A 282664-nucleotide genomic window follows, 5' to 3' on the forward strand; every position below is an offset into this window, starting at 1 on the left:
AGAAGTTACCTCCTGCCTCTGCTGGGCCCCTCACTTTGCCCAGCATGGGTATTGCCACCCTTGGTGCAGGGCAGAGGCATGTGTGTCATGGGGCACCCTGCCAGGCACAGGTCCCCTTGAGATCTCAGTGTAACTACAGAGGTGCTACAAGGCATCACCACCACAGCTGCAAGCTGCCCACAGTCATGGGCACCACCTCCAATGTGGTTTGCTTGAAAAGAAATAATGCTAATAACATCAAAGCACCACCTGAGGAACATGAACCCCCAGCACATTTTCTGGAGGAGCAGCCAGATGCAGCTACCAGCTGCAGGATGAGGCTGGTACAAACACTGGAAAGAGGGTGCAGGGAGCTTCACAATCCCATCCCTCAGTAGCAAGAACAGACAGGGAGATCCCCAGCTCCAGGCTGGGAACACAGGTCTCGGGGGGGGGGGGGGAAGGGAAAGGGCATGGGAACGTGACCTACAAGAGAGGCCCACTCTGCTACTCGTGCTCAGGCTGAGATTGATCAGTTCTCTTCCCTCCATCCCTCAGGACACGACTGTCAGGAACTTCAAGCTCACAGCAGAGTCGAAAATAGGCTGAGTTAGGCAGAGACAGACAGATAAATTAAATAGTTCATCCCACTTTATTACCCTGAAAGAAATGTAGGAGGAGGGTCACTTTTATTAAGCCTCAGACAAAACAGGCACTGGCCTCCCATCATGAAAGAGATGGGAGGAACTGATGCCCAGGGGATAAATATCATCCTATTCCTGCAACAGAGACACAACCTACCCTGGCCTGGCTCTTCCTCCCCCTCCCTGGCACTTTGCTGATGCCCATTCTGGCAGAGGCAGCAGATACCAGGGAAGAGCAGGGACAGCATCTGTTGCAGTCAGCTGCAGGTCAAGAAATAATTTTCTTTTTCAAGATCAACTCTGGGAGAGGAGCTGGATTGGACAGACAGTGCTCTACAGCTAACAGCATCTTCCCAGGAGTGGGAAAGCCTGCCAGAGTTGAATCTGTTGGAGCAGAGCAGGCCCTGTACCCTCTGCCCAGCTCAGTGCTTTGTGCCACGGCATTGGGCTAGGAGAGTCAGGGCATGAAACAACCCTGGAGAGAAATATTCTGTGCCAGGCCAGGATACAAAGGGCCAGGCCAGTGCTACATGGGGATTCACAAGGACTTCCTATGCAAGTACCATAAATACAAACTACCAAGACACAGTGGAAGACACCATTCAGCCCCAGCATCACCATTGCGCTGGGGGGGAAGGAAAAAATATCGAGATGCACCAGTCCAATAGCAACACATGTTTAGACTACCGCCTACAGACTACCACCACCACACCAAGAGAGTGGAGAGGGGTGCAGCTCACACCCAGGATGTCACCCAGGGGAGCCTAGGTACAACACCAGGACAGGCAAAGCTGCCATTTCTCTACATAGAGATGTGCAAAGAAAAGACCCCATCAGCCTCCTCTCCATCACCCATGTGCAGCTAGATGAGTACCCTACTTCTAAAGCCCCTCTGAAATCAGGTTTCTGTCAGCAGTCCTCATGCTGTAGGACATGACCTCTCATTTTAAAGTAATTACAAAAAAATATAATCCTAGCAGCCATAAGGAAACATGCGCCATGTCAAACAAAGTTGATGCAGAAGTGCCTGCCCGAATCTGCAAACAGCCTGAAACAGCAGCTCAGAGGTACATGTGATCTCATTTGGGTCTATGGCTCATTAACTACAGAAGACTGCAGATGTGTAAACAGCAACTATGTCAACACTACTCCAAAACGGAGAGCAAGATTAGCCTAGGAGGAGCACCAGCTCAGGTATTGCTCTAGTCCAGTTTGGTTGCAGTGGCACGCAGAACTCGGGCAGCAGGGAGGGGCCACACTTGCCCCATTACCATTTTCAATCTAGTCCTCTGACACAGCCATAAGCAAGGGACAGGCTGTTCCTTCGGTGGCCAGGCTTGCTTGGAGATGCCAACTGGAGTGTTCAAGATACATCTTTTTCAGAGAGCAGCCAGAATTTAGCCTAAATCAGCCCAAAGGTATAGCAGCCCCCCACCCCAATGCCACATAGTGCAGGTAGCACCTAGCACAATGGGGGACACAGGATAGGGGGTACAGTCACTGCAGTCAGTTTTAGAGGCAGAAAAGGAGCAGCTTGCAAGTAGTGCAGCTGACCAAGCCCAGCAGCATAGCAAAGAGGGGAGACATCCCAGGCTGGCCCAAGCGGGATCAGGGAAGCGCTTTCCTCCGGCTTCCTCGTGCAGACATACAATGGTCAGTTCTGGACCTCCACAGGCCTTGAGACACAACACCAGGAGTAATGGATGCAATGGGATTTGGGCAAGAGTCCCAGCTCCATGAAACGCCATGGGAGAGCTCAAGTGTGGGGCCAGTGGCAGCTCTGGGAGCTAGAGGCTAGATGAAGGTGGAGTCCAGCTGGCTTGTTTCGTGGTTATTGAGGGCCCGAGCCTCAAAGAGCTGCTTGATCAGGGCAGATTTCTCCTGCTCCAGCTGGGTGATGCGCTCGCTCTTGTCAGTCACTTCCTGCACAGGACAGAGAAGGAAAACACCTGCTCAGAGCTCTCCTCCTCCTGGGGCATCCAGTGAACCGGTGCAAGTTTTGGCTGCCAGGCCCAGCTGCTGTTCCCCTTGCCACGCCCTCCCGCCCCCGCCCCCAAACACATATACACTGAAAGTACTGTTTACAAATCAGTTAGTGCACGGTTTTGCTGAAGGTGCTGCGATGTAAACCCCTGCCTAGTCAGCCTGGCCCTGGCAGAGCTGTCAGAGGGCATTTGCAATCATTCCCCACCAGCCACGCTGAACAGACCTGGCAGCCCAGGCTGCGCATCCCAAGCTGCAGCATCTGCACCCTCTTGTGGCCTGAATTTGTCACAAAGTCCTTTTCCTAAGGCAGAGATGTGCCATTCATGTCTATAGCGTCCTTACCCAGCACCCGACTGGGCACAGTATAGCCTCTTCTCTGAGCCCCGCTCACCTTGGTGAGAAGCCGGTTTTGCTCCTTCAGCATACTGATGGCTTGCTGGGATCCTGCTGAGGCTGGGGACACCACAGGGGCTGCAGGGCCCAGCCTGTTCAGAGCTGAGGAAGGGTTCATTGGCTGAAGAGAGGATGAAGGGAGAAGATGAGAGATTAAGTCTTCTTCCTGGTGGCGCTCCCCAGCCTGTCTCCAAAGCCAGAAGGGGTGAATTACAGCTGTTTCTACAGCAGACTGGGAACTGATGGGTTGGGGACTGAGAGAAGTCCTGCCCAGCATTAAGATCCTGCCAGTGCAATTAGCACGGGTCACTGCAGGAGGTCTCCAGGAAGGCTTTTCTGGACAAGGACAGGAAGCATTCCTGCCAGCACGCCCTACTCCTGCCAGAAGCCCTTGTGGCCTGGCATCCAAGATGTCCAGCTCCAAGAGGACAGACTCAGGACCTTGGCGGGATGTTTTCCTTATTCACACAACAAAGTCTACACCTTTTAGGGACCTGCTTTAGCTCCCCAAATGTCTTGAGCATCCTCTAGTCCAGCCTGGGACCATTGTGCTATCCTCTTGGCTGTCTGCCATCCTTCGTCATGCTGACAGAGCCAAGCCCCCTCCCCAGAGCCAGGGGAAGCTCTGGCAGCTCCAACATGAGCCCTCCATCAGTGTAAGAGGGGACAGGAAGGGACCCTGAGCTCACACAGACAACAGCAAGCTGCCAATCCAGCACTCTCACCTTGCCCACAGCAGAAAGGAGGTCACTCAGGCAGCAGTTCACATCCTGCAGCTTAGGGAGCAGGCACCCCAGGTGGCTCTGGCTGCCATCAGGGAGGAAGTCCTGGAGGATGTGGAAGAAGAGGCTGGGAGGTGTTATGGGGCCAGCTCTCAGGGAATTAGGCTGCCCTGCAGAGAGGGCTCAATGGCTCACTGGCCTCCAGACCCCTCTGCACACACCCCTCGGAGCTTGGGCACCAATCTGCCACTGGCATCCCAGCTAACCCAGTATACTCAGCAGTACCAAGCTCAGGCAGACAATGGGATATGCCCTTCATTCAGAGAGTCAGACGGGGACAGGGGAAATCTCTGGATCAGATCTGGAGTTATCACAAAAAAAAAAAAAAAATCAACGTGAAGGCCAAGACTGTGGCTGTCCTGTTCAGACTGGGATTCTGACCCCGTCTATGGCCTGATGGGAGGTGAATAGGGAACAGCAGAGCCCAGCCAGACAAGGGTACATACGTATCCAAACATTTGTGGGAACTGGCAGACTCGTCCTACGCCTTCCTTGGGAAGCCTGCAAGTGAGATCACAGGGAAAGTCCCATGGCTGGCGAGTGAGCAGTAAGAACATGCCATCCTGTGGGGAAGGGTCACCCACCCTCCATATTGGGCAATTTTGTCTGGGCAATCTGCCGTAGTGGGGCCCCACTAAGGCCTCTTATAGGAGAGGAAGACTAACGTGCTGTGTCCCTCCCTCTCCTGCCACGGGATGGCTAGTCCCAGCCTCCCAGCAAATCTCACCTGTGTGCATATCCCTGGCTTCTTCACTGCCCCTTCACTGGGATTCCTGGGCGAGGGATTTGCACACACTTGGTCCTGGATGGACTCTATCCCCAGGAGCCAGAGTGGGCAGAGTCAGACCAACACTGCGCACACTAAGAAGTCCCAGCTGAAGGCAGCCCAGACCCTCCCAAGACGACTGGCACCCACAAAACAAGCTCCAGACTCACAGTGCTGGTTTTGTCTTTCCCCAGGAGTCTCTGACGCTCCTGCATAAACTGGATGCGCTGGTGATACCACTCCCGGGCACGCTCTAACATCTCCACACCCTGGAGCAGGAAATCCTTCTCCTGTTCCAGCTCCTTCATATGCTTCAGCTGCAAGACGGAGTACAAAGACACATCATGCCCCCTCCTTATCTATGCCCAAGGCATGCAGACTGGCCTCCCATCCTGGAACTAATGGGCCCTGGAGTGGGCTGAAGCCAAGCCTTGAGAAACACTGTCCTGCCATCCTCAGTCTAAAGGCCTCTAGGAGTGATCTAACTCATAGCACAGGCAATTCTCTCCAATCCTGCTGAAGAGCTTGCCAAGCCCAAGCCCAAGGAGCTGCTTTCAAGAGGCACAGAGGAAACTGGTTACCAGAAGCTGTCTCAGCTCCTCTCCTCATGAAGGGCTAAGGAAGAGTGCGATGATGCCACTGATGAATGCCTGATCTTGGTTTGGGGGAGAGTTCTCAAGTTTGGGAAAATAACTGGAGCAGCTGAAGGACAGTGAGGTCATCTTCATCCTCCTGTCCAGAGAGCAAGGTCTGCTCCCCATCAGCTCTCACTACAAGAGAAGTGGTACATCGTTGGATAAATGACAAAGAGAGAAACCTAAGACCATGGCCTGCAGCCCCCCTCTAAATGCTCTTGAGGATGTAAGCTTCAATCAGCAGCTTGAATAGAAATGGCTTTTAGAAAGCAGCCAAGTTAAGCACCAGAGTAATCTGGAGGGGAACACGGGTGTGTATCTTTGGTATGTATGGAGGGCTGCTGTAAGAACTAGAGCTCTCACCCCTAAACCAACTCTCTGGGATAAGCACAGCATAACCCTGCATCTTGAGTCAGGTTGTGGCACAGCCAGCAAGACTGCTGCAGCATGGTCTGCTCAGTCCCTTCATCAATGAAGGGGCACCAGCAGCAGGACTGCAGCAGCTTCTTGCTGTCTGTACCCCAGCTGACAAGGGTTCTCCCTGCTCTGTTGTCACTCCCTTCTCTTGAGGCTCCTCAACAGGAAATCATAGAGATGGCTGGAGAGAAGAAGAAAACATCCCTGGGGAACAAAGAGTAACCACAGTACAGCAGAACAAAGAGTGACCACAGTACAGTGACTTTTTGATCAACCCCTTCCCCTGGCTTATGCCTTTCCTGGGCCACCCCTGCAGCTGTTCCACAAGGGAGAGAGGACAGACCACTGCGGTGACAGCAGCAAGCTGTGCGCCCAGCACCCCCTGAAGCAAAGGGCTGTCTGCCTTGCTTCTCTGCCTGATAGAGATGCTGGACTACTAGGCCACAATGTGGCCTTACCTCCACAGCCTATGGCACAGTCTGAGCACCAGGAGAGCCAGAGTCTCCACCAGGGAGAGAAGACAGCTCTCTAGACACCATCAGCATTTTGATCATACAAGCAGGCAAGTTCAGAAGCTGCTGGACATTGAGCAAACTCTTCTGCTGGTTTGGAGAAGGCCTGGAGGGGAAGGATTCAGCTCAGAAGTGACCTGCACAGATCTTCCCCCACCTCCCTGGAGGAGGAGAAGCAGGGCTGTTCCACCACCTTCTCCAGGCTGCCAGCACTTCCCTGCCCCTATTTCCACCCCAAAGTCTCCCAACCGTCACACGTCAGCCACCCCTTACCCCAAAGCTGCTCTTGCCCCCCACTGCTTCTGGAAATGCTGTTTTTAATATAACAGCCACCCACATGCATGCTCAGATGGACAGGCGGACAAAAGGGGACATACCCACAGGAAGAACTGCAGAGCCTTGGTGCTACGCAGGCTGTTGTTGAGGGGCATGAAGAAGGTGCTGTATGTGGCAAGGACCCCAGTCCAGCTCCGGCTGCAGCCCGTGACTGCCTGTCCTGCCTCGGTCCCTCCAGGCTTGCCACTAAGCATTGTGACCGGAGGAAGAGGAACTATCGCACAGAGCAGTGGGACATCACCAGCTCTGCTGGGTGAAGGGACAGATGGCATCTTGCTAAGGGCCGAGAAGTGGATACAGCCGGTGGCAAAGGCAGTTTCTGAGATAGGAGGAAGATAAAAGAGGTGGAACGGGCACAACAAGTGTTGGTTGGGGCTGTCTGGGATGGAAGGGGAGGGGACAGTGTCATATCCCGGGCTGCCTACAAATGAAAGAGCTCAGCCTCTCATAGAAGTTCTCATCCCAGCTGCCCTGAGGCCATGTGGAAATTGGGCCGATCGAAGGCCTCAGTGGAAAAAAATGAGCCAGGCAGACACCAGCTGTCATGGTGCAAAGGGTCCGGGGGCCACAGCATTGCCTCCATACCTAAGCTCGGCTAATCAGGGGATGAACAGGTCCTAGTGTACCCGCATGGGATGCGGGACGGACCTCAGTGCCTGCCGTCTCCCCTTGGGTTTTAGGCAAATTACCCAATGACATCTGTGCGGGGCCTATCATCCTCCCAGCATCATGGGAACGGGAGAGTAAGAAATTACAGCACTACCCTGCACGTGAGTTCAGCCCTTGCTGGATTCAAACCTCTTCCAACTGTCTCTGGGTGCTCAGAAGTGGAATTAATACCAAAATGCTTCTTTAGAGCTGCCTTGGAGCTGGGAAAGGCTTCCTACCTGCAGGACAGGGACAGACACCCCTTCTCAGGGAGGAGAAACACATTAAAGACAGTGAGGCACTTGGATATAATGGGAAGGAGGGGGCAGACAGCCAGAACTCCTGCCTTCCAACTCTTCCACTACAGCTACACAACTTACGGAAACTGAGGCAAAGGCAATGGTTGCCCAAAGCTACAACACTTGTTGCAGTGCTAGGAAGAGAACTCAGATCTCTTTGAGGCAGACCCTGGCCACCAGGCTTTCCTCAGCAGTACCAGCTAGGACTTTGAACTCACGACAGTGATGCCACCTGTGCTGGGCTTCAGGTTGGAGTTGCATGCATGCACAAGAGGCCTGCCAAGAAAAGATGGAACCTTCCTCTGTCCAAAGCAGTGACACCCAGCCACCAAAGCTTTGAGGACCAGAGGGATCTCGTTTCTCCTCCCCAGACACACACCACCACCTCTCTGCAGAGACCCCCTGAGCCTGAGGGAGGGTCCCAGCATCTTGGAGTGCTACAAGCCCAGCAAACCTGTTCCCATATATGCATAAACCACCTCCTTCCCAGGCCAGGGAGGCCAGGTCGGGAATGAGAGCATGTTATGTCACTCAAGGCCAACACAAAGTTGTAACCAATGCTGTACAGAGACCGCCCATGTGGCCTGTCAGCTCCACTCAGACCAGGAATTGGGGTGACACCAGGGTGTGAGAAGTGGAAGTGCTGATGTGAGAGTCACAGCCTCTCAAATAACTCAAGAGACCACAAGACAAAGCAAGGAAGGCCAGAGCTTGCCTGGACTCAGCAATCACCCAGCCTGCAGGCAGGATCCTGGCTCACTTCCCAGGAAAACTCAGCTTGAGTCTGTGGGCAATGTACCCAGGCAACCTCTCCATCCCACTTGGGAGCGGTGCAGAGCCCTCGTTCATCATCCAAGCCTCTCCATTCAGGGAATGTGAGAAGGAAGTAGATCTCCCAGGCCTCCCCAGCCAAATGAAATTCAGAAAAATCAGCATTACTGGAAAAAAAATCTCTCAGGAGCCATGAAGATCAGCATCCTGAAGCCCTGACCAGCTAAGGACGACTGGCAGGGGACATGGCACAGAGGCCCCATCCAAGAGCCGTTCTCCATGTGTTACGGTCCGTGCTTTGGTGGAAGTAACAGATTTTAGGGTTATCCCTGACTGTTCAGAACACTCATACCGCTGTGCCACTTGCCTTGGCACCAGCAGCCAGGCTGCATCAAGCTGAACCAGTGCTGGTTCAGTGTTCACCAGCACTGAACACATGACTTCTGTTGAAGTGCTTGAAAGGCCCAGAGATCCATCGTAGAGATCACTGCAGGACTGAGGTTGCCTTCTACACAGTGAGGGTAAATGTTTGCCGTTCCCTGACCCAGTTCGTTTGCCCATGGAGAAGGCACCTGTGCAGTGAAACATCAACTTTCCATGGCTGACCTCACTCTCCAGCAGAGGGAGCACATAACTCCTCCCAATCCTGCACATTTCAGCACAGGAGGCACTTTGGAAATAACTGCAGGACTCGAAAATAAATACCAGGATCTCCCCAACACCCAAATACCCTAGCACTCACACTGCTAGGGTGGGCAGGATGGAGCCATGGCCCAAATAGAGCTAGTATCAGTAAAGAGGGACCTCTGCAATCCACCTTCCCTCAGTGCCCCTCTACAAGGCAGGCCCGTCACTGGCCACCCATGACAGAGCTGTCCTCTTACCACGCTGAAGTCCACACCATTGGTGATGGTGTGTCGCCGATGTTCTGCACGTCCTCTCTGATGCCTCCGAGCATCCCCAGCCCCTGCATGGCCGCCATCTTCCTGGGACTGCCCAGCAGGCTTAGCATCAGCACCTGTAACAGATGAAAGCATGAGGGCACCAGTCACTCGCAATGAAAGCCACCACGGTGGGGCTTCAGTTAGCCACTCTGCATATCCAAAGAAAGGAGGCTTCAGCTCCTCTGCAGCTGACAGCTGTGCCTGGCAAATTCAGAAAGAAACCCCAAGACTCACTCTCAGCTTGGCAACCCTTCTCCAGTCCAAAGGCAGCACCATCCAGAGATCATGGTGACCTTTCTGGAATTAATTTACTGGCACACTCAGGTGGTGGGATGTGAGAGGTAAGATCACAGGAAAGGATTTGCAGGGTCGATCATAGAGTAAATTTGGCAGGGAGCGGCTGAACAAAGCACCAGGTCCTTCCAGGAGCACCTGCTCAGATCCCTGTACGGGCAGGACGGACTTTAGCAACAACTTACGTGGTTTTGCCAGGCTGGCAACAGATCTTGGTCATCATCATCTGTAAAGAGCGAGCAGCTTCCGGCAATGCTGTTTCAGTCCCAGCACGGACAACTAAACTATTAATGATACTGCCTACCCTTTTCCTGTCCTCGTGGGATCCCTGGTTCCTGCGCAAGCAGCACACGCTCTGCCAGGCATTCATCTCCTCTTGAGCGCAGCTCTAGTTCTGTGACGCGCTTAGCCATGCAGATGCCCACTCAGCCCATTTCTACAAGTAGCAGCAGCCTGTTAGCATTTGAGAAAGTCGAGGACCTGCTTCTTCTCCAAACACGTGGTGAGGGTCTGACAAGGAGTTTCCTCTGGAGGGGAAACCACTTCGCGTATCTCTGAAGATGGCCATGGAGATCAATCCAATTCATTTTGGAGCAGATATACCTTCCTTCCCCATCCGGATGCATGCTTGGTGCCGAAGGGGGTGACCATCTCCGAGAGCCCTGTACCTGCAGTCTAAGTCATACAGCAAATCTGGCTGTAAGGTTTCCAAAAATTTATTCAAATCCCCACATCCTATTCTGCAGTAGGCTGATTCACTAAAACATGTGGTGCTGGTCCAAATCCATCTATAAACTTTTTTTTTTTTTCTGGTGAGTTTTAGGCTGAATTAGACACCTCTTGTCCATGCTGTCCGCCAGCACACCAAAGCAGGTATTGCCTGAGCACCTACAGCTGCCAAAAAGTCAGAATAGACCCGCTGCTGCACGCCCTGGTTAATTCACCAGAAACACAGCCCTGCAGCCACATCCAAGCCAGATCCTATCTGTTCTTCTGGATGATCTGGCAGAGCAACCGTCCTGCTGCCAAGAAGCACGGCGCCACAGCACCTGAAAGTGTAGCCAGCACTTTCTTCAGACATGCCCAGGCAGTAAGTATGCCGCACTTCTCTTGCTCCAGTCCCCTGCTGAGTCACCAGCAGACTCCGCCTTGTCTTTGCCCCGTCTTGCTTAGGCTGCTCACTCTGGTCTTTGCACACAGCTTTCCTTGAGAGTTTCTTTCCTGGCCTGACTTTCCAACAAGAGCCACAAGATAACAGCAAGGGAGGTAGGCAAGCAAAGGCAGGCAGTGAGAAGAAAAAAAAAAAAAGTTCCTCCTAGGAACAGCTCCTTGCTTATCTCCCAGGCACCCTCACCCATCACCATATCCTTCTCCCACATGCTGAGCACTAGCCATCAGGCGGCCAGAGGAGCGTCCCACAAGTTTAACGTGTTCTCTGGTGCAGACGGACTCAAAGGACTGGTAGTGCCATTGCAGGATGTGAAGAGCTGGCAGTGCAATTCTGCCCAGCCTGGAATACCACCTCCCACTGCTGTGCAAGTCTCCTGAGCAGAACACACCAAACATGAAGGAAGAGGGATATGGGGCAGGTAGGAAACGAGCTGAGGCTGCAAGTATCACCCATGATGTTGGGGATGAGCCTAGCTCACAGGAGCAAGCTGAAAGGCCACAAGGTCAAGGAGGATTGCACTACACAGACTATCTGTGCTGCCAAGATTTGTACCAGTCCTGTAATGGGAACTGGAATAAGGGTCACTGGGAGCAGCAGGCAGTGTCCCAGCACTGGTGCAGCTACACAACAAGCACCTTGCTCAGCTTGTCCTTTTTCTCAGTGACACAAAGGGACAATTGCAGCACGGGAAAAGTCCTCCTGCCAGTTCATCAGGGCATCCCATTTCTCTTGCCAGCAAGGGCTTGAGCGTACACAGGTCCCTGGCACCTCAGTTGACAAGAGGTCTTTGATGTCGTTCATTTGTCTGTTTTACTCACTGTCTTTGCTTTCATACACCTGTATCTGCCTGGGAAAGCCTTACTGTCGTTCTGGCAGAAAGATGTTTGTGTGAACAGAGCCAGAGTGATGCTCTGCCGTCAGTGGAACACCTAACCCAGCAAGACCAGTGCCACTGCACACGTTCTCTTAGCAGACCTGTAGCACGTCCTGCTTGGGAAGCAGAAGAACAGTCCCAAAACTGGAGGTAGCTGTGATAAGCAGGATCCCAAAGCAAAGCCAGGAGCACCTCTAAGAAGAGCTGCACCGTGGAAATAACATGTTAAAAAGGCTTACACTGCTCTTACCTGGAAGTGCCAGCATTAAGGTGGCACAGCAAGAGCACAGACCTCAGATGTTGATCTGACCCGAGCCTCTGATTAGAGGGTGTCCCCTGGTCAAATAACTGAGCTCTGTGCACTTGAGCTAAAAATGTAGAGGCTAAGGGATCAGCTCTTCCTAGCAAAAGAACAGAACCAGCTCACTGGAGATAGAAGAGCTTCTGCCATGAAACACAGGCCTCTTCCTTCCCAGAGCCCCTCTGCTCCCCACAGGGCATAAGCCCAGCCTTACCGAGCAGAGCAAGTGCTTAGAACTTCTGAGCCAAGGACCAGACACCTGACAATTGTTTTATACAGCTACCTGTCCTTGGCAGAGGCTTAGGTAATGAAGGCTACCGACAAAATCATTCCCTTTCTTTTTGCCAGTGCCATCAGCTTGGTAGCTGCTAAAGCCAGGCCATCCCAGGAGTGAAAGCAAGTGCTGCATTGTGGAGGAAGCAGTGCCCGGGGTACTAGCCTGTCCCCACTGTACCATGGGCCCCCTGGGCCTCAGTTTCCCCACCTCTTTCATTCCTACTGCCCTACTTTGGGCAGTAGGAATGAAAGTGCTGTCACAGGGGAACACAAGGGTAAAGACACCTAACATGGAGGCACTTGGACACCACGGTGACAGGCCCTGTAAATACCAGCAGTAGGGAGCTGCCCCAGTGACTTCCGTAAAGGCTGCAATGTCAGACTCACCATCTAGTGTGTAGCAGACACTTAGCTCCCCAGACACTGTTGCTGACACATAAAGAAGGACTCATGGCCTACAGGTTGCTCTAACACTGCCTTTGTGACAATAACCTCTGAAAAGCTTGAAGCTGTCTCTAAGAAGGATCTCTTTCAGAAGCACTTCTGTCCTGTAAAGTCATTATTTTAATGGAGGTGAGTGGGAAAGCGGAGAATGTGCTTTGTTGCTGTGCTCCTGGGTCACTGCACTACCTGGGAGTGCCAAGAAGATCACCCAGCCTCAACTTCTGTCATCTTGCCATAATTCTCATCCAAAGCACCTCTGACACAAGCAAATCCACACTGGGCCAGAAAGCACAGCTAGGCCAGCATCCCATGAGCACCTCCTTCCCCCAAAAAACAGACAGGGAGAGTTTCCTCAAATTCTTAAAAGTTTACAGGCACCAATTAAACATCTCTCTGCTCTTGGTTAGAGTTCTTACAGAGGCTACATCATGCAACTGGAGGCTCAGAATAGCCTTGAGCCCAAATGTTATAATCTAATTGAGAGTAGACTTACTGGATTCAGTCAACTCCCATAGCCAGTTTTCATCACATAGCATGAGCTACAATTCTGCCCCGTGTAAAAATTGAGTCAAGTCTTGCCCGGTTAACGCCTGACTCCAGTTGGAGTGAACATCCACCAGTTGGATTATAAACCAGGAAAGCACTCTGTGGTGGAAGATATCACTGGACAGTTGTGCAGAAACTAGGACTAACAGAGATAAGATAACTCTGACTTATAGCTTTCACTAGGCAGCTGAAGTCCATTGGAAATTCAGGCCTGTTGCTAGAATACAGCCCTGATTTCTAGAAAGCTGGCAGCTTAGGCACTAAATTTGCCTGCAGACTCAGGTGATCATTATAATCTTGGACTGTAACAATCCTCCGCAATCAGCAAGTTATACTCTGTAGCAGTTGTCTATTTGGCCCTTTCTGGTGGAAAACTTTCAATTTAATGACGATTTATCAAGCAAAATTTTTTTCAGGTTTTTCAGGGTTTACATCCTCAACAATGGAACAAGCAGCCTGCATAATAATATTCCCCTAAATGAAGTTCCAGTTATTCGTCTGGAGGCAAAATGAAAAGCAGAGAATATTAATGATGCTTAAAATTTCTTCTCCACCCTACAGTAGCAGACACACAGTAGGAAAGGAAGGCAAATCGGGTCAGACAACAATATTTTACCAAGGCAAAGGAAGTCATCATGCTCAGAAGCGTTGCAATAACATACATCAAGATCTCACGTAGAGCTTTGGGTCACTAAACCTCAAAGCATTTCACAAAAAGTAGATAAAGAAAATGTTACCTGCCTCCAACAGGTAATATGGAAGTTCTGTGTTTCTTGTAACTTCTGCTTACCAGCAACACATCAAGACGTCAGTGAATGAGCCTTCCCCTTTTGCGAAATTTAGCTTGCACAATACACAAAGGCTGGTATATGTGCAGGTGGGTACTGAAAGGGGTGCTCTCTCTCTTCTGCCTTTGTCAGCCCCACGCTCTCACCAGTTCTGTCAAATTGAATGATCATGTGGCTACCAAGAAATACATGTATATACTTAGATATGTATATATAAATATATTTTCCATTCATTCAGCTCGTGGAATCAAGTCGCTCCGCGAATTCTCAGTCATTTAATCTAATACAAAGGAAGGAGAGGGAACTGCTGGGTCGGGGGGGTTAAGAACTGTACTTTCCGTATCAGTATGCGGATGCACCAGATGAGATGTAACACCAGACTGCAGCCACAGGACAAAGTTACACAGGACAGCATGAGCTGGTCTAGCAGCTCACAGCTACAGGAGCGGCAGAGGACATTAGCAGATCCAGTACAGGTGGATGCCCTAGGTCCTGAGGAAGGGACGTAGTTAGAAGCTGGAAAACTCTGTAGACAAAGCTATGTCAGAGACCTGTGGGGCACTCACTGGCCCAGCTGCCTGGACGGCATTTGGAGACAGTGAAATACACCTCCCTGATGTTGCTTTCCCATTTAAGCACTTGTAATAGCGTCAGTTACTCAAAACACAAAAGTTTGGGCAGATTTCCCTACTTTTTGTCAGAAATGTGCATGAAACCACTAAACAAACCTTTCTGACAAAGTATATCCACAGCACAGCACCTACACGAATGGTTCATGCCTGCAACTAACAAAAAAATAAAGCTGCTCAATTCTCAGGAGATCATTTCCCCATTCCCAAGACCCAGTGACCCTCAGAGATGATCAGCTCCATTATCCATTCCAGGAAGAAGGTCACCTACAGACTCTACGCCAGAGGACAACTACAGACATGTTAGTGTAAAGCCCTTAATTCTTCTTGTCACCACTATAAAAAGACAAGCACCCACATGAGGAGAAATGTAAAGGGAAGAGGAACCTGAGACAGACCAGGATTTGCAAACAACACACTCTCTGTTCTGGTTTATCTAGGGCTTCAGTCAAAGCCCACAGAAGCTAAAAATAATAAATAATAATAAAAACAAAAACAAAAAAAATCACTGACTTCCAGAGTTTTGCATCAGGCCTGTGGGAGCAATTTACAGTTGTTTTAAATCCAAAAGAAGGAACAGGTCTGTGCTGCCTGATAACCAGACCAAGCTATGGGTGTGGATCCTAACCTGCCCTGCCTGCTCCACTCTCTAGCAATGGCGCTGCTGATAATTTGCAACTCTAAAATCCCCAGTGAGAGACCTGTCCAAAGCCAGCCAGGTTCTCCTCTCAAAAGGGTATATTCTCATGGTCTGATATAGCCCAAACCCAAATGCTTCTAGTTTAGTAGGTGGAAAAAACTGACTCAGTCTTCAGGAAAGTCACTTCCTCAAGCAGTACAGCAAGCTGCCCAAAGAGCTTGTGTAGCATCCTTACTTGGAAGTTTGCAAGACACTAGTGGATAAGCAAACGCTGCTGTGAGCAGGAGGTTGGGCCACAGACCTCTGGTGGTCCCTTCCAGCCAGAAAGCTGCGACTCCACAAAAACAGGCAGCACTATGGGATGGGAAGGATCCCACAGGGACCAAGGGCCCGTTTCCCCCCAGCGTGGCCCACGGGGGATTGGGGGGGGGGGGGGTCGGTCACACCTTGAAGATCATTGTGAATCTAAAACCTTCGGCGGCAGCAGCCGCGTTACGGCCGGTGGGGCACGTCGGGATTTGCCGGTGCTGGCGGGAGGCGGAGATGGGAAGGAGCGAAGTTTGGGCAAACAGCGGCAGGGCAGGGCGGCGGCCGCGGCTGGGCGCAGGGCCCCTCCGCGGCTGGCCCGGCCCCCCTGGGCGGGCTCCCCCGACCCCCGCTCACCTCGGCAGCGGGGCTGGCCCGGCTCCGGCTCCCGGTGTCCGGCGCTCTGCCCCCGCCGCTCCTCGGTGCCGTGCGGGCTCGGCAGCTTCTCCAGGCTCCGCGAGGCGCTCACGGCGGCGCCGCGGCCCTTCTCCGCCGGGGCCCGCGGCTGGCCGCGGCCGCGCCCCGGGGGCCGCCCCTTGGCCGGGAGGCCGCCGTCGGCGCTCAGCAGCGCGGCGCGCAGCCCCAGCACGAAGCGCTCGAAGGTGAGGTAGCCGCTGGCCGGCGCCGCCTGCCGCAGCCCGTCCAGCACCCCGGCCGGCAGCTCCCGGGCCTCCGCCCCCTGCCAGCGGGACTCGATCTCCCGGAGGTGCACGTACCCCCGCCGCCGGTCGTCGAGGATGTCGAAGAGGGTCCGCAGGCTCTGCAGGAAGGCCTTGGGCAGCCCCTCAGTGCCGGCGGGCGGCTCGGCGGGGGGCGGCCGGGCGCCGCGCTCCGGGGCCATCGCCGCCGCCGCCCGCCGCGGCTCCGAATGTTACTCGCCGCTCCTCCGCGGGAGGCGGGCGGCAGCTCCTCGGCGTCCAGCCACCCCATTGGCTGGCGGCCGCCCGCCCCGCCGGCCGATTGGCTGCGGGGGCGGCCCTCCGGTTTGATTTTCCGCGCGGCACGCGGCGGCCCCCGGCGGCCCGCGGAGTCGCGCGCGGGCGGCCGCGGGCGCTAGCTTCTGTCGTTGCCGCGAGCCGTTGCCGCGAGCCCGGGACCTCCCGCCGCCCCGCACAAGAGGATGCGCTGAAATCCGCCTAAATGAGAGCGAGGAGGCGCCCTTGCCGCCCCGCCGGCATCCCGGGCCCTCTCCCTGCCCCTCACAACAGCGGGAACCGCCATCGGCCTCGCCGTTCCCTCAGGAGAAGCGTCGCCGCCCTGCCCCGCCCGCGCCCCTCCGCGCCCTCCCTGAGGGGAAGCCGCCGCCAGCCTCTTTCCTCGACACTGAGGGGGTCGGCGCAGCACGGCCCCGGCTCTGCCCTGGGACGCTGCCCCTTCATCAGTCGCTGCCACCAAGCAGGAGGAAGGTGCCAGGGTCTGCAGGGCCAACAGGTTCATGGCTCTGCTCCTCTGTCTTGCCTGGGGGACATCTTTTGGGGATACCTTTGGAAACCCCCTGTCTCTGGTTAGAGAGATCAGCCAGCCTGGAGGAAGCCTGACAAGATTTCTTCAGTCACCTCCTGTCACCTCCCATCTTCAGCCCGCATGTGATTTACTGTCCTTTAGCTGTCAGTAATTGTTTGGTGACCTTTGTTCGCAGGCTGTTTCCCAGCAGGCACGAGTCCCATAAAAAGCAGCACTGGCTTGAGCTGTAGTATTATTTTAATAGGCAAAAATCCTCTTTTCTCACAGCACAGGCCTTCACCTTCTGTTTCCGCAGCTGTAAATCCGCTTATTTGCCAGCAGAACTAGGACTCTGTTACCTGTGTCCAAACTCAAGTGTTATTTTGGCTCCCTACAGGGACAAATAGTTTTGGACAGGATGGTGGAATTGGTCTGAGTTGGACTTTGTACCTTTCCAAAATTGTGCCACCCACCTGTTTGAAGAGGTACAGAGCCTGGGATGTGCAGCCTTATTAAGTTTTTTTTTTTTTTTTTTCCGGGAGGCTTCTTCACTTTAAGCCCAGCCTCTTTCACCTTAAGACATCGTAACTTTGTGGGAGTAAAGTGCCTTCTCCTTTCAAGCAGAAATACTTGAAGACCTTACGTTTCGTAGTGACTCCAGAGCAAATCTGGCTAGTGAGTAGGAACAAAAAGCACAAAATGTGGTGTTCACTCTCACTGTCAGCTTTGCAAATTACAGCTGAAAAGTCACAGAGTTTCACTCTAGCTTCTTCACCCTGGCCACATCCTCGTGAGAGAAGGAGGTACAGCTCTTTTGCAAAGGGTATACAGAGACACAGAGGTTACAGTGTGACTGACTTACATGGGGAGTCATAGGGGAGCTGGTGTTCACAGCAGGAACTGATGGCAGGCATCCCAGGTGCTGCAACTGGTGCAGCAACACTAGCCACGGGAGCCACTGGTTTAGGGGCTGACAGCCCAAAGATATCAAGGATCTTGAGAAAGGAGAAAGCAAAATATCACAGTCATGAATGTGAGAACAGGGTTTGGATCCTATTTCTTCCTATAAGCTTTAATATTAACTGGTATCATTGAGAGAAAAGGTTTCTCTAACTTAGCCTGAAGTTTACTGTACCTGTCCAATCTAAGAGTGTGTTAGTATAGTGAAAGATACTGCCCTTCTCTGCAAACTCTCAGATGGTGCTTTACACTGAAGGAGATCGCAAAGCACTGGCATCATCATTTCCCTGTCACAGGCACAGCGACTGGCCCGGGTGGCCCTGGGTAGCGATATGGAGGCACCTGCAGAGGCCCTATCCTGATTGGATGCTGCTGCCACCAGGACAAGAAGATTCAAGGATTGAGTCTGCTGGAGAAGGCTGATGGCAGGGCTAGTGCAGGGACTAGTGTGTGTGGGCACTCAAGTAAGCTGCTGCTCCCTTTTGTTGACAGCACAGACAGCAACAGCACTGCCGGGAGCCAGTGGGACCCCACTACCAAGGAGAACATAGGTAGCACTTAGTCACCCTTGCCAAGTCCCTGGGGCCAGAAGTGACCCAGAGAGAAGGATGACCCACTGTCCTGGTCCTTGGGTTTTAGGCTGCCTGTGCCATAGACAGCTTCGTGTGCCATCTGCTCTGTGGATAATTTTCCTTTACACAGTGTTAGCTCTAAGCTGGCTTGAAAGGGGCAGGCGAGGCGGCTGATATTTGACCCTCGTGCCTTTCTACCCACATGGTCCTTGCTGCCAGTTTCCCTGTCAAGATCAGGCACCTCTGACGCCTTCCCCTGGTGTCTTCAAAGTTTTGCCCTATTCCTGGCTTCTCATTTTTCCTTGCCACTCCTCTTCTGAATGGAGTTTCTCAGCCATCAGATGCAGACTGCTAGGTACACATCATACCAACATCCTGCAGATCATCACTTTCATTATCAAGTGCCTGCTGTGGCTGTCCTACCTATTTTGAGATCACTGCCTGGCCTGGCCCTGTTTGACTGAATGCATTCACATCTACTTAGGATATAGGGAGAATTAACTGCTGCATGATTTCTCCCCTTGCTGCTTCAGAAGCAAAGCAGTGAATTTTATCTTTCTCAGCTTTGGTATCAGCAGGGGATGAGGAGGCTGCGTGCCTCTATAGGGCTCTAAGTCTCAAACCTTGCAGCAAAGACAGTATGTTTCAGCATGATCCAAATGATGGCATGAGCATGTGGGCAAAGCTCATCAAAGGCTAAGCAAAAGCTAAATCTGTAGGAAGATGATCTTTCCCTAGACTCCTCTCACATCTCTGGGCTTGCTGGAACAGCCAGGAATAACGGGGAATTTAGGATGGCCTCAATGCCTCTTGTCCACTTTCCCCACCTGTAAGGCCAATCTCACCAGGAGAGCAATCTGGAGATACAAAAACCAGTTATTGGGATTGACTGTGTAAAGTGATTTGGTGGAAATACTCTCATTCTTCCATGTGAAAGTTTCTGCTCTGGTCACAGGAAACTGGGACATAACTGTCCAATGCAGTTCTGGTCTTATTACATTTTCTATATCAAAGTGCCCTCAGGAGACGGTCACAAAACAGCCATATGTGGAGTTCTATTCCCTCAGGGAGAGACAGAGTGAATGAGGTGTTACCGTGAATTTTAGATTAAATTTGATGTAGGGAGTTTTTGAAAATTCTTGGAAAAGGCTTTTTTTATTTGTTTGTTGGTTTTTCTCACCAGTGTGTATTAGGTCAGCCAAGGTTCTTCTGATGGACAGAGCCATCTTTTTTTCTTTAATATAAACAGCTTGTTCAGTTCTCCTTCCCACAAGCTACTGGAAAGCACCAGCTGCCAATCAAACCAACCCCAGCACTTCCTCTCCACTGGCTCTCGGGCACAGCAGAGGAGGCAAGGAGAATTATGTATCACTCCGATGTGGTGGTACCCAAATGCACTACTGCCCTTCTCATTGAAGAGGGCACAAGGCATCTGATGCATCAAGGCATCTGGGAGGCCAGTGATAGAGACCAGCATGACCCACTAACCTGCCTCCCTTGGGAGAAGAGGTCACACAAGACTCACCAAACCCCAGCAGTGCAGTGGGTTAACAAGATGCTCTTCGATGGAGACTGAGACATATTCTTATTTGACCTTCACCATGAGAGGATGATGCTGCGTGTCTTTGGCAGTAAATTAAGAACAATGCTGATTTCAGTGGCGTGTAAGTACTCACATAAGTGTGTGAATCTGGATCCTGCAGAGGACACATGGCAATTACTGTCATGAGATTGTCCCCTGATGAGCATGTTCAGGTGCATACCATGAGCCCCCTCTGCAGCGCTCTCACTGGGGAGAACAAGGTTTGGTGAGGAATCAGTAGCATATTTGTGGGCTCTGTGATTGTGTGCTGCTGTCTGGAACAGAGGCCAACTGGCATGGGACAGCCTGCCCCCACATACTGCATTCCCTTACCTGCTGAAACAGTGCTGCATCCAAACTGGGTTGGTCCCTAGCCAGTGTTGATTTCCAAATGATAGCCAGGAATTGTTCGTTGGCCTTGGTTAAAACCAAACCAGGAGCTGTGCTGGCAACAGCCTAGATGTCAAGTTTTAGCGTTCCCTGTCACTGTCTAATTTAAGCAACCCCAAAGATGCAGGGTAGGAGGGAACCACTTCCAAACGGGTACCGAAGTTTCCACCTAGAATCTTGTCCGTCCCTAGGAAACTTCTGGGCAGGAGCTGAAAATGGGAAGAGGTGTATGATCTGGGGGGAAGCAGCAGACTTTTTTGTGGGGGGAGGGCTGTTTCATTTGCTCTTCCCAGCTCTGAGATGCCCCAATGTTTTCCATCTTGCTGCTTACTGAACCTCTCAAGCTGAGACATGCTCTGTTTGCTTTGGAGGGGGCCAAGCACTTCCCACAAAGTTGCTTTTCTTTGACGTTTTTTTTTTCCCTCAGACGCCCTGTGAGCAGGAAGTCTGGTGGCTGGCTGGCAGCTCTCAGGCTGTCACGAGGGCTGAGAGAAGGGCAGTGCTAAAAGGGAAGCTAAAATAAGCTGTCGGGGTGAGGGGAGGTAGGGGGAGTTTTGGAAAATCAGGATCTGAGCCTGCAGCTGAAACATCCTTGTGTGTCATGTTTGAGTTTGGGCATATGCACATCTTCCTAGTTCTAGCCTGCCAAAATCCTATGAAGCTGCTCTCCTCTTGCAGAAGAAAAGGATGCTGCCTGTGGCCAAAAAAGGTACTAGGATCTCTTCTATTTCATTGTTTTGCTTTGTCCCTTAGTGGGAAATGGCAGTCATTTGTGCCCAGTCTCACTCTCCTTGCCCCCCATCCAGCTGACAGGGTCCCAGCAGAACAAATTTGAATTAGGAGATCATCCGGGACTTAAATTATGACAGAAGCCTCAAGGTCTCAGTTTAGAACCCAGTTAGTAACTGCTCTGCCCTATTATAACTTCTGCCCTCTGCTGACAATAAAGACAGGTAACACAGAGGCAACTAAGGGCATCATGCAGTAACATCACACCAAAGCCAGAAAATACCCCTCAGTTCATGTTATTCAGGGGACAACTGTAAAATCACATTTCTTTGAGGAAGGTACTGGTGATTATTTACCTATGCAAGCTTGAAACAGGGTCCTAAAAATAAGCAGCCCTGTCACTTTTCTGATAGGATATCACATCCCTGACGACTCTGCTGGTATCATATGAAACAGTGTTTGCCCGCCATCTTCTTTAGGGGTACTGGAGCTTTTTTGATGATGAAATTCCTGTCCCATGTACATGTTTTGCATTTTGCTTGGCACATAATTATCTACTTCCTGCTTTCTCAGGTTGTCCTGTCTGATATATCTGATCCAACTTGTGATTCTCCCTTTTTATTACTGCTTGTGATTCTCCCTTTTTATTACTGCTTTACGGAGGAAAATTTCAACCTGGGGAACTCTCAGCAGCAGGAGAAATCTGTGCTATGTTTGCAGACAGTCCAGGCGCGTGGAAGGACCTACACACTACGCAGGCTGGCAGTGAATGCAACCACAGTGGAAAGAGACTTTATATAAATGGGAGCACCAGAGAGCAGAGCTAAGAGTTTTTAAAACCCGAAGCCTCTGTCCAAACAGCAGTTCTGTTGAATGCTTTACTGAAGCAGTGAAAAAAGACTGTGGAATAGCAGCTATGCAAATTAACAGGACTTCTTCCTAAATTTATCATCTCAGCCAGTTGGGATCCAGCTCCCCTGACACTACTCATATGCAGGGATGTGGCTGTGCCTGAGCATTTATGCCTTTCTTCTAGTCTCATTCTGCCCAGCCTGGCTCTGACTGCAAGCAAGATGCCACAGAGATGGGCTGATGACTGGAACAGGGAGTTAGTGGCTGGACTGTCTCAGTAACAGGACTGGAAGGGATTTCAGGTAGCCATCCTTTCCTGACTGGAGTGGATTTACCAGGGGCTTGGGGGCAGGGGTTTAGGGTATTGCACTACTTCATTCTTGACAGCCTGTGAGCCCAGCATGGGCTGCAGAAGAGGCTGCCTTGCTGTGTGCCTTCTGACACCCGACTGGCCTAGCCTTGGTCTTTGGGTAGTGTCCACTTTATTGCCGCTCATGAGGAGTCTCTGATGGGGAACCAGCCAGGGGAGCCAGGGGCTCTGATTCCACAGCAGGCACCACAGTTGGGATGGGGCTGGACCTATTTAGGTACATGTTGTGCTGAAATAATCCTCAGAGCTTTTTGATATGTTTTCAAGTGCGGGTACAAGAAGTGGTGAAATCCTTGTGAGAATTTTCTAAGTTACACAGCACAAACACCCCTGGTGTCCCTTTCAGGTACGTCTGAGCAGCGAAATACATTTCATTTCAGTACATATAAGCCACTGCAGAAATTTATCCTTGCCAGATGAGAGCCTGATGCGCAGCAACACCACTAGGGGAGAGGCAGGGCCGTGAATTTGGCCATGGCAGAAACATTAAGGCTGGCCAGGGGCAGCCTTTCTGGGGTAGGTAAAAGGAAATGGGAAAAGACCTGGCAGAAATCGCATTGTGGCAGAGAAGGAAGGTGCCCTGCGAGCAAGAGCAAAAGAACATAAATTCAGAAATATTAATTTCCCGTGGCAAATCCGCTCAGTGCCTGGGTGGCTAACAGCTCCCAGGGACCCGGCGAGAGCGTGACACCGAGCACGGAGCAAGCTGCAGCCCGAGTCCACGCCGGCTTCGGGCCTGATTTTCTGAGGCCGTCGGTGGGCTCCGAACAAGCACGGAGCCCCCGAGGGCGGGAGCAGGCCCTCGGCGGGGGCGGCTGCTCCGCAGGGGGCAGGCGCAGCCCGGCCGCCCGCCCGGCCGCCGGCCCCGCCCCGCTCGCAGCCCCGTCGCTCTCCGGAGCCTGCTCGGGCCGGCGGCGGCATGGGGCCGCCGGAGGAGGTGCGGGCGCGGCTGGAGCGGGCCGGCCAGGCTCACCTGCTGCGCTTCTGGGCCGAGCTGGGCCCGGCGCAGCGCGGCTCGCTGCTGGCGGCGCTGGAGCCCGGCCTGGGCGAGCACTGCCGGCTGGCGGCGGCGGCGGCCTGCAGCCGGGAGCGGGGGCCGCTGGAGCGCCTGGACGGCCGGATGGAGCCGCTCCCCGCCGAGCTGCTGGGCAGCGCCCGCCGAAGCGGCCCCGCCGCGCTGGAGCGCTGGGAGGCGGAAGGTGAGGGCGGGCGGAGGGGGCTGCGGGGCCCGCCGGCCCTTGGCCTCCCCCCGCGGGAGGGGGCTGGGCCCTCGGCCCCGGGGCCCCCCGTCCCTGTCCTTGCTTCCGCGGCCCTCGGCTCTGGGGCCCCCCATCCGTGTTCCCGGCTCTGACGCCCTCCCCTCCTGGGTGCACGGGTCTGTGCCCCGGGCTCCCCGGCTCCCTGCTCTCCGTGCCCTTGCCCCCGGGGCCCTTGCCGTGGCCCTTCTCCCCCAGCACCGTGCTGTTTGTAGGTGAGAGATAGTGATTTAGGACAATTTAGCCGGTTCTGGTTACGGCTGTGTTTGTCTGGTAGTCTCCTCTGTGAGGATGAGCTGAGAACGGAGGTGGTCCAAACTTAGGTGGTCTTCGCCGGAGAGGACTGAACATGCTTCTACCTTGTGGTCGATAGCATCTGAGCTCAAGGCAAAGTGTTATATTTCATGGAACAGCAGAGCTGCCCTGGTGTTAGCAGGAGGCTTGAGCAAATCACAGGGGTATACAATCGTGCTTTTATGCAGTCAGTGAGCCCAGAGTGACCGCAGTTAGTCATCTGTTCAGTTGTTGTTGCTGGGCTCTGTGGAAAAATGTTCTCTTTAAAACCTCTGTTCTTTCATCAGGCCTTCGAGTCCACAGACGTTGTTGCAGCTGTCAGGAAGCAAAGGTGTTTATATTCCTGAGAGAAGCTGTTCGGGACTGTCCGCAGATTCATAATTCAACACCAAAAATAGTGAGGGTTGTCTTAAAAATAGAATGTGGTGTGGCACCTGTGAAAATCTGCCAGGTCACCTGGATCTGCCCTGGGCTGTCACACCCCTGGTGTGAGTCTCGTTTGCATCCCGAGTGTGCTAAGTCTTCCCTGTACCAGTGGGAAGGGGTGTGAAGCATCGTGTGTTTGGGAAGATGCCCTCCTAGGTCACCCTGCAAAGACTTCGTTGATGTAGAGACCAGGACTATTCCCAGTGGGATCCCCAATGTCTTCTGGTAGTGCACTTGTGGTGACGTGCAGCAGCCTTTGTGGTAGCACCATGCTTCCTCCCTGTGTGTGTTTTTTTTCAATGTCAGGCAGCAGCAAGGGCAGCTGCTCTGCAAAGAAAGACAAGCGGGAGCTGAGGGTGACCGCAAAGCAGGCAGGGCAGTGAACTCTCTGACAAGGTGGCTCTGAACAGGGTCAGCCAGCAGTCTAGTGATTGCTCAGGCAAGGACTTGAGGCCTGAGCTTGAATACTTCCTCTCAGCAAGAGAGGGAGGCCCACAAGCAACCTTCTCGCAGCTCTGTCTCACACCTTAGCTATCTTCCCAGCAGTCTGATCCCAGGTTACAACAGTACCATGTTACAGCTGGCCTTGAACAGGGCAGACAAATCCCCAGGGTGCAAGGATGGGCTGCAGAGGCTGTTGGGGCACATTTAATTTTCATTTTCAACTATCAAGTGTAGTAGCTGAGGCTGGAGAGCCATGTGGTTGATGAGCCGTGGAATAAGGCTGTGTCTTGTAGGAAGAGGTAAAGCCTGCAGAGATAGGTGGGAGTTGAGAGGTTTGCATTGCTGCTCAAATAAGGAGTTGCATCAAAGCATACTGGTGGTCTCCCAGACAGCGTAGTGGCAGGAAGGCAGTTCTCATGTTAGGACAGGGTTCTTTCCAGGCTGTGCCAGGTGAGGCATAGGAAGAAGCTGAGTTTTGGCAGCAGAGCAAAGCAAAGTGCCTGTTTGGCTGGTCACATGGAAGAAACAAGGGAAAGGAGAGGGAAAGGTAAGTGTCCGATAAGCCAGGCTTGCCAAGTAAGATGAATGGGACACTGGTTAAAAGAATGCTCTCTGGAGGACTGTTCTGTTCTAGGAGTGGTCCCAGGACTTCAAATGCGTGGTGATCCTTCCCATCTCCTTCCCTGTGTAGATGCTGAGCCTGGGGTAGGACCTGGTAGCTTGCAGGAGCTACTGTGGCAAGTGAACTGGAGGTCTTGACCTACATTGCAGGGACTGCATGTGGCCAGCTAGGCTGATTAATTCAGCCTGCTTATGACCCACGTTCCCATGAGCTGTTTGGGACCCCATGAGATGCCAGATCATCCTCCATCATGTTTCATGGAGCCTGGTAGATGCCGGCAGCCTTCTCTGTCACCTTGTAGATGTGTTAGGTGTGTAAAACGGGGGGGTGATGGAAGAAGTAGTCGTTGGACCTGGCCTGTGTGGGGTGGAGTGCCAGCATGCTCCCTGCCACTGTCATTTCTGTGTGACTTGCTGCTTTTTTTTTTTTTTTAAAGTGCAAACTTTATTTTGTTTGCATACAAAGATTTAGACATCTTTCCACACTCCAGCATTCCTTATAAGGTATGACAGTTTTTGATCAACAAAGGCCTTTTTTTTTTTTTTAAAGAAATAAATATTAAAAAAAAAAGAGAGAGAGAGAAACAGCTGTGGCCCTAGAGGTATCTTCCAAATTGCAGCAAGTGTCTGCACAGCCTTGGCCTAAGCCTATGAGCAAGGATGAGGGGAGGGGTGGTCAGAGAAGTACAAATTTCCAAACAAAAGCAAAAATAGAAGTGACACAGTCACAGGGCAGAAGAGCTTTTCTGCCATGTCAGACCCCACAGATGGGGCTGAGTGGTTAAGGAGGGAAGAGGAGGAGGAGGAAATGATGTTGACTGGCTGGGAGACTCCATCGAGGCAGGATGCAGTGTGAGATAGATTTTGATTGCCTGGAGGTAAAGGAACGCAGCCCCTGGCTCTGCTCCAGGATTGCATTAATGCTGGTGACCCAGGGACCATGTGTTTGATCCTGTCACGCAGTGGGGAGGCTGTGGTGGCCCTGTTGACCCCATCAGTTGGGTGACTCTGGTTTAATACGGTATGTGGTATCATCCCTGTATTGCTGAAGTCACGGCTGATCTCACCAGCTTCAACAATGGCTTCCTTTTTCTGTTCAGCAAAATTGGGATCAGGCCTGAACACAACTCAGTGTATGGGGCTCTGGCTTGGTGGAGACAGTGTTGATTGGAGTTTGCAGGCAGCCTGGGATGTCTTGTTCCAAAGAGAGTGAACTAGTAGGTTCTTGTGACAGTGGGGGCGTGGATTTGTGTCCAACCAAGTCTTTCACTAGCAGTGCTCGCCCCCCCTACTGAGCTTTCTGGCGTGCTGGATTGTGACAAGCTGAGCAGGTAGTGAGGCAGCAGCAGGGGTGTTGCAGTCAGGCTGTCTGTGCCTGTAGCAGCAGCCTAGAAGTGACTGTTACCATCTGGTAGTGGACCTATTAGGACAGTACTCACTACCTCTTGCTTGAGGACGCCAAAGGAAGAGGAACAAAATGCCTGAATTTTACGGGGTGGTTTGATCTAGACTGCTGCACATCTAATGTTACAATTTTACCAAACTGGGAAGCTGGAAGTCCTCTTCAGCTCTATCAGGACAGTGAAGAGCTGATGCCTTGTCCACAGCAAGCAAGGCAAACTATATGAGGTCTCCAGCAAGAATGCAGAAGGTCTCATATGGTTGGGACTGTTAGCCCCACAGAAAGGTCACTTGACACTTAAATCCAATTTGTTCTGATCCAGATCTGACCTGGAGGCAGCATTTCTGATTTCCACCAGGAGAGGGGGATGCGATTCTTCTGCTTTGCTTCGTTTTGTTTTTATGATGCAATTTAATGCTGGAAATGAGAATCTACCCTCGGTTTTATTTCCTGGAGCAGGGCAATTGGGATTGAGACTTTGTGCTGCTGAACCAGGCTGGTGTCAGCATGGAAGCTGGCATGCAAGGCGTCCCTGTGCAAATTGCCTTGCCCCTGTGCAGTGCTTCCAGCTGAAGTAGGAGCATCGGCACAGAATTCCTGGGATTTATGTATCCTCTCAGGGATGCATGCTCCAAAAAGCTTTCTTTCAAGGGAACTGCTGTGATGCTGAGCTGGCCCTTATGCTGGGAACTGCGCTGCTCTTTAGCCAACTCCACTTGGCTGCTTGGTCTTCATGACAGAGTGCTCTGATACTGCTGTTCGCCCCAGGGGATTGGTATCATCCCTGAGCTGAGCTTGTGCGTGCTTTGCGAATGGGCATCTGAATTCCCAGAAGTTTGCACTAGCAATGTGTATGTCATCTTCAAAGGGAGTAAAGACTGAATAGATGAAACTGAATTTCTTCTTCTTTCAGCTTTCCCCTTTTGTGTTTAAAAAATGATTAACAGTGTCAAACAATCCAAAACTTATTCTTAGGAACACTCAAGATATTTTTAAATGGTTAAAAACAAAACAAAACTTTCCATCTGTTACTCTCTCTGAGATGACAGAACTTAGCCTGGACAGATTTGCTTTCTTGTTCTTAAGCAAAATATTAAGAGATCACACTTTCTAGGCAGCCTTATGGAGGATTGTGTAAATCAAGCATTCTGCAAACATTTTTATTTTTGAAAACTAAATCTTGGGCATGGGCCTCAGTACAGCTCCCATTTCATCAGAAAGACTGATTGATCTGTTCTTGGAGCTTTATGTGGCTGTTCTGCAGAATTAAGGATTTTGTTTATTTTTTTGCTTTATTCTTCTCTTGTTGATGCTGTTGTAATCAGGCTGGGGTGAAGCCTGTTCAGCAGGAGAATTCAATCTGTTCTTGCAAGATCAATCTGTTCTTCCTGCAAAATCTATTTTTTTTTCACTTTGTATGCAAAATAAGGCTTACTGCAGTATTTGTGTATAACTACCAGCCAACACGTCTTCCCTTTTTCCTTTAGTTGAGCTTTTTTTTTTTTTTTTTTTTTTCGGAGAGAGAGTGATAAATATTTCCATTTCCTGCAGGAATGCACAGCAAAGTGAGGCAGTTGTTATGAACTTTAGTCATGAATGTTAATATTTTTACAGCTGGGAAGTCAGAGCAGACCTACCTATTAAAATTTTTGGGGTATTCATGGTAACCTAAAACCGGAAACCTGACATACTCTCCTGTAGTTGTAGGGTTTCCCATCAATAGATCATGGGAAAGACAGTCCCCCTCCTTATGTACTTGCAGTCAGAGCAGATTGTTCATATAGCCCAAGAAATGCACCGTGGTCAAATCTCCTAGGAAGAAGTTGACTGCTGCAAATGAGGGCCAAACTTCTCATGTTGTCAGTAGGAGCACTGAGTGCTTCAGCAAGCCCTGCAGTGTAGCCATCTGCTAGGGGTCCTAGGTTCTCTGCCTGATCAGCCTACTAGATTTTGGGAACAGGGAGGAAAAAAAACATTGACACCACTGAGTTTATCAGTGGTACAACTACTTTGTACTCAGATGCATCCCTCTTACGTCTTGGTTCCTGAGCTCCATCTGTAGTCAGTGCAGGAAGAGGCAGATCTAGAGAGGTAGTTGCTAGAAGCTGAATTGTCATTTGGCAGTGTCCAGTTTTCTCCATTCACTACGTGTAAAGCTTATGTGAACTACTATCTTGAATCAGGATGTCTAAGATAAGTGAGATGACTCCAGCCCTGGTACCGTTGAGTCCTGGCCAGGGATCACAGCAGCTTGTGCTGGATGTTGCCTGGCAAGGTTAGATACGCTTTTCTTGATACAGTGTTAAATCAAGATTTCACATGAGTGATTCCTGTTTGTCATAGTCCATTGCCGTGCACAAACCTATTATTTGAGATAAGTGGCACTTGAAAGCTGAGCAGTGTGGCCTTTCATGTCAGGACCAGAATGTGTGCACATATGCTTGAGTTCAAGAGATGCCAATACCGGAGCAAATAATACAGCAGGGGTAGAGTTGGGCAAGTGACTGACTTGGTCCTTGGTTGGTGGCTGAATCAGTGTATTGGGGGAGATGCTGCTTTGGGGCTGAAATGAAAATAGCAAATGCTCAGTTAAGCCTACAGGAAGTTTTGTTTTAAATCAATGTGAAATCCTTCAGCTTAACTTTTTTTTTGTTTTGTTTTTTTTGGAAACAGTTCGAACAGTTTGGAAGTGTCTCATGGGGGAACTTTTTTATTACCTTTTTTTCCTGTAAATTTTTCCCTCCTGTAGTTTTTCTCCTGGAAACTCTTGTGTCAACTTCAGCTTGAAGGAGCCTGCCAGTCAGGCATTGCATTGCTTCAGTGCTGTCCTGTTCACATAAGTTAGGCCAAATCGAGAGGTGTTAGCCATGCTACCCCTGCAATAATACAAGGCTGAGATAAGGAATAACGGATACTATGGTTTGGAGCCCAAGGAAGCAATGAGTCAAGATAGGACTGGGATGGAAGCAGTTTATGGCGCAGGCTATAAACATGTGCACTACAGTTGCACCGTGACTCAGTGCTTTGCTCTGTCTGGTGAGGATTATGTGAAGAACACCTTTATCTAGTTCTAGCTCTATGTGGGATGTGGCTGGGTAGACTGATTTTACTAACTCGACAAATTAGTCTTGAATTTCAGTCCAAAGTTATTCAGACTTTTGGAAAGCTCCAGGTTTGCTTACTTGGGTGACTGCAGATGTCCTTGATGCAGAGAGGAAGGGTGTGTGCTTCCTTGAACACTGCTGCCCCTGAAGCTGCCTGTTTCTTAGCTGGTACCATGGGGCAGTGGTGTGGCACAAGCAGTGCAGCTGTAAATGAGCTAGGCACTCATTTGCATCCAAAGTAGCAAGTAGCTGGAGCTAACTGGATGGTGATGCATATATTTCACCTCTTGGCTCCTCTCTGCTTGGTAGGATGCACCCATTAGGCTTGCTTGGTCTGAAAAGCTGGAATGGACAGTCTCATGGTCTTGTTCTGGGGCGTTTGTTCAGTCATGGAGCAAATGTGGCATGGTGACATTCAGAGCCCTTCTTGCCGTGCTAGGTCTCTGGGCTGACATCCCTCTACTATGGGTTTTTAATGTGGTTGGGCATAATTGAGAGTGACTCATCCAGCCTAGTCCTTAATCGTTGAAGTGACAGCAAATATGTTCTCGCCAGTGTTAATGGTCAAGGGCTTTTCTTCACTTGGACGCTGCTGTTTATCTTGCTGTATGAGAGGCTTATCGTTACTGTGGAGAGGCCAAGATTAAATCCATTCAGGGATGGACTGGCAAAGCAAGAGGCTTTCCCTTGCAGCCCAGTGAACCAGCTCTGCGTTCTGGTTGAGCTCAGCAGGGCTGTAGCACTTGCCACCCCTTTTCCTAGGATAAAAATAGGGGAAAAGCAAATAGGCAGGAGCTGTGTAACTGCATCCCTACTCATGGTTGCGCTCACTATTTTACTTATAGCTGTGACTTTCTCCCCCTTTCCCTGCCCCAGGACAGTGGAGTGGCTGCTAAAACAGAATGTAACCCAAACTGAAGAGTTTAACTTTGATTTCTTACAGCAAAGTAATGACAGTGTTGTGTAACTGGCTTTTAGTGTGCCTGAGCAGGCATTGCTAGCCTTTTTGGAAACAGTATATTTAGACAGAAAGATGATGTTACTGCTGTGGTGGGTCTGAAACCTGTCAGCATGGGGGATGTCAGTATTACCACAATGTCATGGATAACTTGCCCCCCCCCCCCTTTTTTTTCCTTAATCACTGAAAGCTAGACTTTTGAACAGAATTAAAACCAAGTCAGGTTGTCATAACAGCAATTAGTATTTTCCTTGTTACTGCTCATTCAAACAGCCATATAGCCAACAGCATAAAAACAACCCATCGCTTCTTCTAATTCAGTGTCTTTGGTTCTGTTATCTTCCAGTCCAAATTAAGATTTTTTTTAGTCCCTGGCAGAGTTAAAATGATGCAGATTTAGATGTTTGCCTTCTCCTTGGAAGCTGGGTGGGTGGAGCATGGGCTACCCTGGACCACAGGGAGCAGGGGCAGGCATAACTATGTGCTGTAGACGTCTTGTGTTAGGTTGCAGGAGGCTCTAATTGCTACTGTACAACATTAAAGCTGTAGTTTATTCCCTGGGTAGCCCCAAAGCTCATTGCACCTGGGAGGAATGCAGTGTCACCTAAGGAAAAAATCTTTGTCCGAGTTGAACATGGTGGTTACTGTGGTTCTGGTGGGAGAGAAGGCAGGGAATGGTCAAAGAGAGAGTGAACTGGATGTTTATAATGTGGTCTGGGTGTTCCCGAAGCTTTGGACTTTTCTGGTTTGTTGGGAGAAATGATATTGTCTTCAATTGGACTCTGGGAGGTGCAGCTTCTGCAAGCTTTGCTGTCGTTTTTAGTCCTGACTGTGTCCTAATAGAAATGGGAACAGTATAGACAGTTGAGTAAGACAGATTCCAAGAAATCCCCATGCTTCCCTGAAGGTGATGAGACTTTTTTGGGATGTAGAAATGTTAGTGGTAAGGAACCTCTAGTCCAGCCTCCTGTTTGGAGCAGGACTGTACTCCACACTGGATCAGGTCAGCTATAGCTTTGTCTAGCCGAGTGTTGAAAACCTCAAAGGATGGAGGTCCCCCACGTCTCTGGGATCCTATTCCAGAGGTGCACCACCCTCCTGGTAAAGAATTTTTACTTTAATGTGCAATTTGAACCTCCAAAGCTGCAACTCGTGGCCATTTCCCGTTAATATACCATCTGTCACTTTAAATGGGGAAACTGATGCATCAAAGAGAAGAAATTCTTTAATATTGCATGCAACATCGCATTTCTTTCTGGACTTCCAACAACAACCTTGAACTGGCAACCTCTGGGTGTTGCCTGAGCTCTGTAGAAAGCCTCAAGAGCACAGGGTGGTGTTTGCCCTTTTTCTTGTGACTCTTATGTTCCTGTTGGCTTCTTTCTCACGTTCAGGTTTCCATCAGATCTCACAGAACAAAGTGGCAGTGCTGCTCCTGGCTGGCGGGCAAGGAACTCGCCTGGGAGTGAGCTACCCAAAGGGCATGTACGATGTGGGGTTGCCCAGTGGCAAGACCTTGTATCAGATCCAGGCAGAAAGAATCCAGAAAGTGGAGCAGCTCGCTGGCCAGAGATACCACCACAAGTGTACCATACCCTGGTGAGTGACCTGGAGCCACCGACGTACCATACAGGGATCTTTGCATTGCAGCCCTGCCTATGTTGTCTTTTAGAAGTGCTTTGCTAGGTGCCATATAGAAGCATACTAGGGGAGATCCTTTGTTCTGCAGGGTTTGTGATCCCAGCAGCTGGAAGGCGGTACAAAGGAACAGGAAGTGTGACAGGCTTATGTCTGCACACCTGAGGAAACAAGCCCAAACCACTGTGCCATGCTATCTTTTCAAGCATGGACCCTGAGGACACTACAAACACCTTTCCGTGCCTATTTTCAGATCCTTTGCAAGAGGCTTATTTGTATCGTACTTTCTCAGAGTTCTGCATGGAGGGAGAGATCACTGAATGCTCACCTTCCAAGACCCTCCCCCTGCCCTTATGTCCTATTTCTGCCACAATGAAGAACTTTTCACCTCACAATGGTAAATGCCTGTCATGCTCCAGTTTTAGGCCACCTCCTGCTGCTATTGCAAAAGGAAAATGCCATAAAATGACACCTAATTCTAAAGTGTTCTATTTAGAGCTGCCTGCTTGCTCTCCTGGCTGCTCATAGCTTTCAAAAGCCTCCGGGCTTCAGGAGAGACTAACTGTGCAAGATGCAAAATGTGAGTGCCTTAAGGGATGTGTTTAGTGAGAGAGAGGAAGGCACTGCAGCATAGGTCTGGGAATATCTTGCTGCTAGCTGTTCATCCTTAAAATATAAAGATTTCTCTATAAAGTCACTACCCTGTCTGTCTGAACTAGGGTTTGGGCAGAACAAAAGAGCATATATGCCTGGGGTCTTCAGGGTAGCCCATCGTGTTTTACAAATTGGTGATTGAAGGTGATTCGGCTCCAGGTTGAATGTCTCTTAAGCCATGTATATGTGACCTGAATTGCAAATGCTCCCATCTCTGGTGCTGCTGGAAGCTAGGATGGATTATTTGCAGAATGCAAACTCTGTTGATACCCTTTAGAGCTTGTCTCCCGTGGACTGAGGAGATAATTGGCTGCTACAGTATGCCGGAGGCTACTTCTTGCTGTGCTGCAAAGATATAAATCGGTGTGTTCATGAGGTCTAGGTTCTCCTGTTCAGGGCATAGATACCCTAGTGTGCTGGCAGAAGACCCTATAAACCTATAGCAATAGTAGTTGGAGAAGTGCTTGATGGGGAACTGGTGAATATGGCTCTTAGCCATTGCTGAGGAAGGAAAATAGCAGAGACAGAGAGAGGCAGAAGGAGTGTGGAAATGGAAGGAGAGGGGAAAATGGAGAAGTTTAGGAGAAAAGCAAATCATGGAGCCAACATTTGAAAATGCTGCTCTTCACCTTGACACAGAAGAGGCACTGGCCGACTGAGTTCCTGGAGATTCACAGCTAGTTCTCAGCACCTAGTGCTGATCAGTGCTTCTTTAAACTCTTAATATCAGTTTGCATCTAGGGTGGATGAGGCTGTTGTACTGTCCGTTGCCTCATTGTCCAGCTGACCTGGATGTCTATATGTCCTTTGTGTTAGGGAAGGGCTCTTGCACAAGACCCTATACAGCCTTGTGCCAGGGTGAGTTCTGGAGGAGAGCTCTTCTGCTCAGTTACCTACCATAGAATACTGAAGTGTCTCTCGTTGAAGACTTATAGGTTTTTCCCCCCTTTTATATTCCATCTGTAGTTTTGCCTTTTGCTTGTGTTTTCCTGGTGACTTGTTCATTGCTCAGCATCTGTTCTCGCCCAGGTACATTATGACAAGTGAGTTCACCTTGGGGCCGACAGAAGAGTTCTTTGCAGAACACAACTACTTTAACCTGGATAAGTCCAACGTGATCATGTTTGAACAGAGGATGCTGCCAGCTGTCACCTTTGATGGGAAGGCCATCTTGGAGGAGAAGGGGAAAATTGCGATGGCTCCAGGTACCCTGCTGTCTACCTTTGATTGGCACAGTAATGTAAAATATTTTGGTAATTACTGCCAGCTATCAGCAGCCTTGGCATACAGGAACATTGTTTTGGAGGTCAACGTTAAAGCTTCTGATTAGCGTGGGAGGGTTCAGTTAAACGTTTTCAGGCTGGTAATCAAGAGTATAGCAATTTCTGTTTAGTTCTTGCTGGAGATTTGTCCACATCACACATTTTTTATCAAGGCCTGGGAATACGAGCAGGATTAGAAGGGCTGGAGCAGCTGCTGGTTAGGAATGACATGCATTGGCAGGTCTGTGTATACATAAGAGATGAGGTCCCCAGGTGACAGTCCCTGGGGCACTGCCTGCCAGGGTGAAGCTGTCAGGGGAGCAGTATGCGCTCCTCACTGCATGCTCTGGCTCCGGGCTAATGGTCCCCTCTGACAGCAGAGCAATGCTGTCAGGCTGGGGAGATAGTTCACCTGTTTGAAGGCTCCCTTTCAAGGCTGACAGCTGGAAATGGGAGAAGTTGAGCAAGAAGGCAAACTCTTTCCAAAACGATTGAAACATCTCACGTTGAAAAGGAGTTCTCCCCTTTTCTCAACGTGGACATGGTAACAGAAGCAGTGAAGGCAGCCCCATTGAGGCTGTCTTGCAGTAATGTGGTTTTGTGGCTGCATGATAGTTTTCCTGACCTAACAGGAGTGTCAAAGAGGGAACCATGAAAGGGTGATCTGTGTTTGCTGAACAGATGTGCAGCTGTCTCTTCTGCAGCTGAAGTTCAAGCCTTTAAAAAAGCTAGTAGGTTGTGATGAGGGGGAATCTACAGATAATAAGACATATTTTAGTCTCCCCCCCTCCCCCCCCCCAGCTGAATTTTAAACGTGCTTTTGCTATGCACTGGATGACAATAAACGTAATAATCTTCTGCCACCCTCTGTATAATGCTTTACTCTTCAGCATTTTTCCCTCTAAGGATCTTACAACATTATTATTAATAAAATCTCATAATATTTCTCTGAGGTTGGTATACACGGTCCCACTTTACAGATGAGGAAACTGCGGTGTGGAGGGGAACTGGGTGGTGTGAACTGAGTCTGTGGCAACACTGAGAATAAAATTCAGTAGCATTGACTCTTATCCTGAGCATTTACTGCTAGAAAACATTCCCTGCTCTGTAGCTTTTGCTCTGCTGATGTTAGTCACAAAAACCACACTGTCCCTAATGAAACAGGGCCTCCTCTTTTCTCTTGCATTATAGATGGCAACGGTGGCTTATATCGTGCTTTGGTGGATAATAAGATCTTGGATGACATGAAACAGCGTGGTATCCAGTATGTCCATGTATACTGTGTGGACAATATCCTCGTCAAAATGGCAGATCCAGTCTTCATAGGCTTCTGTGTTTCCAAAGGGGCGGATTGCGGTGCTAAGGTGAGGTAGTGCTAAAGGGCCGTTTCCCCGCTGGGAGTTAAGGTTCAGTTGTGCTTGGAAGCTATTGGGTAGGGTGAGCTTGGATGTACTGGAATATTAAACCTCTGACAAAGATGGCAAAGAGCAAATTTCGACATGACAGCCTGAACTGCAAGTAGTAACTGCTTGCTGCCAATGCTGTACGCAGAGTACGTCCCTGTAGGCTAGAAGCTTTACTGGATTGAGGCATTTTTTTATAGATACATGTTTTAGTTTAATCCAAGCACTCTTTATGTCCCACTGTGGAAGATGAGGAAAACCAAACCAATCTGATTTGAGGCTCTGAAGTGGCAGGCTCTTGGTGTTTGTAAGGAGAGATTTTTGTTGCATTAATCATTAACACTGTTCATGCAGACAGGGAGCTGAAGGCTAAGAGCTGTAAATATTTTTCGTTTAATGCTGGGTCCCAGTTAAAAGTCCTTGACAGTAAAACTGCCCTGAAGTATGCTGATTGCTTGTAACTGTGGTCTGCCTTCTGAGCAGCTGTTTAATTAAGTGGTTGAATACTGGTTCTTATGCCAGGCTGTGGGGGCAAAACATGCTTCCAGGCTACTCTGTATATTCAGCACTGTTCTATTTGTGCTTTTGAGGCACTGGAGAATCAGCATGCAGCAGAGCCTTGTGGGGTAGTTTGTCTGTGGGAGTTGGCATAGTGCTGGGTTTTTCTTCCTCTTTGTCATAGCTTTTTGCCCTGTGGCTGCAGGTGGTGGAGAAGGCCTATCCCACAGAGCCCGTCGGGGTAGTGTGCCGTGTGGATGGGGTCTATCAGGTGGTGGAGTACAGTGAGATCAGCCTGGAGACGGTGCAGCAGCAAAGCCCTGATGGGAGGCTGATGTACAGCACTGGCAATATCTGCAACCATTTCTTCACGGTTGATTTTCTGCAGACGGTGGCCCAGTAAGTTCCAGCAGACCTACCAGGCAGCTGTGCAGCCTAAAAATACCTTCAAGAATGGGTATCTCAGTTTCCCACTTGGTAGTTTCAGTTGTGGGTACATCCTGCTCTGCTCTTCATCTCCTCTCTCCTCCAAATTGTTCAACAACAGCTGTGTCCACTTTCCGACAGCTCCAGCGTGCTCTTTAGGCTTTACCTGACAGACGGGTTGCATGCTCTGTAGCTAAATCGACTGGGATATACCATTGTGTAGCCTTCCTGGGCCTACAGGGACAGGGAGCCATGTGGGTTGCAGTGTCGTCAGTGATGCAGCCCCACATCCAGGGCTTTCAATGGGAATTTCATCCACGCCATCCCTTGGGACAACAGAGGTTGGGGGAATGGGTGAAACTGGAGATCCTGCACCCTAGAGTTGGGGATATGATAGTAGGCATTCAATAAGCAGCTCCCTCGCTTTAGATCTCGTGCTGATCCCGGGCATGTTGGAAACACTGGTCTGTTGAGTGGGTTGCCTCTGTGGGAGGATATGAAAGTGATGTAGTTTAAAAATGTGGGGATAGTTATGGGGGGACTTTACTTAATTTCTGTCTAGTCTGGAGCCAGACAACCTTCTTGAAGAGCCTGATCCATCTTTGTGTGAGGGTCTGCTCTGGTACATTGTCATCCTGATCGGATAACACCTTTTCTCCTCTGCCTGTGATTTCAGCTGGACACAAGGTCCTTCTTCACCTCCTGCTTTACCCAATTATGTCACACAGGTGCAGGTGTGAAGTGGCCACTGCTTCCCACCACACATGTGGCTGGACTGCTCTGGTCAGAGAAATGTTTTCTGAGCGTGTTTTATATGCATTTGGAAAGAGTAATTTCCACAACAGTCAAGATACTACCAATAGCAGTAATAAGCCAAATATTTCCCAGAAATATCGTTATTTTCTCAAAGTGGGCATGAAGTAAATGAACTTGTTTCTCCTCCTTTTGCTCTGGCAGGAAATTTGAGCCCCAACTGAAGCATCATGTAGCCATAAAGAAGGTGCCCTACATTGACGAGGAGGGAAATCTGGTAAAGCCGCTAAAACCGAACGGGATAAAGCTGGAGAAGTTTGTATTTGATGTGTTCCAGTTCTCTAAGTTAGTGGTAGACATAAATCTTTTTCTTTTTTTTTTTCTTCCTCCTTCTTGATGTTTGTTTGAATGACTGTAGGTTGTAACAGGCCTTGACAGGGAGCACATGGATTGTAGGTGGCTTGTTAAAAGACTGTTGTATCTATCAGCCTTCTCCAACATGACAGTAACTCCACAGGCTCTGAAAGGTGCATTCACAGAGCCCTTGGCATCAGCCAGGCATGCTCTGACTGTGCTCCAAGAACCATTTGTTCCATGGAGGATGGCTTGCCTGGCTGAGCCTCTGCTAGCTGTAGGAAAGGAGAAGAGGGAAAAAAAAAAAAACCCAAAACCCAGGAATTTAGTGCAAAGCAATACAGTGTGATTTAATACAAGCCCATGTTTGAGTATTTAGACCCGCAGAAACCAGGTCTTTCAGGATTGTACCTTCCATGGCAACTGCAGCTCTTGTTACATTTTGAGTGCATATTAAGCCAAGGCTCAGTTCACACCCTTTTGTGCTCAGAAAACAGGTTGCTTAAGCACCATGGGGCCAAGTTCCTCTTGCTGTGGGAACTCTTAAGGATTGACTCCTAGACTCTCTAAAACAGAAGAGATCAGTTGTCCGGTAGTGGTAACACAGTTTGAGATGCTTTGTTTTTAGAGGATGTAGGATTTTAAATAGTTTAGGAATCTTGCATATAGTATTGGGTATAATACTCTGGTTTTAGAGGGATTTATTTAGAATCAGGCAGCTCAAGACTTAAACCCCAGTTTCAGTTTCCTGACATGCGTTCACTAATGAAATAGCATAACAAAGGCTGGTAAAAGTGTGATGAAAACAGCTGAGTTCAGAGTTTTAAAGGGGCTCATTTGCAAGCAGTGATTTGTGTGTGTGTGTGTGCTTTGTTAATAATAATGCAAAAACAACTTGGCAGATGCTCTTCATGCTTGAAATGCAGAAACATGCAGATGTTGTTGTGGGATTTTAATTTGCATTCCCATTTCTGGTGAACAGCTGTACTTAATATTTGACTGTGACTTCTTCAAAGCTGCTAATTTATGCCTGGGAACTGGTGTCCTTGGTTCGTCCTTGCCCACAAACACCTATGTGGAGTGACCAGTTCTTGTAGCAGGGAGGCAGTGCTCTGAAGTAAGCTGCGTATCTTGTTTCAGAGCAAAACTGTCCTAAAGACTAACTACCTGCAGTGCGGCCTGCATCCTAGCTTCAGACATCACTATTGTCTCCATCCTTTCTTGCTTATTATCTTCTTAGCTGAGGCTTTTTGTCCAAAAAGTGTCCTAGTCTCTGGAAAGGTTTTTTTTTGGGAGTTCTGGAGAATTGTTGCTTCTCATCTGTGCGCAGTGTTTGAGAGTCAGGAGGCTTCTGTTGCGTTCCCCAGGAGGCTGGGCTTCTAGTTACGTGCTTCTGTCGTGAAGCCCTGGTACTCCTTTGCTCTCTAGGTGGGAGGTGGGCTTTCCCTAGCTTAACTCTGCCGACACTGCATACATCACTGCTCTCTACAATATGTATGAGCCTTTCCCCATGGAAGTTGTTGTTGCCGGTTTTCGGAGAACAGGACTGATGGCTAGCTTTGTTTTTCATTATTATTGTTTTCTCCCCTTTGCTGGTAGGAATTTCGTGGCATTTGAAGTTTTGAGAGAAGAGGAGTTCTCGCCACTAAAAAATGCAGACACAGCTGACAAAGACACTCCTACCACTGTTCGGCAATCCCTCCTGGCCCAGCATTACCGCTGGGCTCTCAAGGCTGGGGCGAAATTTGTGGATGAAAATGGTTGCAGGATACCAGAGAAACTCAGGTGTGAACCTCCGTGACCTGCTCTGTAGCTTTCCTCTTTGGGGCTGCCTGTCCTCTGCAGCTGTGTACACTGTGCTCCAAAAATGCTCTGATCACGCGGTGACATGGCGAAACTTCTGTTCAGCTGGCCTTTTCTGAAGAGTTGGAGATCAATGTCTATTACTGCTCCTGCTCCATTACTGATTACAAATACTGTAGACAATAATATGCAAGTAACGCAGTGCTTTAACACCAACAGATTCCTGCCTTTGGAGTAGTGAGCTGACTATTGCAACTCTGACACAATGAGACCACTGCCTTAGGTAGAAGCAAACGCTTTTAACATTCAGGATTTAGGCAGCCCAAAGAATTGTAATTTGTAGCCATCACCAGCTTTTCTGAATATGATCCCAGTACTTAAAGCCAAGCAGCAATCTCAGATGGGCATAAATACCAGCTATTATACAGCAATTACCACTTCAGATACTTTCTATGTCACACTGGATGAAAAGCTGTGTTTACTCCATGGGTTATTAGTTCATCAGCTCATAGCTTAATAAACCTAGAAGTTGTTTGTGTTATTTGAAAAGCACCTCTTTAAAAATCACTTACTTGTTTTGATGAGTGATAGTTGGTACCTGCTAGTTCCCTTTTATTTCCACAGTTCTTGTTCAAATAATATCTGATGCTTGTGAATTTAACCTCTCTTATCTTTCTGGATGTCCTGTTCTTGCTGAACTTTCAAAGGAAAAAATGCCATTTTATAAGGGTAGCAAAAAGTGAAAATTCTGTTTTCTCCTCTTTAGCGTCTCAGGAACTGAAGATCATCCTCCAGCTGTGTGTGAGATTTCTCCATTAGTGTCTTACTTTGGAGAGGTGAGGATAATTATCTACGAAGGTATTTTTAAGAGAGAGGAGAGAGCATGTATGTATCTGATTTCCTGCCAGACGGAGGGGATTTCTTTAGCCTGCGCTTGCCAAGAAATAGTAAGATCAAGGGAGCCAGGACGTGAGCTCTGTGTTACGTTCTTAGTTCCACTATGGTTTACTCTTCAGCAGTTTGCTCACTCTGTGCATCTCAGTTTTAACCATCTGTAAAATGAAATTTGTAATGAAGCTGCACAGTTTCATTAAGACTCACAAGTACTTTGAGATGCTCTGAATGAAAAGGATTACAGAAGTGCAAAATATTCAAATTACAAAATCCATGGGGCTACTGGATAAGGCTGCATACTAATTTGTGCTAGTGATCTCTCCCACAGTGAGTGAATGCTGAACAAAGTGTGATATGTGCATTGTCTTTGGAGAAAGCACATTTCAGAGCAGATTTCTGAAATGTATCCCTCTAAAATTAATTGGTCCTGAGAAAGCTACCTCCATTTAACAATGTGAAGAGAAGCCTTCTGATGTTGGACAGAGAGGATGAGAAACAGTGGATTACAGAAGGATAGGTGGAGGACGGTGGGGAAGGGCTTTTATAAAGCTTTGCATCTTATCTTCGCTGGGTTTTTTCCCTGCAGCTAGCTAACTCATCACAATCAATGCATTATAAGAACAAAATGAAGGCAAGGCAACTTAAATTGACTCTTTAGGACTGCTAGGAGGGTTCTGGTTCTTAGCTTGACTTAAAAAGAGCAATTACAACATGAGTTAAGAACATGCCTTCCTCTCTTCCACCCCCTCACCCCCCTCCAGCCCCACCTTGGCAAGATTTGTTTCGGAGGTCCCTTATTTTATGGTTCATCTATATCTCTTCTTCATGAACTCCAGTTATGTGGATAAAACCCTTTCCATCCCCGTCATGCTGTAACATGTCACTGGGGAAACTGTTGCTGTTGTCTGTCCTTTTCATGACCTTTTAACTTTAGGTAGTCGGTCATTCTTTGAGACCATTATGTAGACTTAAAAATAACACAGGTAACCAGTCTGAGGTGTTTATAACCTAACTATTGTTTTTACATGTCCTCAGGGTCTGGAGGTGTATATGAAGAACAAAGACTTCTGTTCTCCCTTTATACTCGATGAAAACAAAGCGGAAATGCTAAGAAATTCTTGAAGAGGAGGGAGGACTTCTCCCCCTCAAATCTGATGTATATCCATTACGAGAACTGACATTACTAAAATGTCAGCTATTAAGTGTGCTATGAGAAATGGCTTTGCATTATTGGATGGATGTCAAATCCTTGTAGCAGTTGTGTTTACACATACCTGTATCCATTCCGGTTCTGTTTGGTAACTTTGAAAGCTGTGCCTTTTACCTAGGTCTGTTTTGTACCCTTAGATATGAATGAAGGTTAAAACCTTCCAGATACCAAACAGATTTTATATTTCTTTTTTGTTGCGCATACAAATATGTAAATCAGCCAATCAGGACCTAATTAATCTGCTTTGCATTCAAGAAGATTAAATCTCTGCAGTGCCTTGCTAGGTATCTTCTTTGTGCTGTTTTTTTTTCTTCTTTTGAAGTTGTGAGCACAGATGAAGCAGGATCAGTGTGAGGCCCCACCCTGAAGAGGTTTGAATGACTTGATGCATAGGGAAATTTCTGCCCACAGATCTGTCTCTTCCCTAGTCCTGTGCAGGTTAGAAGATCCAATTCAGCAGTTACGTTCTCTAACCCAAGTGTACAGAGTTTGATGTAGCTAGGGATGCTGCTATACACAGTGTTGCTTGAGGTATGGACTCTAAAGCAGGCTATCCCTGCTAAGCTTGGAGGTAGCATTCCAAAAAAAAAAAAAAAAACCAAAAAAACCCAAAGTAAATATGCAGCTTGGAGTGACTGCTCTTTACAGCTGTACTGAACTGTTTATTTTAAAATAGAATGATAAGAAATATTTTCATAGCAACCCTCTGCTCTTCCAGTCTTATGCCAAAAATTGATTTTGCTTTTCATTTTTTTCATTACTATATATTGCATCCCTAACAGGGGGACTATTAATAAGTGCCTGAAAGTGGTAAGAGGAAAAAATCTTGATGGTAAAATTTAATGCTTAACCAGAAGCAAGAAAAAGACTTAATCCCAACATAAGTAGTGTAAATGGTAAAACACCAGCCCCTGCCTTTATAGTTTTTGAGCAGGTAGTTTTCCAGCACTCTTTCACCTATGGAAATAGTTCTTTAGATGCCTTCCTTTTTAAAGGTTTTAACTAACCCTAATGTAAGGATAAGTATCAGATAACTGAGGATGTTAGTTGTCAGAACATATGCAGCAAATGAACTCTACCCTGGCTGAGGAATCCCGGGATAGCCATGATATACAAATGGATTCTTCATGTATCTTAGTGTCTTAGGACACTGCCTCAATAGACTTATCATGTGGATCTGTATCTGCCTGCTACAGAACCTGTGCTGAACACACCAAAGTCATTTCATGGGCTTACACAAACAAAAGCTGATCTGATCTGTGTCCTTTAGTGAAGACTCTTCAGGTGCATTGCTGGATGGAATTTGATTGATCAGCATTCTGTACTCCTTCCCTAAAATCAGGCATTAAGGAAGGTGATGAGGAAGATGCCTCATCTGGATAGTGGTATTCCATGCATCTGCTTCTGCTAAGAAATTGTTTTTGCTATCATGGAGCATAAATATTTTAAATAACTTGTGATTTTCTGAAGTTCTTGATATGAAGCCATATTCAGAGTGTTGGTGAAGTATAAAAATAGCATTGAGAGTAAATATAACTTGTAAGTAGGCTCAAGTTTTCTAAAGAAAGCATCTAAATGTCAATGGCAGAATTTTCAAGTATAAAGTATATTTGCATATATACAAGTAAATAGCCTTTTGTACATGCAGATCAGCTAATTACAGTTCTGATTACCTCATTTTGCATGTGCAAGCAGTAAGTCTAATTTTTAGTATCAATTAAGTATTTGCCTTTGACACTCAATTCTGTAATTTCTGTTACACAATTTTACTATGGTCATTACATTCCTGTCGGTCAAGTTTTACATCTTAGAACAAATTGCATTGTATCTTTGTTACTATTGCTTGTCAGTTCAGGCACAGGACTGTTTTAAATTACACTGTGCTATATCCTTCTGCTCTTTCTAAAATGCTTTCTCTTTTCTCTTCTCTCTTTTCTCTTTTACAATTCAGCCCTGTGTGCTTTAATCATATGAACACTGAGCTGCTGGCGTGATTTTTTGGAGGTTGTTTTCAAGGAGGAGCTGAATTAGAACGCTGAATGTCCTTTGTGTTGAATTTTTTTTTTCCTATGACTCCTCACATTTTAAACTGGAACATTAAAAAAATTTTGAGGGAACTTAAGAAATAAGTCATGAATGTAATAAAATAATTCTAGTGTGCCTTGTGAAAAGGAGAAAAGGTATCTGAAACAAAGGGAGGTCCCATACTATTCCAGAAACTTTTGGAGACTTAAGCATTTTTATAATAAAGATATTACTGTGATTTCTATAGTGTCTGTTTGTTTCTTGTTTGTAAAGAAAATATCCTTGTTGTGTTTGTCCCTATACATCATGGATGTTGTCACCACAGCTGTAGAACACTGTCATTGATGGCATGGCTGGATGGTTTAATGCTCATCTATCAAAATTACAGGGTGATGTAGAATTCAGCAGAATGTAATACCAGAAGAAGTTTGACTTTGTAGGATGTATTTTTTTAATGAGAACACTGTGTTTTCTCCCCTTGCAGTCTTGTTTTTTCAAGCTTATCAACTCAGTTTGTGGTGGGATAACACTTCTATGCGGGAGGGAGTTTAGCTGTGGGTAGTGTGCCTATTTCTTTTATTTAAGGTAGACTTGAGTGGTATGGTTCTGAGTCAGGCTTTCACAGCTGTTGCTCAGGTAATGAGATTTGCTGAGCATAAAGTGTAATAATCTGCTCTGTTTTCCATTGATAGGCCTTTTTTAAAAGGGGCTCTATTTATAGAACAAGCCATAGGGGAGGTTTTGTAATTTTTCACAATTGACAGATGGTCCACTGCCTTGTTGAAGTTCAGTGCTGTAAGGACCCAACAAAGTTTGAAAGTGCGTCTTCCTCCTCCCTTATCTATTTCACTCCATGTTTCTCTCTTGGTGCTCATATGAAGGTTGCTGGAGGTGTGTGGGGTGGGTTTTTGTTTGTCTTAAGCAGGTTAAGCTAACTGAATGGGTAGTTTCCTATGATAGGAAAATAAATACTAAAAAATAACAATGAATGTTTCAGTATTCTGTTAAATTGCTCCTCTGCTTGTTTATGTTTTCATACCTACCAGAATTTTTTGTTTGCCTGTTTAGTTTTTTTAATCATGAAATACTCAACCCTCCTAGTTTTTGGTTTTACCTGGAAATCTAGTGCAAGGTGGATTCTCAATTTATATGCTCAGATGATGTATATTAAACATTGTTATGTACAGCTGAAGGTGAATTTAGTGCCAGTATGAGCATAATGCTCTACTGTAGAGCAGTAGTCCATGGCTGCACCAATATTTTCTGTTTCTTACTGGACTGTGAACTTGATATAGAAGGAACCTGAGATAGCAATGGATATTCCAAAATGACAATCATATTGTGATTGTAAATGCATACAATACCAAATAGTGCTGTTCCCTGCTCCTCCACACCCACTGATAATGTTCCTCCTCCTCCGTAGTAAAGATGCAGAGCAGAGCTATTTGCACATGGGGTTCATGAAGGCCTGTAGGTCTGTAGAGAGAAGGAAGTGAGGGGAAGCAATTGTGTGGGATAAGTGGATCCTGTGGTAGGAAATTCGTGTAACAAAACTCAGTAGGGTAGAAGGGTAAGGGTTTTTTTTTTTGTTCGTTTGTTTTTTACCAAACTGCTTAAGTTGACTTTTACCCACTCACGCTCATTTTCTCACAGATGCTATTCCCGCACTCTCACACCCACATGCTCACAAACATGAGGCCAGCTTGCTCAAGTTGTCTGACCAGGACAATTTATGTATGGTACAGAGGACAAGGGATACTGGCTGCCAAATCCACATCGTGTCTCTGGGGTTCTTCTTGATTGGTGATAACAATATAGTCTTTAGACAGGGCTTTTATATCATTTAAGAGTCAACAGTTGTTACTGGGTGTTCCTTTGTGGTAGTCACCTTCCTGCTGGGCTAGCAAGAGAAAGCTTGGCGTATGTGACGTGCTGCAGTCTTGTTGGTGTCTTCCTGTTGTCAGAGCGCAGGGTCTTCTGCTGGGTGGTTTGTGCTGTGGCCTCACCAGAGTGTAGGCTCTCTGGGCTGGATGGAAGCAACATGTTCCTGAACTTGATTAATGGGAACAATGATCTTTATTATCAGCACAGGCACTGCTTTTAATCCTTGTCCTGCTTTTTCTTCTGATGACCTCACAGGTACACATTTCCATTTATGTTTCGTTCATGCTAATCTTAATATTTCTGGGACTGATGGCCACATTGTAATCTGACAATATGGAGGAAAAGAGAGAGCCCAACATCACTTCTCATTTTCTACCAAGATGGCCAAAGTTGTTATTGGACAGGATCTAGCTACATGGGGAGACCACCTAGAAAGCTGGGGCTAGTAAAGGGGGAGTGAAAGAAATTCTCACAGCCCTGAAGCTCTGCTGACGCTGTCCAAAATGTGCTTGTGCCAGGATGACTGGCAGTGTTGTATAAAATGAAAGATGAAAGCTATGATGCTAATGCATGCAGCAGAAAATAACCTGCTTGCCTAGATGTACTCATTGGCTTCTTGGCTTTTCTTCAGAGGCAAGTGGCGAGGAGTGGTTGGCTATTGCTAGCGCTGGCAGTAGTTTTCCTAACAAATCTCAGCCACTCAGGACAACCCACTGCTGAAAATGCCACCTCTCCCTTGCATCATCTGCTGGGTTGCAGCAAGATGGGTATTTCATGGCTTTTGGCCACTGGCAATGTTGTGAGTTATGAGCTGGCCCTGAGGGTCTCCATGGTACCAGTGCATGTGTGAGATGAGAAGTTGCAGGGGGTGCTTCCTTGCCTGTAAAGGGGGAGAACAATGCACTATAGGCAAGCTAGGCCCGCAGTGAAGATTGCAAACTTGTGGTAGCTAAGGGCAGCCGTTTCTCCCCCTGCCCAACTGTTTTTAAGCAGACTCTCCATACAAACAAAGTTGAGTTTAGGGAAGAGACATTGCTTTATTCTGCGCAGGGTGCTCAGTGGACAATTCCACAAATCAAGCACACCTCATTACTACAGCAGCCAACGCTTTATACAGTTTGAGCTACAGTTATCAGTACAATTTACAGCTACATTAAGTCATCCTCATTCCCATTGGTTCCTGTTAGGTCTCATCTTCGTTTAAAGTTACAGTATCCTTCTTTTCCACTACCCATGCTCTATGGGGAAGGGGCTTTGGTTGTGGGGGGGGGGGGGGGGGGGGAGGCTTCCCTGCCTGTAGGTGGGCTCTTTACTATGCTAATGAGGATAGCTCACCCATAGTCCAGGCAGTTCTCTTCGGTTTATCACCTGTCCTTGTTCTCTTCAAGCTCATTTGGATACTCCCTTATCTGGCTGACTTATGGTGTCATCTTGCTCCTTTCTCTAAGGCCTGGTTTTGTTAACTATCTGTGAAAGACTGAGCAATGAGCTTCTTCCTGGAACTCTGGGTGCTTAGCCAAGCGTTATATACAATAATTACACACAGTTACATTCTCAGGTCTTTCAAATAGAATTTATCACACGGATACATCACCATCTGTCTGTGCTGTGAGCCACGGAAGGGTGTTTAGGCCTGTCACGGGGGCTTGTGCCACCATTCCCCATCTTGAGCAGGGGAGGCCAGAGCCCTGGCCCGGAGGCAATGCAGGTAAAGGCTGTTGGGACGTTTTATGCTGGTGCTTGCTCCACTTTCTGGCTTTGAGTCCTGGGGAGAGAGGATGGGATGCGAGGCCATAGCGGCCCAAACTGCGGCCTAGGCCCGGCGTTGCTAGGGCACGGCAGCAGCAGGCCGTTGCTAAGGGCGCCATAGAGCCGAGGCCCTTTTTTTTTTTTCCGAGGCTAGAGCGGCACCCGGAAGCGGCTGCTCTGCCCCCGCTCTGTAGCCAGGAGGCTGCAGGATAATGGCGGCGGGCGCGCGGGGCGGCAGGCGGCTGGGAGCGGAGTGCGGGGCGGGCTGGGGCCCCTGAGGCCGCCGCCATGTACTCGGCCGCCGCCGCCTCGCCGCCGAGACGGGACTTCATCTCGGTGACCCTCAGCCCTGAGGAGGCGGTGGGGGCCGGTGGCTACAACAACAGCAAGGCCTGGAGGCGGCGCTCCTGCTGGCGGGTGAGGGCGGCCGGGCTGGAGGGCTGCGGGGTCCCGGGCCGTGGGGTGCTGCGGACTGTGAGGGGGACTCCCCTGGGCTGTGGGGTGCTGCGGACTGTGAGGGGAGGTCCTGGGCCGCGGGCTGCGGGGGGAGGGCTCCCCGGGGCCATGGAGTGTCGCGGGCTGTGGTGGGGGGGGCTGCCCGGGGCCGTGGGGGTGCCGCTGGGGGGGGCTCCCCGGGGCCGTGGGGTGCCGCGGGCTATGAGGGGGACTCGCCGGGGCCGCGGGCTGTGGGGGAGCCTGGCCTATAGGGAGCCAGCGACAGGGGGTGCCGCGGGCTGGGTGAGGAGAGCACCAAGCAAAGGGGGGAGGGTGCCCCTGGGCCACTGTGGGCTGGGGGCCTGGGCTTTGGGAACTGGCAATGGATTCTCCTTTTGAGGCGGGGGGGGGGGTTTCTCTGGGCCATTAGGAGGTTGCAGCTGCAGATGGGGTTACCCCTGGGCTGTGTGGGGGATGCGCACCTGGCTGTGGGTATGTGGCTGTTTGACTGTCCCCAAGCTGTGGGGTGGGGATGCTGCCGGGCTGTGGACACCTGGCAATGGGGGTGCCCCCAGACTGTGGGGCATGCCCCAGGCTGGGGGCTCTGAGAAGAACACTGTTGCGGTGGCAGGCATGGGATGATGTTCCCCTTGGTCCCCACCTAGTGGGGATTGGTGGGGTGCAGGCTGGCTGGGGGGTGCTGTAGCTTATGTCCTCATCCATTTTTGTGAGCAAAGTGGGGGAGAATAGGATGTGTGTTTGGGGGAGGAATCCAGCGCTCTACAGGTGAGGTGAGGAGGGGATTTGTAGGGGGGGATTGTGCTCTCTGAACAGGAGTAGAGGGGAGACAGATTTGGACATTGTGTCTTTGCTCCTTATTTTGGGGCTTGAAGGGGGAGACCTGCCCTCTCCCCTGGCAGAGTAAAGGGCATGGTTCAACTTTCTGTGAGAAGGTTGAGTGTTAGATGGGGGTTGGTGGCAGGGCTATGTGGAAGTGATCTTATTTTCTGCTTGGGGGTAGGGAGTGGTCAGGAAGCTCGAATGCGGATGATTGTCTTGGGCTACAGAGGTAGGGTGGAAAAGTCTGACTCCAGAGGAGGAGGTGACCCTGCACCCTGTTGCAAAAAGGGGGAGAGGAACGGCCATCTAGTAGAGACTTGCAGTCAGATTAAGAATCTCTTTAGGGTCATGGGGCTGCAACTCCGCTCCTATCTACAGTTTTTCAGAAATGTGGTTGCAGGGTACGAGACATTTCACCCTTCCTTTTGTCTTTATTTTTTTATCAGCCAAAAAGTAAGGTGCTAGTGAATGCACTCCTGGGGATGTATTCTTGTGTTCTAAGGATGGATGAATAGGAATGAAGCACAGAGTTAATAACTCTTTTCCCATTCTGCCCTGAGGGAACAGAGAGCTGCTGGCTTTGCAAGCATCCTTCTGAAATTGGGAGGCCGTGATACAGTTGGCAGTGCAGATAGAGTTGAAAGTGAATGAGCAGGATCAGCATCTTGCTGTGTGCGTAAGGAAGAGTGCACAGGATCACTGTGCCATCAGTGGTAATAACAGGAAATGTACGTTGTGGGGCTTTGCAAAGTGAATGCACTGACGTTTCTTCATTGAAACAGTTGCAATCTCTGGTTCTTACTAACAAGATGAGAACTATAGGTAGTACTATGGGGCAGGATGTAGGAAACTGCAGAATGTTCCCGGGCGTAGCTTTGCCCGGAAGCCTTCCCTGCCATATGCTAAAGCAAGGCATTAGAAGCAAACTGCTACTCCAGTTCACCTGGTTAGCACTGTTAGAAAAACTAACAAAATGGTAATTTAGCAGTTAAGATCAAAGTGTTAAAGACTCCAGCTGTTCCCCCTGTAAGTGGGGAAAGCTCCTCTGTTAGGCTAAATATAGCATTTGACGTCTGACTCGTAGTGGTTTTGTTGTAAACACTTGCTTCAATTTGAAAAACACGTTTTTGCCCAATGATAATCTTGTGAATGTTGTGTTCTTGTCTCGTTTGTTATGCCTTTGGTTTACTTCCTTTTCACGTTGTTGCAGGTTGGTGACTATATGTGGGGTGGCAGGCCCTAATTTCAATGATATTTTCACAAAGGTTATTTGTCAGAAGCAGAACGCCTAGATTTTGCTGTCTAATTATCAGTGCTTAGCTTATTTTGAGCCTTTATTTGCTGCAATGTCATTTTTATTTTTCCCACCACTTTCTTTAGTTTCTTATTTTGCATATCTTTCATAATACTTTACTAACTAGAGCGGAAGAGTCTCTTGGCTCACTTCAGGATTTACATCTGGGCAGATGCACAGGTCAGCCAACAAAAGGTTGTGATGAAAATCAGTGTGCTCTAGATGATGCTCTCTCTGGGAGTCTCAGCACTTAGCAGTCTCTAAGGTTCTTGCAGCAAGCGGCTCTGGTGTTTCTCTGAGCCTACTGTGCCATATGCTGGCATGTTGTATTTCTGTTCTATCATCAAAGAAAATAAGCAATGGACTTCTGCAGTTGGAAACAGAGGGTAAAATTAACTCGGTTTTGTACGTCTTACTCTGAATGAACTGATAGAAGTTTATTTTTGACTGAGTGGGCTCTCTAATGTCGTGCTAAATATTCTTCTTGATATTTATTTTCTTTCTCAAAGAAATGGAAGCAGCTGTCTCGACTACAGCGGAGTGTAATTCTCTTCCTGTTTGCGTTCTTGGCAGTCTGTGGAGTCATTTCATATACAAACATGGGAGAGCCGTGGAAAAGTATGTGTTCTGCATGGCTCAGAACTACCTGAATGTGTTCTTATATTTAAGAGATTGTTTCAGTTTTCTTAACTGATTTTAGTTTGTATGACAATGACTGGGTGCATTCATTAAAGCATTAAAGTGCAGTTGTTAGATAATTTTATGTGATGTGTTTCAATGGATATGCTTACTCAGAAGTGTTTTTAATATGCCTTTTAGTTCTTTGTGTTGACTAGCAGCAACATTTTTTTGATTTGAGGTTTGGAGACCGTGAGTGTTTTTTGATTATGTTTGTATGTAGGTATTGGTAACCCAATTGTAAACACTGAAGATAATCCTGTCTTGGGATTTGAAATTCCAAGCTTTTCTAAAATATAAAGGCACATTTACCTTCAGTATTATCTTGCTGCCTGATTTGAAAAGCTAAAATAAAAAAGAAAAACATGATCCTTTTGGCATCCTCCTTGTATATTATGGAAATTGTTAATACCAAAAGACACTTTGTATCTACAAGCAGTGTTTATTTACCACTGTTTCTTGAGTGGAAACACTTTTTGGAGGTGCAACTAGTATGTGAATGTGGTTGACTATCATAAATTTCTAGCTGGAGTCTAAGATGTTAATTCCCTGTGCTAAGCGCTTTTGTGTGCCTAGGTCTAACAAACAAATCATTGGACGATCAGAGAATAGAACCAGAAGTTCCTGGACTAAAGTTGGCGAATCCAGCTGTTTTACCAGCACCTCAGAAAGCAGATGCCAACCTTGGAGACTACCCAGAGCTTTCACCTCAGGTACCATAAGATAAAAAAATGAGTTTTATAAAGCTGCCAAAGATTTTATGAAACCTGCAAACAGTGCTTGGTTCCAACAGTTGTCGTGGAAAAAGAAATTATAGCCTGCAATAAAAATTTTATCTGGACGGAATTATATCCTCCTGGGAAGAGTTTTGTTTATAGTATAATATTTCTTGGCTTTAACTTGTATGCAGACTGAATCTAAAGAAGAGGGACTATGTGTGGTTCCTGGGAATTCTCTTATTCCGTCTGAAGGCGTTAGCGTTCCTATTAAAGAAATGGCTGCTGGGTAGTGTAAGCGTTTAGGAGGAGCTGAGTGGAAGCACGTATAGCAGGAATCCTTCTTATATGTAATATATGCTCTTGTTTTGTTAGTAGTCTTAAGTGTTCAGTATGCTTTTTCTTAATTACTGATACGCCTAGTGAGTGAAGTACTTTGACCTGAGTGAGATACATGTTGACCTGTTACTTGAGCCTTCGCTTTTCTGCTGTAATTTATTTGGAGTTTTAGTGCTGTAGAGTGCTGCGGGTATCAGTATGGCAGTTGCAAAGAGCCTAAATAGCATGCATGGTGGAATATGAGACATAGGATACAATCAATGTCACACTGATTTGTTGCTAATTCTAATAAAAATTTACTGTACCTTTGCACTCCTTTGACAGTGCTTTATGGTAACTTCATATCTGCTAGCAGTAGAAGTAGTTTGAATTAAAGGTAATTTATCAGTGTAGATTTAACAACTGGGTAGTTTTTACCAAAAGTTAAAAAAAAAAAAAAATCAGGCAAGGTCTTCAGCATACCTTCCATTCAGGGCAGAACTTGTGTGCTAGGATTTTTGAGGTTGTGTATAACACTGGGATGTTTTGAATTATGAATTGGGATATATGAACTCTGCAAATATCAAGCACATCTTGATTTGGTTTTTCTCTTTTATTTTCTCAGAAGCAGCCAAAGCTGCCTCATGTCCGACGTGGCCCTCCTAATCTTCAGATCAAGCCACCACGGAGGGGCATGAGGCTAAAGACCCAACGTGATAGCAGCGAGGTTGTAGAAGAACCAGCCCAGGCTGATAAAGAAGAGAAAACAGAGAAATCGATTATCAGGTAGAAATATTTCCAGCAAGTTACAGCTTTTGTCATTTTGTTTTCATCTTCTCAGGATCCACTGGATGTTGCAGCAGAAATTGTAAGGGCTTTTTATTGTCTGTGTCTGAGGCTGCTTTTTTTGTTTTATTTTGTTTTTTTCCTTTATGTATGTTTTTCTTCCCTCTTACCTGAGCGCTCTTGACGCTGCTAGGTTGATTTATTTAATTTGAGTGAACGTGCAGCTCTTCTGTTTGTATTCTATTTTATTCTATTTTTTTCTGTTTTTATTATTTGTATTTGTTGTATTGTATTTTTATTATTTGTAGAACTCAAGAGAGGATTTGGAGCCCTGCTAGACTGTGTTTCTAATGCATTTTCAGTGTTTGTGGATTTCTTTCATTTGTTTTGTGGAGAATGTGAACATAGCAGTATCAGTATGATAACGCTGTCACAGGTGGCTTTGGCCTGGCCCAGACTTGAAAAATAAGCCAGTATCACAATGTTGGTTAGGACGGTGATGCCAGTAGTCCAGTGAGTAGAATCACAGAATCACAGAATCGTTTAGGTTGGAAGGGACCTCTGGAGATCATCTAGTCCAACCTCCCTGTTCAAGCAGGGTCACCTAGAGCATATTGCCCAGGATCACATCCAGACGGCTTTTGAATATCTCCAGCGAAGGAGACTCCACCACCTCTCTGGGCAACCTGTTCTAGCGCTCTGTCACCCTCACAGTGAAGAAGTTTTTTCTCAGGTTCAGATGGAACTTCCTGTGGTTCAGTTTCTGCCCATTGCCTCTTGTCCTGTTGCTGGGCACCACGGAGAAGAGGCTGGCCTCATCCTCTTGACACTCCCCCTTCAGATACTTGCAGACATTGATGAGATCCCCTCTCAATCTTCTCTTCTCCAGGCTGAACAGGCCCAGCTCTTGCAATCTTTCTTCATAGGAGAGATGCTCCAGCCCTCTAATCATCTTGGTAGCCCTCCGCTGGACTCTCTCCAGGAGTGCCATGTCTCTCTTGTACTGGGGAGCCCAGAACTGGACACAGTACTCCAGGTGAGGCCTCCCCAGGGCTGAGGAGAGGGGCAGGATCACCTCCCTCGTCCTGCTGGCAACACTCTGCCTAATGCATCCCAGGAGACCATTGGCCTTCTTGGCCACAAGGGCACACTGCTGCCTCATGGTTAACTTGTTGTCCACCAGCACTCCCAGGTCCTTCTCGGCAGAGCTACTTTCCAACAGGTCAGTCCCCAGCCTGTCCTGGTGTATGGGATTATTCCTGCCTAGGTGCAGGACCTTGCACTTGCCTTTGTTGAACTTCATGAGGTTCCTCTCCGCCCACCTCTCCAGCCTGTCCAGGTCCCTCTGAATGGCAGCACAGTCTTCTGGTGTGTTAGCCTCTCCCCCCAGTTTAGTATCATCAGCAAACTTGCTGAGGGTGCACTCTGTCCCTTCCTCCAGGTCATTGATGAATATATTGAACAAGACTGGGCCCAGGACTGACCCCTGGGGGACACCACTAGCCACAGGCCTCCAACTTGACTCTGCGCCATTCACCACAACCCTCTGAGCTCGGCCATCCAGCCAGTTCTCAATCCACCTCACTGTCCACTCGTCTAGCCCACACTTCCTGAGCTTACCTAGGAGGATGTGATGGGAGGCAGTGTCAAAAGCCTTGCTGAAGTCCAGGTAGACAACATCCACTGCTCTTCCCTCATCTACCCAGCCAGTCATTCCGTCATAGAAGGCTATCAGATTGGTCAAGCATGATTTCCCTTTGGTGAATCCATGCCGACTACTCCTGATCACCTTCTTGTCCTCCAGATGCTTAGTGATGACCTTCAGGAGGAGCTGTTCCATCACCTTTCCCGGGATGGAGATGAGGCTGACAGGCCTGTAGTTTCCTGGCTCCTCCTTCTTGCCCTTTTTGAAGACTGGCGTGACATTGGCTTTCTTCCAGTCCTCAGGCACCTCTCCTGATTGCCATGACCTTTCAAAGATGATGGAGAGTGGCCTAGCGATAACATCCGCCAGCTCCCTCAGCACTCGTGGGTGCATCCCATCGGGGCCCATGGATTTATGGATGTCAAGTTTAGACAAAAGATCTCTAACCTGATCCTCCTCCACCAAGGGAGAGTCTTCCTTTCTCCAGCCTTCCTCTCTTGTCTCCAAGGTCTGGAATTCCTCAGGACTGGCCTTAGCAGTGAAGACTGAAACAAAGGCAGCATTCAATAACTCTGCCTTCTCTGTATCTTTTGTCACCAGGGCACCTGCCCCATTCAGCAGCGGGCCCACATTTTCCCTAGTCTTCCTTTTGCTATTGATGTATTTGAAGAAGGCCTTCTTGTTGTCCTTGACATCCCTTGCCAGATTTAATTCCAGCTGGGCCTTAGCCTTCCTTGTCGCATCCCTGCACGCTCTGACAATGTCCCTGTATTCCTCCCAAGTGGCCTGTCCCCTTTTCCACATTCTGTACACTTCCTTCTTCTGTTGGAGTTTGGCCAGGAGTTCCTTGCTCATCCATGCAGGTCTCCTGCCCGCTTTGCTGGACTGAGGAAGCCCAAGTGGAACTGGCAGAAGCTGTAGATGTGTAGACATAACCGTATAAGATATGCTTACTCCTTTCTTGCAAGGGGATTAGTCATACCAGTTCAAAGCACCTTTATACAGAAAAAAATAATTTGTTTACCAAGGGATCTATGCTGCTTTGATTATATTGATACAAAGATATAATTCTTTAAGATATTATTGGGGGAGGTCTTTTGATCTGGGAATAACTGAAGAGATGTAACTTTGATATAGAAAGGACTAGAAGTTCAGCAGAGATACTTAAGATGTGAGAGTGCTAGACTTCATGTTCTGAATAAGTTTATCCTTTTCAGCACTGACACAGCTCAACTGATCATAGCATCAGAATTGTGCCTGCAGAAGCGTTTTGGCTGTTAGGATTGTCTGGATGCTCTCAGAATGACTTGAAGAATATTGTTCCTGTGCCTCCACTGATGCTATTGCTGGCAGACTTAAACCAGTAGTAACAATTAGGAGAACTTAGGAAAGCAGTTATAGTGTACCAAAGACTCATTACAAATTTTAAGAGTGAAAGCAAGAAAAAGAAATGATTGGATTTATGCAAGTCATAAGGAATGCTAACTGTAAACAATATGAACTCTAAAGGTTCTGTAAGCTAAGTTCCATTAGCATCCGTTATCATGAACTCAAAGTTAACATATTTATATATAAAGCATGGTCAAGATTCTTTGATCTTTACATGACCCTGGCTGGACCTAAGGGCCATTTGGGAAGACTTTTCCTTCAAAAGAGTATTAATAAACTTTTTAATTGTTTTATGTTTCTGTGTTGGTGGGAAAGGCTTGTGAACCTCTTGATAGTAAAGCAAATTTCTTAAATGGCCACTCCTTTGGGCTTATTCATGAGTTCTCAATAACATTCATTTGTATGGTACTAATTCTGTATTAGTGGCTCTTCTGAGCATTACAGTTCTGAAATGAAACAAAATACTTCAAATGCAGCAATCTTAGATGTTTCCATATATATTAAAATTTCTTTGTTAAATTCCATTGCCAAGTTATTTAATAAAGTCCCAAGAACTTATAAGACACATTTCTTAATTCAGTAAAATTTCTCTGGTGCAAATGACTTTTTCTTTGAACTAAACAATTAGCGAGTGGGTAACACAGTTATTTTGATCCTTGATGCAAAATCCAACTCCTGCTTTATCAAATCTAGTGAAAAATAGGAAATACGTGCATAAATCTCCTTCATTTGCACAGTTTTCTGTAATCAAATTGAGTATTAATTTCAGTTCCTTGTATCTTGCAGCTGGAGAGGAGCAGTGATAGAACCTGACCAAAGCACTGAACCTCCTTCTAGTAAAATAAAGGAACCAGAAAAACCTTCATCTATGGAAGCTGAAGGCCAGAAAGAACCAGGTAAGCAGACTAGTTAGATACCTTTATCTCTGTCGACTTTCATGGTCGAAGTTGTGCAATTCCTCCCGCCCCCCAATTTTTCCATCAATTGAAAAAAATTTCTGATGGAGAAGAGGATAGGAAGGAAAAATTGTATGGGAAGAGATTATTTACCTAGAACATCCAGGCCTTTCAGTGACCTTATTCTGCCATGGCAACTTACACTCTTGTTAAATCTTCTTCATAGCTTTGGTTGAATTGCAGTCTCAGTTCTCAGTATTGAATAAGGAATATTCTGATGCCTAAGTTTAATTTATCTGATCTGTCTAGTGTCATGGCAGGAAGGAGTTTGCTGTGGCTATAGTGGCCAGACTCTGTGTTTGAAGATTACAGAGTGTGTGCTTTACTTCCTGTTCCATGCAGCTAACTGCTACCTCTCTCCTCTCCTAGAGTGTATGTGTCTGCTTCGGAAAAGTGTTGGATGTCCTCTCTTGAGTGTTGCCTAAAACGTGTCCTTTTTCATTTTATCATCAGGACCATAACTACCAAGAGGTTTACTTACTTATATGAAAATTTATGTGCATATTACCTCAGGCTATGTATTTCTGCAGCAACATTTTTTCCTCTGAGATTTTGAAGCACGGTGATCCCAAGCTAGAGAGCCTTTTGATCTGGGGCTTCTCTGTTGCTTTTCCAGAAGATAACCTCTTCATGTTGAGGGGACTGTAAATCTGCCCTCAGCTTCATCTCTTGTTTAGTGAATTTTGTATGCTTTCCTCCATTGGCATCTTTTCAACTCATAGAAGAGAAGCCAGAAGAGCGGGCACTAAATATGTACACTATGTGGGTTTTTTTTTTTTTTTTCTTTCTTTCTCTGTTTATGGAGGGCATACACTCCATTTGGGTCTTCTTGCCGAGGTTTTTGCTTTCCTTAAACAATTAGAGTGGCATTGAAAATAAGTTTTATTACCAAATCTTTGAAAAACGTCCTCTGGGAAGAGGCAGACGTACCTAACTCTTCTCCAGGAAAGAACAGTTTAAAGAGAGAGGGCTTGAAAGAGACAGTTTTCTTTTCCAGCAGTGGTTTTACTTTCCCTGGGTTGTGGAACAAAAGGAACTCTCTCCTTGAATTAAGTTGAACAACTTTTAAGGCTCACCAGGAAGCTGCAGAAGTTGTTTTTGCAGTTGCTGTCCTTGTGGAACCTGCTGTTCTACTTTCCAGGTTCATGTGAGGAAGTTCTGGTACGATAAACCCAGACACTGGAATAGTACAACGTGATGTATTTGGCTTGTGTTAGCTAAGTATAAATGGAATTAGTTATACTGCTCAATGTTTTCCACTCTAAAATTGTTTCTTCATTAGCTTGTGATTTTGCTAAACATCAGCTATTGGGATTGACGATTTTCATGGTGGATATGTAACACAGGCTCAGTTTTTATAGTAAATCACAAACATAAATTTCAACCATTTTGGGTAGTAGAACAATGGAAAAAGACATGGCTTTACCCAAGACAGAAAATACCATTTTTTTTCCCTTTCTTTTTAAATGAAAAGTTCAAGAGACATCATTTTGTGGAGTTGACTAAATTTAGCAGAAAGAAATGAATAAGGAATGGAAGATGAAGAAAAAATGATATGTAGTAAACTAGCTGAGGACTATACTCTTAAGCATATGTATACAACAGCTGAATTACAGTTAATTAGGTAATCTTAATTCTGGTATTTCCAGACTTTCAGGTGTTTGAGCTTTAATGATCTTATCTAGCAATTATGCATATGAGCATTTTAATGTTGTATTTGGAGAAGTTATTTTTTGTCAGGGAGAGATCTCTGTTTCCCCTTGGCTGAACTGCTGACTAGAAATACTGGCCGTTTATTCCATGGAAAAACGGCTGTACTTGGAAAAGAATAACCTTATGATGTTTTTTTCCTTTACGCTGATCGCTTAGTTTTAGAGGAGAAAAACAAACTTGATTTCAGGTAGAATTTAGCAAAATGATGTTTGGTATGGCTGTGTAACTCCACTGCAGAAGTCTTGAGCAAGGTGCTGTTTTTTTCCTTTTGTAGTGCCCATAAATGAACGTCAGATGGCTGTGATAGAAGCATTCCGCCATGCCTGGAAAGGATATAAGGATTTTGCCTGGGGACATGATGAACTGAAGCCTTTGTCCAAATCTTACAGTGAGTGGTTTGGACTTGGGCTTACTTTAATCGATGCTTTGGATACCATGTGGATTTTAGGCTTAAAAGAAGGTAATCTTTTTTTTCTCCTCTATTTTTTTTTCTTTTCTCTCTCCCAAATAATTCCATTCAGGAAGTATGTCCAGACTTCTTTGAAGAGAACACTGATTACATGTTGGTGATGAATTTAATTTTCCTATGAGGGTAAATATATATATATATATATTTATTTATTTATTTATTTATATATATATATATTTATAAAAGAACTCAAACATATTCAAGGATACTTTTGCCCTTGAATAAGAATTTGAGCCCAAAACAAATTACATATAATTGTGGATGTTTCTGCTAGAAATTGAGGAATGGATTAGTAGGCCACCTGAGTGAGTTTCTGTACTAAACCCCTAGTGTTATCTTTGCGGCATTATGCAGCCGCTATAGGCTTTCTACCCATCAGCCTTATGTCATTAGCCTGGGTTCTCCTACTTTGTGTTTTATGGCACTATCTAGATTTAAGAGGTTAGTTTCTCTAAGGTGTCAGTGAAGGGAGAAGGAGAGTGTTCAGTACTTCCTTCCTGAACTACTGTACCATGAGTATGTTTTCATAGTTCATTCTGGAAGTGACTCTGTTTTTAAGAAGACTTTAAAGCCGATTTTAAAAACTTAAGCTGAAAATCCTGCAATTCCATTGCAGGAAACTTGCTTAATTAGTCTTCACAAGTGTGTTTTTGTTTTTTAAAGCAGTGTTTAAAAATTTCTGGAACTGGGTCTGGTTAACCTTGGTAGACGGCTCACTTTGCAAACTTTTAGAAAGGACGTGTTTTTTTTTTTGTGTCACGAGAGGAAGATCAGAGCTGCAAGAAAGGACACAATGAACAGTGGAAGTTTTTCCTGGCTGTTTCTTTTCTATCTCTGAAGTTTGTGTTCATGTAAAATATTAAATCAAAGAAATTCCATCACATGATTACCAGCTCTAGGCTTGAGCAGGCAGGCTGTCTTGAAGTTTCATCAAGTTGACAATGTGCTGCTTTTTTTAATAAAAAATTAATTTTGGACTGCATAGAGCTTTTAAAATAAATTATTAGTGATCCAGATGTGTTGAAAATGGGTTCTGCTTTTTCATATTTTATAGCAGTTCTCCTTTTACTGATTGCTTTAGAAAGCTCTTGGGGTTTCTTCTGAGTAACAGATGCTATACAAATGAAAGTTCTATTTGAGGCTGCCGATCTTTCTACAAGCTGATGAATGCTAAAGCTCTTGTGAAAGAGGACCTTAAATTTTCCTATCGTATCACATTGCTAGATAGTGGTAATGTCTAACACAGGTTTTCTTCCATGGTTCATCCCAGTAGACTTATATTTACCCAGCATCCAAGAAAACCCTGAATTTACAAAGCTGCATAAATTTTCCTGGCTAGTGTAGTTAAAAGAATTTCTTCAGTTCAGGATAAGCTACCTCAGATTTTATTCTTAAAACAGAATACAGGGGAGTTGCAGTTTTTTACTTTTGAGGATGAAGTATGAAATGGCTTAAGGTAGCTTAGCCCTCAGTGGTAGAGGCATCTGCTAACTCACTAGAGCCTGTGAAAAACCAGTCATTGAGAGATGCTGCTGAATAGCTTGCTATCAAATCTGAAGTGTCTCTTTTTCCATTCCTTTTTGAATTAGTTGCATGTTAAAGAACCATTTTTGTATCTGGGGGGAAAAATTGCAGACTGTCTTAGACACTGTGCGTCTTCGATGCCTGTGGAATTTATGGGTTAAGTGCTGAAGTAGGAGGAGGGCTCCCCACGACACTGCTAGACTGGAGGCATTAATGACTCTTAGTTGAAAATGTTATCTATTAGATTAAATCAAAGCTGTTATTATCTGTCAAAGAGACTTAATTTTAAAGATCAAAAGGCTTTTGTGGAAGTGTAACTGATTGTCTGTCCAATCAAATGGATGGACAGGCAAGATTTCTATGTCTGAACGATTTTAATAGAGAATTCTTTATTTAGAACTATTAGAAGCTTGTCATTTTGCTGGGTATTTTTCTCTGTACAGGTCTGTGTTGCACACAGAATTTTCCCCGCATGTGCCCTTCGTTTATTTTTCTACTTAAAATTATAATCTCTTACAGAGATATGAGTTAACTATATTGAGTATACGGAGTAGGAATGTCTCTAATCTGGTGGTTGGAACATGCTGGAAGTTCATCACAGATCTTCCTTTTATGTCTTGCAGAGTTTGAAGAAGCAAGAAAATGGGTAGCAAACGATTTAGTGTTTGATAAAAACGTGGATGTGAACCTCTTTGAGAGCACTATTCGTATCCTGGGGGGCTTGCTGAGCACCTACCATCTCTCTGGAGATAGCCTCTTCCTGGAAAAAGCAGTGAGTGATTTGAGTCTTACAACTGAAAGTGAAATATATATCTTACATTGGGCAAAGATGAGGGAAGATTCATCAGAAAGTTAAACATGAGCCCCCCCCAAAATCTGTTTCATCTTTAAAACAGTGGGAGAGGATTTCTTGTTAATCCTCTTAGCCTCTTAGCCTGTGCTTTTATTTGATGCCTGGGTAATGTCGGAGCCCTGCTATGTTTTATTAGGCATACATATAGCTGTTTTTTGCTAACAAAGAGCTGACCGTAATGAGAAAGTTATGAAGGAAAAGAGAAAATGAACAGATGGAAAAGAGTAATAGTTGTCTTTTTCACCTTTTCCGTGCCTCTTAACAGCTATCAGCCACCTCCTTAAATTAGTGCTCATCTAGGTACAGATCTGGTATAGGGCTTGCAGGTATGTGGTATAGGGCTTGCAGAATCAACTAAAGCATACGATACTGGGAACAAGGTAGAAACTATGTACTCCTTACTGTGAATGTGTCCATGATCCTTTTTAATTTTTGACTTCCTTGCACAGTCTACAACTAAGCTGCTCTTCTCTTTTTCTGCCTGCTTGCTGAAGAAACATAAAGATCTTTTTCTGTCCTGTGCTTTTGGGTTTTCTTTAGAAAGATATCGGGAGCAGGCTTATGCCAGCATTCAACACGCCTTCCAAGGTACCTTACTCCGACGTCAACATTGGCCGAGGCACTGCACATCCACCTCGGTGGACATCTGACAGCACTGTGGCAGAGGTGACCAGCATTCAGCTGGAGTTTAGGGAGCTCTCTCGTCTCACTGGAGATGAGAAATTCCAGGTATGGGAGAATCAGTCAAGACTTTTTTTTTTTTTTTTCCTCCCTCCTGTCTACAGTACAACTGTTAATGCACATGGTCTCTGTGATCTCTCAGTGATGTTAAATGAGTTGTGAAGCTCTGGATAAAGAAAGGAATAGAAAAAAAATCATTCAAATTCTTTTCTTAAATAACAAAAGGTAATAGTGGAGGTGAAAACCTAGTATCAAAACTACTAAAAATTTATCAGGTTTATCAAACGTAATATGTTTGATACTAGGTTATCAGGTTTTGAAAAATACTAAGCTAAACAAGGGCTATTAAACTGTGCCTTGTTTAATGTTGTTAGAATTTTGTGTGAGGCTTCTGGATGCCCTTTTGTAAATGCTAAGAAGAAAACCATGGTGGTGCCCTCCCACAGCCCTCCAAGTAACTTAACTAAAACGTGAATCACTAGATCTGAGCCTTTATAGAAGGTTACGTTATAAGGAAAAATTAGTTGAAACGAGTAATTCCAGAGAACAAGAATAATTTCCACCGCTTTTTAATTTGGCAATTTTTTGGGGGGAGGATGGGAGCATGGTTTTTGTTTTAAAATGTATCTGTGGCTCATGTTTAAAAGAGGTGTAGTTATTTAAGGAAACTGTAACTACAGCATGGTTCATGGAGTTGTTTTTAGCTGTATTCCTAGTTTGCAAATATCTGTAAATAAAGATGAATGTCCCATGGCATAGTATTGGCTTTAGAGCAGAGTTACAGCACCTCTGAAGAATATAGGTGAGCTTTGTATTAGGGGAGGAAATGGTTACATATATCTCTGAGCACTTAAATGTACCCAGAACATGGTATTTTATGAGTCAGAAAGTTTGAAATGCTGTATTCAATATATGGTATGAGCTGAACTTGATATCCCTGATGCTAATTTAATGAAGAATAGTTAAAGACTTGTTATTGGCCGGAAGTTATTAGTCAGTTTTGTGTATCATTTGTGTATGTGATTTACATTCACTTTTTGGTTTTTTTTCCCTCGTAGAAAGCTGTAGATGAGGTGATGAAGCATGTTCACACCCTCTCAGGGAAAAATGATGGACTAGTGCCTATGTTCATAAACACCAATAGCGGGCAGTTCACTCATTTGGGTGTCTATACTCTGGGAGCCAGAGCTGACAGCTACTATGAATATTTGCTCAAGCAGTGGATTCAGGGTGGGAAAAAAGAAAATGAGTAAGTTCTTTGCACTTTTCATATTAATATGAGAATGATGCAAGCTAGAAAACTTTCCATTGTAGTTTGCTGCTTAACTAATAGTGAGCTATGTACCCAACAGTCCTCTAAAGATATCACTGAGCTTTTACGGCAAGCTAGGTGAAAAAGAGAATCTGTGGTAATTTGATATAAGAGCACAGAATTAGGCTTAGTCTCAAAACTTCTCAGAAAATATTTCTTCAGTGCATCAGGTGTGAGGAGGGTTACAGACAGGAGAAGAGAATGAAGTCCTTGCAGTACACGTGGAACATACATGCACTGGCTTGGGAAATACCAGTGATACTTTATTTCACCAGTGGTGTCTGATTCCACCCTTCCTCACCCTCCAAGGGGTGGTTGGGGAAAGGTGACTCCTGCTAGATGGTTGAGGTAGGAGAGTGGTCCTTTCACTTCTTTTAGAAGAAAGAAAAGTCATAAGTTTGTCCATGCAAACTTTGTGTTAGATCTGTTATGTTTCTCTTACTTGTGCTGGATAAGTAGAGGGGAGTGTTTGGAAGGATCAGAGGAATTGGAGATGCTTTATAGTGGGAAAGGAAGGTTTCCTTCAAAATAAGACAGAAACCCAACCAGTTTTCATCTTTATACACTAATTCTGTTGGACTTTTTTCTGCTGAGGGGTTTAATGCACGTGGAGAGTCAATATGCCTCGGTGAGGCTTTTCTTTATATTGGCGGATGCATCTCTACAAAGCAAGTTTGCATCACTGCTTTTTCCACGCTATACTTTCACTGCAAACTGAGAACCATTGTCTCTGGGACCATGAATCGTGCCTTTTATCAACATAAAATGGACTTACTCAACAGGGTTTTCTTACACCACAGTACTTGCATGGTAGCTATAATTAATTCTGAATTGATGGTGACTTTGAGTTGTTGTCAATTTTTGTATTTAATTGATATAATTCTTTAGACTGAAAGAATGCTAACTGGAAATGATTTTAATTCATAGACTTTTGGAAGACTATGTGAGAGCCATAGAAGGAGTGAAAAAGCATCTTCTTCAGAGGTCACAACCCAAGCAGCTTACCTTTGTAGGAGAGCTTGCTCATGGCCATTTCAGTGCCAAAATGGTAAGAAGTACACCTGCGTTATTTTAAAAACAAAAATAAAAAGGTACTCCCCACACACCCCCCAAATACAACTATTGACAGCTGTTGGGCTGTCACTCACTGAGCAAAGACATGTTCTCTGGGCATGTGAATCAAGGGCTTTGACATGCTGCTGGAATATGAGTAGGAAGAGCTTTTGAGATTGCACATACATCTGGTGCGCCTAAGAAACTGAAGCGTATGTGTATGTGGGGGGGGAGGATTACTGCAGGTCTGTGGGCTGGTATAGTCCTGTTTTAAAAGAAAGCGAGGACTATAACCAGTATAATGGCAGTACTGAGTAACCAGTTTGCAGATAGTGGTCATTTGTGCAGACCAGAGGTCATCTCTTTGGCTTCTGTTTGGTTCTCTGAGTCACTGTAGAAATTACATTTATTTTCCTGCAGTAGTGAACTTTTTTTTCCAGGCATTGGTGTTTGGGGTTTTTTTGGTTTTGTTTTTTTTCCCCTGTTTGTTCATGGAGTTGCCATATCTGAAACTGTTAAGACAGTGCCTATTTTTTTTTATTATTATTTGTGTTTTCCATAAATCAAAAATATGTGGTTGCTTGCATACCTGGCTTTTCAGACTTACCTTCAAAAGAGCAGGTGGTCTGATATTGTGTATTGCGTGTAAAAAAATCTGAGAACTTTGGAAGGTTGTCTCCATTCAGGACACCTGTGGTCAGTGGCGCAGAGTCTAGTTGGAGGCCTGTAGCTAGTGGTGTCCCCCAGGGGTCAGTCCTGGGTCCAGTATTGTTTAACTTTTTCATCAGTGACCTGGATGAAGGTACAGAGTGCACCTTCAGCAAGTTTGCTGATGATACAAAAGTGGGGGGAGTGGCTGACACACCAGAAGGCCATGCCGCCATTCAGAGGACCTGGGAGTGCTGGTGGACAACAAGTTGAGCGTGAGCCAGCAGTGTGCCCTTGTGGCCAAGAAGGCCAATGGTCTCCTGGGGTGCATTAGGCGGAGTGTGGCCAGCAGGTCGAGGGAGGTGATCCTCCCCCTCCGCTCAGCCCTAGTGAGGCCTCACCTGGAGTGCTGTGTCCAGTTGTGGGCTCCCCGGTACAAGAGAGACATGGTGCTACTGGAGAGAGTGCAGCGGAGGGCTACAGAGATGACTAGGGGACTGGAGCATCTCTGCTATGAAGAAAGGCTGAGAGAGCAGGGCCTGTTGAGCCTGGAGAAGAGAAGACTGAGAGGGATCTTGTCAGTATGCATAAGTATCTGAAGGGGGGGGTGTCAAGAGGATGGAGCCAGCCTCTTCTCCGTGGTGCCCAGCGACAGGACAAGAGGCAACGGGCAGAAACTGAACCACAGGAAGTTCCATCTGAACCTGAGGAAGAACTTCTTTCCTGAGAGGGTGACAGAGCACTGGGACAGGTTGCCCAGAGAGGTTGTGAAGTCTCCTTCGCTGGAGATATCCAAAACCCGCCTGGACGTGATCCTGGGCAATGTGCTCTAGAGGACCCTGCTTGAGCAGGGAAGTTGGAGTAGGTGATCTCCAAAGGTCCCTTCCGACCTCAACCATTCTGTGATTCTTTTCCTGCATTTAGGGTTAGTGAATGAACTTAGTATGCTGTTTGTTGTAGGGAAGACTTCTGAACTGAACTCTCTGGTCTTAATCTTTGTATTCACTCTCTTTAGAATGCACTTTTATATTTTTCAGTTAAAGATCTTATGCAAGTGATAGTACTATATGTGTGTGGATATTTTTTTTTTTGGAAGTGATGTATTATTAATGCATGTGTACACTTGCACATACTTTTTTCAGATCCTGCGCTGAACTTCAGTGATTTCTTTGACTTGTTTGGTTTCTGGACTTATTGTTTCAGATGTTGAGTTCTGTTCTTCTGCCTGTGCTTCTAGCATCTGAATTTCCCAAAGCCTCTCCCAGAGTGCTGTTAGTGAGGCCAGAGTCTGGGTTTTGCTTAGAGGGGGCTCCCCCACCTCAAAATCTGACAAGATTCAATTCATTTAGAATTCATTGACTTGGCTGTAGGTTTCTGCATGAGTGAATATACTTGCTTTTGTCCCAGGGAGTCAGGAATTCGATGTTTCATCAATTATCTGTCTAAAAGGCTTGACAGGTATCTTATCCTTCACTTTTCCAGTCAGCCAGCATGTTAGTCTAGTATGTTATGTTGACCCTCACCACCCTCAGCCATTTCCGGTAGGTTGGACAGGGCATTAAGAGGTTAATACAGGTGCTGTTTGTGCACCACGGCTTTTTCACTATATTTTTTTGAGTGATGAGAGCTGAGCTTTTAATTTTGAATGATAAGAATCATTTGAAATTCTCTATGTGACACTAATGCGTAATTCTTACATTCATAACACCAGTGGTGGGTTAGCCGCTGAAAGAGGCCAGTCAATCTTGTATTGCAACTGGAGCTGAATTTTGGGCATTTTATATAATGCTGTTCTCAGATGTGTTTATGAACCGACTTTGACAGTTGAGTTCTTCTTGGAAATGTGACTGAATTCATTTTGGTTGTTTACAAATACTGCACAGTTGTTGTGATAATGCTGTTCCCCTTGTCCTTTGAACATATTGTTTACTTCAGCATGTAAAAGCTGAGAAAGGAGTGTCCCTGCAGTCCTTTCATTGCTGCTGCTTTGTGTTGGGCTACCAAGCACGAACGGTGCACCGTATCATCCTCAGATACCTCTTTTCTGTGATACCTCTTTTCTGTGAAGATGTTTTGGTCAAGGTGTCTGGTGGTTTTGGCACCCAGCTAGAAGAGAATAATTCTCGGAGAGCTGGTGGTAAGAATGGGAGACAGCTGTATCGCAGACCCTATGCAAGAGCAGCGCTCTTGTAGAGTTGATGCCCTATAGATGAAGGGGTAATAGCTTTTTGTTATTGCGAGCAAGTTGCAAGAAGGGGGCAAACTTTCAGGCAGAAATCTGCTTGCAAGCTTGTCACTGTTTTCCAATTGTATCAGTGGATGAAATAAAAGCCATTTTCTCTCTTCAAGTACTGTCTTGTCTTTCATTACTCTCTGCAACAGTCATCTTAGCATTACTGTAAATCTCCTTCAGTGGACCTCTCCCCTTTCCCCTTTGTTTTCTGTGGCTAGCTCTGATCTCCCTCTGGTCTTACCTCAGTTTTTATTTTAACATATTGACATTTGAGAAATAGATTTCTTATGCCACAGGGTTATTTTAACTTGCTCTGTTATTTTGCTTTCTGTTTTGATGGGTGTCATGGCTGAAATATTCTGAATCAGTAAACACTTTACTATCATCATGGGTATTTTTCTGAGAACACTCAACCTTTGAAATCTGCTAGGATCTGTTTTACGTGCTGTCTCAAATTATTTTCTTTCACAAACTAATTTTAACAGTGGTATTCATATTCCCTTTTTAAGTTTAATTGTTAAGTTCAGATGATGATCAGTTTGTCCCTTACTTAATTGCCTTTATTGAGAAAGCTTGAGATGATTTTTTTTCATGAAATGGCATAAAATGGACACTTTTGGTAAACCAAAAGACTCTCTTCCCCCCAACCTCAAAGCTTTCTTGGTTTCAGTAATTTATCATAATTATAAAAAAAAAAAAAAACAAGCAGTCTTGCACCTTTTCCACATTTATGAAATCCTTGTAATAATGCTTCTTGCATTATGAAATCCTTGTAATAATGCTTCTTGCATTACATCAGCTTGTTAAAAATTTGCCCTTGAGATGTTAGTATCTGAAATGTAAAGAGACATGATCTGTGCTGTAATATTATAACATTCATTTTTCTTCAGTTGATTTGTTTATTTTTTCCAGTAAGAGTTGTTTTATTTTTCAGGATCATTTGGTTTGCTTTTTGCCTGGTACTTTGGCGTTGGGAGCTCACAATGGATTGACTGCTGATCATATGAAATTGGCTGAAGCCTTGATGGAAACCTGCTACCAGATGTATGTGCAAGTAGAGACAGGCCTGAGTCCAGAGATTGTACACTTCAATCTTCATGCACAAAAAGGCCACAAAGATGTGGAAATCAAGGTGAACAGCTAGCTAACCTGAACTATAATTTGATGTCTGTTTGAGTTGGTTCTGTGTCTTTGTTCAGCTGTTGAAACACGCAGCAGGACATCAGTGATGTGCTCTATTCTTACTGAGCAGCTTTGCAGGTGTACCCTAGCCCTTTTTTTTTTTTTTTTTTTTAAATGACCACTGTAATGTATTTAGAAGCTGAATTTGCCTAATAAATCATATGGGGTAGATAGAGATGGGAAGTAGTCTGTCTGCACTATCTTTCTCCCTGCATGTGTGTTGGAGGAAACTCCCTATCTGAATTATTCTTTTATTTTTTTTTCCCCCTCCCTCTCTTGCAGCCTGCAGACAGGCATAACTTGCTGCGACCAGAAACTGTGGAAAGCCTTTTTTATATGTACAGATTCACCGGAGATAAGAAATACCAAGACTGGGGCTGGGAAATCTTACAAAACTTCAATAAGTATACACGGGTAAGGTCAGCCTATAATGACCTAATTGTTTCAGGACTGTATCTTCTCTGTCTCACTCTCACTGTCTCACCCAAGAACTTCTGAAACTTACTGTCTGTCAAGAGTCATCAAATATTCTGTGAGGAGATTCTTAAGAACCAAAAAAAAAAACCAAAAAAAACAGTTCATGCAGTGCATTAACATTTATGCTACACTAAATACTTAGTACATTAAGGGAAAGAACTTGTATTATGTGGATAAAAAGTAAAGTGAAGAAGCTCTTCACAGACTATCAAAGTGTCTCTATGTCTTCTAGGTAGCTATTAAAATCTCTGCTGTCATCTTTTTAGGATTCAAATGTTGAGAGGGATCTGGCTGGACTGATAACAACACTTTGAAGTTGCCAACAATGCTTCAGTAGGCCTAGAGGGTTTTTTGTATTCATTCTGAAGACAGTGATCATGGAGAGATCCCTTTGTGCTGTGGGGTCCAGATGCTAGTGGTCATTAAATATCCATCATCCGTTCTTAAAAGAATAGGTGTGCTACTCTGACCCACTCTAATGTAGAAATTATGGTATTTGCTTCCTATACATTTCTCCAGAAATTTCTGTGGGGTGTTCTTTGTGATAGTTCTTTTACATTAAGCATAAATGGACATTTTGCTTCATTTTCTTTCTAGTTGTCTGGTAATGTGTTTTAAACTGTACTATTTATTTTTCCTGTAACTGAAGTTTTATACAGAAATGAAAAATAAGTACTTGGCGCTTTCTTGTTCTTTTTTACACAGGTTCCTACAGGTGGTTATACTTCCATTAACAACGTCCAGAATCCCAGTAATCCAGAGCCACGAGATAAGATGGAGAGCTTCTTTCTTGGGGAAACACTCAAATACATGTTTTTGCTGTTTTCAGATGACATAGACTTAATCAACCTTGACAAATATGTATTTAACACAGAAGCTCATCCACTCCCAATTTGGATGCCAGCATAGACTTGGTGTCAGTAGACCTTCCAATGGTGGCATTTTTATCTTCAAGTCACTTTACTTTTCAGGGTTTGAAGAGAGATGCTGTATTTGCCCCTTTCTTGGTTTAAAAAGAATGAGCAAAGCCTTTGGGAAAGCATCTCTGGTTTAGAGAAGTCTCATCAGTCTTAAATCTAACCCTTGTGCTTTAGTTCTGGGATGGACAAACTGTGCCATATTAAGCTGCTTTGCCTGGTATTGATGATTAGGTTGAATAATTGTAATGTGGACCATGACATTCACTGGGCTCTGGTGGACCAGAACTCACTTGTCAGTCTTACTAAATGATAATTAAATATCAGGAATTCAGCAAGCTGTCTTACAGCACAGGATTGCCCCTGGAGAGAAGGAATAAACCTAAAGATTTCTGGTTTATTCTGGATGTACTGAAACACTTGGTTTATGGCGCCATTCCTTTTAAGAACCTGTAGTGTTTCAGATGGTAAGTGGAATAAACAATGAACTGTGCGGCTGTCCCAGGTAAAAGTGAAGGTACCAGTGTTGTTACTGATACTCTGATCTCATTCCAGACTGTTGAGCTATGCTGCATTATGCTAGCTGAAGAAAGTTGCAGCAAAGCACCTCTCATACAGTATCTTAATTTTCTAGAGCACTTTGAACAATCTGTTCAAGCTGTGGCTGAAATGAATGATTGAAAAGAAGTAGAGAATTTGCTGCTGGTTTGGCTCAAAATGGTATATAATTTTGTAGAGGTATTGCAGTTTTTTAACTTATCTGCAGGAATGCAGGAGACAATGTGAAACAAGTGAAACTACACGTTTTATATATTATTTGCATCAGTTAGACTCAGGTATTCTGACTGAAAGCTGCTTTGTGAGGTTGGGCACTCGGAAAGCTTGTGAGCACATTAGGTATAATTCCAGCTCAACCTCTTCCATCCCTTCCTGTCCAGATCTTGCATATTAAGGTGTTTGCTGGCTCAAAACAGGCTTATAATTGTACAGCAAAATTCATGCTTTTTTTTTTTTTTTTTTTTGACTGAGGGGAAATTTGCATTTCTTCTTAGTTTTTCTTAGCACTACCTTGGGTGGAAGTATTTTCATCAGTAGTATTAAAGGCAGGCAGTCTAAATATATTATGGCAGTTTCTAGTCCCAGTAGATTTAATGAAGTGTGTTTAGTTACTCGAAGGGAAAGCAGACAACAGGTTTGTTCATAAAAGAATCTTACTGAAGCTCTGGGGTCTTTCATTTTTACATGTGCAAACAGGTTTTAAATCATCAAAGTTTGAAATGAGCTTTCTAAAGTGCTTTACCTTTTGGTTTTGTAGCTACTTGAACAGTTCTGTATTCAGAAATAAGTTCTCAAAAATGTGCTTTTTCATATTTTTAAAGAGGTTGTTCTCACCAAAATGTCCTTTCCCTTCATATTAATGGGAGCAGTGGGAAGCTGTATGCAGGTGCATGGCAGTGAGAAGGAGGTTCAGTCCCGTCTAAATCTGGGGCTATGAAACAGAAATAACATAAATTGGACTATAACAGTTAATTTTCCAGTAGATATGGGGATTATGTGTATTTTACAGTATCTATAACCTTTGTTCTATTAAGTAAGCTGCATCTTTATTTGTTTTATGCTGATCAATTCTGTTTGCTGGCGTCAGAAGTTACCCTTTGGACCACTATTCAAGTCTTGTAAAGAATGTTTGTCATTCCATTTACTAATGATGGCTTACGGAAATTGAGAATTTTTACACGTTATTTACATTTACCTTTTCTGTCAGCAAAGGGACCCTGGGTTTAGCCAGAAATGACAAGTTTGTGCAGAGTGTTAATGTTCCTGCAGTCCGAACACCACAAGTAACCCTGGTTTAACAAGTTTCTCACTTCAGTGTGCAGTGGGCTCTAGTAGTCATAGCCTGAATAACTGATTTGTTACTAAGGCTTTTGTTTTCTTTGACGTAACAGTAAAGAAGAAAAATGCCATTGAAATGTAGGAGGAAACACCTTCAATGTTTTCTTAACTCTGTTTGTGGAACAGGTACGGGTTGCTGTGGAGTTGAGCTTTGGCTAAAAACTGAAGGGGTTTATGTGGGGAAAACATGAAACAAAAAAACCCAACTCAGTGGGACTGCCTACTCCCTTTTGCTGCTTTGGCTTTGTGTCTTCGATTGAAACTAGTATTAAACCCCTAATTGCTGATTTTGCCATGGGCTATAAGAATTCCAGAGTGTGGTGGTGTTTCACCTATAGGACAGCTCTACTAAATAGGAATAAAGAGTTAATTCTTAGAACGTGAGCACTTTTAAATGTATTCCACCAAAAATCTTCTATTCTTGAAGTCCTATGTTAGTCTTAAAAATTAGTCAACTCCACAAACGGCACTATGGAGTCTGTGTTATAATTGCCTTTTGTCTCGTACTTTGCTTGAGAGTTATAAGACTTGGAATTAATCCATCTCAGAATGAGTAAAAGGGAGCAGGGAAGAATTAAATCCTCACTTTCCAAATGATTTTTGTCTTTTAGTTGAGCCTGCTGGTCTGACTGATTTCTTCTCTACCTAATTCATCCTAGGAAACTTGAATTCTCTTTGCAAAATACAGCTTTACTGTCCTAATCTTTTAAATTTGAAATGATTATTCTTCAACTCTCTGCTTAGTGTTGAAAACAAATGATCGAATGATTATTTCAGACTCCTGCATCACACGTGAAATGCCAAGAACCTAAATAATCTGGTAGAAGCTCACTGCGTCTTCCTGTTCTTCTGCAAAGTCACTTTAATGTATTTTTACTTCCTTAACATGGTACGTTGTGTCAGATAGGCCATGAATTTCACAGGCTCATCTCAATAGCACTGTGCATCTCCCTCCCCAGCCTAAGAGAACCTTTGTACATCTCTGAAAAGTTTTCCTTCAGGTACTCTGTGGTTCTGCCTTAACTGCAGGGTGTAGAATCCAGCTCGGTATTTCAACATATTGACACACTTCCGATGCTTAGATAATTGAATGTTGTGAAAAAAACATGTCTTCAGCCCTTGGTCCTGTCGTTTTGCTCGGAGAGCTGCCTTGGTTTCTCTCCAAGAGCTTGAGTGCCTTGCCTAAACCAAACCAAAACCCCACCCAGCTACACCATTGATTTATGCTTTCATCGAGAAATGGAAACAGGTATGGTCACAGCCGTACAGTACCACACAGCTGTAGAGCTTGGAAACCGCACACTCTGGAGTTTATGCCAGAGCTCAGAAAGAAAAAATAAATACTTTTTTGCTCAGAGTTAATTAGGGTGATGGATGGAAGCATATCCAAGCATCTATTCTAACCATTTGAGAACTGCAGCTTCGCTACCAGTCTTGGAAACTGGGAGTTTTTCAAGGTGCTTATGAGGGCCCCTCCATGTTTCACATGAGTCTCTGTTACCATGTAATGCTGAAAATCTTGCTAAGCTCAAATACAGCTGTATTCACTTCTTCAAATACTAGGTAGCAAACCAGCTTTGCTTCCCATTCGATATTTCAATATGATACTGCAGTGATGAGGGACTGCAGACAGGACAGGTTTTTGCAACTAAAACATGAAACAGTTCTGTGCATTTCTCCTGCCCTTTAAAACTAGTTACTTGCTTCAGCTGTGCTCTCCCAGAAATAATCCTGCAGGCAAAACAGCTCCTTATTTCCAATGCTACACTCAAAATTTTCAGCCTGACATGACAGGTTAGCTCTGTGCTGCTATCTGGCAAGCTTGTTGCTGCAATGGAAGAGTTGAGAGTTTCCTGGGTTTTTTGCATTCAGGAAGAATGGTTTGTTTTTGTTTGTGTGTGGTTTTTTTTCTTTTTGGTCTCTCTGAGGTATTATTAGAGGTTATGGGCAAACTGGCAAAATCAAAGTCCGAAGGCCTCAGCTTTCAGTGAAAAAACAAATGTGTTCTATTGAAATTAATGCCTTGAGCCTGCCTGCTTGCCAGGGAAACGTGCTGATTTTCCCGTTCCGTTTTAAGCTCTTGATTGAAAGGCTTATGACCAGAGAGACAGTTTTTATTATTTGCTGGTACATGATGAATAGTATAAGCCTCTTCTCATCAAAGCCACTGCTATGGATCTGAAATCCTTGTGGGGCTTCATCCGTGGATGGTGCTCTCTATCACTTACTGCCTGCTTACGTTCCACTCTCTTCTTGTGTTCAGTCATCAGCACTGTTTCCAAGATGTGCAAGAACTGTGTGACTGTTGGTTGGGTTCTTCCCTCCAGCTCACAGAGCAACCCACAACCAGCATTTTCCACTTAAATCCTTCTTCCTTGTCCAAGGTTTCAAAGTTGCTTATGGAAGCCTGCTGCAGTGGCTTCAAACATCTCCCAACAGTTTCTGAAGCATCTATTTTTAATTATTTTCAGCATTGCTCATCTTTCATCTGCATGTAAGTCTGTTAATGTGTCAAAGGCCACATATATCTTTGCTTATCCCTTTGCCATAGCATCTGAAAGCCTTCAGTAGTCATCTTTCTGTACAACAACTCAAACACTTGATCTGTGTTTTTTAGACTACACTGATTCCTTTGGGGCAAGTAGTATCTGCAAGAAGAGAATAACAGCTCTGTAGAATCACTTAACTGCATAGTTAGAAGAGTATTAAAGAACTTGTATCAAAAGGCACCTAGGCATCTTTGCTCAAAGGCACAAAACAAGCCACTGTCCAAAGGTACTAACTTACTTGGAGGATACTTTCCAAGAGACTCATGCTGAATGTGGCTGCTTTAATGCACTGTAAATCTCAGGCAGATTCTCACTGGGTTGGTTTAATTAGGGAGCCTGCTTGCTAGGAGCTAAGGCTGTTAGAAAGGCAATATAAGCAAGAAGTAATTCTCCTTGTCTACAGAGACATCCACCATCATTATCTTTTTCTCCTGGGGTCCTGAATAATTGCTATGGGATCGCAGATCTCAGTTCAGAAAAGTCTTGGTTTTAGCACCTCAGTCAGGTTAGACGTGGGAAGAGTGTGTAAGCCATAGCGGCAACAAACCTGAAGCCTGACTTTTTAGGATGGCTTTTAGGTCATCAGCTCTTAGCAAAAGTGTCCAAGGTTTTCCTACAGCATGAATGCAGAAGATTCAAGTCTTACTGAGGATTGTAGTTCCATTAACAAACAGTCTTAAAAGATTTCTGCTTTCTGGGGGTGCAATTTGACTAATTGTCTTTTGCTCTTTGTTTGTAAATAGCTGAAAGATCTGAATAATGGACCTTATCTGTTCCTACTCAGTGGGGGAGAGGCTTTGCTATTCTGTGCTTAAGAGCAGGGAAGAGGTAGGTGGGTTTTATGCAAAAACCTTTTGTCAGCACCTGAATATTGTGAAATAACATTAGTGACTGACGAGGTAGTAGCGCTGGGAACCAACTGTACTGTGATAGCAGAAGGACATAGCAGTGCAAATACTTAACACAAAGCCTTGTTTTTGAGCAAGGTAATAGAAGTTGAAGCAATGTTGTGACTTGGCCTGTATAAGTACTGTTAGCATTTGATTTGAACTGTGAGGCTCTCCCCAACCCATATAAATCATTGTAAATTGATCAACTGAGACATTCAATCAATTACTGTGTTGTAGTATTTTTGCTGTTATGCTACTATTTATTGGTACACAGTAATTCCAGTAGGTAAGGATCAGCCTGTTAATGTGCAGAGATGAATTTATTACACCTTGAAAGGGAAGAACTATCCTTTTTTTAATCTTCTTTGGTTGTACTACCAAGCCATGGAATTATATCACTTTAATAAACTTGTAATTTATTTTAAAAAGATGTGAAAAATGTCTCAATTGGAAATGCACCTTACTGGTCACTAACATTCAGCTCCTGAGTGACAGCAGTACATGCTGGCATTATTTTTTATGAATTGCTTATCCATATGACATCTCTTGCGTGACTGATCAGTACTGAGAATGTGATTAAAAACACTGAGTGAGAGGCTGATGGAGTCTTCTTGTGTATAACTGGTCACTGGTGGAATCCCCTGTGAAGTGTTGTAAGTGATGACTAGTGGAAAAGTATAAATATGAGCATCTGATGTTTTATTTGTCTAAAACCACTTTAACTTCAACCTGCAAACATATTATTAGGGACAGTGATGGTACCTGTGTTCAGAGGAACAATACCTCATGTATTAACAGAAACATTATATCTGTCCTGATGCATTCTGGGAAGCACATTTTAAGCATCACTGTTCTTGAGGCGCAGGAGAGGCTTTCGAGCAGGCTTTTATTCTTTCCTGTACAAGGAAAGAATACAATGACTTCTCATTCTATACAAGTAGGCATGAAACCCATATAAAGTGGTTTTGGCTTCAGTCAGTGATTTGGCCTTTCGCTTTTCTTGTGGCGCTTGATTAGGGGCAGTATGGACACTTCAGGTAGATGACTTCTCATCGTCTTGGCAGAGGAGATAACACTTTCTCAAACAGGACAAATACAGCTCAGCAGGCTGTGCTCTTTGTGCCTCCTGTCACAAATGGTGGCAGCCTAGCACACCAGATGGATATGTTCATGGTGATCCACCTGCAGAATAACCAGATGACTTCTCCCGTGCTTTTTCCATCCTTGCAGATTTCACCCAGTCGTTAATGACGCTTGCTTCTAGCTTGCGTGCCTCAATGACAGACGGGGGGTCAGCTGGGTTACGTCCTCTACAGAAAGCAAAGCAATATGAGCAAGTTAGTGGAGAGCCTCAAAACATTTCATGAGGTCTGAGCCTTTGGGTTAAGTTTTTTTTTTTTTTTTTTTTCCCCTCTTGCACTGAGAAAGCCAAGCCAGAAAACCAGAGGACAGAAATTGCCTGCTTAATCTTCTGTTTTGTACTTCCCTGGGAAAACAAATTGCAACATAATACCTAACTGGAGAGGCAGCCAGGTTGCCAGGAAGAGAGTACTGAGCTCCCACGGAGCTTCAGTAGTTACAGCTAATGCCAAAGAGAAACTGGACTACTTTACATGGTTGATTGACACAGGCTATCAAACACTTGTGCTAATTCCAGTACAAGCAGCACATGTTCTAAACAAGTGTATGAAGACAATAGTTTAGTGCTGAGCCTTGGACAAAGAGCTCTTCCTTAACAGTGTGGCTTCCATGAGGTCCATACAAACCCTGTACTAGGGAAGAAGATTGCTCTTCCACAGTTACGCCCTAACACTGCTATCTAGTTCTGTTACATAAAGTATCTCCTGTTTCTCTGGACTGTTGCCAGCTGAAGATACAGCACCCAGAGCAAAAGGATATTTTTATTCAAAGGAGAGTTTACTACCTTGAAGCTCTCAGGTACCACATACTTACCGGAGATCCAGATGATGAGCACCTCCCTTAATGGTTATTGCAATTAGTGATGGACTTAGGCTGCTATTTATCTGGAATGAGAAGCGTCAGTGACAAACTCCAACCAGTTTACCAGGTAGAACTAAATACCAGTTCTGAAAACTGGAAGAACAGCTGGGCAGGACCGAGGAAGAGCAAGGGAAAATAGCTTTGGTATGGTTGATGCTGTGTGCATGGCTACAGTCATAATGAGTCAAGTGGTCTGTCTCAAACAAACTGAAGCCTTTTACTGTGAAAGATGAAAAGTATCAACTTGCTCCAGTACAGGCAGTCTGAAAAAAAACAGGCTCATATGGGCCCATCCACCCACCCCAGATTGTGAAATATCTCTGAACAGGCTCTTCCTCTTACATTGGGGATGGCCAAACCAAGTTAAAATGAGGACTGCATGAAAGCTGTATTGTAATTGGGGGGGGGGTCTCTACTAACTCAAAATCCTGTTTGGGGTCTTTTTTTATTTTTTAATTTTGAACTAGGACTAAGCCTCAACTGCCACTCTGAAGTTTTGTAGAACTTCAGCTGCAACGTGCCCCGAGTTGCTGGTTTTCATTACTACCCCAGCCTAATAAACTGTACTGAGGCAGGAGAAAGCAAGAAGCGCTTAGTTCTCAGCACTTAGACCAAGTCTCAGCACGGTAACACTGCAGGTTCGGACTCAAAGGGTGCTCCCCTGTTTTGGGGGAGATCAGTGTTGGGGAAGGAGACTCCTGCTGTTTCTGCTACTGAAGTCACCTTTGCTGGGGCACTATTCCATGCTGTTACAACTTGCTGTTCAAGCATGTCTGTCATGAAAGTCCAGGGGCTCCTGACTGGTTCAGCCTAACAGAAGAGCCACTTGCAGAAACTCAAAAGGGCGAAAGATGAATTGCCAATGTTGGTTTGAAAGGGAGAGGCAGGTGGGTGTATCACCTGGAAGGGCTACTGCTTGTGCTGTGTGTCTGGGAGTACACATACTTACCCCACCTCCAGCCCAGGGGTCCAGGTCTCCGTTTGAAAAAATGATGTTGCTTGTACTTTTCAGATCTGAAATGCACAGAGATGACATTTGAGAGGCCTCTTTCCTACCCATTTGCCCAAACTTCTTTGGCTACTACCACAAACACAGCAGCAGAAAACACGGGAGACTAAAACAAGTTCTTGGCAGTTTATGCATTTCCCACTTCCTTCTAAAGGAAAGACAGAAATGTCTGTGTGGCTGAAGCCAGCCTTTATGATCCTCTGCCAGCTGCTTCTGCTCCTCCAACCTCCAGGTGGGAAGGCAAGAGAAAGCTGTGCTACAAAATGACTCCTGCGCTGTTTTCCAGAAAGAAATGGTCCTGTTCAATTCCTTGCTGCATACTGGAAGTGTTAGAGGCTGTGTTAGTGCAGGGATGGAGGCAGGAAGAAGAAGGAGGCAGGAGAAACCAAATGCATATCAGCACTAAAAGAAGGAGTCACTGACATAAGAGGAAGGCAAAGCGAGGCTGAGTGAAAGGAGAGGACCGAGAAGGGAGCTGTACTGAAAAACTGGGGACTAGAAACCAGCCTGTTAGGCTCAAGTTGTTATGCAGGAGCAAAGCAGCTGCTGGTTGCCTGTGAGTTTCTGCCTGTATTTGTTAGTGAGATGCCCTTCCATACAGAGCTCATCAGGCCAGAGGGAGCATGCAGAGAGAAATCACAGGTGACTCACACACTAGTTGAGGTTGGAAGGGACCTTTGGAGATCATCTGGTGCAACCCCTCCCTTCTCAAGCAGGGTCACCTCCAGCAGATTGCCCAGGACTCTCCAAGGATGGAGACTCCACAACCTCTCTGAGCAACCCGTTCTGGTGCTCTATCGCCCTGTAAAGGGCCTAGCAGCCAACCTAACTCACCTCCTCCCCAGAAGTTTGTCCGCAGCCAGCGCGCTCGTGGCCTCACGTGCCATTTGCTCTGGCAGTATTGCTCTCTCATGCCCTCTGTGAATGGCATCTCAGGGAACATATCAGTCACATTGTTGCTGTTGAAAGTTAAGTTGATCTCAGTACAAACCTGTAATAGGTACAAGAAGAGACATGGGTGTTTTTTTTTTTTTTTTGGGGGGGGGGCAGGATAACCAAGGCAGCTGGTAAAGTCTGTTGAGGGCTCTGAACACAGTACCTGGTAGTCCCATGCCTCGGCGTCTGAGCCCATGCCGCAGCCTGTTGGGTCGGCGCAGGGCTGGTACAGGCGGTAGATGTTGTAACACAGCACTGAACCAGAGGAGTTGTAGAACACTCCTGCCAAGTGGAAACACAGCACAAAGCCCAACCTGTCACTATGTCACTGCCATATAACCCACCTAACCTCACGGCCAAGACCAAAGAAAGAACATGACAGCTAGCTAGGTATGTAGGGCTGGGACAGACCTAGCAGGCTCTATGCCGTTTTTAAGTTATGATCCTAACTTTATGCCAGAGTTGTTAGTGCAGCAAAGCTTTCAGATGGTCTCGCTACTGTTTGTGTAATATCTTTTCCTTTTACGGTATCCATGGAGACAAAGAGGCTCCCTTCTTGCTCGCGAGCTCTCTTCTTGCTCAAGCAAAATACTCAGCATCTCTCTAGCCCTTGGGAGAGCACCAGCCTCCAACTCCATAATGCATTCAGGAACTGTCTGTATAGAAGAAATTAGCCACCAGCAAGATTTTCTTAAATTCTTCAAACTGAATAGGCTTCTCCTAGCCTCCCCCCCCCCCCCCCGCTCCCCTGCCAAAAGTAGCTGTAGTTTGAATGTATCAAATTAAGCAAAAAGGCCAAGAGCAGCCAGTCACAGAGAACATTTTGTTTGACTGTTGTTTGAAAAGGGAACCACAGCATGTACGGGCTTGCCTGGAGGAAGGAGCACCTGACCACCGTGCCCCAGCGAAGCATAGCCAGGGAGCTGCAGAAGAAAGGGCTGCTTTTGTGCAGCACTGTTCAGTTCCCAGATAGTGAGAAAGAACAATGCAGTTATGCAAGGGGCTGTCAGCTAGCACCAGTGTCACAGCCCACAGGCATGACGCGCAAACCCTGTTTGTTGCGATAACCAGCACCAACGGTGCCACTCGCAAACGACCTTGGCTCAGCCCTGCAAGGCACGCGGCACTCTGCTCCTTTGAAAGCTCCAAGGACAGTCCCGGCAAGGATAGAGGCTACCGCAACTGCTGCATTTCGAACCGGACTCTGTGAGTTGGCAAGACGGCCTCCTCCCCCCGCTTAAAGCATGGAATGGCAGTTTCTATCACAAAAGACTGCCCAAGAGATGGCCTGACTGCACACGCTGCCTGGTCGCTCCCAGGGCTGAGTGCCTTTTGCAAAGATGTTGCTCAGCTCACAGAGCAACACGGAGAGGCTCGTGTCAGACACGTACCTGGTTAAACTCCTGGAAGGGATCAGCAGCCTTCGCTCGCAGAGCGCGCTGTGCGATGTAACACTGGAGGCAGAAGGGGTTTGCTTTCCAGCGCACAAGATCATTTTAGCATCAGCAAGTAATTACTGTAAAATCCTGTTTGTTGGAAACTTGACAAGAGCTGGAAGCCCTGATGGTAACATCCATCTGAAAGCTGTCAGTGCTGCAGGGCTGAGGAACGTTCTCAACTTCATTTATTCCAACAAACTAGAGCTCTCATTACAAAATATTGAAGAGACATTAAAAGCAGCGGAAACCCTGTTCGTTCGGGAAGCGATCAAGCTGTGCTTTCGATTTCTGGAAGGCTGCTTGAACTGTGAGAACTGCATGGACGTTCTCAGCATTGCTAAACGGCTCGGACCAGAAGAGTTGAGACAGAAGGCCATGTGCTACGTAGGGCAGCATTACAAACAGATCCTGTCTGATCCTCAGTGCTTGAGAGACCTGGACAGAGGGACCCTTTGTGAAATCTTAGACAGGACTGACACTGAGGGATGCAGTGAGCTGGAGCTGTTCAAAGCTGCTGTAAGCTGGCTGCAGCATGACCACACGAGGCTGAAAAGCGCAGCAGATATTTTAAGGCGTATACGATTCCCTCTCATTCCTTTGCAAGATCTGCAGAAATACATCCGCGACATGCCTCTTATGAGGCTGGATTCAAGCTGCCACAGGTACCTTCAGGAGGCCCTAAATTACCACTCCCAGCTCTATGCTCAGCCAGTCCTGCAGACTCAGCACACAAGCCCCCGTTCCAGCTCCACCACGCTGCTTGTTGCCGGTGGCAGAACCACCGGCAACCAGGTGTGCAGAGATATGTGGGCAGCAGATCAGAGGTGCAGTTCCTGGCGCAAGGTTGGGGACCTCTGCGTGCCAGTGTACAACCACTGTGTAGCTGTCATCAATAACTTCCTCTTCGTCATTGGGGGCCAGCATCAATTTGGCCCCACAGGAAAGCAGCCATCAAATGAGGTAAGACATGAGAAACCTTTAGGCTAGAAAAACGTATGGTAGAGGAAGGAAGAGAAATGACCTGTGAGTTCCCAGCTCCCACTGGGACTTGCAGCTGGTTAGTGCTTCTGGAAAAAGCAAACTACTCATTTAAGGAACTCATTTTTAAACACTGCAAGTTGGAAATTTCTCCCCTAGGAGACATAGTTGGCTGCTTTGATGGCAGCCTGGAGGTGGTTTGAGTTAAAAGGTCCCGAGCGCCCCACTAGCAGTGAGTGCTGGGCAAAGCTACACAGGAACATGTGCCAAGGCTGTCACTGTCTGGGAAAGGCAATGGGATGAAAAGTCACATTAGAGATGGGAAGGAGCCGTTTCGCTTGCTTACTGTAGACTTCCTGCCTCTGCACAGTTCTTTCAGCTCTGTTCAATATAGAAAGCTCTTGGGAATACAGCTCCCATGCCCTCTAGGAAGCAGCCAACTCCTGGCCAGGTCTCATCCTGCTCCTATCGCAGTGTCATGTGTATCTCTAATCTGTACAAACCCTATGCGGTACAGGTTCAGCCATATTCCACATCGCTCACTCGAGCAACCCCATGACTATTCACCCCTACCCCCTGCTGCTGCCCCAAGCTGCCTCAAATTCCTATCTGATATCCCCTACCATGAGAATCACATTAGGGAGGCATCAATTAAAGCGTACCGCTTCACTTCAGAACTGCTCCTTCCGTCTTTTTGCACTTGAAAGTTCAGTCTCCTCTCATGCCAAGGACCTTCCCCTTCTGCCTGGAGAGCAAGACTTGCACATGATTTTATGTTTTCCTGACTTGCTAGAAAAAATAGAACACACCTTTTCCATGATCCTAGGGGGTTATTGCAGTGTTAGACTTAGTTCAGTAGTGCCACTGCAAACAGCACCTCTCTTCTACTGCCTTGAAGGTAGGAGGCAGCTTAGCAACAACTCAGCAAAAGACACTGAAGCAGCAGGGCGGTGGCTATGGCTGCTGGGCTCCAGGATACAGCTCAAGCCCAGGTCTCAGAGTGTGGTTCTGTGGATATTTCTATTGCTCAGCAACTAGATCTTTCTAATCAGCACTGACCAAACAAGGTTGGGAAGCTCTTTGCTGCTGAAAAAAATGCGAGTGGAGCCCCTCTCGCAGCAAAGGTGCTGTGCCTGCACAACAGTGCCAGTGGGCAGGAAGGGATGGGGAACTCCTCCTGCCTTCACTCATATGAGAGCAGCAGGGAGCACTGATGCTGTTTGATAAAAGCTCAGCTGCCCTCTCTGCTACATACTCAAACACAAGCAGAGATATACTGTGTACTTGTGTAGACCTCGCTGGAACAGCTTCCAGGTGACACATACTAGTTCATGTTGGAAACTCAAAGGTATTTCATTAAGCCAACCCGTTTTCTTCCTGCTTGCCGCAAGCTGAGCGCGTAACCTGTGACCAGACCCCAGCAAATCCAGCAGTAGCACACTATCTGAGCTAACTTGGAGAACATGCATGGCACTTGCAGGGGTGCCAACTATGTCAGGGAGGTACTGGAAGGATTCTGCTGTGTGGTTTGGCTGGCAGCAGATGCTGAGCCTAAATATACACAGGCCTGTTCAGGTCTGAATGTAACCGCTTCTTCAGCTCAGAGAAAACATTTAAACAGTTCTTGGCCCCAGACATGAGATGCAAAGCCAGTTGCCTGCCTTATACCAACCACCACCCTTCTGTTGCAATTCTAGGTTTTCCGATTTGATCCCCGCAACGCTTCCTGGCTTCAGGTCGCCAGCATGCTGGAAAGGCGAACGCGCTTCCACGCAGACGTGTTGTCTGACTGCATCCTTGCTGTGGGCGGTGGGACACTGCTGGGGAACCTCACTCGCACCATGGAGTCATACCAGCCGGCTGACAACAAGTGGGAATTTGCAGCTCCTTTCCCTGTACCTATTGCTGATCACGCAGGCACAGTCCACAAGGGAATCCTCTATGTTTCAGGTGGTAAAGCTAGTAGAAATTAGCATACTGCCATGTAGCTTCACTGGGTTTTGTTGGCATCCTAACGTCACAGGCCAAGCCTGAACCCCAGCCAATAATCCCCACAGCCCCATCATCTTTCTCCTGCTCAGTTAGCACAGCTTTCACTGCAGTCCTGAATGGCAGGAGCTATTTTCTCTCCACGATGCAAGAAGTGAGATCATCTGCTTGCAATCCACACTCCTGCTCTGCTCTCAATGGTGGCTTTGCTCTTGCAGTCCTGGCTAAAATCCAAAATCTTTACCAGCTGAAATGGCAAACCAGGGGGAGACTGCCAGAGTGCTCGGGATAGGATTAAACTCTGGTATTAACCTGAATAAAAGATGTGGGACTAAATCCACTGGATTGCCTCATTAGTCAGTACAAAAATAAGTATAATGCAGGCTCTTACCCACTGGGCCTGTACATCTCCCAGCCTATTAGAGATCCTCAATCTTTACAGGGATCTTTGGTAGATGGTGCAGTATATTTAACAATAAAACAGCATGAATACAGGGGTTTACACACTTCAGACCAACTGCTGTATCATCTTTAGCTTTTGTAAGCACCAGTTTGGATTGGAAGCATAATATTCAGTTTGTCCTAGGAAAAGCACTGCACTGTGTGAGGGAATGTTTGCATTACTGCTTCTGCACTTAAAAGAGCTGAGCCAGTCTGCCATTGCCAGAGGACCCTTGCTTCTTAAACACATTAAGGCCATCTAGGACCACCATACTGATCCAGTCTATGTTCCTGGTTTTAATTTAACTGAGCAATTGCAATGAAGGGCGCTTCTCAAAAATGGACTGTATGTCCAAGGCCCCAAAAGCAGGAAAGGCAGTACTTGGGCTGATTAATCATTTCAGGCTATCTTAATAGACACATATTCCACCGATACCAGTGCTCTGGCACTGGCAATGCAGACAACCAGAAAAAAAGGATAATAGCTCAGAGAAATGGCCGACAAGCTACAAAGGCTCAGGTTCAAGTCTCTGCTTTGACAAAGCTATGTCCATGCTGCCACAGACATCTCATTTAACCTCAGTAAACCGTAATTACTATCAGGGAACAAGGACAAAACTGCTGCCTTGCCACACAGAACTTCAAACACACTAAGTGAGCTAGGCTGGATAACACTATCCCAGAGATATCTGTTACATATAGGACCTTTCCTGAATTCATTCATTTCTTTTTAAACCAGTGGGTTAACCACAAATGAGATTTGGCCAGCCTACAGCTCTGCCTGAACAAACTGAAAAAATAAAAATACGAATTTAGTACAAGATTAAAAAGCAAGGTCCATGCAGACAAAATTTTCATGCACAGAAAGAGTATTAAAGCCCCAAAGTGAGTTGCAGCGTATATCCAAACCTCAAATATCGTTTTCCTTGTTTGCAAAGACTCCTTGTGTGTTGGAATTCAACAGGCAATTAAAGATATTTATCCTTCAAACAGCAGCACCTTCTGCAATAAAGTTGTGTGTGGTTTTTTTTTTTTTTTTTTTTTTTTTTAAATAATACAGCCATGAAACACTCAATGACAAATGTCTACCGACTAGGAAAAGTTGACAATAGCAATGGCAGATTGGATCTGACTTTCTGAAAAGATGAAGAAGTTCAAAGCACTTTGAATATTTTTCTTTTAAACAATCATTTTGGTGACTGCATAAGCTGGAAGCATATTCCCTAACCACAGCTGTTACTGCTGCCTGGTTACACCTGAAATATCCCAGAAGCCGATACAAAAATCTTCTGTAGAAAACTATCTGCAGAAAGAGCTGGGACTGTTTTTTTGTTTGCAATATCTAAGAAGCACAGGTTTTAAAGCCACCAAACTTCACTAACATCCAGCAAAAACTGTTAGCAACTGTCTTTCTGTGTCAAGAAAGCCTTCTCATTTCCAAATCTGAGCATGTCAAGGTAAGAGAGAAATCTAGGTCTTTGGGGTAGTAACTTTCAAAAGCTGCTAAGAGCAGAAATCCTTTTGTTTCACAGCTGTATGTTGTGAGAAACAGCTTCTGAAAGCTCTGCTCCTGTTTGCAGAGGGTTTGCTGGATGCCTGAGAGAACGGCAAATGGATTTTCAAGACTTCTGCTTTTCTCCTAGGGGGCTTCTCTGGTGGTAAAACCTTACGAGAAACTTACAGCTACCTCCCTCGCCTCCGACGCTGGATTGGTAACTGCACCATGACTTTTACTCGCTGTGATCATGGGATGGCTACAGTCAGAGACAGGATCTTCTGCATCGGAGGAAGGACATTAAATGGAGTAAGGTCATTTATTCCTATCATATCAAATCCAGTCTGAAATGGAGTCTCTGAACTGCTAGGTTCCGGCTGTATTATTGCAGCAGGATGACCAATAACTTCATTATTTTCGGTCTCTTAGTGGACTGATACAGTTGCGAGTCAGGGAAATATGCTTGTGAAAATGCACCTGCCATTACAATTCCGCGCAGTGAAAGCTGCCCTGTTATGCCATCCTATTTGCTACCACTATAAAGGTGGTTTGAAGCATCAGCTTCTTTTTAAATAGGAAAAACATGCAGCCCTCTGCAGCCACAGTCTGCTAATGCAAAAAAAACTTAAATATAAAACTGATCATTTACCAGCTCAAAACACATTGACTACTTGATTTTCCTTGTTTGAGCTGAGATGGGCTAACTGTTGGCAGACTGGGAGATGGATGGACTGTCTGTGGTGAGAACACTAGCCTTGACTTTAGGAGGGATGAGTTCAACTCCTGGAATGCAACTGAAGTCTCTTCAAACCTTAATTTCGTCTCTCTGAAATAGGACTGAAAGCACTGGCCAGCTTCCTGGGAAGTGGGACTTGTAAGGAGACAGCCAGCAGGGCCTGCAGTGCTCAGTCAAGCAGACTTCTCTTGTTCCCCGAAGTCACAGCAATTGAGCTTTTGAAGATCATTCCACGATTCTCATTTGAAAGTACAAAGACTCTCTTTGCTCAATTTTAACATGACTAGCAGTGCTCCTTTCAAAGGGAGGACAGTATCGTAAGATATTTATTTGCTGTAGTTAAACTCACTGAGGAAGGGGTAGAACTCCATTTACAATGAGAAACCTCACATTGAGTCTAACATCAAATCATTTCAGGTGACACAAACTCACTTATTGTCTGCAGTTCAAAGCAAAGTACAACTCTTTAGATTAGTTCCTCCATAATGCCTTAAATCTATGGAGAGCAAGCAGGACTTGGGCTATACCAGCTCTGGCTTTTCTCAGTTCATTTATCTTCATTTTTCCAAGAATAAAACTCTTTCAGAGCAGTTCTTCAGCGCTGTTCTGGTGTTTTATTCAGTCTGAGGCTCTGATCGCTAAATCTGTATTGCAAATGCGGCACCTTGCGGTCTGTGGCATTCGCACAGATGCTGTGAGATACTGCCTTTCTTCATCGTGAGCCAAATGAGCCTGACATGACAGTAATACCTGCTTGTGGCATGACATAATGGGTTAGTGTTGATCTGGTTATTTGCAGGTAGAGGAATGGATTCACGTCAATGAGACAGAATATTATTGTCCGGTAAGCGATCAGTGGACAACGCTAATGACATCCCCGTTCAGCTGCTGCCAGTTCAGCATCACAGCCCACGAGTCTACCCTCTACCTTGCTGGAGGTGGGTCACTGCAGCACATGCAGAAGGAAGACAATGTTTTCCTGTATGACACTGTTGGGCAGGTATGGAAGAAAGCCAGCTCCCTGCCTAAAGCTCTGGTTGATCATGCCTCTTGCATGATTAAGCTCCCCAAGTGAATGAAGCTGATGAGGAGGGGAGAGGCAACAAGCACTTACCCACCACCAGGAGGAAGAAATCTACTCTCAGCTTGTTCATCACAAACAAACAAGAGTCCCACTCTGCTTCTGAGAAGTGGAATGTGAATATGTGAAGTGGCCCTGACAGTGTTTGCCAAGCCCTCTTAAGTATTTTAAGAGCTCCTAAGTTTTTTAATGACTCTACTAGTTCCCAGCCAAAACCTTAACCTGCGATTGGGAATTGATACATGCCTTAGTGTTATCATGGCGATACGTGCAATTTGCAAGAAAGAATTAGTTCCCAACCTTACCAAGCTGAGCCTAAACCCTTTTGTTATTTTAGAAATAAAAAAATACTGATTCCTTAAATCCATTTTTTGTCATCATAACCTGTTTTTCTAAACAATGATATGCAGAATTTATTTTTAATATGCAACTCAAGAGATTTTAATCAATAACATCTTTTAAAAAAGGTTTGAATTCAATCTGCAGTAATTTCCCTACAAACATTGCTGGCTGATAAATTAAGTATTTACATGGATAAATATATACAATGCATTTAAAACTGTCTTGCTGCTGGCTTGAGACTGTGGGGCATTAGGATGACAATCTTGTCTGCAACATGCAGGCCAGAGAACTTGCTTCAGTGAACGTGTGGCTGCTTGAGCTAGAGTATGGGTAAACTTTAAAAGAACCAAGTAACTTAGGAGTCCACATCTTACGGACAGTCAACAAGCTAAGGGGCTGCAATGGCTGAAAAATCTGATGAGAGTAAGTTTGGAGAGCTGAGAGAATGAATTCACTGCCCATGAAACGATAAGTATGCAATAAACTAATACAGGGCAAAATATCCCAGTGCGAAATTGAATTCTTATCAGCTCACACAATTCAGAACCTGTGCAATAATGGAATAGCTCTATTTACAGATGCTTCTAGGAAATAGGATTTTAAATAAAAGACGAATCTGATAAGATTAACTCACCAACAAGAGCTGCCAGGCCTTGAATTGGGTCTGCGTGGGCAAGGATTTGCTCACAACCAACCTGGATGAAACATATGACAAGGTGAATTGCACATAGGCAGTTTAAAAGATACACATTGGAGTTAGTTAATAGGCCTCTATTGCACAGCAGGGCTAAGCTGGAAAATTTGACAAAAGTGTGACTGAGGGGTGGAAAAAGTATCACACATTTCATGGTTCAGCTGCTTTGCAAGGGCCTAATGGAACAGGGTTTTTTTTTTTTGCTCCCCCTGTCCCAACAACAAAATATACAAAAACAGGGAGAAAGTACTAGGACAAACAGTTGTAGCTGTTCTGATGCCACAGGGATTCACAATAGTTCCCAGATCTCTCAATTAGAATATTTTAATGCCCTTCCGAAGGGAGATTAGAATAATTATTTCCATTTTACAGATTGTTAAACAGACACTTGGAGGGGAACTGGATGCCCAGCTGAGCCAGGAACAGCATTTCCTAGGTCCCTGTACAGTGTAGCCTCCACTAACTCTTGTATGGTACACATTTTGCTCCAGGCAGGACTCAAAGCATAAATGCTGGCTGCTGTCTTCACCATGAGGCCAAAGGCAAATAAAGCCCCATTGGTGTGGTGTGCTGGGTAAGAACAGCACGAGGCTGACAGGTTAGCTGAAGAAAGAGTTGCAATAGCTACTGGTGATTCAGGATTTGAGCTGGGACCTTTCAAAAGAAAGCTAACTACAAGCACCAAAAGAACTCATGTCTATGAAAGTGTGTTGAGGTAGGCTACAACAAACCTGTACTTCTTGAAAAGTTACAGAAGGTTTTTAGTTTTTAAAAGCTGAAATCAGCAAGCTTGCACAGGCCTTCATATCTTAAGTGAAAGCAGAGTATGGTAGGAGTGGCTCCAGCCTTCCCTCCCAGATGAGCCCAATGGCAGTGAATTTCAAACACAGCAGTTTAAAACAGGTGCAGATTTACTGTCAGAGTGGAAGGGCTGTAACAGCCACAGCTTCCTCCTCCTTCCACCATCATCTGATAGCGTGTGCTTCTCATCTCGGGCTGTGCAGTCCCTCCCCTGCATTCAGGTCATGGAGATGCATGTCCATGCCTTCCAAAATTGTGATTCTCACTGCTGTCTGGTACTCACCTTCACTGGATTAGCAGGGAGGTGACCCATGAAGTCAGTTTTGTAAGGGTAATCCATCATAGCCATCATGGTGAAGGCATTTCTAGCAAACCCAAAAAGTTGGTAAACATCTTCCTTGCTGGAAATCTTACTGCATGTGGCCATTTTGCTGCTGATTTTATCATAAGCTGCAGAGGGAAGGAAAACAAAACACAGACTTCAGAGTAAAATGATACCAGGCTTCAGGATCTGGTTTCAATTAGAAGCAATGAGCTGCTATAAAACAAAGATGAGGTTTCTAAAGGGAAGGATATGTTACCTCTTCATTTACACAAACACAGATGTTAAGCCACACAGGAAGGCTGTGCCTGAACGCTTGTTGAACGCAGCGCTGGCCCACATCCAGCCTTTTCCTTCCTTGCTGAGTCAGAAAAACCTCTCTGGAAACTCCAGATTGAAGAAGCATAGTCCGAGACAAATGCAGTCCAGATGGATGCAGTGAGAAGAATACTTAAGTATGAACCTGTCATCCCTGGTGTCCTGTTTGTCAACCTTTTCCTCTGCCCTTCAAGCACTACTGGCTCCCACGGGGGGCCTGCTGTGCTCTGCACTGCAAGGCTTGAATCCCTCAGCACAACCAGGCGAGAGAGTCTCATCAGCTAAGTTGTTAACGCAGAAGGACAGGTTACAGCTGCAAAGATTCCCAGTGGGATTCACAACTTAGAAGAACCAATGAGGGGGAAAAAAAATCTCCTCAGGAGCTAGGTATGTGTGCAATAAGAATTGTCAAGTTGGGATAATCCTGCAGCTCACAAGTTCACTAAGAACCTTCCTGTCACTTTTCTATCCTGAGATGCACCTCTAAACTTTAATATTTTGCAGAAACGTCAGCTGGACTCTAGAGATCTATCTTGGAAAAACATGCCTTCAAGAGGTACTCCACCTACCTTTGCATTTCTGTTGGAGAAAGCTGCTCCCTTCCTTTTCTAATCTTCCATGCTCCTGTGTCAAAGCTCCTGTCTGTGCCAAACTCTAGAAGCTGACTGTCTTCATTTGAACACCCAAGGCCTAGGACCTGTCTCTGGATGTTCACTTGAGAGGATAAGCCTTAAATTTGACCTTACCATACCTACTCTGCTACAGAAAGCGTGGTCCCAGGCAGAACTTGGGTACCTTAGATACTTAAAGGGAACATGCCTTCTGCTGTGACCCAAAGCTGTCTCATTTTGGACCCTCTCCTCCTCTGAGCAATTCCTAGACCAATCACTGCAATGAGTCAGTGACAGACAGCAGCTCACAGAGATTGTGGCTGCGTGCCTCCTCTGATGTGCGCTAGCACAAGACCAAGCCAAGCCTTGAGGCTGCCCTCCAAAAAGACCAAGGACCCACCACAGCTGCTCCAAGACCATGCTAGGTTCCCAGGAAGAGCTACATTGAGCCACAATGTCTGGTCTGACCTAATTGGGACACATTACAGAGATCTGCATCTATCTCTGCCCTTGGCTTAGCCTAACTGTCCAAGGTTTGGGAACAAAGACAGCCGTGATGACTGCTACAAGGCCCAGATTGCCTTGCAGATATCAGTCAGATATGTGCAGTAAGCTGGGCCGTACCGTCACCATACCTACCCATCACAGCAGTTTTGAGCCCTGTGGGGGTGGACGACAAGTATGTAGTCACAGGCTTTATCAGCATCAAAATGCAGGTGTGTTTGCCCTTTAAGCTGGTTTCATTAACACAGTCTCAGCACCCTCACAAATACTTTTGTTTTGATGGTAGTCACTAATTTTAATGCGACTGAAACTGTTCATTAAATCAAAAATAAACTATGCAAGCAGAAATAAGAGGTCAAGTGAGCATTTGCATTGATTTAGCTGAACCATTTTAAGACCTAACTAGAGTAAAACTGACTGAACGTTTTTCCACATCTCCAGGACTGCCTCCTGCCCAGCTGCACTTGTGAAGGTATCTGTCCTTACCTCCACTCAAGTACAGATCCTTAATTTGCTGGAAGGCTTTGCGGACAGCTGTGACACAATCTGGGCTGGACTTCTGAAAATCCTGAAGCAACAGGAAGAAGACATGAGATTATGGCTGTGCAGAGGAGATAATACCTGTGAATGCTGCACCAAGAAGCTGCAAGAAGTAGCAGGAGGTCACAGGAGTCACTGCAAGCGCTAACTGGCCCACTGTGACCAGAATAACATGTCTCTCCAGGATCGGTGACACTAGTCCTTCTGCCTTGTCCTCTAGACAATCAGCATGTTCCAGCTGTTCCAAGCAACAACTGTTTCATCACGACTCTGCTAGGATAAGCTATTAGACAAAACACTTTCCAGGGCTAGGCAATGAGAGTGGACACATTCCTTGGCCAAGACAGAGGTACAGGATGCAAGGTTGCTAGGCACCAAGGCTTTTTTTTTTTTTTTTTGTTAAAAACAATAATGTCCTCTTACTGCACTTTGTCTATGAGGATTCTTGAGGAGGTCATTTACATGTGAGGGGCAAAGCACTGGACTGGGAAACAAGACCTGCTTTTCTTCTTAGCCCTACCAGATGACCAAGAAGGTGATGTCCTTTTTTCTTGGGAAAAACATTACCAATCTTGAAAAAGACTTTAAGATATGTTTGAAAGAGTTAAGGATGGTTATGCCATGACAACAAGTTGTTTCTGCTGCCACTGGAGGTAGCAACCCAAACTGCTTCTCTTCTGTCAGCTTGTAAGGCAGTTGGAGATTTGCTAGTAACCACTGCTCTGAAATAATAGGACTTATTAGGACTCTTTTAAAGTCTCTTTACCCATTCTAGAGTCATGGTAAGTAACCACTAATCATTAGTTAAGCATTTTTCTTACAGGGATCCAGCCTTAACTAAAGTTAGATTTGGGACCTTTCTTTTACTCATATCTCTTCCTTTGTTTAACAGTTAGGCCTTAGAGAAATCATTTTTGGGTTATGCGCAAAGTTTACTTGGGCATCCATTTTAAGAGCTCCAAATCCCTTTCTGGATAGCCTCACAGATCTTCACTGACTCATGGCTCTAATTTGAGCATGAGGACAGACCAGCTTGGGACAGAGGAGCAGTTCTTGCTCTGGCCACAGTGACTGCTTAGCTCCCTGCCTGATACATTAAGGAACACCTTATTGAATTGAAAACCAATTTCAGTTTTCCTCAGTAGACCATGGTAAACCTGGCAACAGTTAGGCTGAGCCATCGCAGGAGCAGAAGCAGGAAGCACTACAGCTGTTCCAAGGAAAGCTGTCCCTGTTTGATGATCAGAGCCCTTAGGCTAACAGCTTTAGTCTTTTGAATCAAACCTAATTCAGATGTCTAAACTCATCTAAAGCTGCTGGCATGAACAGTCCCTGCAGTAGTAAGCTCGCTGAAAACACGCATGTGGCTGTGCAAGTATCGTTTACACAGGTTTTCTGCCTAGCTGCAAGGAGGGCAGCTGGCACTTATAATCTAGTCTTAAGCAAACTATATGCAAAATAAACTTTCTGCCCTTTGCTCACCTCTCCCATGCGCTGAAAGTTTAGGAAGTGTGCTGGAAATCCTCAGTAAAAGTTGCAGAGAAAGTTACTTTGAGACAATGCGCCCCAACTGGTGGAAACAGAGAGGAAGAGAGAGCTCTGGCAATGACTCATGAAAGGTTTGTGCCTTGATTGGTACTAATAGCTCTCAGGAGCATTCTCTCAGCAAGGGAAGCAATTGAATTCAGACTTGTCTTCTCTTCAAATGCACAAATTGCTGTTAGGCAAACACTCTGAAGGTGAAAGGAATTATTTTAAAAACAACACAAACTGCTTGCTTAGCATCACAGCACAGATGTCTGTTTACTGCTGTGGAGAGAACAAATTTAAAGATTAATTGGAATTTTTCATAGAAGTCAAAGCCCTAATTTGAAGGGTGTGTAACAACTCACAGCACATGACTGAAGCAAAACAGCTATCAGCTGAACAGGGCTTTTGATATGGAATTAGCTTCATCCATGGAAGAATTCTCACTGCTGGGCCTGTTAGGTGATTAAGTGGTTTTACATTTTTAATTTAAAAAAATGAATAATTTTAAATGTGAGTTATCTTTTATTCTCTTATATGCTCTAAGTTTTAAATGCTACTGAGTTTGTTCATTTTCACATGATACTTAAGTATTCCGGTAATGCTGTCTGCAATTTAAGTCCCTGCATTGAAATAAGGCTTTCATATACTGAACAAGAGCAAAAAGACCACTTTCATAAACAGATAGCTCATGCAAGCCATTAATGTCACCCACATCTAGAAATTCACATTGCAAGAGATCTAAAACAGACACTAGATTTCAGTACTACCAGGTAGTCTATTTCTGGCTTTGTACACCAAGCTCTCAGCAATATTGCCTTCCCAAGGGTTCTGACGCGCTCAGAAAGCGAAAGCCACATTTAAATTTGGGTATTAAAAGTACACAAAGCGTCCTGAGATCACTTAATTTGTGAAATGGAGACCTCCAAACTTGTCAGTGAAATGCAGCCATTTTAGGACTAAGGAGCTGCTGTGAAATATTGGTGTTGATGTGAAATACAGCACTTTGGATAAGTTATTCTTCAAGTCCTCCCCCAAAGGGGTTCAGCCAGGCACAATGGAAAACTTTCAGGCTGGAATTTGGCCAAGTCACTAGTCATGAGAAAGTGAATCTTTAATGGTTCTAAAGGTGCTGGAATTCAGTTCTGCTACTCAGCAGAGCAGCACCCTTGGGCCCTGTGCTGCCTACAGCTAAGGCAGTGCTTAATCATCACATTTGCAGCTGCTGCTGCTTTTCCTTGCAGATCCCCATTTGACTGCACCCTCCACTCAGCACCGATGAGGTGAAAACTGACATCAGCTTAAAGATGTGGAAAAGGAGAAAAAAAAATGCTACCTTCTTCACGGAATAAGAGTTATGTTGCTAAAAATAACTGATACTTACTGCAGTTACATCTCTAAAGAACTGAGCGAGGTCTCCAAGCCCAGCCACAGACAACAGAGGAGCACTGGCAGCTAACGCTCCAGCCACAATGTTTGGGTATTTCATCCTCATGTAAGCGCTCAACATTCCTCCGTAGCTGGCACAGAAAGGAGAGAGAGTTACTGCCTTTAACACATAGCTTATAACACATTAATTCAGACCAGCTGTCACAGCTCACCTAACCAAGGCAAAAAGAAGTTTATGGAAGTTTAAATGCCATGGGAATGTAAAAAAAATCCCACTATGGTGGATATGTAGGACACAGTATCTTCCAACCGGCCTTTCCCCCCAAACCCTCAAGTCAGCTCTGGTGAAAATACAGCAGACTGATTTGCTTCTGCAGCCAAATGAAAATCCTGCCTCAATATTTAATGCTGCAGCATCTTAAGAATTTCCTGATAGTTTCAGGAAAGAACAGTGCAGAACCCAAGCCAGTACTAAGTAAAGCACCCCTGTTTAAAGGGGGATGGAGACACATTTTGTGTAAAGGATATTTAAAAATGGATTATAAAGATGAAATTCTCAGCAGAGAGTGTCCCTGAACACTACAAAACATGCAGCCCTCTCTAGTGCTGGGAAGTGAGAGGTATTCCCCCATAGGCATCCCAAGTAAAAACTGTAGAAGTGATTAGTGCAGCCACAGGGAAGTGAAGACATCATCAAATATCCTAACAACTCTTAAAACCACCTTGACAGCTTGAGTGTCAGAGCCACAGTTCTACAGATATATTAAGAATTGCTAGATAAACCCAAGGCCACAAACATTATTCCGCTGCAAATTTTTGTGAAGATATTCTCAGGCCACTCCTGAGGATGGCAAATGACATCCCCAACATATGGGTAACATCCTGCCCGACTCTGAAGTCTTCATTCACAGCTTAGAGGCATTCAAGTCTCCCTCCCGACCACGTTAAATGGTTGGAAGAAATACCATTCCCCTATCACGCACAATAAAACAATATACTTCTCTCTAACCCTGGTTTTGGAGAAATGCTTTAGCTGAGACCACCCACAAGAAGTTTCAGTTCAAATGATTAAACTTTGGCAAAGTTATAAGCAACTGAAGAGATTTTTTCATGGGAAACGTGCTGTTCCTACACTGCCTTATTTCAGTAATCTTCACATGAGTCCAGCACTATTCAGACCTGTTGCAGATTGAACTCTGCTCCAGCACAAAGAGCAGCCTCTAACATGCAGCCCAGCTAGCAGGTCTCACCGAATCCCTCTCCCATTTCCCTGCCCCAGGACATGCTCAGCTCCCAGCCCTTTTTGCACTGGTTACTGTCACGATATTCACAGTACAAACACAACCGAGACCAATGGTCCCTCCACATTCAGGGACCAACAGTGCTATGTCACGTTCAAGCACCAGGACAGCAAGCTGGATGTGTGCTGATAAGTTACTGGACAAATTCTTTGTAGCTCACTGCAACTGAGTTAGAAGCCTTGCACTTGGTAGTAACCTTTTAAGTGCTGCTTTTAGGTGCATGGAGGAGCCATTCAAAAGACAGGGATATCTGATCAACAAGGCTCTGAACCGCAACTGCTGTGGGGAAGGACTTCTTCTAGGAAGCCAAGAGTAAGTAAGCAGCAGGTCACAGGGCAGAATTATGAAGGAACCTACAATGAGAACAGCTGGGGGTTGTTAAAGAGGCTGTGTTTAATAGAAAGCTGGTGGCCCTAGAGAAAACATTTGACACCTTATTAGTTAGTTTTCTGCATTTCCAAAGTAAAATGTTCCGATCCTTCAGGAGAAATTCCCCATCTTCTGCAGTTCTGGCTGACTCAAACTGAAGATGTCTAGAAACGTCCAGTCAGTGGTGCTTCTCCAAAGCAAGCATGAGCCAAGACTGATTTGAATGATCTAGAGACAGGAATTGTAGACTCACACAGCTGAGATATATTCCTTTCAATTGCCTCGTTTAACCACTGACTTAGCAAACAAGGAAACCTCTGATATTCTTCAGTAAAACAACCTTGAGAGGGAAGAGCCCTGCAGCTTACTGCTCACTATAGTTCACGGTGTGTTGTCCTAAATTACACTGATTATGTGGGTGCAAAGGCCACCTTGTTAAGCCTTTATAGTGCTTGGGCAAACAACAAATTGATTTAACAGGGTGACTCTTGGGATCTGTTGATGGACAAAGAAATGGTAGAGATCAACACTGAAGTAGTCTAGTGTTTACTATATTTCAGTAAAGGTGAAGAGTGAACCCTAGAACTTCTGGGTACAGTGGGCTTGGCCTATCTGGTCCTCTCCAACACCATAAAAGTCATCATAGCTTGGCTTCTCCTCCATGACTACTGCATACACCCAGCTGATGGTGGCACAGTTAAGTCCAAATGACACAACCTTTTCTAATGCAAGGCAATGGCTTGCATGTCCTGCATCTGCTTTGCGATGTACTTGGTTGGGAAAGGTGGCGTGCAAGATTTAGGAGGGAAAGATAGGAGGGCTAACCAGACCTTGGAGATAAGATTTCAGGAACAGGCAAATCTGCTCCATTTAGAATTGCTTAAAGCTCTGCCTTTAAAGCATACCTGAGGGCCAAAGGGATCTATGACATTGTAGCTAGAAAAGGATGCAGAGAAGGGGATGAGCACACAAAAACCTTACCTGCCACCAAAGGCAATAACAGGACAGTCTGTGGCACCGTACTGCTGTTTGAGCTCAGTAATTAGCACCGCATAGTCAGCTAGGGCTTGTTCCACAGTGAGCAGACCGATCTTCTTCTGCTGTGTTGATTCAAGTCCAAATGGAAGAGACTTCCCATAGTACCTCTGAAAGCAAAGAGATATGACGCAGAAATGCTGGCGCTGAGGTGTGGGTCTTCCCTCTCCTCATTCTCTGTAGTCAAGCCTCTCCAAGTCCTGTCCAAGACTGTCCAAGTCCAGGACAGTCATAGCTATCCCCTCTGAGAAGCAAGTGATCATGAATAACATCACATGCACCATAAATAAGCATGCACAAATGGGTAATAACAGAACACATGGCATCCTCTAAATTGTTCTTAATTGAGGAAGCGCCTTCTTTCCCCTGCGTCTGCATCTGATAAAACAGAGATCTTCATTCTTCCTGTAGAGGGTGAACAGCCTGTGATAAGTGGGTGCCAAGTGGGCGCTCAGCATGTGTGTCTCTCTTGAAATCCCCAACTAGAAAAAGGGAGGGAACAGCATAATCTCTTCATCCATAGGTTGGGGGATGACAGACTTGGTGATGTACCTGGACAAAGGTTGGCTTGGGACTTTGCAGGGTAGAGACAATAAATACAATCCAAACAAAATACTCTCCAGGCAAGTGTGGAGTTTACAAAAACACTGTTCTAAAGCAAAAAACCTGGCACAGGCTTTATTGAAAGAATAGTCTGCTTTCTGGATTGCTGGTAGACATATTAAAAGAAAATAAGAATTCAGTGGCCATGGTTGATCCAGAGGCATAGCACAAGAATCCATAGCATGAAAAAAGACTGAAATACTCACATGCTCAGCAAAAATCACTAGTGCTTGCTGTTCTTCGGCTAATTCAAATATGAAGTCAGAGTTCTGAGCGAAAGTCCAGATGTCACCTTCATTGCCAGTATAAAAAAAAATTGGTCCAAATCCCTTGTTCCAGAACTTTGCTGCACGAGACAATTGGCAGAAACAAGTGAAAGAAATCATGAAAAAACTGCTGGAGAATGAAACCACTCTACTTCTGGTGAGTCTGGACAGGAGCTTAATGAGTTAAAACCTGACGAACAGAATCACAGAATGGTTTAGGTTGGAAGGGACCTCTGGAGATCATCTAGCCCAACCTCCCTGCTCAAGCAGGGTCCTCTAGAGCATATTGCCCAGGATCACATCCAGGCGGGTTTTGAATATCTCCAGCGAAGGAGACTCCACTACCTCTCTGGGCAACCTGTCCCAGTGCTCTGTCACCCTCACAGTCAAGAAGGTTTTTCTCAGGTTCAGACGGAACTTCGTGTGGTTCAGTTTCTGCCCGTTGCCTCTTGTCCTGTTGCTGGGCACCACGGAGAAGAGGCTGGCCTCATCCTCTTGACACCCCCCCTTCAGATACTTCTACACGTTGATGAGATCAACAGGCTGAACAATTCACCGAGAACAATGCTGGGGAATAGAGATGTTAGAAAGGCAAGGCTACAGAACATCTCTGACTTAAGCAGGGGTAAATAAGAGCCTCACTCAGATCAGTATATTGTCTGAAACTACCACTTCTGCCTGAAAATCCTTACAATCTCAATTCTGAAAGGCATTTGGAACATCTGCCACCATAAAAGTAACTTTCCATTTATAAAGCTTGTTTCAGTCCAAATCACCCCAAAATACTTGCACAGTTCAATTTTTCCACAAAATAAATGTTAAGGAATTGCCTGCCCATTTCTGCTGCTCTTACTGTGATGTATAATATACAGAGAATCACAGAATGGTTTAGGTTGGAAGGGACCTCTGGAGATCATCTAGTCCAACCTCCCTGCTCAAGCAGGGACCTCTAGAGCATATTGCCCAGGATCACGTCCAGGCGGGTTTTGGATATCTCCAGCGAAGGAGACTCCACTACCTCTCTGGGCAACCTGTCCCAGTGCTCTGTCACCCTCACAGTCAAGAAGGTTTTTCTCAGGTTCAGACGGAACTTCCTGTGGTTCAGTTTCTGCCCGTTGCCTCTTGTCCTGTTGCTGGGCACCACGGAGAAGGGTCTGGCTCCATCCTCTTGACACTCCACCCCCTTTAGATACTTGCAGACATTGATGAGATCGCCTCTCAGTCTTCTCTTCTCCAGGCTCAACAGGCCCTGCTCTCTCAGCCTTTCTTCATAGCAGAGATGCTCCAGTCCCCCTAGTCATCTTTGTAGCCCTCCGCTGCACTCTCTCCAGTAGTGCCATGTGCTCCCCAGTGCTTGTACCGGGCAGGCCAGAATTGGACACAGCACTCCAGATGTGGTCTCACCAGGGCTGAGCGGAGGGGGAGGATCACCTCCCTCGACCTGCTGGCCACACTCCGCCTAATGCACCCCAGGAGACCATTGGCCTTCTTGGCCACAAGGGCACACTGCTGGCTCACGCTCAACTTGTTGTCCACCAGCACTCCCAGGTCCTTCTCTGCAGAGCTGCTCTCCAGCAGGTCAGCCCCCCAACCTGCACTGCTGCATGGCGTTATTCCTCCCCAGGGGCAGGACCCTGCCCTTCCCTTTGTTGACCTTCATGAGGTTCCTCTCCGCCCAGCTCTCCAGCCTCTCCAGGTCCCTCTGAATGGCGGCACGGCCTTCTGGTGTGTCAGCCACTCCCCCCACTTTTGTATCATCAGCAAACTTGCTGAGGGTGCGCTCTGTGCCTTCCTCCAGGTCATTGATGAATACACTGAACGAGACTGGACCCCGGACTGACCCCTGCGGAACACTGCTAGCTACAGGCCTCCAACTAGACGCTGCACCATTCACCACAACCCTCTGAGCTCGGCCATCCAGCCAGTTCTCAATCCACCTTGCCGTCCACTGATTCAGCCCGCACTTCCTGAGCTTACCTAGGAGGATGTGATGGGAGGCAGTGTCCAAAGCCTTGCTGACGTCCAGGGAGACAACATCCACTGCTCTGCCCTCATCTCCCTAGCCAGTCATTCCATCAGGGAAGGCTATCAGATTGGTCAAGCATGATTTCCCTTTGGTGAATCCATGCCGACTACTCCTGATCACCTTCTTGTCCTCCAGACACTTAGTCAGTGATGACCTCCAGGAGGAGCTGTTGCATCACCTTTCCCGGGATGGAGGTGAGGCTCACAGGCCTGGAGTTTCCTGGCTCCTCCTTCTTGCCCTTTTGGAAGACGGGGGTGACACTGGCTTTCTTCCAGTCCTCAGGCACCTCTCCTGATCTCCAGGACCTTTCCAAGATGATGGAGAGTGGCCTAGCAATACCATCCGCCAGCTCCCTCAGCTCTCGTGGGTGCATCCCATCGGGGCCCATGGATTTATGGATGTCAGGTTTGGACAAATGATCTCAAACCTGATCCTCCTCCACCAAGGGAGAGTCTTCCTTTCCCCAGACTTTCTGTCTTGTCTCCAGGGTCTGGAATTCCTGAGGACTCGCCTTAGCAGTGAAGACTGAAGCAAAGGCGGCATTCAGCAACTCTGCCTTCTCTATATCCTTCGTTACCAGGGCACCCGCCCCATTCAGCAGCGGGCCCACGTTTTCCCTCGTCTTCCTTTTGCTATTGATGCATTTGAAGAAGGCCTTCTTGTTGTCCTTGACATCCCTTGCCAGATTTAATTCCAGCTGGGCCTTAGCCTTCCTTGTCGCATCCCTGCACACTCTGACAACGTCCCTGTATTCCTCCCAAGTGGCCTGTCCCCTTTTCCACATTCTGTGTACTTCCTCCTTCTGTTGGAGTTTGGCCAGGAGTTCCTTGCTCATCCAGGCAGGTCTCCTGCCCGCTTTGCTCGACTTCTTCCTCAGAGGGATGCACCGATCTTGAGCCTGGAGGAGGTGATGCTTGAAGATTAACCAGCTTTCTTGGACCCTTCTTCCTTCTAGGGCCCTACCCCAGGAGATTCCCCTAAGTAGGTCCCTCAAGAGGCCAAAGTTAGCTCTCCTCAAGTCCAGCGTTGCAATCCTACTCATTGCCCTGCTCCCTCCTCGTAGGATCCTCAACTCCACCATCTCATGGCCACTGCAGCCAAGGCTGCCCCCAACCTTCACCTCTCCAACTAGACCTTCTTTGTTTGTTAGGACAAGGTCTAGCATTGCACCTCTCCTCGTTGGCGTCTCCACCACCCGAGTCAAGAAATTATCATCAGTCCTCTGCAGGAACCTGCTCGACTGTTTGTGCCTAGCTGTGCTGTCTTGCCAACAGATGTCAGGGTGGTTGAAGTCTCCCATGAGAACCAGGGCCTGTGATCGTGAGGCTACTTCCAGCTGTCGGTAGAAGGCCTCATTGATGACTTCCTCCTGGTCAGGTGGCCTGTAGTAAACCCCCACAACAGTGTCACCCACGTTAGCCTGCCCATAGGCTCTCAACTTGCTCTTCATCCACCCCGAGGCAGAGCTCCACACATTCTAGTTGCTCCCTCACATAAAGAGCAACTCCACCACCTTGCCTTCCTGGCCTGTCTTTCCTAAAAAGCACATAGCCATCCATGACAGCATCCCAGTCACGTGAACTATCCCACCATGTCTCTGCAACCGCAATGAGATCATGGCCCTGCGACCGCACACAGATCTCTAACTCTTCCTCTTTATTAACCATGCTGCGTGCATTGCTATACAGGCATTTCAGAGAGCCAGTCAAGCATGCAAGCTTCCCAGGAGAGGTGCAAGACGATCCTCCATAGCCATGTTGCATGCTGTCTCCCCTGGCTGTATGCACCCGCTGGAGGCATCCTGACTTGAGCGGTGTTTTACTGACTCTCCGGCCACTATACCACTCCCCTTCCCCCATCTTGCCTAGTTTAAAGCCCTCCTTACCAGGCTGGCCAATCTGTTGGCAAAGACGTGCGTGCCCCGCTTGGTAAGGTGGATCGCATCGCTCCCCATCAGCTGTTGATCTTCAAACAGGGTCCCATGGTCATAGAAAACAAAGCCCTGTTGCCAACACCAGCGGCGCAGCCAGTTGTTAACTTGGAAAACTCGTCTACTCCTCCTCCCATCCTTTCCCCTCACAGGCAAGATTGAGGAGAAAACGACCTGGGCTCCCAGACCCTTGACCACCATTCCCAGAGCTCTGAAGTCCCGTTTGATGGTTTCCAGTTTGCCTTTTGTGTCGTTAGCACCCACATGGAAGATCAGCAGAGGGTAGTAGTCCAATGCATGGACAAGCCTTGGCAGTCTTTCCACGACATCTCTTATTCGAGCCCCTGGCAGGCAGCAAACCTCTCTGGAGAAGAGGTCAGGTTGGCAGAGGGGTGCCTCTGTCCCCTGCAGCAGGGAGTCACCCACAACAATCACTTGCCGCTTCTTCCGGGGCTTCCTGCACGGCACAGGGTCTGCCAGGCAGGCCCGTTGCCTCCCTTGGAGCCATGCCCAGCTCCTCCTCAGCTTGGAGGGCGCTAAACTTGTTCTTCACAGGCAACTCTTGAGGAGGCGCAAGAGCCTTTCTCCTTCTACGAGAGGTCACCAGCTTCCAGCCCTCTTCAACAGTGTTATGATGCACCTTTACACACAGTGCTGAGCCCTCTGACAACTCCGCTGCAGTGGGGGCTGGGGACTCCTGGAGCTGAGCAGTCTCCGAGAACGCCCTGTCAATCTCCCGCTCATCCTCTCGGATGCTACGCAGCCTACTAACCTCCTCCTGTAACTCCTTTATCTGGTGACGCAACTGGTCAACCACAGCACACCTCACACAGGAGAGCTGACTGTCAGCCCAGGCCCCACGGAGAGGCCCCAGGCACTCCCTGCAGCCTGACCCCTGCAGAGCTGCATCTGCTGTCTGAGGGTCTGTCTGGGTTGAAGCCTCAGACACAGCCGATGCAGCACCTCCAGCAGCCACTGGGGAACGTGCTCTGTGGCGTGTCATCACCATGCCCCGGCACAGTGCAAAATGGAGAGGTGCCTTCTTTGCCTTCTGGCGCCCTTCTGCGCAAACTGCTGCATCTGTTCGCTGCCTCTGTTGGCTGCGCTCTGGGAGCTGCGCTCTAGGCCTGACTCTTATATAGGCCTCTGCCTAGCAGTAACTCACAAGGGTGCTTGACCCACCCAATCAGGAGCCACCTGATACAACCAAGCTTTAAGTCACATATGCTTAATCCACTAAGTCTGTCTATAACTGAAGGCAAATTGAGACTAGTGGGACAACCTGACAGCTGATGTCAAGACTTACTTGTGTAACAAGCAGTAACTTTAATGCGTGCTGATTTTAACAATTGATTTTAGTTTAGTCTTAAGTTGTACAGGAACCACGAGGGATAATAAATAGTTTTTTTTTTTTCCCCAACAACGTACCTCAAACTTTCTGCTGAGTGTTGGTTTCAACATACTGCTGTATCACTCCTGTTCTAACAGGGGCTGTCCTCGAGGATGCCACCGAAGTGTCTCATGTGAGGCTGTTAGCATTAACAGAAGTGCCAAAATTTACTTCTTGGCATACTCAGTGAAGACTTGCCAAACAGGAGTCGACTTTGAAACGTCTCATTAGTGAAACTGCTGATGTCTTAGGTAGGTCTGTTAAAAAAAGAGGCTGATTCTGGATTGCATTTGCCTTGGGGATCAGGCAGGAAATTGAAACGCTATCTTTACTCTGGCATTTCTTCTGATATGCTTCATGGCTCATAGAGTAAACAATCATTCACATGATCCAAATACATAAATCTAAGAGGTTGCTTTAAAATGTATCTAAGTTTAGATTGAAATCTTGGACAACTCCCAGCTAATCTCAAGCTAGCCAGATGCCTTGTTGTGAAATAACAGCCTCCTTCAAATTCGCTCAGATAATCTGAATTGCATAAGAAGCAGTAAAGGAACTACTGACAGGAATTTTGATTAAGAAACTATTTGTAAGCCACCAGAACTGCAATGTTAATGCTTTGTTTCTCCCCAGTATTATTCAGCTCTAATTTATAGAGCCTTCCCAGGCAGGACACACAAATAAACCATAACACTTAAAAATATATTAGCCAATTATTTAAACTAGGCAATCCCAAAGTTCTTTTCAAAAAGGGCCACTTAATTAGTGAAACTTCTGCCTTGGATGTGCTGTCAAGTCATCTGTGTTATGGCATCTTTGTGGTATGAACGGATCCATGATTTCACCCTCGGTGAAACACGCACAGCTTCCTGGTCTGTGCTCTGAGTACATGCTGAAAAGTGGCTGAGGAAGGGGCTACATGGACAAGGTGGGATGCTGCATGCCAAGCCCCTGCAGCAGGCGGTTTGCAAAGCAGCACGTGAGGACTCGGCAGCACTCGGGGCTGCTATTCCCAGCTCAACCTCTGCTGCCTCACCACAACGCTCTCCCCGCTTCCTTCAAACTTCTAACGCACGGAATTGGAAAGTGTCTGACACTGGCTATTTAAACCTCTGTCTTTTCAGTTATGCAGTGTTTTGAAAAGCCTCCTCTCTCTTATTGTTGTAGAGAAAATAACTCATTATTTAGCCAGAAATGAAGACACCGCTGGCTCCTCACTGGAACCTCTTTCAGCGCCCAACATAGTTTAACCTATTTAAAGTTTTAGAGTTACAAATAATGCAGAACAACAATCCCATGCCTTGGGGATATCTTCACTTGTAAGAGTCACTATTTGCTTTTTCTGCAGCACTCACTGAACTGAGAAATTGAAGGGAAAAAGAGGGGAGGATAAGAAAAATGAAGAGGGGAAGGACAAGTTCTTGAAGAGCCTATCTATACAGGCTAAACCGGCTGTTCAGCATAGCTCTTCGAGCACCATACGCAGAGGCTCTCTACCACAGCACAAGGGCAATTAAAGCTTAACACAGAGAGAGACTCAGCCACAGCGCCTGCCGCGGCCGTACCTGGGCTGGGAGCAGCCCGGTGGCAGGGCACAGCCCCGGGACCCACCTGAGACTAGATACCGCTGCTGGAAGGTCTCGTTGCCACAGGTCTGGAAGCTGAAGTGGTCCCGCACCTGTGGGAAGAGCCGCTCCTCCAGGCCGGGCCGCGCCGCCCGGGCAGCTGGAGCGCGGCAGGACCGTCAGAGCGCGGGTCGCCCAGCCCGGCCGGGCCCGGCCGTGCTGGCTCGGGACCCCCGCTCAGAGCCCGGCGCGGTTCGGGGCACCGCCCCCTCCCCTCGGGCGCCCCCCAGGACCCACCGGGCGCGCCACGGCCCGGCAGCAGCGGCAGCAGGAGGAGGAGCAGCAGGGATGGCGGCCGCGTCCCCATGGCAACGGACCAGCTCACGTCTCCGCTCCACGCGGACGAGATGGCTGCTCCCGCGGAGGGGGGGGAGGGGGGAGCCCCGGGAAGCTGGTCACGTGAGGAGAAGGCTTGCAGTATCACATGACGATCATACCATCTCTCTTCACGTGACCGAGGCGGGCGCCACTTCTACCGGGGCGCCGCCATGTTGTCTAGTGGGGCATTCCTTCGGGCGTGTCTTCAAAGAGGCGCAATAAGGGGGCCCGCCCAGCCTGGCGTGCTGCGACCCGATGCGGGCAGTGCTGGGGAGAAGGGGATGAGCTCCCTGGTGCAGGGGGAATCTGTACGGGGGGATGGGGCTGGAGCCTGGGCCTCCATGTGGCCTGGAGATGGTGTGCTAGGGACCTGCAGCAAATCAATGTGGCAAGATGAGGCTGGCAGGGCCCCAGTACCATCCTGGTGGGCCTGGTGCCCTGCTGTTGTGGGCAGCCCCCATGTGTCCCATGGCAGACAGGCACGTGGTGGCTCTGCAGGCAGCTCGGTCCTGCATCAGCTGCAGGTGAAGAGGAAGTGGGTGCTCAGTGCGTGAGGAGACTAGGGGGAGGGTGGTGAATATTGGCAGTGTTTGCTGGCTTGCATTAACCTTCCTGATAAAGAGCAGTAGCTGAGAGAGTAGCAGGGGAGAGGAAGCTAGTAGGACGCCCCTCACCCTGGACAGAAGGATGTAAGTACGTGACTGGAGTGTATCGTGCCCCAGTAGTGGTGTTTATCCAGTGGTGGCTCTGTGAGTGGGTGTACTGGGGAGAGAGAGCTTGCAGTGGTCTGAAAGCAAGTCAGGAGCAGGGTTTAGTGGGTGTTTCCTCTAGTGTTTTGGTTGCGCAGAGAGGCCTTGGCAGATAGCCCAAGGGGCTGCTGCGCTGAAAGGAAAGCAGAATGGGAAAAAACGTATAGGGAGCTAAGCAGGGATAGATCTGTTAGTGTACTCGGCAGTCCCTGTGATCTGGCTAGATCATGTTATGCTAAATGCTGTATGAACGCGCGTGTGCAAAAAAAAGCCTGGTCTTACCCCAAAGGAAAGTGGGAAGGCTATATGAAGATAGCAAGGGGACATCTAGTGATGGATGTTACTGGATTTTGTCAGCTTTTTAAAAAACGTCTTGGATATTTTACAAGACATCTATGGATGTCTTGTAAGTTTATGTTTTATAAAGGAAGAGCTGTAGCTTACTGAAGACCAGAAGTGCTGTTATGGGAAGATGATTTAAAGATAGGTGGGGAGCTGCAGAGCCCACAAAATTTTCATCTCTACTGTTGCCCTCTGCAACCACATAGTGGCAACCACGGTATGTAAGATCAGTCTGATTCAGGTAGTCACAAGGGAACAAAACAAGCCTGAAGGTGGATCTAGCCTGTCTTAACATAATGAAAGGACAGCACATGGTCGGATGACGAGTGAGTAGGTGAGGAAAGAAAGTGTCCAGCCAGTGCTCCTCTGAGCCTGATTCATGCTCAGATTCCTTCCTGAGCAGTTGCAAAGAGATCCTGGCAACTTATCCTCTGAAACTTGAATAAGATTCATCCCTGAAAGGTTGGTCACCTAACTGGAAAAAGTGTTTCTTAATGTGTTAGAATTTAAACAATATGATGTTTTCTTTATAAACTTAATACAAAGAAAATATTATACTGAGATTTCTTCTGGGCAATGTTTTGGTTACTGTATTCTTTAATTTATTTCCTGTATTCTAGGGTTTGTGCTTTTGGCAAAGTTTCATTTTAGTTAAGACTTTGAAATCCCGTATTTCTTTGGGCTGATGTCTTTAAAACTGTTTGATATCAACACTCCTACGCATGTTGATGTCTAGAAAGGACGAGGCTTAAACAACTTTCTGCCCACCTCCCCAAAGAAGAGGAAGCTGTCACGTGGGAGGTGCTTCTGTTTCATAAGGCCCTGGATTTTCTTCAGAGTCATTTAAAATGTGAACTTACATATAAAAAAACCTAAACACATTAGCTGGAAGTTGTTCCCTTTCACAGTGGACAGAAAGGGCTGGCCCTTGCAGAGCATTCTGTGTGGGCTCAGGGTGAAGGCTGTGTTGCACGCAGCAGGTTTGTGATCTTATTTTTAGACTGCTGCTTATCTAAATTTTGTTCCAAAGAGCTTTGCAGAGTTACACTACAAGTATTGGCTGGGGAAACGTGTAAGCCAGGGCTTTAAAGGAAGAAGAAAGGAATCATATTCTAGGCTAAGTTTTATGAAGAGTCTGGGGAATCCATGAAGTGATGAGAAGCAAAGATGTTCGTTCTGGGGTGAAGAAAAGGTTTTTGCTAAGGCCTTTTGTGTAAACCAATCCTAATAAAATAATGTCTGTACTCTTAATGTCTTCAGAAATAAAGATACTTGCTTATGGATGGAGCAAAGAGACAACAGCTTTCCAAAATCTGAAAAGAGAAAGACATAATCTGTTTCTGTCCCCACACAATCAATAATATTGAACCTCTCCACAGATACCAAACTGAATAGACCAGTCCTTTTCTAGCGGTGCTTTCAGACTATCAGTCCTTGGTCAGATCCATGAACTTGGGAGAAAAGATGGGATAAAAGAGCAGGGGGAGGGTGGAGCAACCTCTTGACCCAAACAGTGCTGTCCTGTATTTTTAGAGGCCTACCTTTATATTCCTTCTATTCATTTTATATTATGTAAATCCTTCCCCTGTCTGCCCCTTGTTACCTATTTCTGAGTTCATGGTCTTTGAGGCTGGAAAGAGTAGACACTTGTCTTGCCTGAACTGAGCAGCTTGTCTTAACACTAATAAAGGAACTCTCTGTGATAGTGGGTTGCCTTTTCGTGGATTGATTTTTGTCATCTCTGTCTGCTATGAAAATGGGGTATTGAAACCTACTGAAAATAAGAAGAGGGATTGAGCATATAGTCAGTTATGAGCAGCCTTGCTTATAATTGTATTATAATTTCCCCCTTGGAGGAAGTAGGAGCTATATATCGTCATCTCCAAAAGTTCCTGAGTGCCTTTAAGATCAAGCAATACCTCTTAAATGCTCCAAGATGTCCTTAGCAGGCCTGCATCTTTGCTTTGCTCAGGGGCTCTATGGAAAAGAAACAGAGGTGTTCAGTCGACTGTAAGGTTTGGCACCATGGGTGGGAGCTCTGCTTCCTGGCCCTCATGGTGTCCACTTAATGTCTTTTGACGCTAAAGGTTGATAATGTTTCACCTATGTAACTCCTGAGTGATTGCGAAATGACACTGCAGCCTCCTTGAAGGGTTAATCATCAGCCTGCCAGCTTTTAGTGGTTCGTGTTAGCTCTGCTGGGGTTCCTTTCCATGTATTCCTCTAACTGCTCATTGGTGACAGTGGGGAACAGCATCACTGCTGACTTGAAGAAGTCTTGCTAAGAGTAGGTTTGTGGTACTGCTTCCCCCTCCCTTGCTTTCAGTTTACAGCTGGATTTCTTTTGGATTAAAGAAACGGTATAGGCGCAGAAAATGCTGTGAGGCAGATCTCTCAGCTCAAAGTGTGTGAGATCCCATATGCTGCTCCTTGGGGGTGCTAAGGGTGAGTGATGGGGCTAGTAGTGCAGTGGACAATGCGATGCAGAGGGCTGCGGTGTCTGGCTGGGGGAACGCCTCCTAACAGAGATTTGCTGCACTGACAGCTCCCAGTTGTCCCCAGCTGAGGGCTGGGGCTCTACATGCAGGCAGCAGATGGTAACACACTGGAGGAGAGCAAGCTGTTTGCTAACATGCCTTGCCTGATCCTGCAGGCTCTTTTATTTTTATGATTTCTTGCAGCTGACCTAACCTGACTTTGGCCTGGTGGTCAGCAGACGAGAGGTATGATCTTGTCTTTTGCTGCTCCTGTGTCTCTGTAAAGCACTGGGCGGGGAGGACTGCTCCTGGGGCTGCTGCTTTGAGTCAGAGTTCAGCAACATGGTAACAGAAATAGAGACTAGGCCTCTAAGAAGTGCAGCAAGCTGGGAGCTCTGTAGCACGGTGTACCAGTTAGCCTTGGATGCAGAAGACTGTGTATAGTTTGTGGTAGCTGGGTAATACAGCGCTAACGTCAATTAATGTACTAGTTTGTCAGAGCAGAACGTGCATGAACTAGGCAAAGTGATGTTATGGCACTGGCCTCCTGATAAGATGCTTTGGGAGGTCGAGTTTAGTAGCACTGTGACATTTGCAAGGCTGTTAGCTGAGAAACGATGTGACTCAATGGGCTTTCAACCAGGGGAGCAAGCTGAGCTGAGCAAGAGAACTGAGGGACTGGATCACACAGAGCTTTACCTGGGTATGGAAATTGGAAGAATTAATGATGAAGGGGCTGTTGAAGGAGTGGTTCCTTGTGATCTTTCCAGGGTGGCGTTTTCACTGCTGCAGCCAGTTCTGCATCTTTACTGCCCTCTTCTGTCGGGCCAAAGGCGAATCAGGCAACGGGTTGAGGGAGAGCTGCTTTGTTTTCTAGTTGCGAGATGTCTGCTCTGTCCTCTGAATCCCACTGCAGCTTGGCACGGTTTTAGTGTGCCCTGGCAGGAATGAACCCCAGCACAACACCCTGACTTTGCCTGGCCTGGTCTAACTCTTCTTTCGCCAGTGCAGGGCTTCTGTAGTTTGAGCCATGACATGACTGTGCCATGGGTGGTTTCCTGCCTTTGCCACCTTGCTAACAGTAGCCCTGCTGACCAGATGCTGAGCTGAGACTTCTTTTATTTCTAGTAGTTCAGTTGTTGGACGTTTTTGTTTTGTTGTCCGCAGTGCCCTATGGGAGGGAGGCTGAGTTCTGCTCCCCCTGCTTCTCTTCGTTACTGCTGGTGAACACATATTGCCCAACCAGGTATGACATCGGCTTTGCAGTGAGGAGATGATTTGACCTTTTCCATACTGTTCCAAGTACCCTGTCATGCTTTGGCCAGGTGATACAGCTGTGGTAACATCCCTGTAATAGTTTGCAGTGTTCAGACCTCATGCAGGTTGTCTACAGGTTTGTCTTGTATGTGGAGCTGCTGCTGCACAGGTATGATTGCAGCAGCAAGTGCTACTGGAGCACCCAGCAAATTTTGCTAGCAATGACCTTGGGTCCTGAAAAGACATAGGGTTTCTGGTTCAGATGCTTATGCAGTTAAACTGGAAATGGAGTCTTGCTGGAGTAGTACGATTAATGACTCCCAACTTGAAATGCAGAGCTCAGAGTAGTACCTTTCAAATCTGCCCCTTTGAAAGCATGGCTTTACTCTGAACCTTTTTGGCAAGCAATGCCTCTAAATTCAGTCAGAAGTAGGGGCCCACTTAGGCTGCGTATGACAGATTCAGTACTACTTAGTTATCGTGTTTTGCCAGAGGGTACTGACTGTCCCTGCATAAGAGCTTGGGGGCTGTATGACTGCTGGCTGGTTTGGAAATAGCCAGAACCAATAGACAACCATCCGCTTAAAGGACCAGCCTGGACTTCAGATGAGAGCCTTAACTTGCTGTTCAGCTCCTCCAGCGATACCCTATGACCTTCATTGTTTAATTACTTCCATGACAGCAAGCACACAGAAAATAGCATCCTTGACAGTCTCGCAGTATCCTTGATAATCCCAAAGTGACTGAAAGCAGGAGTGGAGGAGGCATGCTTGAAACCTCCCTGAAGGATCAGATCAGAGATGCTGTTTGATTGCACCACTGCAGACATGCTGGAGCCCCTGCTCCTGGCAGCTGTGCCCATGTGCCATGGGCACACTGGACTGCAGGAAGCCAGGGGCTGCCAAGGAGACTGGGAGAGATGACGGCATCATTTATGGACCTACCAGAGGAGAAATGGACCTAGGAAATCAGCACTGTAAGTTTTCTTGCCAGCACTCTGTCCCCTTGCAAGTGATGTTCTCAGGTGAGTTTGCCTGTCTGGTGTTTGTTTGCCTCAATGATGCAGATATTTGAGCAACTGAGTCATCTAAGTTAATGGGGCTGCTTGTGTGTTGCTCAGCTGGGTTGGGCCTGAGCACAGAGGATAGCACCTACCTGCTCTGACACCTGCCAGCTGTCACTTGATAATTCTCAGCTTCCTCACTAGCTGTAGAAATAGACATAGTTGATACTATGGGGCCAGACTCTTCTCCGTGGTGCCCAGCAACAGGACAAGAGGCAACAGGCAGAAACTGAACCACAGGAAGTTCCGTCTGAACCTGAGAAAAAACTTCTTTCCTGTGAGGGTGACAGAACACTGGAACCAGTTGCCCAGAGAGGTGGTGGGGTCTCCTTTGCTGGAGATATTCAAAACCCACCTGAATGCGATCCTGGGCAATATGCTCTAGAGGACCCTGCTTGAGCAGGGAGGTTGGACTAGATGATCTCCAGAGGTCCCATCCAACCTTGGCCATTCTGTGATTCTATGATTCTGCGTTGCCAGGGCTGCTATGAATACTGCTTGTTGCCTGGGCCAGGGAAAACGATTGGTGTTCACAGGACGGGCATGAGGCATGACAGCTTAGCCAAATGCTCCCAGAACTGTAGCTGGTCTTGAGCTCAGCCTGGTGCATCACACTAGTGGGCAGCTTGCAAAGGGGTGACTCAGAGGAACACTGCATGCCAGGTCACTGAGCGCTGAGAAAAGCCAAAGTGGGAGGAAGGAGTTGAGGTTCTCCACTTACGTTAGCACCAGATAAATCAACTGTTGATGGATATTCTAGAAGGAGCCAGCAGGAAGGGGGGAAATGGAAGCAGGACAGTGAGTTGGCCAGTGCGCTGGGCCAGCTGCTGCCGAAAGGGAGAATGTAATGCAGTGAGAAGGGACGTGCCTGGCGCTTAAGGCTGAAGTGACTGGTGGTGCTTCCTCAATGTGGAGGTCCATTAATGATCCTTCGAGCATTAACGGGAGCTTCATTCTGCAAATGGACTTGTCTGACCAACCTGTTGAACTTGCGGAGAACAGTAGCACATCTGCCCTGCGAAGGGAATTGATTTTACCACCTGTAACTCTCCCTTCCAGTTTTGCCAGAAAGGAAATGGAGACATAAAGAAGCTGGTACCCAGAGTACAGCCCCGCTGACAGCCCCGGGGGTGCCAGCCTGCTGTTAAGCTCCTAGTGCCAGACCCACAGCACGGGTAGATGTGCAGATCTACCTGTTCCCATTGTATTCATGCTGTTGGTTGCAAGGAAGATGTACCCACAAGGGTTACGAATTTGAGGGAGGAGTTTGTAGCCCACCTGGTTTGTGAGTACACCTGCACTGGGCAGCTCTGCTGGGTCACGGGCTGCTGTGAATCTCTACGGCTGTAATTGCAGAAGCAGCTGCGGTCAGATCCCATGCTGCAGCAGAAGGACACTTACGAAGATAGTTTTTCATTTTCCAGCTGCATCATAGCAACCATGTTTACAAGACAGCAGTAAATGAGCAGTAAATTTCCTAAAAGTCAGGTATCTAGAAGCCATTAAGACCTTTATGAGTTGTGTGTATATGCTGTTGATCTATACTGGGAGTCTGTTTTTAAATCCACATCTTATGATCTGAAGAATCTTTCTTTTATGTGGCTGTCATGGCCACCAGGAAAGCCAACCAGCCTCACAGGGAGAATGGATTTCTGGTGCTTCCCTCACTGAAGGTCATCCTACAAGTAGAAGGGGCTGCAAGAAACCATCCTGAACTGAGCCCCTACACTGAGACAAGGTCAAGTATTCCTATTCACTCGCCCTGTGGGCTTTGGAGAAAGCAAATTTCTGTGAGGATTTGCTGAGCAGGAAGCCATGCTGCGGTGCTGATTTGCAGCTGGGTATGTCAGCCACACACTCCCTACCACTTTCCTGCCTGGGAGCTGGAGCGATGTCCTGCATCTGCTCTTTGAGAGACAAGGAGATAAATAATAATAAAAAAAGGTGGCTGTGCTACCGGAGTCGGGGAGACACCATGCCTGGGGCCTTGGGGAGATCTGGGTAAAGCTTTCTTGAGACATGTATAGGCTCTCCCCATAGCGCTGCCTCCTGCCAGCTCTGACAGAGGGGGTCTGACTGAGCTTCAGAGACAGAGTGTCCGTGACAGCCCTAAAATGAAGTTTCTCATCATTTCTGACTAAAGTCATCTTTGCTCCACCTGGTTTCATCCTCATCTGAGGAAACTACCCTGCCTTGGTTAATTTTACTACAGTGAGTATTTAACGACTCCCAGCCACAAAAACCTGCATAGCTCCTCCAAGAATCCTCCCCCTGCCCCCATGCCAAGAGTCACTGCTGGAGATAAAGGCTGCTGTCCTGGCTCTGCAGTGTCTCCAGCCGTGGACAGCATGGGCCATGCCTGGAGAGCCAGCAGCACTAGAAGGAGGAACACAGGGGTCTGAAGCTGTCCTTTCTCACACCTGCATCCCTCATGGGCCTCTGTGCTGTTGGGTAGGAACAAAGGTGGGAGTATGAGTGGTGCGGAGAGGATGGAAGGCTAAAGACATGCCTTGGTCATGCATTTCTGTCCTGGGAGCCCCATTCTGCTCTGGAGCACGCTGAAGTCATTGGTGTGGCATAGATGTTTCTGGCCTTATATTCAGGTAGCTTCACAACTTCCCTTGTCACCAGATGTGTTCCCTGAGTTACAGTTGTAGCCTAGTGGTAACCCAGTTTTGTTTGTCTTGTCCTCATCGAATAGCCTGAATGGGTCCTTTGTGGGCCCATTGTAGGGTTGCAGGGCTTGGCATCCTTCATGTTGAAGCAGCATTGCTATCAGTAGGAAAACATTGTGGTGCCTGCTCCACAAGTGAGTGGGGTCACTGTAGTCACATCTTGTGGGCTGATGGAGATCTGGAGCCTCTGATGGCAGGTGCTGTTTAGCTACCCTCTAAAATTGTTCTTATCCTGAGGGGGTTACGGGCTGATGGGATGGGGCAGGCAGCAGCTGGGAGAGGGGGGTAGAGTTGGGGGAGAGGTGAGGTGAGGGGGCCTACAGCCACAGAGCCAGAAATAGGAACGTTTCTCCTTAGCCTGGGATTGTACAAACTCTCCTGGCTTCATGCAAGTACTGGGAGGTCACTGGGCAAAAATTTGTTGCCATTTATTAGTTTGTGGTCTAACAGTGGTGTCCTTTTAAGACAAACACATGTGGATGTGATGTGTCTGGAATTTGAACTGTCTTTGCCATGAGCAGCACCCAGCTGTCCTCTTGGAGTGTGCTCCTGTGTCTCCGGGATGCCACCTAGGGCAGAAGGACCTTTTTGGTTTTCCTTCCTTACTCAGGGCACCACAGTCTCTGCTACCAGAGAGGGGGAACGACCCAGAAGGGGGAAGGGGTAGGGCAGGGGAGACAGTCGGGGGTCACCTTCTTTACCCTTCACGAACGAAGAGAGACGGGCTTGGGAAACAGTTTGGGGCTGCTGCGGGAGGAGGCAGCAGGTGGGTGCGCGCTGGGAGGCAGCTGCTTTCGGAGGCAGCTCGGCTGAGGGGCAGCGGGAGCGGCTGTCCGTACCGGGGGCGGGGAGGGCAAGACGTTACCTTCCCGGCGTGCCGGGATGCGCGGCACTGGCGGAGCGGGACGGGGCCGCGGGCTGGGCGCGGTGCGCGGGGGGTGGCGCAGCGCCGCTGGGGGCGGGGCGGGCCGCGCTGCGCCGCGCCGCGCCGCGCCGGAGGAGCGGCGGCCGGGCCGGGCCGGGGGAGCGGCGACTGGGCCGGGCCGGGCCGGGCCGGGCCGGAGGCGGCAGGTCCTCCAGGACCCGGGCGCAGCGGCAGCTGCGGGGCGGCCTGGCGGGGCCCAGCCGGGGCAGGTGAGTCCGTGCAGGGGCCGGGCGGGGCGAGCCGGGCTGGGGTCCGCCTGGGGCTACCGCGCAGCCCCCGCTATGTCCCTCCGCGCCCCCTTTGCTCCGCGGGCTTCGCCGCGGCTCGGCGGGCGCCTGCTGCCGGGAAGCCCCGGTGTCTCGGCGGGAGCGGGCGGGCAGCACCTCGGCGGGCGCCGGAGGGGATGGGGCACCTCTGCCCGCGGCTGCCCCGCTCCCCGGGGCTGGCACCTGAGCCATCAGAGTTTTCTCTTTCCCAATGAAAGTTTAGAAGAGCGGAGCGGGGATGGGGTGGGATCCTGGGGCGCTGCCCATGGGCCGCCACTCTAGATCTGCCCCAGCACCGCGGAGGAGCCCCAGTGTATCCGTGTACCTCGGGCACGGAGGACCCTGCCACCTGAGTTAATGTTCACCAAGCACTTCAAGGCCACGGGACCGAGGAGGCTGCAAGAGGACACTATTTTTATTAATTAAACCCTGCTGCCTGATGGGCTCATGGGAAGGAGGCTGAGCTGATTCTGCACAGGGTTTTTTAATCCCAAGAGCCTGCCTTATCCTTTGTCCTAAAGCCTGTTGAACTAGAGAGGCCGAGCCAGGCAGGAGATGGGTGAGAGCTGTGCCCGAGAGCAATGGAGAGGAGGGGCAGCTTGGGAGGACAGAGTGATAGAGTAGATACTAAGGGGGAAAGAAAACAGAGTTTGTGCTTGTGTATGAGACTACCAGGCTGTTCCTTTTTCTCACCCCTTCCTATGTTCAAGCAAGTAATTTGCCTCTAATGCTGCTCGCACGGGTTGTGCACCTGCTGGCTCAGATGGTGTGCTGAAGGAGAGGTGTGTTTGCAGCCCAGTCTGTGCTTTGCCAAAAAGGACCCTCTTCCCCTGCACTTTTCTGACGTGCCTGACTTGGAGACGTGGATCTGCCACAGAGCAGTTGTGGAAGAGCAAGGCCCTACCCGCCACAAGGAACAGGCAGGAAAGTCCCACATTTGTGGCCAGCATCTGCAGGGTCCATCTGGATTCAGCAATTCCAGTGTAGAAACAGTACCAAGGAGAGAGCATGCTTGGGGGCTGGAGAATCCTGCCTTCAACTTCAATACCAAATGTATCTTGTTTTTTTTCCTTCTTAAAAAAAAGACAACACTCAAACAATAGGAGAAATTGAGTCAAAGGCTATGAAAAGGCCTGCCGTAGAATGAAGATAAAGGTTTGGGGTAAACAAATGGTAAAAAGTAGTTTCACTGAGTAGTGGAAGGATCACAATTATCATGCAAGGTCAGTCACAGCATGGCACAAACGTCCAGGGGGCTAAGCAGACTCCGGTTGGAGCTCAAGGCGTTCAAAGCAGAGCTACCTGTATGTGGATGTTTACAAACTTAAGCTGTCAGAGTATAAGTTATAATAGCCTTATCCCCTGAAAGAAAAAGAATATAAAGCCAAGTTGGGACCCCAATAGTGAGACTGAAGGGTGCTTCAGCCTGGAAAGCTTAAGATGTCAGTTCATCACAGTAAGTCTCTGAGACTACCGAGGCCGTAATTGCCTCTTCTCCAGCCATCAAATCTTACTCTGATCCCTCTGCTGAGAGAAAGCACTCTCACAGGGAAGTCACCGCTCTCACCAGACACGGTGTTTGTTTATGGTGAGATGCAGCTGTATTTCTAGTATCCATGCCATGGTGGCTCACCAGGCAATGTCCTCCTTGTCCAGTAAATCCATGAGCAGTCCCACTGCTGATGCTTGCTGTTGATACATTTGCTGTTGATATTTCTCTTTAAATTACTAACACCACGATAATAAGGTTTGGTGCTTTTTCTAGTTCCTGCCGTTTCAGAGGATCCCAGAGCAATATGTAAATTCATGGGTTGAAATCAGAGGTCCTCTCACAGTCAAAGCACTTTTCAAAGCCAGTTGGCACAGCTTTCTGGAGTATGTTCAGTGTCTGTTAAGTAACCTGAATGCACCCACATCTGTGGGAGTTATCTGGAAAGCATGATGCATAAGTGGGGAAGGACTAGTGAAACAAGTGTAAAAGGCAGGATTCAGGATCCTTCTGCCACCTCTCTATTTCTTGCTGTATGTAGAAAGCTCCTGCTTTTCTACCTTATAAACATGGATATGGGCCTAGGGTGTTTTTTTTTCTTTCTTTTTTTTTGTTTTTCTCTCTGGAGATTGGAAGCATGGGGATTTTATTTAGCCGTAATTTAAAACATCAGGGCTGCTGGGTCTTTAAATAAAACACTTTAGGGTCATTCCTACTGTTAAATTAAGTCTTGCCTGTTCTCCCCCGATGCTAAATTTTGCAATGAAAACTTTAGGTAAAGCAGCTTGCCTTGCTTCATAGTCTGTGGGGTTTTGACTGGCAGCACAGTTTCTGAGGCAAGTTTCAACTCTGAGCACTGATGGCAAACGCTTTGGCTCTTGCTCTGTCTGATTGTTCATGTGAGTACTTAAGGCTAGAGGTTTAAATTTCTTGCCAGTGAGCACAAAGTGTCATTGCCATTTAATGAGCAGTTGGTTGATGCTGTTTGCTTTCCATTTCATCAGTGACAATATTAATGGCAACTATAATTCTAACCTGTCTCACTTTAATAGGATGAGTGGTCGAGTTTAGAAAAGTTAGTACATGCACTTGGGTCAAATTCCTCACGGCTGTAAGTTCATCAAAGCCAACCAAAGTTACAGTGGGATGAGAATGGGCCTTGGAGAAGTATACTCCATGAACTGTATTTTAATTAGCCTCCTTATCCTTAACTAGGGCTCTTGCCCTTACTCCTAATTGTCAAATTAGGAAAAGAGCAAACACCACCCGTAACAGCATGGTTATGAATGCGGGTCAGTTCAGGGTTTGGGTTAGGCACAGGATCAGGTCAGCTGTATTCCTGCTCGCTGTGCATGAACTGAACTCACTGCAGCCATGAGTTTGTCAGTTCAGCTCCATTAAGGGTTTACTCCACAAACAGCTGGTATGCCAGAGGCCATGTGTTGCAAAAGGTGAGTTAAGGGAGGAGGTAGTGAAGTTAGGGGGGATGCGAAGAGCAATGTGCTGTGGCAGGCTGCACTGACAGAGCTGACAGTCTGGGCTGGGTCTCAGTCTCTGCAAATCTGATTCTCACCCACCCAGTGCAGTAGGCCATGGTCAGGCCATACTGAGCTGTCTGACTCCTGGCCAAAGCATGTTGTGGGTGCTAAAAATTGGTATAGTTTCAAAAGTTATTTGGACAGATTCATAGAAGAAAAAACGCATTGAGAACTATTAAATACAAACCACCATCTCTGACTCAGCAAGTCCCCAAGTGAAAAATCACTAGAGTTTGGAAAGTTACTCTTGGGAGGTGCCAAACTTCCTGTGATCCTATGCTGCCTCCTAGGCATCCACAGTCAAAGATGTAGCTCCAGCACATCTTTGTGCTAGATATAACTTTGCCTGGCCTGGCCTGGTTCTTATGCAGCTGGCTAAGAGGAAAGGGCTGCCACATGGATCTCCCTCCAGGAATGGTTGTTGTGTGCTCATCTGCTGTCACAACAAGTGGGAAACCAGAAGGAAAATGAGCAGAGCCTTTTCTGCTGGGGACTGGTAAGCCCACAGGTGTGAAAGTTGCCCTTCTCATCCATTGCAGCTCAGGACTTGGCCTCCTGCCTTGACACTGACTTATCACATGGCCTCGGGCAAGTTACTTAACCTGCTTTTCTTATGTTTTATCCTTAAGGTTTTTTTCCGTCTGTTAAGCAGTGATAGTCTTCCTGCTTTGTAATAGTGGACTGGAAAGGTTTATGAATTAACATCTGTCCAGAGCTGGGATTACACTGGGGGTTCAGTCTCCCGTGGTGCATTGCCAAGCAGTGCCCATCTCAAGTGCAGACCTGTTTCTCTTCCTGGGTTTCCTTGGCCCTTTGGGAGCTGCTGGGTGATTTTTTTGTTCCCTGCAAGGAGAAGGAGACTTTATTGCATTCAGTGCTCCTGGCATTAGATGGCTGTGACGTTGTGAGCAGAGCTCTTGGAAACAGCTTGGTTGCCTTGAGAAACTTCTTATAACATGCTGTAGTGCAAATACTGCTTGTTTATACAGCTTTATGTGGAGAAGTGGATTTAATCAGGGTAAATGATTGATTTATTTCCCTAGCAGGGATAGCCTGCCTTCTGGCGGTGTACAGGAGAACTGAGTAGGTTGTCAGCCAGCTGCTGGAAAGTTTAAACTTCTCATAAGTCATCAGGCTCCTAATAACCCAGCAGTGATGAGGAAGGCAGGTTGCAGCCAGAGGAAAGCTCTGGGAGTGGAGACAGGGAAGACAGCAGTATGTTACAGCCGGGCAGTCCTGGCTGCATGAGGCAAACTGAACTCCGAGGATTTCCACTGACAGCGGTGTCTTCTGCTGCCTCTCACCCTGCATGGCAGCACTGTGAAAGCCAAGAGAGCTGGATACACTCAGTTGCGCCTGGGTGAGCCCTCGGCATCTGCCCAAATACTGCTAACAGAAAGCAATGACCCCCTCGCTGGCACTGCGCTCGGGTTGTCCTTCTGCCCGTGCTGTCCGTGCAGGAGGGATGTTTGGCTCCAGAAAGGAGCTTTCAGGAAGTCAGTTTCTGTTTGTTACTTGACAGGAATGGTTTGGATCCAGCCTCAGAGATGGCAAGGCAGAGGGGGAATTGTCCAGCTTCTGTGCTGTGCTGCAGCAGTGCTCGGAGTGGGCAGAGGGGAGCAAGGGTGCGGCTGGGGTGAGGACCCCAGGCAAGGGCCAGCAGGGCAGGTGCTCCCTTCCAACTATGGTCATGGGGCACCTCAGGAGAGATGCTCAGAAGCCTCTGGCCACAAGAAGTAGAAGCACGAAACCCGTCCTGACATAAAAGCATTTGAACTCATCCTCCTTCACTCAGTATCCCAGTTTGACGTCCAATGGAGAAGGACTCTCTCCTTCCCTTGTCTTGCACGACTTATCCTGAAAGCTGTCAGAGCTGGGGTCACCTCCAGCATAACCTACCCTGACCATAGGGGTCCTGGATGTGGGCTGAGCATGGAGCAGTGAGGTAACAAAAGTGCTGCAGAGAGGGAGACACTGAACCTCTGGGAAAGCACTTGCCAGGGATGCCAAGATGGCTATGGTTGCCTTCTCAAACTGCAGGCTTTTAGAAAATTTATTTATTACCTACTTACCTCATATAGCCACTGGAAGGTAGATTTCTGTAGTTTTATTCCCTGCATATAGATAGGAAAAAGAGACCAGTGACCACTTGGTGCTCCATCACTGACCTCCCACATTCACTAGCTGTTTTTTGAGTGGCTTTTTTTTCTGAAGGTGAAATAATATGTTGCAGGAAAAAGAAATACATAAATTAATATTTGCAATTCAACATCAGCCAGAGCTGAGACCTGGAGTCTTGCTCACATTTCTCTATCTCAATGCAGAGTTTTGAAGCTGGCTTATTTTTCTTGCTCTTGTCTCAGTGAAAAAAGTGTAGCAGAGGTGTACGGTTGGCTGTCGTGTTGAGGATTTGCTAGGAAGTTTTGGGTGTCAGAGTCTGAAATATGGTCTGGTTGAAACGAACTCTCTTGATTCCTGGTAATCTAAGGGAATTCGTTACCTCCAACCTTATCTGTCTAGTGTGAGAATGGATGGCTTGTGTCTGTATGCAGGCTGCATAATGAAACAAAAGGAGCTGTGAAAATGTGTTTTTCCAGCTCTGAGAAACGTTCAAAGCACAGCAGTCTCTGTAAAATCTGTTGACATAATTTGTGCTCTAGCTTTTCACAGGAAGAAGGCTAAGAAGCAGAAGAGGGTGTTTCTCCCCCTTATCTATGGGCTGAGAAAAGTTGCCCCAAATTCTTTATCCTTTATGAATTTATTTTAAGCTGCCTGGAAAGATCAGTCATTTAGCTGCTGACTACCATAGTTCAGGCTTTGGGAATGAGCAAGCTGGAATCAATGGGACCACCACAATTAATTTTCCGATGTTGGGAAAAATAATTTCTGAAATGCTCCTACTGGATTTATCTTTATTTGCTTGATATTAACTAGAGTCCTGCTTGAGCTGGAAAGGGGAAAATGTGCAAGGGGGAATATGTACCAGTGGCTTCTGAAGCTTACAACAGGCAGAATTTTCTCCTGGGATGACCCCTCTGAGCCAGCGAGGTCTCACGGCAGATTTAGCAGTGTGTCCCTGTCGTCTGCTGGACTCAGGTTTGCTGCCGTGATGCCTCCTGCTTGAGGACCCATATCTGCTTGCCTCCTTCTCGCGCTGCCATGCTGAGCGCAGGGATGGCTCAGTCCAAGGCAGTCTGGCTGTGAAGGCAGTGGAGTGAATTTGGCTGTGTGAGGGCTTGAGCTCTTCTCCCCATCATGCAGGCTGGGAATGCAGGCTGGGAACTGAGGCACAGAGAGGTTACAGAGAGCGTACCTGCTGTCCAGTTTTAGGCTCTGAATTATCTGGCTGGTGCCCCAGAGCCTCCCTTTACTGATAGAGGGAGAGAAACACATCCAGAGGGCAATTAAGGGCATGTAAAGTCCCTATTCTGAGTGACTGCCTCTTCATCCTGGAGGGAACCTAGCTGGCAAGGCTGGGGAATATGGATATTTTGGCATGCCTCAGTCATGGGGAGGCATTGCCCTTCCTCTTGTGGTGGATCAAGAGTTAATCAAAGTTAAACTGCAGCCATTCCCTCAGGCAGGAGAATGTATCATGCAACAGAGGCAGGATGAGGAAGCATGAGTCAAATTCATCAAGGCACTGCTGAATTACGCATGTTTTTAAATCCAGTCATCTGCTGTGCTGCATGCTAGTGCGCCCACCACTGCTGCTCCTCTCAGCCGCTCACCTCCTTTTGCGGGTAGGGGAGTCTGCAGGAAGGTTTTCTGCATCCTTTTATCAAGCTCTTTGGCCCATCCTCCTCCCTTAACTGTGACCTTCAAAGTCACAGGGAAAAGTGGTCTCTTTTAGTCTCTTCAGGAGGGGAAAAAGAGAAGGAATGGTTTCTGATTAGCAGAAAGGACGATGCTTTGTTTTTTTGTCTTAGATCTTGCAGAACTTGGAAAACTCGGCAGCGGCCTGAGTACAGCTGAATGGGGAAGGGCATCAGGCAAGGGGGGGAGCCATAACAATTGACGAAGGAAGGGACTCTCAGCTCAAGAGAAACTCTTCAGCTGTTTGGAATATACCTCTTCTGTGACAGAGTCCAGTGGGTTGTTCATTGGTGCGTGCCCGTGACTGAATTAAAAACATCACCACCTCTCTGTGGCTTTCCTTACATGCTGATGCTCTTGCATATGGCAGGTGCATCTGCAAAGGCAGTGTGCAGTAACGCTAGGCTGCGTTACCTCAGCCCATGGATTGTGCTCTGCAAAGAATCAGGGAGGGCCCTTAAATTAAAGGCTGGCTTTACTTCATGTTAGTTTTTGAGTAATTCCTCCAAGATATCTCTCAGCTGCTGTTCCTCTCCTCCCAAATAGCTACTCTGAGTAGAAGAGAAGAGTGAGGCCCAGAGCTTCAAGGGTGTTCAGGGCCCAGAGTAACCTCTCATCAGGCCAAGCTCTCTAAAGGACAGGTGTCTGGTCCAAGCTGGTCACCCAGGTGGCTTTAAGACTTGTTGGAGAAAGATTAGCACTTGCAGATGATGACTGATCCCACCACTGGGACATCTCTCCTAGGGGTACCACTTCTGCAGTGTCCTCAGCACTGCCAGCAGGGTGCAGGATGCATTCCATATTCCCTGTGTCCTTTTGGAGGCCAGGAGCTGGAAGGAAGCTCTCCCTATACCTCTGATCCTTGGAGGGGAGGACAGAGCTCTCTCTTCCTCTACCATGGAGCTGTGGATGAGCTGCTGGCTGCACCCTGATCCACAGATGTCCTTTGCTAGCATCCTTTGAGTCCTACAGGGCAGTGCTGTGTCTTCCCTCTCTGTTTTTTGGCATAATGATCAGACCTCTAATGTATTAGCTGAACACATATAGCCCTCTCTCTTCTGTTGATAGCTTTAAATCTCCTGGTAGCCCTAATGCGCAGAATCCCAAATGGACCATGGCTTATTTCAAATGCAGTGTAATCACTCTCCATTTCAGGATAGCCAGTGCAATTGTCTCTTATGCGTTCATTTACACAGTGAACTCTCTACTCTGTATCTTAGATGCTTGCCAAAGACGTGGCCTGGGAGCAGTTAGAAAGAGCTTGTTTGGTTCTGATTTACGTCCCATGTAAATGAAGAAGAAAATTAGCAGTACCGCCTGCTGCTGCTTAGTGCCATAGGAGGCTGAATGCCTTCTGACAGTGGTACTTTGTGAGTAACCCCAGGCTTGAAATGAGAGACTTTGCTTTCCTTGAAGTCATGAATGGGAAATGCTGGTGATGGAGAGGCAACCAGCTGCTGAACCACGTCTGAGAATGGATTCTGGTGTGAGAAGATGTGTTGCCAGTGTCAGCGGGTTGTTGGCAGGTTGTACTAGATCTCAGTTTAGTGGAAAGGGTGTTATTCTGTGTTTCTCTGGGAGTCTGGCATCAGCCTAGAGTGAATTTCGTTGAATTTGTATCCTTTGCCCAGAAGTAACAGAAGTTGGGTAGTTCCATGTTGGCTTAAACCAGCAGCTGGTTATGGCTGTCCATGGCCACTTGGCTGACCCCATCTCATTAGCGCTGTAATTGTGAGAGACACTGTGATTTCTCACTAGGAAGAAAGCCCAACTGGATTAGTGAGCTTAGCTGACTCATCCCACGCCTGCACAATACTGGAATGCCACTAGAGATAGTGACCAGGGACAGCTGGGGAGGTGAACAACCTGACATTAGGTCTGGCCCCATATAAACTGACTGAAAAACCACAGAAGTATTCAGAGGTGATGTGCAGGCCCACTGAAATACTCAGTCCTCCCTGTGGGATCTCTCTGGGTCCTTGCTGCATCATTGGAAAGTGCTATCATCATCTTGTGTGGAACAGTTGTCAATGGTGCCCCGTGGCTGAGAGTGGGGGATCAGGATCCTTTTATGGGGCTGTATCAGCCCTATCCTCTACCTGACCAAGAATCAGGCATGGATTCTGCATGTGGCAGTGCTCGAACAATCTACGAGGGCAGAGCAGCCCTGTATACAGACCCACTGTTGTTGGAGCCTGAAGCACATCACTGAAGCAGACCTTCTGGAAGGGGTGGGCTGTTTGAATCTCCTAAAAGCATGACTGGCTTGTGTATCTATCCTCTGCTGTTGCCAAACTCCTTTGGCTGTTGAGGCAGGTTGGGTCTGGGTCGGGGCTTGCAAGAGCAGAGTGGTTTTCATGCCCAGTGAGCAAGGGATTGATTTGCTCTCCCTTAAACTGATCCAGCTGCACAGGATATTTGGGAAGAAGAGGGAGTTTGCTCCTGAGACCCCTGGGAAATGTACTACCTTCCATCCTGTTTTACTGTGTCCTAGGGACAGTGGGAATTAATAAGTTATAAGTGGACATGGGGCCAAAAGGCCATTTGGAGTCAGAGACGGGGCGTGCAAAAACCTCCAGTTCAGCCTTGGAGTGTCAGCCACAGATGCAGATGCCCTACACAGTATATGAGACTCTTCAAGTGCTGTCTCGGCTCTAGCATGCTGCCGAGAGTGATTTTCATACAGAAACTAGGTTGCTCAGCAAAACATGTCCTGCAGGGCTGTTTTTTCCAGCCCTCCTCTGCCAGCTTGATGCAAACATGGTTTTGGGCTAATGTCAGCAAAGAGCCGTTTTGTCAGGCCCTGGGAACAGTGCAGGACTTGGCCTCAGACTGCTTTTGTTTTGATCAGGAAGGGGTGAAGCTCTGGAAGGGCTCTGACAGGCGGGCTGCACTGGCTTGAATGTGATCCAGCCTCCAATGGGGTTTGCTGGAGGCTGCTCCATTCTCTCTGAGTGTGGGGCAAGCCCAGAAACTCACCCTTTGCTGGCTTTGGAGGCATGGCCTTTTTGCTTTGGACTAAAGCCGCAGTTAGCAGCCAAGAGAGATAAAGAGGAGATGGAGGTGTGCAAAGGTGAAGAGCTTGCCCAAGGAGATACAGGCAAGACCTGGAACCCAGCTGTTAGGAGTCAGCTACTAACTTACTAGAGACTGCTGTGTCTGTAGGATTTTTCTGTGCCAAGAGGAACAGGAATAATCTTCCAGAGCAGAACAGTTCTCACTCTGTTTTCTACCCATCTGCAGATTTCAAAGACCTTAAACTGTTTAATTCAACGTTATATGTCAGTGTTTTCCTAGGAACTGCGTTAGAAGAGCAGAGTTTAGTGGTCCATCCAGTTCCTCCCTGTCTCTGACAGCAGCCAGTCCCACTGTGTTGGAGGATGCCACAAGGACAGCAACAGGCCCTTTTCTTCCTTTACTCCCTGGGAGTCTGTAGATATGGCAGTAGATATGGAGATGTGGTTGGAGAGAGGGTCTCAGATCCACTTGCTTCTCTGCTAAATTTCTCCTCAGGCATTTCTAATGACTTTGTACCGTTTGCTGATGGTGATTTTCCACTTAAAAAATCAGGTGTCTCCCTGCCTGACTCCCCGAGTGCAAAGCCTAGTTAACACCCTATAAACATCTCAAAAATAAGGGGCTTTCAGGGGATTTGGTGGTATTACCATTCAGTGTTTCTAGTGGATGTTTAATGTATTAGTTGGCAGAAACAAAGTGGTGTCCAATGGTTTGAAAAGGAGATAGACCAGGTTTAGAAGGTAAACTGCTCACCAAATACAGTTAGAGCTCATGTGTGAAATTCAGAAGAAGCTTTTCCATTGCTCAGAAACAGTTGGCAAAAAGCATATACTGTTCTAGCAGCTTATTTAAAACATAAAGCAATGTTAGTGTAAAGTATTGATGCTGTAGTGAGCTGCCAGTGTGCCCCACAGCACAACACGTGGCCATCTCCAGCCAGGTGCCTTCTCACGGACAGCAGGTAAAACGCTTAGGGAGAGCAAATGATGTGCAGAAGAGGCCCCCTGGAGCAGAACTGTGGTTAAGAAACTGTGTCCTTCCTGACAAAGAGCGTTTGGCAACGCTGATTCTTTCAAGTAGGGTTTTCCATAGGTTTCGGAGTGTCATGCAAACTAGCAAAGTGTTTTTATTGCCTTTTGGAATGTGAAGAGAAAAAGATACAGAGGCTCATTCAACATGTGGTGGACCACCATTAGTACATGGAGGACAGCCAAAGTCTTCATTCCAGCTTAGGGCTTTGGCCATCTGTGTTAATAACAATCCTTAAGTTAAAAATAATCTCTTGGCTACTGAGAACCACACTGAGTGGTTGAGATTTGCTTATGGAAACCCCAAAGAGACAGGGCCAGACTCACCTGCTGTGGAGCATGTTTGTATTTGCAAGGAACTTAGCCCTTTGTGCTCTGTTTGACAGTACAGCCCCCACCTTCCTTCCACGTCCTTCCACGAACTCCAGCTCTGATTGCTAGACTGTAACAAGAGGCAAGTTACTGTAATTGCTCTCAGCAGTATTTGAACGCAGATGCTTTAAAACATTTCAGCAATAAGGTAACTATCTTTTCTTGTACTAATACATTTTTCTTGATGGAGAGGGTGGGCTGGGGATGTTCAAGCCAGCTCAAATGCTTGACAGTTCCCACATACTCCGCTTCCTTTTAAACACCCACATGCGCTGCTTTGCTTTTTCATTTGTGTAGCACCAATTAAATATCAGGGGAAAATAAGTTTTATGTATGCTAGTGAAATAAGTGCCTCATGACATCAATTAGAGGTCTTGTACAGTAAGTCTCCAGAATTAAAAAAAAAAAGTCATAAAAATATATGAAGAGTATGGCAAAAGGAGCAGAGATAGACAGATAACTGTGTGGGATTAGGCTTGTGACTGCTGAGTTATGACTCTTTTTTTTTTTCTTCTCTCTTCTGTACCTTTCCATTTCAAAGAAACCTGCCTGCCTTGTAGATCATCATCCATACTGCAAGGTGAGCTCATTCAAAGACTTTACTGCTGCCTGTCCTGGAGAGTTTATTTTCATATGTTCTTGTCTTGTTTCTCTTCCTTCAAAATACACACTAATTTGCTGTCAGGCAGGAAGTGCTTGGTGCTTTCTGGGCATGGGAAATGCTACCAGGTTACAGGTAGGGAGTTTCAAAGGTGATTTGGTAGAACTTTCCTAAAACTTGGTGCAAAACAGCCAAGTCCCTCTAGAAATATTTAGGTGCCCGATTCACCTCAACCCTGCTAGAGGCCAGAATGCACCATAGCTGCCTAAGTATCTTTATGCACTCTGGCCTGATGTATCTTTATCACTTTTGTAAGTGTAATGGATGATCCTATGCCATTTAAAATTGCATTCACTTCACAGAGCAAGTTGGAGGTCCTGGCTCCTTGAATGAGGAAGGGGAACAGCCTCATCCTCATCCCTTTGTAGACATTATCTTGTGGGGTCAAGTTGGTCAGTGGAGGACCCAGCCCCTCTCCACTGGTGAGGGAGGGAACCTAGGTGATTGACTTGTCTTCAAAAATTTAGTTTGCTGAAGCTTAAAGTTCAGGAGATTAGTCTCTTCCTTAAAGGCTGTGGGAAATACTGCCAGAAAAACTTGTAGGAGCTTTTTTTCGCCCTTGTAGATAGTATCAGTCATAGCCCTTCACCTGGAAATTTTGTACTTTTCTGTTAGGTTGCTTTTCTGAATAATATATATGTTGATTTAAAGTTATGTGGAATCAATGTTGTATCCAGGTCAGGTTTTCTGACATTTAGAACCTCCCTCAGCTTGATGCGTGCAGAGTATTTTAAGTATTTCAGAATTTGAAAGGAATTTATATAGCATAGTGGCCAGTGATAATAAAGACCTGTACTTGTCTATGCCAAGAAACCTGCTCTCCTCCTGTATCATTTAAATTTCCATTTGCTGAATCTTATCTGCCTTTGTCCCTACTACAAGGCATTTTCCCCTGAACAAAAGGACGCTTGAACAGTCAGTTGTCTCATGACTTTCCTTTGTGTTTAAATCTCATGGGAAAACAGATTCTCCAGATATGAGGTCTTTCCTAAGGCTTGTTTCTCATATGATAAGGGATGGGTTTGAATGAGAGCTGCGAAATCAAAGCTGTGACAACTACTGGGAAGTTTAGGCTTGGTCATGGTCCTGGCCTCTGAGCTTGGTGCTACCCAGGGAAGGGAGGTTTTCAGCTAGGCCTGCAGCTTATGGATGTTGCTGTTAACAGCAGTATAATTGGCACTTGAATGTGCAAGTGAAAATGATTTATCCTACCAGTAATTCACCTTGAGGTTTTAAGTCTTGTTTTCTGGGCTGTGTTTTATTTATTTCATTTTATAAAAAATGTGTTCACACTCAAATGAAATGCAAGTATGCCATTGTCCCTGTTGTGTAGTTTACTTTAATTTGTCTTCCTGTGCTGAGCCTGATTCTGAGATTTTTTTTTTGCCTTTTTTTGCAACAGAAAATGTCTTTTTGATTGGAGAGATCAAATATATAGGGGTTAGCCTGTGGAAAAAGCAAAGCTTAGATGTTCTAATGTAATTTGAGGATGCCTACAAAAAGCTAATTGCTAACTTGTGTAATGATGGCATCAGTGGAAAGTCAGCCAGTCCCTGTGATCCTAGGAGCTATTGGTTGTAGGGCTTTTCCTGACATTCCTCACCCTCATGAATATCACAGTTTTATCTAAGGGAAATCATCCTTTCACTAGGTAGCAATAGTTGTGGTCTATCTTCTGCCTCTTCCCCAGGCCTCCTGACAGGTTCCATGGGAAAATAATATTTCCTTTCTTTCTTTCTTTTTTTTTTTTTTACAGTCAGGAATTCAAATTAATGATGACATATTTTTAGCATCAGCAACATGGTTCTGGTCAGCAAACGCATTTTGGTTTTGCTTGACGTAGTACATTTTCACTATGCTACAAGAAGATTTGCTGGTGTCTGTTACAAAAAGGCAGAACAGAAGAAACTCCTTATCTGTTCATGTAAAGACATAAATGCAGAGTAACTCTAGTGAAGATTTTGTTCATCTGGCTTAGATAGATGATCTCATCTAGTGTGACCATCATGTCTGGGTTTGCTTTGGATTTTCACCTGTGAAACTCAGAAGTATTCACCTGTCTGCATTAACTGAGCTGACCTCAGCAAGCAGATACAGACGGATGAAGCCTGCAGATTGAGTTGTGCACACACCACACACATATATATGCTGTAGAAGAAAAACAGAATGGTTGAAATCACATCAGGATTGAAGTGATTTATTGATTTATTGATGACATGTAATTAATCTGCAATCAGTATACATTTGTACCCCATACTGTCAGGCTGCTTGCGACGCCCAGTGGGACGATGATCCAACTGGCCTGCGTGGAGGCTGCAATGCTGGTGGGGTGACTTCTGGCAGGGTCAGACCTGGAATGATTGCTGTTCTGTTCCTCTTCCCCACTCCAAGGTCTCCCCTGCCTCCAGTCACAAATATTCAGGTTTTCTTTTTACTTCTTTACAGGCTGACACCTTCTTTTCTTTAAATTCTCTTGCTAATCTCCTGCTTTACAATAAATGAACAAGAATGAGTGCAAAATGCCCTGGAGTGTCCAAAGGCTCCCTGCTCTGGGGTTTGTGGGACATCTGAGCTCCTTCTGGCTTTTTGCTCCCTTTGCTAGCACTGAGTGGCTGATGATAGGGTCTAAAAACAACTGTGCAAAGCCAGAGCCAGGGCTATGTTGCCAGCAAGGGCTGTATCACATACAACCAGCCGTGGTGGAGGGAAAGAATGGATGGAAATGGCTTTTGCATAGTGCCGTGGGGTCTGCAAGGGCCACGTATTGTACTGGCTTCTGCTTTGCCTCTGCCAAAGAGGCTTGCCAAGGAGGATGTGCCTCCAGCATTTGCCTGTTGGATGCAGTGAAAGTCTTCCTTTCCAGGGGCACGTTCAGAGAGGCCTGGAAAGCATGTGGAGTGATGCTGTGTGCATCATGCTGGCTGGGGATGTAGCTGGCCGCTGGCAGAAGCTGATAATCTGGAGCCAGGGACCATTCTCATTGATCCTGCTTCCTCAAGAAAGCCTGCCTGGCTGGTATGTGGCAAGAGTCTTGCAGGCAGCTTTAGGTGCAGGAGACACTGGGGCTGGGGGAAAGGCATTGCTCCAGCTGGGAAGTGCCCCAGCTAGACGGAACCTGCCGTCTGCTGGGGGAGCCCATCTGCTCACAGGGGTTGTGCAGGCGACACAGCCTTTCTGCTGCCCGTAAGTACAGTTGTTTCCATCCATTCTTTCTCTCAACCATGGACTTATTCAGTCCTGGCTGTATCTGACACAGCCCTTGCTGGCAACGCAAGTGCCCTGGCTCTGCTTTTGTGCAGCTGTTTTCAGACTGTCCTAGCAAATATGTTTTGCTTACGGCATGGTTGCTATCAGAGAGCATTTCTGCATGGCATGTTAGTAAGCACCAGACAGCAATAGCTTTTGCATACTGCTCCCTTGAGCAAGGCTCAAGACACTAGGCTTCCCACTCCAGGGCAATCCCCACGGACAATCCAGCCTCCCAGTTACTGGCAGAGGTGTCTTTGCTCGCAAGAAGCTCCTTTCTTTCCTTGTAATAGGAAGAAAAGTCCTAGGAAGTGTGGCAGAAGAGGAGGGTTGGCTTTCTGGTAAGAGAGGGGAGGAAGAGTCCATTCCTCCCCTTTTGCAGGAAAATTTGCTGTCTAGGAGAGGTAGGACCTGAGGTTTGAGTCCTCGGAACAGAGCACACACCTAGTTTGGTTGTCCAAGGCAGGCTGGCCCCAGCTGTGGATGGAGTCTGGGAAAGCCCAGCTGCTGCATTGTGTGCCTGGGGCGATAACAAGCCTGCTGGGTGGTGGGTTATTCTGGAGCCGAGAGTGCTTTATTGCTATAATGAGGGAATAAATGAGCCCTGATGTCTCCCCAGTCGTGCTGGGCTGGGCCCAGCAGTGGTCGTGGGCCCTGAGGGTGCATTGGGCCATGTGCTTTTGTGGGGTGTGTGCCCAGGGCTACTCTACTACTTCTCTGCTGGTGGCAGCAGCTTTTGGAGCCCTGTTAAGCAGTGTCATGCTACATGACAGCATGCTGTCATGCAAAGGCAGGCCCAGTAAGCCCGCGCGGGGGAGCCGGACCCTCGCCTGCTGCACACAGGCACCTCTCCAGTGGGTGCAGGCAAGGCAAGCTCAGAGGAAGACTGTGCCTCACATCTGTTTTTCAAAGTGACTGTTAATTTTATTTTTTTAAATCTGGCAGGGAGTGAGGTACAGCCCTTCCCCATAATGACATTTCACAACTTACAAAAATCTCCTGGGAGGTGCGTATTGGTTGCCATGCAGAGGGGGACCTCCTTGCTCACTGTGAGCGGCCGCTGGAGCCTTGGGGATGTGGGGAGTTTCCCCAGGAGGTGGCGAAAGCCAGTGGCACCAAGGCTTTCCTCTGCCTCTCCCCTCTCCCTGCAGAAGTAGCAGCCTCAAAAGGAAGGAGCAGCTCCTCCGCAGCAGTGGGGCAGCCTGAGGCAGCTGGGCCAGGGCAGCCAGTTTGGCACCGGCTTTGGCATCTCCTCCTGTGGCCAAGTCTGTTCTTCTTGCTAGGATTGAATTCCAACGGGGGATAGCTGGAGGCACCCAGGATACAGGCAGCCACCCCAAGTGCTTTGCTCGCTCACGCAAAAACAGTTTTGGATGCTCTAAGCCTCCATGGTGACGTGAGGATGTGCTTTGCCCTGCTGCCCTCCCTCTCGCTGCCTGAGGGCTTTTCCCCTGAGACAGATCTTACTGCTGCAAGTCCTTCTCCCACCCTCTTCCCCTCCCTTCCCAGATCCTAGGGAGCCTTCAAATAAATCTTGGCATTTTGAAAGGCCATTTTCTCCCCCAGCCTACATGTCAGCACTAATCTGAGGACAAACAGCCACATTTATAAAAATAAAATAAAGAGCTGGCTCCCACTTGGCAGCATAATGCAAGGGGCCATTTCCAGCGTGCTGAGGATACTGCGGGAATTCTTTGTGGACAAAGAGGTAATTGATGAACTAGGTCAGGCTGGGAAGGGATGGTACGTGGGAAAAGCACTGAACAGAGAGGCCCCTGAAAGGGAAGCCTTTCCCTGTGGAAGGGGCACCTCCCAGGCAGCTGGCCTTGCCCTGAAGGGACCTGTTGTGGTTGTGCCCTGGTCATCTGGAGGCAGAACAAGCTCTGGTAAGGCTGGAGGAGGAGAGGGGCACCTGCAAATGTGCTGTTCTGCAGAGGAAAAGCTCTTTTTTCTGTTTCTATTTTACTGAAACGTGCTAATATTGAGGGAAGGTCTTTCAGAGCCTTCTGGAGAAGTGCTTGAGCGTTTAGTGGTTAGAGCAGCAGCTGGAGGGTAGTGGCCACAGCTCTGCTGGTGAGTGGCTACTGCTCCAAGGTAAGTTTGTGCCTTGATCCGTGCCTATTTCTCCAGCCACAGAACAGGAGAGGAAAAACCCTTGCATCACAGGACTGGGGAGAGAGCTGGGTAAGCCTGGAGAGTGCATCTTCTTCAAGGCTGGGGGGGCCTCCCTGATTCTTGGGGTGACCCTTTGCCATTCATTTTCCGTGTTTCCTTGGTGGTTTGAAGTCAGTAGGATCCATCAGACCCTGTCAGCATCCCCTTATGTCCTGGCCAACTGTGCCAGATGTGGAGGTGATCTGCTGCATCTCATTCCCTCAGGGTAAAGCACTGCTTGCTTGGCCTGGACCTCTAGCATCTCCAGTCCTATATCCACTCTCATGCCCCATGACCCTCCACACCGTCCACAGCCTTGGGCAAAAAAAGGCCCCTTGCTGCACCCTGCCACCACCTTGTGCCAGTGCCTTACCCTGTTGCACCCCTGCCCCAAGTCCTTTAACATTTTGCATGTTAGAGAAGCAGCCCCTTTTGGGATCTGGATGAATCCTCCCTTTGGAAAGGAAACATCTCAAGGGTCCCAGCCAGAGCAAGGTAGCTTTAGCAGGATCAAGTGTGATTGTTTCATCAGTTTGGTTCTGCCCCTTCCTTCTGTGCAAGCCTCTTCTTTCTTTGCGTTGATGTACAGCAGAGCATTTGGGCTTGAGCTGTATGGGGTAGGGGCTGGCATGGGCTGCTTTCAGGGAGATCTCTGCCAGTGCTAGCTCTCAGGAGCAGTGACCTTCCCCCAGAAAAGCCCTCAGCAGATCCCTGCAGACACAGCCCATCACAGGAGCTTCATTGCTTGTGTGTCCCTGAGTCAGAGCTGGTTTAAATATTTGTCCCTGTTACCTCTTTCATACTCCCTGCCTGATCTAAGTGCACTCTGTCATCTTCTGGGCCCACTGGCTGACGGAGACGAGAGCAGTTCCCCATTCATGAGCAGTTCCTGGGCATCACTCCAGCAGGTGTTTGCCATGAAATTAAGTAGGAGCCCATGCTGTCCTGTTAGTTTTGGTGGGACTGGGTTCCCACAGTCCATAGGTGACTGTCCAGTGTTGGCAGCTTTGGGTCTGGCTGCTTTCTGAAGTTTGGCTTGTTCCCCTGCTTTGCAGCCACCTGAGTCTCAGCCTGGAGCTCTCTTACTGTTCATGGTGGGGATCCCTGCCCTGCTCTGCACCATTTGTCTGCCTGCCTGCCCTTGTGCCAGCCATGCCCCTTGCTTCAGCCCTGTGCTGTGCTTGAACTTCTGTCTCAATGTAGCTCTGCCACCGTATCTGACCCTGCTTGGGAGCTCTCTCTCTGAATCTTGGTTGCAGCAACTGCTCACGTTGGTGGACTGTGGGTCGATGAGGCTGCTACTGCAAATGTTTTATGCTTGTCTCAGTGCAGATTTTGCCTAGCTGTATACAAGCGATGAAGCCCTGAAGTAATCCACTGGATCAAGGGATGCTGATACAGCTCTTCATTCACTGCAAGACCTAGGACAAAAACTTAGGGAGGGTAGGACTTTCCTTTGCTTCAACTGGAGACTTTGAAGAATGACACTTCTGTTGGCTCTTTTCTTGTTCGGTTACAGTCTGGCAAAGCAGCCGTTGTAAAGGCTATTAGTGGCAGTGTATAAAGGCTAGCTGAGATCTTGAGGCTCAGGGAATCTCATGTACTTGTGAACATGTACTGTAAGTGGAAAGTGCTCAGCTAGCTTTGTAACAGACAAGTGATTATTTAAAATTATCCAAAAGCAGGTGCATGATTCAGATCTTAGACAGGGTGTCAGAAGCCCCTTTTCTACTTCCTGTGAATTTGCTTTGCTTGCATCTTTGGAAGTAATTGGAGGCAAGGGGTGTAGAAGAAGTGGGGAGATGGTATATGGCTTTGGAGGAGTGTGAATATCTCGCTGGAGATATTCAAAACCCGTCTGGATGTGCTCCTGGGCAATGTGCTCTAGAGGACCCTGCTTGAGCAGGGAAGTTGGACTAGATGATCTCCAGAGGTCCCTTCCAACCTAAACCATTCTGTGATTCTGAACTTGGTACTGTAAAAAGCAGAAAAGGTAATGGAAGAAGGGATTTGTAGAGGAAACTATGAGAATCAGAACAGTGGAAGAGGATGATAATTTAGAAGAGGGAGCTAGAAGGTTAGAGACACATTCAGGACAGGCAGACAAGAAGAATGTGTGTTGAAATGCAGAGTTAAAGAGGGTGCTGGGGTGTTTCCTTGTTACGTGATTCTTTAGAGCTTGTAGCAGACAAAAAGCACCGGCTGAGTGCAGGACCCGTTAATGGGTAAGGACCTGTTTAAGATTGTCAGTTTCCTGGCTAGCATGCTCAAAGTCACAGTCCTCTGGCTGCAATAGTAGCTAAGTCCTGCCTTGAGCGCTGGGATAACTGATGTAGCATTAGTATGTGCTAAGTGACTATGTTAAAAGTCCAGTTTAGATAAGGTGGATTTTAGCCCAACTTAAACTAGCTGAGCAAGGCAAAGCTCTCCAGGATTTTCCTGGGCTGCTGGAGCATATGTTGAAGGTGGTGCACCCTATCCACCCTGGACCCTTAAAAGGTATAAGTGAACATGTGGTAATTTGACATCTTTAAATTCTAGTCTGAAGAAGCCCAAATATAATCTGCATAACGCAGGCCTAAGCCCAGGGTGATTTATCAGAGAGACGGCAGCCAATGCTTCCCAGTGCAATGTGTGCTCCAGGGTACTTCGTGGCAGAGCAGTGGCTTGTTTCCTCTGCATTACTCTTGTGGCTTCATCTAGACTAGGTCTGGAGTCTGCAGTTATTTTTTTGATGTGTAAGTGCTGCTACTGGCTCACTGTGAAATATGCTGTGTTTTAGCTGCTGCCCCATGATGTGTGAGACAGGGCTGATCGCACCGGAGCCCTCTAGCCCCATGCAGTACTATGGCGAATCATCTGATACCTACTACCACGTTGACCGCTGGCAGAGGCTCCGCACGGCTGTCAGGAAACTGGAGTTCTGGGAAAACTTCAACGCTGAGCTGATAGGTAGTGGCTTCTTCTCCAAGGTCTACAAGGTAAAAGTGCTGTGGGTGACCCAACATATTGTGAGGCAGTCACTCTGACATGCAAGCAGCCCTTGACCTGTGTGGCAGCAGCATAGTAGTTGGCCAAGTCTCAGTGTAGACAGTGCCTCATCTCAGGAACCTGTCCACCAGCTTGTTTTCTTGTCTTCCTCCCTCTTCGCTCACCCTGACGAGCTGACTGGGATAAGGGAGGGGAGGACACCACCTTGGTGCACCCAATACATCTCCTTTGATGTGCATCTCCTTTATAATAGGAGCCTTGAAGGGTGTGAGCTGACTTGCAATGAAAAAAGGAGACAGAGGAGGACGTGGCTGAGCAATGTTCACTCATACTGTAATCTACCAATGCAACAGGCTTGCAGGGAGCTAAATATGGATATTGGGTAACCTCAGGACGAGATGAGGGGCTATTTATGCTCTATACAGGTTTTGTTGTCAAAAATAAAGCAAAACATATAGAGAAAAAGAGCCCAAAATTAAGCTCCGTGTGTGTCCCAGGATACTTGCTGCCCATGCCTCATGGAGATGCCAGCTCCTTCATCCCTTTTTTGGTGCCTTGCTGCCCCGCATTACAGTGATGCTGGAAAAAAGCAAGAGACTCTGTGGTAATGTCAGGCTGGGATGGACTGCTGGTCCATTGACTTTTCCCCTCTCCTGCCTTGTGTGAGGAAACCCATCGCTCCTTGCAATCCAATGCCTAATGCACGATGATGTATCACCAAGGCAAAGGTGCTTTTCTCACTGTGGCTGTTGTGAGACACTCCCTGCACCAAGCTCCACTGGTGTGGGAGTTTGTTTAACCCTCTCTGCACAAGCACAAGATCCAGGGCACTGCTAACTTTGCTTCCGCTCCAAAGCTGCTTCTCAGCCAAGGAGTGCTTTAACATCTCGCCAGTGCTTATTTCAGATGAGCTCTTAGCAGTCCTCTGTGATTACTTTGTTATGAATACCAAAGAGAAAGAAGGTGCTTTGCATTAGGAAGTGAGACTCTATCCTTCATCTATGGGAGCACACAACAAAGCCATTTTGCTTTGCAGTGTGGCCAGGTTTGTCCACGTGTCATCTCCCTTCCCAGAAGCCCTCCAGAATGAGTCTTCTGACACTGGCTTTGGTAGTTGGGATGTGACACAGACCCAGTGGAAACAGGCTGGGCCTGACTCTGCCATCTCCCTCATCTTCTTAGCTTGTCCAGGCCTGGAATGGACACCACGACCATGTGTTTCTCCTGGACCAACACAAGATGCTACTGCCAGAGCAGTACTTTGATGTTATTCTGGGCGAGATCCCTGGCTAGCGTAAGCAAGTGTGGTCCTATTGAAGCTAGTGGAGCCAGACTGGCAGAATTGGCCTTGGAACTGCAGAAAACGTTATAGCAATAGGATACATCACTGCATGTTGCTTTCTCAAGGCTCCGTCTTTGCTAACCTCCCCCTCATCCTCTGTTGTAGCTGGGTCTAGTGTTGTGATAAAGCCTGTGGGTGAACTTTAAGGGTCAGAGAGAGTGAAGTAAAGTAGTTCCAAGGGAATCTCCAGCCAAAGGTCTATGGCAGCTCTTTTCACACTGGAGCAATGCATGTCACATACCTCTCCCTACCACACAGTCTCCCTCCAGTAGCTGCTTTCCCCACCTACACAGTGTGCTGTTGCCATTGCTTTCTCTTTCTTTTATCTAGCAGATTTTCATAGTAACAGTTGCTGTTTCCTCTGCATGTGACATTTTAATCCTGCCCTGGCAGTGAATGAAATTCCAGCAGTAGGCAGGCTGGAGGCACAGATCGTGAATGAAAATGAAATAACTTTTTAAAATAGAAAGAAGAAAAGTAGTGTAAAAAAATGAAGCTTGAATGAAATGCTATGGGTCAAAGGGTCAGAAGACAGCAGAGGAGAACTTGGGATTGTGCTTTGTGGGTACTTGACATTTGTCTGGGGACTCAAGAGTGACTGTAACCAAGAACTCTGATTACTTTTGTTCTTTTTGGGTCAGTTAGTCTCCTTTGGACTCTTAACCCTGATTGTCAGCATTCCTGCTGCATAGCATTGCTCATGATGGTCTTTTGAAGCTCTTTGCCAATGCATGCTGTCTTTCAAAGAGCTCCTACAAGGTGGACAGAACCTCCCCAAAGCCGCATCTGTGATACTGGCACTCAAACACTGCTCGTTGCTTTTGCCATCCCTTGTTCTTCAGTTAAGTCCACACTCAGGGGTCTTTCTATGTACTTTGCCTAAAGAAAAAGGATTCACTTGGTTCCACATGTGACTCAGAAACAAAAAACCTAGGCATGACAATGTCAGTGAATGATGTATTGCATAATCTGGGTATAAGGTGCTCTTCCTCCTTCTCTGCCTTAGCTTTCTGATATGGAATAAGAAGCTATTCAAGTATGAGCTTCTGTTGGAGAAAGCATGAAGTTTCATTCATTGACAGCTGTCTGGTGTGTAGGGATCTGAGATGCTGGAAAGCAGGAGAAAAATGCAAAGTGAATCCTTTTTCTGGAGTTGGTTTGAAGCAGTTCCTCAATAGGAACCTCTGAGCAAATCTTTTTCTGTGGCTGTCAAAAAGCTTCATATGTGTTAGGAAACAAGATCACAATCCCTGTCATTCTTCAGCTTTCTAGTGCCAGATTTTCACCTTTCACAAAGACAACTTTAATCTTTTGGTTTCTCTATCTTGGAAGCTTGTTCTCGAATCACAGAATCACAGAATGGTTTAGGTTGGAAGTGACCTCCGGAGATCATCTAGTCCAACCTCCCTGCTCAAGCAGGGTCCTCTAGAGCATATTGCCCAGGATCACGTCCAGGCCGGTTTTGGATATCTCCAGCGAAGGAGACTCCACTACCTCTCTGGGCAACCTGTCCCAGTGCTCTGTCACCCTCACAGTCAAGAAGGTTTTTCTCAGGTTCAGACGGAACTTCCTGTGGTTCAGTTTCTGCCCGTTGCCTCTTGTCCTGTTGCTGGGCACCACGGAGAAGGGTCTGGCTCCATCCTCTTGACACCCTCCCTTTAGATACTTGCAGACATTGATGAGATCGCCTCTCAGTCTTCTCTTCTCCAGGCTCAACAGGCCCTGCTCTCTCAGCCTTTCTTCATAGCAGAGATGCTCCAGTCCCCCTAGTCATCTTTGTAGCCCTCCGCTGCACTCTCTCCAGTAGTGCCATGTGCTCCCCAGTGCTTGTACCGGGCAGGCCAGAATTGGACACAGCACTCCAGATGTGGTCTCACCAGGGCTGAGCGGAGGGGGAGGATCACCTCCCTCGACCTGCTGGCCACACTCCGCCTAATGCACCCCAGGAGACCATTGGCCTTCTTGGCCACAAGGGCACACTGCTGGCTCACGCTCAACTTGTTGTCCACCAGCACTCCCAGGTCCTTCTCTGCAGAGCTGCTCTCCAGCAGGTCAGCCCCCCAACCTGCACTGCTGCATGGCGTTATTCCTCCCCAGGGGCAGGACCCTGCCCTTCCCTTTGTTGACCTTCATGAGGTTCCTCTCCGCCCAGCTCTCCAGCCTCTCCAGGTCCCTCTGAATGGCGGCACGGCCTTCTGGTGTGTCAGCCACTCCCCCCACTTTTGTATCATCAGCAAACTTGCTGAGGGTGCGCTCTGTGCCTTCCTCCAGGTCATTGATGAATACACTGAACGAGACTGGACCCAGGACTGACCCCTGCGGAACACTGCTAGCTACAGGCCTCCAACTAGACGCTGCACCATTCACCACAACCCTCTGAGCTCGGCCATCCAGCCAGTTCTCAATCCACCTTGCCGTCCACTGATTCAGCCCGCACTTCCTGAGCTTACCTAGGAGGATGTGATGGGAGGCAGTGTCCAAAGCCTTGCTGACGTCCAGGGAGACAACATCCACTGCTCTGCCCTCATCTCCCTAGCCAGTCATTCCATCAGGGAAGGCTATCAGATTGGTCAAGCATGATTTCCCTTTGGTGAATCCATGCCGACTACTCCTGATCACCTTCTTGTCCTCCAGACACTTAGTCAGTGATGACCTCCAGGAGGAGCTGTTGCATCACCTTTCCCGGGATGGAGGTGAGGCTCACAGGCCTGGAGTTTCCTGGCTCCTCCTTCTTGCCCTTTTGGAAGACGGGGGTGACACTGGCTTTCTTCCAGTCCACAGGCTGCTGGAGAGGAAGGAGTTAACAAATTAAAAGTGAATAATGGGGAAAGGCTTGAGCTCATGCAGCTCTCAGTCACTCAGTCTCAGGCACCAGCTTTGTGCCTACAATAGAGCAATGCTGCCTGAAATCTGATGCCCAGCGGCACAGACCAGGTCCTCCAGTTCAGAGAAAAACACTTTCCAACTTTTCACCTTTTGGGGTGATGTACTGTGCCTCTACAGAGGCCTGAAGCATTTGGCATCACAATACATTTGACATGGGTAAGGAGTAGAAAGCAGGAAGGAAGAAGATGGGAATGCACTCTGCTGGGGATCTCATGTTTGTAGAGGAAACGATGGGTGTTACTGTTGGTGCTAGTGCCTCGTGAAGGTAGAACTGGCCTCATAGAATTGACTCTATCTATTCTATTTCATTTCTCAAGTGCAGGTGTACTCCTTCTTCACTGTGCAGCTTTGCAGAGCTATTGAACAGACTTTTTTTCCTCAGTTCTTTAATCATCCTATACGCATGTCATGCCCAAATCAAAGCACAGATCCCAAGTCAGGAACCTGGAAAAAGCCTGGGTAGATCTAACCTCTTTTTATGTTTGGTTATTCATTTCATCTCTTTCCTTATCTAACCTCCTTTTATGTTTGGTTATTCATTTCATCTCTTTCCTTTCCCTTTGCCCATCTCTTCCTCCACCTTTTTCTTGGATGTGTCCTTGCTTTTCAGTCATTTCTTCTCTCTGTTTTGCTGGGTTTAGACCAGTTTGGATTTTGCATTGCCACAGGTGCTCCCTGTAGATAGATACTCCTCCAAGGCTCATCAACTGTACCCATGCCTAGGCAGTGCTTGTAAACTCCACTGGCATCCAGCTGGAAAACGCAACCTTAACTGAAAGCTCAGTGTAGGTCTCTACCAGAGTTTGTGTAGAGCTAATAAGTCTCAGTAATACTCAATATTAGCGCTTCTTAAAGCTTTTCAGAGCTTCCAGATTGCAATTGTTCCTTGTACTCTGTCCTGGGCAAAAGGGCCCACTCAGTCTTTGGGCAAAGATGCTTGATAGCATCTTTTACAGTTATATCTGAACAGTTACAGTTAATAATCAGTTCCATCTGATTAGTGACTTACACTCTGGTTATGAAGTCCCATCAGGTGATCTTGTCAGAGGCCTGGCTTCTTCTCATTTGAATGCAGAGGCAATATTTTTCCAGTGGTAATCATCAGCTATCGGGTTGCATTTCTTCAGGAAGGAAGCAGCAGTTCATGTTGCTCCCAAGACAATTTGTTTTGTGATCCTGATTATAATGAACCTTTCTCTTTTTCCAGCCCAGCTGAATCTTACATGCAGCTCTTTGTTCTCCTCAGCTATTCTGGTAACCTTGTCTATAAGTAGCTTGCACAAAGAGTAACGGGTGCAGGCTTTGGGACTCAGAGCACTGCTCTTAAGCCTACTCAAGTTGTGTTTAAACTATTTTGATCTTAAAACAAATAGAAAAAAGAGGGGAGAAAAGTAAGCTAAACATGTGCCTGGATTCTCTGCTTGCCCTGGGACAGTTGTCAGGACATTGGTCTAGGCCATACCTAGTATATGCCTCTCCGAAAAGCGGATGTTGACTGAGAATGGGAATACTAAAAGTATCATGATGCCCCATGATGTGGTCTGGAAACTGCTGTTTGGATCTTCAACACAAATGTCGTGAGCGGCAGTGCAGGGACCTTAGATGGTCCTTTTGGGGGTGAGAGCCACAAGATCCCTGTATGTCCAGTAGTACACATCAAACCCCCACATTCAGTACTGTCAAGCTGTAGTACCTCCATTGCAGACACCAGATTTGCTCCCAAAAATGCCTGCTTCAGTCTATTACATGCTTTAAGGTGGGAGAGCAGCTTTTTTTTTCCTATCCTTTGGCTTCCAATATCCCTGCCAGAGGGAAGTCCTAAGAATTAAATATGTCTTTTAATGCACAGCAGAGTTTCAGGTTAACATATGGCTGAGAAGCCTAGACATGGAGCTTCCATCTTGGGGTGTGGGGTAGCAATGAGCTGGCTCTATGCTTCCGTCATTGGGTCTATGCAGCAGAGCCTGGGTGCAGGGGGCAACTGGTCATGGGAAGGGGCCCAGGAGGCTGCAAGGTCAAAGTGTGTGGATAGCAGCCTTGTGCAGTGATTAGATCCAGGCAGGAAGGGGTCTAGAGGGCTAGGAAGAAGCGATGGAGACACAGAGACAGGCTATGGTTGGGAAGGGACATTGAATGGAGGGCATCAGAGGGGAGAAGGGCATCTCTGCAGTACCTCAGTGTAGGTAGAAGAACTGCTCTGGCCAAAGTTACACCCAAATTTTGGCTGAGGACCAAGGTTGTGATATGCTGGGACAGGAATGGCCCAGCTGCCCCTAGGTAGGCATCACTGCAGCTTAAGGGGGAGGAACAGCACTTTGCAGTTGTGCAAATGACTATGCAAAGCCCCTGACAACATGGAAATGTGATCTGGGCCTTTGGCTGGGAAGGGATGCCATTGTCCAGAGGGGCTGGCAGACCTCTGGGTGCTAAGAGATGTCCTGCTCCAACCTTGGCTCCAGGTGACCCAGGCTGCCACTTGCAAAGTGATGGTGGTGAAGATCTACAAGAATGACGTGGACCAGGAGGTGATTGTGCGTGAAATCAGCCTGCTGCAGAAGCTGTCCCACCCCAATATCGTCAGGTAGGCTCATCCTCTGGCTCTGAGTGGTGGGGACTAGCAGGGGCTGGAGTGTGGCTCGGTGTCTCTAAGGCAGTTCTGTGATGAGGGATTGAACTGAATCCTAATGGCTTGGTTTTTTTGGTGTGTCCTTCTGCCTTAGGTACCTTGGGATATGCGTGAAGGATGACAAGCTGTACCCCATTCTGGAGGTAAAGGTTTCTGCTTGTAAGTGTGCTGTGGGCAGGCAAGGACCCTGCAGTTTTTTGGCAGGGAGGATGGCAAATAACCTGTAACGTGCATCTGGGCCTCTCTGACAGCTTGGCCTGTAAATGACTCTGAGCTAGCAAGATTTCTTGATGCTTTCAGAGGCTTTTCGTCCTCTCCCCTCCGTTGCTGCTCGCAGCTGGAGTGAGGCACGGTTGCTGCAGGGCGAAAAGATTCAGGCATAATAGCCAAGAGGTGTTTCAGGTTCACCTAGTGCCACTAGAGGGCCAGAATGGGCTAGCCAGGGAGTGAGTAGAGGAACCAGGAGATGGAAGGGATGGAGTAGAAAACAAAGCAGATGCAGACTGGCAGGGCTTCCAAGGTGGCTCTGCCATGGTGGTGTGGCCTAATGTAAAAGCCTAAGCTGGTGCTGGAGAGACCTTGCCTTGTTGTCTATACTGTTAGTGGCTTGCAGCCCTTGACTAAGTCACTGCAAGTCTTTTTGCCTCTGATTCACTGCCTGTAAGTGAGGACTGTGGTAGTGAGCCCCTTGGCACAGCACTCTTGGACACAGTGGGAAGTATGGTATGAGAGTAGTGTTAGCATTTCACTGAAGGACAGAGGAGACTGCTGCTAAATGACTGGGAACAAGGGCAGAGGACCACTGGATGTGAAGAGTGATAGTGATGTGCAGAGGTGGAGCACTACACGGCACTGCCAGACTCCAGACAGACACCCAGGAAGGGGCTGCAGCAGTTGCCTTCAGGTCCTGTATGAGAGCACAGCATAGCACAGGTCTTGCTGCAGGTGCAGAAAGCTGTCCTCTAAGGGGTTAATTTGCTGCTGCAGTGCCATGCTGGCTTATATCCATGTAGTGGGGCAGGGCCCAGAGAGCTGCTGCGACTCACCGTGTCTGGAGGGGTACTTGCACTGCACCAAGCATAGGGATGCCCTGATCTTAGTTAGGGTGTCTGTGTGCTAGGGTACTTTAAACCTCCATCCCAAAAGAGGACTTCCCAAGTCTGGTGAGTGATTATTTAACACCCAGGCTCCAGGAGTGCCTGTGCCCAGCTCCAGAGCCTCCCATTTTTTGTCTCTGTTCACAGTATGTGAATGGGGGGTGCCTGGAGGAGCTCCTGGCCAGCAAAGACGTTGCTTTGACCTGGAAGGAGAAAGTGGACTTAGCTTCTGACATCACCAGAGGCATGATCTACCTGCACTCCAAGAACATCTACCACCGGGATCTCAACTCCAAGGTACACAGCTGGAAAGGGGATGTTACCCTGAGCTGCTGAAGACAGGCTGAGTCAGGGGACCTTACAGCACCATTTAGGGAGTTCGGGCTGTAACCAGTAGGCCTCAGGCCTTGTGCTCGTCCTCTGCTTCATGTTAGCCTGGCAGGGAAGCTTGATAAAGCCTTTAATTACAGTGCATTCATCACTTGCCAAACAGGAAACCCAGACAGAGAAAAAAATATATTCCTCCTAGTGTGGTTGCTATTAGAAAAGGAACTAAGTGGAAATGTGTGCAGGAGTGAGCATGGTTTTCTCTGCCTGCAGTTGCAAGAGAAGCTCTGCCCAATCTACAGTTTTCTTTTCCTTCTTGCAGTAAGGAGGACGCTGCTGTTAATAGAAAAGTAATGGGCTCTGTGAGCAAATGTTGTGTGGGATGGTGCTCTCTCTGCATTCAGAGTGACAGTGGAGCTCTGGAGACAAGTGTCTTCTAGCTCACGTGGCGGGAGGTTGCACTTCCTATATTCTTAGGATTCGCGTCCCTAATTATAGCTTAGTGACCTCCTCAGCAGTTTCACACTCTATCAGCATGTGAGCAGTGAAGACTAGTGTCTGAAGACAGACCAGTGGCTTTGTGTGTATGCAGGGGCACATTATGTTTCTAGTGTATTGACCCTCTGGCTGGAAGGTCTGCTTTCCTCAACCTGGGCATGTGGTACTTGGATGGGGGCAGAAGTAGTGCTGAGGCTTTGCCACTTTCAGGTGTGTCTGCAGGGACAGTCTTTGATGTGGCTGTTCCTCTCCCACTGATGCGACCCCTGGGAGACAGCGCTAACTACAGGCCTCCAACTAGACTTTGCACCACTGATCACAACCCTCTGCAAGTCGTTGCAGTTGATGCTGTGAGTAGTGGTGTATCTCTTACAGGCTGTTTCTGTCAGTGCTCTGTGAGCTTTTTAAAGGAAACTTGAAATATTTATGAAGCAGTGGTGAAGCCAGACGAGCGTTACAGTCTTGAGAGACATCAGCACAGGAAGCAAACCTGCCTTTTTAATCTCACAGCAGTTTGCTTGGCTCAGTTACTAACCATGAAATCATGAACACCAGGGGAAGGACTAGGTAATAGCCTGATTCATTCTGATCGCAAGTTTCTTGGCCAGTGTGCTCTGAAGTCAATTGAAATGTAATTTCCTATTTGATAATAACTGATGAACCCAGGAGCTTTCCAGATCTGCTTGTGGAAAGTTAATGAGTGTCTGAGGTCACTGCCTGTCCATTCTGCCTCGCTGCAGTGCTTGAGCCCTGGAAAAGTTTTGTCCTTTCCTGGGAATCCTAGGCTTTCATGCAGTGATGGTATCTAAAGATAATGAGAAGGATGAGTATACGTGTTCATGAGCCATCTGGAGAAGATCTTTGTTGCTTGTGTTGGCTCTCTCAGAGGAGATGCTGAGGAAGAAACCCTGGAGAACTGAACAGGCTGAAACCACTAGTGTTTTTAAGAAACCTTGAGAGAATTCTGTAGAAATTGCTCCAGAAAGACAACAACCAGCATACAACTGAAGAGAAAACCATCTATATGGGTTGTTTGGTAGGAACTGATTTGTCTAGAGACTGTACAACCTGAGCTGTAATGAATATATTCTCTTTTTGAGTCTGTACTATGGCACAAAACCCTACCTGACAGTCTAGCTTTGCTTGGGACTCTGCAGGACTGTGCTGCAGTGAGGATGGAGAAACAGTGCTCGGGACCTTGTACTAACAAACAAAGAAGGTCTAGTTGGAGATGTGAAGGTTGGGGGCAGCCTTGGCTGCAGTGGCCATGACATGGTTGAGTTCAGAATCCTACGAGGAGGGAGCAAGGCAATGAGTAGGATTGCAACGCTGGACTTGAGGAGAGCTAACTTTGGCCTCTTGAGGGACCTACTTAGGGGAATCTCCTGGGGTAGGGCCCTAGAAGGAAGAAGGGTCCAAGAAAGCTGGTTAATCTTCAAGCATCACCTCCTCCAGGCTCAAGATTGGTGCATCCCTCTGAGGAAGAAGTCGAGCAAAGCGGGCAGGAGACCTGCCTGGATGAGCAAGGAACTCCTGGCCAAACTCCAACAGAAGGAGGAAGTACACAGAATGTGGAAAAGGGGACAGGCCACTTGGGAGGAATACAGGGACGTTGTCAGAGTGTGCAGGGATGCGACAAGGAAGGCTAAGGCCCAGCTGGAATTAAATCTGGCAAGGGATGTCAAGGACAACAAGAAGGCCTTCTTCAAATGCATCAATAGCAAAAGGAAGACGAGGGAAAACGTGGGCCCGCTGCTGAATGGGGCGGGTGCCCTGGTAACGAAGGATATAGAGAAGGCAGAGTTGCTGAATGCCGCCTTTGCTTCAGTCTTCACTGCTAAGGCGAGTCCTCAGGAATTCCAGACCCTGGAGACAAGACAGAAAGTCTGGGGAAAGGAAGACTCTCCCTTGGTGGAGGAGGATCAGGTTTGAGATCATTTGTCCAAACCTGACATCCATAAATCCATGGGCCCCGATGGGATGCACCCACGAGAGTTGAGGGAGCTGGCGGATGGTATTGCTAGGCCACTCTCCATCATCTTGGAAAGGTCCTGGAGATCAGGAGAGGTGCCTGAGGACTGGAAGAAAGCCAGTGTCACCCCCGTCTTCCAAAAGGGCAAGAAGGAGGAGCCAGGAAACTCCAGGCCTGTGAGCCTCACCTCCATCCCGGGAAAGGTGATGCAACAGCTCCTCCTGGAGGTCATCACTGACTAAGTGTCTGGAGGACAAGAAGGTGATCAGGAGTAGTCGGCATGGATTCACCAAAGGGAAATCCTGCTTGACCAATCTGATAGCCTTCCCTGATGGAATGACTGGCTAGGGAGATGAGGGCAGAGCAGTGGATGTTGTCTCCCTGGACGTCAGCAAGGCTTTGGACACTGCCTCCCATCACATCCTCCTAGGTAAGCTCAGGAAGTGCGGGCTGAATCAGTGGACGGCAAGGTGGCTTGAGAACTGGCTGGATGGCCGAGCTCAGAGGGTTGTGGTGAATGGTGCAGCGTCTAGTTGGAGGCCTGTAGCTAGCAGTGTTCCGCAGGGGTCAGTCCTGGGTCCAGTCTCGTTCAGTGTATTCATCAATGACCTGGAGGAAGGCACAGAGCGCACCCTCAGCAAGTTTGCTGATGATACAAAAGTGGGGGGAGTGGCTGACACACCAGAAGGCCGTGCCGCCATTCAGAGGGACCTGGAGAGGCTGGAGAGCTGGGCGGAGAGGAACCTCATGAAGGTCAACAAAGGGAAGGGCAGGGTCCTGCCCCTGGGGAGGAATAACGCCATGCAGCAGTGCAGGTTGGGGGGCTGACCTGCTGGAGAGCAGCTCTGCAGAGAAGGACCTGGGAGTGCTGGTGGACAACAAGTTGAGCGTGAGCCAGCAGTGTGCCCTTGTGGCCAAGAAGGCCAATGGTCTCCTGGGGTGCATTAGGCGGAGTGTGGCCAGCAGGTCGAGGGAGGTGATCCTCCCCCTCCGCTCAGCCCTGGTGAGACCACATCTGGAGTGCTGTGTCCAATTCTGGCCTGCCCGGTACAAGCACTGGGGAGCACATGGCACTACTGGAGAGAGTGCAGCGGAGGGCTACAAAGATGACTAGGGGGACTGGAGCATCTCTGCTATGAAGAAAGGCTGAGAGAGCAGGGCCTGTTGAGCCTGGAGAAGAGAAGACTGAGAGGCGATCTCATCAATGTCTGCAAGTATCTAAAGGGAGGGTGTCAAGAGGATGGAGCCAGACCCTTCTCCGTGGTGCCCAGCAACAGGACAAGAGGCAACGGGCAGAAACTGAACCACAGGAAGTTCCGTCTGAACCTGAGAAAAACCTTCTTGACTGTGAGGGTGACAGAGCACTGGGACAGGTTGCCCAGAGAGGTAGTGGAGTCTCCTTCGCTGGAGATATCCAAAACCCGCCTGGACGTGATCCTGGGCAATATGCTCTAGAGGACCCTGCTTGAGCAGGGAGGTTGGACTAGATGATCTCCGGAGGTCCGTTCCAATCTAAACCATTCTGTGATTCTGTGACCTAGAAAGGTCACAGCTAGTGTGTTAGGGACATATCCTGGTCAGTAAGAAAGATTGTGGCTGTAATCCTACACACCTTTGACTGAGCAGTGAGCAAGGCTAAAGCACAGATAAAAGGATAATCATGTCCCTGCCAGACAACTTTGCAAATTTAAGTCTAGGTTTTTTAGGACCAAGGAGCAGTGCTGAGTCCTTGAGGCTTGTATCAGGCAGTCGGAGGCGCTGTGGTGGTGAGTGGGCAGAGGTCTCCCTGTAATGAGGGCTTCCGCCAGAGCCCAGGTATGGGGATGGACAGTGAACCAAAAAGCCTTCCACAGACATGGGCTGAGGAACAGTTCATTCAAAGGACTCTTTTTTAGGCATCAAATCTCTCCAGATGTGGTCAGTGCAGGTCTAGCATCCTCCCCATGCTCGTCAGCGTCTGCTACCAGGGTGATGGTATCTGATAGGGAGATAGCCTGTAACGGTGAGGTGGGGCTGAGCAGTGGTGAGGTGCCATTCAGTAAAATGGCCAGGCTCTTCCTTGCCTGGGCATCTCATGCTATGCCTCCATGGGCTCCTTCCAGAACTGCCTCGTCCGCGTGACCCCACGGGGCCATGAAGCCTTGGTGACTGACTTCGGGCTGGCCAGGGAGGTGGTGGAGCTGCCTGTGAAGGATGTGGAGAGGAAGTTGTCTCTGGTGGGCTCTGCTTTCTGGATGGCTCCTGAAATGCTGCGGGGGGAGCCGTATGACCGGAAGGTATGGTACTGCTTCCCAACTCCTTGTTCATCCTCAGAGCTCCTGAGCAGGCACAGGGAATGTCTCCTCTGCTCATTGGTGATATGTCCCAACAGCAGGAAAGCTCTTCCCTCCTTACCTGAGAAACTTTGTCCTTGTACCTGGACCTTTGCTCAGTAATGCTCTGTTTAGACTTGAAAGTTGCTTAATGTGGCTTTGCTAAGTTAAACTCTTAGAGGAGTGGATTCCTGCTTTGGACAAAGACAGTGAAGTGTCTCCAAGGAAGATGGTTGAGTAGCTACAGCCCAATTAAACTATTGCGGGCTATTTCTGGGGGTGCCAGAGCTATGATAGAAGTGCCAGCCGTGTTCAACAAGGGCATGGGACCACATTTCCCAAAGAAGGGGCTGGGACCCAAGTTGGGTTGTAGTGTTTCTGGATGGGTTCAGAAACCCAGTAGAAGTTCAGCTGTGGAAGAGGGGTTTGCTACCTCCATCTCCAATAGACCTTTCGTGGGCTTTTGTATGACTAATGTGAGGACCATGTCATTGGTACTCTCTTTTCTGATGCTTTACTTCTGTGCATGCCTAATCCCGCTTCTCTCTCTCCCATCCCTCCTGCAGGTGGATGTCTTCTCCTTTGGCATTGTCCTTTGTGAAATCCTGGGCAGGATACCAGCTGACCCTGAAGTGCTTCCCAGGACTCAGGTAAGGATTTTTGGAGCCAAATTTAATGACATTTTCTCCATGGTACCAGACTGTAGCTTCTCTCTGGACAGTATGGGCTTGAATCCAGGACAGTCAAGTGATGTAATGCTGCGTGTGTATGTGTACATATATACACATGTGTGTGCTCTGGTTTCTCTCTAGAGGTTTTTTTTTTGTAAGAAAATCTGATTTAGTCAAAATTTTTAGTAGGCAAGAGTGATCATTTACAGTTTCAGTCCTTTTGTTACATCAACCATTTGAGATCAAACACTTTTGTTTAAAAACCTTAATACCAAATACTTCATTTGACTTTGACATTTCAGCTTTTACATTGAAGTGGTAGGTTAAATACAACTTTCATGACAAACCTATATTTTGAAATGAGCTATGTTGGGGTTAATAGGTAGTTCATGTGGAAACAGTGGGCTTCCCTAGAAAACATGGCCTTTTCAATTTCAACATTTGGAACATTTCCCTCCCACAAAGTGTTATGCTCCTTTATTTTTGTCCTGAACAGAGGTGAAAAATCCAGCAGAAAAATAGCAAATTGCTTGCTTTCCAAACAACCTTGTAGGAACAAAACAAAGAATTTGCAGTGACCAGAGATTATTCCATGTTTCTGTGAGATTAAACAGGAACTAACACTCCATCTGTGTTCTCAAGATGAAGGAGAATTAGGTATCAGAGACTCTGAAGCCTCATCGGGTGAAGCTGTAGTTATGGAAACAACTGGCCCTATCCTGTGAATTCTCAGTTCTTGTTGGAAGACCAGATTACCTTCAGTTCTTGTTCTTGGCAGACAGTGCTCAGCACCTTACCTAGTGCTGGTTCCTCTACATGCTGTTTTCCACCTCTGTGGCCTTTGTTGCCTTAGTATCTGAGCTTTTCCAGGATGACACATACAGCCCAGTGGGGAGAGCACAGAGCAAGCAGAAGGGTGCTGTAACTTCTCCCAGTCCTGCTAATGACTTACTATCTGTGCGCTCCCGGCAGGGCTAATGTTCCCCCAGGTACCTTTGCATAGCGATCAGTAAAGTGGCTGTGATAGAGAACCTAAAAGCTTTAATCCATGAGCATTTATGTGCTTTGACAACTTGAGAAGGGCAAAACGCTTTTGAGGAAGTTTATAGCTGAGTCTCCTCTACACCTTTTCCTTGCTTCTTACAGTAAAACCCCTTTTCCCTAGCGGTTTTGAGTAAAAGGATGGCATTTGCAGCTAAGAGGAGAATAAAACCCAGGAAAGGTCCGTCTTGCTAAGCAAATGAAGTGTGGGACACATTCTGAGCAACAGAGAGGTTTGGGGCTTCAGCAACCTACTTCTCCCCTTCTCCTGGGGAAGCTCCAGACCTGACCCCATAGAGTCGTGACCAGTTCCCCTCTGCCAGGCCGGTTACTGACCCATGCTCTCCCCATTCCCCATAGGATTATGGCTTGGATGTTGTTGCCTTCCAAGGGATGATCAGCGAATGCCCCAAGCAAGTGATGGACCTTGCTGCTTGCTGCTGTCGGGTAAGATTCCTGCTAATTTTTTTGCTCTGGGTTTATTGGGTTTGTATCACATGTGTATAATAGAGTGAAAAATTCTTGTGACCACCCCCACCCCGCAAAGCCTGAACATGCTCCTCTCAGTGGCAGCACACAGGGCTCTACCACCTGAGCTATGAAGTGATGAGACCTTCCTGGAGCAGTACTATGCTTTTATCCATTGTGTAGTTTAGCTGCTAGGAGAAGGTGTTTAGTTTGTGTATTATAGCTATACAGGAAAACAGAATTTAAGAGAACTGGGCGATGTGGCCCCAGATTTTGGATTAGCTCCTGACATTTCCTCTTTGCATTTCCCCAGAATGTCCCAAGGCCCTGAGTATCAACCCCAGGGTGGGAGTGTGGGCTGGTGCATGGTGTCCGATTCCTACATGGTCGGGCTGCAGGCAGGGGTGACCAGCTAACCCTCTCTGGAGGATGCCAGCTTGCTGTTAGCAGCCCTACTAATATCATCAGAGCATGTTTCTCCAACTTTTCTTGCTTTGACACAGAAGGTAATGGTAAAAGCTGGAAGGCCTCACCTCAGGGGGCAAAGCAGAGAGAAAGCAAGGAATCAAGTTAATCTCTTAAATGAAAAGAAAAACAAAGGCTGTTACTCCGGCAGAAAGTGGAGAAGCTGGGTGATTATAATGCAGCTTGTTGCTAAGTATTTGCGGCAGCAAATGGAAATCAATTCTAGCACTGATGCTAAGGACATATGAATAACTTAGACTGAATCAGAGGAGTGGCTGACATCAGGAACTGGCTTAGATTTATATGTATTCAGCTCTTGCATCTCTGAAAGGCAGTTTTCTAACACAAGTTGATCTAATAACTGGCTTCTGCCAGAAATGGCCCTCAGGTCTATTCTTTTCTGTGCTTGCACAGCATGTAGGTTTGAGGCGTTTTAAGCTCATATGGCTTCCTGGACTGCCTCCCTGTGGGTCAGGCAGATAGCATGGTAGGGACAAGGGAAGCCTCAGGAAGGCATGGTGGGAGCATGGGCTGGGGGGCCTATGGCTGTAGTGGTGAGGCCTGTACCACCAGGGCATGCCCCTCGACAGGCCTCGCCCATGCGGAAGGAGTTGATGGAGTCTCCTGCAGGATATGAGATCTGGTCTCTGCCGTAAGAGATGGCAGGGAGGGAGACTCTGGAATTCTCCGCAGTTCAAGAGGAAACGGGTTGAACCACCTCTTTGGAGACTCCAGCATTTCCTGATGGCACTGGGACATCTGGGACATCACAGCCCACAGAGAATGAACTGTATCTGGGAAACAAGACAGTTAGACCCTGACTATTGTGAAAAGGCTGGGGGAACAAGATATCTCCCTCCTGATGCCACCCTCCAGTCTTTCCCCCTCATAAACTCTGGCCCCATACATTTCAAATGGGCTTTGGGGTTTGACAGTTCCTACACCCTGTTGTGGGTGGTGGGAAGCATGCTGGCCTTGGGGTGTTGTGCTGTTTTTCAGCAACTCACTACAGGCTGCCTTTGCTTGCACTATCCCACAATGTGGGATCTGTCATACAGCTGCTCATTTGCAGCCACCCAGGCCTTGACCATCATGGAGCGATGCAAGAAGGCGCCTCTGCTGGCTATGTGGCCCAGGTCAGCATTAATGCCAGATGAGTACTGCTGTCCAGCCTTGAGGGACCCAGGAGAGCCACTGCACAACACCCACCTCCTGTGTGGGGGTGTCCTCTTCAGCTTCTCCCATCTTCTTCCAGGTGGAAGCATTTAAGAGGCCGTCCTTCTCCGAAATCCTGGATGAGCTGGAAGATGTCGCAGAGAGCCTGGAGCCTAGGAAGGACAATCAGCTTTCAGGCTGACCTGCTGGGCTCCTCTGAGGCCTGATGGAGTATTGCACAAATTGTAAATTAACTGTCTGAGGGGTCAGGAGTGAAAAAGGAAGTTGGGGAGGGGAAGAGCTAAGTGATGTACTGGTATTTATTTAATCATAGTCTCAGTTTCTAATTTCTTGGATGGAAAACACAGTTAAAAATGGAGAAGGGACTTACGAAGGGTGTATTTTTCCTAGCTAAGGTTTTTAACAGATGTAATTTGGACACTGAACAGCTTTGTTTGCCTGTAAAAAAACAAATGATCCTGGAGGGCAGGCCAGGGACTTCAGGATGCTCTCCAGATCCCCGACAGAAATGTAGTTCTCTCCTTCTTCCCCTCCCCACCTGGTCCCAGGGACTTCCCCTTCTCTTACTCCTCCAGCCTTGAGGAATAGCCTCTCTGGAGGCTGGGGGTCAGTGCAGTGTGAAGGAGAGGGGCTCTGGGGTGCTCAGTGAGCCCTCAGAGTTGCCTTATAGTTTAAAGCCTTAAAACACCTGTCCAGTAGCCTTGCAGGGACAGATTTGTTCTGTAAAATCTCTGGTTGCGTGCCCTTCTGGATGGCGTCTCCTGGCACTGCATGCAGAGCATGGCCAGGTGCTGAGGTGACAGGTAAGGATATGGAGGTCCTGCTTGGCAGTTCATGGGATGCCGACCTGGGATGGGTCGAGGGATGGGAAGGGTGTGCCTTATCAAGATACAAACTAACAAATGAATATCTCTTCTCAGAAAAGCTTTGTCAGACATGTGTGTCATGTTAGAGCCATGTCCCAGCACAATGGCAGTCTGGATTTCTTCCCACTGACCTCACCTAGGTCTCAAAGATGGAGGGGTGTGCCTCCCCCCTCCTTGTCCTACTGCAAATACACAGTGACAAATACGGTGATGACAGATTGCAAGGCCAAGACAAGGGAGATCTAGGTCTGGCATCAGCTGTCTGTGCCTGCAAATAGGCAGGATAACACCAAACATCTCACATAGTTCTCTATTTGGCTCAACACCCCATGGCCTCTCTGGTGATGTATGACCCCCGTTATGGGCCCTAGCGCCAGAAGTCAGAAAAGGACTTTCTTTTGTTATCATATTTTCTTCTACAGGCTGGAGGAGGATACCAGGGCTGCAGATCCAAACCAGGGGTGGGAAAAATTGTGGCTAGAAATGCTCTTGCATTTCAAATTAAGAGAAAGAAGTGAGTGATCAAGTCCCAGCCTCCAGATCAGCTGCCTGCTGGGCTATGGTTCTGAAAAACTGGTGTTCTACTAGGACCAATTTTTTTGTGGGTGTAAGTAGGTGTAATGTCTGTACAGTGGTGGAGCTGTGGCTCTGTTCTTATGGACTGTAAGCTCTTGGAGCAAGGATCTTTCATCCATCCAAAAAGCGCTTTTACAGTGTTTAGCCCAATGGAGCCTGTATGGTGGTAAACCTACATGGAGGCCTCCTCTCATGCTCTTGAAGCCAGATGTGGTGTCCTATGGAGTCCAATGTCTCTGTGCCATGGTGCCTGTGTAAGGAAGTGTCGGCAGTGTGCTGGGATGGAGGCATTGTAGAAACATAGGTGGTGCAGAAGGACCAGAAGGAACTGGGAGCCAGCGTGAAATGCACTGGGCGGTGCCAGGATCATAAGCTCAGCCACATGTCTGGAGATCATCTGTTGCTCCTCATTCCCCAGAGCTGCTATCAAGCTTTTGTGGTGTGCTGATGTTTGTGCACAAGAAACCTCTCGCACAAAAGTAGAACTACCAGCAAATATCTTCATCCCAGCTGGATTCCTGTACTGCCAGCTGGCAGGAGCAAAGCCTCAAGGAGCAGAAGAGTGAAAATAAGAAAGTTTTTCAGTCTGGAGAAGGGAAGAGAGGCTACTTTTTGACTTGTGCCAGTTTGGGGGCTTCAGACCAGTGGGGTGAAATGGAGTACAATGGCAGGGAAAACAGCATTGATATACATGTGTGTCTTCAGTTAGAACCAGCCATGACCTGTGTCACAGTAGCGTATTGGAAGGAAATTACAGTGTGTATATTTGGCTACCAGAAGTAGAACTTGCAGAGCTAACTACAACCTCCCAAGACTCCCCAGGCTCCTTTGGGCTGAGTGAGAGGATGCTTTTCTTCCATAGTGGTATAGGCTCAAGAATGAGGAACCCAATGATATGTCCTAACACCTGAAGCATTAAGGATAGAAAACCTTTTCCAAAGGCTGTTGAAGTTAAAGAATTGCTGTCCATCTTGTATCAGACCCTCGCTAGGTGAATTGCCTTTACATAGACTTTCTCCAGCTTTCTCCATGCTGCCTAGTCTCGTTGGCTGGAGTCTACTCTTCCTCTGCTCCCCCTGCACAAGAATAGGATAAAGGAAGACAGATAACATACAGCTCCCTCAAATGGCACGTTGTAGGGTGAGGGTGTCTTGTCCAGGGGCTCTTCTGCAGGGCTCCTCCACTACCAGATGCCCCCTCTCCAGGACCAGGAAGACTTGGTGCTGGTGTCTGAGATGTGCGTCCTACCACAGGTCAGGCTAATCCTTTCTCCAGCATTGCCTGTAGACCTGGTCCTGTGGCGTAACAACTGTGGGGCTGAGACACAGTAGAAATGGCATGTGGTGTTATGGATATTCTGGTGAGGCTTTCGTATGAAGAAAGTTCTTTCAGCTTTATTTGTCCACCCAGGGGTAAGAAGCCTGATCCCACATTAAACAGGTCTGTGGAGATATTATTCTTCACACGGTGTACAGGGGATAGCATCTGTCAGTGTGGCCTGAGCTGTGACGGGATAGCCAGTCCTGCTGAGCTGGTCTGACAGAGGCTGATGCCAATCAAGGCCAAAAATGCTGCTTTCACTATAATTAGTAGTTATGTCAGTACTTTTGACTAAAGAGATCATGGGCCTGGGTGCTGCCTTGTCATTGGTCATACGATTAACATGTTGGTGCCTCCCTGGTATGGAGTTGACTCTGATTACGAGCACTGCCCCCAACTTTCTTGGTCATGGTATGAGAGCTATCATGAGCCACAACTGTTCCCGGTGGGAACAGTTCCCAGTGGGCTGCCAGGATGTGCAGGCTGGCCTGAAGAGAGAGAGGTTGGTGGTATACTACTAACTAAGCGTCTGGAGGACAAGAAGGTGATCAGGAGTAGTCGGCATGGATTCACCAAAGGGAAATCATGCTTGACCAATCTGATAGCCTTCCCTGATGGAATGACTGGCTAGGGAGATGAGGGCAGAGCAGTGGATGTTGTCTCCCTGGACGTCAGCAAGGCTTTGGACACTGCCTCCCATCACATCCTCCTAGGTAAGCTCAGGAAGTGCGGGCTGAATCAGTGGACGGCAAGGTGGATTGAGAACTGGCTGGATGGCCGAGCTCAGAGGGTTGTGGTGAATGGTGCAGCGTCTAGTTGGAGGCCTGTAGCTAGCAGTGTTCCGCAGGGGTCAGTCCTGGGTCCAGTCTCGTTCAGTGTATTCATCAATGACCTGGAGGAAGGCACAGAGCGCACCCTCAGCAAGTTTGCTGATGATACAAAAGTGGGGGGAGTGGCTGACACACCAGAAGGCCGTGCCGCCATTCAGAGGGACCTGGAGAGGCTGGAGAGCTGGGCGGAGAGGAACCTCATGAAGGTCAACAAAGGGAAGGGCAGGGTCCTGCCCCTGGGGAGGAATAACGCCATGCAGCAGTGCAGGTTGGGGGGCTGACCTGCTGGAGAGCAGCTCTGCAGAGAAGGACCTGGGAGTGCTGGTGGACAACAAGTTGAGCGTGAGCCAGCAGTGTGCCCTTGTGGCCAAGAAGGCCAATGGTCTCCTGGGGTGCATTAGGCGGAGTGTGGCCAGCAGGTCGAGGGAGGTGATCCTCCCCCTCCGCTCAGCCCTGGTGAGACCACATCTGGAGTGCTGTGTCCAATTCTGGCCTGCCCGGTACAAGCACTGGGGAGCACATGGCACTACTGGAGAGAGTGCAGCGGAGGGCTACAAAGATGACTAGGGGGACTGGAGCATCTCTGCTATGAAGAAAGGCTGAGAGAGCAGGGCCTGTTGAGCCTGGAGAAGAGAAGACTGAGAGGCGATCTCATCAATGTCTGCAAGTATCTAAAGGGAGGGTGTCAAGAGGATGGAGCCAGACCCTTCTCCGTGGTGCCCAGCAACAGGACAAGAGGCAACGGGCAGAAACTGAACCACAGGAAGTTCCGTCTGAACCTGAGAAAAACCTTCTTGACTGTGAGGGTGACAGAGCACTGGGACAGGTTGCCCAGAGAGGTAGTGGAGTCTCCTTCGCTGGAGATATCCAAAACCGGCCTGGACGCGATCCTGGGCAATATGCTCTAGAGGACCCTGCTTGAGCAGGGAGGTTGGACTAGATGATCTCCGGAGGTCCCTCCCAACTTTGATCATTCTGTGATTCTGTGATTCTGTATAGACACAGCAAGGCTGGACCATGTAGCCCCAAGGCCAAACTACAGGCCTTGTTCAGTCTCCCGGTATAGTGGCTGGTGGGACTAAGTCCATGTGACAACTTAAGAGCAGCTACAAGGCTGGACTTGGAGCTGTGTTTCTTTGGGGCATCTCCTGTGTCCCATCTGCTCCCATGGTGAGGCTACATGCTGGATCTCATGTGACAGAAAGGCCCCAGGTCCTTGCAAGAAGGACCTTTGGTGTCCACTGCAGGCACACCTGGGACTGAGGTACAGAGACTGAGACTGCAAGCACCTTGTGGACTAGTGGAGCTAATATTGGGAGCTCACAGAGAACAGAAGTGCTTTGGGAATTTGGCTGGTGCATGTAGTGGAGCAAGGGTTTCTACTCCACCGTTCAGAGCTGGAGGAAGAGATGAGCACAGGCAACCCACTGAGATCCCTTTTAGCTGTGAGCTCCCTTGCTGGGACCCCTCTCTACAGGAAGCAGGGCCAGGTTTCCCCACACCAGTCTGGCACAAAGTCCAGGTCAGTAGCTGAATTTAATGTCTCAGAGTCCTGGCTCTGAACTGAAGCAACTGCGATGGAGGATGGAGAGTCTGGGTGGCATAGCAGGCTCAACTTCACCGGATCTGAGCAGGAGCTTCTTCTCTCACTCTCTTCTCTGCTGGCTGTTCTGCTCTGCAGATGCTGACAGCATGGAGCAGGCCATGCTGTGCCCCATGGGCCCATGCATTTCCATGCCCTGCCATGTGTCTTTGTTAGTTTTTTTAAAATGCCATTTGGGAATAAAGTTTAGTGGTTCTTTCCCACATCAGTCCTGGGCTGCTGCCTGTGTTTCGTCATCCTATGTCTGCTGAATGGTGCCACTGAAATGCTGTGTTTTCAAGCAGAGACACCGAAGACATCTAAATGAACATCTTCATGCTCCATTTCAGTGTAATTCACATTATAAACCTTTAGTTAAAAGACATTTACAGAAGAGTATTAACTGTGAGAGAGTGGTATTCTGAGCCTGTTGCCCCCCTACACCCTTGGTTTGTGGCAGGGTCAGCCAGCTTCTTAAATCACACCTTTCACTTCGGTTAGAGTGGCACGGGATAACAGCAGCAATGCAAGCCCAGTATAGAGAGAGTTAGATTCACCTATTCTATCTGAGCAACCCATGGTAATCCCTCAGGACTCAGCCACAGTGCAATGATTTCCCTTCCCCAGCTGCAGTTTGTTTGATGCTCTCTGACTCATGTGTCATTAATTGCTCTTCAGATGCTGCCCACTCACAAAAACACCTCAGAAAATCAGAGGAAGCTGTGTTCATTCTGGCAGAAGGTTGCACACCATTGGGTCTGCTGCATCCAAATGAAAATCATATGGAGGTGCTGAAGCCCCGTTTTCTTAGCCCCTCACATCAGAAATCATTTGTGTTATGAGGAAGGATACTTTTCCTTCCAAAGTCCAGTCCCTTGAAATCAATCTGCTTTCAGAGTTGCAGCTATGAAACCTTTGGGCATTTGCACATGGTAGAACTGCTGAGTTCCTCCCTGCAAAGAGTTTCTATGCAGCACTTGGAGATGGGGGACTGACAGTCTTCCCATAGGTGGGTTTAGCCTGCTGTGTCTTCCCAGCATGGTGTTTGTATGTGTAAGCAGGGTGCACCAGAGGCAGAAGCATGGCCCATAAGCATATTGCACAGTGCTGTATTTGCGCTTTCCACAGTGTGATAATTTGGGCATCCACAAGGTCTTTGGATCAGAGCTGAGCAGCAGAAAATATAGGCAGCATATGAAACCACCTTGCTGTTGGACACTCCTGGCTTATAGGCTTGTCCTCTCAGAAGATCTCATGTAGGCAGAGGGTGCTGACAAGGGGAGACTGCCCAAATAACTCTGGGGGGGGTGCTAAATGGGAACAGATTCAGCTGAGCTTCTAGCTGCTTTCGTTCTACAGTGGCAGCTTGTCAGGAGTGGCTGTGGGAACCCACAGGCATTAGGAGCCCTAGTACCCAAGCACAAAGGCTAGTCTTACTACATCTAGACCAGCAGGCCTTTTGGTCCTGAATGGTCCTCCTGAGGGTGCCTGCTACTCATGCATGGTGGCATGTAGTATGTAGTGGCATGCCATAAGAGGGTGAAACCCATCCCTGCTCCCCTGCATGCTGCCTCCAGTGCTGAGGAACAGGTTGGCACCCCAGGCCCTCATGTCCTGCCCAGTTTGGTGTTTATTGGGGATGCACCCTGAAAAAAGTCAGCCTGAAGCCCACCCCCTCCAGGCCTCAGGCACAGCCCCATAGTGCACAAAGCACAAGGACATGCAGCAGAAAGGTGGAGTCGTTTCTGTGGAGAGAGTGCAGCAGGTTTGAAGGGCAAAGGTTTGAAGGGTGGACTTGGAGGCTAGTTTGTTCCTCGGACACATAGAGAGCCCTGGTAGGGGCAGATAGGCAGGCCAAAGCTGGGAGATCCAGCCTTCCTGAGAAAGTGAAGGATGGTTCCCAGATAAGTGTATTTCTCTTGGGATAGGAGCAAGGAGCAGGCACTCTCAGTTGATGATCTTTGCTGCCAGGAGCAGATCCTCTGCTTGGGAATGTGTTCACCAGTATGACAGCTTGGGTGCAAATTAAATTGCCTGGGGAGAAAACCCACTAGTGCCCCACCTCATACTGCACAGAGGGAAACCAAGGCAAGGTGACACTGCCAGGCTGGACCAAGCAGGGAGCATATGGGGAGAAGGCCATGCTCTGACTGAGACAGATGGCTATCCTGTCTGTTTTGCTTCAAGATGCAGAATAGATAGGGCCTGCAGCCAGGCTCCATGGTACCCTCTCAAGTGCCAACAGGCCTGTAAGGCAGGAAAGGGATCTCTGCCTTTCTGCCAAGGCCCCTGCAGAAGGCCATATCCTTGGAGTACAAGGTGGAGGGGTGGGGGGGCACATTCCATTGTTACAGGCTTCTCTGTGTACTTTAGATGACTGAGGTGCACCTGGTAAGTGACAGGAGGAGCACAGCAGGGCAGGGCCATCCAGGGCAACTGATAGATGAGGGCTCATCCTTCCTCTGGAAGAAGCATGGAGCAGGCTGTGAAGATGAGAACTCGCTCTCTGCAGTGCCTGTGGCATGCCAGTGTGCTTCTACTGGAAGTGGCTGCTGCACTGGACCCTACGACCTCTCAGATAACCTCACTCCACCCCCATGCTGAGCTGGAGAACTGGGTCCTACTTCACTGTGCTCACACAAGCAATCAGGTAGTGTTTTCTGCCTGGATTAGTTATCCGGGGTAGCCACCATCCTGTTGCCTGAATGATGGAACCAACACAGGAGAAGGTGGTGCTAGGGTGGGAATGCACATAAGGACACATAGGAAGGAGGGCTGTGATGCTGATGCCAAAAAATAGAAGTGATCAGGCAAGGCAGCTCTCATCTGCTGCTTTGTCTTTGTGCCAAAGACACGGCACAAAGCATCTGAACTGCTATGGCTAAATGACTTTTGAACCCTGGACCAGGTGGTATGCAGGGAGTACAGTAGTGATGGCTACTGCTCAACAACTTGCTGGATCAGGCACTATCCAATCTAGAGTGATGCTTTTAGCATGTCTCCCCTGGACCTGTCAGTGCCCAACCCAGAGGGCTTCTGCTGCAAACTCTTCAGATCTGAGCCAGCAGAGGTATTTATTTAATGGTCTACTGAGTCCTTGAACACTGGGCCTTGCAGCCACTGCCAAAGGAACAAATAGATGAGGAGGGAGACCATGATACATTGCAGTGCTAGGTAGAAAAGCTTGACTACTCTGGGTGTTGCATCTTACAGATGGATCAGGGGTGATGGCCCTAACATGCACAGACCCTATCTGACACTGGAAGGGCGATAGCAAATGAGCCCAGTGAGCACACGGGAATAAAACCAGCAGCACTTGCTTGCTCACGTTCAGGAGTCCTTGGTTTTTTGTGACTGCGTGGTGTGAAGAGCTCATCTGATCTCACTGGAGTCAGTGTACACGCTCTCTGTTTGTGCCTGCTGCTGACATGGTGTATGTGATGGAGCATCAGGATCAGAGAACCCTCCCTCTGTGCCTGTATCAGCATAGGGAGCCTTTGCCTGCCTTGCAGTAGCTGGGACTCATGCTGGAGGGGATGCAGTGCCCTCTCATGGCTCACTGTGACAGCTTATGGGCTGCGGGAGAATTTCACTCTTCAGCCATGTCTAAACCACTTCACTTAGGGCTGGCGATAGCTTGTCCCATGCCCCCAAAATACTTGAATATTTCCTCCATAAAGCCAAGCTGAGATCTGAGAATACTGACCAGATGGGCTTGGGCGGGTGGTTCTTGGTGTGCTCTTAATCTCTCTAACATGGGTATCCTTCAGGGACTAAGTTTAAATGCTAAAGCTTTCTGTATAGTAAGAGGGGAAGGTAGAACAGAGAAGAGAAAGGGTATTCGGTGCTTTCAGCTGTGTTAATGCAAAGGGTGTCAGCACTGGCTCTGACTAAGCTGAGGAGCCTGTGATTCAGCAGAGCAGCTTATGGAAGTGCTTTGGGCTTCTCTGAGAAGCTGATCTTGAATAACATCAGTGTCTGATCTGGTCAGACAGAGCCAGGTGCTGTGGGAGTGGGCTCTGGCTGTGAACATGTGAATCTGACTGGAGTAGGATTAAAACAAAACTGAACCCCTGAAAATGATGAAGTGAATATGGGAAATCCAGTCCAGCAAAGCGGGCAGGAGACCTGCCTGGATGAGCAAGGAACTCCTGGCCAAACTCCAACAGAAGGAGGAAGTACACAGAATGTGGAAAAGGGGACAGGCCACTTGGGAGGAATACAGGGACGTTGTCAGAGTGTGCAGGGATGCGACAAGGAAGGCTAAGGCCCAGCTGGAATTAAATCTGGCAAGGGATGTCAAGGACAACAAGAAGGGCTTCTTCAAATGCATCAATAGCAAAAGGAAGACGAGGGAAAACGTGGGCCCGCTGCTGAATGGGGCGGGTGCCCTGGTAACGAAGGATATAGAGAAGGCAGAGTTGCTGAATGCCGCCTTTGCTTCAGTCTTCACTGCTAAGGCGAGTCCTCAGGAATTCCAGACCCTGGAGACAAGACAGAAAGTCTGGGGAAAGGAAGACTCTCCCTTGGTGGAGGAGGATCAGGTTTGAGATCATTTGTCCAAACTTGACATCCATAAATCCATGGGCCCCGATGGGATGCATCCACGAGAGCTGAGGGAGCTGTGTCCAATTCTGGCCTGCCCGGTACAAGCACTGGGGAGCACATGGCACTACTGGAGAGAGTGCAGCGGAGGGCTACAAAGATGACTAGGGGGACTGGAGCATCTCTGCTATGAAGAAAGGCTGAGAGAGCAGGGCCTGTTGAGCCTGGAGAAGAGAAGACTGAGAGGTGATCTCATCAATGTCTGCAAGTATCTAAAGGGAGGGTGTCAAGAGGATGGAGCCAGACCCTTCTCCGTGGTGCCCAGCAACAGGACAAGAGGCAACGGGCAGAAACTGAACCACAGGAAGTTCCGTCTGAACCTGAGAAAAACCTTCTTGACTGTGAGGGTGACAGAGCACTGGGACAGGTTGCCCAGAGAGGTAGTGGAGTCTCCTTCGCTGGAGATATCCAAAACCGGCCTGGACGCGATCCTGGGCAATATGCTCTAGAGGACCCTGCTTGAGCAGGGAGGTTGGACTAGATGATCTCCGGAGGTCCCTTCCACCCTAGACCATTCTGTGATTCTGTGAAATGCACTATGTGCGTCTCTGCTCAAAGATGCACTTTCTCCTGTACCTAAAAAGGAGAAGTGAGCACAGACAGGACCTAGTGAATGTGGACATGCAAAACCTGGGCTTTATTTCTATGCATATCGTTGACCTGCTGTTCTGTGCTGAGTTCTGTCTTCCCTTCTCCCACCCACATGAGTTAGATTCAGTGTTGTTTGACTGGGGCTGCCTTGCTACATGTCCGTGCACTAACTATGTGATAGCAGTGGGCTCTCCTCCCCTGCGTAAGCTGTGGGGGAGGAATACAGGAGCAAGAAATACTCTTTTAACCAGTTCTACTAATAGTTAAATAACTAGCTTTCAATGAACTTCTTCCATACATCAGTGGAAAGCCCATCCTCAAATACTACTTTAAGGGAGCTGAAATGAACGATACTGGAACCTGCTGGCAATTCACATGTTGTCCACTTGTGTGAGGCTTGACTCAGTACCACACATACCACTGGACAATCTGTCTTGTATCCAGCTCTCAGTCCACAGAGGCTGAAGAATGAGATCTAGAAAACATATCCAGGATGAGTGATTGAAGCTGGACCTGGCTGCTGCCACGTTGCTGGTGGGAAGGTCTGGGCAATATTACTGTGCTTCCAGGACTTGAAGTCCTGGAGGACAAGTCATGTGAAGCAGTGAGGCAGGAGCAGTGCTGACAGCAATGTGCTGGAAGTTCAGTCCATTCCACAGCAGTCTATGTGGTAGCTTCACTGTGGCCTGTAAGAAGGGGGAGAGAATTCAGTCCCTTTCAGGTGGCTCTTTGGTCCAACAGAAAAAGGCTGCAGGAACACTTATGTCTTCACATATATGGATTAGAGATAAAAAATATAAGTATTTGCCAGCAAGGATAATACCATTTGAGAGCTTTACTGAGATGCAATAGCCTCACCTTCACTTGGTCTTCAAATCAAGGTAATGTACTTTTCAGAAAAATATGCCCAAGCTCAGTCAGCATCTGTGGGCCTGCTGGAGATGGTGAGGGTCCTGAGGGTCCTGGTGGGAAGCAGTGTTGGTGAACAATATGATGTGCAGCAAGGGGGACCAAATGGCAAAACTGGCATAAGCTGTATTTCTGCCAGAGCTGGCTGCTCTGTCCACTGGGGCTTACAGGAGCTCAAAGCAGTACCTGTCTCTTCTGGTCTCTGAAATCTACAGTCTGCTCTGGGCTGAAGGCACAACCTATCCTACTTTGTCCAGTTTTGCCCTAAAACAACTTTATCTCTCATTTTGTGTCTTCTGTTGGATGCCAAGTGGCAAGTATTGGTGCTAGTAGACATCCTCTTGCCCTGTTAAACTGGCCTGAATTTCATTTCTGTCCTCTTATGGGAGTAATGGTACTCTTTGCCTGTCTTCCAGTTTATGCCATCAGCATAGCTCCCATGAACGCCCAACCAGTACATCCCATTCAGGTTGGAGTAATGGCAGTCATTGTACCACCAGGCACCCTTGTAGGCTGTGGCACAGTTAAAGGAGCTCATGTCGTTGTCCTTGTCTGTTGTTGAAAATGGCATATCCTTGTGGTATGAGAAGGAGTCTCCTGCAGAGAGCACAAGTTCAAAGTTACTGCAATAGAGAGAGTACAAAAGGTAACCTAACACATCTGTGCAGCACTGAAGGGTGGCATCTGGGCCTTGCTGAATGCAAGGCAAGTTTTATAAAACCTTCTATTGTCTGGGTAGCCCAGATTTTCTCCTTGGTCCTGGGGAAGAGGAGCATCCTGAGCTCGGCTAACACATACACAGAACTTATCTATGTCTGTGGGTCAAATGGATCAGATTCTACTCTCTGTTACACAGGTGTCACTTCTCTTGTTCTGCACATGTTCTCTGCAGACCTACTAAGGTCTGGACTATCAGGCAGAGTTGCAGTCTGCAAACCCACATAAACCCATGGCATTGCCATCTCAGGTGTTGGCTGCACTCTTACTCTTGCATGAGGTGTGTTAAATTACGGAGTAGCTTTACTTATTTTTTAAAGAAAAATAAAATGTTTGGAGTTAGGAGGCTACAGTGCTGATGCTACAAGTGTACAACAGCCTACCCCTGGAAATGCCAGACCTCACTGGCAAATAGTTAGTCCTTCAAATGTAACCAAAACCAGAACTTGGCCTAGCTGCTGCAGAGCTGTGAGTACGGTGTGCTGGACATGGCGCTGCATAGGGCCAGACTCTGCCTTTGCTGATATAGCATGTGACTGGGCTTGCAGGTACTACTGTGATTCATAGTTCTCTGGTAACGGGTGTCCCTTCCTACCTTGCACCTAACGGTCACTCTGCATCTTGGGCACAATGTTCAGTTTAAAAAAATTGACCCAAAATCTGCATTGTGCAAAAAGTCTGTATGACAGAGCTTTGTATCCGGAGAGGACTGTAAATGCTGAATGCTTCTGATTTCCTCCCTAGAAAATAGCCTTTACCAGTCAATTGCTAACTTACCAGCATTTCCACCAAGGTAGTCTCCTAGAACCAGTTTGTATTTCTCAGACTCTCCTAAAACTCTAAATGAAGCATACTTGGCAAAATAGTAGTTGTTTTCAAAGTCCCTCAGGTCAATTCGAAGTTCACAGGTTTCTAGAAGAGAAAGGGAACAGAGATTTTGCTAGGCTGACAGCATCATGCAAACATCGTGAAGACATGCAGCTCAGGGTCATCCCTTAGCAAGGATTTTTGCATCATGAGGTATGGAACTGGAATTCAGGGGTTAGTGATTTAAGGAGCCATGAGCCAATTTGGGAGGACCTACTGGTACTTGAGAAATTATGATTTACTTCAAATTCCTGCAGAACCTGCTATAGCCTCAATGTTTTTTTCCCAGTGAAAGACCTTTCTATGATTCTACATTTGCTATAATCCTGGGCATTGAGAACTATATGCCCGAGAGTCCTACACACAACTGTGAATCCCAGGCTGTGGATGAACTCTGTGACTGTCATCACAAGCAGTCCTAGTAGGTAGATGTGTTAGCCTATCTGTAGTCATGCAACCAGCTCATTCACTTCCTTGACTTCTGTTTTTAATTTTTTTTTTTTTTTAGATCAAAATTCCCTCTTTGCAACGGGCTGCAAGAACCTAGATGCTATTCAGGATGAACTGTTGAGGGATGCAAGAAATTTAGTCTTTTCATATTCAAGTACCCTGCAGGAATTGCATTCTAGGCAAAACAATCCCAGGCATAAAAGACACAGATCTTACCCAGGGAGGTGAGGAAGTGAATGTTGTCATTCCCCAGCCAGAACTCTGTCAGTTGGTTGCCAAATCCTCGTTTGTATGAATTCCAATCTCGTAAAAAATTCACTGACCCGTCCAAGCGTCTCTGAAAAACCTGCAGGCAACAAGGGAGTATTGGCACTGCCAAGTCATTTCTTACTAAAAGAGACCCAGCACCACCTGGCAGCTAACAGCGGATGATACAGCTCTCTTCAGCAAATTCTCCTGTTAGGCTGTTCCTGAGCATAGCTGAGAGGAATGAACTCAGAAGGAAGCTCTCTCACAAATCTGCCCCATTTGAGTTTGAAAACGAAGAGGGATTTGATGGCTTAACTAGGAATGGGAGTAGGCCTGAGGTGCTTGTCCTGCTACCTGAAAAATGTCCCAGGAGACTACCTTGCTTTCAGGTGGATTCACCTGAATGACATGGTCCTCATGAGATGGACCTTCATGACATGGACCTCAGCTGTCCCTTCATGACATGGACCTCAGCTGTCCCTTCTGTAACCCAGTCTTGGGCCATATGACTTTCCGTATGTGTTTTTTCCTGTCTGGGGTGCTTTCCTTCCCTTCTGCTACTATTTTGGTACTATTCTTTGGAGCTTTAATAAAAATCGCTATAGGGATATACAAGTCCCCTTTGTCTGATATTACTCACAATCCATCCTCCACCATCTGTGTCCATATCACAAAAGACCATGGTGGCATTGCAGCCTTGGGGGTAGATGGTATACCAGCCACTCAGGATCTTCCCTCTATCTAGCAGCTCTTGGCAATTCTTGGCTCCTGTGCAATTCAGGGAAAGACTTGAAGTGAAAAGAGTTATGTATAACACGCTCACCATGTCCAGAGAGCATACCAGCCTCAGGACTTGAGCAGCTGCTTTGAGCCCTTCATCGTCTCAACCAGCTCTTCACGCTTCAGGGCTCAGAATTCCACCTACTCAGAACCAAAACATGCTGCAGTTTCTTGGCCAAAATGTGATGCAGAAGATGGGTACTTTCTAAGAGATGATTTAAGGTACTCAGATTCCTGTCATCTGCAAAGGGAGCTGGGAGCTGAGATCTTTCTGCGGGTCTGGGCATAGAGCTGCTCAGAGCAGGATAACAAATTCGTTATCCAGGAGTTTGTCTGGGCTAGGGAAGTGGGAAGTCCTGAGGGCATGTGAGTAGCTGGCAGCAAGAGGGTGGTGACACAGAAAAATACCTACCTATAATATAGAAGAAATTGCTCAGATCATCTTCTCCTGAGGACTGGACAGATGGCACTCCAGAATATGTACATATATCTATATGTATAAATTTATTTTTCCTCCCTAAAAACATACCTGATCACAACAGCTCAGATTCCAGGAGCCAAAGGATTGACTGGAAAGGTCCATATCAAGCATCTCAACTTACAGCTGGGTATGTGGCATGCTGTCATTGGAGGGGGCTTGGGAGATGAATGGCAATTGAGCATCCTCAGTGGGTCAGATGAAAAGACCCCCCCCTGTCCTATCCCAAATCCAGTGCTGTAACAGAGAGCCATGAATGGCCAGTACTGTTCCCTAGTGAGATGTACTGCTCACCTTCTGCAGGCAGGACTTCCCTCTGCTCTTTAGTTTGTCTCTGTGACAGGCTGTTGCTAGTGGCTGGTGCTGCAGACACCTGTCTGAGTGGGCAATATCTAAAGGATGGACTCACAGCTGTACAGCTGGGCTGTCCCATGGAACAATGAATGACTGAAGGCTGGTCCCTGGACTTGTGCTGTTCTTTATTAGTCAAAGCCTTTTTCATGTCTAGGCAAAAAAAAGGGCATAAGAGTGCCCGGCACAGTGGTGGGTCAGTTGAGTGGTATCTTACTCTCTCTCTTTCAGCTGTTAATGCAACATTTCTCTAATCCGTCTGATCCTCTGAATGTGATTGCTGCCCTGCTGCATCTGAATGTAGCCAGAGTGCATTGCAGTTTAACCTTAGCTTTAGCTCATGGATATATATGGATTAATTAAGATTTGTTTGTTTTCTTTATGCTTAGTTAATGGTTAACTTAAGCTGAGTACTAGCACACATGTGAACTCAGCATCTACTGAACTTGCCACTGTGAATGTGGTGTTTTAATCAGCTTTGAGGTAGCAGGGTGCCTGCAGAGGGCTTTCTAGTGATTCTATCTTGGAGATACTTAGATTGTAAAAGACCAAGATAGACCTCCTCCACGTCACACAGGAGACTCATGGGAGTGCAGGAAGGCAAATTACTTGACTAGCACCCAAAGAACATGACTTTTCTGTCCTAGCTGGAGTGACAGAATAGCCACTCTGAAGTTGTGTTGCTGTGAAAAGCGAATGGGTTAATAGAAAGGTATTTCTTTAGTCTGTCCTTCAGTATTGGTATGAATTTGTTTTCATTGCTGCCCTGAGCTGACTTCTAGTGCAGGTGGTCTGCCTTCCTATTTGTCATCACTGATCTGCTGTGCAAAGCCAGTGGTGTCAGGAAGGACCCAGGGTGAAACTCACCCAAAGTTGCTGGAAATCCAGGCTCTCCTTTTGTTCCTGTTGGACAAAGAACACCATCAGTTGCTCTCTGCTCTTCGTACTAAGACCTCCCCTCTTCCATCCCTTCACATTGCTTGCTTTTCAAGCCAAATCCTACTGGAACAGCAGTGTTGGTGAATAATATGATTTGCAGCAAGGAGAACCAAATGGCAAAACTGGCACAAGCTGTATTTCTGCCAGAGCTGGCTGCTCTGTCTGCTGCTGGGCCAGTTCAAGAAGATAGCTGCCAGCATTTTTTTCAGATGAGTCTTGTTGGGCTGAGACACTTGGGACAGAGGCCAGTAGGTGTGGAAAGGAAGGGGAAATGCACCCAGAAAGGAAGGTAGGGGAGGAAAGTCGTGAGAGGGGGAACAGTTGCTGCTGGCAGAGGGCTTTACTAGATCATTTGGAAGCAGCTGTGACAGCTGAAGGAAACGTGCCAAAACGGTGACCAGATCAGTAGTATTTGGCCCATTATTATTACAAGCCAAGCTCTAATGTTACAAGCTGTAATGTGGCCGGTGCTCAGATATAAATGCTGGTAGTCCTAATATGCAGGGTAATGATACCATGAAAAACCATTTCCCTTGTACTCTGTTGCTAGTGCTGGTAGAAAGACGTACCTCTTGCACTAGCACTGAAGAAGTTTCATGTGAGCCTTTCTACAGGCCACCTGATCAGGAAGAAGAAGTCGATGAGGCCTTCTACAGACAGCTGGAAGTAGCCTCACGATCACAGGCCCTGGTTCTCATGGGAGACTTCAACCACCCTGACATCTGCTGGGAAGACAGCACAGCTAGGCACAAACAGTCAAAGAGGTTCCTGCAGAGGACTGATGATAATTTCTTGACTCGGGTGGTGGAGACGCCAACGAGGAGAGGTGTGCTGCTAGACCTTGTCCTAACAAACAAAGAAGGTCTAGTTGGAGAGGTGAAGGTTGGGGGCAGCCTTGGCTGCAGTGACCATGACATGGTGGAGTTGAGGATCCTACGAGGAGGGAGCAAGGCAATGAGTAGGATTGCAACGCTGGACTTGAGGAGAGCTAACTTTGGCCTCTTGAGGGACCTACTTAGGGGAATCTCCTGGGGTAGGGCCCTAGAAGGAAGAAGGGTCCAAGAAAGCTGGTTAATCTTCAAGCATCACCTCCTCCAGGCTCAAGATCGGTGCATCCCTCTGAGGAAGAAGTCGAGCAAAGCGGGCAGGAGACCTGCCTGGATGAGCAAGGAACTCCTGGCCAAACTCCAACAGAAGGAGGAAGTACACAGAATGTGGAAAAGGGGACAGGCCACTTGGGAGGAATACAGGGACGTTGTCAGAGTGTGCAGGGATGCGACAAGGAAGGCTAAGGCCCAGCTGGAATTAAATCTGGCAAGGGATGTCAAGGACAACAAGAAGGGCTTCTTCAAATGCATCAATAGCAAAAGGAAGACGAGGGAAAACGTGGGCCCGCTGCTGAATGGGGCGGGTGCCCTGGTAACGAAGGATATAGAGAAGGCAGAGTTGCTGAATGCCGCCTTTGCTTCAGTCTTCACTGCTAAGGCGAGTCCTCAGGAATTCCAGACCCTGGAGACAAGACAGAAAGTCTGGGGAAAGGAAGACTCTCCCTTGGTGGAGGAGGATCAGGTTTGAGATCATTTGTCCAAACCTGACATCCATAAATCCATGGGCCCCGATGGGATGCACCCACGAGAGTTGAGGGAGCTGGCGGATGGTATTGCTAGGCCACTCTCCATCATCTTGGAAAGGTCCTGGAGATCAGGAGAGGTGCCTGAGGACTGGAAGAAAGCCAGTGTCACCCCCGTCTTCCAAAAGGGCAAGAAGGAGGAGCCAGGAAACTCCAGGCCTGTGAGCCTCACCTCCATCCCGGGAAAGGTGATGCAACAGCTCCTCCTGGAGGTCATCACTGACTAAGTGTCTGGAGGACAAGAAGGTGATCAGGAGTAGTCGGCATGGATTCACCAAAGGGAAATCATGCTTGACCAATCTGATAGCCTTCCCTGATGGAATGACTGGCTAGGGAGATGAGGGCAGAGCAGTGGATGTTGTCTCCCTGGACGTCAGCAAGGCTTTGGACACTGCCTCCCATCACATCCTCCTAGGTAAGCTCAGGAAGTGCGGGCTGAATCAGTGGACGGCAAGGTGGCTTGAGAACTGGCTGGATGGCCGAGCTCAGAGGGTTGTGGTGAATGGTGCAGCGTCTAGTTGGAGGCCTGTAGCTAGCAGTGTTCCGCAGGGGTCAGTCCTGGGTCCAGTCTCGTTCAGTGTATTCATCAATGACCTGGAGGAAGGCACAGAGCGCACCCTCAGCAAGTTTGCTGATGATACAAAAGTGGGGGGAGTGGCTGACACACCAGAAGGCCGTGCCGCCATTCAGAGGGACCTGGAGAGGCTGGAGAGCTGGGCGGAGAGGAACCTCATGAAGGTCAACAAAGGGAAGGGCAGGGTCCTGCCCCTGGGGAGGAATAACGCCATGCAGCAGTGCAGGTTGGGGGGCTGACCTGCTGGAGAGCAGCTCTGCAGAGAAGGACCTGGGAGTGCTGGTGGACAACAAGTTGAGCGTGAGCCAGCAGTGTGCCCTTGTGGCCAAGAAGGCCAATGGTCTCCTGGGGTGCATTAGGCGGAGTGTGGCCAGCAGGTCGAGGGAGGTGATCCTCCCCCTCCGCTCAGCCCTGGTGAGACCACATCTGGAGTGCTGTGTCCAATTCTGGCCTGCCCGGTACAAGCACTGGGGAGCACATGGCACTACTGGAGAGAGTGCAGCGGAGGGCTACAAAGATGACTAGGGGACTGGAGCATCTCTGCTATGAAGAAAGGCTGAGAGAGCAGGGCCTGTTGAGCCTGGAGAAGAGAAGACTGAGAGGCGATCTCATCAATGTCTGCAAGTATCTAAAGGGAGGGTGTCAAGAGGATGGAGCCAGACCCTTCTCCGTGGTGCCCAGCAACAGGACAAGAGGCAACGGGCAGAAACTGAACCACAGGAAGTTCCGTCTGAACCTGAGAAAAACCTTCTTGACTGTGAGGGTGACAGAGCACTGGGACAGGTTGCCCAGAGAGGTAGTGGAGTCTCCTTCGCTGGAGATATCCAAAACCGGCCTGGACGCGATCCTGGGCAATATGCTCTAGAGGACCCTGCTTGAGCAGGGAGGTTGGGCTAGATGATCTCTGGAGGTCCCTCCCAACTTTGATCATTCTGTGATTCTGTGATTCTGCCTTTTGACATAGCACGGTAAGGTGAATGGTCTACCCTAGTCTAGGTAGTCCCTCAGGCTGGTATGTGTGATGCCCTGTGGTTTTGGTAGGTGGCAGTGGTAGGCAGCAGCAGCATCAGGCAGCCCTGGCTCTTGGACCCCTGTGGCCTTACAGCTGGTTTGGTGGAGATGGGTTTCTCACACTGCCTCAGCTGGGGCTGAGCCTCATTGAATGCCTCCTCAAGGTGCTTCAGCACCCCAGGTCCTATGCATGGAGGACAAGTATCTTCAAACAGCCCCATGCAGTACCCAGTGAGTATTTGCATTTATTTATTGTTACTCTCTTTTGTGTATTGTTCCCAAACAGCATGCAATTCCTTTGTGATCTTAGAGAAGATCATACTGTGGAAGTTTAACTAAACAGGCCCCGAACCTAAGTTCATTTCAGCACTATTTACCTTTAGGTCCTGGGAAGCCAGGCTCTCCAGCTGCTCCTGTGGGAGAGAAGAGGAGATTGCTCTTCACAAGTTACTCAATGGGGGTGAATTAATTGGTTTCTCCAAATGGCTGGTCCAGCCCCTCCATATTTCCAAAATGTGAGGCTGTCATAAGTGATGGAAAGCTTTGGTGCTCTGCCAGGTTTCCTCAGCTGAAGGCATGGGTTCTATATGCCACCCCAGTTTGCATAGCCCTGGCTGCTCTCTTAGTCAGCGGTATCTTTCAGAAACATTAGGAGGAGCAAGTACATAAGGGAGAGGAAATTGCTTTTCCCTCTGTTGAGATGTATGGAGGATTCACTGCACTGCCTCAATGACTTTTTGTGTAGGCTTTCTGTTTTTAATCAGGCATCTGTGGGATGTTGGGCAATAGCTACCATTTCAGTGTATTCACCTATTTCCTTCTGGGGTTTCTGCTGAAGTCTTAAGTGCTTTTGGCTGGGAAATAGATACATATTCAGCAAACTAAGTGGCTGGTTTTGCTGCTAGTTTGTGCACCAGAGCTCAGTCCCTGGGTGACAACTTGAACTGGGAGCTGAAATCAGTCTGAAATGGAGATACTTGCTTCCTGAGACCTTGAGCCATGGCTTTGAACACTTTGGAGGCAGACACTTGACCTATGAGCCCTTGCTTTCAGCTGGGGTTTGTGAAGAACCTGAGGCCAAACACAGTCCAAAATTCAGATGAAACTGGCCCTGAAGGCTTTTCTTTTCAAGGAAAGTGTGAAAAGGTGCAGAAAAGATGCAAATGCTGGGTTTTTTTTTTTTAGAATAGAGACTGTTCCAACATATGCAGCACACAGATCCTGCTGAAGAGGATAAGCGCTATCTGGATGGAGTGAAAGCTGATTTCTTGGCAGACACACTCTTCCTCTTTTGGGGGTTATCCCATTGCAAATAAACCTCCATTGCCTTCTAGCTTCACCTTGTGCCATCTTTTCCTAGGTGGTTTGATCAGCATCCTTCCGGTCGAGTGGGACATGATGGAACCACACCAAGAGCCTAGGCCTGGAGGCTGCTGGAAGCACTCGGAACCCATTTTTCCACATCAGACCTCCTGGCAGAGCCGGCTCAAGTCTCCTCAGAGAGGGATGGCATTTAGGCAGGTGTATTATGTTGGACTAAGTTAGGGTGGGAGTGGGGAACTAGGAAAGTTCTGATTTTGGGTGGCTTGGGACTGAGATGAGTCCATGGGGAACTTTGGGAAAAAGAGAAACGTATTCCTCTGAGATATGTTACCACTGAAGGAGAATCTGTTCCTAGTATCCACCCTATGCAAGAGCCATTCCCCCAAATCCTGCTTTGCCTATGCTACTTCATGGCTGCTTCTTGGACTATGACCAACTCCCAGACAGTTATATCTGTAGACCCAATCTCCCCATATGTGCTCTCAGCCTGGGACAACTTATGGATTATAGCTGAAGATGTTATGCATTACCTTTTGTGCCAGGTGGTCCTGCTTTCCCGGGATTTCCCTGGGCTCCCATTTCTCCTACAAAGAAAAGCTCTGTTTACGTAGGCACGTTGCAAATTAACTAGGGAGATGATACAAAAGCCAGGGAAGCTGGTGCTTGACTTCTGCAGACACAAGGAAGCTGATTTTGTTAATTAAAATAGATTTTACAACAGATCTCACACTCTATCTTCTACTAAAGCTACACGACATAGGTACTTCCAGTGAAAGGTGCTAATTTGTAGTTCATGTACGAATTTCTGTGATCCTTGCACATCTTGGCTTTTGCCATGTGGAAGCTGCTGCCGTGACTGAAGTGATTTGCTTCCCCCGTAAGTTGGCTGTGAAAACCCTAAGGGACCTCCCTCTCCCTTGCTACCTGGAGTAGGAGTGCCAGTACAGTTCCCAAATGACACGGGTTCATAGCCCCATGTAGACATACAGGAGCATCCCAGACTTACTCCCACTCTGCAAGGCCTCTGCTCTCCAACAGCTACTCTCAGCTAGTGTGTCAGCTCCACACCCCAGACTCCTTCTAGCCTGCAGGTTGTTTCACAACAAAGTAGACTGATGAATAAAGGCTCAAAGAAGAAATGGATATTTTTAAAAGAGAAAAGTGGGTTATGACATTTCATGCCTCAAGGCCTCTTCCGACCTATGACAGGACTCGGGAGAGAAAGATACTCCATGTGTATCAGTACACTTCTAGCTAGGGTATTTTCCCCTTCTATTTGACTCTCCAGCTCTTCACAGAAACCAGTACTAGGCTAGCCAGTACTCCAGCTTCAGTTTCACCCTGCTTAAAGCAATAAAACAGTCTAATATGAGAATATTCATTGCTGGCTTTTGAAACTCACCTTTTATTCCTGGGAGACCTGGTTCTCCTTTTGGGCCAGAGGCACCTGGGATCCCTGGACATCCTTGGAGGACAGCAAGCCGGTCAGCATCACCCAGCCCCACTATTCTTACACCTGAGGAAATGAAGACAACCATCATAGAGATTATTAGGATTTTGAAATGTCTTGGAGAGGAAAGTGAACTGTTTGGGCTTTGGGAATAGCACAGGCAAAAGCAGTATCCCTCCTGAGTTGAGGATGGGAGCTTGGAGTTTGGAGTTGTCATGTGGATTAACAAATGGCACTGAGGAACTCATGTATTGGAGGAGCTGGGCAAAGGTGCAAAGCAGAATTTGGGCAACTCTACTGTATCTTTTTCCTCTTCTACTGTTTTATTTCTACAAAAATTACTGATTCTGAAATCAGTAATTCAGGGAGCAAACTCCCTATCCCAAATCTGAAATCAGTCCTAGCCACCCATATCTGGGTGTGGAACTCTCTGTTCTAGGTGCTGCACAGAACAGAAATGAACAGCTTTTCTCTGCCGAACAAACACTTGCAAACTACCAGAACAAATTCTACTTTCACTTTTATTGGTGCAGCTCCACTGACTTCAGTGTCAAGTCTGATTTCTGCTAACATCATATTTTCTTTTCATATCAATAGGAACAAGCTATATGTTCCTTGTGTGTTCTTTGGATACCTTCTGCAGTTGATAACCCTGTTTTCCTTCCGCAAAAGTGGCCAGTAATCTTACCATAGTTTAATTATTTTGAACAGTATCTTTGAAAGGTAAAAGGCACCAGGTTTATTAAATCATCTACAAGAAGCCTTTGTGCCAGGGTTTTCCACCTTCTCAATTATGTTATTGGATACCACCCAAACTCCCTGGGACGATCAGTACTATCAAGATGGTCAAAAGAAGGCAGACTTTATGGCATGCCTGTAAAATACCTATGGGCACTGCCTGACAGGGATTTCTATCAGCACTGACGCACTGGCAGAGGTACAAGAAAGGTGATCACACCAGCAAGCTCCCTGTCCCAAAGCGCAGGTGCAGATAAAATGGAATAGCTTCTTGTGTCTTGAGGGTAGTAGGATCTGTAGGATGTGTGGCTTTACTGCTGTGACAGCATTTGTGTTAGAAGAACTGGTTGACCTTCAGGGACAACCTCCTCAAAGTACAAAAATGGTCCACTGCAACATGCATGTTGTTGGACATGCATGGCAGGAAGCCAACAGAGGGCTCAAATGCAAAAGGAGTGCCCAGAAGATGGGAGCAGGACAAGCACCCAGAGGAACAGAGAAACATGGTGTTATGGGATGGTGTTAGGAAGTCCAGAGCTCAGCTGGAGCTGTAACTAGTGAGGGATATGAAGGACACCAAAAAGGCTTCTGTATGTACATCAGCTGCAAAAGGAAGTGTAAGAAAAATGTGGTCCCACTGCTCAGTGGGGCAGTATGCCTAGTGCCAAAGAACTTGAAAAGGCCATTTTTGTCTTGTTTTTCAATGGCAGGGTTTGCCATATTCCCATACACTCCCATAGGGACACTCCCATATTCCAGTGTCTGTCCCTGTACAGAGTCAGTGGGAGCAAAATATTGGCTACAGTCCACTAAGACTGAGCTAAGGATCCCTCAAGTAAGTTGGACATACACAAGTCCCCAGGACCAGATTTGATGTACCCAAGGGTGCTGAGAGAGCTGGCAGATGTCATTGTGAGGCTCTCTACCCTCTTCATCAGGTCATGGAAATCAGGGATGTTTCTGATGACTGGGAAAAGGCAAATGTCAAAATCATTTTCAAGAAGGGCAAGAAGGAAGACCTAGGAAATTACAGGCTAGTCCGCCTAACCTTGGCCACTAGATACGTGGTAGAAAAATCCTTTCTAGAAGTCATTTCAAAGTGTACGAAGACAAGAAGAGGATTGGGAACAGCCAGCATGGATTTACCAAGGGCAAATTATGCCTGAACAACATGTTTGCCTTCTTTAAAAGAAGACATTATTGCTCTGGCTCTGTGGAGAAGGGAAGAGCAGCAGATGTTATTTACTGTAATTTTAGCAAGGCTGTTGACACAGCTTCCCATAGCATCCTTGTAATCAAAATGGTGAGATGTGGCTTGGATATACAGACTGAAGGGCGGGGTGGGTGGAGGGAACTGGGCTTGAAGAATGGAGGCAGACATTCAAAGTCCACCTGGCACGCGGCTAATATTGGCATTCCTCAGGGATTTATGCTGGGGCTAACACTGTTTAATGTCTGTATTAACAACCTGTATATGGGATGCAGCGCATTCTCAGTAAGTTCACAGATGATACCAAACTTGAGGGACTGATACATTGGAGGGCAGAGCAACCATTCAGAGGGACTGCGAAAGGCCAGAGAAATGGGATGACACAAACCTCACTTAATTCAACTATGGCAAATGCAAAGTCCTGCCCTGGGATGGGCTAAGAGGACATGTACCAAGGGCTAGCTGCCTAGAAAGCAACTTTGCAGAAAGGGCCCTGGGTGTCCAGAGGGCAAAAAGCTGAATCTCAGTCGGCAGTGTACCATTGCAGCAAAGGTGGCCAACAACACATGGAGGTATAGCTAATACCTTGAGGGAGGTCACTATTTCCACCTAATTCAGCTCTTATGAGACCACATCTGGAGCACTGGGTCTGTTTTGGGGCCCCTAGTACAAAAAAGATGTTGATAAACTGGATCAAATCCAAAAGAGCCCATGAAGATGGTCATGGTGCTGGAGCACATGGCACGTGAGGAGGGTCTGGGAGACCCTCTTTCAACCTGCAGGTCATTGAACCTGCAGAAGAGATGGTGAAGGGGAGACCTATGTTGGAGTTTGCAGTTACCCTTTATTTGACCCCCATCAGACTGCCCAGCCCTGATCGGGATTCCCACCAGTGTCCATTTAAACACTAGGGTCCCTGGCTGTCCATCACAGGGAACTTTCCAGAAGGGAGGCAGAAACCAGGCTCAGCATGACTATGCCCACAATTGGGCCTTGGCTATAAAAGGTGGCTGCTGGTGCTATGGGTGGGGCTTTTGGGGGCTGCTGGGGTTGGTGGTGGTAACAGAAGAAAGAGAAGAAGCAAGGAGCACGGCTGCGGGACAGCCTTCGTCAGGAGCAAAAGCACCGGATAGGAAGACCAGTGCTCCTTCAGTGCCTCCCCCCACCACTCCCTCCTGCTATGGGATGCCGGACCAGGACAAGCCCACTGGAGTTTGCCACTCCTGAGCAGCTGCACGAGGTGTTGTGAGTTCACCACTACGGGCTTTGTTCCTGGGGATCGGCATACCCCATTGGTGTGGCCGAATTGCAAATACGGGTTGTACCCAAACACAGTTTTCTACTGAGGATCAGCAAACCACCCCCCACCCCCACCTCCGGGTATGGCTAGATCACTTCTATGGGCTTTGTTCCCAGGGATCGGCAGGCCTGCCTGATCAGGGCAATCCTCCCACCCCCACCCCCCACCCCCCCCCGCACACCTTCTCTCTTTTTTTTTTAATAGACGCATCATTATCATTCATAATTTTATTTACTGTGGAACCTTATTTGCCTTGTTGTTTTTTTTTTTCCTGGGAGCGTCCACTAAATACCATTGTATATAGTTACTGTGTGTTCGTCTTGATTGTTTACCACTGTACACAGTTCCTGTATGTTTGCATTGATTGTTTAACTGAAATTAGTAAAGTTATATCATTTGTAAATCCATTGATCTGAGTATTGTAACCCTATACTCCCTAAATGAACCCAATTCTTCTATATTTGCTAAGTCGCGAGGAGAATAATCAGTTTTCCAAAATGCTCTTTAATTGATGCGGGCGCTCCTCTGCTATGGACTGGGACAGACCTTCTTTCTATCTACAAATGCCTAATGAGTTGTGGAGAAGACGGAGCCAGATTCTTCTCAGAAGCGCATAGTGACTGGAAGAGAAGCAATGGGCACAAGCTACAACTTGGGAAATTCTGATCAAATCTTTCAGAAAATTCTTTTTCTACCCTGAGGGTGGAAAAGGGAACCAGGGACCCACAGAGGTGGTGGGTTCTCCATCCATTCAAAATCAAATTCAACAACAACCCCGAGGTTCATGATATAAATTAATTGTGCCTGGGGCAGGGAGGCTTGGACTTGAGACCTCTAAAGTCCCTTCCAACCTGTGTGATTCTGTGATTCCCATTCTGGCACAGCACTCACAGAATCACAGAATGGTTGAGGTTGGAAGGGACCTCTGGAGATCATCTAGTCCAGGCCCCCTGCTCAAGCAGAGTCACCTACAGCACGTTGTGCAGGACCATGTCCAGGTGGCTTTTGAACTTCTCCAAGGATGGAGGCTCCACAACCTCTCTGGGCAACCTGTGTCAGTGCCCAGTCACACTCACAGTGAAATGTTTTTTTTCTTGTGTTCAGACTAAACTTCCTGTGTTGTAGTTTGTGCCTGTTGCCTTTCATCCTATCACTGGGCACCACTGAGAAGAGTCTGGCCCCATCCTCTTCACACCCTCCCTTCAGAAGTTTATACATATTGAAAAGATGAGCCTTCTGAGTCTTCTCTTCTCCGGGCTCAACAGGCACAGCACTCTCAGCCTTTCCTCCTATGAAAGATGCTCCAATCCCTTCATCATCTTAGCAGCTCTTTGCTGGACTCAATCCACTTTGCCCATGTCTCTCTTGTACCGGGGAGGCCAGAAATGGACACAGCACTCCACGTGTGGCCTCACTAGGGCTGAGCAGAGGGGGAGGATCACCTCCCTCGACCTGCTGGCCACACTCTGCCTAATGCACCCCAGGAGACCACTGGTCTTCCCGGCCACGAGGGCACATTGATGGCTCATGCTCAACTTGTTGTCCACCAGGACACCCAGGTCCTTCTCTGCAGGGCTGCTTTCCAGCAGGTCAGCCCCCAGCCTGTACTGGGGCCTGGATGGCGTTATTCCTCCCCAGGGGCAGGACCCTGCCCTTCCCTTTGTTGACCTTCATGAGGTTCCTCTCCGCCCAGCTCTCCAGCCTCTCCAGGTCCCTCTGAATGGCGGCACGGCCTTCTGGCGTATCATCCACTCCTCCCACTTTTGTATCATCAGCAAACTTGCTGAGGGTGCACTCTGTCCCTTCATCCAGGTCACTGATGAATAAACTGAACAGTATTGGACACAGTATTGACCCCTGGGGTACGTCACTAGTGACAGGCCTCCAGCTAGACTTTGTGCCAATGACCACAACCCTCTGAACTTGTCTGTTCAGCCAGTTTTGAATTCACCTCGCTGTCTGCTCATCTAGCCTGCACTTCATCAGCTTACCTATGAAGATGTGATGGGAGGCTGTGTCAAACACCTTACTGAAGTCCAGGTAGACAACATTCACTACTCTCCCCTCATCTACCTGCTCCTGGCATGGCTGACCCCTGCTATATGATACCTGATGTAATACTCCTGCCACATTTTTGTCCCTGCATGGCTGAGGTGTAGCTTTGGCAACAGCCTGTATTAATGTCTGTGAGGATCCAGCTTGAGGTGCATGTAGGGGAGGAATTTTATACCAACACAGAATATCTGCAGCTTCAGAGGAGTTCAGTCTGAGAGGATGCTATATATATGACATCACATGCATGAGAAATGCACTATAGTTTAATAAAACAAAAGTCAAGAGATGCCATGTGGGATATTGACAGCAGAGACTATGTAGCATTGACAGATTTGTGAGCATTAAAGGCTCTGCCAAATTTCCTGACACCAGCTCAGTTTGGAGTTGCTGCTACCACCCTCCTAGAGAATATGGACAGAAAGCTACTTTAGGTAGTGTCCCCAAGCTGCCAGATTGTCTGACACCCAGTGAGCACTGAAACACTCCATTATATTGCTCTGCATCGTTCAGTAACTGGGGCAAGGCACCCCAGGTTGGGGTGGGATGGCTGCTGGGACTTCATCTTCTCTTGCCCTCCTCCCACCTGCAGCTGAATTAAAATGATGCATGGAAGGAAAATAATTCACCTCCAAGCTCTTTTTTATGGCTCTTGTGTTACAGAGCTAGAGGATGAAGCAGAGTGCCTCCTCAGGGAGACAGTGGGATTTGTGCCGCACTCACCTGGGCAGGAGTCCTGGGCATCAGAAACCATCACTGTTAGGCTGAGCAGAGCAAGGAGGGTTGGGGCTGTCCTCCCCATGGCCAGCGCTGTCTGTGCTCTCTGCTCAGCTCCCCTCTTCCATGTCCCAGGCGCTGTGGTTAGCAGTTGACCCATCTAAGCCTCTTATATCGAGCACAAAAAAAAATCTAGCACTAAGCTCCACCTCTGCACTTTCCCACCACCTGCCCATCAAAGCTGGGAGTCTGGCGAGTTCTTGGGAAGCTGTTTCCCACATAAGCCATTTCCCAAAAGTCTGATGGGGAAAGTTCCTGCCTGGCTGTTCCAGCTAACCCCTCATAGGGCCTTAGCAGACTTCAGGTGTCTTTCCCCTCCCTTATTTTGTTTCCAGAGGAAATGAACTAGTGAAAACATACATTTGGTTAAAGTAGACAGCTCTTATGCTGCTGCCTGTTAGTGGCACTTTCACAGAATGACAGAATCACAGAATCACAGAATCGTTTAGGTTGGAAGGGACCTCTGGAGATCATCTAGTCCAACCTCCCTGTTCAAGCAGGGTCACCTAGAGCATATTGCCCAGGATCACATCCAGATGGCTTTTGAATATCTCCAGCGATGGAGACTCCACCACCTCTCTGGGCAACCTGTTCCAATGCTCTGTCACCCTCACAGTCAAGAAGTTTTTCCTCAGGTTCAGATGGAACTTCCTGTGGTTCAGTTTCTGCCCATTGCCTCTTGTCCTGTTGCTGGGCACCACGGAGAAGAAGCTGGCCTCATCCTCAGATACTTGTACACATTGATGAGATCCCCTCTCAATCTTCTCTTCTCCAGGCTGAACAGGCCCAGCTCTTGCAGTCTTTCTTCATAGGAGAGATGCTCCAGCCCTCTAATCATCTTGGTAGCCCTCCGCTGGACTCTCTCCAGGAGTGCCATGTCTCTCTTGTACTGGGGAGCCCAGAACTGGACACAGTACTCCAGGTGAGGCCTCACCAGAGCTGAGTAGAGGGGCAGGATCACCTCCCTCGACCTGCTGGCAACACTCTGCCTAATGCAGCCCAGGAGACCATTGGCCTTCTTGGCCACAAGGGCACACTGCTGGCTCAAAAAGCAGATCTTACTTTGCAGATGGGAGAGCCAAGACCATTAGCAGAAGCTATACTGCCTGACTCATGCTCCAGTGCTCTACCTGCCAGTCAGCACTTTGCAGCCCTTCAAACAGAGGTTTATAGGTGATCCAGGACCAATTTAGAGTTAAAGCTTTGTATGTCCAGGCAATGCTAGCTGGGCAGAACATGTATGTTTTTTTCCCAGTCCCTGTTCACTGTAATACTGAGTAGAATTTCAGTTTTGCTTTGCTGTTGCTATGCTGTGCACTCTGCTCATCAGTGGCAGAGTTATGTGAAGTCCAAACTGCCTGACTGAGTTTGATCCCCATGTTACCTTAAGACACAGAGCCCGTAAAGTTTATGAATTTTATCAGAGGGCAGTATTTTAGTTTTTTCTCTGTATTGCTGCATCCCAGTTCAGATGAGGCTGATTTCTTGGAGTCTTTCCCAGCTATTGGGATATCAGAGGCAGAACATAGCTTCCCCACATTTACTTTCTTTGTGGGTTCCTTCTCATATCTCAAACTACAGCCCAAACTCCTACGATAAGTGAAAGCCTGCTTTAATGTTAAGCAAATGGGAGTAAGCAGGAGAGAGGTAAGAAAAGTAATTGGTTGCCACTTAAATTCCTTATCCCCAAATAGTCAGTACATATACACAGACATATACTTGTGTGTATAAAATAATAATAAACCAGTAGATCTTTGATTATTGTTGCTTCTGAGACCTAATTCAGGCAGGGAAACACATACATCCTTCCCCTGCCCCTCTCTGAAAAAACTGCAGGGAAATGAGAGGGATTGTAATCAGACCAGTCTCATTCAGATTTGGGGTTTGCTTTAAGTGGGGGGAAAAAAACCTCTCATCTGTGCCAGTTTCTGTGCATGAAATTCTTGAGGAGAATTGAGAATACCTTCTTTCTTCAGCCTTTCAAAAGGAGGGAGAAAAAGGTTGAGCAGATGCCTCAGCTGTTAGGGAGGGAGAGAGCTAAGCACAGCAGCTATAGGCTGACTAGGGACAGCGACATCCCCTCTTGTCTCAGTCATATGGCTCTGTGCAGTGCAAATGCTCCTGCAGCATAGCTGGTGCACCCTGATCTAGGTTGGCGTTGTATCTGCCTAAGGGGAGGCAGTGATGAAGAGCCAGCCCCTAGCACTGAGAAGCCTTCTCCTGCCAAGCATGCTGTAATAGCATGGGCTATGTGCCTGGCAAAGGCTGTAATACGTTATTCCAACTCGAGGGAGGCAGGCGCTCCTCCTCAGCTGTTTCCCCTGGTAAGTCACTCTAAAAAGCCGTGGCAAAACTAGCCTCATAGATTCACCCAAATTTATAAACTCTCAAGGGCTCCTGGTTAGATCTATCATGTGAAAAAAGTAAGAATGGGTTTGCCTAGCTTTTTCCAAGCTGCTCCTTTACAAGAGCAAAAAGTTCAGTGTTGAACTGAGAATGCGTGTTACGGAGGCAGTTTTGATGGATCCGCTTAGCTGTTACTGGCTGTGGATTCCTTCCAGCGTTGTGGGATTCTTGGAGATGTCGCCTCAGCTTTATCCCTAGGAGGCAACGCCAGTCCCTTGCTGCAATGTCCCTGTAAATGCAGCTACATTTGGGGGCAGGGGTGGAACTATCCACAAACAAGCTTATTCCAAAGTAGGTCAGGCCCCTGAGGGTAGATTTTGAAACTGGCGCAGTGATCAATGTGTCCTAAATTACTTTTCCTCATCTAGTAAAGATCTCAGAGGGCTTATCACTTATAGCATTAGCAATTCTTTTTTCTATGTAGATTCTTCCTTGACCCCTGGCAAATGACCCCACCTGTTCTATAATTCCAAGATCAGTTTTGGGATATGGTAACGGGAATTTGAAGCATTTTAGGAGAATGGGGAGGACCTCTGAACACTGCAACTCACCTCTTCACCTCTAGAGACATAAACGTCAAGACTGAAGTCCCCAGGATCGAACTGATCTGCAAATCCCCAAGAGAATAAGCTTAGCAAATTAGAAGGTGCAACCAAATGACAGAAGTGCCTCAAAAAGTGCATGTGGAAATACGATTACTGTGCCCAGCAAGTGATTTAGCACTGATGAATGCAAAATTGTACATGACACTCGGGGTCCCAGTGCAGTCCTGAGAGCTTTGCTATTAGCTTAGTTGCTGTCAGGATGCTAGAGCTTCACCGTGGAAATGGGGAAAGCAGCAAAGGCTATAAGCACCCCACATAACAAGCAGAAGAGCCCCAGTTGTTGCATTCCTCTGCTCTGTGCTAACTTAAGGACATTGCCCTGAGCCCCTCCTAGAGTTGCAAGAAAGGCTGACAGTTGGCATTGTGAAACTAGGAGGTAAACTCGGACAGCTGTGAATTTAAGAGATGTGAAATAAGAGCTCACTTGAGAGAGCTGGCACCACTGTGCACGCCGATGGCTGAGCTTCCATGTGCTTTGAAGGCTTGACTTGCAGGGAGAGTAATGATATCTGCAGGAAGGCTTGTTTTGAGAGGCTTGAGAGGGATGAGATTTCTGTGATAGCATTAGTGGTCGAGGGAATTTGTGGCTGGAAAACAAGCAGCATTTTTCACTCTCTCTCTTTCTCCTTCCTGTATTTCCCAGACTGAAAAGTGGGGAATCCTCCTGGAAATTGTGCCCACTCATCTGACCTCTGAAAACTGGCTGCAGTCAGAGAGACAGATGGACAGGAGACGCCAATATCTCACTAGCATACCACAGCAAGCTCTCCCAGCCTCATTTTGGATCATTGCAGAGCATTTCAGCAGGTGAAGAGAACTCATTTTTCTTCTATGGCCAAATCGTATATAGGGAAGCCCACCTGGAAATAGTTAAACACCCCTAGAGGCAAAGAACTTACTCCCTGAATTAAACGCCTATCCTACTTGATTGGATCAGCCTGCTAATCCCATTGGACTTAGCTGGGCAAATAGTTAAGCAGCTGGACTCAGATGGTCTTGGACAGGAAAGTTCTCCCAGATCCGTGCTTTGAAGAGAGAGCTGTGAAGCGCTAGCCTTACCTGTGCTCTGGCACAGGTTTTGTTAGTGTTTGGAGACATTTGCTGCAGCCCCAAACTTGCACTGGCTGGGATTTATTTCCTCTCTTACAAGATTAGTCGCATTTCAGTTAGCAGAACAGGTTTTACCTTTTCTGTGAACATAACTGAGATCACCTTACCTCCCTGCATTACCAGCTACCATTTGCCTCAGACCAACTTACAATTTTCAGGCTCCCCCATGATCTGGAATGATCTGTACTTAGCAAAATATTTCTTGCTGCCAGCATCCTCAAAATCTATGTGCAGCTTGTTATTTCCTAACGAGCATGGGACAAAGATGAAATTGCTGGTGCCTCCCATGAAGTCATTCATGTACTTCTGAGGATTCTCATCCATGCAAACATGGAGTACTAGCCAAGGGCTGCCTTCCCTAGTTCACTGTTCTCCCTTCCACCTCACCAGCTAGCTTTTGTATCATTGAATAATTCTTTGAGAAATCCGTTCTTTAATAAGGAGCCTTTTCCTGGATCCAAGCATCTCATATAGTTGCCTGTTTCACAGGTGGTGATGTTGTGGAAAGATTCCCGACTCTTATGCATCAGCACATCTCAGTTCATTCAGAACTTCACTGGGAGATGGGTGTGGGCAGTCCCGAGTGTACCCTCAATGTGTTCTGTGATTACACGCAGCTGAATTGGCTTCTTAGGCAGTGCACTGGAGGGGTGAATGCAAGAGCCGTGGGGAGCAGGCCTTACTCTGCATTTTTGCACCTCCTGACTGCACAGATGCCTGGTAAACTGCATGCAATCTGCCTGGCCATGCCTGACAGCTTGCAAAAGTTTTGGTGTCCCTGCTCCCCAGGGCAATCTCTGCATGGTGGGGACCAGGCTAGAAGACTATCTGCACTCTCAGAGCATCTGGTCATAAGAATTGCGATAGCCTTATATCCATGCTGAAGTACGGATAAACCCTCTCTGCCTTTGTTTAGGTGCAATCATGGTACCCCTCCTTCATAAAGCGCTTAGAAGTTCTCAGACAAAAGCAGCAACGGTGTGTGATGTCAGCCTTCTCTGCTATGGTACAAGATAAGCTCTCCATCCTCTTAAATTTCAGGGATAAACCTTCCAGGAGACACAGAAATGTGGTTCAAAAGGGAAACTTTTTTACGGAATCAGGTAGTGAACTTCAGCATGGTCTAGTCAGCAAGGCAGAGATGTTGTTACCTGTTTTCATGGTAATGGAGGCTGGGGCTAATGTCTGGCTGGGTGATGGGGGGTTTTAGATGCAGGTGGCAGAACGTGACACCTAAGTCAGCAAGTATGTGAAGACAGAGCCTCCATTTATGGGTGAGCCATCCCTTATGTGTCCGTTATAGCCTTCTTTTTGCTTCTTTTGATGCTTTCTGTATAGGCTCCTAGAGGCAGGGCCATGACTTTAACAATACATCAGCCTAGTCTCATATGCTAGTTCTGCTGTCTACTGGCAAGTCTCTAGCAGGAGCAAATAAAATTTTGTTGTTCTTGACTTTTCTGCAATGGAAGAAATGCCCCGTGATGCTAGTAATGCTGTCTGGTACTCAGTGTTTCTCCTTTGTGGACTTAGTCCACAGCACTAAATTGTAAAGTGCATACTTATTGACCCATTGGCCCCAGACTGGCTTTTTAAATCTGGAAATGGGATATAAAGTTTAGTCTATTCACTAGATCAGATTCAAACATAAGCATTTTCCCAGGAGTTAACTGTACAGTTTATATTTTCCACAGCTTCTCCCACAGTTCTCCCAAAAGGCACAGATGAGCGGTCAGTTGTAGGTGTTAGCCAAGAAGATTAATTGGGAAGTGTAGTGATATCCATTGGCTCACTCAATTGTCCCCATTACCCAGCAGAATAAAATAAATAAAGCCTTTTGAGAAGTTTGTAAGCTCTTTGTTTACTGTTTACTGACAGTCATTTAATCTAGTTCTACTTTGATCAAACAAACACCTTCCAAAAGAGCTATACCTGCCCAAAAATCCATAAACAACATGTCATCTCTACCTCTGTAGAAGCCCTGCCATGTGACTGCTGGACAAGATTTCGGGAAACATCTGTCTTGGAGAGCAAACATTTAGTTATAAGGAGATTGCTACAGCAGCTGTAATTTTTTGAAATCTTGACATTTCAGAGTTTTATTTATTTCTAAAAATGATTAACAATGAAAAGCAGCTTACATGAACTATTCAGATATCCTCAAATCTTTTTTTCACAATTCTTTTCCGCTGTACTTTGTCCTGGACTACCTGAATGATGGAACTGTTGGTTAATAGGGAGGAATTAGCATTCCAAATGGCTGAAAGTATAAGGCTTAGGGATAGAAGCAACACTACACTGATACAGAGATGGCAAATGAAGCTGACAAAACGAACTGGATGTAGATCACTTTATGCTGCGTTAAACTGGGCGAAATTTCATTTCGGTCTGTTTGTAGGAGTAATAATACCCTTTGTCTGCCTTCCAGATTATACCATCTGCAAATGTCTCATGTTCTCCATTCTTATACTGCCCATTTAAATTGGAATCTAGGCAATCATTGAACCACCAAGCACCTTTGTAGGTTGTTGCACACTGATTCGACTGAGGATCTTGATCTCGGTCTTTAGTTGAAAATGGCATCATATGGTGGACTGATAATGAATCCCCTGCAAGAAAGGATCAGCATTTATGGCGAAGTGCACTCAGGCTAGCATGGCAGTGTCCAAATCTACTACCAAAAGGTGGACAAAGCATTTTAACAACAGTATCCAGTTATAAAAGTATCCAATTATAAAACAGTATCCAGTTTTAACAACAGTATCCAGTTATAAAATCTTTAGCATTTGAGTGTACAACTGAGTTTAATCTTGAATTTGTACAAAAGTTCAAAGTGATATAACTTGAGTCTTCATATTGAGGAATATACATATCTTTCTATCATAAAAATATTGCTCTGTAGTTTAAGCACAGAGATTACTTCCCATAATTTCAGCCAAAATCAAAATTAAAATTAAGCCTTTGCCCAAGAAAACTCTGTGAGTATGTCTCTCAAAAAGCAGCAGAACCTGTTTGAAAAACAAAAAGTAACTATCTAGTCCTTGAGTATGAACATTCAATACGTAGGAAAGAAAAGATAATATTGCAAATTACGTGCACTATATAAGGCTTTTCAAACCTTGTACTAACTCTGATAGCAGCTTGGATTGAGAAGTGCAGTAAACAATAAGCATGTAAATGTACTAAAGTATTTTAAAAACTCTCTCTCTACCCTTAGCGTTAGAATGGAGGGCCCTTTTCTGTGCCTAACCAAGTGAGGTCTGCTTTTATTTTATCTGAACCGGTTTATTCATTTGTAATAAGATCCTTTTGAAATTCATAGAAATCAATCTCTGAGCTATTGAATTAGTCATACTTTAGTTACACTGATGTTAATGTAAAATGGCCGAGTGAGGACTAAGGAAGAGTGGATTGTGACTTCAGGACTGATATGCAAGAGACAGCAGCGTTTTTTCATGGGAACTAGTTTGTCTTGCTTACGCTGTAGCTACTCTTCAGTGCCGCTGCTTTGTTTGTCAGATTTTCTTTTGCTATGAAAGTTTGTGACAATGCCCAGCACTCACCTGCAGTACCTAAAATGAAACTTCCAAGACTCAGCTTATAATTTTCTCTCTCTGAAAATACTTTGAATAATGCATACTTGGCAAACGTGCGTTTGTAATCGAAATCCATGAGGTCAATGCGAAGTTCCTGAGTACCTACAAAGAGCAGATCTGAAAGTGAAACATTCACTCCTTGTTTTCCAACATCGTTTTATACCTGTAAGACAGGCTTCTGAAGGCAATGAGTCAGAAAAAGTCAGAGTTGCTACTCAGTACCATCAGCTTCCCCCTTGACTTTTCCTGCACCCCTTCCTTTCCCCAGAACTATTTCCTACTTGTGTTGGTTAAAAAGATGCCACCTGAATTGGACATATTTGAGGAGATGCATCAGAATGACAATAAGCATAAGTAAAGGCATGCTCAAAACTTTGCCTGGTGAAGCCTAACTCAGAAGAGTTTAGCTGAGAGATCTCTGAAGATGTTGTCTTCAGAAACATCAATTGAAAAACTAATAATAACCCGAAGAAACATCTCAATTGTGTTGAAAACCTGGCTGATTAAGTGTCTGGTGTAAACCATACTATGAGTGTCTGGGAATAAGGGTCTTAGCTCCACTCCATACTTTCTGTGTAGCTTCAAGCTTCTTGTTTGTGAAAGTAACAAAAGAAGCCTGGACAAGAGACCATAACCAGAGCAGCCCTTACACCTCCCAGCGATTGTGCTTCAAGCCTGCCAGGCAGGATATCTTTGTGTAAATGTAAGACATGGATGAATTTTGACAGACAAGTTATTTGTCCACTGCCTCACAATTCTGTTCGTGCAAGTGTGACTACAGTAGCCACTCTGAACTGATTAGCTCTGCATATAAATTTTTCTGGCAAAGACTGCTTGTGGATAATATTATCTGTTACAGCCTATACCATTGTCCTATGTAATGGTCATCCTCATGGCTACTGTTTCCATTAAGAGCCCACCTACACAAAATTAAGATGGCAATTATGATTCTACAGTCTAGTGTCTCTTTTCTTGCCTAACAGGCAGTTTAGAATTCTTAATCAAATACAATTCTATATTAAGTATGGAGGGAGAAGCTGATGGGGCAAAATGCATGAAAAACATGATACTTACCAAACAATGACAGAAGGTGAATATATTCATTCCCTAACCAGAAATCTGTTATGTGGCTGCCAAAACCTTTCTTATATTCTTCCCAGTCGCGGAAAAAATCTACAGAGCCATCTATTCTTCTCTGAAAAACCTTTGGAGAGGTCAAAGAAAGTCAGACATGGGATTTTTGGACTTTAAGAAACAAATTGTCTTGTTGATTTATGTTTTGCTGATTTAACTGAAATTTAATTTGGGGGAAAAAGCAAAAAGATGCTGTCAGAATTGTAAATGATCCCAATTTGTTCAAAACTCATTTAACTTGAAAGACTTTCTTTGGAAACGTTACCATTACTGACTGCAGCAGAGAGAAAACTTCCTTGGCCTTCCTTCTAGGCTCTCACTTTACCCTTATCATTTTTATTTTTTTCTTGATTTCTAAGGAAATAGTATTAAGCTAATTACCAGTTCGGGGCACCAGCCTCCATTTTTGCTTAACCACATCCCAGCTGTTTTGAGACTATGAAGAGACTTGTAGTACAGTAGAGTCAGAAGCCATTTTGCTTGTAATTTTGCTTTAGAAATCCTGAATCTTTATGATAGTATGCAGAAAACTGATTTCATTTTCAGTTTTCAAGAGGTTATTACACAATGCTGACAAACAGGTGAGGTCCTCTCTAGGAATAAACTTATTCAAACAAAATCTATCCCACCCCTAATGAAATCCATTAGATGTTTTCTCTACAAGTACTTTCCTTTTCACTCTTACTTACTATCCATCCACCTCCTTCCGTATGCATGTCACACAATACATTGATGGCCATACAGTTTGGGAGATATAGGGTGTACCAACCACTCATCCTGTTTCCTTTGTCTAACAGTTCTTTGCAGCTCTTTTCTCCTGCGCAGGAAGACAAGTAATTGTTATTAAAGAAGTTTGCAGTAAATTCCAACAAAGACAGTTTGAGCGCTTCTTATGGAACTAGATTTTTTAAAAAGCTATTTCCTGATTTTGCAAAGCCTAAAGTTATGGAAAACTGGATTAAACTAGTTTTCTGAAATCCTTGCTAGTATTGGGGAAAAAAAACAAACAAACCGTCAGGAAGCTGCTGTTTACATGTAAGTATCTTCTTCAGATTCAAGATGGCAAAGTAGACAAGGATTCACAGTAGATTCTAGTCACTAAGCCATCTTCCAGGATAACCTTATGCATTATGATCTATAGGGGTCCTGATAAAACTAAACACTTTATAGGCCAGAAATGCTAACAGACCAGAAAAAAAGAGACTAGAACACAAGCATCAGCAGAATTCGGAGTGAATTACATATGCTTTCCAATGTATTTCTGTTGCCTCAGTTTTACTTTGCACTTTGTATCTCCAAAGAAATAAAGTAGCAACGCACGTAATGTGAGATGGAAACACTCACCTGTGAGACATGAACTGATACCCTCGTGTCCTATTCAGGAAGAGAAAAACAGTGGTGGATTGGAACATGTGAAATGACCATAGGGATAGTAAAGTATCTTGGTAGAGCCTAGCTCTCTCACCTACTCAAGACCATGGCCTAGAGTTTTTATCACAGCAGATCATAGACCCTCCTTTCCCAAATGAAGAAGAATATTAGAGACTCCATTAGAGACAACAAAGTCAGTCCAGACTATGTCAGTGAAGGATACGACCTTCTGTCACTGAAGACCATGCTGTTATATCTAGGTACATGGTTCTGAACTTGGATTTTAATCAGCACCATAAGGTAGATAATATTAAGTCCTCTTCCCCAACATCTATCAGACTCACACTTAGTTTTTGGGAATTTACCTTTGAGGACAAAAGGCTGGAACAGTCTCCTGTTGCCGCTGGCATTGAGGGTTCCAGTGAATCCCTCAGGAATAGAGAGTGGCTTATTTTTCTCAGCATCTATGTTTTTGACCTCTGGAGACATAAATTGATAATGGTCACAGCTCTTGCACAACCTGAAAATTGTATAGTCTAGAAGGAAGCATGTGCTGCTCCTGAAATCAGGCAGCGCTCCAGTGGTTTTTGCTAGTAATGAAATGATACGTGTTTGTGGTCAAGTAGAAACACAAGTCCAGGTAGGTTTACTTCCTCCATTTCCATCCCCCATGCTAGATTATTTTTTCTTGCTCCTCCTGCACAGGGCACAACAGAGAAAACTCTTAGTTACCTCAGCTCTGTCCTTCTCCTCTAACAGTGAGTTTACCTTTTTAGCTGATCCCATTTGTCCTTTACTCCATCTTTCCCCTCCTACACAGACAAGAATGTTAAGAGCTTCCATAGTTAACCCAAAATGGGATTTGCATTTAAAGCCAGGAATTGAACCAAGTACATAGTCATATGAAGGGAGCACTGAACAACAGATATTTCCTTTACCTAAAGGTGCAGATTGAGATAGCCAAGTCAATTTAACAGTGGTGCACTGTCAGAAGAAGTGGTCAGACTCCACTCCCAAACTCTCCATCTTTGGCCGTGATCGTTTTCCTGACCATTTTCCTTCTGTGTGAGATCCAGTGTTCTTGCGCTCACAGGAGATATCAATTCAGCTGGCTAATACAACAGCAAATGCTTCTGGTTTTGCCAGAACAGCCAACAGTGCTAACACAACCTCTAGCCACATGAACACACAAAGTAACGAAGGAGAAGCAGGTGAGCGTATAGCCAACAGCAGAGGTTTAAAAAAGACTTTAAATAAGTTGAATGGCCCTCACCATTAGATCAATTCAGCTATAATGTGATCCTCTAAGAATCAGATTGTTAGATAAATCAGTTTTGTCTTTTACTCACCTTGGGCAATGGCCTGATGCTCATACACTACTGCTGTGAGGCTGAGTAAAGCTAGGAGGGTTTGCTGGGCAGCTCTTCCCATGGCTGGTGCTGGTCTTTACCATGAGAATTTCACTTGTCTTCTCCTCACACTCTCTTGTTGTTTATTCCTTACAGAAAGGGAATTACAGCATAAAAGCCCTCCTACACTGTTTCCTGCCCCTTCACTAGCTAAGCCTTCCACTGGTTCTTCCCACAGAGATTACAGTGAAGATAGAAAGCTTCATTTGCAAGTGCAGAAAGCCCCGATAAAATTTGATTTAAAAAAATGGAGCTTTCTGTGGCTCTGATACTCTTGCTGCTTTTTGGAGCATTCTACTACAGAGTTATCAAGAGCTTTTTTATAAAAGTTTATGATGAATTGGCCATGAATCACAACTTCACACCCTCCTAGATGTGCCATGGTACAACTAAACCAGCTGGTAGATTTGTAATGAGGGATAGCCCTCAATGATGGCTACAAGAACCACATTTCTATGGGCAGAGCTGGAGATGTGAACAAAAAGGCCATCGCCAATCTAATGGGGCTGGAGTTTCCTTTTCCTTGGTTCTTTCCACTCTTTTTCAGGTTCCCTAGAGATTGGAGCCCTCCTCCAAAGGATCCACACAGATTCCTGTCATCACCCTGCTGTAGAAGCTACCCTCTTGCAGTAACACCATCTCATCCCTCCCATACTAAGGTCTAGTCACCAGTCCTGCCATTCTGATGACTAGTGCCCTGCAGTATTGGCTAGAAACTTTCTGTGAAAATATAATTTTGCTGGAAAATGTGAATTTGTCAATATTTAGAAACCTTACTGGCACTTGAAGGAACTTGAATGAAGGAACAAACAGTTTTCCATTCAGCGCCTGCCTGTCTTCTGAACAGCTTAACTGATGAGCTGCTGTAGAGGATGGGTTGGAATATGCAAGTATTAATGTTTGTAGTTTTGAGGAGCCTTGTAAAAGTGCACTATCCATGGTGACCAAGATTCCTTGCAATCCCAGTATTAACTTGAATTATTCACAACCTGATGAATACAAACAGCTTGTGGAATCTGCTGACTTAAAATTGAGAATGTGAATATGCTGGTCTGGGAGTCTGAAAGCCCTGGGAGAGACAGCCCTAGCACACCGCACTGTGGGGTTCTCATGGAGGTGCAGGCACCAGCTGCATCATCGCATTTGTAACGCATTCACAGCTGAATAGCTCTCGTGAAATTCTTGAGGTCCCACATGGAACAGATACTGTTTTGGAGACATGATATTCTAATTCCAAAACCATTTTTTCCTTCAGAATTGATATTTTGTAGGAAATTTCAGAAGGCAGAGGTTTCAAGCAACAGATTATTGAAATTCAGTTAGCTCTCTCCCAGGGCTGTTTCAAGGTAGAGACAATATTTCAAAATATGGTAACCCACACCTTCTTTTCCAAGCCTCCCCACCATCTCTAGAGCAACATCCGTCTGCATCGTGATGTGAAAGACGTGGTCTGAAGGGTGCCTCGAGCACAAGCTCTCCTGCAGTGGAAGACCATGAACAGAGACACACACCTCCCCAAAACTGCACGCTCACCCTGCATGCTGTGGTTCTCCCGCTCGTACACAGGGTTCCTGGCCTCTCATACCGTAGTTTAACTAGCTGTGTATTCTCAGTAGGATCAAGCTGCAGAAGGGGGATTCAGAGGTCCCTGAAATGGGTAGATATAGCCACTTCTTGCTTCTCCTTCTAAATTAAATGCTATTAAATCCATTCAGAGGAACAGTTACAAGAGATGAGGGCTGCAGCAACAAGCAATCTATACACATTCATAGTTAGTCCAAAACTTAGCATTTCTGTCAAACCTCAGCATAGACCTAGCTCAGTTAGAGGCCTTGCACAATGCAAGCTGGAGTCCATCTAGGCCTTCAGTAGATTGCCTCTGCTTTGAGTTTAGGGTTTAGGTTTTTAATTTACTCACAAGTCCTTTGTTTAATGAATCCTGCCCGATCCCTTGCTATTCCACTGCCATCATAACTCACTGTATTGGGCTCAGTTCAGACCACTGACCTCTGTTTTCTAGTGCAATGTGCTCTAGATGACCCTGCTTGAGCAGCGGGGTTGGACTAGATGATCTCCAGAGGTCTCTTTCAACCTTGGCCATTCTGTGATTCTGTGTGATTCTGTTTTGTTAGCTGAGACTTGGACTTGAGGTCTCTAAAACCACTTTCTGACTTTCTTCCAGAAGGAGGATAGCACCTTCTCATTTCTCTTTTGTACAGAGGGAGCACATCAGACAACAACCGCAAAAGAACATGATCTCCTACCTTCTTTGTTATGACAGTCTGTATTCTCAATTAAAAAGCCGCTTTGATTCCTTGCCAGAAAGAGCAAAGGCAAATGATTAATCCATTACAACAAAAGACTACTTAAGAAATAGCACCCAGACCTGCAGTTATAAAAAAGCAAAATGAAAGTTTCGTTTCAGCTTTAATGACTTTCTCAGCCCCTGATTCTACCCATGAGCTACCCAATTGTCACTACCAGCCTGGGTGCTGTTTCATTTCTATTTATTTGGGAAGAAGGATTATTTGTACATAAAGAAATTAAATTGGAGAGTTCAATACATACAAATCATAATTAAAAGGCATCTTAAAACTAGCAGTTAAAAATAATTCAAATAAAGAAGAGGGGATCACAGCTGAGACCACAAGACAATACCACAGCATACACAGAATATAAGGGAAAGAAATTAAAATACTCTAACATATTTTTGCCTACAGGAAAATGTAAAATCTGAGAAATAACACTTATGTATTCCCAGCTCAAATTAAGATTTAAAAAAGATTATTATTTACAGGGAAGTGTACTGCCTTCTTTCCCGGAAGCTGGCATTTATACTGTCATGTTTTTGGGGCCTTCCAATTCTAATAGTAGAAGTGTTGCGTCACAACCACTCATTGAAGTGGCCATTTCTTGAAATCACGCAGTTTCAACATCCAAAGACAGATCAGGATCAGGAGCTTTGAACTCAGAGCTTGCTCTTCTCAAAATCTAATGAAGCAGTGCTGCTGAACATAGGATTTCCAGCCTCATAGAATCCATGCCCATGTGGACACCTCAGAGCTGTTAGTCAACAGCAAGCTACTACTGTTTGAAATTTCATGGAAGGATACCTTCTACATCCTCCTGGCTTTGGGGCAGTCCTCAAGCATCTGAGGTATGAGAACCAATCATTTTCATTACTGTATGATCTGTTGCACTATTCATGGAGAAAGTGGCCAACAAAATTTGGGTTTCATTCAGCAGAAAAGAGCTCATCTCAGAATATTTATTAGCTGTAACTGAGAACATCTTTTAAGAACTCCATCTTTAATTAATACCCTTAATGTAGTGCAAACTCAGACCAACCTGTAGAAGGACCTTCCATTCTTCCTACTCAGGTTTCATCAGCTACAAGAATTTTCTGAGCTCACTTGCTGTGCAATTCAGCTATTATAACTTTAAAAATGAAAAACAAGAGTGCACAGGATCTCATGTAGTACACCAATGCCTCCTCCATCTTCTAGAAAAGAAGAGGCAAGTTCATATTACTGCATGCCCTTTCAGAGATTGGCACAAAAGCACTGCAGGCTTAAAACTAGTAGCTATTGCTAGAGTCAGATGGTAAGCAGCCAGATTGAGAAACGCAGATCCACCTCCGCCTCTTCCCCTCTTCGCCCTTTCTTCTAATGTTTGTTAGTTAATTGTTGTTTACACAGTTCAAAGACTTTTCACAGTAAATCTCTGCTGGATTTTATATCCATTCACTCTCTAGAGTGGGAGTTGTATTGCAGAACAAAGAGAACTGCAGTTCCACTCACTGCTGCACTGTGGAAAGACATACTGACCCTTGCAGGAAAAGAATGACTTGCTACAAAGTAGAAGAACAAATTATTCCTAAAATTGCTTACTATCATTAACTTTATTGCTTTATATTGGTGTAAATTCCAAAATTATTCACTTTCAGGGGTAACTGCAAGGCATATCTCCTCCCTAGGTTTAAAGAGATAAGTACATTTAGGACAACATTTGCTGCATGTAATATGTTTTGGAATAAGGTTTTATTTTGGAATAAGGTTTTATTTTTCCTCTGCTTCTTTTTATGGAAACTGCTGTTCCTCTTTTGTTTAGCAACAGTCCTGCTGAATTTCTTACATTGTGGATTGGTGGTGGAAACACTTCTATATATGCCACAAACCTAACCAGAAAGTCTTTGTCTCTCTGGATCTGCTACAGTGCTCTGAAACAACCAAAAGACAGTGACACAGAGAGGTGGTTTAGGAGATAGCAGCAAGAATAATAAAAAAACGAAGAGATGAGTCCCTTTAGAAAGTCCACATAAGTGGATGGCAGCATCTGTTATTAGAATGGTACAAGATATCTCCCTGGAGAAGATATGTTCTCTCTAAGACCTGTGGCTAAGCAGAGGAATGCTAATGAAGCATCTTTTGTGAAGATTTGCCTCTGTATTGCCATAATTTAAAAAAATGATGTGAGCAGATAATAAATAATGTAGAAAACAAAATAAATAATCATCAAAGATGTAAGGGAGCACACCTTCAGAGGCAGCCACCAGACACAGCGGTTTGCGTAGCAGTTTCTAGGCTCTGCTTAGATCTTCTAATGACTTTGTTGGAGATTACTGGGACATTCCTGGGAACTTCTGAGGAACGAGAGGGTGCCTGCTGCTGACAGGTAAGGAGAGCCAGATAAGGACAGCCACTGGAGGCCTTCTCCTGAGAAGCTCCAGCATGCTCTGGCAGCTACTAATGAGTGCTGTCCATTGCCCCGATCAGACCCTGTTGGGGTCTTTGTTCCAGCTGACCCCTGATTAGGGACAGCCCAGCACCGCTTTAGCCAGTGCTATGGAGAGGCCTATGTAAGAGCCAGGCCTGGAGGGCAGCCAACAGATAGAGCAGTTTGTGCGGAATAATGTAAAGAAGGGCCTAGCAACACTAACCAGACCAGCATATGCATCCTTAACTATGGTGATGATGTGCAACAGGGCATGGTCCCCAACAGCTATTAGAGCAACTATCCCTGCAACATTACGGGGTTTAACCCAGGTGAAGCTTCAGAAAGAGGATGCAGCCCTGCAAGTCTCAGGGTCTCAAGCTGCAGGGAGTGCCTGGGTCCTCTTGCTGAGGATGGGGCTAGCGGCATCTCTGCCTGCAGGAGGCCGAGCTGCCAAGTCAAGAAGCTGTGGTAGGAGGTCAGCAGACTGTGCAGCATAAGAGAGAATAAAGCTGGATCTTTTCTGAGACTCTGCAGATATAGGAGCCTGAACTGCCCGCTGTAGTGGAAGAGCAGGCAGAGTCAGTGCCTATCACATTACAAAGTGGGAAACAAGGCGAAGGCTGAAAGCTGGTGACTTATGGCACCTGGAGGAGGGCTCTGGCTCCACTGGAAGATTTGAAACTTTGGAAGATGTTCACTCCCCATGTAGCTATTGAGGACTTGGGAACACTCTCAGATGGAGCATCTGTGCGAGCTGAGCCTCAGCCTCCCAGGAGCACTGTGAAGAAGCAGGGAATGTTAGTAGTGGGAGATTCCCTGCTGTAAGAGAAGGAGGACTCTGTCTGCTGACCTGACCTGCCATCTAGGGGGGGCGGTTTGCTGCTTGCTAGGGGCTCACATTCCAGATGTTGCAGAGAGGCTGCTAAAGCTTGTCTGGCCATTTGACTGTTACCCCTGCTACTCTTCCACATGAGGACTAATGATACTGCCAGGGGAGACCTGGAAAGTATCAAAGTGACCACATGGGTCATGGTCAAGGGCATGGAAGCCCAGGTGGTGTTCTCTTCCTTCCTGCTGCTGAAGGGAAAGGGACTGTGGAGGACCGAATGGATACTGCAGGTCAGCAATTCGTTGCACAGCTAGTGTTGATTACCAGGTTTTGGTATCTAAGACCATGGAACCCTCTTCAAAGACTGAAAAGTGCTTGGTAAAGATCAGATCCACCCGACCAAATGTGGCAAAAGTATCTTTGCCAACAGGCCAACCGACTTCGGAAAGGGGGCTTTAAACTAAGGATGATAGCAATGGGAGAGAGTGACCAACAGTCAAGTAAGGAAGCGGTGGTTGAGGTTGGCAAACAAAGGGTTTGGGGTGATGTAAGCAGATGGGACCTCTTCACCAACAACACAGGGCCGAAGTGGAAGTATACCACAAGTGTATGCAAGTAAAGAAGGAAGTGTGTATGGGACCACATTATGGGGGAAGCTGTCATGGTTTTTCTAAAAAGACAGCATGTCAGGGTGCTTCTCTGAAGTGCTTGTATGTTAACACATGTAGCATAAGGAACAGACAGGAGTTGGAAGTCTGTGTGGTTACAGCTCTCTTTTCTCATTGGGATCATGGAGAAATGGTGTGATAGCTCATACAACTAGAATGCTACAGTGGATGAATACAGGCTATTTAGGAAGGACAGGCTGGGAAGGTGAGGAGGGGGAGTCACCCTCTATGTAAGAGAGCAACTGGAATGCATGAAGCCCTGCCTAGAGAAGGGAAATGAGCCATCTGAGAGCTTATGGATCAGGATTAGTGGGCAGATCAAAAAGGACAATATTGTTGTGAGTGTCTGCCATAGACCACATGATCAGGAAGAAGCAGATGAGGCCTTCTTCAGAAAACTGGAAGAAGCCTCATGTTCACAGGCCCTGGTCCTCATGAGGGACTTTAAGCACCCTGATATCTCCTACAGGGACAACACAGCAGGGCACAAGCAAGCCAGAAGGTTTCTGGAGTGTATTGATGATGACTTCCTAACTCAGGTGATGAGGAGCCAGCGAGGAGAGACAATCTGCTGGACCTTGTACTTACGAACAAGGAAGGACTGGTCAAAGACGAGGGAGTAGCCTTGGCAGCAGTAAACACAAGATGATGGAGTTCAGGATCCTGCAAGGAGGTCTAGATAGAAACTTCGGGAGAGTCAAACTGGAGACATTCTTGCAAACTTCAGTAGCAATGCTGCAAACTGGTGTCACCTGGGCTTGTACCTGGCAGCTCTGCATGGTCTTAGCACCCTTGCTGAATTTCCACATAGCTTTGATTTGTGAAAGCCTGGGGAATGGTTGCTGCCTGGAGATATTAATGCAGAAAGTATCTCCCTGTTGAGTGAGGAGTTCTTTAATGAAAGCAGACCTAGAATTGCTGATTAGCAAAGAGATAATGACCTTATAAAGATGGAGCTTGGGAAGCAAAGGGTGCTGTGTTGACACAGGCTGCTTGCCCTGAGCAGCATTAAGAACAGCAAGAGTAACAGCACAAAGTAATAATTAAACCTATTAATTGAAAGTGCAGATTGCTTCCAGCAGCATTTTGAACTCTTTGTTTTCTTGTTCCTTAACCATCTGTGCTGTGCTATTTTTGTTCCAATCACACAGTATCAGTCTTCAAGGATTACGAAGAGTCATAGTTCCTGTAAGAGTGAGAAATAAACATTTAAGAAATGAAAACCGTTTCAGAGCTCATGGATCAACTGTAAACCAAATGTGGTTAGTACAGCCCCCGTTCTCATAATAGTTTGTTAAAAAATAAAATAAAATAAACCAACCACCAGCTTCAGGCTGTTGTTCACTGGAAACATTGTTACAGTAATTACATTACTGATTTGAGTTAGAATGAAACAAAAAAAAAAATAGGGCATGTTGCACCTCAGGTAGAATAAAGGATCAAGAGGGCCCTTATCTTCTGAGGGCCAGGGGATTTTCTAAAATTAATCAAAATGAAAAATATTCATTTTGCTTGACACATTACTTAGAAGTTTCCTAGATATTTTGTGATGAAAATCTCAAGTACTTTTGCACTTCTTTTGTTATAAAATTAAAAAAAAAGAAGAGTTGTTACAGGAATGAATTGTCATACTTAATGTAGTGTGTTCATCCTGGAAGTGGCAAATGTAGTTGTAAAGCTTAGTTTAGTGGGACAGGGTTCAAACTCCCCTCTCAGGTTCAAAATCCCCTCTCCCACCTCTCAGGCTAATGCAGTCGTCATCAGACTATGAAGTTAGTTCTGCTGGCGGTACTTGCTGTCATCCTGGCTGCTAGAGAAAGCATGACTCTCTAGGCTGATGGTTAAGGTTATTAGCAGTGAGACAGTCGACATGCTGGCAGAAGGCAGAAGGGATTCCTGTTTTTTTTCTCTTGGCTTTGTTGGTGTACTTTACATATAGCAATCATCACTCCCACTACTAGCCTGATTTAAAAAGAAGAGACTGGCTGCATTTCATAAGGATCCTGATCTTCTCTGAGTGTCTAGGGAGGTATTTTGAAAATGCAATAACTATGACATGGGTTTATCATGGTAGATTGTGCCAAATGAATATCTTTTTTGATAGGGTGAATGATTCCATAGAAAAGGAAGATGAACTATCTCTAATCACACTGGAATTCAGTAAAAGTCTTTTGGTTAAAGTGGAGATTTTTACAAGAAGTGTAAGTGATGGGTATGGGGAAGGCATGAGGAGCTGAAAAATGAGAGACAAATACCCATGTTGAAAAGGGTGCTGTATAGTTGAACATAGGTTACTAGTTGGAGGATCCTTTCAGGATTAGTGTGGTACTGGTTTTGGTTAACATTTTAGTTTATGGTCTTGACACAAAAAGAGTACGAGACTGATGTTTGTTGATGCTAGAAAGCTGAGAGGCGCTAATAATTTGGGTGATGACTGGGCTATCATAGTAAAGGGATTAGAATGATTGGTACGAAACCTAGTGCTAACAGAATCACAGAATCACAGAACAAGTGAGAAGTTGGTTATGTGTGGGCAAAGAACTCTTACAGCTGGAGATATCAGAGATCATCTCCAAGGAAAAGGTGCCAATTAAACATTAGATGCTTAAGGAGCCACAAGACAGCTGCAGGAATAAAACATAAGCAGAAACTATCCTAAGGTGAAAAAGATGAAAACACAGGGAAATGTAAACATAGAAGGCACTACACTCAGAATTGTGTGCGGTATTTTGTTCAGGCAAGAGGAATTCAAAGTGGAAGAGATGTTAACAGAAGACAAAAGGATATACAAGCCATTTATAATTCAGCCTGGGCTGTGACATTACTACTTTTTAAGCAGGGGGCAAAATACTTGTTTTTATGATGCAGTATGAAGAGTTTAGTTAAAAGAAAAAAAATGATATGCAATTCCACAAGGTCTCTTCCAGTCCTGTATTTTTCTGCAAACAGTATCTTATCCATAATTTATTCCTAATAAACTTTAAACACAAAACCAACCCATAATAACCTAATAATAACCTCACCTGAGACATAGAAAGCATATATTCTGAGTAACTGACCTTTCCTGGTACAGAGCCCTGCACTCAAGGTATTCGGGGACTTTACCGTCAATATTTTCTAGTGTGTCGGGACATCTCATTCTACTGCCTATTGGTTCAAGAAAAAAGCCTCTTTAAGAGTAGACAGAGAGTTTTCTTTCTCTGCTTGTTCTTTGTCAAGAGGAAAAATTATTCCATCTCTCTTTTTTTTGGTCTCTTGCCCACAAATCTCAACTTAGAATCGCAATAGCTTTACCTGAAAGGAGACAAGAAATTGCCTTTCTGGTTTCTGAGTGTAGACAAAACATTACAAATTTAAACTGTATGGTATGGGCATTGGAATAACCCAAAAGAAGAAGAGCAAGTGTGAACTAGCCAAATTTGCTAAGCTAGGCTGCTTTCCATTGCTTCAAAATGTCTGGGTAGCAACAATGGAATAACAATGACATTGTTGTCACTACAACCTGCCTAGCAGCGGCTGAATTCTAGCAGTCTAGAAGAGTAATATAACAGGCTGTGCTGAGTAGGTGCAAGGTGGGAGTCACCACTGTGCTGGTGCCAAAAAAGTCTTTTAGGAGGCTGAGAGGTCTCAGAGCCATGGCCCTGAAGCAGTCACTGCTCTGGTCACGTGGTAACTTAGGCTGACATAGACTTTGTGCATTTTTGTGACAGCTCGTCGTCCTAAAGTAACGATGATGTTCTACACTTGCTGTTATTCATCTAGGAAGCTTGAAGTTCATCAGTTGCTTGAAAAACGGTGTTGGTTGTGTAACGCTGCTGTGCACCAGGTTGAGTGAGCTCGCCAAGAGCGACGCACGCGTTGGGGAGCAGCATGGGAGATGGGCCTCGCTCCAGCCGAGGTGGGCAGGCTGAGGCTGTCTGTCGGGGGACGGGATGCTCCAGGAACACTTTCCCACACACTGATTGTAGAGACTTCTTCTACCTCACCTGTGACACTCTGTGCTGCTTTTGTGTGGGACTGCGTTGCGCCCAGCACCCCTCTCATCTCTCCCCCGCAGGAGGTTACGGGCTGTGTGATGCAGCACACTTGAATGACGCCTTTCCCAGAAATTGCTCCTCAGAGCTAGCCATGGCAGGCTGAAGGCCAGCAAGCCGCTGTGGGGAGAGTCACTGGCCCTCCAGGAGCCTTGTGGGAGGTGGGGGGCAGCCCCACCAGCAAAGCCACACTCCTGGCTCCTGTGGAGGTGCTTTGGCCCTCCACAGACTGGATGGAAGGAGAAGGCTCCCCAAGTTACATGAAGCGATTACTCTCGGGGCCTCTTCTCCCCAGGCCTTTGCTGCAGACGCTCCAGGGCTTCTGGCCCACTGCAGGTGTGACCGGGGACGGTCCGGGCAGGTGGCCACCGAGCCCGGCGGCAGCGGCGGCGGCGGCGGGCGGGCGGGGCCGCGGCGGCCCCACCCCCCTCACCGCTCTGCGGTCTCCATGGCAACGCGGGCGCCGCTGGGACGGAGCGCGGCCCGCGCGCAGCCCCCCGGCCCTGCCGCGGCCCGGCGGGCTGTCGGCGGCGCCTCCATGGAGGCCGGTGCCGAGCGAGTTTCCAGTCAGCCGGCGGCCGAGGGCGGCGGAGAGGAGGCGGGGGCGCCCGGCGGCCCCGGCCCCGGCCCCGGCGAGGGCCTGCGCTGCAGGCCTGGGGGCGGCGAGGTACGCGTGGTCTCTCGGGGTGGCTGCCGGCGTGCGCCGGAGGGAGACGCCGCCGGGGAGCTCCTTGCCTCGCCAAACCGGCTACAAACGTGCTCCCGGCCCGCCCTCGGCCCGGGCCGGGCCTGGGGAGCCGGCTGGGGCGGAGGGAGCGCACAGGTCTTTTTGCCTTCGAGTCCCCCCCTGGTTTGTTTTGTGTGTTTCACAGGGTAGTGCTGTTCCAACTAGGAAATGCATAAAATCATATTTTGGAGGGAATGCTTCCAGAGAGTGACTTATTTGTAAGGAGGCAGGTCTCTGAAATGTGGGTTTTCCTAGACTTGTGTCTCTGTGCTGCCTCTGTGTTTGTGCAAATTAGGTAGTTTCAGCTTATTTCTCACTAAGGCAAGCCCTTTCCTAGTTTCCGTGCAATGTCTGAGAGCCTGCGAGTGCGCTGGCCCTTACTGCTCTTTTGAGGCATTCTGTTGCTCCATGTCCAGGTTAATAATATATTCGCTGCTAAAATGCAAATCAGGACACGAGTTTTCAGATAACATGCTTTGCTGCCCTGCTCCGAAGGATGTCATCTGCCCTCACTCTCAGGGTAAGCAGAAGATGGTTGCTGTAGTGCCGTTGCTGAGAGTCTTGTGTCTCTGTTGATGGTTGAACACAGTCTGTTGAGAAAGCAGCCTCAGACACCTGCTCCATGCGTGAAGGCCGGCAGGAAGAGCAGCCTCAGACACCTGCTCCGTGCGTGGAGGCCGGCAGGAAGAGAGGGGTGTTGCCTTGTGCTGACTTTTGCATAGCAATAGGAGAGTGGTTGTGATCCACAGCTTGGACTCGTGGGTACAGCTGCTGGTGACATGCGCCTTCTAGTGGGATGAGCAGAAGCAAAACTCCCAGGAACACAGAATTTGTGCCCATTTCTGCTGCAGATATTGAGTGTGGCCATGCATAAGTAGTAAGGGTCTTACAGTTTGCCCGTACATTAGCTCCCAGCACTTTTGTTGGTAGCTGGAGGTGAGCAAGCACATGAGATCGGGCTCTTTTTGTCTGTTTGCTTCCTTTCCTGCAAAAAGTTTAATCTCTTAAGTGCAATTGCATCTTCCTTATATGGTGGGAATGCCATAAGGAACAACTAATATTTCAGGTTCCCTTGTGATAGTTTTTCTTTTCTGCCAGCTGTGAATATTGACCTGTAGTTTTAATTGTCAGGGAAGGCTGTCACAGAAACATAACTTGCAGTCATCCATTAGGGATCAGTTGTCTGCATAGTGAGATATCATTTTTCACACGTGAGTTACACCATTACCCAGACAGGAAGGTTTAAATTTCACTCTGTTTTTTTTTTTACTCTCTGGAACTACATTTGACTATCAGTGCTCTCAAGAATTAGTCTTCAGTCGAGTAGAGAAACACAGCCTTGATTTTTCAATATAAAGATTTCCAGACTCTACTCAGCATTGTTCCTCACTGTTGACTTTTGGGGACAAACTCAGCATTCTAAGCAAAAGTCCTAACATACATCGGGCAGAAGTAGTAATAACAGCTCCCTGTCTTTGGTGATGATTATCCTGGCAGCTCACTTGATAGAGGGTACTAGTTTTCATTTTTTGTTAATTGGGCTGAATTTGGAGTGATGACCTAGAAATGAAAGTCTCCATGGTACATCCTGACATCCTGTTACTAAGCTTTAGGAAACTTTCTTAGTAATTTTTATTTCTTTTTTTTTTTTTTTTGATTAAGAATTTTCACAGTTTATGCTACAGAATACCAGGACTACTTTGTTCTCAGTGGGGTTCATCCTATCCCTTCAGTTAACGCTTTTATTAAAGACAAGCTATATGATTGATTAGGACCTTTAGATGATTTAATTTGGAGAGAAATAACACTGAAGAGGCATAAATGCCTTTAATAAAGCATTTAAGGAATTGAGGTTTTGATTTAAGTGGAATTTTTTTCAATTACAAAATTTTGATTAATTTCTGTGAAATATCTCCCAAATGTCTATCTTTTTGCTTAAAAATAATGGATAACTTAAAGCGTTTGTGACTAAAATCAATCACAATTGATCAAGTTTCAATCAAAATCAGTCAAATGAATGGGTTGATAGTTAAGGATTTCTTCACTGAAGAGAGAAGGGATTATGGACGACCTTTTGACTTAGTGTCTGTCACCTTGATACAGTTCAGCAGTATATTTATTTATGATATACATTTTTTTTCAGAACTTTCTGCTGAGGTTCAAGAGTGCCAATTTTAAAGTAGTAGTTAAATTTATCTTTTAAGCAAGTAGTGCACAAAGGAGGAATCTCCAGTGACTTCACCTGCAGCTGGAAATCAAACACCTTATGGCGGGACTGAAGACACATGAGATTAGTAATTAACATATATAATTTTATTTAAATATAACATGTAATAAAATTATAGATACAATTTTATATTGAATAAAATTATAGATATATGTTGACTACTCACTGCAGACTGACTTTTGTTGTACTTTAAGAGTACGTGTGGTTAGATTTGGGTGTGAGTAAAATTCATGAGAAAGAAGAGGTAGGGGATTTATTTGATTGATAGTTCTTTCTCCAAGCAGAATTTTGTCATCTGGAAGTAGTAATATCTTCTATGTGTGGAGGTTCTTTCCTCCTGTGATGAAAAAATTGATTTGTCAGCACGTAGCTAGGTGTTTTTCATTTGATTTTATTAGTTTTTTTTATGCATTCAGATGTTTGTTTTGGGGCAAAATGTGTGTTTTCATGTTTTCATGATTTCCCCATTTTGTTGGATGCAAAATTTCCTAACTACCTGTTTATTGGGATACAGGTCTTTGTGAGAGAGGTGTTGAACCCTTTCACAGATGTTGCCTTAGCCCGTATCATTTGGCAACATATCAACGGGTATGAACACTGAGACACATCTGCTAAAACAGTATAAACTGTAGATTGCTACATGATGAAAGAGTTGCTGCAGCAACTGGTAAAATCTTGGCGGAGTTTTGAAGACAGTGACTACAGTGGAACTGAGAATTTGCCCAGTCTTTCTTAACTGTGTAACAGTTTCATCCTCAGCTTCCTGCCCCTTGTTAGTGCTGCTCTGTTGCATTAAGGAGGCAATTAAAAATTCACTTATTTCTATCCTCTCAACGGTATCATTCTTACTGTCCTTTCTCTTATGCTGGATTACAGAGGTATGTGGGACAGTTCTACATGGGCCATCGCCATGGGAACGGGATTTGCTACTGGCCTGACAGTTCCAAATTCACTGGAGCATTTTATCTTAGCCATGTAGAAGGCTATGGGACTCTGGAATGGAAGGACGGCAAAAAATTTCAGGTAACTGGAAAAAAGTTGTGCTATTACCATGATCTCCCTGCCTTTCAAAGTCAGCATGAGTACAGGAAAATTTGACTGTGTTTTTTCTCAGGGAGCTCCATTAGCGTTTGGGTTGTTTAGAGCAAAAGCTTCATGCTTCAGTCTCCAGTAAGCCGGATCACTCTTTTCAACTACTCAGCTTCTGCTGTAAATAACTTTTGCTTAGGGAACTTTTGAAGGAGATAATGTGATGCTATCTGTCTAGAACTAAAAATCTGATGCCTGGGAAATTTTCTTTTTCCAGTTTCTAATGTATAAGTCCTTACATTGGACTCCCCTTGCTGGATGAAGAGCGAATTAGCTAGTCAGTACTCCCAGCAAACATATTACGAAGCCAGCAATATTAAACTGAAAAATACTTTATTTGAAGAAACTGTGGAGACAGAGAACGTTCTGAAGTGTCAAGATAGCTAGTTGTCTCTTTTGTATCATTTCCAGGCCTGCTGTTACTAGTAGAAGCTAGAAATCTTATTTTCTAAGAATTTGTAATTGTTTGTCCGCAAAGAAGAAGAAGGTGTATCTAAAAAGTGCCCAGCGTAGGGCAGCCCTTCCCTTGTACTGATCCATGGATGTCTCTGCAATAGGAAACAGTGCTTCATCCAATAAACCAAAATATATAGCAAAACAATATATAGCCTTTGCATTGAGTTGACGAACAAGAACATAACATTCTTGTTGAATATTGATAATGTAGCACTAATTATGGATTTAGGAAAACTTTAGTTTGAATAGATCATGTATAAACTGAAACTAAGGGAAAACTAGAATAGCCTCAGGTTATAATCAAACTTGTAATTTTATTCTTGCCAGTCATAGTGCTTTTTTCCTTCTCCTTTATCTCTGTAACTGAACAATTCAATATGAGTGAAGGTGTTAATTTGTGTTCCAAACAGCTGTTCTGAGGCTGTGACAGCTTTATATGAACATGCCTTGAGCCATATGTGTGATCCAGAAACACTGGATATGCATCAGCCTGCTTAAATTTGGAAGAAGTGCTCATGCATAGTGTCATGTCAAACTAGCATGCTTTTCTAAGAAGGCTAAAACTCCTGCCTTGTAGTGCTGTATTTGTGTCTGAGGCTCTTCTGTTGGCATCAAATAAAAACACATGTTGTCATGTTTGCAAGGCTGTAGGTGTCCTGAAGTTAATTACCATGGTAAGAAAAGAAATAGTTGGGAACTGCTCTGCCATTCCCATACTCTATATCTGTGCAGGTGTGTGTCAGAGGTATTTTTTCTGATTTGGAAAACATTACAGAAAATCTGTCCCGGTCTAAAAAGTAGCAATGTGGCTAATGAATCCAGAGCTGGACACAATAGTATAAAACAGAATCCTGCTCAGGCACTAAAATCTACATGAAATTTCATCTGAACATACCATCCCAATGGATTTAAATTTAGGGCCTTCCACTGTTCTTGTGCTAGAAGAGTTAATGTATTTGCCATTAAATGTATCAAAGTGACTATGAAGGCTTTGTAGTACAGAACAGTTTTAGCAGTTATTACTTTGTCAATAAGAAATGGACCAATAAGGCCCAGGCAGAACAGTTTAAATAGAAACTAGACTTTAACTGTATAACTTGTTTGATCTCTGATTGATACTAATGAGTTTACTTGTTTCTTAAGGGGCTGTACAAATCTGATGAGCGATTTGGACCAGGAATCGAGAGCTATCCAGATGGCTGTCAGGATGTTGGCTTGTGGCTGAGGAATCATCTAATTAAACTATGTACTGAAGTGCCTGGCTATTTTTCTGTCTTGGATTTTCCAGAACACTTCAGATATGTTGGTGCCAGTTCTCAAAGAAAGTATATTTCTGTTGAGGAGGACCCATTTCTCTGTAGCTATAAACATCTCCCTTTTGATGACAAGAATATTTTGCCTGAAGGTGTCTTTGCCTATTCCCGTAACACGGATCATCTTACTTTGACTCGTACCTTTTTGAAAGAGTGTGATGCTTCATATTTTCGAAATGCCCCAAAGCTACTTGAGGAAGACCCTTGGCCTATTGCAAATGTAACCCCCTTATTGGTCAGAATGCAGATGCATGTTTATAAGCACAGGTAGCTGTTGATGATTTGTATGTATTTGTATGTATTTGTGTATATGGATTTTTAGAAATCATTATCCACTGGTATCCGTTGTTTTCAAATATAAGTTGCATGATAGAAGCTACTCTCCAGAATATTTTTTTATGGTCTTAAGATGACAAGTTGCCAATGAGGAGTTTTTTTTTTTTTTTAGTGAAACAAGCAAAATCTGATACCAATGATACCTTTCTATGGTTGTCTTAACTCTTATTCTACTTCAAGGAAGGGAATGAAAAACATGTTGCAGCAAGTCTATAGCTGCTTGTAACTGCCCACTGAACTTTAGTTTTATATATGGCTTGCTACTTATACATGCAGATGTTCCTTGGGCAGGTAGAGTATTTTTTTGTTTGCTTTGTTGTTGGGAACGCAAGTCACATATGTGTATTTTGCAGTCATAGCTAAAGCTGTCGATATAAATCAAATCCTAAACAGATATGACTGTGCATGCTAAACCTTCTGTTTGTCGAAACACTTTGCAATTAGATTTTGTTTTCTAATTTAGTAGGCATTGGATAGCTAGATATTTATGAACTCTTCTATAGCCAAAATCTGTGTGCTGCTGCTAGCAGCTCCTAGACTAGTTTGCCTTTCTGCCTGTAATTTAAGCAAACTATCTGAAATAGTTCTTAAAATGATGGCTGTTCACGTTTTCCCATCTTACCCAACAACATGTTTTGTTCTTGATGTGTTTTTTCTTTAATTGCCTGAGTAGCCTAAGAGTACCTAGCTGCTTAAATGTCTCAGTGCTTTTTTCTCCTTTGCTAGGTGCTGTGAAGCAGAGTTTACTTCAGATGTCAACTTCATTCTCAGTGGAGCCCGCAGTAATTATGGGCCTCCGGGCCCCAAGGAACTTGCCTCAGAGCAGTTAATTCAAAAAGCAGCAAAAGGAGACTTTGATGGAGTCTGTGCAATTCTGAGGGATGAGCTCGCACATCCGGACATAGCAGACAGACATGGATACACAGCACTTGCTGCTGCTGCTGTAAGACTCTAAGAATGACTCTTTACCATAAGATGAGAAATTCCTGGTACAGCAGGTTGGGTTAGATTTTTCTCTTGTTCCATTACATAGTAAGTATGAAGAGAGTGTGCAATAAACAACAAAACAGGTATGGCATGAGGAATGTCTGTAATGAATGGTATCATGCCAAACCCCACAGTAAATAATAATCTACAAAAAGATGCACTTCCGTAAACATTAAAAATGATTTCAACTGTCAAGTGTGATTTCTGATTATGATTATGCAGTGGACTAGATCTGGATTCTTGGATATGACCCTGCCCTTATTATTGTTTTTTTTTTTTCTTGTCCAGCTGTAATCACATTCAGACAGGGTTATTTTTGTTTTTGCTGGAAAGGGGTGGTGGTTAGAAACTGTGCATGCATGACTTCTTATAGGGGAGGATGACATCCCCTTTTCTTTGTGCCCTTTTCAGCTACCTGAACACCTGGCATTCATTGTAAAAGTCCAGCAAAATTTAGATAATATTTTAGGACGCTATATTTCCCCTACAGCCATCTCAATCACTTTTAGTCTCTTTCTGTGTGTGAATCCTCGCTGAATTCCTGTGAAATCTGGTACAAATTATTATAAAAAAGGGAGGAAGGGGAGGGATGTCCTTGAGGGTGCTCAAAGATGCACATTCTGAACCCTGTAAGACATGGTTCAGTATTGTGTTTGTATTTTGTGGCAAATATAAATCTGAATTAGTTTAACAGTGATGGCTGTCACTACTTTCAAACTATGCTGTCCTTTCCACATAGAAAGCTAGAAATGTGTGCATGTATGTGCAAGTATGGGTGTTTACAAAATAAAGTAACATCCTGAAACATTTTCCCCTCTACAGGTTAATTCCCACAATGATATTGTCAATCTTCTTCTTGATAGTGGAGCTGATGTGAATAAGTGTAGTGATGAAGGATTATCTGCTCTCTCCATGTGCTTTATTCTGTATTATCCAGCACAATCTTTTAAGGGTAATATTGCTGAGAGGAACTTGCATAGATACAAGGTTGGTTTATTTCTAATCTAAAATGTCATAATCATGGTGTATCATTGTCTTAAGTTGTAAGGTTGCTTTTCAGAATTACTTTACTGTGTTGACTCCCTAGGAAAAAGTCAGAACTTTTGTGCTTCTTGCATCCTGAGGATGCAGGGTAGTTTCTGCTCTCACTACTAACTCTACTTCAAAGGACCAAGCTCCAGTGCAGTAACAAGCTTAGCAATTGAAATAAGGCATTGTGTTAATAGCAGAGATGTGAGGCCATGTTTGCTATTTAAGACTGTGAAGATGCAGTGGGCAGTTGGTAGGAATTACAAAAGCGTCCAAGCGAGACAAGTGGATTTAGGTGGCTCTCATGATAGAGTCTTGCTGGTGTGGTTGAAGTGACAAGCAAGAAGCAATTCAGCTGTGAGAGAAGTCTCTTGACCCTGCAGGGGTGTTTACAAAGGAAGACAAATGACCCTAGGCTTCCTCCTGCTGCAAAGAGAAGTCCCTGCTTTAAATCCTCCTATGGAGGAGCACGATACATATTTTGTAAGAGCACAAACCAAGCAGTGGGGAAGGAAATGAAAACAAGGGTGAAACAGTGTGTTAGGAATCACCAAACAGTCTGAGAAGACAGAAGGGATCAAACAGGGGCCTGGGCAGGTGGGGACTACGTGATCTTGGAGGTGTTTCAGAGGAGACTAGAAGTGGAAGGATGCTGCTGAGACTTTCAGAGGAGGTTAGACAGATCTAAATGCCCTGAAGAAACTTGTTGAAAATGAAGTACAAAATAGTTTTTGGTTGCTCTAAAGTACCTGTTCAAGTTCCAAGAGTATGTTTAAGTGGTGGTCCATTACCAAAGTTGTAAAACTCTTATGAGAAAGAAAGAGAGAGAGGGAGAGATGTATATAAAGCAGCTGCTCAGAGCTTCACAGAAAATCAGTGTGAAATTATTACTTCTTATTTTGGAGTGAGAAAAGAAAATTAGGAATAGACAGGGTTTGTATCTGTCACAGTCTCTAAGATTCAGAAAAGAAAATGTACATTGCTTTCTCTTTTCCTGTGAGTTGAATATGAATCCAGAAGATTTGGAAACACTGGTCTTGTAGGTCCTATGAAGGTCTCGTGCAAAGTAATGCAGGTTGAAAATCTGCAAGTGTCTTGTTTTATTTCAGAAGTATTTTTCTCTTAAGCTAGATGGTGAATACTGGAAGAAAGTGTAACACCTCTAAACATGTTTTACTTACAATGGAAACTGATCAAGAAAATGTTCCGTTATTTGGTTTGTCTAAAAAAAAAAAAAAAAAACTTAGGGAAATCAGAAGTAATTTATAACTATCTACTGTTAACCAAATTCCATTATTATCGTATGCTCTTGTATTACTGTTATTACTTGCATTATTGTTCTCATGTCTGAATATGCTCTCTGATTGAAAGTATGTTTTTTCATTTTTGTGACTACTTTCTTTTATTTTTTTAATCTTCAAGTAGAATGAACAAGCAGAGCCATCAGAAACAGCTAATGTGGCTGAAGGCATAATCTCAGAGTAAGTTTCACTTATGCCCTGTAAATGGGAGACGGAGCCTCAAAAACCCTTTTGTACAAAGAAGGCAACAACTAGTATTTCACAGAAGGGTGCAGCTATTGCAGGAAAAGCTAGTCAGATGCCTAGTATATTTTTGTTTGTTTAACTAGACAAATCTTGTGTTCGTATCAGTAGAAGCCACTCATTATTTATACACTCCGCTATAATTCAGGTTGGCAGAGTGTGAAGAGTAAGGCCGAAAGTGTATTTCCAGCTAAGGACCTTGTGCTTGAACAAGGCAACGTTTCTTGATTGCGTGCTTTGGAGCTTGTCACGCTCTGCTGTGGACACCTGCAGCATAGTGTGGACGTGAGGAAAGATAAGAATATATTCACCTTACTTTTTGAAGTCTTGAAGTGTACTTTGAAGAAGTACATTTAACCTTGCTGGTTGTTTTCTAGAGGTGTCTATTTAGCAGCATGGCCTGAAATGTGATCTTTTTGTCTTGCCTTTATGGATCCCTGAAAGGGCCACATCTTGCCTTTTGTTTTGCCTACAGAGCAGTCCTCAAAGATGATGAAATTTTTGTGTTGGATTTTATGACAGTGTAGGTTGCTTTGATGTCTTAGAAACCCCACAATGAAAACTCACTGTTGGCCTTCTGGCCCTTGATTCTTATCCGAATATTGTGCATGTTGCATGTTATTCATTGGAATGTAAGGATGCACTGAATGTAGGACTTGTGGGTAAAAATGAGTTAATGCCATGTGAGAGAAGAGGAGTCTCTGCCCGGACCACTTTGTGGTAGAGTTTCTGGGTAATTCCCAAGGACTATTAACTTTTTTTGGTGGTGCTAGTTTTATTTTTTTAGGGGTCTGCTTGTGTATTTTGCCTCCACGGAAATGCAGATGGAATCGTCAGTTAGCCCTCTGAAAGGCACTATCCTAGTCTAGCATGACTCCTGTTCCAGTTTTTGTTTAAGGAAACACTGAAAGAGTTATCTCTGTTTTCTTGGGGTGGATGAAGGAAATTTGACTGAGGAAAGAACCTTCCAACCTGTCTTAGATGACAGGAAGCAGGAGTCTGTTTCTACTATTAAACAAGTCTCAGACTAAATGTTTATAAGCGACACATGAGTAAATGATGGAGATGCAGGGAGTCTTGCTTTGCCTATCCATTCTCATGCAACCCAAAGGGACTGTTTTTGAGCGCTGCCCTTTTAATTTGGAGAGGTGGGCCATGGTAGTGCTGTTCCCTCTTCAGGTGATAATATTGTTGCCTGGGTGGAGCATGGCAGTTGTTGTGACACTGCCCTAAAGAATGAAGTCTTGAGACTGCCAAATGCCATTTTTAATGTCTACACCTGGGAGTCGTCTTAGTTCACCATCATTTAGAGTTTTTTCACAAGATGCTAACAAGTGATTCTGATATTTTCCATGTCAGCCTTAGACAGCAGAAGAGATGGGCAACAATCCAACTGCTGCTTCACCGAGGTGCAGATCCCAATGCATGCTGGATACCACAACCCGTTCTATTCTTTGCCATTAAAGCTGCAGATGCAGAAGCAGTGAAACTCCTCTTAGAAAAGGGAGCCAGGAGTGATGTGCGGCTTCCATCCCAGGTTTTATTGCATTATAAATGATAATGATATGGGGTTCTACAGCTTCCGTGTCCTACTGTAAAATATCCTGCAAGTAAGAATCAACTTTAGAATGGACAAAAATCTTTACAGTGATTGTCCTGTTCAAATAACAATTTTATAGAAAGAACTCAAAGCTCCTTATTCCCTGAGTTTTCTTTCTTTGTTATGTTTTCTTGTTGCCAAACCTGTAAATGACTGGGGAATGCTTGTGAAGCTGCTACTCAATTTGGTAATGGCTATTGTGATTTTGGTAGGTTCAGTGTCCAGGACCTTGAGCACTCCGCTGTCCTGTAACTCAGTTTGTAGGTTCATGATGGCTGAAAGTGAGACACAGTATGTGGGAAGAGGAAGCTTAGATTATTATTTTGAAAATACTTGGTGCTGTTTTAAGTTCTGCTTGCAATGAACAGGAGTCTTAATGCTATGTTTGTTTTCTCAGTTAGGCGGTTTAACCCCTCTCCACATAGCCGTATCTATTCCTGAGGAGGAAGGAGTCCAGATAACACAATACCTCCTTCATTCTGCCCCAGATCTTGATGCAAGGGCAGAAGATGGAAATGAGAAATATCAACCAGACGAGGTATGTTGCTTTGTGAGCTCTGCTTCTGGCAGCTGTTGAAGGCTGCACAATACCTGAGAAGGGAGTCGAACTTCGTGCCTGACTGATTTCAGTAAAATCTTTGCATCCTACTGGAATAACTGTTCCTTTAAAAAAGAACAAAAAAAGTGATTTGAGATCTATATTATTGGGTTACAGTAAATTCATCCTTGTGTTTTGATTCCCCGAACATTTTTGCTGTCATGCCTTGTGTAAGGCAGAGGTTAAAAGTCTCTTGTGGGCAGTCCAGTACAAATGTCTGAAGGTATAATGACATTAGTGAGGATAAGACCACTGTTAGAAACAGATATGTGATAGTACCTGCTGGTTTCATCTCCCTGGAGCCAGCCTACTTGGTTTTTGTTTTGTTTTGTTTTCCCTGAACACAAACTCTCTCTACTGGATTTCTGTAGCATTTACTGTACCCTGAGAGTTACAGAAAGATAGCTCTGCAGTAAACTTTTCTGGTAGTACAGCATTTTTTGGTTAGGGTTGCCATTTTTGATGGTAATTCTATACTTGTGATGGAGATATACCTGCAAAAAGTGCTCTTTCTGGCATTTGTTACCTGAGGAATTTCTTTATGTTATAGTAGTTAAATCACTTCACAGAATTACAAAACAGCTGAGAGATTGGAAGGGACCTATGAAGATCGTCTGGTCTAAAACCTCAGCTCAAAGAAGGGTCAATTACAGCAAGTTGCTCAGGGCCTTGTCCGGCTGAGTTTTGAATATCTCCAAGGATGGAGACTCCACAGCCTCTGAGGGCAACCTCTTCCAGTGTTTGATCACCCTCAAAGGAAAAAAAGTTTTTTTCTTATATTTAAGTGGAATTTCCTGTCTTTCAATTTGTACCCACTGCTTCTTGTCCTGTCACTGGGTGCCACTGGGAAGAGTAAGGCTCCAGCTTCTTTACTCCCTCCCATCAGGTATTTATACTCATTGATAAGATTCTCCCCTCAGTCTTCTCCAGGCTCAACAGGCACAGCTCTCTCAGCCTTTCCTCCTATAAGAGGTTCTCCAGTCCCTTCATCATCTTAGCAGCCCTTTGCTGGACTCGCTGCAGGAGCTCCATGTCTCTCCTTTATTGAGGAGTCCATTTGTAAAATTTGCCTTCCCTAGACTCCTCCAGTGGTTTTATTAAACTTCTTAATGTGCAATGCTGAAGATGATTTAGGCAGATGGAATCTGAATGTAAAAAAGGAAGAAGAAAAAGGGTGGCCATTGTTTTGGTGGGGCTGAACAAGTCTTATCCGTGACTGAGATCCAGAACAATGGGTGACCAGGCAGTTTATTTTCTTTGGTTTGTCTCTAAACTGTGTTACAAATGTGTGCATAATTTCACTTAGATTCCTATACCTCAAACCAGAGAAGTCAAATTGTCACGAGGTGTCACTATGTGCCTGAAGAATGAAGCAGGACCACCAAAAGAGTACTTCCCCTCCTATAGGGGTCCTGTTCCAGAAGAAGGTGGAAGGAGTGCATTGCATATTGCATGCGAAAGAGAGGATAACTGTGAGGTAAGAGTGTGGCACCTGAGGTTTTGCTCACAGAAAGTAATTATAAACTAAATGACATATCTGGGGAAGGAAGACATTTCATCACTCTTTAAGGAGCTGGTTGAATTCCAGGGATAAACTCCTTTCCTTGTGAATTATTAGTATTGTATTGATTAAAAATCTATTAGCACTTGAGGGGAAAAAAGCATTTCTTAAGTCTTTAGAATTCCATTTAACAAAGGAAGTTCCTTTGCTTAAGTTTCCGTTAGTGACTTGGCCATTAAGTTTTGCCATCCATGAGGCCAATCTGAAGCTGGACAATTTTAGTTTTCTCATGCGCTAACCTTTGAGCATTTGGGTTTCTACCATAGTAACATTCTTCTAGCAGATTTGAGAGGTGTACACTTGGAGGAAGGAGAGGTTTTGGGAGAGGAGATGTACTTCTTCAGAAGCAACCTTATATATACCGTTTGGCAGCAGGTTTAATGGGATTTGGTAATCTGATGAAGAGGTTTATGTATAACACCACTATGCTTGGGGTTCCTAGCCATGAGAAAATGGAGGTATATTTTTGCTATAGGATCATAGCTTAGATGAAAGGTTTGAATGTGTTTTATGCTGCTCATTTTGTTCATTATTATTGCATTATGTAATGCATATATATAATATTAAGATGTTAACATTATTATGTTATAATTCTACCTTTTTCTGCACCGGCCTACGCAGCATGCCAGAGATGTTATTCGCCTCCTTTTAACGCATAAGGCAAATCCAAATACACTGTGGAGTGGCCATTCACCACTTTCCTTAGCAATCGCCAGTGGGAATGATTTGGTGAGCGTCTTTGAGTTCCTCTTTGTGTGTGTTGTACTTCTCCATTTGTGTCTGCCTTCTCTGATGATAGGCAAACTTGGGTTATGCTTGCCATCATTCATTCCCAGTGAAAATACTAAATATGCTTTTCTTTCAGACCTGTAGATGTTGCATGGGCTGAACTAGAGGAGCCCTGTAGTATGACAATGATAGCCAGAAATATTTGGTAGGATTCAGAAGGGTATAGCATTCAGAGAAGAGTATTCATTTGTATGAATCACAAGAACATGCAGGTCTCTTACAGTCTACCTCCCCACTCAGATCATCCCAGCCAAATGTTAAAACACCTTGCTTCTGAATATAAGAAAAAAATGTAGCCCTTGAGGGTAAGGAGTTTGCTTTTCTGTAAAAAGATCAGTGATCATACTTAGAAACGATCTGAGCATTTTAGGGCTCAGCTCTCCACAAATAAAGCTTATATTTCACGCAGTAGAGTTAAATATGTGAAGTTAGCACCTACCTTCCCTGAGTGGAGAATGGCCTCCCTTCTGCTCAGACAGGGCCCTTAAGAGTGGGTCCACAGCAGCCAGCATGCTGTGAGAGAAGGTGTACAAGCAAAACAGGTAATGGTGACAAAGTGGTGTGTCTCCAGTTCTCTGCTTCTCTTGGAATAGAGCTCTAGGCTCCTGACTCGTCTTCTTTGTGGAAAGCAAGGGAGGAGAGTGAGGGGGTTAGAGTTGCGCGCAGGCTGCCCTCTAAGCTCAGCCGTTGTGCAGCCAGCCAGCCAGCACAAGACCATGGGAAGAACAACTGGAAGGGAGCAAGCAACTGTGTAGCCTAGTGGTTCAGATAATAAGCTAATAGGGCAGGATTTGGGACTAATTTCTGTTTCTCTGGTTGCTTTCTCTTGTACAAAAGCACACTAATAATTCAGTCAGGCACTGTCTTGGAAATGCAGATGTGAACAAAGCAAGGGGAAACCCCTTTCAGCGTTTCTGATGAAATCAAAATTTTACCTTTTGTGCTGTCACTGCAAGTTTTATACTTTGTATTAGGATTAATGGTAGATCATAATAGAAAAGATCTGTTGTATATTGTTACTTTTTAACTATATTTATTTCAGTAGAAAATTATCAGTCATCTATAAAAATAAAAATGGATATAATAGAATATGGAGCTAGATGGACTGTGGAAGTGGATACAGTAGAACTGGATGCAACTGAATACAATAGAAAATAGATTCTCCATCAAATATTTGAACCAGATTCTCCATCAAATATTTGAACCAGAACTTTTTTCCTTATGTTGTCTTTGTTTCTTTTAAAAGACAGTTTAAATTATTTTTCTGGGAAAAAGAATTTACTGCATCTTTGATTTGTTTATAACAGAAAAGATGAAATTTCAGGACTTCCCATGGAACGGGAAGTCCCATATCCAACACATTCTACCGCTTCTCCTGCCTTCTCAGAGGCTGACATCCAATGATCTAATAGACCATAAATATTCAATTTCTCTAATCCTTATCTTTATGGTAAAGCATGAGTGGTTTTAGTATATTTTATGAAAGTATCAGAGCAGGTGTTTTCTAGTGCTACCCTGTAGCATCTTTGACAGTGCTATTTGGTACAGGTATTCCATGATAGCATTATGATTCATAATAAAATCTATTCTCAGGTGGATTAAATTTTTGTGTGCTACTGTATGTCCTGAAGCTATGGCAAATACTAGCAGATATTCAAGTGTATTATGTTAAATGCTGCAAGGCACTAACACTTTAGCGTCTTGACTGGTCTGGCTAGGAACTATCCAAAATGCTTCTCCAACAACTATCTGTTACATCTGCAGGCAGTGATTGAACTCCTCAAACATGGGGCTGATCCGAATCTGCCATTAAGTGGAACAGTAAGAAGTGCCCTCTGTACAGCTGTCAGTACCACATATGAACAGAAGAGAACAGAAGCACAGAGGATTGCTTTGGTGAGAGAACACGTGGGTTTGTCTTTCTGTTTTTAACTTCAGGAAAAGCATCAATTTTTATCAGCTGTGTTAAATTCCGTTTCTCTTTAATGGACAAGCTGATTTTTTTGTTCATTTGTGTCTCTTAAGGATCAGAGGTTTCGTAAGGAAATTCATTTTCATGTTTGAGTGAAAGTGATGGCAATGTCCTTATGTAGAAGAGGAGAAACTGCATTTAAAGCAGATGTGGGGGGTGTAGTCATGCCCATGGCCCTATCAGATCTGACTTACCTTGTTTATAAACACAGCTGGTATCCACTACTGCATTTGATTGTGATATGTAAAGTAGTTGATAAAGTGCACTTTTTCACCTGTGGTGAGGTCAGTGGAAGCATTTGGCCTTGTGAAAATTGGAGTTTTTTTCCTCATCCCACAAAGCACAGAGCTGATCTCATTCAGAATGGAGGGGAGGAAAGCTGCAGTTGAGGAGGACTAGGAGAGGAGGTGATTTCCCCAGCTTGGTTCTGTTCTACCCCTACCTACTAGTTGTCCGTGCTTCATCTGTTGCTGCAAGATTAGATTGTGAAATATCCAGAAATAAATAACAACTGCCTCCAAGAAGGTTTTACTTACAAAAAACATTTAGATTTGACAGTCCATCAATGGCTCTCCAGGGGCAGAAGAAATGCACGATTTGGTACACAAAATAGCCACAGAAACAGATGTTAAGCTCTGATACTCAGTCCTGTCTCTAATTGTGGCATGAGCACAATTTAGTTAGAAAGTTTTCTTTTCATTTGTATGTCTAATGTTTTTCTTTCTTTTTTCAGGTTGATAAACTGCTTGAAGCTGGCGCAGATATCCTTGCACCAGTTACTCTTAGGGAAGGACGGCAAGAAGCAGTGGGAACAGCTGTTGACTATGCCTATTATGAGTATTATCAGGTATGACTTCAATTCCCGTAACTGAAGAAACTATGTTCTTTGCGTTCATCAGAACAATCAGCCTCCTGTGTCCTTATGATTTATCTAAGGGCTTCTTCAGAAGCTTTCACTCAAGACAAATGAAGGGAAAAGTAAATTTTGAGACTCATTTCATTTGCTGCCAAACTTATGACCACCCAAAGTCTGAATACCTCTAGTAGTTTCTGTGAAGGCAATCCCTGTTGTCACATTTCATAGTAAGATTCCATTCATAATTGGTTTGTAAAGAGTTAGTTGTAATCCTATATCCACCCATTAAAAACAAAGTAACATGTTTCCATGAGGCTACAATCAAATAGGAAAAAGTTATTATGAGTAATAAATATATAGTAGGTAATAAATGTAGGTGTGTTATAAGCTATGATAATAAATTACTGATAAGTCAAACTTTAAAGGATTAACCTTTTATTAAAGTAATCCTTAATCATTTATTAATAATTATAAAAAGAATCTCACTGTGAAATATAACTAATAATTTTCTGCCCAGTGGTGTTGGTGTTTGGTTTTTTTTTTTTTGGAATGTATTTGTTTAAAAAATCTTTAAAGTGGTCTGGGATGCTGTAACAGTTTCTGATGAGAAATGATTCTACCTTTGGGTCATATAAGTAATTTTTTGTCATAGCTTTATTGTTAGTAAGAAAGTTTGCATGACAAAGAATCTTTATTTCTTAGCAGCTGCAGAAATTAAATGATTTGGTTCTTGAGAATCATTTGTTCAATAATGCAAAAAATAAATAGAGAATTACTTAATTTATTAAACTGGAAAACTACAGGGATGGGAAGGAAAGCCACACTTTACTGCAGAATGCTTGCCTCTGGGACATAAACAGTAGATGTTTTGAAAAGAGCAAAAGTAATGGTGAGCCTGTGGGCACCTTGCAGTAGAGCAGCCACCTTCAAGCTACCTGAGAAAGTGTAGCATGGTTCCTACGTTCCTGAGATGGGGTACAGCTCATTGCTAATATGGCGCTGTGACTGTGGGATCCATCACTGCATCTCATTGACAGAGCAGCCTACTTGGAGCTAATGTGGTTTTCTGCATCCCGGTTCGGTGTTCCAGGTAGATACTGAAGTTGTTATTCTTTGGCTTGCAATCACAACTGATCCTGAAATAGAAAACAAAATTAAACAATTAGGAGTTGTAATCACTGGCCAAACTTGGTCAGCGTACTCCAGGTATCTTATTTCTTTCCTGCCTTGCTCTGGTCTGCCTTAGGCTTTTGTGTCCAGGGCCTAGTACGCTCCTTATTGGCACTACCAGGAAGCTGTTTGTGAAACAGAGCAACTTAATATTGGCCAAACAGCGCCCTCTAGCAGCCGTTCCGTTTTCAGGAAGCTTTCCTGTGTTCCCAGAAGTGCTGGTAGAGGAGGGGAGCCTTGCAAAATGAGGGCAGCTTTTCCCTTGAAGAAAAATTGTTTTAGTTAACTTGTTGAGCACTCATTGAACAGATAATTGGAATAGCTAGAATTTTTAATATGGATGTCTTCTGTGCCAGGATTAAGCAAGGATGGCACAGTGCTTTTAAACTGGGTTGACTTTAAGTCTGAAACACATGTATGTTGGATTTGGGTTCCCATACATTACCGTATTAACTCCTGGTGTTTTGCAGGACAGGAGAATTGCTCACACACCATACCATGTACTGACAGCATCTGAACGGGAGATTTTTCAAAAGCGCCAGTCACTGCTAGAACACATCACTGCAAAGCTCCGTGAGCGTGTCATCCTGAAAGAGAAAGAATGGGATCAAGAAGAGCTGAGAAGATCCAAGAAATGTTAGTTCAAGCTTAAGGCTAGCATTGCCTGCTACTGAAAGGAAATTTACTGTTGTTAGTTCTAGTATTGTTGTCTGAAAGGACAACTGTTTCTCAAAACCACTCCTACATATGCAGTGAGGAGAGGTAGGGTTTCTACAAACGTTAAAGAGAATGAATAAGTCACTATGAAGGAAATTTTGGATATAAGCTTAGTGCCTGTCTACTGTTTCCTGGTAAATTCCTATACAATCTATTACTATATGTTATGGAGTGATTGAGGGAGCTTGTTCCTCTTGCACAGATGGACCTTTGAATTGCTTTGCATTCAGTGCAGGTAACAGTATGCATTCAACAGTAACTGTGGACAGCTAGCATGTGTCCATTCCCTATGGCAACTTGCTCCCAGGTCCTTTGCTAGGATTCCCATTGTATTGATGCTCCTCTACTATTAGAGTGGTCACAATAAATATGTAAATTAAGGTGATTTGAGTGACTTCCTGAGTACTGCTCAAATATGTGGTGAAGCCAGGCTTAGAATCTAGATCTACCAATACCACTATAATCTTGAAAATGTTTTGTATACTCACTGTGAAAAATATTCAAATGAGGAGTAGAAAGCCATGTTACCTATAACTATTATGCCTCACATTTTCCATAATCTTACTTTCAAGAAGGATGTTATTTTTGTTTGTCTAATGCACATCATCATATTGATTTAAGTTTGTCCAGTTGATCAACAACTGTCCTGTGACCAAACAGAGTTGTAATGAAAGGGATCTTGTGACTAATGTTCTAATTCTCAGATCCAAAGTAGGAATACTGATTTTTTTTTTTTTCCCCCTCCTCCCCTTTTCCTTATGTTGGTGTAGTGGATTCAAATATTCGTACATGTACTTTAAAGAAGAAATGGGGGAACCATCATGCAGAAGAAGTGAGGTAGGTGAAAGACGCTGCACGCAAGTGTTAACTGTTCTTAGCCAAAAATATTATATCCTGTTTTTCCCTCACCAGGCCTAAGGTCACCTTACCATGTTTTTTCTTTTCTACCTGTTTCCTCTTTAGTCTGTCCAGTCTTGTCAGCTACAGATAGCTTCTTTCTTTGTTCTGATCACATCACTCCTTTTCAGCTTCAGACTCTGGTGGGAGAATCTGTATAATATTCAGTCATCTTGAGATAAGCAGTGTGTCCTGGTATTTTAAACTAATTCCTAACACCAGTGGCTTAAGGGTAGCTAACAAATACTAAGAAATGGACACACACAAGTTTTGTAGCTTGCATTTCTGGTCTCTAAATCGGGAAAGACTTCTAGAAGTTGAACATTAATCTTGGAACTGTAGCATGAACAGCAGTTTGAGTAACAGTGGAAATACCTGTCTCAAGGATACTGAACTCTATCATCAGTTTCTTCCACTGCAAGGAACTTGCAGTGTCCTGAACTTTCTCTCAGTATTTGAATCGAATGACGGTAACATCATTGTCAGGAACTGGGGCACTTTTGCGGGCATAAGTTGTGAGGTAGCATTTCTGCTGAGCCAAAATGGATCAACAGTAGTATAAGATGCAGAAATAGCCAGAAGAATGTAAACCAAGAACCAACATGAAATCTAGAAGGTTAAAACAGCATACAAGCGTTCTACAAATAGATGCAAGGGATAACTTGCAGGCAGAGATGAAATTCAGTGAAAATTGCTAGCCATTGCCTTTGCTAGAATTGTGCAAGTTATGTTTTCTCAGTTAGTTTAAACAACTACTGTCTGTTCACTGTAACCCAAGAAGGGGAATTTTCCATAAACTTCCAAATGCAAGGCTTGTATCATGTTCTCAATATACAGCCCTAGGCAAATTTCCAAGGTTATGGTTTGTAATTGGGCAGGCCTTTAAATTTACAGCCGAAGGAGACAGCAATTGGCAAACAAGTTACTTCAGGGATCCTGCTACTCTTCCCACAAAACTCTTTCCCTGCAAAGGCCTAATTCCACCCGAGCTACTTGTTTAGCACCTTGTGTTCTTGGCTCTGTGGAAGGACGGGAAAAATTTACTTGCTTATCTGTACGGTAATGATTTCCTTGATATCACTATTCATATTTAGCTGTGGCTTATCCTCTGCTGCTTACCACTATGCCCACACAGTAGCTATCCTCTCACAGAACACTTATTAACTCTCATGGAGCTGATCCTTGTTCTTTTTCTCTTCTGGGGACTCTGCAGAAAACTCACTGTAGTTTCCAATTCAAGTTGGAGGAATTTTTTTTTAAGACCCCTATTTGACTCTGCTTTGAGTGGATACTGACAGGAGTTGTCTGGGTCATTACCTGCTGCCTGCCTAGTGAGCCATGTTGGCTATACTGGCTCTGTTAGTAGAAGGCTGAAGCAATGTATTTAATGGAGTCCATATCACATGGCTAGAATGCTATAAAATCAGATTTGTTATTATGTGTAATAGATCCAATGTTGCCTCTGAAAACCCTGAATTATTTGGATGTCTCTTAGCTTTTCTTTAAAATTATACTAACACATGAATGAATCTATTGCATGAAATAGCCATTGGCTTTATCTTGTGGTCAAATTTCACAGGCTCAGAACAATTTGGCTCAGACCATACTAAGGGAATCAGTCCTGTAAAGGATTCTTAAGTGCTTTAAAAAGGATATAGATACATAGGCAAGCTTGCACTTACTAGCATTCTGCTTTCCAATCCCATTGAAAACCTTTACCCAAGCACTCTTTGTTGCTTGTTCCAGCTTTGGAATAATTGCTGGGTTGCAGTGACGTAGCTGTAGCCCTGTTTGCCTCTGCAATATTCCAATAGGTTCTTCAGTTTTTTTTAAGTCTGCCTGTTTCGCTTTATTTCTGGCCACATATCTTCTGGCCTGCTCACCAGTTTGAAGCTGAATACCTCCAGACCCAGTTGTTACGAGCAGAATAAAGCACACAATGCACTAGGATGTGGATGTTGGGTTGGGAAATGTTTGGGCATGTTCCTCACTAGGACGTTTGACTTTTCTGCGGACTGGTGTGCAGTCTGGTCCCCACATACTCCTATGATACACTGCGAGGTCTCCTGTTTCTTTATCCTTAAATATTATGACATTTATATTTCTATATTGTGAGCCATTTTGATTTAATTTTACCATGATGAACAAGCATGCTGTCAGACTAAGAAAAAACTTTAAACAAGCAATATTATGCTTTCATTTTACAACTGCCTTTGTTCTAGGATACCATTCTTTAAATACTGCTATCAGTGCGGACGTTCTGTTGGTGTTCATCTGACACCTTGCATTCATTGCCATGAAGTCTTCACTTGCAGTGAAGCTTGCAGAAGGAAATCCTGGAAGGAGCGGCATAGGCGTGAGTGTTCAGGATTGCTGGGTAGGTCTTACTGTCACTTGTATGTGTGTACGGTTGTTTCCACATGTTTTACTGACCTGAATATGTCTTCCTTGTAATGGCCCAGTAAAATGTGTTTTAGTTACACATTTAAACAAAAAAATCAATTCATTCACTTGAATAGCTGTGTTTTTATAAAACCATCAGCTGTAAGAGAGTGGCTACAGTCAGTTTCAAGAGCAAAGAATCTTTCAGGTGAGTGCAGAACCAAAGAAATAGGCTCCCCAAGACTAATGTTTGTTACTGAATCATAAATATACAACTTTCCAGGCTGAAAGACCTCAATACGTCTAACAAGCTAGGAGGAATGAGGCTTTCAGTACAAACTCTATCTGTATATTAGAATAGAAATCTATGAGATTTCTGACCTTTGTGTATTGAATCATTGATACCGCACTATTGTGGTTCTTGAAAACTGCAGCATTTATCACTGATTTAAAAAAAAGGAGGCCACATTACACACATGAGCATGCTACACAGCGGTAGAAGACTGACATAGTGGATTTATACAAGAAATTAAAATACTATCACCATATCGGATGCTCACATAGAATGAATGAGGAATCTGTGAAATGTGAAGATAAATAAGGAACTGCTGCTGTTCTGAGACTGATCTATCTTTTAGTGGCTGTCCAACCCCTAAAGAGTCAATCCAGGATGGGACTTTTAAATCTGGGTACAGGTAAAACCTGTGGAGGGAGTGAAGCCTGTCCAACTGGAGATGATTTATATCAAGCATACATGCTTACCAGTATGGGCTCTAAATGTCTTCTAGTATTTTTCACAAGATAAGACATCAGTGGTGTACTTCCCAGATTATATGTGAATAAATGGAGCTGCTCTTAATAACAGGAGATTTCCCTTGCATCTTAATCAATGCTTTTTTTTCCTTTATTTTTTTTCTGTTCCTTTCATAAAGTTTTGTCACACTGCTGCATGCAGTTAGAACTTCTGAGTTTCACTCTTTTCTGGAAGCTACCTTTTGCTCACTTATACACTTCTGCTTTTGCAACATGTGATGTACGAGAACTGCAGCACATGTATACAGAATACTCTGTTTTTAATACTATTTTTTCATATGTTTGGGATAGAAATGAGGAACAGACTTAGAAAAGGGAAGTCCTGAAGACTGTGAATTGGAACCACCAGAAGACAATAAAAATTATCTGGGAGAATGGTAGAGGCTTCTGGAAAAACAGCAGGGTGCAAGCCACAAAAGGGTAACAGTAACCAGCTTGAGTTCAATCAGGCACATAATGTGTTGCTGACTGTCTTGCACTCTAATAGGCATGTTGACTTCTCTAAGCAGCCATCATGGGCCAGTCAAAGCAGGACCCTGGAATGGAGACAAGAGTAGCAGCTACTCCACTCAGCTTAATTTTTGTATCATCCCAAAAGTGATAAAGAAGAATAATGAAGTGATAATAAAAAAACATGTTGAGAGCAGAACATGCCCTGTGTAGCTGCTGTAGTAGCAGCAAATAAAGCTGAAGGACACAGGTCAGATCTGATAAATTACAGCCCAACCCACAGACAGCAGAGATTTTACCACTTTAATGGCAATACATTACTTATTTATATTAAAAGATGCTAATTTGAGGAAAAGATTAGGAATTTTCCTAAAATATGAAAGGATTAGATATCTGATCAAACTCTCAGACCAATGAAATATTTGAGCTTTCTTGATTAGTGAAATTAGTACATACATATCTTGCTGTGAAAATGTCTTTGCTGGCAAGGTGTTCCTTAGTCAAATTTTTTTCAATGGTTAATCAATTCTGGAACTTCCGACAGATGGAAGAATTCTAGATACGTGTATTTCGAGGCATGCTTTTTGTTTTCCTGAAACCAAAATGAAAGACTGAGCTTGTAAAGATAAAGCCAGGCAGAAGCACTTATTGCCTAAATGGCATTACCTTTCCCTTTTGCTTTTGAAGATCTGAGCAGCTCAGTAGTTAGAGGTTGGGTGAGTGAGCATCTTTCATAGGAGGAAAGGCTGAGAGCGCTGTGTCTGTTGAGCCCGGAGGAGAGAAGACTGAGGGAGGATCTCATGGATGCGTTTAAAATATCTGAAGGGAGGGTGTCAAGAGGATGGGGCCAGGCTCTTCCCAGTGGTGCCCAGCAACAGGACAAGAGGCAATGGGCACCAACTGACACACAGGAAGTTCCGTCTGAACATGAGGAAAAACTTCTTCACTGTGAGGGTGACTGGGCACTGGAACAGGTTGCCCAGAGAGGTTGTGGAGTCTCCATCCTTGGAGATGTTCAAAAGCCACCTGGACGTGGTCTTGGGCAATATGCTGTAGGTGACTCTGCTTGAGCAGGGGGCTTGGACTAGATGATCTCCAGAGGTCCCCTCCAACCTCAACCGTTCCATGTGATTCTGTGTAAATACAGAAAAATATAGTGGAATGTATGAGGCTTAAAACCACAGCAGATGAGTTTTTGTTCACCTGAAATCAGCATACTGACAAACAAAAATACTGATTACGGGAATTTACTATGGAGAGAATAGACATCAAACTGTAAGGAAAAAATGGTAGATAGTATGGCAGCTGTAAACAGAAGGAATCAAAGAGGAAAAAAATTACATCAATTTAGAAAAGGGAGTTCTACTACTTTGTCTTTAAAAATGGAAAGTGTTATAGATGCAGTCTTTCCGCAGGGATATTTGAGTTGGGTGATGATAAGATGTACAGCTAGTCATTGTGTAGGCTACTGCTTAAAGAAGTAATCTCATTCTTATATGGAAAATGCCAAATGGATGGTTCTACTGGGAACTAAAGTATTCTCAAAAAAGGAGAAGAAGAAAAACAAAATGAAAGAAAACTAAAAAAAAATGGCAGGTACTAGGAAGGAAAGGAAAAGACATTAAATAGAAAGAAATGGTGGACTCCAGAAAGAAATGGTGGTTTCTAGATAGGAAAAATGCAAATGATATAGGTGGTAGGGACTGACAGTGAATAGGCGAGAATAGAAAGAGATGTAGCAGGGAGTGACAGGGAATGTAAGTGCTGCACAAAGAAACATGAAGCTGAAGCAGTTGGAAGCCTATATTGGACCTTGTGTGTAGGGTATGCTCACAACAAAAGACAGAACACTAGGCAGGATGGTCCATCTGTCCAGGTGCAGCAGGAGTCTCCACTGCAGGTGTCCCCATAGCTTAATCAAGCCATACTTCTGAAGCCTGTCTTTTGTCCTTTGTTTATAAGCTATATGTGAACCACAAGCAGGTTGGTGATCCCTATCTCTCCTCATTCTTCTCATGTGGTAACCCTGCCAAACCATCTGGTGATCAAACAGGGGCTTCCCTGGCTACAAGGAATGCACCAAAACACCACAGTTAAAAGTTCACTGGCTAATGATACCCGTACAGTGTATGTGCACATTCTTGTTACAGTACAGATGGAATAGTAGGCAATGATGGAGAATACATGGGAATAGAAGGAAATGATGGGAAATAGAGAATGATAGGGAATATATTGGGAATAGATGGGGATGATGGAGGAAATTAGTAGAAATGATAGGGAACAAATGGATTAATAGGGTATTGTAGGGAACAGATGGGAAATAGAAGGGGGATAGTAAGGAATAGCTAGGAATAGAAAGAAATTATGAGGAATAGTTATGAATAGAAGGGAATGACGGAGTAGAAGAGAATGATGCACAATGACAGGAACTAGAAAGAAATTGAATATGGAAGGGAGTAGAAAGACAGGAAAGCATGCAAAAAGATGATTGAATGGAAGGAAACAGAAGGAAAGGACAGGCCCAGTTTAGACGTGTTGTATCTGTGAAGAGTGAAATTGTCGTTATCATGTCACAGAGTAACATATGGATAGTTTTGGCCTTCTGTCAGCTTGGGGGCACTTGAAATGGTTACCTAGATGCTACACACTGGAACCATCTGTCAGCAGACTTAATATAGTTTTTAAAGTATTTTGATGGAGATGCAGAAAAACAGTCCTGAATGTACTGTGAAGTATACCGTCTACCAAACTATACACTGGTTTGATAGATAGACCTTAGTGGTGGATAGACCACTTCTAATCTGTCAGCTTAAAAAAAGAGTTTTCCAGAGAGCAGGAACTGCAAGAACTTGCTAGTGAACTCTTTACTTCTACTTTTCCCATAAAAATATAAAATCCAGAAGATCCTTACAACACTCTTTAAATCTCCAGTAATGTTTTAGTTATGGGTTTTTTCTAAGTTACAAGGCATAGGAAGCTGGTCAAGTCATTCCAGCTAAACAGTGCTAACAACGGAGCCCTGAAATGCTGTCAAGCTTCTTTGTTTAAGAAAAAGTGATCAAACCAACCTGAAAACCCACAAAATAATTAAAAGTTTATAAAGCTCAGGTTTCTGTTTTTACTCTTATACATAAGTATTAAAAATTTGTAAATTTCTGACCTGTATAAATCATTCTCCAACTACTGAGTTTGGTTTTTTTTTTTTTTTTTGGTAAATGTATTAATTCCCCCACCTCCACAACTAAATAAACTTCACTGTATGTGTAGCTGTTTAGCAGCTTTCTCACACTATTGTGAATATTTCTGTAGAAGTGTATAATCCCTTGTAATTGTTTATAATATATTGTCTACTGTATATTCCAGAATCTCTTTATATATTGTTTTATTGCTGCTAAAGATGATATATCTATGTCTATGGCCAAGACATTCTAAGTTTGAAGGAAGGTCAATTAGCGTTTTTCATTTGGTGTGGGGATGATGACAAATTAGATTTCTGATCTGTTGTCTGTCCAAAAGCTGTGATAAGTTTCTGCTACGATTAAAGCTGGCAGAATACACAAGCTTATTTAGATTAGAGAGTTATAGAATGATTAATAAAAGCACATGGTTATTCCGGTATTAACCAAATGTTTACTTGATTTTAAAAAAAAAATCTATATGGAGGGCCTTTAATAAAGGTCCAATTTCTCAGAAACTTCTACTGCAACTGCTATAATGCTGTTGGAGATAAATGGTAGTGGGAAGCACCTGTTTCTAGAGCTGCTTTTAAACAAAAACAGAGATTTAAAAACTCTTTTCTTAATAACCCAAGTTAAGTGCCATCAGAAGATTATCCAGAAAATCTGTGAAACTTTTTTTTAAACTGCTGAAGGGACTCTCAGCATCTTTTATGTCCTGTATCTATTCAGAAGGCACAGTAGTAAACTGAAGAGACCTAACCGTCTCTCTTCAATCTTCTCAATGCTCTTCCTTAGTTCTGTTTTTTTGGCAGTTCTGGGTGACGCCCTTTCAAGCACAGTTGTGTCAGCCTCTTGAAGCTGTGCTTATGTCTGTTGCGTTGCACTCAATGGAGCAGTACAGAACCTCTGTGATCGTCAGGCCCCTGTTGTATAATGTACAATTTAAGTCTGTTTTTCAGCGGTACAGCTAGGAAACACTTTTAAGAGTTCATGGACCAAGTATGAGTATGTTTATGTACCAATATTTTTGCCTGGTAATAACAAACTTTTATTTTTAACCAGTGTCTTCCTTCCTCCTTAATTTTAAGGTGCAAGGGATTTGGGGGGGGAGGGTATGGGAGTTGTTTTGTTTCTTTTTCCTCTCCTATGGTTGTCTTGCATTTAAAATGACCTGAAATTCCCCAGCTCAGATCAGTTTGAACAATTCAGTCTGTTACTCTGAGAACCTCTTAACCTTCCCCTCCACGACCTTTTCAGTTCCTTTCCTTTTCGGTTCCTTTCTCTTCTCTTCTCTTTACTTCTTCTCCCTCTCCCTCCTTCTTTTGACTTTATGACAATGTAATTGACATTTATTTTGCATCCTATGAGAGAAATTCTCAAGGTTTAACTGAGTCCTAAAGTAACAAATAGTCAGCTTTAACCGCAGTATTAAGACACTTAAATATATTTACAAGAAGAAACAAGTATCACTTGCACTCCTGTATGCAGTCATTGTTGACTAGGAAGTTATAGGTAGTAAGTAGGTAGCCGTTGCTGTCTGAGAAAGAGATGGTGTGTCTGTTGACATGACATTGGATAAACTGAGCCACAATAGGAACATTTTAAGTCTTGTACCTATATCTAGTTTATTGTTCCTAGAGAAACCAAAAGTCACCTGCACAAATATGGTGGTTTATTTTGCAGAGAAGAGTAGAGGTCAAGCACCTCTGGATGCAGGCAGTGCAGCATGCAAAAAGGATGCCATTGGCAAAAAGGGGGAAAAAAGAAAAGAAGAGAAAGAAGAAAGGCAACACAGAAGAAAAAGTAAAGTTAGGAAGGGTGGAAGACAGCATCACAAGAAGGATGACTAACTTGTTTCAAGTCACACCTACTATTACGTGGACAAAATTTTTGTAGGATTGTATCCTTTCTGCCTTGTACACCGCTTCTAGGAAGGTTAAAAATGACTTAATTTGACAAGTTTTGAGAAACTAAAGCCAAAGTGTCTTTCCAAGATGCTACATTTGAGCTAAAGGACAGGTAATTCTACTAGATTCATTGAAGCCAACCTGGGAAGGGAGGTACATACAACTTAGGTATTAAATAGATTTACTATTAAAAATATAGCAAACTCCACATTGGTTTTACTGGTCTAGTGCAATATATATGTATTTTTAAACCAATATGGCCCATAATTAAACTTCTTTGCATATATGTCCTTTGGTGGGGGACAGAGGGCCCACATGCAAAACTAACTTGCTATCTAAGGAGGTTTACTGCTTGCTGGGGGCTCAGATTTGGGATGCTGTAGAGAGATTGCTGAGGCTTGTCCAGTCATTGGACTATTACCCCTTTTTGCCCATCCACATGCACATTAATGATCCTACCAGGAATCTTTGAGCATACCAAGAGTGACTACATGGCTCTGGGGATGAGGAGGGAAGTCGTGGGGGACTAGGTAGTTTCCTCCTTGATGGACTGTCTGGTTGGATAGATGAGGGGAGAGCAGTGGATGTTGTCTACCTGGACTTCAGCATGGCTTTGGACACTGTCTCCCATCACATCCCCCTAAGCAAGCTGAGGAAGTATGGGCAAGATGAGCAGACAGTGGAGGTGGATTCAAAACTGGCTGAATGGCAGAGCTCAGAGGGTTATGATGAGTGTTGCAAAGTCTAGTTGGAGGCCTGTAGCTAGCAGTGTCCCCCAGGGGTCAATACTGGGTCCAGTCCTGTTCAGCTTACTCATCAGTGACCTGGAGGAAGGGACAGAGTGCACCTTCAGCAAGTTTGCTGATGATACAAAAGTGGGAGGAGTGGATGATACGCCGGAGGGCTGTGCTGCCATTCAGAGGGACCTGGAGAGGCTGGAGAGCTGGGCGGAGAGGAACCTCATGAAGGTCAACAAAGGGAAGGGCAGGGTCCTGCCCCTGGGGAGGAATAACGCCATCCAGGCCCCAGTACAGGCTGGGGGCTGACCTGCTGGAAAGCAGCCCTGCAGAGAAGGACCTGTGTGTCCTGGTGGACAACAAGTTGAGCATGAGTCATCAATGTGCCCTCGTGGCCGGGAAGACCAGTGGTCTCCTGGGGTGCATTAGGCGGAGTGTGGCCAGCAGGTCGAGGGAGGTGATCCTCCCCCTCTGCTCAGCCCTAGTGAGGCCACACGTGGAGTGCTGTGTCCATTTCTGGCCTCCCCGGTACAAGAGAGATATGGGCAAAGTGGATTGAGTCCAGCAAAGAGCTGCTAAGATGATGAAGGGATTGGAGCATCTTTCATAGGAGGAAAGGCTGAGAGCGCTGTGCCTGTTGAGCCTGGAGAAGAGAAGACTGAGGGAGGATCTCATGGATGCGTTTAAAATATCTGAAGGGAGGGTGTCAAGAGGATGGGGCCAGGCTCTTCCCGGTGGTGCCCAGCAACAGGACAAGAGGCAACGGGTAGAAATGGAAACGCAGGATGTTCTGTCTATTCAGACAGAAATATTTATAAAGAAAATTTTTTTTTTTACTATGAGTGTGACTGGGCACTGGAACAGGTTGCCCAGAGAGGTTGTGGAGTCTCCATCCTTGGAGATGTTCAAAAGCCACCTGGACGTGGTCTTGGGCAATATGCTGTAGGTGACTCTGCTTGAGCAGGGGGCTTGGACTAGATGATCTCCAGAGGTCCCCTCCAACCTCAGCCATTCCATGTGATTCTGTGATTCTGTTGCTTTGAAGGGAAGTCATAGGGAATAGGGGTGGGTGGGGAAGGAACATTCGCTTCAGGATGATGGTGGTTCTTGGTATTTTGGTTTTTAAAATCCTAGTGCTTTAAAAGGATTTTTGATGGAGTCTAAAATGAACAAACATTCCGTCTCTGTAAAGTGAGAATCAGAAAGACAGAGTAGTGGATTTAGAATTGTCTTTCTTTCAACCTGCTCTTTTGTCCCATTTTTTTTTATGTTTTAAGTAAGACTGAGGGTCATTAAAGGCTTTGAGAGTACATTTACTTATTGTTTACAGATGTTGAGCAGCCTATTGGTGGGGGCCATAGAATAGCAAAATGAAGTCCCTCTTTGCTTAAAACAGATGCATTTCTGTCTGTATTCCTCATCTATTCCCTGACATTCCCTATTATTCCATCTGTTCCCTATCATTGTCTTCTTTTCCCCATAATTTCTACTCCCTAATTTCCCCATCATTCCTGACTATTCCCAATATATTCCCCATCATTCTTTTCCCATCATTTCCTTCTTTTCCTATGTATTCTCCATCATTGCGTAACATTTCATCTGTAGCAAGAATGTGCACATGGCTAGGTGAATACTGTTAGCAGGTAAACTTTTAAGCCTATTAAATGTTGATGCTTACATCAAAGCATGGGGAGGAACACGTGGGGACCCTGCTTACCTCTCTTTCTTCAATCCTGCATGGCTGGGAGATGGAGTGTGACAGGACTTTTCTGGTTGCTCAGAAATCAGCCACTCAAGTCTGCCTATAGTGTACCTATAGAACCCTTAGGAGTTCTGCTAAACTCACTTGCCACTGGGAAATCCATGTTGCTCCTGATGTTAGTGCTGACAAGTTAGTTTGTCATGACCTTTAACTGCATGATTTGATGGCGAAAGGTTTTAACTGGTTTGGTAACGTCCGTCTCTACCTCTAGATCGTTGTTCTCACTGGCTAGACCATATCCCAGCACCTAGGGGAGGTAATGATGAATGAAAGCAGCAGGTTTATCAGCCTTGCGTGAATCTTAAGTTCACCTCTTTCTAGGATGGATGCCAGTGATACTCCATCATCTTTCAAACACAGAGAAGTTGTAGATCAGTGGTGTCGTTAATGTACCTACTGATTTTGTTAAACAGGCTCCCCATGTTAGTGGTATGTTTGTGTTCTCTGCTACCCTGTGGTGTTAGTCTGAGGCACCCTCAATTCCTGTTCATCTCCCCAGGAAATGAGGCACTGAGGCAAGCAGAGGAGGCTCCACAGCTGGCTGTCCAGAGAAGGGAATCCATAAGGCTGTGGAAATCTATGTCCGCACTTTGCCATATGATGCTGCAAGATGATCATGTTAGGGACAAAGTAGCCAGCTGCAGTCAAACAAGCCATGCTATCTGAGGCCAGAACCTTTCCAAGCCTAGATTATCTTCCTGAAGCTGGACTTCAGCCTCCAGGTGTTGCTCTACAGAGAAGCCATATGGCTTCCTGGAGAGCTCCACAGGAAAACAAGGAGCAGAGCAGTCTGTGTTGCCTTGACTCCTATTAGAAGCTCATGTTTCTTCTAGCTCCCTCCTGGGGCACAGAAGAGGCCATGGGGAGAGACCCTTTTCATTGGGTCTGAAAGCCCCATCCTGCACAAGCCAGGGTGACACCGCTCCACCTGAGCAGCTCAGCAGTGGTAAGAAGCCTGCTTTGACCTCAGTTGCTAAGGAAGGCTTGGGGAGAAGAAACCTCTACCCATACACTCTTCATGCCAGTCTCACAGTCCCTCCTCCATTACAGCTGTTGCAACTCTCCACTCCTCCCCTCTCCAGGGCAAAGGAACAGGAAAAAGAGGGAATTTCCCTAAACTGCAAAGAATGTGGCTCCAGCAGAAGAGTTACAGAATTACCCTGTGAGCTGCCCTAGGGACTGAAACGCATTCCCTATCTCTGGGCTGTCTTTTTCCTGACCCTCCAAAGCTCACATATTGCTCAGTGCAGATATCACAGGTTGCCAGGAAAGATGCACAACAGTTTGGAGATTTCGTTTAATTCAACACAAGAACACTTTGGCATCACAGCTGGCAGGTGCTGGTTTGCTTTGTGCTGGACTGGCTCTCTAGCCCTGAGAAGTAAAAAGAAGTTCAGTTTTATGTACAGGAAGAAAGCAAGGAAATACAGCAGGCCTAGTGCAGGCCAGGTATTAGTGGAGCTGCTTTGACTAGCATTTCAGTGGTCTCTGTGATATGGCACAGGCACTCCTACCCAAGTCAATGGCAAGTCCCCAGTGCAACTAATCAGCCAGGGGCTGAGTCAGGTGGTGGCAGGGCCTGAGACCTTGGACTGAATAGGTATCAACCCCCAGGGCAAGGGGTCTTGGTGGCTGTGCTCTGAGAGGGTAGGACAAACTTGCCAGTCCAAAAATGGAGAACGGAACATTGGACAAATCCTTTTGTCTTCAGCCACCAAAGCAGAAATCCTATTCTGAGTGATCAGCATCTCCCCCTTGAATTAATGGCTGTCTGACCAGCAGCAAAGATGCAAAAGCCTGCTACTGTCCCTCCCATGAGAGGTGCCCGGAGAAGTCCTTCTAGGTGCTGCTGGAGGTGGAAGGAGAGAGGGAGGTGGAAGGAGAGAGGGTTATGTTTAGGGTTAGGGTTAGGGTTACAGTTAAATATAGCTATTTACTCACTTGAGCCTCCTCTTCATGATCCCTCTATCTACTGATCTCTCTTGTCTGTCCCTGCATGACCTTCTCTACCAGAGATATCACTGCTGTGAGCAATGCCTGCATTTTCCTAGGAGAAATGTGCCTGCAGGCAGAAACCCTCTCTCACACTCTGGTTGAGGCCTTCCTGCCTTTCACCTTCCCCAGGCCTTGCATACAGAGTCTCACTGGTGCCCACAGCACCCTTCAACTCAGGATGAGGTTTAGGCATTTGCTTTGGGCTTCAGAGAAGCACCTGGAGTTGGGGGCTCCTGACCCCCGGTCTCCCCATGGCTTGACAACCCAGAGGATAGCCATGGCTCATGGATTTGGATCCTTGACCCTGCAGATGGGTGCTGCTCAGCTGCCCCTGGCCTTGGTGCGACCTGGTGCACACTTACCTTTTGGGGGGTATCTCCAGCAAGCTGTCACCCTCCTCCTCCAAGGATGATTCTCCATCTTCTTTCCAGTTCCCCATCATTCTCTCCATGAGATCTGGGCTGGTCACCTTCCTCCTCATGGTGGCAGAAGGGGTGGGAGCAGTGCCCCAATAAGCAGTGGGTTTCTGCATAGGAAGGAAGAATCTCAGACAAGCGTGCTGCAAAGAGGTGGGGTGGTTTCCCAGCATATAGATTGCAGAGGTGACTTCTGGCCAGGATACTGTCACAGTAGAGGGGGAACCAGAAGAAAGATCCCAACATGCCCCAGGAGCTGGATGCTGGAGTCTGACTGCATTGCCCAGTTGACCCTTCTCTCATGATCTTACTCCTGACATCCTAGATAAGGGGAAGGAATTGCCATTTGCACATGAGGAGCTAAGAAGGAACTCTTCAGTGGTGGCTGGCATCTCAGATCAAAGTTCCTGACGGCCTCTTCCGACCTTAGGCTATGATTGAGCATCAGTGGTCACTGCCCCCACTTATATCTGCTCCTACAGCTGGCATAACCCTTGCAACCTTTGGGGGAGCAAGGCAGCAGGACTACCATAGAGGCAAAGGTTGCCTGCTCTCTTATTCCCATCTGAAGGTGATTGCTGTCCCACTGCTTAAGACTAGTGGAAAACTCTGAGGAGAAGCAACATTGTGTGGTAATATGTGTCCTTCCTTCACCAAGAGAACCTATTTCTGATGTTTTTGTGCCTGTTATATATGCTTTTGTAAAACAATTCCATAGCTTTGACAAGGAAGTTACCAGAGTGGGAATTTGTTTTGTTGTTGCTGGTGGTGGTTTTTTTAAAATGATTTCTAATCAAAAGCCCTCACATCTTTTCAGAACTCTTTTCTTTCCACTTCATCCAGCAGTTAGCTATAATAACTCAGTAGATACAGTTTCCACCATTATGCAAGGGCAAAAAGTAGCATGCAATTTAGATGGAAGTGTGGGCAGAGGGCATACCAATGATCAGCATGGAAGGCCTCTAGTATTCCATAGGCATGCTTACAACACTCATTCCCAAATCTTTTTGTCCAATGAAGTGAAAGTTAAAGACTTCATCCTTTGTGCACTGAGACAAATACAATTTTTTTTAATGTCAGCATGCTCGCAAGGAAATCCTAGTGCTTCAGTTAAAAACTAAGCTTCCAGAAAATGTGCCTTCCTGTTACAAATAATGTTCCTGATCATGCTAATACAGTGAAGAGTAAATAAAAGAACTATCTACCTTAGAGGCAGTCTAGATATGGCTCAAGTCATTGGACTATGAACACTTGTGTCCAAATGCAAGTGCGGGCACCTGAAACAGAGGCTGTCTGGGTTCAGGGGAGGGATGATCAGTGTATGCCCTCACCACGGCAGATTGCTGTTTTTGTCCTTTGGCTTTTTGTAACTACTTCTCCCTTATAGTAATAACCAGCTAAGCATGACAGACAGTAGTCACCTGCCCTGCAATTTTGCAGCAATGATGCCATGCTGACTTGGAGACCTTCAAAGTTTGACTCCTCTGGAGGAGAGAAATGCTATTTTTCTGAATGTTTCAAAATGTTTCTGGTACCTGAGCTTTCCACAGATGTTCCCTTTCCCTCCTTGCTGTCGATGAAGGCAGCCTTGTCCTTGCTGTCTGCAGGTACTTCTTACGTAAAGCTTCCCAGTGTGTACTTTGATCCCTCCTCGTATGGAGAGAGTAGAATTCCTGAATGACCACAGAAATTTAACAGCAGCAGTGTGAGTCTCACCTGTGTTTTGTGGTATTTTTTTAGTTTTCACCCACTCTTCTGCCCCTTGTCTTCAGCCCTTCTGTCAGCCGTGTTTGTTTCTCAGTTATAAGAGGCACAACCAAAGCACAAGCTGACCAATGATCTGAACTATTTCCTATCCCAGAAAAGCCTGGCATTTTTATTTCCCGTTATGGACAGTACCTTTTTATCTCCATTAAGAATAGGGCCAGAGAAGATAGTCTGATGTGTTGCATGAGATGACGAGAGCAAAGGACAGACTCCAAAAATACAAACAACTGAACGTATGTGGTTTGAAGGAAGCTCCGGAAGAAATCACTTAATGTTCAAATGAGCACACATAGATATTTCAGACTCTGCAGCCATATAACTGTGCTTTTCTACAATGAATTATGACACAAGAATTACATCACTCTGTATCATGTACCTGTTCTGCTCTCTTATGACTTCCACAAACAGTTTGTGCAGTTTGGGGTCCAGCCACAGAAATGTCATTGTCTTTGCTATTCTTTTTCCTGGACATTCTCCACTGCAACACAGCCAGCTCACTGCAGACGTACAGCAAGAGGAGTTAGTGGGAGCACAGGGAAGATCTCCATCCTTTGCTCCCAGACTGGGCACCCACCTCTGCCGCAGGAGGTGGCTCTACCAGAGAAACATATGTTGGAACAGCCCTTCCTTCCCCTGGTGCTGCTGGGGGTGGAAGGAAGGGCGTTGCCTGAGGGGAACCACCACTCATATCTGGATATATTTACCACTTCAGCTTATCTTCCCGATCCCTCTCTTCATGTCTGTGTCCCCTCTGCCTTCGGTCAACCTGTCCCAGGATGCACGCCAGTACCTCGAGCAGGGCCTGGCTTGTCCGTGGGGAAATTGTCCTATGATAACAGGCAGAAACCTTCTCTCACACTCTGGTTGAGGCCTTCCTGCCTTTCACCTTCCCCAGGCCTTGCATACAGAGTCTCACTGGTGCCCACAGCACCCTTCAACTCAGGATGAGGTTTAGGCATTTGCTTTGGGCTTCAGAGAAGCACCTGGAGTTGGGGGCTCCTGACCCCCGGTCTCCCCATGGCTTGACAACCCAGAGGATAGCCATGGCTCATGGATTTGGATCCTTGACCCTGCAGATGGGTGCTGCTCAGCTGCCCCTGGCCTTGGTGCGACCTGGTGCACACTTACCTTTTGGGGGGTATCTCCAGCAAGCTGTCACCCTCCTCCTCCAAGGATGATTCTCCATCTTCTTTCCAGTTCCCCATCATTCTCTCCATGAGATCTGGGCTGGTCACCTTCCTCCTCATGGTGGCAGAAGGGGTGGGAGCAGTGCCCCAATAAGCAGTGGGTTTCTGCATAGGAAGGAAGAATCTCAGACAAGCGTGCTGCAAAGAGGTGGGGTGGTTTCCCAGCATATAGATTGCAGAGGTGACTTCTGGCCAGGATACTGTCACAGTAGAGGGGGAACCAGAAGAAAGATCCCAACATGCCCCAGGAGCTGGATGCTGGAGTCTGACTGGGGTTTCACTGCATTGCCCAATTAGCCCGCCCTCTCTTATAAAAGACTACTGTCCACTACCCTGCCATTTTGCAGTAATAATTCCATGAATACTTGAAATAACTTGAAATCTCAAGGTCCCCTGTAGGAGAGAGATGCTTTTTTTCTTGTCTGTTTTAAAATGCTACCAGTACCCTGGCTCTCTGTTGCTTATTCTTTTCTCTCACAGGATTCGGTAGTGCCGATTTTTCCTTTTCTTTCTTTGTGTCTTTCTCTTTCTTCTGCCAATCTTTCTTCTTCTGTCTTTCTACAGCTTGAAGCTCACGAAGACCTCTTTGGTGTCGTTTCTTAACCTGGAGAATTCTTCTCTGGAGGGCCACAGAAATGTAACAGCAGCAGTGTCAGTCTAATCTGCTTTTGTTTTTGTTTTTATTATTATTATTTATTTCTCACTCTCTTTTCTGTCCCTTTTTGTCAGCTATATTTTGCTCTTGAATTAGCATGGGCTCAACCAAGGTGTGAGCTAACCAATGATTTAAAAAATTCTTATTTTTCTGTCCCATAAAAGCCTGGCATTTTGATCTCCATTATGAACAGTGGCAAGGGAGGTATTCTGATGTGTTTCATAAGACAACAGAAGTGAAGAACAGATTCTAAACATATAGTGACCCACATCTTTTAAAGCAGGCTCCAGGAGAAGTCACTTAATGTTCAAATAAGCACACACTGAGGCATCTTTTCAGACTCAATGGCCATATAACTGTGCTTTTCTACAATGAACTACAACACAAGAATTACATCGCTTGCTATCTTATACCTGCTCTTTTGTCTTAATAGCTTCAGCAATGAAGTTTATAAGTTTTGGTCCAGCATGAGGGTTTTCTTTCTTTTTGACTTCCACTTTCTTCACTGAGCTCCACTGAATTGGTGGTAGTTGACTAAAAAGACAAAACAGGAGGCATCTGTGTGAGTAGAGGATGAGTTTGTTCTCCATTTTGCTCTCACCAGCTGTGCCCCTGCCCCTGCAGCAGAAGGCAGCTAGTTCTACAGGACGATTAGTTGCATTCAACAGAGTACTTTCAAATACAAAGAGATAACCCCAAATTGCAACATCAGGTGTGGCAAAACATTCCCTAGGAAAGCTCAGGATACCCAAGTTTAGGCCTTGGTGCCTCAGGCAGAAGGACAGTATCATGGGAATGGAGGCTCCTGTCTGTCATTTCAGTACTACCACAAGCCCCTCCTGGCAGTTGCATTAATGCTCTGATTACCCAACAAGGAACTTTAGTATGTGTACCATATGATAATAGCCTGCCAGAGTTAGCCCAGACATTGCGTCTAAAGGAAACTTTTCACTCCTAAAAAGGGTAAGAGCACAGGGTCCCCCACATCAATTTCGCTACAAGTCTCACCTGCCCGGAAGTCCTTTTCCCTTGTTTTTCTGCACCTTGTCTTCCTCCTTATGGATAGAAGTCTTTCTGGGTGGAGGATGCCTCTCTCTGGAGAGAAGGTGATTGGCAGGAAGAGCCCCTGCAAGCAAGAAAGCAGAGAACTCTTCAAACAGCATCTTTGTGATCATTCTAACAGGAATGATGTGCAGATGTGCACGTATGTGATGAAACTGTGCAAGGCCATCCCCCTGGAGCCATGTTTCTCATGAGGTCTTAGGCCTTTCCTGGCACTAGATCTTGTCCAACTCTTAATTTCTACAGTGTAATGTTATTCCCTGGGGAATTTTAGTACCACTGGCTTCTTTCTATATTGTGAAAAGCAGTGGGGGGGGCCTTGCTGGGAAATGCTGGTGACCAAATGGAGCCTTAGGGGGAAGGAGAGAGAATTTCCCATGAGGGGAACAGACTTTAGGATCTCTCTGCTGATCTCTTGTGCACAATTTTGCTCTTTTGGTGTGTTCAGCCCCAAGAGGTTTGTATGTTTGTGAACAGTTAACAAAGCAGGGTTGGAATTCCCAGCTTTCAAAATGAAATGAAGTTGCATATACATTGCATTGTAGCCTTTACTATACTGTCCCAATAATGAGGAAAATGTCCAAACACCTCTCAGGTGTCAACTGTTCCACTACCTTTTTTGTTGCCGTTATCATCCTTATCTGCCTCCTGTTCTTGGGTGAGCTCTGCAGGCCCTTCTATGGCAGGCTGCACAATCTGAAGTTCATACCTGGGAACCAGAAGACTCCAGTTTGAATAAGAGCTCCATATTTGCTTTGCACCTTGTGTTAATAATCTGGTCACAAGGATACTGGGGAACTAATGTAATATCTCTGGTAACAAAGCAGAATATGCAGCATCCTTCTAGACTATATCCAGAAACTGGGTGATGCATCATAGAGCTCCAGCGCTGATTAGTTCTGTATAACTTCCTGAGAGGACTTCACAAGCCCAGGCAAGACAGTAAAACTAGACACAAACTGACGTCCTGTCTTGGTCAGCCAAGGGCTGCTGAACCCAACATACTCACTGTGGAAAGACAATGACACTGCCAGAGTGGATCTGGGAAGCCGCAGTCTCGGGGCCTGACAGGACTGAATCCCTCATCTCTGGCATCTGCAATAGTGACAGAGATGTGTGAGGTGATGCCAAGGAAGTTGTCTTGTTCTTCGCAGAGGCAGCAAACCACTCTCCTACTCCTGCCCCTCTAAAACCCTGTCACCAGGTGCTTCTTCATTAACAACAGTAACAACAGTAATAGCAAATAGAAGCTGTTAAGCAGATAAGTTAGAATGGGTGATAGCAGCACCAGGCTTTTTCCTGAGGGTAAGAATCGTGAGACTCAGTCAGGAGGCCCATTCTTTTCTAATGGAGAAGTCTAAGAAGCCAAGCAGATTTGATTAGCTGGCATTTCTGGCTGCTGCCTTTTGTCCATTGGTTTGTTGTGACTCTTCCTGAATGGAGAACAAAGGGCTGAGATTTGGGCTTAACCCTAAGTCTCCCCTAGGATGCAAATGACTGCATTTGGAGTTACAGAGAGGCATAGTCTTTCCTTTTCCTTTGCGCAGTTGTAAGACCTAGGAGTGCCAAATATCTGAGGGAGTCTGGATCTTGGATGGGGACCTGCTGGAGCAAAGGTCCAGAAACGGGCTGACGAGACCCCAGAGAGTGAGCCAGATGGAAGAGACAGAGCTGGGAACCAGGGCTGTGCTGGGGCCTGCCTGCATGTCTTGGGGCAAATCATTCATCCCTCAGAGGAAATGAGGGGCTCGTGTCTGCCTGTGCCTCTGGGTCCTGACCAAGTCAAGAAGCAGCAGTGAAAGTTATGGTGGATGGGAGAAGGTGAGTGGGGATGATGAGTTCTCCTGACACAAGAACTCAAGGTTGGCCCATGAAATGATCAGACATGCGTTTTTCTAATGGGGGCTCAGAAATGTTGGTGTGCAGCAGGTGTGAAATTGCCAAACTCACTGCCTCAGAATCCCAAACATGACCAAAGCAGAAACTTGTTAATAAGCGGCAAGATCACCTGATACTATTAACTCAGAGAGGCATCAAACCAAATAGCTTTCTGGCAAGGCAGAAGTGTAATGGGAAGTGCTCTGTTCTTAGGCTCTTTCCCAAAGCCCCTGGGGATGGGAGTGAGCTCACGGGGTCTTTGACTGGACTCAATACAGCTTTTTTACATCCTTCTGCTGCCAAGACTTCTGAATGTGACAGAAGGCCTTTACAGAGAGCTGTACTGCATGTCTAGCCCCAGAAGCTAGATCTCTTGGAATGCCAGGAGCTATGAGTTCCCTCATCCTTTAAGAGAAGTGCAAAAGAACCCAAAGTAGCACTAGAAAAATGAAAATCTTACCCCAAGAAGAGCTTCTAACATCTTTTCAGTCCCGTTCAGCCTTTTCAGAAAGTCTTTATAAAATCTTATTTTCACATCTTTTGCCTGGATAACAAGCATACCAACGTCATTCAAAACAAAGGCAACATTCTTGCCATTCTCTATGCAGAGAGAGAAAAGATGCATGGTCTTTTCTATGCAGCCCTCCACTGTTCTCTGAGACATGGAGATGTCTGAGGCTATCCGAGGGTACTGCAATTGCTCAATGTGCTTATGATCTGGAAAATAGTGTGAGAGGAGCAAAGCATTACGGAATGGCTAAACAGAATTAACTAAAGGGTCAGCATCTGCCAGGACTTCAGGTGATACAGAGTACAGGGTTGTCTTGTTGGTACCTCTGGTATCTCTCATAAAAGTAAGTGCTGTAATCCCTTCCTGGAAGAAGTTCAAAGCCCCCTTACACTTGAGATGCCAATAGGACAACAAAGATTTCTTAACAGAAATAGAAAGAAAGCCTCTCAGCCCCTGGTATGAACAGTACACAGGATAGCATGACAAGCTGGGGGGATGGAGCCAGTCCCCATGACAAGGTGGAGGATGCTTGGCCATTGCATCTGTTCTCTCAGGCCATGCACACTGGCTTTCTAGAAGATTAGCCATGCCGTGTCAAATGGCTGGAATGAAGAAGGAAAACAGCATGACTTCACAACAGCCCTTAACATTATTCTCCCCTCTCCCTGCCACCCCTCAAGTTGATCTGCAAATGTCTCTGCTGTTGGTGTCAGTGTCCTGTCCCCAGCCACCAGGCTGATGTTCACAGCAAAGGGAAGGTGGGGTGCTTTGAAACAAGAAAATCATTCCAGATACAGCTGCAAAAGTGAGCAAAGGTGTTTTTCTTCTTACCAGGAATATCTTTGTTGTCATATGGGAGATCACAAGCCTTTGCAATAGCCCTCGAAAGACGAAACACTGGTCTTTCAACAACCACAAGGTCATTCTTTCTACTCTGTACTTGCTCTCTAACAACAGCGAATGTCCCCAGTCCAGCAATTCTGACAGGCTGAAAAAGGAAGAGAAAATGTAATGTGAAGCATTCTTGTGATGGAAAAACTAACTGAGGCTGTATCTGAACTGGGCACTTTGGAGAGCTTTGTCAAAGGCCTACACAGTTTGGAGTTTTTCCTCTCCCTCTTCTTCATCCTCTAAGAACTATTTGGTGTAGTAAAAGCTGAGCAATCATCCCTTGACTAGAGGAGACCTAAGGGCCTTTCCACTCTTGCTGCAGGGACTAGAGAAGCTCCAGAAAGTGTCCATCACTTTCTGAAACTGGGCCTGGACTTTCACTTTTATCTCAGTTGACAGGGAAGCTGGTCTGTGGCACATTAGTCAGCCACAGTGTCCTTCTGGGGCATTTTCTGGCTTGCAAAGGACAGGAAGAATAGTTGCACTGCATGACATGGGGATATTAAGATGACTGAGGCCGTTAGTGTGAAGGAAGGAACAGGAGGCAAGTCCCACCTGGTACAGTGCGAGCTGTAGACTAAGGTAATAGGATGTACAAGTCCAGATTTTGTTGAACTCTGGAAAGCAAGTGATAGATATGTCAAGTTCCGAGTCAGCAAGCTCACAACCATTCAGTGCACTTCTAACCAAGAAAGACAACAGATGCAAGTGTAGCCAAGCACCCCCCACCAGCCCCAAAGAAATGCCTCTGTGACAGGAATTGCTCAGCTGAGGTCTTAACTGACTTCAGACTAAAACCTTGATTCTAACACCAGCAGAGGTCTGGAGCTGAAAGGGAGACCTCAGAGGTGTTTTAGTCCAGGGGATCCTGTCTTCTCACATCCACAGCAGGATGGCATCTCTAAGTCCAAAGCCTGCTCTGCCGATCTGGAGGTACAAGAAGAGCCGATGTAAAGAAACCAGAGGCAATGACTAGGCTAGCGGACAAGAAGCCAAGTTGAGTTGATGAAAAGTCAGAGGATTCATTTCTAAAACATGCCATTCAGGAAGTATCACTAGAATCCAGCCACAGCTGAAGGATGCCTCTACCTTCTTAAAACAGGTTCCCTTTCTTTCCAGATGCTGATCTCAAAGTGTGATACCCCCCCCGGGGAAACTGAGCCATGGATTTCCACCACAGTGAGAGACCAATGCTGCGCCCACAGGAGTTTTGGGGCATCAGGGCATCCCCAGGGTCTCCCTAGCAGCAGCCAGTTTTCCCCCATACTTGATCCCTGCACATACAGACTCTGCACGGTCCCAGAGCAGTTCCAGCTCTTTCATCTTGGTTGGGAGCTCAGGGTGGGCAATGCCCACTGCCAGGCAAGCAGCAATCTCAGTGCCTGGGACTTCTGCCTGCAGTGCCTCAGGAAGACAGGGGCAGAGTGAGGACAAGGACCTAAGAGTCCTGGCAGCCGCAATGACCCCTGAGCCATAAGGCATCATCAGTCAGGGCTGCTGTTGGAGCCACCAGTCCTGTCCAGCCCTCAAGGCCCAGGGTTTTGATAGTTATTACTGTCTATGCCAATACTTGTGAAAGTGTTCCTGAAGATATTACCATTGGTTTTCAGCTTCGCAATTGTTGGTGACAGTTTAGAACTTGAAGTGCCAGATAGCAGGTATTTTGCCATCTTTGGTCCACTCTTACTTGAGGTCAACACCTGCAGCAGGAGAGTGAAAGACAGTCTGTTTGTTTCCTATTAAGAGCTTTCTCCTCTCTGATCTTTTTCCCACACTTCCCCTAACTGCCCCCATTCCTGTCCCTCTGCCTCCCTTCACCTCCTCCTGTGCATTGCAAAGCAGCTGCTCCAGGGCAGAGTAGTGGTGAGAGCAACCACAAGTGCCTGGGCTCACTCCATCCTTTCTGGGAATTGTGGGGAGAGGCTGAGGTTACAGTGGGGAGAACGGAGCTGTCACTGTGATGTGGAGTTTCCCTCTGTGACCCCAGATCATGTCACAGAGGGGCTGCAGAGACCCCACCCTGGGCATCGTGGTAGGTTTTTTCCCACAGTGAGCAGGGGAGCTGCAGGGGCCATTTTAAGGCACTGCCTCCACCCCACTGTCCACCCCATTAGTAGGCAGTGGGACAAGGAGACCCAGAAGAGGACTTCCAAAGGGTGGGGTCACCTGTGAAGGTGACAAGGTTTTGACACAGGAAGGAAGAGAAAATGTAATGCTTCTGAGGTTTTGACATGAATGCTGCCTTTGCTTCAGTCTTCACTGCTCAGGCCAGTCCTCAGGAATTCCAGACCTTGGAGACAAGAGAGGAAGTCTGGAGAAAGGAAGACTCTCCCTTGGTTGAGGAGGATCGGGTGAGAGATCTTTTGTCCAAACTTGACATCCATAAATCCATGGGCCCTGACGGGATGCACCCACGAGTGCTGAGGGAGCTGGCGGATGTTATTGCTAGGCCACTCTCCATCATCTTTGAAAGGTCCTGGAGATCAGGAGAGGTCTCACCTCGCCTTAAGGTCCAGAGTACAGCAGATGGGCCGCAGACGCCCTGCTCATGACTTCTGGGATCCCAGGAGTGATCCCGGCATGGGCCGCACTGTCCCATCATCCGGTCATGCCTCTGGCCTTTATAATCACTTATCGCCATTAGTCCAAGAACTTCTTCCTTTTCTTCTTTCTTTTCCTTTAATATGTTCAGAATCATTTCTTGGGCCTCTTGCTTTGTTCTGTCCTTTCACACAGCATTTTGTCACAACCTAAGGTTAACTGCACCAATACATATACAATTCCCACCGTCACTAATCCTAATAAAATATCCTTGAACGTCATTTTAAGCAGTTTCCCTAACTAGCCTGTCCATTATGGGGCAAACGCAAACCTAACCAGCGGTTTGAAGGATTCGTTACCCTAACGCATTCTTGGGTGAGATTTCAATGAAGGTTCAAATCCCAAGCATCAAAGTTAAAATGGGAATGAGACTTATAAAAGAGAGTCTGAGCATTTTTAAATTCTTAAAATGTAGGCCTCCATCAAAGGATCTATATGATAAATACGGCACGAAAGATTACAAAAAGGGTAATGCTCTGGGGAATTTCTAAATTCCAATAGTTGTCCAGTTTTTCCCATGGGTTAGTATTCTTCATGGCCTGATGACATAACAGTTTTTTCCACAGGTGAGCACAGGACTGATAATATAAAGCTAGGTATAGCATCCCAAACTAAAGTGATGATTCTTAAAACAAAGTAAGTAGCAAGAACTGGGTCATTAAAGGCTACTTGCGGGGATGTGGATGGTGTTTCTGTTGGCACTTGGAGGAAGTTCATCTGGGCCATGCAGCTCTCCGGTGGCAGCAGGTATGGTCTGCGCTTGGTCTGCCAGTGCTGCGACCTTTTTACACTGGGAAAAGTGGACCCAGCTGCGCAGCCCTTGCACTGGACTGTGGTGTCGGGAATGAACAGCACTGGATAAGGTCCTCTCCAGTGCGGCTGAAGTGCGTGTTTCACTGCTGTACCTTAATGCAGAACCAGTCTCCTGGTTCCAAGGAGTGACAGACATCAGAGGTGGGCTCAGGTGAGGCTTCTCTCACCTATGTGTGGACAAGACCTTGCACATCTCATGAATGCCTGACACTATTTTAGGAGGGTATCACCTGTCAATGGCCAGGCTGCCTGTGCGGGCATTAAGGGTGCTGTGCAACGCAGCTGCATGGGGCTGCCCGTTCAGATCTTGGGAGGTGACAGCCCATGGTTCCTACTCCTTGTATTTCTTACATATGTCAATGTAAGGTAATGCATCCGGCCATTTCAGGCCAATCTCTGCACAAATCTTTGCCAGTTTGGTTTTCAAATCAGAGTTTTTCCTTTCTACAGCCCCACTGGATTGGGGCCGATAGGCATAGTGCAACTTGTGTTCTAGTTGTAGGGTTACACAAATTTTCTACATCACTTACTTGTTAAAATAGGTCCCCCTATAGCTATCTAATGTTAGGGGAACATCGAACCGAGGAATTAGTTCTTTCAGTAGCTCTCTGTTTTGCAACAGCTGTGGCATCTCCATGTCTGCAAAGATAGGCCTCATCCCCTCCTGGGAACACATCTACAATGACACAGACCTATTCAAAATTACAGAAAAGTTTCTAGTAACTTTAGTGCCACTTCCAAAAGCTTGGCAGAATTCAAGCCATACCTTTCAATGGAAGTTACACTGCATACCTATGTGCTATCAGGCAGCTTATACACACTGAGGTGACTGCAATCATTTCTGGCTATTAGGTCTCCACACAAGTATAGCTAGATCCCATGTAAGTGATTACAGACCCATTAGAAACCAAAAGATACATTTCTTATTCACATCTGGTTAAATTTGGATCTAAACAGTGATCTGGTGAGTGAAAGCTGATATCTGCTCACATTGAATTCACACATTTTTTTGCTTGTTGCCTTGGTTTACTCATACTTTTCTCATGCTTTTTCCACCTTTCAAGTATTGACAGTGCTTGGTTAGCATTCCTCTTTTTCAAGCCTTTTTTCCACTTGTGGGATACCCCATCCTAGTTTCTTTTTTCAGCCCATACACTTACTCAAGAACACAGTACTAAATGTAATGGTACTAGCACCATTAGTGCCAGCTGCTTCTTTTATGGTGATATCTTTTGCATTTGAACCTCTTGGTCTAGCTGCTTTACTTCTGACAATGGACAGGTAGTCTTTTTATGTGGCTCTTCACTTCCACACCTGCCTGGAAAGCATGGACTCACAAAGAAGAGGCTACACTCTTCTCTCCCTGCTTCTCCATATGCAGGCCTGAAACTCCTTGGATCTTTCTTGCACAGGACTCCATACCTGGAGCTCTTTCTCAGTCCTGTTGCTGCATATCATTGCTAGCAGCTATTATAGCCCAGGCTGCTGCTGGCCTGTTGCAGCTGGTGAGTCTCACAGCCAGGCCTAGCTCCTCCAGTGCTTTATCCTTCCTTAAAGCCTTCTGCCTGTTTCCCCAGACTGCCTCTGCTGGCTCTGCCGACAGAGGGCTTGGTGTCCCTATCCAGTCTCCTTGCAGCTGCCCAGGCACCCAGGGCAGCTGGAGCCAGGCGGCAGCAGCAGCGTGCGTGGAAGCAGGCTCTGTCCTCACGGTGGCACTGGCTTCTTCTGCAGGAAAAATCCAACTTCTTCCTCTTTGTTCCTCTTGTAAAAGACCATGTAACACTATTATTTTCCTGCTTTGGCTCTGCCAGAATAGTCTTCTTTGTGCGCATCGGCCACAGCCGGCCCCGACCCCCAGGCTGTCTGTGTGGTGCTAGCGCTGTGGCACTACCAGTATGACAGGAGGAGGGCGAAGAAACTCTCAGATGACCTCCCTAGTCTCTCTCTCTCTCTCTCTCTCTCTCTCTCTCTCTCTCTCTCTCTCTCCTCCTGTAGTGATTCTTTGAGGAGCAGAGGGTATAAGGGAGCACTTGGGTGAGTAGGGATTGGGTGTTTTTCTAACTGTCCCTTGGGATGCTTTCCTGGCTCTTTCACTTTTTCCCAAGAGTCTCTCAAGCTTCTAGTTTGGGATTCTGTTCTTCCTTCAGAGGCCTCCTCGTACCAACCAAAAAGTACATCCCACTGACCCTGGGGTACCATAGGTCTCCTGGACTCCAAGGCACCCCTGAAGCACACTATTTTGTCTAAGTTAAAGGTACCTTCTCCAGGAAACTGCCTAGAGGGATTATCCCTGGTCCAGCAGTTCCATCTATCTAAAGAGCTGCAGGTTAAGGAGAGTAACGCATATACATGGAATATGCCGAAGCCCCTTCTGGGGTACTGGGACTCCCTTTCACTGTCCTGTTCCCATTTTCACTCATTCAGGGAGATGAAGGAAAATCAGAAGCTCAGTATCAGCCCACTGTCTCCACCACCGCTGTGGACCAGCCTGACAATAAAAGCGGAGGCTTAAAGGAGACGAGACAAGACACACAAGGGGTCCTCCTTGTGTCCTCCTCCAGCCCGAGCCCACTGCCTTGGTTGAGGCTGGGGTCTTTAACAACAGAGCCCGAGGAGACCCCTGCTGGAGCCAGAGACAGGGGAGGGAAGGGGATAACTGGCAATCAAGGACTAATCTGCCACCACATGCCCTTGCATTTGAGTTATGGCAGTCATCACTGGTGTGGCTCAGGAGCAGCTCGGGGCGGCTGCAGATAGTTCTTTCATTTCACATTCATACCATATTTATCTTATAACCCCAAGCCAGACTTTCCTGACCTGCCTCTCCTTCATCTCACCAGAAGCACCAGAATTACCAGAATTACAACTCGCTTTCCCTCTCTTAGCTGGCAATCAGGTTCTGGAGTGATCTGCAGGAAAGGTTCAGATTCAGCAGTCCAAGCACGCTGTGGGAGCCTGCAGACGACCCTCGGCCAAAGCCCCAGTTGGGATCTCAAAAGGGCCCTCCTCTCTCTGAGCAGCACCAAGGGGTTTTGGCAGGGAGCAGTCTGCAGTCCTGCCAGATGAAGCAGGACATGTGAATCCAAGTCCCAGCACCAGAGTCTGTTGTGGAATAACCAGGATACAAGTGAGGTTCAGGTCTGAGCAGGAGCAGTTATCACTATAGCTCTAGGGGAGAACACAGAGCAGCAGCGACAGCCCCTGCGGATATGAACTCCCCCTAACGAGGCCAGTACAGAGTTAATAAACCTCTGCCAGCAGCAGCCACGTTACTGGTGTTTGTGCTTGTGAGGTCACTTTTACCCTAGCCCCTTATAGGAAGGCTCAGAAGTGACCTTAATGCACACACAGCATCAGTGTAGCTGCTTGTGGCTTAATAGCTGTAGAGGCAGAAGTGACCGCACAAGCACACACAGCACCAATGTAGTTGCTCCTGGCCACTCAGGGGCTGAGGGAGAGATGACCTCACAAGCATAAACAGAAGCAGGGTGGCTGCTGGTGGCCTACCAGGTGCTGACACGGAAGTAACCTCACAAGCACAACCCGCAGCAATGTGTCTACTGGAGACCTATCAGGTGCTGACACAGAAGCGATGTCAATAACCATAAAGGCAGCAATGTGGTTGCTGATGCTAATCATGTGTTGAGGAAGTGACCTAACCAGCACAAAAAGCAGCAATGTGTTTTCTCCTGCGCATTACGTGTTCATGTTGTGTCCTCGCTAGCACAAACATCATCAGTGTGGCTGATGTTACCTACCAGGTGCTGAGGCAGAGGGAATCTGACAAGCACAATCAGCACCAGTATGGCTGTAGCTGTCCTACAGGTGCTAAGACAAAATGACCCCGCAAGCACAATCAGTACCAATGTGGCTGCTCCTGCCCTATCAGGTGCTGATGCAGAAGTGATCTCACAAGCACAAACAGAAAGCAATATGGCTTCCACTGGCCTATCAGGTGCTGTGGCAGAAGTGACCTCATGAGCACAAACAACAGCAATGTTCCTGCTGCTGGCCTATCAGGTGCTGCAGCAGTAGCCACCTCACAGAAGTGACCTCTCAAGGAGAATCAGCAATAACATCTGATAGCCGTCCTATCAGGTGCTGACAAAGAAGGGCCCTCACAAGCATATGGAACACTAATGTTGCTGCTGCTGTTCTAGCAGCCGCAGAGGCTGAAATGCCCTCACAAACACAACCTGCACCAATGTGGCTGCTGCTTGGCTATCAGGTGCTGAGGCAGAAGTGACCTAACAAACATCTGCAGCAGAAATGTGGCTGGTGCTGGCCAATCTAGCACTGAAGAAGAAGTGACCTCAAAGCACAAACAGCACCAAATGTGGTTCCTCCTTTCCAATCAGGTGCTGTGAAATCCCAAGCGCAGCCAACACTAGTGTTGCTGATGCTGGCCTACCAGGTGCTGACACAGAAGTAACCTCACAAGCACAAACAGCAGAAATGTGGCTACTGCTGGCCTATCAGGTGCTGAGGAAGAAGTGACCTCACAAGCACAAACATCAGCAGTGTAGCTGCTGCTAGCCCGTCACAGGGAGAGTTACAGGGAACAAACAATCAACAAAGCAGGGCTTAAGTGGGGGCACCTAAAGCACTTGCATGCAGGCAAGGAAGTGCCTGCAAGACAACACTATGGGGAAATCTCTTGCATGCTTTCTGGGAAATCAGCATACTTGGGCGCTTCTCTGAAGTGCTGGTACACCGAGGCATGCGGTGTGTGGAATAAACAGGACGAATTAGAGCTCTGTGTGCATTGCAGGGCTATGACCTCATTGGGATCACGGAGCTGTGGTGGGATAGCTCCCATAACTGGAATGCTGCAAAGGAATGTATCCAGGCTCTTTGGGAAGGATAGGCCAGGAAGGCGAGGAGGGGGAGTCGCCCTTTATGTGTGAGAGCAGTGGGAAAGCATGGAGCTCTGCCTAGAGGTGGATGATAGGCTGCCTGAGAGCTTATGGGTAAGGCTGAAGGGGCAGGCTAAGGTGGTGACAGTGCTGTGGGTGTTTCCTACAGGCCACCTAAACAGGAAGAGGAAGAAGAAGATGAGGCCTTCTACACACAGCTAGAAGCAGCCTCATAGTCACTGGTCCTGGTCCTCTTGCAGGACTTGAACCACCCCAATATCTGCTGGAGGGACAAACACAGCAGGGCACAAGCAAGCCAGGAGGCTCCTGAAAAGCATCGCTGACAACTTTCCGATACAGGGGACAGAGGAGCCCAACGAGGAGAGGTGCTCTGCTGGACCTCATACTTACAAACAAGGAAGGGCTTGTTGGGGATGGGAAGGTTGGGGGACACCTTGGCTGCAGTGACCATGAAACACTGGAGGTCAGGATGCTGAGAAGCAGGAGCATGGCAAAAAGCAGGATCACAACTCCACACTTGAAGAGAGCAGACCTTGGGCCTCCTCAGGGACCTGCTTGAAAGAATCCCATGAGATTCCCTAGAAGGAAGGGGAGTCCAGGAGAGCTGGTTAATATTCAAATATCACTTCCTCCAAGCTCAAGAGCAGTGCATCCCTATGAGCAAGAAGTCAAGCAAAGCAGGCAGAAGACCTGCATGGATGAACAAGGAGCTCCTGGCCAAACTCAAACAGAAGCAGGAAGTGTGCAGGAGGTGGAAGCAGGGACAGGACACTTGCAAGGAATATAGGAACATTGTCAGAGTATGCAAGGATGTGACGAGGAAGGCCAAGGCCCATTTGGAATTAAATCTGGCTAGGGATGTCAAGGACAACAAGAAGGGCTTCTTCAAATACATCAGCATTCCTGCCTCCTCCCTTTCCCTCTCTGCAGGCACAAAGTCCCTTCTTGCCCTCCATGCACATTTATAGCTCCTCCACTCCCCTCTCAAGGAGCTCAGATAGCCTCTGCTTACCTCCAGGAAAGGCAGACCTCTTCTGTTTCCCAAGCCAATTGCTCAGAGCTCATCTCTTCCCCTCTCTGCGTGCTTGCATCTCCTCCCTTTCAATGGCCAAGGCTTCAATTCTCTTCCATTGTCGTCCCCCGCCCCGGGCTGCACTCACACAGACCCAATTCCCCTCTGGGCATGTGCTGGGCCTCCCCTTTGCCCCTCCCATTCCCATCCCTGGGTGCTCACATGGCCACCCTTCACCTCTCTGGGCGCTCACTTCCCCTCCACCCCCCACCGTCTCAGCCTGCATCTCCTCTCTTCCCCTCTGGGCTTGCTCTGGATCCCTTTGGGCAAGAAAGGGGTGAGCTGTGCTTGCACGGCCACCCCAAGGGGTGCTAGGGGCAGGTGGGAGTGTGCACACTGCTTTGCTTCTTTCTGTGTTAGGATCAGCCAGTGCATAAGATCTTTAACACACCTCCCTTTCCAAATTCCTCCAGATCGACGCACTGCGAGGCACAGCTCGGTTACCATAGCTGGGAGCAAGCACCACTGGTCTTTATTTTCCATTTCCAAGGGCATGGTAGCAGTTGCAAAGCCCCTGCTCTGCTAAGGGCTCTCCTGTTCCAGAGGAGCCAACACTAGCAGCAGCACTGGGAGCTCCTGCACCAACATGCCTCCGCTCAGCCCTGCCACTACTGACCTGGGGCTTTCTCTCGCTCCCCTCAGGCTTAACACTTGAAAGGGAGTGCCAAACACCAGAAGAATCCTCTAGCCTTTGGCCATCCCCATCCCTTTTCTTTCTCGTGGTGCCCACAGCTACCCCATGGCTGGCAGGGAGGTCTGATTCACAGGAACATCCTCAAGAGCCCACTGCTCTCCATCCCACAAGCCTCTCGGCAAAAGACAGGCTTTCGCCAGGCGATGCTGCGAAGGCCAAGCAAGGAACATGCTGCAGAGGGGAAATGCCACTCCAGTTTGGAGAGATTTACCAGAGCAATGGCTGCTGGCCCCTTCTCCCCTGTCCGCTCATCTCCAGCCTCTTCCACTTTTCCAGGCAGTCTTTATACTGCTCTGCCCTTTGCAGACCCTGGCTTCCTCATCTTGACAGGACATCTTGCCTGCAATGGCAGGGATAAATTCCCTCTCGTACCCTGCATGAGTCCTGCCTGCCCCTGCCCTCCCCCAGACCTTGCATGCACGCTCCCACTGCCACCCCCTTCAACGTAGCACCAGTGTCAGGCGCTCCCTGGGCTGCCCAGAGACACCGGGTGTGCAGGGGATGCACCCAGGGCATTCCTGAGGCAGGGGAAAGCAGAGGGTGCTACATCCACTCCAGGGCTCGGGATCCGTGACCCCGCAGCACAGTGGTCCTCACTGCTCAACTCCCCCAGGCCTTCGTGGGACCTCACACACACTTACTCTTGTCATGGCGCCTCCAGACCCTGGGCTGGTTTCTTCTCCTTCTCTGCTTGGGGAAGGCAGAGAAAAACCATAGGTCTTTGCCACTGGGTCTTGAGTCTTCTTTCTTTTTGTTTCAAACTTGTCCAGGTGAAAGTCACCACTTTTCTCTGGCTTCCACTCTTCTGCCTCAGGTTGCAGCTACGGTGCCAGGCTAACAGAGAGGAGGCATTTCAGATGGACGTGAGAACAGAGGTAACACCACTCCACAGCCCAGGAGGCATCTCCCGATTGGACAGCCAGTCATGATGGCATTCAACTCTAAGGCCTGCTTTTTCCAACCAAGTCTACATTAAAGGCTCCATCCCTCGGCCAGTGGAGACAACAGACTTTTTTGGTTCTTCTTTTTTACACCAGCGTGCTTGGCAGTCAATCTGAATCCTTCAGATAAAAGAACTACACTTACAAAACCATGTCTTATTCTTCAAAATAATGCTACTGCTCATGCTAGAGGCACAGTACATCAAATACCATCACCACTGGGAACTTCCCCCTACAGCTACCTCCAGCCTGACTCAAACTCCAGGGCAGGCACTGTTGGCAAAGGCTGGCTAAGGTGCAGGTGGTGATCAGCCTGTGCCCTCCACACAGCACAGCACATCGCTGCTTCTGTCCTTGGGCTTTTATTGACAACTTTTCCCTCATGCTCATGGGCAGGCAAGCAGGAAAGACAAGTGGAAAAACATGGAGTCATTTGCAAGACTGAAGGGTACAGCCAAAAGAAGTAAGAGAATGAAAACATCTGAAGGGATTTCTTAAGCCTCCATGGCCATACAGCTATGCTTTTCAACACTGAACTGGAACACCACCATTACATAAATCCCTATCACCTACCAGTTCTCTCATCTGCCTGTCCCCAGCAGGGACTCTGGCTTCAGGAGATTCCTTCTGGACAGATTTTACTCCTTTCTGCGCAGAGCTCTCCACAATTGCTGGCAGCACACTGCAAATACACCACACACAGAGCTTGTATGAGCGTGTTCTCCGGGTTGCATTCATGAGCTAAGCCCATGGGGAGCACAGGAACACAGGGCTACGCAAGTCTGTTTCTCCAAAAGCCTCACCTCACTGCACGCTCGGCAGACTCTGATTGCTGCAGCATTCCTCCCATCACCTCCACATCACTGGGGTGCACTGGAGAAAGACGTGGTTGGGGCAGCAGGTGCTTGCCAGCAGGACCTCCTGCAAGTATAGAACAAGGAAGCTCTTCACAACTGCATCTCCAGGACAGGTCCCACAAGAAGGACAGGCTGGCTGGCTCATGCATGGGCTACTACGGACTGAGCCCGGACTCCTCCTGGCCCTTTCAGTCTCCCCGTATTGTCCAGTCCTCCCTTTCGAGGGCACCACCTTCCTCCCTGGGAACTCTTGTCCTGCTGCTTCCTTGGCTCCAGAGTCCAAAAAGCGGACCTAGCTGTTACCTTACCTCTTACTTCCCTCTGCTCCTCAGAACTGCTTTCCCCTCCCTTCTTTGGCTGGACACGCTCTGCAGATTTCACAACACCTTCTTCCACAGCTTTGCTCAGCTCTTGCTTAGCTGCAAACCTGGAAACCAGAAGGAGACAGCAAGGAAATATCAGATGCCAGGTTCACCAAAAACTGCTACTTTCTTCCCACCCAGCCTCAAGCCTTAAGCCCAGGCGGTGCACGAGCATAATCTCTCAGCATTAATACAGGCAACGTCACCAAGGGAAACAGCTGCCTCACACACGTCCTGGAGCACAGGGTTACCCAAAGCCAGTTCTCCAGGAGTCTCGCCTCATTCAACGCACTCCAGCCAGGGTCTTGGTCCGCTCCTCTCCTGTCACCTCCATGTCACGGATCTGCTTTAGCTGAACATGTCCTCGGGAAAGGAGGCACTTGCCAGCAAGACCCTCTGGAAGCCCTTCACAAGGAAGCCCTTCACACCTGCATCACGGGGACGGTTCCCACAAGAAGGACAGGCTGGCCTGCTCACACATCAGCTACCGCGGACTGAGCACAGACTCCTCCAACCTTGCAGTCCCACTTTCTGTGAGGGCTCCTTGGCCCCGGAAAACATGCCAAACTTACACTAAATAAAGATTTTGCCAGCTTCCCAGGCTTGGTCACTTCTTGGATAAAACCACATGATTTCTCTGCTTTCCTGGCACATAAGAATACCGATGTTCTTGAAAACAACGTCAAAATCTTTTCCTTTGGTCAAGGCCCACACAAACAATTTCAGGGTTGCTTCTATACAACCGCCACCTTCCACTTAGGAATGTGGGTCCTCAGAGTGATCTGGGCATAGTTCACCTCCACAGCTTCTAAATGCCCTATAAACAAACCACCAAGCAACAAAATCACTTCAACAGCCCTTCAGCACACTCAAAGCACCTTGCAGCACAACAGCCCCTCGGGAGTCTTCTCACCTCCTTCCCAACCCAAACCGTCTCCACACACCAGCAAACCTTGCCTGGGCGGGCCACAATCAACCCGGCCCCACACACACTGCCCTTCCTAGCAAAGAGCAGGTGGCCTCCTTTGAACAGAAGAACCACTCCAAACGCAGCCCCCACCCCTTCCTGCCCCACATCCACCAGCAAGGGCACCCTAGAAACCTCCACGGCCTTGCAGAGAAAACCACTCCTCCCATCTCTTCTTCACCCCTGACTGCCGCTCACTTAGACCTCTGCTAACGACAGGTCCCAAGGCAGAGTCAGCAGCAACGCTGGCACTCACCTTCCCAAAGAGTCAGGCAGCCAAAATATGCAGCAGCAACTTCATTTCTCTGGGCTTTGAAGAAACACCTCCAAGAAATTGCTCGCACACAGCAGTCACTGCAATGTGACACCCACAGACCTCCGGATGGTCTGTCGAGCTCTTAGTAGAGACTCCTGCCATAACACAAGGGGAAGCAGAGCTTTGAATCTCTCTTCTTACCAGGCTGAGATGGTGCTCCACCAGAAACAGCTCGTCCAGCTGAAACAGTGGTCTCCAAACTCTGAAAGCCTTCTTGCCCACAGGACACAAGTAGCTTTCCATAACATACATGCTTCCCACGCCTGCTTGCCTGACAGTCTGAAACCCAAAGATCAAGAAAGGAACAAAAAGAGGTGTTTCGCAAACAGAATAGCTATGGGATGACTTCTCAGGGCATGCTAAGGGTGCTCTGGGGCCTCTCCACCCCTGATCTTCAAAGAGGCAGCAAAATGGGGCACTTTGGAGTAGAGCCTTACACTCTCGAGTGTTCCCCTCTCCCTCCTCTTCACCCCCCGCAAGCTGATAGGTGATGCACAAGCAGGGAAAACTCCCCGGAGCCTGAGAAAGTCCAAGGAGGGACCACACCTGGCATAAACCCTCCACAGTGCACCAGGATCTCTGTCAGGTCGCTCCACCCTGCCACGACGGGCTAGGGAAGGCCCCAAAGAAGACACCCCACACTCTGCTTCTCAAGCTGGCCATCACTTTTCCTCTCCATTGAGGGAATGCTTGCTCTGGGGAAAAACTGCCACCTGCAGGCTCCTCCCAGGCCATTTCTTCTGCTTTCAGAGGCAGGGAGGAATAATGCTGCTCGATGGCAGGATGCAAGGGGCCGGTCACCACTCATTGATGGTAGCACTCACACACACCATCCCAAACTTCAACGATATTTGGGGAGCAAGAGAAAGACGTGCCATGCTTCAAATCAACAAGCTCACCACCATCCCACCCAGTCCAAACCAAGCAGACACAGGCATCACCCTCCACCACCACCACCATCCCCAAAAGCACCTGTGCAGGAGGGGGCAGCAGAGCTGAGATTTCAACTGACTTCCAACTAGAAGCCATCTGATGACCCCACCAGAGGGCCGGAGCAGAAAGGAAGACATGAGAAGGGCTTTCGACGAGGCGATCCTCCCATCCATGATGGGAAGGCATCTCTGACGTCAGAGCCTCTTCCCTGCTCTGCAGGCACAAGCAGATCCAGGGGCAAGAAACCGGAGGCAGTGGCTGGCCTTCCCTACAAGAAGCCAAGCTCATCAGGAAGAATTACAAGGTCTTGCAAAGGAAACGATTCATCTCTAACACAGGTGTTTCCGAGAGCCTCTCTAGAGTCCAGCGGGAGCACCAGGACACCTCGGCCTTTTTCAAATAGGACCCCTTCCCCTTCAGATCCTCCACACAAAGCCTTATCCTCTCCCTGGCAAAAACGGCCAATGCATTCCCACCCCAGCGAGAGCACAGTCCTCTGCCCACTGGTGCCTTGGAGGCTCAGGGGAGCTCCAGGCCTTCCGTTCCTTCCAAACATTCACAAGGTCCTGACACAGTGACTGGAGTGGAGCAAAACCACTCCATGCTTCAAACCCCTCCAGCACCAGTTCCTCCACTCCACTGTGGCACACAGAGATGCAGGGCCTGGTACCCCCCACATCCTCACGTACCATCCCACGCTTCAACCCACAACGACAAGGCCACTGCACTTGGCCTTTCACGCCTGCCCCCACCCACCCCCTGCCCACTCCCCAGGGACGCCCAGGCCTCAGGAATGACCACCAACGGGGACAGGGGCACACACGCTTCCTCAGCAACCTCTCCCAGCCCTGCCCAAGCCCACAAAAAGCTCACACCAGCCATCGCAGAACTCACAGATCTGCCACTCGAGCACAGCTCAACACAAACGCCTCACACATCACAAGTCACAACAACAAGAGCAGCTCTCTGCCACCCAGGAAACTAGAACTGCTCAGGCATCCACACTTAACCAGCAACTGGCACTCCTAGAAGAAAGGCAAATTGGGGGAGGCCATTAGCAACCTTCGGGCCAGAGGTAGAGGACGTAAGGGCAAGCGCACATCCACTCTTGTGCCTTGCCTGGTCTGACAAGCACCCAGCCCTGCTAGTTCTAACATTTCCTCCTGCCTCACTCAAGAGAGCAGCACCACTTCACAGACTTCGAGGGACAATCTCAGCATGTCGTGGACGGCTTCAGCAGGAAAATCTAACTTTGCAATTGCTGCTGCCAATTCAACTGTACCTTTTAGAAAGAGACACCTGCTCCTGATGGGGAAAGGTCTAATGAGGGAAATGCCAGCACACTTAATACCTTCTTCCAAGGGAGACTCTTATCTCGCTTACAAACTCCATCACTCTGACAGCGTCCTTTTCTCCAGCTCCCAGCCTCACGCTTTCTCGAGCTGTTGGTCTTTGCAGCACCGCAAAAGCTAGCAGAAACCTTTTTGGAGAGCTTTCCTTCAACTCGCACCCTCCTCTGGGATACACCAACACAGCTTACCGGTGTCAGCTCCCACAGAACTACCCAGGTCCTTTTTCAGGAATGCTCTTACAACACTGTAAAAGCTTCATTTAATGACAGCTGTAACAGGATTCATTGTACTAATATTCTAATGTAAGCTACCACTGAAGAACCAGCTTTGATATGTTCCCGCTCTCTAGATGCTCATCTCCACAAGGCCAGGCATCCCCAACCACAGCAAGGGAATACGGGGGGATTCAGGCCGCCTCAGATCCCTCACAACCTTTGGGGCATCTTTCATCTTCAAGGACCACCGATACACCTCCCAGTTGGTCTTTCACTTGCCCACAGTTTGCAGAGCTAGTACCTTCCCACTCACAAAAGTAGCTTCTTATGTTAAAAAGACTTTCAAAGAGAGACAAAGACAACCTGGTTTACTAGACTGCTAACTACCAACTGCTCTTGCAGAAACAATTCCCCCAGGTGTTCTTTTGCGACAAAACATAGCAAACGTAGCAAAGCCGCACCTCTTCAGGGTTAGAAAAACCTGACACTTGGCCTTTTAGTCTCTTCTCGCTTGGAATTCTTGTACTTCAGTATAAGCAAAGTGCTCTCTACAGCACAACTCAGACCAGGCTCATATTTAGGGTCTTCATTAAGGTTATCAACATTGAACTAGTATCGTTCAGTTACACTGCATCACAGAAGTCTGGGCATCCTTCAGTCACCTGGAGCAGTTTCTTCCCTCCACCCTCCCCACCCCGCCAGGCAATTTCATTACTAAGGAAACAAGGAGATTCGCGTGTCAAAAACAACAACAGAATTCCACAGTTCTGAGCATCAGTGTGGAAAAAAAATGGTCAAATGCTCCCTTTTTCAGTATATTTCTCTGCACTGAGAGGACTGGTAAAGCAGGGGAAGGTGCAGGTTCCCTGCAGGTATTCACAGCAACAGCTGCCTGGTTACTGCCCAGTCAGCTTTGAGGACTTCAGAATTGAAATTAGCTGACAAAGGTGACAGAAAGGGCTGATATTGCTCAACTGGTTCTACCTGTCACGACAATTAAAAGGTATTTTTACCTCTTAAGGAGTGGATGAATGGTGTGGAGCCCAAACCTTTTTTCTCTAAGAATGGAGTGATAAGAGGGGAGCTGCTTTGAAAAAAGCACCAGACCAGCAGCCTTTCTGAAGGCAGTTCTTAGGCCATTAGCAAATACTTGAAGTGAAGGTAGCATAATAGCACAATCGGTGGGGAGAGGAGATTGGTGCAGCATTTTCACTTTTATGTTTGTATTGTAGAGAAAAGCTTGGGAACGAGGCCATCAGGGTATTGCAGACCTGAGGCTTCCAAAGCCTCGTCTCACAGGCTCAAAACCTTTTACTTAGGGTGCCCAGAGAGAGTTTGGTCACCTTCTTGTAACCACGTTCTCCTGTGTGTGGCCTTCCCTGGCTTTTTGGCATTTTAGATGAGACCAGTATTCCTTGCAGCCAGCAGTGACTTTTAAACCAGTTGGGACTTCTAAATCAGAGGACAGCAGCATGGGGTGTTTGCCCAGGATGGCCAGGCAGTATCTGGCCACGGCGGTTTTCGAGACCCGCCTGGGCACCGCCCGCAGCAACCTGGCCTGAGCCGGGGCGGCCCTGCTGGGCAGAGCCGGCTGGGAGACCCCGGCAGCCCTTCCACAGTTGCGTGGCCCCGGCACCCTGTTTTGAGCAGCGTTTCCCCTCGGTGCGGCCCCGGCCGGCGCTGTCCCAGCATGGCGCAGCAGCGGGAGCCGGCGGAGAAAGTAACGCAAGAGCTGCCCGTGGGCAGCCACAGCGCGGAGCCCAGCCCCTCCAGCCTCGGCAGTGGCAGAGGGCGGCGGCGCCCCTGCCCCACCCTGCCCTGTCCCCGGCCCCTTGTGACACCCCTGAGCACCCTTGTTGCACCTGGGGCACTTGCGTGGTGCCCGCGCGGCCTCCGGCGGTGGTGGCTGGTGCTGGTGCTGGTATTGGTGTTGCTGGTGGTGGTGGTGGTGCTGGTGCTGCTGCTTTTCCTCTTTCTTCTCAGAGCTCCCTGGGAGCTCCAGAGGCGAGGAGAGGTGAGGTGAGGTGGCACCGTGTCCTGTCCCGTCCTGCCAGAGGATGGAGAAGATCCGCCGGCTCCTGCGCAGGAGGAAGAGGCCGCCGTCACCCGGCCCCCCTGGGGACGGCAGTGGTGGTGCTGAGCTGCAGGCAGAGGGCCTGGGCCAACTGCCTGCTGGCAGAGCCGTTCTCCCGGCAGGGGAACCTGCTCCCAGCAGCACTCCAGGAGCGTCGGTGCCCGGCGCCCCACAGCAGGCAGGAGCCATGGGATTTCCACAGGCAGTGGCTGCTGCAGAGGGAGGAGGTGGGAGCCTTCGCCGCCCGCGGGGACTGGGGAGAATCGCCGTCACCTTCGCTTGTGGTGGGGTGTCCTGCTGCAGCTGCGTGCTGGGGCGGCCCCGGGGGATGAGCGCCCTGTGCACATCTGTTGGGGCCGGGACGTGCAGCTGGCGGGGCTGCGAGGGCCTCACGGGGGGTTACACGGCCCCACAGGGCTGCAGCCCTCTGCCCTTAAGGGGAGCTGGGGAGAAGTGAGAGTATCGCTCTTTCTCAGGTGGGCACTTTTCCCTCTCCGTGCCCAAGCTCTGCTGGTGAAAACCCAGTCACCAAAGCTGCGGGTCGTAGTCTGAGGCGCCTTGCTGCAGCGAGGCAGCGACAGGGGAGGCAGCAGGCAGACAGCTGCCCCCGGGTCGGGTCCTGGGCGCGTTTGTCTCTGTCTTCGCATGAATCGTGTCAGCCACGCTCAGGACACGTTAACGAGGTGCCTTATTGCTCATCTCGAGTCCCAGTTGCTTTTGTGGTGACTCTAAAGTGCTGTGGAGACATGATGCTTAGAAACGATTCTGTCTTGCTGCTTCAGAATTCTCCTTTCAGAGAGGACAGTATTGCCTTAGGCATAGGTGGATTCATGCATTATAGGAAACTATTTATTATAATGTGTTATATGTATTAATGTTCTTTAAAGGTTGCTTTTTCATTTTGACTTTTTAGCCAAAAAAAAAAAAAAAAGAAAAGGTGTCGAAAATCTGTATTAGGTTATGACCCAGAAAAGTTATTAGGGTGACTTTAAAAAAAAATCAGCTTCTTCGCTGAGCGTGTGCAGTTTGGGCTACACTCATGAACTCATGTTGTACTAAACATATCACACGTACTTACTATTTCAGAATTACGCAAACTCTGTTCTTTGTACTCTACCTTTCAGACCCCCTAGTAGGGCATTTTATTCTGCCTTTTTTTTGGTAAGACTACTGTATGTAAAAATACAGTATGTGTCAAATGACTAGAGCAGGCTGTATTCACACAGAGTTTATGACTGTCTTTGAAAGCCTACAAAGGCCATACAAACAAACTGAGACCTTTTATTTTCTTCTTTACTTCTGTTTTATTTCCCAGAAGTGACAAGTGAGTTTAGAGCCAAATTTTGCTGCCTTCCCTTAGGAATAGGAGCTTTTATCCAGTCGGAGGTTTGTGACTGCTCCTGCTAGAGCGCAGGAAGAGTTCTGGTCCTGGGGGTTCTGTGCGGACGGTGGGATGAGCAGAACGTTGATTCCTCCAGAAGAACACCCCTGCCCTATTCCTGGGCAACTGTGGAATCGTAATATCGGCGAACATGTATTGTTACGGATAAGCCTCCTTCGGAGCATTTTGTGATGCACGTTGGGTGTGAAGAGCAGGTTGTGTGAGTTGGGGGCTTGGAGAAAGAGCATGCTGTCTTGGGAGTGGCTTTCTAGGAGGATTTCTCCTTCTCTCTGGATCCTTTTCTCCTTGGGTTGAATCTCTTAAAAGATGGTGTGGGTGTATTGAGAGGGAACTTGATAGCTTATTGGGAAGATTCTTGAAACTAATTCTGCAGTCAGTGGATGGCACGTGCAAAGCATAGCTCCTGCCTCACCACATTCCCTCTGATACGCAGCAGGAGCAGGCTTTGAAGCCTTTGTGAGAGGAGAAACGGGGAAGAGCTTTGGAGAGACCAGAAAGGACACCTACCTTGGGATATTTTTTACTCTTGCTGTTTAGTGTTATTTTTCTGGTGTCTGCAACTGTACCCTGCTTACCTTTGCTTGTTTTTGCCTTGCTTGCTAGAAGAGAAGATTTCTAGGCATTTTGAGTAAATGAGCGTTTTGATGAGATTGGATTACGCTTGTTTTAATGTTCAGGAGCTTTTCCAAACATCGACTTTTTCTGTGAGGCAGGCAGATGTGGTAGAAGCTCCGTTTGGCTGGAAGGCATTTGGATTCCAGCCCTTCCATGCTTAATGACAAATATGTGAATGTTTAAGTCAGAGTTCCCCCAGTGGAAAATAATAGCTGTCCAAATCCCTCATATGTCTACACTGGCAGCTTTCATTAGTAACGCAGCGCGTGTTAGGTGAATGTACATCACAAGGTAGGTGGAAGTTATGCAGCAATGCAAACCCTGGGAGCAAGGGTTTCCTGCACAATTATGGTCGAGGTATCTTAAAAGTGTATTTTTTTTTTTATGGGTACCCAAAACAGTTGGGGGGGGTGGGGTCGAGAGGGAGGTCTTTTGAGTCTGCTGGCAATGGCTGTCGTAGTTTCTGTAGCTGAGCTGGGCAGTTTAAATACTGGTACGTGCATTTATAAAGGCTTCTGGAAATTCAAAGAAATCGCCTCAGCCTAGTCAAGTTGAGGGAGACTGGAAACAGAGATTACGGTCTGTGGTTTCAGTATTTTGAATACGAGTATCTTATATGGAGTGAGTCCAGTTTTTAAAAAATGGGCTATTTGGCATAGTCCCTTGAACGTAGAGTTCTGGAGGCTGAGTGCTTGCTGGCTTGGTTTGGATAGCTTGCAGTGATTTCCTTTGCAGGTGAGTAAGGAACACGCCCTAGAGGAAATGGACAAGTAAGAAGACAGATGCCTGTTAAATCTGCTTGTTGATAGTTTTCTCCTTAGGATTCCATGAGTTTGGTTGGGGGTGGGGGGGGGAAGGACACTCTGTTAGTGTTAAGAGTTTTCTCTTAAGCATGATGCTTCAGGAAGCCCTCTAGGCATCAGTAAGTTGTGTTAGCTCACACTGGTCACCAAAAGATGTGGTTTTAATACAGATGGGTACTCCGAGTCGGCCATTCTTCATAAGCCTTCACCAAATGAAGAAGAAGCCCTCAAGGATAGCAAGGCAACCTCTGGGAGGCAGGTATGTAAAAGCATATTTCATCTGACTTTTCAACTGGTAGTCTGTCCTAACGTAAAATAACACTGTTCAATGCGTAATGGTGGAGGAAGAGTTCTGTAGATTAGAATTGCCTTCTAATCTGAAGTCTAGCAGGCTACAATCTTTGTATGGTTATAGAGAATGCTTGCTGTTCTCTCCTGTTTTCAGAGGATTTACTTAACTTTGGTCAAATTTCATTCGTTACGTTTGAACAGACGAAGGAGAGCAAAGAGAGCCTGGAGACACAGGTGGCCTCCTCCCCTTCACATCAGATCTCTGCTCCAGTTCAGGCACCTGAAAGTCAACAGACAACAGAACATGAGGCTGGGCAGATGTTTTGGAGGGAATGTGACAAATGCCTTTTCTGGGAAGACAAGCTCAATCAGGAGCTCTCTGATGTGCGAGAAACCAGCAAGAGCTTGTCTGAGCAGCTGAGCAAAGCTGAAAGTAGAGCTACTGGCCTAGAGAAGAAAGTTCACAAACTGAAGCAGTCTCTTAGGAGAAAAACATCATTTCTGGAAATGACACAGAGGGCACTATGTCAAGCCCAGTGTCAGGCCAAGGAACATGGTCGTGCTCTGCAACGTGAGAAAGAGCGAGTGGGCGAATACACTGCAGAACGGGAATCTCTGCAGGAACAACTGGCCCACCTCCGAAATGAGAATCTCTTGCTCCGTCAGCAGCTGGGAGATCTGCAGAATCAGACCACCCAAGAGAAACTTGTGAGTGCTGTCCAGGACGGACTGAATAACATTTTCAGTAAACGCAGAGAAGAGGCTGAAGAGGAAGTTTACCTGCTGCAGGCAAGGAACAAGGACTTGAATGCCAAGTGTATTAATTTAAGAGACCAAATCCTGCTGTGCGAGACAGACAAAGTAGAAAGAGAGGTAAGGTATATGCAGGCAAAGAATGACTTTAAACAGGACAGTTCTTGAAGGCATTTTACGCTTCTAAAATTCACCAGGTATAAGTTACATGCATGGGAATACCTCCTTCTGGTTTGTCCTGTTTTTCCGGGGATGGTGAAAGGTTTTGGCAAGCAGGATATCCCTGCTTGGATCTGAGCAGAGAGCAGAAAGAGTCATTTGAGTCTCAACTCTGATCAGGATCAGGTGATTCTTCTGTATAGGCTTTTTCATCTTGTTTACTTAATCCTTTTTTGTGCCCCGGAGAGTGGTTTCATTTAGTCCGTCCGTGGCACCGACCACACCACAGTGAGCGGTATAAAATGAGAACTACTCTGTAGGCAAGAGTGGAGAAATGCAGATGCAGAAAGCAAGTGAAGTGATAGGGGAAGGAGGAGAGAGAATGTCTAGGAAAATACTGAGGATGGGCAGATTGAGAGGAGGAGAGTGAGGAGAAGGTGCCTGGAGATGAGTGTGAAAGACAGAAGGGAGGAGGCCTGACGAGAGTAGTGACCGAGGAGGAGTTGCTGAGTCCTGAGCAAAGCAAAAAGTGGTTTTCCTTCCTGTTCCTACAGAGAAGGAATTGCTTTGGCACAAAGTGTTACTGAAATAGAGGAGGAGGAACGTTGTCCAGTTGCGTTGGGGGGGGGGGGGCGGTTTCGGGAGGCTGACAACATCACAAGAAGTTAGTTTCAGCTGCACTCTGGCCTAAGCTTTCTCTCCCATAGCTTCTGAGCAGAGAGCAGAAAGAGTCATTTGAGTCTCTTTCAGCCTTCTTCAACCGTGTACTTTTGTTGAGGCGCTGTGAAAGACTACACCACCAGTGAGGAGACTGACTAATTGGGAAAGCAGTTAAACTGACTTTGTGCAAATGGCAGAGCGTGCTCCCACGCAGAGTGCTCACATAACGTTGTGCGCCTCCAGCATGCCTGAGCTAAGCGTTGCTGCCTTGCTGTCTGGCGGTGCAGGACCTCTGCCCTGAGTTAAAAAACAGGTGGGAGCGGGGGTGGGAGTGAGGGGTAAGCCCCTAACTCAGAAAGCTGCAGGTGATGGGGTGGGGGGAAGTTTTTTAGGTTGGATTCTGCTCCTAGAAATTTATACTATTAGTGTTAATTCCAGGTAGAGTACTGATTAGGAAGTTTCCTTAACAATTTTGTTTAATCTTCCTTGTCTTTCTTGAAAACAAGACTAATCACACCCACGATTTAGATACTCTGGGATAAACGTTTGTGTCCCTTGGTGACTTGAACACTGATCTGAAACGGCACATCTCCCAATAACAAATTCAGAGTGTCTGAGAAAGCCAACGACTTGAATGTGTCGGAGGACCACATTATTTCTCATTTGTCAAAGTAACTTTTGAAGGGAGGGGTGGGGTAGGGAATGAAGCCCTGCAGCCTTGTCAGGCATTGGTACTCTGCCTCTCTTCTTCCGTACTAAAATACAGGTTCCTTGAGTAGGTATTAGGAACGCTCGAACTACCTAGATGGTAGGAAATAAAACCTAGGAGTGTAAAGAGAGCTGTTAGTCCAAAATGAGCTCAGTAGGAAGACTGCAGAGTCTGATTTAATACACACTTTAAGTGCATTCAGAGGGGCTTTCACCGATATCCCTACACACAAGTCTGTAGACACATGCATTTGTCTCCCTCTGTGTGGTGGAAAAATACCGTAAAGGATGATACACTGAGTTGGAAATGCAAAGCCCTGACTTGGATTGTTGGAGTAATCGCTGCTGTCAAACCACAGCTCTTGCAGTTGCATCATGTTAGATTTTTGCCTTATCTTAAAGAAATCCAGCCCCACAAAGACACATGTTCTGCAGGTTCCAAGAAGAGCAATGTTTAGCCCTTCCTTAAGTGTTAGGCAACAGAAATCTTCCTCAAGGGGTGACATTTCTCTAGTTGTCCTTAGCTGACAAGGACGGCTAGAGGTCACCAGCTGTGGAGAGTGCATGGACAAGATTTCTGACCTTTGTAGCTCACTCTGAAAACTGATCTAAGTCTATGAACTAGTGAGAGAGAGTAAAAATACAGATTTCACATTCTTACCTTTTTCTTCATACTTGTTTAACAATATCTCATTAGAGAACAGTCCGCCAGCTGCGGCGAGAACTTAGTGAGGCTCTCAGAAAGCAGCGGATGTCGGAAACCTCCCTTAGAGTTTCTACCCGTTTGTGTGATGACCTCAAGGAAGAAAAACTGCACTTGCAAGAGGACTTGGACAGGATGAAAGCCAAGGTATACCAAGTCTGTAAACATACAAGTATCCACGAAGCTGTTCTTTTCCTGCAGCTGCTGGAAAAGAACAACGTATATTGAGAACAAATGCCAGGGAGATTTGTCTAGAGACGTTACTAATTCTAGCGTAGTTAATGAAGTAATTCTAGTGTAGTTGCTCATTGAGCCTTGCTCAAAAGGCAATCCTGATCATTTTCCAGACCAGAGCGTGCTTTTATCTGCAACATCACAAGAACAACTGGTCTGGGTTGCAATAAGAGGCGATCCTGTGGTTCAGACACACAGCGTGAGCAAGAGCTCTCAGGTTCAGGCTCTTGGGCAGTATTGCAGTGATCTCCTTTCTCTTCGCTGCCTCCTGCCCTCTCTTGCCCTCAGGCACCACTGGCTTTTCAGGCAGCTGCTTTCAGGGCTGAGGGGCAAAGCAGCGGGTTAGGAGCAGCCTCTGGGTAGGAAAGAGCAAAGCAGTTTGTTCTCTTTTGAAACTCGCTTCTGCTCTGATGCCTTCCTAAACTTGACAGAGGATGAGCTACTGGTGTATTGTAATCTGTCATGTGAAATGCAAACATGGTTCTTACCTGAGTCTGTTTGGGGATACCAGAAGCTATGCACTCCCCAAATATCTCTGGACTTGATTGCTTTATTTCCAAGTATTTCTTGTCTCCATCTCTGTACAAAGATTATGTCTGGGTCCCTGTTAGTGCTGTTTTTTTTGAGAGAGGAAAGTAACCTTTTATTTCCTTTTGTCTCTTCCAATGTGGTTCATGATTGCTGTCAGTCAGTCCTCACCTTTTGTGTCTTCCCCCCTACATTGTCCCTTCCCATGCATTAGCACAGGTGTTTGTGTAGCAAACCCCAGTGAGAAATTGATCTTTTCTTGGTGTTTTGCTACAACGCAGCGTGGTTCAGCGTGCAGGTACCTGCAGGGATGAGGAAAGGGGCAGAACAGGAGGGCAATGAAAGCCCTGGGAGAGGACAGGACTGCTCCTTTTGTCGACTGCCTGTTTATGCCACTTTGACTAAGAATGAAAACAGGAGCTCATGTTGTCTTTGCACCCTAGAAGTCTTTTCAACAAGAAGGATGAATAACCTGTAAATCACTTGCGTTGGTTTAAAATGTAATCTCCTACTACCACCTTCCCCTCTGATTGCATACATTCAGATTCGTTGTTAAAGCATTGTGTTACATAGGTGTGGAAGGTCTCTAAGAACGTTGTAGAACGAGCCCTTGCCATGGTGCTTATTTATTTATTCATTTATTTATTAAGAAATATAGGCAACTTAAATCTGAGTTGAATCTGAAGTTGCTGCTGTTGATGGATATTTCTGAAGCGTTTTGATTTTGTTTTCTCCTATAGATCTTATTTTATAAAAGCTAAGGATGTCAGAAATGTATGCACAATAGGTAGGGAAAAACTAAGTTTCTGAGGCAAGAAGGGGAAGACAGACTTTTAGTTGACGCCTGGGTCCTACTGAAAATCTGTTAGTGTTGTATAAAAATCTGAAAAGAGAAACGACGGTTTTGATGCAGGGAGACTAGAGCTTCTTCCTCTGCTCTTACAAAAGCTATTTTTTGAAGCTTTCAATGTCATAGTAACAGTAATAGCTATTTGTGATGAATTCTGTCCTGAGCTTTGACTGTCTTGCAGCCTTGTGATGGGACCTGAAACATGGGAGATGTTGTTTCTGGTATGTAGAGCAGGTAGCTTGAGAGTTATGTATTTGGTTTCCTGTAAGCATAGGAGTAGTCTCATTGAGCAAGCGACCTTGTGCTTTTCAGCCCAAGCACATGACTGACATGCTGCTAGGTTGGAGTCTGTGCTGTTCAGGTGGGTTGTGGAGTGGTTTGTGAACTCCAGCCGGAGAACTGAGAAAGGATGAGAGCTGAAGCAACCCTATCAGAACTCATGTGAAAGATGCAAAGAAACAAAAGAAACAAAGAAACAAATGACTTTTCCTTGGTTGAAATTCCAAATCAGCGGTTTTGAGCTATAATCTTGACTGCTACGTTTGATGGATTTTCACAGAATGGAGGAATTCTAGACCTCTGTGATGAATTGCTTTTTTCCACTTTCTACAGGCCAGTGAACTCTTCCAGCAGCTGGTGATGGAATCCACAAAATCTCTGCAGCTAGAAATTAGCAATCAGAAGATGCAAGAACAGGTGGTTTGCCTCCAACAGTGCTTACACACCAATACGGTGGATCATGCCAAAATAGAGGAGTATAAAAGAGAGATTGAAGAAAGAGCCCACCAAAAAATAAGGCAAAAACTAGAAGAAGTCAATCTCTTTTTGCAGGTAAACTTACTCACCATTTGCATCTGTGCTCTCCATTCATTAATTTCGTTCTTTAAGTATTTTGTTTTGGGCACCTAGTTCTCTTTTAGTGCCTTTTTTTTTTTGTCTTTCTTGTATGGAAGTTGGAGAGCTGAAAATGGCCGCATGAAAGTGCTCCTGTGTGCGCTGTGTGATATGCATGTATGGAAAAATACATACTCCTTGACTGCCTTCCAGCAGCACCTGTGGATCCTTCAGTCAAAAAGCCTGCCCAAGGCAGGCTTCCTGTTTTGTCATCTTGCCTTTTTGTCCTCAGGATGTATTGTGAGGAGTTGGCATTACTGTGCATCATCCCCCTGGCCTCTGTATTGAGTAGAGGGAGACCCCAGGTCAAAAGGCAAAGCATGGAGAGGGGGGCAGACTGTTTATATCTGCAGTAGGTGGTTGAACCACAAAGGGATATCTTTGTCCTCTGATGGCCATTATGGCTGAGAGTCTGCGTGGCCAGACTCACAGGACCGGCTGTGTCATTCTCCAGACAAAACTGCTCAGAAAACAAGTCACTAAGTTTCCTGCCCTTCTGTGGGGGAAGGAAAAAAGAAGAAGAAGAAGAAGAAGAAGAAGAAGAAGACGACGACGACCAGCAAAACCCATTTAGTAGTTTCAGATTTCTCCCTTGATTGTTGCTGGTAGTGAGGAGACAAGGTTCCTTGGTTGATTAAGGCTGTGTTTTCAAAATCAGGTATGTGAAATGGAGTTGGGGGGCAGCGTTGTCTTTTCCTTCCTGTTTCTTGAAGTTGCCTTTTCTGCTTTAGACACAGGCAGCCACTCAGGGCAGATTAGAACAAATAAGTGCCAGTAATGCATCACTGAGAAACCAGCTGGGGCAGAGATTCAGAGCTCTAGAATCGGAATTGGCTAGATTACAAAACATGCAGCAAGACAGTGCTTTGCAAGTAGCATTCGCTTGGGGAGAAATGGAAAGGTATGAAAAACGCGCTCTGGTGGATCTGGAAATGAGAAGCTACCTAGCAAAAAAACAGGCAAGGTGAGTCTATGTTTTTTTTTTTTTTTTAAGATAAGTAATCAAGTATTACCTTGTTTTAATCTTGGGTTTTGGATTTTGTATTCAAAATCCCTGTCTTGTATCTGGTTAGGATGTATCCAAGTGTAAGATGGCGTGCTAATCAAAAGAGTATGGTGTGATCCCTCCCTTATTGAGGGAGGGATTGCCTTATTGAGGACTGTTCTCATTTCTCTTTACCGTCTTAGAAGAACCAGAAATATGTATGCATTTATAGAGCGTTTCTGAAGTTAGTATTGTTTGAACAACTCTGCCTTTTGGTGGCTCTGTAATCACCTCATCTTCCTGTATGGATGGAGGAAAAGAGGCATTTCATTTCTGATGCTGTTGTGCTCGACCTAGAAATATATAGAAACGGACTAGAGAACAGACCATGAGTCCGTGAGGCAAAAATAGTCAAAATGGCTTTTCATTATACCAGTACATCTTACGTTTGAGTTTACTTTGTGGGGAAGGAGATGGCCTGACAGATTACTACCTTCCCAGAAGAGTCATATAAGTAGATAGCATAGATTTCTTTGAAGATCTAATCCTGAGAAGGCGTAAGCTTTGGTAACTCAGCAGTCTGTGTTCAGAAGCCTGATAAGACAGTATAAGACTTGGAGCACAACTCTCAAAGTATGAACAAGAGCAGGTGTGGAGTGCTTCTGCATTTTTCACAGAGCTAAGGAGATGCTAGCAGAAGCCAGTGCTCAGTGCCCTCCCAAGCAGAGGAGAAGCAACTCCTTAATCGCAAGGCCAACGCAACGCAACACCTTAAGGTCAAGAAAGAGAGTGGAAGCTTATCTGGCTCATGCCAGAGACCAAGCTGCTCGTCCAAGCCGCTCACCAGCTGGCCAAGGCTAGCCCAAAGCAAGAAAGGTCTGGGGAAGGTCTTGCCAGGAGCTGGAGAGAAGACACCCCCACTGCTCCCATCCACAACAACAGCCCCCACAGAAAGGCAAAGGAGGAGAAACCTGTGAATAAATGTGTGCTCTCCCAGCACAACTGAGATCAGCTGCCAGTTGGATTCTGCTGGGGGCTGGGTATTAGTGCCATTGCCTGGGGCTGGCACATGGCTCATCCTGCGGGGTCTGCAGGGCTGGCTGTAAGGATTTTGTGACTGGCGTAGTATCCTTGAGCAGCCTGGCCTTCCGTTTGGCCCAGTCCAGCCTGACTGGCTGCCGCTTTCAGGAGTCGGGAGCTGGGAGATGATGCCGATTCTGCCAGGCTGGTGGACCAGCTGGAGCCAGGCCAGCTCTGACTGTGCGCTGGAGGCTATAAGGGGAGGCAGGAAGGGCAGCAGCATGGCCCCAGGGCTGGAGAGGCCAGAGCAGTGCCCCCAGCCCTCCCGGGGGCAGAGACACTCTGGTGCGGTCAAAGCCCAGTTAAATCTGAGCTCCAAGGTGGGCTAGCCCTTGGGGAACTCTCTTATCCTGTCCTTTGCCCCCAAGGCTTTTTGGCAAACAATCCCCTTTTGCTCGAGATGCCAGTGAGAGCAGGCATCTGCATTTGCCCTGCAGGCCCCGCAAGGTGGGGGAAGTTTTGCCAACAATGCCCTGTGCTTTTTGGCAGGGCCAGGAGCGCTTTTGGCTGACCTGGCTGAAGCGCCAGGTCCGGCCATCCGGGTGTGACTTGTGCTGCCCCGCATTAGCCGTGGGTGCAGCAATAACAACACTGTCAGTGCGGGAAGGGACTCCCTGGGCCCTGCTGGGGCAGCACTTGGGGGCAGCTGGAGCGGGGGGCACAGCCCCAGTGTGCAGAGCAGCGCACCTGCCCTGCGGGGGGAAATGAGGGGAATCACAGGGGAATCACAGAATCACAGAATGGCCACAGTTGGAAGGGACCTCTGGAGATCATCTTGTCCAACCCCTGCTCAGACAGAGTCATCTAGAACACGTTGCCCAGGATCCTGTCCAGGTGAGTTTTGAATATCTCCAGCGAAGGAGACTCCACAACTTCTCTGGGCAACCTGTGCCAGCGCTCTGTCACCACCACAGGAAAGAAGTTTTTTGCTCATCTTCAGATGGAACTGCCTGTGTTTCTGTCCATGTCCGTTGCCTCTTGTCCTGCCACTGAGCAACACAGAGAAGAGTCTAGCCCCATCCTCTCGACATCCACCCTTCAGATACTTGTACACATTGATGAGATCCCCTCTCAGTCTTCTCTTCTCCAGGCTCAACAGGCCTAGCTCTCTCAGCCTTTCTTCATAGCAGAGATGCTCCAGTCCCCTAGTCATCTTTGTAGCCCTCCACTGGACTCTCTCCAGTAGTGCCATGTCTCTCTTGTACTGGGGAGCCCAGAAGTGGACACAGCACTGCAGGTGTGGCCTCCCCAGGTCTGAGGAGAGGAGGAGGACCACTTCCCTCGACCTGCTGGCAACACTCTGCCTAATGCACCTCAGGAGACCATTGGCCTTCTTGGCCACAAGGGCACACTGCTGACTTATGGTCCACTTGTTGTCCACCAGCACTCCCAGGTCCTTCTCGGCAGAGCTACTTACCAGCAGGTCAACCCCCAGCCTGTACTGGTGCATGGGATTATTCCTGCCTAGGTGCAGGACCTTGCACTTCCCTTTGTTGAACTTCAGGAGGTTCCTCTCCGCCCAGCTCTCCAGCCTGTCCAGGTCCCTCTGAATGGCAGCACAGTCTTCTGGTGTGTTAGCCTCTCCCCCCAGTTTAGTATCATCAGCAAACTTGCTGAGGGTGCACTCCGCCCCTTCCTCCAGGTCACTGATGAATATATTGAACAAGACTGGGCCCAGGACTGACCCCTGGGGGACACCGCTAGCTACAGGCCTCCAACTTGACTCTGCGCCATTCACCACAACCCTCTGAGTTCGGCCATCCAGCCAGTTCTCAAGCCACCTCACTGTCCACTCATCTAGCCCACACTTCCTGAGCTTACCTAGGAGGATGTGATGGGAGACAGTGTCAAAAGCCTTGCTGAAGTCCAGAAAGACAACATCCACTGCTCTGCCCTCATCTACCCAGCCAGTCATTCCATCAGAGAAGGCTATCAGGTTGGTCAAGCATGATTTCCCTTTGGTGAATCCATGCCGACTACTCCTGATCACCTTCTTGTCCTCCAGATGCTTAGTGATGACCTAAGCTCCAGGAGGAGCTGTTCCATCACCTTTCCAGGGATGGAGGTGAGGCTCACAGGCCTGTAGTTTCCTGGCTCCTCCTTCTTGCCCTTTTGGAAGACAGGGGTGACACTGGCTTTCTTCCAGTCCTCAGGCACCTCTCCTGATCTCCAGGACCTTTCCGAGATGATGGAGAGTGGCCTAGCAATAACATCCGCCAGCTCCCTCAGCACTCGTGGGTGCATCCCGTCAGGGCCCATGGATTTATGGATGTCAGGTTTGGACAAATGATCTCTCACCCGATCCTCCTCAACCAAGGGAGAGTCTTCCTTTCTCCAGACTTTCTGTCTTGTCTCCAGGGTCTGGGATTCCTGAGGACGGGCCTTAGCAGTGAAGACTGAAGCAAAGGCAGCATTCAGTAACTCTGCCTTCTCTATATCCTTCGTTACCAGGGCACCCGCCCCATTCAGCAGCGGGCCCACGTTTTCCCTCGTCTTCCTTTTGCTATTGATGTATTTGAAGAAGCCCTTCTTGTTGTCTGTGGAAGGTATTTTGGGAAGTCGGCTACGTGATGAGAGACATGAAGACACGGCTGCAAGAACTGCTTGGATGTAACTGTGTGTCAAAAGGCAATGTGAAACGCGCCTGGGTCACGTGGATTTGGGGAAGTGTCTGGTTGAGCGGATGTGGGGTTGAGGCTAGGTTTTGTATCAGCAAAAATGCCGTTACAAACAGGCTGACAGCATCTGGCTGTCGGGCATGATAAGTAACTAATGTTAGCAACCTATAAGGAGCTTGGCTGTTGCAATATGTATGAGCTAATTAACTCTATTATATAAGTCATGAAAATGTGCAAATAAACTGAGGCTTGTGATCATCATCGGATGAGCATGTCTCCCATTGCTTCCAACAAATGGTGACCCCGACGTGATCCACGGCGGAGCAACGAGGTGGGCAGGTCCTTTGCAGCGAGGACGGCTAAAACACAGCAAAGAAAACTGTGTCGAGCCCCGGGTGTTCGCATCGGCGTACCCGGCTGATACGCGCTGCCGAGACCTTGGAGAGCTGCAACAGCGCTGACGTGAATCAGGTATGCAGAGGCAAGCAGCGTATAACCTTTTTACCAGCTTCCTGCAAAAGAGGCAAGTTAAGGGGCTGGACCTCCAAAAAGAGCTTCCTGGTTTACTGGCCTACGGACACTCCCAGGGCTGCTTTCAAAATTCTCATACAGTCCATGAGTTGTCCGAGTGGCGTAAGCTAAGTGATAAGCTCTGGGAGGCTGCGATTGATGGAGATAAGTTGGCCAAAAAGTTGGGTAAAACCTGGAGGGCCGTCCATAATGAGTTGCTGCAGTACCAGGCTGAGCAGCGGGCGGCAGAGCAGGCCTCTGCCGCACATGAAAAAAATAAGACTTATGGCACGGACTGGCCATGAGATATTCCCCTACCCCCGAGTACGTCTATTGTCTATTTGCCCCCCCCCTCCTCCCCCCCCCCCCTTCTCCTCCTCCTGGTGAGTCGGCCCCTGCGGGCTCGGCCCCTGACGAGAATGCGGCTTCGGCCCCCCCTCCCCCGGAGCCGCCCCCGGGGGCGGAAGCGGACTTGGCTGATGCCATAGCTAAGGACCGTCGGGAGGCCTGGGCTGCGCTCGCCAGGGAGAGTCTGGAACGGGGAGACGCGGATGTGCTGCAGGTGGCGGAGCAGCTTGCCTGCCCCGTCACCTTCCAGGCTGTTCCGGGGGGCGGCATGCAGGCAGTGATAACCGCCCTAGATTGGAAACTTTTGTCGCAATTGCGGGCGACTGTCAGTCAGTTTGGGGCCCATAGTGAACCAGTGAGGCAAATGCTTGACTACATTTGGAGCACGCAGATACTTCTGCCCGCGGATTGCAGAGGGATAATTCGGTTGATTTTTACTCAGCATCAACAATTGTTGTTTAATGCCCATTGGCAGAGCTTGGTTCACGAGTCGGTGGCTTGCCAACGACAGCCGGGCAACCCCTTACACGGCGTGACGGTGGAGGAACTTATGGGCATCGGCCCATTCCTCCGCACCGAGGCGCAGGCCCTGCTGGGCCCCGATAAGTTACGGGAGGCGATGCAGTTGGTGCGCCATGCCATTGATCGTGTTAAGGAGCCCGGTGGTGTACCAGTGTACATGGGCATTAAACAAGGTAGAGATGAGTCGTTTGGAGCCTTTATCGATAAGGCTGCAGCAGCTATAGAGAGAGCTGGGGTTCCTGAGTACATGCGGGGCGCCTTGCTGAAGCAGTGCGCCCTACAAAATTGTAATACTACTACTCGTAACATTCTGAGCACCCTCAGTGCCAACTGGACGATTGAGGAGGCATTGGAAAGGCTGGCCCAGGTACCTATTGGACCCCAGGCCCTGGTAGTGGAGGCCATTAAGCAACTAGGTGTCGGGTTACAGGAACAGGCTAGGACGTCTCAGACGCAGGTCTTAGCAGCTCTTGCTAAGCATCAGTGGCCACCCGGCAGAATGTGGGGCGAAGTTTCCCCCGAGTGAAATGCTACCGCTGCGGGCTCCCGGGTCATGTCCGGAAGGAATGTACCGCGTCTGGTGTCTGGTGTGCTAGATGTCGTTCAGACAGCCACAACATTGGTGCTTGCCGTCGCCGTTCGGGAAACTTCAGTGGGAGCGCGAGTCGGAGCAGCCGCGCACAGACACAAGTAGCTGTTACACAACTTCCCAGCTCAGACCAGCAACGAGAGGGAGTCTCGGACTTGACCTGGCATCCGCTGTAGACGTTAGCCTCCTGACCACTCAGCCCCATCGCATTCCTACTGGGGTGTACGGTCCTGTCATGATTCAAAACAAGTCTGTGGGGGCATTGTTGCTCGGCCGATCATCAGCATCAATGTTGGGACTCTTTGTTCTACCTGGCGTCATTGACGCTGATTATACCGGAGAAATAATGATAATGCTGCACACTCCTTTTCCGCCCATACGGATAACCAAAGGACAACATATTGCTCAATTAATCCCGTTGGAACAACTTACAAAGGAAATACCCTCGCTAGCCAACAAGGACCGGGGGGGACAAGGATTCGGTTCCTCCGGGGGACTGACTCTCCTGACCTTGACTTTAAATGATCGACCTAGACATAAAGTTGAACTTGCCTATAATGATCAACAAGTGACTCTTATGGCTCTTTTGGATACTGGCGCAGACTCTAGCATAATCGCCCCGTCACAGTGGCCCCAGGGATGGCCCCTGTTTCCATCAAACACTACGGTCACCGGAGTTGGGGGCATGACGTTTGCGCAACGAACACCTACATTGAAAGTAAAGCTAGAGGGGTGACAAGTTTCTGCTGTGTTCTCTGTGGTACAACTACCACCAACGGTGCAGTGCCTAGTCGGCAGAGATATACTTGCTCAATTAGGGGTTGTGCTCACGAATGAACACCCTTTAGCCTTTTAGCCATTGCTTGGACTTTCCCAATTCCCATTACCTGGACTACCAACACACCGGTATGGGTTAAGCAATGGCCACTAAAACGGGAAAGTCTGTTTCATGCTCATCAATTAGTAAACGAGCAATTCCAACAAGGCCATTTACGTCTCTCCACTAGTCCATGGAACTCCCCAATATTTGTCATAAAGAAGAAATCGGGCAAATATCGACTGCTACATGATTTGAGGGAAATCAACAAGCAAATGGAGCCCATGGGTGCCTTACAACCAGGGTTGCCTAACCCAGCCATGATTCCTGAACATTGCTCCCTGCGGATCATCGATTTGAAGGACTGCTTCTTTACCATCGACCTGCACCCTCAGGATCGGAAGCGATTTGCGTTCACTTTGCCCTCCCTCAACAGAGAGGGTCCAGATCAACGGTTTGAATGGACAGTGTTGCCACAGGGCATGCGTAATAGCCCTACGTTATGTCAGCTGTATGTAGCTGCGGCATTGCAGCCTCTACGTGAGCAATGGAAACATGTCGTAATATATCATTATATGGATGATATATTATTTGCCCAAGCTACTCCTTTTTCTGACAGCCAAATTGAGCATGTTCAGCAGGTGTTGCAATGCTCTAATCTGGTGATCTCTCCAGACAAGGTTCAACAAGTATCACCATGGAAGTACCTCGGTTGGGTACTTACTGATAAAACTGTTTCCCCTCAGAAGCTGCAATTACAATCACAGCTGCGGACCCTTAATGATGCGCAGAAATTTTTGGGAGACCTGCAGTGGCTGCGGCCCATAGTGGGCATCCCAAATGAATTGCTGGAGGGACTCCGCCCGCTTCTGAGGGGCACGGATCCTACGACAAAACTCAACATCACTCCGCATCAAAGAAACCTTATACAACAGATTGTAGACCGTGCGCTTGTGGGACATGTACACCGCCTTCATGCTACCGTCCCGGTTGATCTTGCTGTATGGCTGGGGCACCAATACCTAATCGGGGCTCTAGTGCAACTAAGGGGCACCGGAGAGTTGGGTATCCTCGAGTGGGTGTCCCCTGCTTTACAGCAGATTAAAACCTTAGTACAACAAGTAGAGGTTTTGGCAGCTCTGAACAAAACTATACCGTGGGACCCCCAGGAGATCAGGCTCCTGGGAAGCCGAATGCTAAATAGTTCGGCAAATGAGTCGGGATGTATTGAATTGGGCAACTTTAGGTGGGGTGTGGACGATCCCACGTTTTGGCTTACTCCCAGGAGCTACCCCTTTTGGAATAAAACATACATGTGCGGTCCCTATAGAACCTACGGATGGGGACCGAGAGATGTAAAGGTTTGGGCTAATGACAGTGCAAAAGCATTACCTCGCAATACCTATCTAATTTGTGGGGATCGGGCCTGGCAGGGAATTCCAAGGCATGCCCACGGGGGCCCGTGCTACCTAGGAAAATTGACCCTTTTTATGCCAAATGTTACCGTGATGTCACACCTCTTGTTCAACAAGACTCACCGTGAAAAGAGAACCCTATCTGCACTTACTCCCGACTGCAGCGATCAAGTCGAACTCTGGGTGCCCACAGCTAATTTGTTTGCCTCCATAGTCCCCGGGGTGGGTACTGCTCATGCACTCCGTACTATCAGCAAACTCGCTTGCTGGATGGTGAAACAGTCTAACGTGACGACTCAGATCCTTAGTGAATTGGCACAAGATATGGAGAACCTGCAACATCAGGTCCTCCAGAATAGAGCTGCCATTGATTTTTTGCTATTGGCACACGGCCATGGTTGTACGGAGTTCGAAGGTATGTGCTGCTTCAATCTATCCTCTAATTCTGAGTCTGTTCATAAACAGCTGCAATGGCTCAAAGATCACACCAAGGACATTAAGGTCCTCAATAACCCATTGGACAGCTGGCTCACTTCTTTTGGCATTGGCCCCTGGCTCAAAACCTTGCTCATGTACGGTATAAATGTAGGACTTATGCTGCTGCTGCTTTTGCTGATATTACCTTGCTTAATTTCCTACCTTCGCAAGCTGTTTTTGCGCTTACTTGCTAAAGTACAGATTAACTATGTCCTACTACAAGAAAGTGGGGGACGTGTGGAAGGTATTTTGGGAAGTCGGCTACGTGATGAGAGACATGAAGACACGGCTGCAAGAACTGCTTGGATGTAACTGTGTGTCAAAAGGCAATGTGAAACGCGCCTGGGTCACGTGGATTTGGGGAAGTGTCTGGTTGAGCGGATGTGGGGTTGAGGCTAGGTTTTGTATCAGCAAAAATGCCGTTACAAACAGGCTGACAGCATCTGGCTGTCGGGCATGATAAGTAACTAATGTTAGCAACCTATAAGGAGCTTGGCTGTTGCAATATGTATGAGCTAATTAACTCTATTATATAAGTCATGAAAATGTGCAAATAAACTGAGGCTTGTGATCATCATCGGATGAGCATGTCTCCCGTTGCTTCCGACAGTTGTCCTTGACATCCCTTGCCAGATTTAATTCCAACTGGGCCTTAGCCTTCCCTGTCGCATCCCTGCACACTCTGACAACGTCCCTGTATTCCTCCCAAGTGGCCTGTCCCCTTTTCCACATTCTGTGTACTTCCTCCTTCTGTTGGAGTTTGGCCAGGAGTTCCTTGCTCATCCAGGCAGGTCTCCTGCCCGCTTTGCTCGACTTCTTCCTCAGAGGGATGCACCGATCTTGAGCCTGGAGGAGGTGACGCTTGAAGATTAACCAGCTTTCTTGGACCCTTCTTCCTTCTAGGGCCCTACCCCAGGAGATTCCCCTAAGTAGGTCCCTCAAGAGGCCAAAGTTAGCTCTCCTCAAGTCCAGCGTTGCAATCCTACTCATTGCCCTGCTCCCTCCTCGTAGGATCCTGAACTCCACCATCTCATGGCCACTGCAGCCAAGGCTGCCCCCAACCTTCACCTCTCCAACTAGACCTTCTTTGTTTGTTAGGACAAGGTCTAGCATTGCACCTCTCCTCGTTGGCGTCTCCACCACCCGAGTCAAGAAATTATCATCAGTCCTCTGCAGGAACCTGCTCGACTGTTTGTGCCTAGCTGTGCTGTCTTGCCAACAGATATCAGGGTGGTTGAAGTCTCCCATGAGAACCAGGGCCTGTGATCGTGAGGCTACTTCCAGCTGTCGGTAGAAGGCCTCATTGATGACTTCCTCCTGGTCAGGTGGCCTGTAGTAAACCCCCACAACAGTGTCACCCACGTTAGCCTGCCCATAGGCTCTCAACTTGCTCTTCATCCACCCCGAGGCAGAGCTCCACACATTCTAGTTGCTCCCTCACATAAAGAGCAACTCCACCACCTTGCCTTCCTGGCCTGTCTTTCCTAAAAAGCACATAGCCATCCATGACAGCATCCCAGTCACGTGAACTATCCCACCATGTCTCTGCAACCGCAATGAGATCATGGCCCTGCGACCGCACACAGATCTCTAACTCTTCCTGCTTATTCCCCATGCTGCGTGCATTGCTATACAGGCATTTCAGAGAGCCAGTCAAGCATGCAAGCTTCCCAGGAGAGGTGCAAGACGATCCCCCATAGCCATGTTGCATGCTGTCTCCCCTGGCTGTATGCACCCGCTGGAGGCATCCTGACTTGAGCGGTGTTTTACTGACTCTCCTGCCACTATACCACTCCCCTTCCCCCATCTTGCCTAGTTTAAAGCCCTCCTTACCAGGCTGGCCAATCTGTTGGCAAAGACGTGCGTGCCCCGCTTGGTAAGGTGGATCCCATCGCTCCCCATCAGCTGTTGATCTTCAAACAGGGTCCCATGGTCATAGAAACCAAAGCCCTGTTGCCAACACCAGCGGCGCAGCCAGTTGTTAACTTGGAAAACTCGTCTACTCCTCCTCCCATCCTTTCCCCTCACAGGCAAGATTGAGGAGAAAATGACCTGGGCTCCCAGACCCTTGACCACCATTCCCAGAGCTCTGAAGTCCCGTTTGATGGTTTCCAGTTTGCCTTTTGTGTCGTTAGCACCCACATGGAAGATCAGCAGAGGGTAGTAGTCCAATGCATGGACAAGCCTTGGCAGTCTTTCCACGACATCTCTTATTCGAGCCCCTGGCAGGCAGCAAACCTCTCTGGACAAGAGGTCAGGTTGGCAGAGAGGTGCCTCTGTCCCCTGCAGCAGGGAGTCACCCACAACAATCATTCGCCGCTTCTTCCGGGGGTTCCTGCACGGCACAGGGTCTGCCAGGCAGGCCAGTTGCCTCCCTTGGAGCCATGCCCAGCTCCTCCTCAGCTTGGAGGGCGCTAAACTTGTTCTTCACAGGCAACTCTTGAGGAGGCGCAAGAGCCTTTCTCCTTCTACGAGAGGTCACCAGCTTCCAGCCCTCTTCAACAGTGTTATGATGCACCTTTACACACGGTGCTGAGCCCTCTGACAACTCCGCTGCAGTGGGGGCTGGGGACTCCTGGAGCTGAGCAGTCTCCGAGAACGCCCTGTCAATCTCCCGCTCATCCTCTCGGATGCTACGCAGCCTACTAACCTCCTCCTGTAACTCCTTTATCTGGTGACGCAACTGGTCAACCACAGCACACCTCACACAGGAGAGCTGACTGTCAGCCCAGGCCCCACGGAGAGGCCCCAGGCACTCCCTGCAGCCTGACCCCTGCAGAGCTGCATCTGCTGTCTGAGGGTCTGTCTGGGTTGAAGCCTCAGACACAGCCGATGCAGCACCTCCAGCAGCCACTGGGGAACGTGCTCTGCAGCGTGTCATCACCATGCCCCGGGGAAGGACACACCACTGTGCAAAATGGAGAGGTGCCTTCTTTGCCTTCTGGCGCCCTTCTGCACGAACTGCTGCGCAAACTGCTGCGTCTGTTCGCTGCCTCTGTTGGCTGCGTCCACTCCCGTCCTCCTTCCCCTCCCCTCCTCTAACTTACGATTGTCCTCCTCACACTTTCCCACTAGAGAAGCCACCTTCCCCCAACCCCTTCCTCACAATTCACAATGGCCACAAGGCAGAGCAATACCACAACCCATGGCACCTTCACATGCTTCGGGCACACTCACAACAAGGGCCTAGCTCACTTTCCTCCCCTCGTCACACTTTCCGACTAGAGAAGCCACCCTCCTCCAACACCTCCCTACCAAGAATTAGGCCCCACAAAAAGCCGGAAGGTGCCCACCCCTTTCGCCCTGACATGCACACGCCTCTCCCACAAGCACTTCCCTCCCCTCCTAAAACTTACGACTGCCC

General features: G+C 46.7%; 10 protein-coding genes across 26 annotated transcripts; 6 read left to right on the forward strand and 4 right to left on the reverse strand.

Annotated features, from left to right (window-relative positions):
* Positions 1 to 612: 612 nt before the first annotated feature.
* Positions 613 to 16249, reverse strand: SAPCD2 (suppressor APC domain containing 2). Of its 2 annotated transcripts, XM_068914797.1 has the most exons (6): positions 15739 to 16249; positions 9053 to 9186; positions 4721 to 4867; positions 3728 to 3829; positions 3001 to 3123; positions 613 to 2546 (listed from the first exon to the last, which is right to left on the reverse strand). In XM_068914797.1, exons 1-6 carry the CDS (start codon positions 16220 to 16222, stop codon positions 2418 to 2420), a joined length of 1119 nt encoding a protein of 372 aa, XP_068770898.1. In that variant the 5' UTR covers positions 16223 to 16249; the 3' UTR covers positions 613 to 2417. The 2 variants fall into 2 exon arrangements, with proteins under 2 accessions (XP_068770898.1, XP_068770897.1); XM_068914796.1 differs by lacking the exons at positions 613 to 2546; positions 3001 to 3123; positions 3728 to 3829 and adding an exon at positions 4092 to 4285 and having other exon boundaries at positions 15739 to 16234.
* Positions 16250 to 20928: 4679 nt separating this feature from the next.
* Positions 20929 to 43948, forward strand: UAP1L1 (UDP-N-acetylglucosamine pyrophosphorylase 1 like 1). 2 transcript variants are annotated; one of them, XM_068914787.1, is made up of 9 exons: positions 20929 to 21037; positions 32179 to 32383; positions 34106 to 34281; positions 35530 to 35702; positions 36445 to 36638; positions 37623 to 37763; positions 39372 to 39557; positions 40342 to 40411; positions 41505 to 43948. In XM_068914787.1, exons 1-9 carry the CDS (start codon positions 21016 to 21018, stop codon positions 41589 to 41591), a joined length of 1254 nt encoding a protein of 417 aa, XP_068770888.1. In that variant the 5' UTR covers positions 20929 to 21015; the 3' UTR covers positions 41592 to 43948. The 2 variants fall into 2 exon arrangements, with proteins under 2 accessions (XP_068770888.1, XP_068770887.1); XM_068914786.1 differs by lacking the exon at positions 20929 to 21037 and adding an exon at positions 23169 to 23478.
* A 3532-nt stretch (positions 43949 to 47480) lies between these two features.
* Positions 47481 to 91037, forward strand: MAN1B1 (mannosidase alpha class 1B member 1). 6 transcript variants are annotated; one of them, XM_068915021.1, is made up of 16 exons: positions 47528 to 47754; positions 50416 to 50524; positions 51161 to 51297; positions 52244 to 52404; positions 56225 to 56334; positions 58382 to 58567; positions 60724 to 60872; positions 61494 to 61682; positions 62693 to 62883; positions 63874 to 63994; positions 67815 to 68012; positions 68345 to 68476; positions 82852 to 83104; positions 85228 to 85388; positions 89878 to 89929; positions 90930 to 91037. In XM_068915021.1, the coding sequence occupies exons 1-16, from the start codon at positions 47626 to 47628 to the stop codon at positions 90956 to 90958; spliced, it is 2307 nt and encodes a 768-aa protein (XP_068771122.1). In that variant the 5' UTR covers positions 47528 to 47625; the 3' UTR covers positions 90959 to 91037. The 6 variants fall into 6 exon arrangements, with proteins under 6 accessions (XP_068771123.1, XP_068771122.1, XP_068771120.1 ...); XM_068915019.1 differs by lacking the exon at positions 90930 to 91037 and adding an exon at positions 86615 to 86753 and having other exon boundaries at positions 89878 to 89912; XM_068915020.1 differs by lacking the exon at positions 90930 to 91037 and having other exon boundaries at positions 89878 to 90079.
* On the reverse strand, positions 75474 to 104992 carry DPP7 (dipeptidyl peptidase 7). The gene is made up of 13 exons (XM_068915024.1): positions 104727 to 104992; positions 104476 to 104589; positions 97459 to 97598; positions 96596 to 96759; positions 93940 to 94075; positions 90975 to 91056; positions 89017 to 89183; positions 87873 to 87933; positions 78901 to 79019; positions 78636 to 78792; positions 77742 to 77806; positions 76745 to 76815; positions 75474 to 76101 (listed from the first exon to the last, which is right to left on the reverse strand). Exons 1-13 carry the CDS (start codon positions 104794 to 104796, stop codon positions 75960 to 75962), a joined length of 1488 nt encoding a protein of 495 aa, XP_068771125.1. The 5' UTR covers positions 104797 to 104992; the 3' UTR covers positions 75474 to 75959.
* LOC138061740 (kelch-like protein 13) lies at positions 79268 to 81934 on the forward strand. Its single transcript, XM_068915026.1, has one exon. The coding sequence runs from the start codon at positions 80078 to 80080 to the stop codon at positions 81161 to 81163; it is 1086 nt and encodes a 361-aa protein (XP_068771127.1). The 5' UTR covers positions 79268 to 80077; the 3' UTR covers positions 81164 to 81934.
* A 9394-nt stretch (positions 104993 to 114386) lies between the features above and the next one.
* LOC104139730 (dual specificity testis-specific protein kinase 2-like) lies at positions 114387 to 173656 on the forward strand. Of its 10 annotated transcripts, none has more exons than XM_068915030.1 (13): positions 114397 to 114504; positions 125837 to 125970; positions 126364 to 126402; positions 128929 to 129037; positions 134666 to 134864; positions 141562 to 141683; positions 141823 to 141871; positions 142973 to 143122; positions 147725 to 147898; positions 148501 to 148584; positions 150007 to 150093; positions 151835 to 151979; positions 172441 to 173656. In XM_068915030.1, exons 4-12 carry the CDS (start codon positions 128982 to 128984, stop codon positions 151934 to 151936), a joined length of 1023 nt encoding a protein of 340 aa, XP_068771131.1. In that variant the 5' UTR covers positions 114397 to 114504; positions 125837 to 125970; positions 126364 to 126402; positions 128929 to 128981; the 3' UTR covers positions 151937 to 151979; positions 172441 to 173656. The 10 variants fall into 10 exon arrangements, with proteins under 10 accessions (XP_068771133.1, XP_068771131.1, XP_068771130.1 ...); XM_068915029.1 differs by lacking the exon at positions 172441 to 173656 and adding an exon at positions 165127 to 165289; XM_068915036.1 differs by lacking the exons at positions 142973 to 143122; positions 172441 to 173656 and adding an exon at positions 165127 to 165289.
* Positions 154763 to 177157, reverse strand: LOC104139795 (ficolin-2). The gene is made up of 8 exons (XM_068915038.1): positions 173806 to 177157; positions 172934 to 172987; positions 171458 to 171493; positions 167794 to 167829; positions 165957 to 166085; positions 165285 to 165425; positions 164529 to 164663; positions 154763 to 163631 (listed from the first exon to the last, which is right to left on the reverse strand). Exons 1-8 carry the CDS (start codon positions 174068 to 174070, stop codon positions 163384 to 163386), a joined length of 1044 nt encoding a protein of 347 aa, XP_068771139.1. The 5' UTR covers positions 174071 to 177157; the 3' UTR covers positions 154763 to 163383.
* A 9252-nt stretch (positions 177158 to 186409) lies between these two features.
* Positions 186410 to 193659, reverse strand: LOC104139794 (ficolin-2-like). The gene is made up of 7 exons (XM_068915358.1): positions 193566 to 193659; positions 190515 to 190628; positions 190123 to 190152; positions 189468 to 189664; positions 188719 to 188848; positions 187612 to 187746; positions 186410 to 186657 (listed from the first exon to the last, which is right to left on the reverse strand). Exons 1-7 carry the CDS (start codon positions 193657 to 193659, stop codon positions 186410 to 186412), a joined length of 948 nt encoding a protein of 315 aa, XP_068771459.1.
* Positions 193660 to 202276: 8617 nt separating this feature from the next.
* On the forward strand, positions 202277 to 269954 carry LOC104139729 (ankyrin repeat and MYND domain-containing protein 1). Its single transcript, XM_068915359.1, has 19 exons — positions 202277 to 202472; positions 205636 to 205782; positions 207448 to 207884; positions 208680 to 208896; positions 209763 to 209927; positions 211395 to 211450; positions 212873 to 213050; positions 213511 to 213651; positions 215018 to 215188; positions 215894 to 216001; positions 217826 to 217957; positions 218767 to 218880; positions 220530 to 220695; positions 221547 to 221613; positions 223896 to 224050; positions 264330 to 264418; positions 264652 to 265323; positions 267428 to 267580; positions 269658 to 269954. The coding sequence occupies exons 1-19, from the start codon at positions 202344 to 202346 to the stop codon at positions 269952 to 269954; spliced, it is 3594 nt and encodes a 1197-aa protein (XP_068771460.1). The 5' UTR covers positions 202277 to 202343.
* A 413-nt stretch (positions 269955 to 270367) lies between these two features.
* LOC138061731 (endogenous retrovirus group K member 113 Gag polyprotein-like) lies at positions 270368 to 277902 on the forward strand. Its single transcript, XM_068914947.1, has 3 exons — positions 270368 to 270597; positions 270671 to 270903; positions 274456 to 277902. Exon 3 carries the CDS (start codon positions 275434 to 275436, stop codon positions 276526 to 276528), a length of 1095 nt encoding a protein of 364 aa, XP_068771048.1. The 5' UTR covers positions 270368 to 270597; positions 270671 to 270903; positions 274456 to 275433; the 3' UTR covers positions 276529 to 277902.
* Positions 277903 to 282664: the final 4762 nt, after the last annotated feature.

The sequence above is a fragment of the Struthio camelus genome, chromosome 20 (assembly GCF_040807025.1).
Source record: "Struthio camelus isolate bStrCam1 chromosome 20, bStrCam1.hap1, whole genome shotgun sequence".
Lineage (NCBI taxonomy): Eukaryota > Metazoa > Chordata > Aves > Struthioniformes > Struthionidae > Struthio > Struthio camelus.

Coding starts and splice junctions, on each gene's coding strand:
- LOC138061740 (XM_068915026.1), top strand. CDS start 80,078: ATGTTGCTCAGCTCACAGAGCAACACGGAGAGGCTCGTGTCAGACACG.
- LOC138061731 (XM_068914947.1), top strand. CDS start 275,434: ATGAGATATTCCCCTACCCCCGAGTACGTCTATTGTCTATTTGCCCCC.
- LOC104139730 (XM_068915030.1), top strand. CDS start 128,982: ATGAACAAGAATGAGTGCAAAATGCCCTGGAGTGTCCAAAGGCTCCCT. Junction 129,038..134,665: donor CAAAGGCTCCCTGCTCTGGG/GTTTGTGGGACA, acceptor GCTGTGTTTTAG/CTGCTGCCCCATGATGTGTG. Junction 148,585..150,006: donor AAGTGCTTCCCAGGACTCAG/GTAAGGATTTTT, acceptor CATTCCCCATAG/GATTATGGCTTGGATGTTGT.
- MAN1B1 (XM_068915018.1), top strand. CDS start 47,626: ATGTACTCGGCCGCCGCCGCCTCGCCGCCGAGACGGGACTTCATCTCG. Junction 56,335..58,381: donor TGAAGGCCAGAAAGAACCAG/GTAAGCAGACTA, acceptor TTCCTTTTGTAG/TGCCCATAAATGAACGTCAG. Junction 61,683..62,692: donor CTGGAGATGAGAAATTCCAG/GTATGGGAGAAT, acceptor TTTCCCTCGTAG/AAAGCTGTAGATGAGGTGAT.
- UAP1L1 (XM_068914786.1), top strand. CDS start 23,199: ATGGGGCCGCCGGAGGAGGTGCGGGCGCGGCTGGAGCGGGCCGGCCAG. Junction 34,282..35,529: donor GAAAATTGCGATGGCTCCAG/GTACCCTGCTGT, acceptor CTTGCATTATAG/ATGGCAACGGTGGCTTATAT. Junction 36,639..37,622: donor TTTCTGCAGACGGTGGCCCA/GTAAGTTCCAGC, acceptor TTGCTCTGGCAG/GAAATTTGAGCCCCAACTGA.
- LOC104139794 (XM_068915358.1), bottom strand. CDS start 193,659: ATGGCCAAGGTTGAAAGAGACCTCTGGAGATCATCTAGTCCAACCCCG. Junction 190,629..193,565: donor CATTGCACTAGAAAACAGAG/GTCAGTGGTCTG, acceptor TTATGTCTCCAG/AGGTCAAAAACATAGATGCT. Junction 187,747..188,718: donor TCACCTTCTGTCATTGTTTG/GTAAGTATCATG, acceptor TGCTCTTTGTAG/GTACTCAGGAACTTCGCATT.
- SAPCD2 (XM_068914797.1), bottom strand. CDS start 16,222: ATGGCCCCGGAGCGCGGCGCCCGGCCGCCCCCCGCCGAGCCGCCCGCC. Junction 4,868..9,052: donor ATGGTGTGGACTTCAGCGTG/GTAAGAGGACAG, acceptor TCCGTCTTGCAG/CTGAAGCATATGAAGGAGCT. Junction 2,547..3,000: donor AAAACCGGCTTCTCACCAAG/GTGAGCGGGGCT, acceptor TGTCCTGTGCAG/GAAGTGACTGACAAGAGCGA.
- DPP7 (XM_068915024.1), bottom strand. CDS start 104,796: ATGGGGACGCGGCCGCCATCCCTGCTGCTCCTCCTCCTGCTGCCGCTG. Junction 79,020..87,872: donor AGGCCTGGCAGCTCTTGTTG/GTGAGTTAATCT, acceptor TCCACTTGGCAG/GAGTGTTCTACAACTCCTCT. Junction 76,816..77,741: donor ACCCCTGGGCTGGAGGTGGG/GTAAGTATGTGT, acceptor TTCTCATTCCAG/ATAAATAGCAGCCTAAGTCC.
- LOC104139729 (XM_068915359.1), top strand. CDS start 202,344: ATGGAGGCCGGTGCCGAGCGAGTTTCCAGTCAGCCGGCGGCCGAGGGC. Junction 217,958..218,766: donor AAGCACAGAGGATTGCTTTG/GTGAGAGAACAC, acceptor TTCTTTTTTCAG/GTTGATAAACTGCTTGAAGC. Junction 267,581..269,657: donor TGGACAGGATGAAAGCCAAG/GTATACCAAGTC, acceptor CACTTTCTACAG/GCCAGTGAACTCTTCCAGCA.
- LOC104139795 (XM_068915038.1), bottom strand. CDS start 174,070: ATGACAACTCCAAACTCCAAGCTCCCATCCTCAACTCAGGAGGGATAC. Junction 165,426..165,956: donor AGATGGTGGAGGATGGATTG/TGAGTAATATCA, acceptor CAATACTCCCTT/GTTGCCTGCAGGTTTTTCAG. Junction 163,632..164,528: donor CTACCTTGGTGGAAATGCTG/GTAAGTTAGCAA, acceptor TGCTCTCTGCAG/GAGACTCCTTCTCATACCAC.